The following is a 288358-nucleotide window of genomic DNA, read 5'->3' on the forward strand; positions in this document are numbered from 1 at the left end:
CACCGTGGTCGTCAACCCACAGCAACATCCATTTACCATACTCTCGGCTAGTGCCATTTCGGGGATGAGCAGCACTCGGCCATGCTCCTCCCTTACTATCCCATCAGCGATGGACACACACCAGCCTCTTATAGTCTGACGCTTTATAGCCAAGGGAAGATCAATCCCTCGGCAAGGCCAGATATCAACGACCCCCCCCATGGGGTAATGTTCTCTTATAGAGACAATAACGCCCTAACCCAAATCCCGTGAGCCCCCGGCACACCAGGTTCAGTCTGCCACCGCACAACTGAACCATGACTCCCCGAGCCATATGAGCACACGGCCCATTAGTTTAAGACATACCACGGAGGTTTCGCCTCCCGGCTGTCAGGTCAGCCATCAGCCATAGGCCGACGTGACCACCACTCGTGCATCACCCAATCAACAATGGCAGGCATAACAGATGCAATATTTGCCCCACCGAGGTTTTTCCCGCGCGCTCAAAATGGCGGCCCCCTTCGCCCAGCGCGTTCGCGCAATATCTCGCGCGCACTCAAAATGGCGGCCCTTTCCGCAAAGCGCATCGACGCCATACCCCGCGTGTGCGCAAAATGGCGGCCCAACGTGCGAACACGTGGCCAGTTTTCTCCATTCGTGCACCCCAGCTTCCCTTTGCTGGGGGTCACAAATTGCATCCCCCGTCTTATTGTAACAATCCCAACAACGATAGACGCACAGCCCCAGCTTGCTGCGCGCAGCAGTCATATCGGGGAATTTTTAACCAATATTTTACCAACCACATTGGTTACACAACCCAACTCGCAAAGCAACTCGTGGCTGCATGCGATCAACCGAATACGCGACGCAACTTGGCGCCAATTTACGGTCCCATTAGCATTAACCTTTGAGACACCCACAACGGCGTCATCACGCACCCCCAAAGCGCGCTCTCTCTCTCACAAAGCGCCGTTACCCATAATATACACAAAATCGCGTGTACATAACATCCATACGACCAAATAATAGGGTCCCCCTCGAATTTGTTACCAATTTCCAAACAGGTACGCACAATTAATAACATCCCAATCCCAATAGTCAATCAATGCATCGCACCCCATAACCGTACAGAACGGTGTAACAGCACATACAGTCAACATATCGCGATCACACGCGCACATTTAAGCACAATAGCAAGCCGATCTGCAGGTAACCAACACAGCATTAATCCAGTCGTAACATTGCAGCAACAACACAAATATTCTCTCTCTTGCAACAACCACATCGCACCTAGCACCTCGCAGCACAATACACCAAAAAAAATATATATTTCCCAATTAAGCCCATCGCACAAGGTAACCCACGAGATGATACAGCGCAAGATACCCGACGCTCCCGAGTTAATAATTAACTTCGCCATCAATATAACAACTCCACACTGCAGCGCACACACACAATTTAACACTCAGCAAGCACAGCATACTCTCCGTCCATTCTCAACACACGTACACACTTTAATTGACACCGAGCAACAAGCAGATAGCGCGTTCATCGTTATTACACACACATACACACTTTCCGAACCGCGCTCCGCACAATCGAGTCATGAGAGAACAAAATCGCCCCCACCCGGCCCTCGAAAGATGGGTGAGGTGTGTGTAAAGGCCGGTTGCATATCGTTACGACCCGCCCGGGGCTGCAGCAAGAAGAGGATGGCAGGGCGGCAACTTGAGTCGTCTCGCAGAACTCGTTCGGCGACTTGACTGCTCCGTTGTCACGCACCCGAGCCAGGACGGGAGAGCTCCCGCCCCAGCAGCTGTAGCGTCGTCGTCCTCTCCTCGCAGCTCCCCCTCGCAAAACAGCAGCTCACAGCAGGCTGCTCTCCCCGCGGCACCTCCAGATGGCAGCGCAAGGCTGCCTCTCCGCCGCGATGTTGAAGATGGCGGCGTCTCCCCGCCGCGGTGAAGACAAGATGGCGGCTTCCCGCCGTTTCTCCCCTGCCACGCCCAAGATGGCGTCTTCGTGCCACGTGGCAGATGGCGCTGGCAGCGCAGGCAAGGCGTCGGCCTGCAGACCACCATCGGCTTCCCCCACTGCCGTCGTCGGCGTGGTGAGCTCACACGGTTCCGCCAGCACGATTTTCCAGGTCTCCAGCTGCGCCATCTGTCTCAATCGTAAGTCGGATGATGTAGCAGATGATGGCACAGGAATATTCTTTCTTCCGAGCCGTCTTGACAAGCCGTTTCACTTCTGACACCAGTGTTATAAACGACTCTGGACCACGATGTCTGGCTCAGTGTCCTTTATTATTCGGTTCGTGCTGTACACCCACACGGCTGTCTTGACTCGGTAGCTTCTCCACGGTGCTGACTCCAATGTCAGCCCGATCCACAACAGCAGCTCCGCTGCTGTTTCTCTCACACAGCCCCCCTTGGCTGTACTCTCTGCTGCTCTTCTCCCTCCGCAGCTCTCACAGCTTCTTGCTCTCTCTCTCTCTCTCCGCAGCTCCTCCTGGCAGCCACACCGCTGCCTCTAACACACAGCCTTCCTGGCTGTACTCTCCTCTCTCTTCGTCGCTCCTGCGACTCTCTGCAGCCACACCGCTGCCTCTAACACACAGCCTTCCTGGCTGTACTCTGGGGTCGGCCCCCGCTCGCCGGCGGTGCCTCCCTCCTCTCGTTCGCCCTCGTGGCCTCACCCTTTTCCATTCACAACCCGACTGCCTTCTCCTTCCGGTTTACCCGCTTAAGGACCCCCTACCTTTCACCCACGTCACCTGGCTCCGCCTCCTCGTGACGTCACATCCGGAAGGTCGCTTACGCCCGCATTACACCTGTGTCTGCGGCTATGTGGGGAGCGATAGCATGATGGTTAGCGTGCTGCACTACCGACTAGTTTGATCCCTACTTATGGTTACTCTGAGTAAAGAATATACCATGGGCCTCCCCTAGGTCAACTTGGCCTTAAATTTAAAAAAATGCAAAATGTAAAATATAATATGGATTTAATTTGTCTGTTAAATGGTAGAGAGGGAAAGTTGAACGGGGATTATGTTTACAAAGAATGTAAAGGAAAACAATTGCACTACAAATGCTCCATCGTTTGGCCCCGGCAGAACGAATCGACCTCTGGATCGCAACATCTGACCGCAAAAGGAAGGGAAGGGAAGATTGGGCAAGAGTACGAGTGCTTTCAGTTGATCTGTGAACTAGGAGTGAAATTTGAAGGAGCGGGAGTCTAAAAAAAACACGACAGAAGCCACGTGAAGGAAAGTGGCATTGGGGTCACGCAGCTTGGCGGGAGCCAATGGGGAGGCTTCAGAGGACAGATGATCATTTTGCTCTTGCACGCATGCTCGCTAACAAGGGTCTTCTGGTTCATCTGTCAATAGAGCTAAAGCCAACCTTTTAAAATGCACGCGACGACGCACGGGTTCCAGAGCTAACTCTGCCTGGGCTGATGCAAATTGAGAATATATAAGTCACCATATACTCTATACGGGCGATTACGTGTCTTCTTGCATGGGGAGCGTTGGTGTAGATGTTAGCGTGCTGCGCTACGAACCCAGCGACCCAAGTTCGATTCCCACCTCACGGCCACCCAACACCAGTGACGATTATCTGCACCGGTCCTGGGCCTCCCATAGGTCGACTCAGCCTCAAATAAGTAACTGGTGCGGTGTGTAGTAAACATCGCCACTGGAGAGTCAAAGGCGGCTGGGCGTGGTGCTGGCCACCCACCCCCTCGCGTTCCGTGCTGGCCTTCATAGGTGCTCACTAACAGCACTTGCCCCAACAGTCTGTTAAGGCTATACGGAGATCTTTGTCTTTTGCTGTACAGTATAGCTCCATGATGTGTTTCCGTATTGTAGAGCGTGTTGTTCGGATTGATGTCCAACGTTTTGCTGCACGTGCTAGAAGCCTCTTCAGGAAACGAATGGCTCGCAGGTCGCGTTCCAAGCGAGAACGAACGTGAACTGTCCCCATTCGGTTCCCGAAGACGCTTCCAATACGTACAGCGAAACGTCGGACAATTTCGAACAACACACGGTACATCCCGGAAACACACGAGAGAGCTACATGCAATGTGTGTATCGTAAATTTTGACGTAAAACTTTCGTGACTGCAGGAATTCATATTCGTTGGTTCTTTCGGTAAAGTCACATAGATAGCAAAAATAAAAGTAAATAAAATAAAACTACGACGTTTCGATCACGACACAAGTGATCGTCATCAGGAGGAAAAGGGGGGAAGGCCACTGAAGGCAAGCTGTTTTTAAAGGTAAAAAATGGGCGTGGCACGAGCGTCCTGGTATCAGAACGAAGTGGGCGGGGCATATGTGCCCTGGGGTCAGAGAGCATCGTGGTGAGGCACGGATGGAGACAAGAAAGGAACTTGGAAGGTGCTAGAAGAAATCATCACAACCAGTTTTGACTTAAAGTGGTTGATGACGTCATTCCAATGATTGCCCCATCCTGTGTCTGTGTCTGTACATGTGGATGGCTTCATGAACGAATCTTTGTTGATAGCCAGTGGGCTTCCAAAGTGCCGTACCTTGCAAGCCCACTGGCTATCGTACTTTACTGCAACCTTGCACCCCTTTTGTTCTAAAAAATATATATATATATAATGTTAATGAATACATAGGTTTGATGAAACAAAGTAGTTCTACTCTTTGGTTCTTTCGTTAAAGTCACGTAGAAAGATAATTAATTAAATAATAACATACGACGTTTCTATTGCAACACAAGCAATCATCATCAGGTACAAATGAAAGGGAAAACAAGAAGAACATAATCAACCAGGTAGGGTGTTGACTGTTATGTTAGCCGACTCTCTGTGTTGTATTGCGTTATATTTCTAAGTTTACTAGGTTTGTTTTCTATTTCATTTGTACCTGATGATGATTGCTTGTGTTGCAATCGAAACGTCGTATGCTATTATTTAATTTATTTATTTTCTACGTGACTTTACCGAAATAACCAAAGAGTAATTCCTGCAGTCACGAAAGCTCCAAATCAAAGTAGTTCTACTTACGTGTCCGCAGTTAATTTGTGTTTCGTACCCCCAGAAAGGGAGTCTCGCACCCCTAGGGGGTGCAGCGTGCACCCCAGGTTAAGAATAACCACTTCTCTGCAGTATTAGACGAAGTTTTGCTGACTGACTGGTCTCCTGGCTGGTTGGCTGGAGGTGGTATGGACGGACGGGCGTCTCGGCCAAGTCCAGATGACGTACAGGATGCTCGTATTATACAAAATCAACATTTGCAAACGGACAGTTCCATCAGTGGGATGTGGCGGTTAGGGGATAGATTCTCATCCCTTCAATGACACGGAGTGAATTCAGTCCATAGACTGCATTGTTGTTTATATACAGTGTACAAAGCCCTCCTAATTGTATTTATTCCCCGGAGGTACGGTTAACTAAAGCAGGACAAATGTATGCAGTCAACAAACCGTGTAACATTTACACTCGCACAGATCCAAGCCCCCTCAAGTGGCCGTGTGGAGTGCTGGGCAAATGCTCTTAGGGAGCATCTTTAAAGGCCGACACTACACACTGGGGTATAGCGATGGCTGCATCATATCCGTCAGCCTTTGTCTCCCCAGTGCTGATGTACACACTCAATTAAGGGTGAGTACACCCAAGGAAAGCCCAGATAACACTCACCACTGATGTTGTCTATTTCCTGGAATTTAACCCAAATAAACGGGGTTCGTAGCACTGCGCCACCGCTCTCAGCAAAATAGACACACACACACCACTATACACACGTCCAGACGCATCGAGAAGCAGGCTCAATATAACGTGATGTACTGTGCAGTGGAAGGGAAGATTTCCCCTGGAGACAACAACAACAACAACACGGAGAAAGACACGGAGAAGTAAACATGCGGACAACAACAGCGGCCATATGCCACTATGTGTCAGTTCAGTCAACGCATCGCTCGTGCCAGGCTAGGTGCACTTTGAGGCCACGTAAACTGTGAAAAGGTCGTTGACAGGCGGTCCACGGGACAGACCCCAAGTGCTATGGGTTAATATGTAGGCGTACACAGAGACCCGCATATACAGAGAGACACGGTGAGGGACGTACAGAAGAGGTACACGGAAATAAATGCGGTACACGTACACGGAAAATAATAATAGAAAAAGGAAACAGATATTTTTTGGGGGCTAAAGCAGTAGTGGGGGGGGGGGGCTCTGTGTCTCGTGTAATCAGAGGCTCCTCTGTTTCGCTTCCTTGCCGTGATCTCGCCGATGCAACAGGGGGTAGCGTAATCAACTTCGAAGCTTGAGACATTTTTATTATTATGTGTTGTGTTCTACTCCCCTGAGTCCCTCCAGTATCTCACAGGGGTGGCGGTGTATGAGCCATGGTGCAATGGAGCATTATTCATTCGCTCAACAGAAGAGTCTTAACCTGAGCAACACGCAAATCTGAGCTGGCAGCTCGCGCGCACTTATTCCTGTACTCGCAGTATAGAACTAATCTAAGCTATTTCTGTATTTTACCAGGTAAGGACCATTGAGTTGTATAGCAGCTCCTTTTCCAGAAGCGACCTGGCCACAAATGATAGCTCAACAAAGTGGCTTATCATGTGGTAATGTATTGCAGCCAAATACTCTAAACGTATGTTTCTAAATGTGGAGGGGGGGGGGAACCGGAGGGGAGAAAAATCCACACGAACACGGGGAGAGAGACACGCAAACTCTAAATATATAGCAGGCGTCAGGGTTGGGATTGAACCCACGACCTCTTGCATACCAGACGAGGTATTTAACATCTCGCCACTGATCCGCACCGACTCCATCTCACACAGCCTGTGCGCAATTCCCGATACGCGATCTTACGTGCAACTCATCTCGTGCAATTCATCTCGTGCAATTCATCTCGTGCAATTCATCTCGTGCAATTCATCTCGTGCACATACTGACCCGCTACGCACACGTGGCACATGCGTGGTGGAGGCGACGCTGCGCCTATGCGATAATAAAGGTAAAGGTGCAGCCTGAAATGTATTTTTCACGCTACTGCTGGCTGAAGGCCATCTACTGGAGAGAGCCCCACTTGAGAGTACTTGGGCTACAGTCCCACATTGGCTCGATGTCTTGAAAGTGGTGGCAGCGCCCACAGCTTTCACCCAACCTCACGCGACGAGCTGTCGATCAACTAAGCTAACTGTGGCGTATCCATTTATACTGCTGTGTGGACAGAAGTGGGGCGGGCGGTGGGGGGCAGAGTGAAATTCAGAAACGATTGTCTACACTATTGCATAATTTTTTTTTTAACCGGCGAACCTCTAGATATTACATCCCAGTGTGACGAGCGTGCTAAACACTTCACCGCGAGCCAGCTTATCCTCGCACGCGGCGCTTTGAGCACGAATTTGGCACGACCTTTGATGGAGCCCGGATCCGCGTGTGTTTAATTCGATGTCTTTCCCCCCTCCCCCACCCCAACTCTCTGCCAACCCCATCTCATTGAAGCGCGGTGACAAATCCCCCCTGGCAGCGCAAGTGCCACGGCGAGCCACGTGGATGCGTCTGCCTGCCCCGGTATCCATCTGCCGCGCATGCGTCGTCTGGGAGATGTTTCATTGAAGAGGGCCTTCTGTCTGGGAACACAACGCCGTTTTCCTGCGCTTGAATCGCGTATTACTTTGCAAGGAATGGGCATTTAGCCACCGCGAAATATTTTGTAAAATTATTTTTTCTATGTTTTTTTTCTTTCGTGCTGCTGTACGGATCGCGACAAAAAAAACCAACCGCACGCGAATATCTGCCAGGCCCATGTACCCACGGCGAAATAATTTTAATAAATTTGAATTCATTAAATCGAAGTCCGCTTTGCGACGTTAGCTCAAGGATGAGCTTCATGGCAGCATATTTCTCTCCAGATTGTGTGTTTTTTGTTTGTTAAATCACGGTTGGTGAACCACACGCCCGATAGATAAAACGCCAAGCGGCTAACGACAAACAGCAATGTTAACATTTGGGTGGGGGGGGGGGGGGAAGAGACGACGAGGGGGAATTTCCAAAAGTCGAGCGGTAGCGAAGGGAGAAGCAGAAATGCAAAAGTGTTGTGACCTGCCCAGTGGTGGTGGTTGAACCCAGCACGAGACGAAACAAGTCAGCCTGGTAGATTGAGACCTACACACGGGTGATGGGATCCATCTAAAGGAGCGGTGGGGAACCATTTCCTTAACGAGGGTCGAATAGAATTTTCGAATGCATTTGGTGAACCATGCGTCAACAACCACCCGAGCGTTATCTAGTCAACTTGAGATACATTACAATGGTGCTTGTGTGTGTGTGTGATTCGTGTTGCGGGGAGCGGTGGTGTAGCGGTTAGTGTGCTGCACCACGAACCCGGCCACCCGAGTTCGATTCCCGCTCACGGACAACACCAGTGACGATTATCTGATATCGGTCCTGGACCTCCCCTAGGTTGACTCAGCCTCAAATAAGTACCTGGTGCGGTGTGTAAAACATCACCACTGGGGAGACGAAGGGTGCCAGGCGTGGTGTTGGCCAACCACCCTCTCGTGAGCCGTGCCGGCCTTCATACGTGCTCGCTAACAGCTCTTGCCCCAAAAGTCTGTTTAAGGCTATACGGGGGGATCTTTGTTATGGTGGTTCGTCATGAATTGCGATCAGAATGTAATGGTAATCTGAGATAACGATGCAGCTTTAATGCGCACGTCCACCGAGTATCAAAGAGGGCCTTGCAGTGACACGAGTGACTGGGCGGGGCTGGAATTAAAACGCAGTGTTCGTCGTTGTTGTTGTTGCCAGGTGGAAACAATTCACTCTCTTGTTACCTGATTAGTGCGGCCGAGACGATAACCAGTGGCGGAGAGATTTTGTTTGCGGCCTCTTTCGAAGCGATGATGCTTCATGTTGTCGCGGGCCTGTAAGGCTGGCCCACATCCGATTTAAAGTGTCGCCCATGATGTGCAGGTCATGTGGTGGCTTATATTTTCAGCTCGTCACATTTTAACGCAGTAAAATCAGAGGGAAAATAAACTCGTTGAAGAGGGGGGGGGAACCAACATTAACAGTCTAATATTTTTTACTGTCGCCAACAACCTCAACCGGCGTTGCTTTGTAGTGCTCGTCAGCAAGCTGCCAATACGATTAATGTTAACATGACCAACAACAAAAACGAGGCACTTACCTTCGTCCTGTGCTAGCAAAACGTGCGAACAACAGCAAAAAACGTACTTGCCCGTTCCTGAACTTGATGAGCAGCAAGTCAGTGCGAATAAGAACGGCATTTGCGTCATAGTCGGCAAACGCATGCGGGCACACGAACTGTTACACACAGACAAAATATAGCCTTAACAGACTGTTGGGGCAAGTGCTGTTAGCAAAGGGGGGTGGGTGGCCAGCACCACGCCCGGCCGTCTTTGTCTCTCTAGTGGCGATGTTTACACATTGCACCAGGTACTCGTTTGAGGCTGAGTCGACCGAGCGGAGACCCAGGACCGGTTCAGATAATCGTCGTTACACACAGACGCGCACACACACAGACTATGCTATCAATCAAGGGAGTTTGCGTTGCTGTCTTAACCATCGCTCACACGTCACACAGACTCACGCATTTGCATCCCTCAAGAAGACAATGATCCCGCTTGCCCCAACAGACTTTTGGGCAGCTAGCACCTATTGAGGTCTGCGCGGTACACGAGGGAGTGGGTGGCAAGCACCACGTCTGTCTGTCTTTGTCTCCCCAGTTCTGGTGTTTGCACACTGCACTAATGTTAGGCCAAGTCTACGTAGAAAGGGCCCAACAGCAGTACAAAATATTCGCCACAATTGTCGTCGTGAGCGAGAATCGAACTCGGGTCACCGCTCCAACCACGACAACTACCACTCCCCACATCTCGCGCGCAGGGCGATCGCGCACACGTGTGCTCTCTTTCACACACACGTGTGCACCGCGCGTCCGTTCACGCCATTCCCGTGCGCTTATCTGCACACGGGACACACAGCGGATTGCTTTTGACAGTTCTTTTTACGAGTTTACGCGACGCAGCCTTTATTGCGTAGGGAGCAGCGTAAATCCCGAGTTTGATTCACGCAGAGGTCTAACCGGGCGGAGAAGGAGGAGGTTGGCTGCGGAGTTAAAATGTAGCCAACCGAGCCCCCACCCCCCTCTCTTGCGACAACAGCCGCACTAAAGGCGCAACGCATCGATTCAACGAGACGGGCATAATTATTTATTACAAATCAATACGCGAAGCCACGCGCCAAGAAATGGAATCACTCACACTATGGGTCACGGAAGCGCCGTGCAAACTCAGCGCGCCCTGCTCACACCGACAGCACCCACAGAGGCCAGAGACACGTGCGAAGACGCTAATTGCTGTACCCGTCCTGTGCACCGTGTTGTACTCTGGGATCACCATCGAATACTGAATGGAGGGCCAGTGAGAATGGGAAGAGTGTGATTGTTGTAATTTCATCAACATGCATGCCGCAGTGTTGTTGTTGTTCTATGTTCTGAAGCAGACAGTCAGCCGAAACGTCGACATGTTTTTCGAGTTAAGAGCGTAACCAAATGCGGCTGAATGCTAATCTGAAAGGGAGCTCACCTGGTTAAATAAAATCTCTCAATCCACGAACGTGTAGCTGGTTTTTCATGACTCCAATGTGAATTTACAGGTCACGCTAGAAATGGCACATTTGGGTTGTTCCTCTCTCAAAGTGCGTGCGCGTAGTCGGCGCAGGGGGCGGGAGGCTGCGTTGCGGGAGTTGGGGGGGGGGGCGGCAGTGGCTGTGTCACCCCCGTCTCGCTCGCTCCGCATTTCAAGTTCGCACACGCACGGTCCGCGCTCACTCCGGCTCCTGACGCCGACGCGCGGTCACGGGACGTGGTGGTGGTGGTGACGGTGTAGCGATGCACGAGGTGGGTTATAAAGCCGCTTAACATGCCACTCGAACGCACGACTCCGACTCTCCGAGAGCGACTCCGCATTTCGTAGCGGCTCCCTGCATCGCGACCGTAAATTCGCTTGGGTGCCCCCGCTGCGTCAGCTTGGGCGCGTAAATCACACTGCGCTGCCGAGAGCTACATTTTTACGCAATTCCCTCGCCGGCGTCTCAGCCATGAGGGCGCTACCACGTCTATCTCGCGGGCAAGCGCTCGTCCTCGCGCTAATCTACTTCGAGCCCCTCTTGATCCACCCTCTCGGCGCGGGTCCGCTCTCCCCGGGGCCGCAGAGCCTCGGCGCTCCGGACGTCACTCGGCTCGGAGCCGCTGCAGGTCTCGGCTCCCGAGGCCGCGCGGCGCCTAGCCCAGCCTCCCTGCAGGAGACGACGTCGCCCGGCGCCTACGAGGGCGAGCCCGACCGCCGGGTGCAGCGGGGTTGCGAAGACGCGACGGGGCGCGTTTACCGGCTCGGGGAGCGCTTCTTCCCGGGGCACGCGTCGTGCCCGTGCGTGTGCGCCGAGGACGGGCCCGTGTGCGCGCCCCCCGACTGCCCGCGCCTGCACCCCAAGTGCGTGCGCGTCGAGTCGGACGGTTGCTGTCAGCAGTGCAAGCAGATGCGCAGCGGCTGCGAGTTCAAGGGCGCCAAGTACGGGTCGCTGCAGGAGTTCAAGGTAACGTGCTGGGGCGCGTTTTAATTGGCCGCTCTTTGGCGTTGGCGACGGGAAAATTCGGCGTGAAGGGCGCAGTCGGTGCAACTGCGCCGAGACCCATGGGGCAGGAGGGTCCCCAGCCGATTAGCACGGTTTGGCTACGTACGGTGCGAAATAAGTTCAATATACATGCAAACCCACGCGGCCGAGGAGCTCCCATTTCATTCATTGCTCCACTGCCCGCGGAAACCACTTTCAGCTGCTGGATGGGAGGCTAGAGATGTGCGAGTCTAACGCAGGCAATCTGGACCCGGCTCCTCGGGTTCCATTCCCGGCCACGGCTAAGATCGATCAATGGCGAGCGATGCCTGAACCGGTTATGGGCGACAACTGACTGTAAATGATTATTAATTTGTGAATAACAATTTTTTTAGAGATGCATTACTCGAATACAGGCACTGCATTACTGGTTTATTAACTCGATAGGAAGAGAAGATGAAAACTCACTACCATCGTCATTAATTCTGCTCATAATAGAACACATGGTAGACCGACGTTTCGCGCAATACCCCTGTGTTGTTTTCTGCAAACGTGTGCACCACTGCTAACACAGGCCAGCATGTGTTTGTTTACCTTATTAGGTTTACCTAAAACTCAGCGAATTGAATTAATAGTCAATGCTCTTCTGGACGAAATGATGTCCACGTCGTGTTGGTCATGAGAGTTGTGTGATCATAACCTCACCACGCTGCTCATGGCACGGGTAACGTCTCGGAATTTCGACCAAGATAGCGGCTGATATTCAATGAGAAATTAAGCCCTGCGCGAATGCAAACGCGTGCCCATACCCATTTGGAAGTTACGTAACACCTCATGGGTCGGTGGCGAGTGATGTATTCATATATAATCGCTGTTTTCGAGAGCTTTATTGCGTGTGCATCCGAGAAGAATTACAGATTTCTATAAACTCTTTCGCCAGGGTTAAACCATTACCACCTAGGTAATGTAATCCCCTCGAGGCGTTTATGGATGGAGTATCAAGTCCCCCCCCCCGCTGGTTAATATCGCTCAGGCGTGCACATGGAATTCTATCAGATTTCTCCACCAGCGCATCATTTAGTGCGCATCTACCCACACACCAGACAGAGCACCCTCCTTACACAGGCAACATGACATATTTTTCGAAAAACGTGAACACTGCTTAGGTTTTCGCGATTGTTCTCTGTAGCTCTCCAATGTGTGTTTGGGTTCTTATTATTATTATCATAATTCCTTGAGTAAAGTCACGTAGATAGAAAATAAAAATATATTTAAAATAAAAAATAAACTAAAATTTAAAATAATTGTATTTCATTTTTATTTTCTATCTACGTGACTTTACCGAAAGAACCATTCCTGCAGTCACGAAAGTTTTAAGTCAAAATATATCATAATTCCCTTTATTTACCCGGGAAAGCCTCGCTGAATATTAAAAAAAAAAACTTTTTTTCTCATCAGGATGGTCCTGGCACATTGGGATATTTCGTAGCCTACTGTAGTTTCGTAGTAGGGTGCCAAGTCGCTACACTTTTCCCAATTGAGTATTTTTTCGGGGAAAATTTCAAATTTTGCGCAATTGTACCGCGTGCTATTCGGCAATAATGGTACAGCGCAGAGGTGGGACAAAGTCATTGTTATGCAAGTCCAAGTCGAGTCGCAAGTCATCAAATTCATGACTCGAGTCTGACTCGAGTCCAAGTCACATGACTCGAGTCCACATCTCAGAGGTGGGACAAAGTCATTGTTATGCAAGTCCAAGTCGAGTCGCAAGTCATCAAATTCATGACTCGAGTCTGACTCGAGTCCAAGTCACATGACTCGAGTCCACACCTCTGGTACAGCGTTCCGCTCCATGTGCTGGGAACCGAAATGAAATTCAGTAACCTGAAGATGCTCCCATCGCGTGGATTGAAATGTCGGACTTCACGCCGGACAACGCTCGGTACAACCCGAAAACGCTTCTAAGAGCCACACGTAAAATACGTTCCCTTACGGCGGTCGTAGACAGAATTCATTACGAACTTCACTCGGGTTCTGAGGCTTGTGTGGTGGGTTAAACTTGGGGGCATTCCCACCCCATCCAAGACGCGTGGAAGAATCGACCGCATGCCCTCTGGAGGAAATATCTAAGAGCGCACTCTAAATGGCAGGGTTGCACCTTTTAATCCGCATTATAATGTTTGGCCGAGTCAGGTTTTTCTCTGAAGGTTTTGCTTTGTGTGGGAGGAGACCGTCGTACTTTGAGAAAACCCACCAAGCAAGAAATGCGTGGGGATCACACTACGGAAGGATTCACGAACCCACTTGCTGTACTTACATCTCGTGGTCACGTTGCAGCCCAGCAGATGTTGGGCATTTACACACCTGTACAATCCACAATTTTACTTCTCCAAATCAGTGGATCACGGGTGTGCACCCGGCTTCAAGACGCTCTTTTGTGAACGAGTCTCCAAGTCCCAATGCAACATGTCCACGTGCAAAGAAGAAATGTACGGAATCTGGAATATGTTTTATAATAATCATAAATAGTAAATATTATGCGTAGGCTTTCATAATTGGTTTCATTTGGGTTAGGTCGTGTTAAAATATGTGTTGTAAAACGTGGATCAAATATGCCAAATAAGTTCCTGCTTCAGCAGACTGGTGTGTTGGAGACTAATCTCTTTTTGCTGGAGATGACATCCAGTATCGTCAGGTTGTTAGCATTATCTGAGCTCGTGTCAATCCACCTCGTGTCAATTATGGGGAGTTGTTTAACCATACTTCACCGCGCTGGGCAGTATGTATGTTTATTCTTTTGCACCGTACGTAGTTAACCGTGATAATTGGAAGAGCGGGGGATGGACAACAAACTTAACACAAAAAAACAGTTCTCAAGAAATGAGTTTTCAATCTCGATTCCAAAGTGCACAGTTCCAGTGACGTCCTAATTTCGGAAGGAAGAGCCTTCCAGACGGCTGCAGAAGCACATCTGAAAGCGCGATGCATTGTCCATCTTTGTTCGATAGCTAGCCAAAAGCCGCTGCTGCAAGGATCGCCGGAGTTTGCGTGATGGTTTATGCTCCTTGACGAGATGAGCAAGGTATTATGCTTCATTTGTGAAAAGCACTTTGTGTGTAATGAGTGGCAAGCACAGTGCAGGACTTATTCAGAAATCACCCGCCACTCATATTAGCCGTGGCACCGGGTTCATAGCAGAGGTGGGACAAAGTCATTGTTATGCAAGTCCAAGTCGAGTCGCAAGTCATCAAATTCATGACTCGAGTCTGACTCGAGTCCAAGTCACATGACTCGAGTCCACATCTCATAGGTGGGACAAAGTCATTGTTATGCAAGTCCAAGTCGAGTCGCAAGTCATCAAATTCATGACTCGAGTCTGACTCGAGTCCAAGTCACATGACTCGAGTCCACACCTCTGGTTCATAGCGCAAGTGCGCGAACCACTGCGTCGCCGATTCTCCCACCAGAGCAATTTATTAAAACTGAGCTGAAACGATAACCCCAGCTCAGACAGATCAGTGGCCTCCTGGAAATATCACTTCCCTCATACGTGCGACTCTGCCCCATGCAATCATATTGAAGCCGCATTGCTCACGCACGCACGGTTTGTTCCAGCACAAAGAGGCAACATCTGTTCACAAATAACGCAAAGGACGCGGTGCCCTGAACAAACGAAAGGAATGTCCTGGGTGTGATGAATGCAATAACGATATTCCGTTCCCCACTCCCTTAGCCGGGTACTTGCACGCTGCACGTGGGGGTCAATGGTAAGTTGGTCGGACTTGCAATCCAGGGATCACCGGTTCCGTTCGACCTCCTGGCGTGGAGGTGAAAACAAAGGAGGCTCTTAAATCCGACAGCCTCTATCCACCCAGAAAAGGATAGACCTCAGGTAGTCGATTGGTAGGTCGCGTGCGGTGGGGTAAAATGTGGGTACGTACACCTCTTCCAGTGCATCTGGTCAGCGTGGAAGATTAGGCCAAAATAGAGCTCTCTCTCTAAGGGAAGCTCTTCCACCAGCAGTGGTGTAAGCAAGCAGTTGCAGGGCGGCATCCTTTTACCGGACTGCTCAGCCGCGTTACCCCTCACATACGCACTGACCCCCCCCCACCTCAGTGAGTGAACGTCATTTGTCTCTCTGTGTTTTTTTTGTTTTTTCGCAAACTCCGTCGTTTTCATCTCCCGAAGTCGGAGCGCCGCACGCCACGAGCGTGCGGTTACCCGCGGGTAACGCGACTTCAAATCTCCGCGATGACAGCCCTGGGCATAACCCTGGGCTCGAGAGGCTGATGCCACGATCCATCACTTCACCCTGAGATCGAGCTCGGTCGCAATTCCTACTTCATCCCGCACGTCCCTCTTGGCCCTCTCCGGCACAACCCGCAAATCCGTCTCGATCATCCGGTCCACCTATCTCCCGTTCCAATCGTCGCTCTGCAACACGCGTCTTGCGTAACACTGCTGTCACTTTCTTGTCACTTTTCCGTCCACCTCCCAACTCTCCCGTCCTTACTACGTCTTCCATTTTCCTACCCTTCTCATCCCTCCCATCCCTCTCGACCTTCCCACCAATCCCATCTCTCCCATTCCTGCCGTCCACCTCACTCACATCCCTCCCTTTCATTTCCAACGCACACTCGTTCTTCTTAAGTGCTCCCATCCTCATCCGGTCACCTCCGATCACTCTCATTCTTCTCATCCATCCCGTCTCTCCTATCCCACCCTTTCTCTTCTCATCCACTTAACATCTCTGTCGTCCTTCCCATACATCCCATCCTCGGCACTTCTCTCCTCCCCCAATCCATTTCATTCATCTCATCCCTCCCATCCATTTACCGCCCGACTCACATCTCTGCCATATTTCCCGTACCCCTCCAACCCTTTTTCATTTTTAATCATCCCCGTCCCTCGCTTTCCTCACGTCTCAATCCCTTCCTCGTGCCCTTCCTTCCTTCAACTTCCCACCCCCGCCCACGGCAGCTGTCTCCGTGTGAGCGGTGTCGCTGCGAGGCAGACGGGGAGGTGACGTGCGTGGTCTCGGACTGCCCGCTGCCCGAGTGCGTGGACCCCGTGTATGAGCCCAAGCAGTGCTGTCCCGTCTGCAAACACGGTACGTACCGCCTTCGCCGTTCTGAGCCCTTTCCCGCTGCGTCGGGCAGGCCGGTTCTCAGCCCGTGTCCCGATGTTGTGCTCACTCTGTGCTGTCAGTGTCGTTCACGGGAAGCGGCCTCCGTTCGGAAACCCTCGCAGAGCGAGAACGACGCACGAGCACACGTGCTCAAGAACAGCCCGTGGAATGTTATATCACAGAACGACTTTTTGGAACCCATACTCTTTGGTTCTTTCGGTAAAGTCACGGGTGCAACACAAGCGCCCGAAATGTCGTGATTTGTTTTATTTTATACCTACGTGACTTTACCGAAAGAACCAAAGAGTATGGATTCCTGCAGTCACGAAAGCTTCAAATCAATATTTTTAGAACCCCTTAAAGTGAGCTTTCTATCTGCACACCGGGGGAGGCGGGGCCGGGGGGCACTGTCAAAGCAGGAAATGAGCCAAATTAAGTGAAACCTGAAATTAAATATGATGTTTTTTGTGCAGCCATTTCTGCAGGCATTGGTGACTGAGCTGAGACGATTGGTCTACTCCACTTGATAACTCGATGTCATCATAAATTAGAAGCCAGGTTGTCAGCGGTGCCGTTGCCATATCTGTGACCTCTGAACCACCTCTTGGAGTTCCCAGATGCCAGAGGGACCCTTAATCATCATTGTCATTGTGTGTAACCCTCATCATTGGGCAGTGCTCATCTGTGTTGGCAATCTTGAGCCAGTGGTGGATTTTCCGCATTTTCTATGCCAGAGAATAATTTGTATAACAGCCGCTCGTTCCATTTTAATGAGACTCCTCTGAAATGAAGCCCACAAAGCGAACACGGCGAGTCTTAGCGTGTCCGATGAGAGCTTGAAGCTGTTTCAAGTAGAACATCGCAGGCAGGCGCCCCCATTGTATATTGGACGGGTTAAAGGTGTGAAAGCTGACGTCAGGAGTGCCATAATGAGGCGTTTGAACTCAACGATAAAGCCTACTTAGGGGCCGTCCATAAATGACGTCACGCACCTAGGGGGGAGGGGGGGCAGACATTTGTGACGATGTGTGACGAGTGGGGGAGGGGGGGTTTAAGAAATGTGACGTCACATCAAAATGCCCAACTTTAAATACATATAGACAACAGGTTCTACTTAATTAAATAGACGTTTTAATAAATGTTTTCTCCTACAACATCAGAGTGCAGCGCCACATTAAATACGCACTACAATGACAATAGTTTAAAGTGATTTGAAGCATGTTTTATTTTCAAAATGGAAATATGGTTTGGGGGGGGGGCAGAGCTTTGTGACGTCATATTTGAGGGGGGTTGACTTTTTGTGACGCCGTGTGACGAGGGGGGGAGGGGGGGGGTCAAAAATCGGCCCAAATCGCGTGAAGTCGTTTATGGACGGCCCCTTACTCATTAGCGATTTTTCAAATTCGTGTCGGACAGCCCGGGACACGCCGTCTATGCGAGTTACGTATCTTCAAGGAAAAAAAGATGTGAGGGGGAGAGGGGTTACTCTGGTTTGATGTCTGCAAGGAGCCCTCTGGGTGAGAAGGTGAGCATGTCTGAAACGCTTTCCTTGCCCTCACTCAGCGGGCTTCCTCGCTCATCCCCCCCACCACCAACTCCACCGCGCTCTTCAAAAAATTCGTCATCTGCTTACGAGTCGTGGGTCCTCCACCTGCCCCCCTCCCCCCCGTAATGAGGCCCCACAAATAACGACCCCCAGCAACCCACCTAATCCCTCCGGCGCTGCCCCGCAGTGAGTGGACGCGTGTGGACATCTAATTTGGGTTTAATTGGTCCAAAAATGGGATACACCGCGCAGCATTGTGAGCGATACCGTGCGCCCCGAGTAGCGTAGCGGTTAGCGCGCTGCGCTACGAATCCAGCGAAGCACGGAAATGCACCGCTTGCAAAACGCCGCATTCACTTTCGATTCCCGCTCACGGCCGATATCGGTGACGATTTTCTCAACCGGGTTCTGGGCCTCGTTAAGGCACTTTGGCGGGGGGGGGGGGTGTGTAAACATCGCCACTGGGGAAACAAAGGCGGTCGGGCGTGGTGCTGGCCACCCACCCGTTTTCGACCTTCACGAGTGTTCGCTTATCCAAGGGAGATCTCGGGCGACACAGACGCAGCGATTAACGCCGCACAGCATTCCAATGCTGGAACCAAACAGCGGAGGAAACACCGAAAAAATCAAGCGTTGAAAATTTCAACGTCAAAACGTCATCATCGATATTGTATAATAGCACGAAGAAAAATGGACAGCGAAAACCCGACGTGTGTATGAAATATAGTCACGTGTATGACAGTAAAGGTCAGTACACATTATTTGAAATAGTTATGCCCTTTATCCGGGAAAGTTCCAACTGAGACAATCTTGCAGGAGGACCTTGCTGCATTTGACATTTTTGACCAATTCAACGGATTCGTGTTTGGCGGAAAGTTGCACACGACGGTGTAACACTCAAAGCTTTGCGCTGATGGATTCAGTAATCCAATGCGGTACTACCAGCTCCTGGCCACCTCACAATCCAAGCCCTACAATATCTCGTATCAACCACGCAGTCTCTTATCCGATTACTTACCAGGCTCAAATCAGCTTAGCTTCCAAGATCTGAAGATGTAGGCAGCATTCAAGGGGATTTGCAAGGACAACGACGCTTCCAAACTGTGCAAAGTGTTTATGCGTTCGGTGGTGGGGGGGGGGTCTATAACACCCCTAATTAGCTAAGTAGGTAAACAAACCAAAACAAAGAAGCATTACTTGCAAAAGCTCTACTCTATAAAAAATACATTCTGCACTTACAGTGACCCGTCGCTTTCCACACTGCTAATTAAATACTTCTCAAGGCAAAACGCATACAGTGTTGGAAAGTATTAACGTAATTAATTATATTTAAAATCAAGTTGTCAACGATTAGCATAACTCATATGTCCCCCCTCCTCTCTCCTCCTCCTCTCTCTCTAAAATACGCGCAAACCGCACGCAGGACCAAACTGCCTGGCCGGCTCGAACGTCATCCCCGCGGGTCGAGAGGTCAAACTGGACGAATGCACCACCTGCAACTGCAACTTCGACGGCGACTGGTACAAGACGGACCGCCAGGCCACCTGCATCCATGACTGCTGACGAGCGTTGCTGGGTGGTTCGGCGGTGGGTGCAAGGGCTGGTCATCATTTCCTCCCGTGTGGATGGACTCTACGTCCGTCCCAGAGCCGTCGCTAGACATTTCGGTAGCTGCGGCACCAGCACCGCCACAGCCGCAAACAAAGTGTTGAGCCACCAACCAAGCCGCCGCTGCTCGCTTCGCTCTCCGACGATTCGGCTACGCAAACATGCGGCGCACCCCCCCCGCACGCCCCACTCCAGAAGGCCACCCCACCCGTCTCCCCCCCCGCCCCCCCAAAAAGCCACCCTTTCCCCTCCCTTCCTGCTGCAGCACTGCGTCCATGCTTCATCCATCCCCGCCCCTCCACTCTACGCTCATCCGTGATGGCAGGAGGCCAACGCAAAAGCGTCACGCGGAGACACATCCCTGTCGTGAAAAAAGCGCTTCATAGCTCATCGTAATTCCTCCAGTCTAGATAAAGATTCTGATTCTGGCATTCGGATGAGCGCGATAGAGAGACAGGAGAACCATTCCACGTACATGTTGATTATTTGTTAGACATTCTATTGCAGTGTTGTGGAGCTGACAACTCAAGCTATAACATCAGCGTAACCGTGTAAGCGACCAATAAATTTTGATTTCATATGGTTTATGTAGCCCTGGCTTGATGAGTCAGAGCGGCCGCTTGACTAGCAACACTGGCTGGCATGTTCGTAAAAGCGCAAATATTCCCGACTGTGAGGGCGGGCACAAAATCCGGCGTGAGTAGGTTAAACGTTGAGTTTTATAAGGGCACCACGGGGTGACCAGCCCCTCCCCACCCAGCCCCACCCCTCCCACCCCCCACCCTCCCCACCCAGCCCCTCCCCACCCTCCCCACCCAGGCCCACCCTCCCCAACCAGCCCCTCCCCACCCTCCCCTCCCCACCCAGCCCCTCCATCCTCACCCAGCTCCTCCCCACCCTCCCCTCTCCACCCAGCCCCACCCCTCCCATTTTTGGATGCACGACGGACGGACACAATAATCCCCTGTGGGCTGGTGGAACCAGGAGGTTCCTACCAGTATAAGGTACTAACTACCACTAGATTTCAAGGTGCAACTATCCATAGTAATGCTATATAATTGAACCTCACATTCTTATAATTGTATGAGGACATGATAAGTATCATGGGAACAAAATAAGGTAACACGGATGTGGCGTGCCAACATAATTCACTGAACAGCGGTCTGGACTATCGTCCACTCCATCACAATTTCATGAATTGTGACTATGTATTTAGAATTGGGATATCTAATTATTGAAGTTGTCAATTACTGTAACGATTATCGCTTTGATCACTCGACTAATCTGATAACACAACAATATAGTTAGTTGGGAAAAATAATTACCGCTGTTCGCATGTGTGCCGCTGGACGGGAGGTAATATTTGGGCCTTGGTGGCGTCATTGGCATCATCGGCCACGTTGTCACACTGGGCGTGGCTTGCTGGGGATGTGTGGTCGACCGAGATTTTTAAAGGTGTCCGAGTACAATAATCAATTACCAAGAGTGGTCGATAATAATATATCGTTTGATTAACCGACTAATCGCCCCACCTCGAATTAATTAAATAACCAGCTATTGTGTAATATCGTGGTGCATGTAGCGGGCACTAGTGGCTAGAGGGTCCTCACGTGAACCCAGTAAACACAAAATTAGGAACTGAAAAAAACATCGATCGGTGCACACGCGACTTCAACCACGCATGTATCGCGAGAATGCATACCATCGATGTGAATCGATTACATTAAGCACTACAGCCCCTGTGAAATAACCTACGCGAATGCTTCCACGCAGTCGTTTGTGATCCTCAGGCGCAAGAGGCGACAGCAGTGGCGTCGCTATTGAGCAGTGTGCAGGCGGTGCAACTGCACAATGGCCCACAGGCCTGAGGGGCTCAGGCACCGGGCTACGAAATGAAGGGGGGAGATTTTTGGACTCGGGAATTTGCGGTGTTGGGTGCGTAAATAATTCATGGGACCAGGCAGCGCCCAGTTCAACCGCGCGGCGCCACAAGCAGTGAGTGTATCCATTCAATTGTCGGGCTGCGCGCACAGCATGCGCATAACAATTCCAATACGGTACGGGTATCATTTTCCCTAAAAGCAGTGGTGGATACGGGGAAGTTGAGGGCCACAGAGCTCAAGCCAAACCACCACCCCGTGACACCAATTCGATGCTGCCAGCGAGCTGCGAGCGCTCGGAAACATTTAACTTTTGGGATTGAATTACTGCAGTGGCAAGATAAGCCCCCCCCCCCCTCTCTCTCTTATCCCGAATGACGGGAAGCACCGCACCATAGCACTTACGAGGGCATTGGCATGGGTGAAACGTCGTGGCAGGGAGGTCTCATCGGGCGGGGGAGAAGAGGGGACACGTGTCTTCGTCCAGGCACCTCTCCACCGACCTCGCTTCTTAAGAGGCACGTGTGTGTGTTTGTGTGTGCAGCTCTCCGATTAGGGGTTTTAGGGGCTCTACCCGCGTGTTGTTTTTCTTTCCGGCGGCACGATGTCCGACGTTTCGCTCCAAGTGCCGTGAGCTTCAGCTGCCACAGCGGCACGTGGAGCGAAACGTCGGACGTCATGCCGAGCAGCACGCGGCGGAACCAAAAAACACATCGGAGAGCGACACGGGACAACCGCCAGAGCCTAAATGTGTTTGTCCGTGCCCTTTGATCACACGTGGACACGTGAATGATGCCCCTTAACATCCGTGACCCACTCCTGGTTGCAGTTCCCCGTAGCGCTACTCAAGAGCAAGATTGATTTCCAGTAACTTCTCGATCCACTGCTGGATGAGGGCCTCCCCGAACCGTGTCGTTGATCGTACTTCACCACGCTGGTCGATGCGGATTGGTGAAGGGGAGAATGGCAGGATCGCTAGCTGCTGACTTCTGATGTTAGCCGTGACCGGAATTCGAACTCATGTCGCCGGGTCCGTAGCACGGTGCATTAGTCACTGGCTGTCTCACCACACTCACACATTTCGTTAAGTCGGAATACTCGCCGGTCGATCTCGACGAACACGTCTCGTTGTCTTAATGCACCGAGCACTGCTGAGGAGACTCAAGAAAGTCGAAACCGGCCCCGCGGGTTTCCCGTTGAAACAAATGTAACTGGAAAGCATTGCCTGAAAACCCCGACGGCCGATACATTAGATAATCTTGTTTTAAGTTACACGTGCTTGTTGGCTTTTTGAAGGGTCTGGTGCTGTAAGGTGATATCAGCCCCTTCGTGTTTGCCAGCCACCGATCCAGCGTGCGTTGCAAGGGTTCTTCGTTGACTAAGCAGTGCCGGATTATCCCAGTAGCACAAGTAGCTACATATGTAGCTACGGGCGCCGCACTTTCAAGGGCCCCGCGCTGAATGCTTTCAAGCTATCAATTCCGGTTCAGTGATTCTGCACTTGCTCTATTACTATAGTACTATACTGCAGTGACGTGCGGTGAGGTCAATGGCTGGGGTGGCACTGGCTAGTGTCAGATTCACACACTGAGGGGGGCGTGGCCTCACGGAGGGGGCGTGTTAGAGACCAGCGAGCCTAAATATCTTTATACGCCTACGTGAAACAAGTTACCTGGAGTATGGAAGGCGAGGACATGAAATGAAGGGGTCTACAAACATTACATTGGTGACATACTGAGATAGTAACAGGCACGCACTTATTGCCCGCGCTCCATCCAGTTACTGAGGGGTTGCGCAATCATAGGGGAGGCTGAGCTCATCGCTGCCTCACCTCTCGTCTCTTCCTGTATTTGCAGCGGAGCTCCGCAAATTTAGCGATTTTGAGTTTAAAAATGATTTGAATCGTATAGAAATGAGATTTATAACACAGATCAGTGGAAAATCTTAATATTCATTTTATTTGATTATTCTTTTTTTTTTCGTAACAGCTATTTTCATTGGAGTATGACAGATGAGGCTCTGCCTCCCCTGCCTCCACCGACCGCACGTCCCTGCTATACTGCCTTCAACTTTTATGAAGACTGGGTTGTTTAAGGTTACCGATTTGTCGTATTATCTGGCTGTACAGCAAATGAAAAAATACAATTACTTTACTATGCAAGTGAAAAATTTGTGTTTTAATAGTTGCGTGGTTTTCTTTTTTATTTAGGGCCCCTTTATAACATATGATACAGGCCTCGCACTAGTTTAATCCGGCACTGCGACCAAGGGAAATATTTCTCCATGTAGTGCATAAGAAGGGGGTCAAAGGGGACCTTTTTCTTTCTGTGGAACGGCGCTCGCAGGGAGACCTTTCAAAAGGTTAATCTTTTGGAAATCGTGCATAGTGGCCTATGACATCCCCCTATAGGCCCATTCCGGTTTTTTTTTATTATAAGCACATTATCACGAGCAAAGTTGGGCATCTCAATGAGCTCGCCTCGATAATTAAACGCGCTAATGACAGCCGACCTTCTTTGAAGGCAATAGCTCGGATTTCTGTAAAGATTGCGCTTGTCGAAAGCAGCGCCCTTAAGAGAGAAGTATCTTCACTAAAGAGAAATGTGATGCTGCATTGGTAGTGGTGCCTAAGGTATAAATAACAAACACACAAAAAAACCTCGGCACATTCGTCGATAAACACTTCCCTGAAAGGAATACGTATATAATAAGCGACGTTTCAGTCAATGGGCCTTCTAAATCTTTCTGATATCAAGAAAGACCATTGCACGGAACATCGCTTATTATATTTGTGTGTAGCGCATTGCGCTACGAAACCAGATACCCGAGTTCGATTCCTACTTGCGGCGAGCACCAGGGATGATTATCTGAACCGGTCCTGAGCCTCCCCTAAGTCGACTCAGCCTCAACTGAGTACCTGGTGTGGCTGAGCGTGGTGTTCTGTGCCGGCTTCAATAGGTGTTCGCTAACAGCACTTGCCCCAATAGTCTGTCAAGGCTATACGGGGGATATTTTTCCTTGTTTTATATATTTCGTTTGTTAGGGCAAATATTATTGAGTTGCTGTCTTGAGACAGCGCACGTGAATGCTGTAATGAGATTTAGCACGCGTCATTCTGGTGAGCACCACCTTTGTTATATGGTGCGGAGAGTCGAGCCCCTACATCATCGTAAATAAAGAGAGCGCGCCGCGCGTCATCTTTACGAAGATGCCTCGGGTGACCCGTGTTACGTTAACAATGTTTTGTTAGTTGTACCTCTCTCTACAATTAGAGATTCAAATGACGCTGCTGCCGGCAGGCGTGGAGGAGTAGACACAAATACCCGATAGCGTAGCTCTCTCGATGTGGAGGCCCATATCCACCGCCAGTGGAGTGACCAAGCAATTGCAGGGTTGCGCCTTTGTCTTTATGGGTATGAAATGATTTCAAAAGAGGACTCTCGCACGTGAATATAAACACAGAAAACAAGACGCGGTTGCGTGTATTCGTCGGTGAGGAATGCATTGACTTGTTGTGCACGTCCTCAGTCACCGTTCGTTCTGTCATTTATTTCGTAATGCAAGTCAAAAGGGGGCGGCATTCACATCGCTTGCCGATGAACACTACGGCAAACATACAAAACAGGGTGGTTCCGCGCATGACAATGAGCTCATCTTGGGGGTAGTTGTTGGGGTTGAGCATTGCTCAGATATCAAACAGCAAATAATCGAGAATCCTGTTCTGTGTCTCCACGTGTAAATCAAAATCTGTTTTAGTCCCTCGCCATATTCGCTTTCCAGATAAATATTAGTCATCAGCATTTGTTTTAAGCAAGCACAACTCTGGGCCGGTTTCGACATTCTGGGTCTCATCAGTAGAATCACACTTCTTGCTGGGTTACCAGACGTTATTGGCAAGAGGACTCCATCTAAACGATGGGGCAAACAATAATACAACGTTATATACACGCACTATGCGTTGTTGTGGAGCTCTGTGGGCAAAACAAAAAGAGGTAAACACACATTCTGTGTCTATACGTCAATATAAAAAATATGTTTAGTCCATCAGTTTATTGGCTTTTCAGACCAAATATTACCCGGCGTGTGTGAATGTTTGTTCGTCAGTCCTTGTCAGGCACCAAAGCCGCATTAGCTTCATACAGGAATCGAGCAATGCTGTAATAATTTCAGATTAGTGGCATTGTGACATTTAAATTTAACTACGACTACTATAGAAAGCGCGAATTGCCGCATTATAAATGAATGTGATCGACTGAAAAGCACCGACTTATTTCTAGATCGGAGAATCGGCGTCGCCGTGGTTAGGGCTCTGTGCGATCATCCCGGTGACCCAAGTTCGATTCCTTCCCAGCCACGGCTAATATCAGAAGCGAGTGATGGCTGAACCGATCACCACGTGTCCCCTTCTTCAGCAACCCGCACCGGCCAGCATGGTGAAGTATGGTCAAATAACCCCCAAGACTCCATGACCGGCGTGGGAAACCCATCATCCAGCAGTGGATTGACAGAGGCCTGTGCTTTACACAGATACACCGCGGGTGGCCAATCGGGATTTGTTGGCAATTTTTACGATAGAGAAAAGACGACTCTTATGGACATGTGTTTAAACGCGTGTTTATTTCCCATTTGTAAGTACAACAGATTATTTAATATGAGCAGAAGTGACTATTGAAAAGCACAGCTGCAGGTGAGGACCTATTCCTCACCGGTTCCAACATCCCCACTGCACGTGGGACAACGGTTAGCGCGCTTGGCAGCGTACGGTGCGAAAGAAGTTCAACATGTGTACATATACAGTACATACATCACGACGGCAGTGGTCCACGTTACGGGCGTTAACATTTCCTTGCCGCGTCGTGGATTGCTTCCCATTGCCATAAAGAGGAGCCGCGTGTGTTAGAGTAGAGAATACTGCACACCGTACGCAAGTAATTTGCATCATTCAGATCGTTAAGGAATGCAAGTATGGGGGCTTGGGCAGGAGAACGTCGCTGGAAGAAGAGATGCTGGACAGATGTGAAAAAGAGCTTCATAGCTCATCGGATTTAATTAAATATTATGATTCTGACCGCCAACGGGGGCGAGGGGCAAGAACAACGACGGAGTGGCAGGCAATGAATGGAACGCGTCCGTAGGAGATGGAGCGAGTCAATGGCCTCCTGTGGCGGAGCTCGGCGGAGTTTTACATCACAGGAGCGTGCGAGGTGGCGGCGGAGGCGGTTTCGGGAGTGCTCACGTCAGCAGTAGATTCACCGTGGCTGATAGTGATGATGATGGTGGTGGTGGCGGCGATGATGGTGGTGATGATGATGACGGTGGATTGTTAGCGAAGGCTTGCTGTGTGTAGCGACAGTCCGACATTTCTGCACCGGGTTCGGTTTTGCCCCGTGGCTTAGGGGCCGTCCATAAATGACGTCACGCACTTTGGGGGGGGGGGGGGTTAGACATTTGTGACGATGTGTGACGATGGGGGGGGGGGAGTGAGAAATGTGACGTCACATCAAAATGCGCAACTTTAAATAAATATAGACAACACGTTCTACTTAATTAAATAGACTTTTTAATGTTTTCTCCTACAACATCAGATTGCAGCGCCACATTAAATACGCACTACAATGACAAGAGTTTAAAGTGATTTGAAGCACGTTTTATATTTAGGGGGGGGGGGGCAGAGCTTTGTGACGTCGTATTGAGGGGGGGTCTGACTTTTTGTGACGCCGTGTGACAAAGGGGGGGGGTCAAAAATCATCAAAAATCGCGTGACGTCATTTATGGACGGCCCCTTAAGTCTAAGCGCTGGCCAGTGTGGCTATGTACAAACATACGCCGCTGTAGTACATACTGCCGTATGCTCCGGCCGATGAGACGCATACCCTTTGTATTCTAAAGCAAGAGATGGGGGTGCGTATTATAACCTGCAAGGAGGCGCGTGCGTGCGCGTGACCAGATCCGTATGACTTTCTTGGCATCGGGCACGAGTCTTTTGGACGCGTCTCTTAATGTCCGGAGGGTCGTCTCATCATCTGGCATTGAATCGAAACGTGTGCACGCGTGCAGTGCCGACGCCACGTGGACAACTACTGCACTAAATGTGATGCACAACATTGATTCGCCTGCAACAAAATATAACTCGTAGTGTGACATTACACGGTACTTTCAAACGGCATAGGAACCGCTGTATATAGAGGCATAGAAGATGTGCGTTATCTATAAAGTATATACCTACAGTATATTGTACATTACACATGTAGGCTTAATTATGTTTAGCCAACGTGAACAGTGGTGTACGTATTCTTTTTTTCCAATAAAGTCTATCCCACTCTTATAAATGGCTTGTGTGATATGTAAGTGCATCTACCGAGCGCTTTGTGGCCGGTTCAAAACCGTGCAGGGTCCAGCTTTACAGCTGTACAGGTGAGCAGGTGTACAGGTGTAGAAGAGTGCATGTGTATAGCAGTGACGTGCGGTGAGGTCAATGGCTGGGAGGCATTGGCTCGTGTCAGAGCCAGATTCACACACCGAGGGGGGCGTGTCCTCACTGAGGGGGGCGTGCTAGACACGCCCCCCTCGGTGAGGCAGATGTTTTACCTACGTGACTTTACCGAAAAAAAAACCTAAGAAGATGATTCCTTGCAGTCACGAAAGCTTCAAATCTAGAATAGATGTGATAGCTGCCTCCCTTGGTGCTTTTTCATTGCAGTTTCATGACGGGACCAGCGAGCCTAAATATCTTTATACACATACGTGAAATACGTTACCTGGAGTATGGAAGGCAAGGACATGAAGGGGTCTACAAACATTGCATTGGTGACATACTGAGATAGTAACAGGCACACGATTATTGCCCGCGCTCCATTCAGTCACTGAGGGGTTGTGCAATTAGAGGGGAGGCTAAGCTCGTCACTGCCTCACCTCTCGTCTCTTCCTGTATTTGCAGCGGAGCTCCGCAAATTTGGCGATTTTGACTGTAAAAATGATTGGAATCGTACAAATATTACATTTATAACACAGATCACTGGAAAAATCTAAATATTTTATTTGATTATTCTTTTTTTTTACTTTCGTCACAGCTATTTTCATTGGAGTATGACAAGTGAGGCTCTGCCTCCCCCTGCCTCCCCTGACCGCATGTCCCTGGTGTATAGGTGTGCAGTATATACCTTAATTATATTGAGCCAACGTGAGCAGGTGTGCAGGTGAACAGGTGTTCAAGTGAGTAGGTGTGCAGGTCAGTAGGTGTAAAGGTGTGCAGGTGTTAAAGTGAGTAGGTGTGCAGGTCAGTAGGTGTACAGGTGTTCATGTGAGCAGGTGTTCAAGTGAGTAGGTGTGCAGGTCAGTAGGTGTACAGGTGTGCAGGGGTGCAGGTGAACAGGTGTTCAAGTGAGTAGGTGTGCAGGTCAGTAGGTGTACAGGTGTTCATGTGAACAGGTGTTCAAGTGAGTAGGTGTGCAGGTCAGTAGGTGTACAGGTGTGCATGTGAACAGGTGTTCAAGTGAGTAGGTGTGCAGGTCAGTAGGTGTACAAGTGTGCATGTGAACAGGTGTTCAAGTGAGTAGGTGTGCAGGTGAATAGGTGAGGAGGCGTACATGTGTGCATGTGGGTGGACACTCCTTGGCTGGTACTACTGTTCGCGGTTTTGCTCAATAGTTTTTGATCTATGAGAATTTAAGAATATGTTTGACCCTTTCTGGCAATAAAACAGATGTTAAGATGTTCAAACACCAAATAAAAGCCTTCTGCAAGGATTCATGTCTGCATTAACCACACGTACTTGTGGTGAACATGCAAACAAGCATGCTCTGATAATATATGGCATTGTCTTTGAAACTGATTGGCCTACACCAGAGACAACCTTCTTTAGGGCCTCGTCTCACCAGTGTCAGACCAGAGAACGCCAAAAGGCGAACAGTACAATGACAATGCCACTATCAGTGCATTCATATCTGGAGGTGAGCAGCTACAAAATGGGCCCTTTTTGCCAGTAAAATTCAATTCAACAAAACAGCAAAGCGACAGCTACATTAAATGCCTTATACCAGTACATTATTTGCCAATGTTCTTTTTTAACGGGCCGTAGGCACAGCCGAACTGCACAATCAACCACTGCAACAAAACAGCTCAGAATATGTCGGAATATTCAACAAATAATTTGGTGATGCTCCCTTGGCAGTGGTGCACAAAGAAGCACAATTAACAACACTAAACTGAGGACAGTCGTCAACAATACTGCCATAAAATAAATACTGTGTATATAATTGGCGAGCTTTCAGGAAATGGCCCTTCTTTATAGCGCACCATGTTCCGTGTCGGAGATGGATGAGTTTCTCGTCTGAAACCCGCTTGCGATTCCCGCATTAGAAAAAAACCGCCCAGGTGTGTGCGTATACGACCAAAATCACACGTGATGCGCCAGATCTCGTAAGCTAAGGGGCCGTCCATAAATGACGTCACGCTCCTGGGGGGGGGGTCAGACATTTGTGACGACGTGTGACGAGGGGGGGGGGTTGAGAAATGTGACGTCACATCAAAATGCGCAACATTAAATATAGACAACACGTTCTACTTGATAAAATAGACGTTTTAATAAATGTGTTCTCCTACAACATCAGAGTGCAGCGCCACATTAAATACGCACTACAAGGACAATCGTTTAAAGAGATTTAAAGCATGTTTTATTTTCAAAATGAAAATATGGTTTTTGGGGGGGGGTCTGACTTTTTATGACGCCGTGTGACGAGGGGGGGGGGGTCAAAAATCGTCCAAAATCGCGTGACGTCATTTATGGACTGCCCCTAAGCCGCTTTTTGGCCTGGATAGTGCTTGGATAGGCGACTACCAGCACACAGCACGGAGAGAGAGGCCAGAGAGACAGGCAATATACTTATCTGGCGCCATTCACTTCACCTCTCTGGCTGTGAAGAAGGGCCGTTGCCCGAAACGTCGCCTATTATACATGTGTTAATTTCTAAGGCATTATTATTTGCCAATGTATTGAGTTTATTTTGTTACCTGTGCTTGTGCACCACTGCCAGTACTATCAGCAAACGAGTTGTTTCTCGTAAAAGGCCAACGTTAACAGCTGCAGCCCTGCAATTGCTTGCTCACTCCACTGCTGGCGAAATAGCTTCCACTATACTCTTTGGTTTTTCGGTAAAGTCACGTAGGTAAAAAATAAAAGAAAGAAAAAATGAAAACAACTAAATGAAATCACGACGTTTCGGAAGCAACACAAGCATCCGTCATCAGGTGTGACCGCTCCAGCAAAATTACTAATTTAGTTGTTTCATTTTTTATTAATTTGATTTTTTACCTACGTGACTTTACCGAAAAAACCAAAGAGTATGGGATCCCTGCAGTCACGAAAACTTCAAATATAGCTTCCACTAGTCTAGAGAGCGCCTCTACAAGATATTTTTGTCCACTTCTTCCATGCTGGCCAGGCGAAATGGATGGGGTGGGAGTGACCACACGTCACCGCGTCACACGCAGTCTGCCCATCGTCTCACCGGCGCAACCATTAATATCGCTGGGTGTATATCGAGACCGGAGTGTTGAAGAACCTCTCCCCATTGTTTCAACTGCCGTGCTGCGAGGTCGAACCGAAGACCTCTGGATTGCAAGTCCAGTTTGCTAATGATTACACCACTCTGGCAGCGTCAAATGGGCAATGTATAATAAACTAAAAAAAATTAAAAGCTGACCTGCTTCGTTACTCTTAACACCCGTCAGCTGGCCAAAGCCAGTTACCGTACACAGTTTCCAGGGAATCATTAAACAGTAGGTCGCGATGAAACTCACCGGGGGCTTTTCATTGAATGGTAAATATTACATTTGACTTTTTCTGCTACATTTCTTGCACGGAAACACGGCACCACGGGACCAGAGTGGAAGGGGCAATAACGACGTGACTGATGATAACGATGATGGATTATACATTACACTGCAGAGATTGTTTTCACGGAGTTTCCTACAATGATATTTTAAATTCTCCTCGATCAATATTGTGGCGCACACTAATGGAAATATTTTATCCATTACAAACCTATTACTTGTAATTAGGTGGCATATTAATTAAGGCTTTGTCAACACACACACGTTAATGTCCGTGTTGTTAAATGTGCAGGGAGCAGGGTCCTTATGATAATGAAAGCAACGAAATGTTCTCTCATTTGTTGAAATTGGAACTCTGTCAAATTAATTGCGTGCAGATACGTGACACACAAACGAAATCTCACCACATTCGGCAATAGCAATGTAGCAGCGCCTTGTAACAAATACCAGACACATGGGCTGAGGTTTTATGTAATGATCCTTCTTCACAGCAAACATATGAATGTTATTCGTTATGACAAATGTAGTATATATATACTCTCCATACAGGGTGGTAGAGCTGTGGCTCTGTGGTTTGCGCAATGCGCTATAATCCCAACGACCTAAGTTGTATTCCCGGTCATGGCTGACGTCAGTGCTGAGTAATGTCTAAAGTTGTCCCGACTTCTGCCTATCACCAACAAGCACTGCCCAGCGTGGTGAAGTATGGCCAAATCAAACCTATGCGGTCTGTACATTTTAATGTAGTTTTCACGCATGCAAACATTATACATACAGTCTAATATACGAATATCTAAACGGTATTTACACGCATTATTAAGGATGAAACGTTTAAGAAAGTAATAATTTATTGAACCGACATTGGCTTATGGATATGACTATATATGAGTAAACCTTTGCACAAACACAATAAAACAAGAACTTCGTTATGTCCATCGCAATCAACCTAAGCATCAATAACTCTACATGGAGAGCTCCGGCAGAGGCCCTGAACACTTGTAGAACACATTTGTATGCAGACACCGTGTACCATTCAGCACACCACAGGGATTCCAATTGGGTTACGTGTTATACATTAATACGTGCTATAAACATCAATAGAACACGTGAAAACTAGATCTCCCTGAACAACGTAACTCGCCAAAGACTATATATACATTTACCCATTCCTAGTTTGTTCAAACACATTTTGGAGGCCACTTATATAAGTAAAGTAAAACAATATATTTCTAATTGGAAACCCAGCGAACTTGTGTCTAAGAGAAACCGAAGGCCACACTCGCGAGCAATTTGCACTTCCAGCAGGCGTTGGTCGCACGGCTCCTTCATAACGCGCCGAGTTTGCTCCCCGCGCTATCTTCAGCGCTGTCGCATCCCCACGGCTCAGAGCTGGGCTCCTCTGGGGCGGCTCTGGTCAGACCGCGCTCCATGGCCTAACATGGCCAGCTCTGGCGTTGTTGCTGTTGCTGCATGCTGTGGTTGGTGCTGCAACTGCAGTGGCACTCGTTTCTGCAAACCCGGCCGCCTGTCCAGGCGCTGACAGACACGAGGACTAGCTCTGCACTCCGAGCCACAGCCTTTATTAGAGTTTTGGCATTGGCCCTGATTTGACCATGGATGTTAAAACACTGGCTGGTGCTGGCCTAAAATTTGGGAAAGTGCATGGATGTTGTGTTTATTTATAAAATGTTGTGTTTGGTTAAGAATAAAGCATGTATATTAATGATGGTTAAACTAAACATTAGCAATGTCAATGTTTGCATATTCGTATTATATTTGTAATAGTCACTCCTGTTATTAAATTGTAATTTGTCTGGAATATGGTACATTTTTAGTACCACACAAAGATTGGGGCCTTAGAAGCAACCTGAAGTTTGCCTATTGAGAGGGTCAGTCTGCCAATAATACTATTAAGTTTTCAACTTGCTTGTAGAAAAAAACTGTTCAGGGTAATTACCTCTCAGCCTTTTTGCTTCAGTGAGAATCTGCCAGCCTGGAGGAATCAGAGCTCACACTGGAACAAACTTCACAACCTGGCACACACTGAAACTAACACAATCACATTGCTGCACATGTGTTTTTCCAACAGTTATATAAAATCCATTTGTCAAGTCACTGTTAACATTAGCTTTGGGTGAGAGGGCAAAGACCACAATCTCCAGATTCTAGCTGACCTCTGTAGATGAAATACAGTGTGCAGACAGGCCAAGCAATCTGACTCAATGTCACGAATACTTGGAGTTTCCTGATAATGTTGTCGAGAGCGCATGCCGCACTAGACTGCCAGTGCAGCGCACAATGTAAATGCAACAATAACAAAAGCTAAACGGCATTGTTAGGTCACATTAATTAGACAAAGCGCAAAGCGTATGTGCGGCATTGGCGGTGGTGGAGCAGTTGAGCTGTCGGCACGCCGTCTCGGGAGAGCGTATTTCGGGCAGCAGCACGATGAACGCGTGGTGTCAGATTATTCCCTTGCGATACTCAAGGTTCGCAATTGCTTACGGGTTAATATGCTTACACAGCTGCTGCTGTAAGCTTGACTAATATGGTTACTTTAACAAAATCATGACAAAGTTTTATAATTAAATCTTGCATTTTTATTAAATGTTTAGTTTACAGTACCAATATTTTCGCTGTTTCTTCATCCAGAAATGCATTTATTTTCCACTTTTTGATCGCTGTTTCCAAACGAATGGACAGGGAAATTAATATAATTCTTAGCTCTCCGATCTGTTTTTGGTTGTTTTTGCGTGTTGATCGTCATCATGTCTAACGTTTCGCTCCATGTGCTGGGTTCTTCGTGTAAGATGTGGGGCAAATCGTTGGACAGCGTGACAAAAAAGTACACAGTACGACCCGAAAACACAACATATATATACACATACAGCGATCCAGCAAAACTCTACTTTTTTGAATGTTAACCATTGCTTAGGCTGTGCCACTCAATCTGCAAGACATCCAGCAACATTCATAGCTGGACCTGCTGATAGAGCCCCACATGGTGATCTAGTCATGAATTACAAGAGGCCCCACCCACACCTGTCCCTGTGTTGGGCCCTCGGGCTCACAGAGCGAACCTCCTGCCCAAATTGGCAGCATGTCCCTGGTGGCTGTGGGAGCTGAGGTCGCCTTTCTCTATAAAGCGTCGCTCCGAGCGCCATGTGTACACTTCCAGGACACCGGCAACTGCTCAACGTGAACGTAGCGCGGAAGTGGTGCAGTGGCCGACAGACAGAGCGTGACTCAACCCGTAGAGCTCCTACAGCTGAAGCAGAATGCCTCCTAAGTTTACGAAGAAGGAGCCAGCGAAGAAGGAGGCGGCACTACCTGTCGAGCCGGAAAAGCCAAAGGAGCCTGTGTTTGATGCCAAGGCTGTCAAGGTGCGTTCGCTGAGCAGAATGGGTATGCGTCGAATGTGTCATGTTGTGCTCCTTTTGTCTGTGTTTATAAATCAATTTACTAATGCACCTTGCGAGCTGTGTACGTTGCAAACCGTGTTACGTGCGCAGTTTCTGCAAAAGCGCTGACCTTCAGATGTGTTTTGATTAAATATGCTTTTTGTGTCTGCGAGCGTGCGGTTTGGTGTCCAAAAACAATCTTACTAAGATCATTGCGCATCAACCAAACAATAACAGTTGGCAGTTTTTAAAAGACAAAGTTGAACTTTTTTATTATCAATGTGGAGCTCTCTTTTATAGCCATTGTGTGAGTCAATACGTTAAGTAAATTAAGGCAATGTAGCATGAACACATTTCACAAGCCATAGTGTATACAACCAAAGCGTGCCTCAAAATGTATTCACGCAGATTGCTACAGACAGCAACGCTATATACTACTTGCGTACAACCCTTTTACGTGTGCATATGTTCCTGGAAATGTATTTTTTGTATTTACATAAATATGTAAGTAAAAAAACACTACATGATTAAAAATAATTCCTCGTAATTCGCAAAACACAAGTATTTGATTATTTATTTCTCTTTTTAACAGGTTACTTTCACGAAAGAACAAATTAATCGTAAGTACGGTGTTTGAAATTGTGATCATTATGATTCGACATAATTTTATTATATATGCTGAGATTTAAAAATACTTTCGTCGTCATGGCAGACATGAACGAATGTGGAATATATAAACAAAATGGCTGACCTGCAGGGCTTTTTTTGGAGAAGACATTCTTTGGTGGAAAGGGCCCAAGGGACAACCTTGAAATATCCCCACATAACCATACAAGCTCATTGAGAAAACACCCTGACACGCGGTGAAATATGGCAAGGAAGTCTAATGCCATACTAATGCATGATGACAGCTGATGGTGGCATTTACCAGCAAAGCCATCACTCATTTGTGATTTAAGTTTATATCCAATGCGAATCAACGTCACGGCAATCTATGTAAATGCATAATGGTGATAAATGTTCTGGTGCCGTTCATTTATTTTCAGAGTTCAGTGGCACATTCGTCCTCTTCGACAAGAGTGGTAATATGAAGGTCCCACTAAACATGGTGGGCGACGTCATCCGTGCCCTTAAGTTTAACCCCACCAACCTTTCAGTCAGCATCATCCAAGGGAAGCTCAAGCCTGAAGGTGTGTTCCCGGTGTGTCCGTTTTTGCTTCGTGTCCTTGTCTTCTGTGAAAGAGCAAGACCACCCAAAGATCCCAGAAAAAATATGAGGTGTATACAGAGAAACAGCCACACTCTGAAAGTTGGGGGTATCTTTTTTTTCAAATGGTCCACGGTTGTTATTGGGCAGATGGCAGATAGGATCAACAAAATGTGCCTCCCACTTTATCATATATTACAGGAGTTCTGATATATTATAATTATATTAAATAAAAGCAGCGGATGGCTTATCGATACTGAACCTACTGTGCATGTGCTGCTGTGCATTTAAAGGTCCCGTCATCGGATAGATCACTAAATGTATCACCTCATTCAATGGCGGAGCCGGGATTTTCAGGTAGGAGGGGCAACCCCTCCAGCAATGAAAAATGATAGGAGTTGTTAGTAAGTAAGGACTTGTCCCTTGCTTTTTATTCGACGCGTGTGCGGCGATGGCGCAGCCATCGATCGAGGGTCGAATTCGAACCGCGTTGTGTGATCGGCATCGCGCTCGCTGAAGGTGTTGATGCCTTCAGGGAAGTCGTGGACTGTATCCGCAACTGCGCACAATTCTGTGAGTAACTTATAACCGCTTTGCCGTTACTTATTGCCAATTATGGACTCAGACGATTGTCCTATCATCTCATAGAGTTCTTGGCACGTAACAATATGCTACACAGTGACAGTGGGGGTCGCAAAATGCCGATTTATTACTGATAAACCCCAATGATCCGATCGTAAGTAGGGATTTCGATCGGATCATTGGGGGGCACGTGTCACCCCCTGGCTCTGCCAGTGGCCTTATTGAAGGGATATAAATGCGCAATAAAAAAATACCATTATTTTTTTCCAAAATGTTGTGGGTGTCTCTAAGCCACAATTTAAAAGAATGTTGGTGGTGTCCAGACGCCCACGACACCCACAAAAGCTGGGCCACCTGGGGGTAGGTGCACCTTAAATGCAGATAATTTTACAAAATTGCCTGGTAAGACTTCCCTCTGAATTCTAAGTTCGGCTCACTGCGGGCCCTCTGAATGCATGTATGTGTGTAAATCGGTGGTGTTGTACCCCTCATATCGCCCTTAAATGTTAGCAACAGTGCCCCCCTGTGGCAATTGCTATCCATGGACAATAGTAGTTATATAACCCCTTACCACAGCATCTCTCCTACTTCAGCAAAAGTTTTCATGCTGTAGTTTTCACACCTGATGATGATTGCTTGTGTTGCAATCGACACGTCGTGATTTAATTTATTTGATATTTTATACGTGACTTTACCGAAATAACCAAAGAGTATAGTGTGAGCGTCTTTTAGACCGGTGATTCACCAACCTTTCTAGACCTTTGATAAAATATATATATATTGCAGACCACCAAGGAGCAATAGCTTTTTTTCCAATTTAAATTTCACGAAAATTATTAAGTTACTTTTGATTAACTGCGGCACTGTTGCAGAGTTACTGCAACAGTGCCGCAGACCACTTCCCATCCACCTGGTGATCGGCAGACCACAGGTTGGGAACCACTGGTCTAGATTATCAAGCAAATAATGAGTTTCCACTTTGACGATTAAGGAAGCTGCTTCGTGGTTCACCGAGCGTACAATGGCAACAGCTGTTGAGTGTGCATCTTAAACGTGACAAATTGGCTTTGGATGTTGATGCAGTTTCATGCATTTTTTTCTACAAATGAATTTGTAATAACAATACTGTCTACACCACCTTCCCTTCCCTTGCACCCTGACACCCACACCATGAAAATCTCCGCCCCATTGACCCACAGAAATGGAGGGCAAACTGGTGGACTTTGATCAGTTTCTGGTGATGCTTCAGTTCATTGTCAACCTCAAAGAGGAGGGAACCGTCGAGGACTTTAAGGAGGGTCTGAAGCTCTTCGACAAGGAGGGAAATGGTACAGTGCTGGCCCCTGAGGTGCGCCAGTTCCTCGTGACTCTCGGTGGGTAGACCATTTCAGTCCCTTGACAGTGCACACTTTTGAAATGTGTGATGTCCTCAACAAAGGTGTTAAAACATGAAGTAATCTATTGACTTAAACAGCAGCAGCTTTACAGCCACTGTTGTGTGTTACGTTCCATTATTCACTTTCGCTCTGTTATTGATATGTACAGGAGAGAAGATGCCGCTGGAAGATGTGGATTTTCTCCTCGCTGGCCTAGAAGATGCAGAAGGATATATGAAAATCGATGGTATGACTTCATTTTGTAATTCATTACGATAGTTTGTGAAGACCCAATTCTGGAAATATTATAGTTGCCAATACCAAGACAACATTTTAATGAAGTACTGTATATTTATTGCAACTTTATAGTTTACAACCTTTTGTCAATCCACTGCTGGGTGATAGCTTCCCATGATGTTTGAGTTACGTGGGTTATTTGACCATAACTAACAGTTAATGTAAAATGTCATAGCCAATTGTTACAATATTCATATATTTAATTATGTACAAATCTGCATACAAATTGCTATATTAATAAGTATGCAAACCTTGCACAAATGTTAATTTATCAAAATGTATTTTATTACCATTGCAACTGGGAATACTGATTTTTTTTTAGTGTATGCTGTGTAAACATTAATCATTTGTATTTTCTGTGAACAGAATTCATCACAAGAGTCATGGCTGGTTAAATAGATTTTTGCGGTAAGTATAAATTTGAGGATACGATGATTTTTTTTTTAAATGACAAAAAATAATTACGTCAAAAAAATGATGATCTGTCATTATCCATCCACTGCTGGATGGAAATCTCCCAAAGCAATCATTTCTCATGGACTCACGAAGAAACAATCCATCGAGCTCCTGCATATGAGGTGGAGCAATTTCATTGCTCCATCTCCTCGGTACACGTCCTATAAAGCATGTGTTTTGTCTAAGCTAGCTCATATTATGTATTTAGCTTGTGTACTTTAATCCTTGTGTACATGCATTGAGTGTAAATAAGATTCGTTTTTGTTCACTCTGTCCATTGCATTAATTGCCGCATTTTCATTTTGCAGGCTCTAGGAAAAAAAAACTTGACCAACAATGTCTTACGAAGGACAAAGAGAACAATTAAAGAACAATCCAAGCTTTTACATCTGCTAATGTATTGTCCAATGTACAGATTATTTAAGCCACATTGAGTCAATCATAAAAGGGATTTTAATGAATAAACCAATACACACCGTGACATGTCCAGGGACTGGTTTCTTGAATGTAAAATCTTACCTGTGTAACAAATGAAATTGGAATTATGTGAATCTCCTGGCACAAATGCAACAGCACGTTTACATATTCATTTTGTTCGGGTTGTGATTGACATTTTCCTATGAAATAAACAAACATAATCGGGTTTGTGGAGAATATTCAGAAATATGGTGCTGTATTGTATTTGTTTTACATTACTTCGTAAAAACTACTTATACAACCACACATACAACATATATGTGCATCGAGTAGATAGTAGGTAAACTTTTCCTTCATTTGGGGATTTAATTATTGTAGTTTTTAGATTTACATGTAAATGTAATTACCAATATAGAACTGGATACTGTACCATATTATGTTGAACTTATTTCGCACCGTATGTAGCCAACCGTGATAATCGGAGGTGCGGGGGAAGGACAACAAACTAAACACAAAAAGCTATTTTTTAAAAATCTTTCAATTTCGAGAAATTCGTTTTCAAGAGAGTAAAGGTCAGAATGGAAATGAAACAACATGCACTCTATTTTACCAACGGCAAACCTTTAGGAATGCAAACCAATCCCTCCTCACAGAAACCCAAATCATCCCACCAATCGTATAGCTACGATCGGGGCTTAATTTCTCACTCCATATTTTCAAGAACACTGCTAGGCGCACGTGTGAGTACGTGCGGCACTGCCCCATCCGATTAGCACGGTTGGCTACATACGGTGCGAAAGAAATTCAACATACATACGTGTGGCACTGCAGTGAAAAACACCGCGGCAGCTAATCGATATAGCGTATCGGTTATACTGGAAGGAACCTCCTGGTTACACCAGCCCACAGGGGATTATTGTGTCCGTCCGTCGTGCAGGGAGGGGCTGGGTGGGGAGGGGCTAGGTGGGGAGGGTGGGGAGGGGCTAGGTGGGGAGGGTGGGGAGGGGCTGGGTGGGGGCTGGGTGGGGAGGGTGGGGTGGGGCTGGGTGGGGCTGGGTGGGGAGGGGCTGGTCACCCCGTGGTGCCCTTATAAAACTCAACGTTGAACCTACTCACGCCGGCTTGTGCCCGCCCTCACAGTCGGCCATATTTGCGGAATACACCACGCCGCCGTTGACCCTGGCCATTGACCGAGCAACCCAAAAAGTAAAAAAAAAATATTACTTGTTAAATGGAAGCCACCGACTGCGCCACGGAGCTTCTAGCGGTAAACAAGGTTCCGTATTTACCGGGTAATACTGCGCGCTACTTTTACCCTACCGGGTAATTCTTCCGAGCTACCTTTACCCTACCCTTTACCTTACCCCTTGGCATGTCGACACCTTTACCCTTTACCTTTACCCGGTAAAAAGGGTAAGTTACCTTACCTTGCCGAGGCCTACTTTGAATAAAAAAAATATTTGGTTATTTCGGTAAAGTCACGTAGATAGAAAAATAGTAATAAACACAAAGTGAATAAAAATTTTAATTATAAAAATGTAATACAAATAAAAAAACAAAAAACATTAATGTAGACTGTAGCCTGGTTCTTAATCGGAGTGAGTGTACTGGCAGTCAATAATGTAGCCTGGTTTTTAAGCTTGGTGAGTGTATTGGCATTTCTATCTACGTGACTTTACCGAAAGAACCAAAGAATATACGCGAAAGTTTTAAGTAAAAAAAATACTTGAATCAATCCCTTGTGTCGATTTTATAGTGTAAGTAATGTAACGTAACTTTCCCACTTTTTTGTTACACTTTGGAAACATTTTTTTTTCAAAGCAAATTTTAGGTGAGGCACCACCCCAATACCGCCCCCCCATACAGACCAGACGCTACTGTGCAAAGAAGTGTACACGTACAGCAACACCACAAGAACCACAAGATATTAACTACATTGATCCTTTGGACCCAGGGTGAGGGACTCTCTCCTGCTTACACCAGAGATGCCCCAAAGTTAGGATTGCCCAGAGTTAGGGGCTCCACTGTGGCGAGATGTTAACTACCTTGATCCGTTCGGCAGTCACGAATAGCATAAAGATGACATCTCTCCATGTACGTATAGTGTTACTAGATGAATATGGCAACAGGGAACATTGAGCCCTGATCAGGACTAAACAGGTCTACTGCTGTCTGTTGGCACTGTCACATGTTCACAATTCTTTTAGTTGGTGGTCCAAACAACAAAATGGCCACACTAGTGGTCTCGATACGGTTCAGACATTTTGTACATGCAAGGCACATCTTTGTGTGTTGTTAAATTTATTGTTAAATATATATTTTCGGAGTTTTCTCGCCATTTACAATTTTTAAGCGCCAAGGTAGCTGTGAATAAAGAGAAGTTGCCATCTAGCGTTGAACGGTGATAATGCACGCATAGAAACTGCAGTCAATGGTGATTCAATACGGTAAGGCTTTGCCCATATAACATATGATGTGCAGCAAAGCTATTCACTCTCTTGTCATTCATACGTATTTGGTGCGCAGTTGACCACCTGTCACTAAATCTAGAGCAATGTTACAGCACGACACTATAGGAGGTTTATGCATCAGCATCACTTGCAACTATCTACTATTCCATTAAGGTATCCCTCCCCATGTTGTCACAACAAACTATTTTAAAAGTACGTGGACAGCATGTTGTACACAATTAAGTGCTAAAAGGCAACACGTTGAAACAGACACCGTACATTCTGATGTGTGTGTGGTTAAATTTCGATTTAAAGCGTTCGTGACTGCAGGGATTCATCTTCTTGGTTCTTTCGGTAAAGTCACGTAGAAGGGAAGTAATAAAATAATAAAAATTAAACATAATACGTGACTTTACCGAAAGAACCAAGAAGATGTGTGTGGTTAGTGCAGTCCTGCTTAGAACGTGTGGAATGTGTTTGATTCCCAGCATTGCTCGCTATAGGTTTCACAGTGGACTTTGCGTGACTACCTCGTACCCGCATACAGTGCATAATTCCAATGCCACACTCACAATTTCCTGTACCCGCACAGCCAGTTGTATATAGGGATAATGACTTAGTGCGCTTGAAGCTGCTCAGAGGATTATCTTTGTTAATGTACAATCATGCGCTGCACGCAATGAAAGCAGCTTCATGTCCAACTGAGGTTGTCGCAATTTTTTAATCGTAAGAACAACTTGAAAATCTTTGAGGTGGCACAGTATGTTAAAATGTATTATTGCTCCTATTACTATAAGCAAGCTGTGACATTTCATCTACACACCATGACAAAAACAACGATGTGCTCCTGCATTTGAATGAATGCACAAATAAGCCGAAGGCAATCAAATGCAGGCAGGTGACTCATTTAACCAGACAGTGTCACAAGTCGAGATTAAACCGACAGCCAGGGTTTACGCAGCAGTGAACCACACACGATTTGTGTATTATTATATGTATGCGGCTGTGCATGATTTTATGCTTTACTTATAACTGCACTGGCTTAATTTCTCGCTGAAAATGTTTGAGGTTACTGATATAGACTGGAGTAGCTGGCATGTAACTAGTAGCTGCATGGATAGTGAGAGGAATACCGGTTGTGATGTGCCATTGGGGTCATTTTTTCTGACTCGCTGACACAGATAGACCCGACTGACATTAAGTCTTTATCTGGGCATACAGTATTGCTATCATATTCTTGCTGTGGTTTTCACACCTGATGATGATTTCTTGTGTTTTATTGTTTAATTTTTTTTATATTTTATTATTTCCCTTCTACGTGACTTTACCGAAAGAACCAAGAATATGAATCCCTGCAGTCACGAAAGCTATCATTCGCAATCAATTAAATGTTTTCTCGATCGTGAGTAGACTGGAATAGGTGGCATGTGATTAGTAGTCACAGCCATAGTGAGGTACAGTATACTGAATGTTGTGTCCCGAGTGTGGGAATATTTTCAGGATCACTGACCTAGACAGACTCGGCTGAAATTAAGCTCTGATCTGGACATACCGTATTACCAACCTATAAAATAAACTCAATGCTTTTATCCCCTGGAAATAAACTTCCTGAACTGTAATGCCTATGTACAGCTGCCAAAACTATCATGACTTCTCATTTCTGTATTTCGACCTCAGAACCACGGCCATCAGGGTCTACTCTGCACTTTGTTTCTGCTGATAAGCATGTCCTCGGAGAGTCTCCAACTTGGCATTATGGAGATGTGGCAAATTCAAATATCGCATTCCTGCGGAGGGAGCTGGTAGGAACGTTGGGTTGCTCGGTCAATGGCCAGGGTCAACGGCGGCGTGGTGTATTCCGCAAATATGCCCGACTGTGAGGGCGGGCACAAGCCGGCGTGAGTAGGTTAAACGTTGAGTTTTATAAGGGCACCACGGGGTGACCAGCCCCTCCCCACCCAGCCCCACCCCGCCCACCCCCCACCCAGCCCCACTCTCCCCACCCAGCCCCCCCCACCCTCCCCACCCAGCCCCTCCCCACCCTCCCCACCCTCCCCTCCCCATCCAGCCCCTCCCTGCACGACGGACACAATAATCCCCTGTGGGCTGGTGTAACCAGGAGGTTCCTACCAGTATCACCTCGTATGATATTGCACTCCAAAAGACCCAGGTCCCTGATTTAGTATTTCCTTTAACAAATTTTTTTTGTTAAGGATTATGCACTTTTTCCTTTAAAAAATATATTTCATTTTCCCTAAATGTTATCCTGATTGTGTTATCGGCGTTATGCCAAGATTCTCAGTATCCTTTTGGATATCTCGCAGAGCAGTGTGACCCTTCGTATTAGAGAACGGCTCGTAGAACCAGATAACACAGAGCTACTTCTGACACCCCTTCAAGTGACTTCTGGTCCGCACAGTCGAGGGCCGCACCATCCCGACTATCCTGAATATGTTCCCACTTATTTCTGCGACCCAGTCACCTCAACGTTTGTCGCACAGCAGTCAAACCGACATATTTATTCTCGGAGCTGGAATTTAGTCATGTTAAATGCAGAACCAAATTTTACGTAATGGGTGTTTTGTGCACTCGTTTGTGACCAGGTTAAGGCGATCAACCTACTACACTTGAAACCCCTCATTAATCAAGGGCAGCAGCCTGTATTCAAACCCGTGGATCTCTGCGGTGCCCAGCTCAAGGTTCTTTACCTCTGAGCCAACCTTTTTCAAATGTATCTTAAAGACATTTGAGAATAAATTCGCCTTTCTAAAATGTCTGCCCAAGGACAGGACAGTGAGGCTTCCCATTTTCTAAACTGATCTTTTTGTTTCTGTTGTCGTGCGGGGTAGGAGAGAGGTTGTTTGCCCTTGAGACCACCGTACGCGTGAGTGAGTAAATTCGCCCGAAGTGTAACAAGCAGGCGCAGCTGCGTCCACAGTGTCTCTGTGCAAATGGTGTGCACAGCACATGATGCTGGATGTGGTTAACGTCAAGACACATCTTCGTGCCATTAGCCTCTGCAGTCCTTAACGACCATCATCAATAAGAGGGCAGGTAATGAGCCCAGTTATGTCCTCATCCATTGTGTTGGCCTCTTTGATTGTGCCTCTTACGTCGTCGGTGGACATATAAAGAATATATCCTGAATGCATGTATTAATCACCGCATAGTTATTCGCTTACGATATCAATATATTGCATTAATGAATGTAACGAATGGAACGCATCCGAGAAATCAATTCGTGTGAAGGTGCAAGGATGATTTTTGCAGGATCGTGAGAGGTAACGACGGCTTGGGGAGGCCTCCATCCAGCAGTGGATGGACCATAGCTGATGTTAATTATGCATGTAAAGGTTATTTACTATTATATTTAACCAAATATATGTGTGTAACGCGCGTGACGTCACTCCACGTCGACCAGCCCCCCTCATTAATAATCATGAACAGGTTACATCCTCCACATCGAACAGCCCCCCTCATTAATAATCATTATAAGGTGACGCCCCCCAAATGGACACCCCCGCCATTAATATTAATTAGCGGGTGACGTCACTCCACATGGGGGGCGAGGCGCCTCCTCCCCCCTCCTCGGCGTCAACTTACAACCCTCACTACAAAGGAAGAACCCTCACGTCACGCGATCTCCGTAACGCTGTTGAGACATCAAAGTAAAAGGGCGTCATGATGAACAAGGGATTATAACCTTAAATGAATTAAGTCTGTGTCACCGCGCCCTTACAAATTGCACACGCATTGATGCAATGAATATCACGTCGCGATCTGCTTTTCGCTTGCAAGTTTCAGATTTACTGCAATACATCCGTCCTTGGACGAGCAAAAGGCGAGTTAGCAATATAATTGTCCTTTGCAAAGGGAACCTTGTGCTGTATTATAATCATTGATGGACAATGTTGCTTTTTAAACACAAATCAAATAGAATAGTATTCCTACTATACTAGACATGAAACAATGAGACATCTGCATGGTAACAATTAACCTTTGAGCTCCCAGAAAAAGATACATGTTTTCCATTTTCACAATTATGAATGAGGGGCCGTCCATAGATGACGTCACGCGATTTTGGACGATTTTTGACCCCCCCCCTCTTCGTCACACGGCGTCACAAAAAGTCAGACCTCCCTCAAATATGACGTCACAAAGCTCTGCCCCCCCCCTCCCCAAATAAAACATGCTTCAAATCGCTTTAAACTATTTGTCATTGTAGTGCGTATTTAATGTGGCACTGCACTCTGATGTTGTAGGACAAAACGTTTATTAAAAAGTCTATTTAATTAAGTAGAACGTGTTGTCTACATTTATTTAAAGTTGCGCATTTTGATATGACGTCACATTTCTCAACCCCCCCCCCCCCTTGTCACACATCGTCACAAATGTCTGACCCCCCCCCCCCCAGGTGCGTGACGTCATTTATGGACGGCCCCTGAGATCACACGTGGGTCGGCTGAGTCATATTGACACTCATAAATTATTGTTCATGTGCATATAATATAATTGACCAAACACTGAACATCACAGAGCTCGACTCGGGTAGTTTAGCACCCAAGCAATATGTATTTGTAATGTAGTAACTCCACGGGAGACGACTTCACGGGTAACACACTCTTTATTTTATCAAACTTGGTTACAGGTGACTAACACCTACTTTGTATCTCGGGTGACAAACACCCACTTCGCTACTTGGCGACTAACGCCCACTGAGTTACTCGGATGACCAACATCCACTTAGTACTCGGGTGACAAACACCCACTTAGCTACTTGGCGACTAACGCCCACTGAGTTACTCGGATGACCAACATCCACTTAGTACTCGGGCGACAAACACCCACTTAGCTACTTGGCGACTAACGCCCACTGAGCTACTCGGATGACCAACATCCTCTTAGCTACTTGGCGACTAACGCCACTGAGCTACTCGGATGACCAACATCCACTTAGTACTCGGGTGACAAACACCCACTTAGCTACTTGGCGACTAACGCCCACTGAACTACTCGGATGACCAACATCCACTTAGCTACTCGGCGACTAACGCCACTGAGCTACTCGGATGACCAACATCCACTTAGCTACTCGGCGACTAACGCCACTGAGCTACTCGGCTTCACTAGGTCTTCAGCTCCGTCTTCGGGTCTTCAACTGGGTAACTCTCCCCGAGTGCTCTCGCGCGTCCCCCTTTATACCCCACCTGCGGACGTCGCTGCGAGCACCCACTTATTCGACCAATCGCCGGGTGCTGGCTACGATCCTCTTTTCCCACATCTCATCGTGCCTCACCACTCACTCCGCGCCGCCTCGTCATCTGTCACTCCCGGCGCGCGCGTCCACACCACGCCCACAACGCGTGCCCAACCCCGCACCCCGCGCCGCCCCGTGATCCATCACTGTCACAGTCGGCGCACGTCAATACCACCACTACATCACCCCCTACCACATAGCTCGCAGCCGCCCCGGCTGCTACAAAAATTACAAACCCTCCCTGTGTGCCCCGTAACACAACACAACAACAAGAACAACAACTAAGCTAACAACACAACACGACGCGAACACCACCATCCGCAACCCTCAACCAATGCCACCGCGACAACAGAACAATATATACAAACCGGCGAGTGACAATAGCAATGTGTATACAAAAAAAATAAATGGAAATTTTTTTTTTTTTTTCGACTCGTGCAGTGTCCCCTTTTCTTCCGAGCGTCCCTACAACGGGACATTATCCCGGCAGAGGGGAACACCGGGCGAGCTCGGTGTAGAGCACAAAAAAAAAACCCGTCCTCATGAAAATTGTTGAGACCTAGCCCGAGTCCGCCTTGCCGGTCCGTCGTACGGCACCAGACGCGGTTGAACGTCCGGTGGTGCCGGCGGTTCAGGAAGACATCGGCCAGGCATCGAGGACTCGTGCGTGCCCCGGGGTTCAGGCTCTCGATGGTCAGCAGCCGTCAAGCCCGAGGCACCGGGTTTTGTTGGGATGACTTGTGGCCCTGGTCGTCGTCCCGACGTGGTCCTGCGGTGCGCGGACGCGGGGCCTGGCACCCGGCTGCGACGTGACCCCGAAGGCCGCAGTTGTAGCAGACGACGGACGTCGTAGGTTTCGGTTGCTCCAGCTTGCGGGGCGAACGTGTGGGCGAACGACCTCCCGTTCTCCACTCCCCCGGACACGGTGCAGCGAAGGCCCGCTCCTGCACCGCAGCTGGCTGAGGTTCGGCGATCGTGGCGGCCAGTGCCGCATTCCCCGGCCATTTGCAGACGACCCCCGGCTTGCGTTTGAGGACCTCGTACGCGTGAATGCTCGTGGCGATCGCCAGGGAGCAGATCTCCATCTCGTCTGCCACGTTGATGGGGACCCCCAACTCGTGGGCCAACACCAGCAGCTGCTCCGTCACCATGGCGTCCTTCCCCTCCTTATCCATGCGGGGAAAAGCCGCGTCCGCCAAGGCGAGCAGTGCCGTGCGGTAGGCTAGCGTCGTTTCCCCAGCCACCTTCCGCCGATCGTAGAACTGGTGGCGGCACGTGGAGGGCGGCCCGAACACCTTCGCCATCAGGTGTAGTGCGGCCTGGAGCGTAGAGCGGGACGACCTTGCAGCAGATGTGAAGGCTGCAAGCGCGTCGTCGTCAAGCATCGCTGGCAACGCACGCAGGGCAGTGGTATCGGACCACCCCGACATCTCCTGATGAGCGAGGAACCTTCGTTGGAAGGCTCCCCAGTCGCCCCCATCCGCCTTGAACGCCGACAGCGCGGGCAATCTTTGCTGGAGGACCCGATCGTCGTCGACGTCGGAGAGATTTTCCCGCGCTCCGCTGGAGTTGTGTAAAATGTCGGCTCGGTTGTCAGGCGCAAAATGGAGGGCTCCGGCGCGCGCCGATGACGTGGGCTGCGCTGCGCGGAGGTGTCCGGCCACGTGGCGTCCGTCTTTCCCGCCAATCGGTGGCGGCCCCCCAAAAACGGCGGCAACTTCCAGGCTTTTGGCGCGAAGCGCCCTTTGGCGGGAATCCTCCACCGTCGCTTCCTCCACGACCCCCGCAGCCGTTTTTTCCGCTCGCCGGAACGGAGATGTCGGCCAAGACAGCGGCGGCGGCGAGTAGCAACTCCGCCAAGCGGGCGTGCGCGTCCTGGAGGCCGGTGTCGGAGGCAAGCGGAGCGTCGGCCATCACCGCGAAGTGCTGCATCGGCGGCAACTCCTCGTCCTCTACTCCCGAGGTCGGTGTCCCCGGTACGCCGTCGTCATCCCGACCTCGCTCGTGGGTACGGGTAGTCTTCCTTGTGTCCATACTTCTTGAAGACAGGTTTACTTCTGACGCCAGTTGTAATGTAGTAACTCCACGGGAGACGACTTCACGGGTAACACACTCTTTATTTTATCAAACTTGGTTACAGGTGACTAACACCTACTTTGTATCTCGGGTGACAAACACCCACTTCGCTACTTGGCGACTAACGCCCACTGAGTTACTCGGATGACCAACATCCACTTAGTACTCGGGTGACAAACACCCACTTAGCTACTTGGCGACTAACGCCCACTGAGTTACTCGGATGACCAACATCCACTTAGTACTCGGGCGACAAACACCCACTTAGCTACTTGGCGACTAACGCCCACTGAGCTACTCGGATGACCAACATCCTCTTAGCTACTTGGCGACTAACGCCACTGAGCTACTCGGATGACCAACATCCACTTAGTACTCGGGTGACAAACACCCACTTAGCTACTTGGCGACTAACGCCCACTGAACTACTCGGATGACCAACATCCACTTAGCTACTCGGCGACTAACGCCACTGAGCTACTCGGATGACCAACATCCACTTAGCTACTCGGCGACTAACGCCACTGAGCTACTCGGCTTCACTAGGTCTTCAGCTCCGTCTTCGGGTCTTCAACTGGGTAACTCTCCCCGAGTGCTCTCGCGCGTCCCCCTTTATACCCCACCTGCGGACGTCGCTGCGAGCACCCACTTATTCGACCAATCGCCGGGTGCTGGCTACGATCCTCTTTTCCCACATCTCATCGTGCCTCACCACTCACTCCGCGCCGCCTCGTCATCTGTCACTCCCGGCGCGCGCGTCCACACCACGCCCACAACGCGTGCCCAACCCCGCACCCCGCGCCGCCCCGTGATCCATCACTGTCACAGTCGGCGCACGTCAATACCACCACTACATATTTATTGATTACCGTACATGCAGACTTGCCCCCGCCCCCTTTTTCTACATGCCCCGCCCACTTCCCTCATGCCCCGCCCCCAACTCACGCCCCGCCCCTTGCAATCTCCCAGACCAGTCGTTCTCAACCTTCACTGCAGCCTTTGCAACCCCTTTTGGTTCTCAATCGTCAAAATATGCATAATGTTAATCAATACATCGGAGGTTTCATGAAACAAAGTAGTTGTACTTACGTGCCCGTGCCTAATTTGTGTTTTCGATTATTTACCTTTTTAAACAAAATCTTCTAGCCATGTCTCGCACCCCCCAGAAAGGGCATCTCGCACCCCTCCGGGGTGGCATGCACCCCAGGTTAAGAAGAACCACTGCTCAAGACAGCCCACGCCTTCCTTTACTTAAATACCAACTCAGAACCCACCATTCGCCACTAACTTACGGTGACGTCACCACCGCGCCTGTGCCAGGCCAGGTGCACCGCTTTGAGTCCACGTGAAGTGTCGAAGGCTCACTGACAGTGGGGGGTCAACTGGACCAGACCCAGGTGCAGTGACGTGCGGTGAGGTCAATGGCTGGGGAGGCACTGGCTAGTGACACTACGGGGGCGTGACCCCATTGAGGGGGCGTGGCCCCACTGAGGGGGCGTGTCCTCACTGAGGGGGGCGTGTTAGACACGTCCCCCTCAGTGAGGCATATGTGATAGCTGCCTCCCCTGGTGCTTTTTCATTGCAGTTTCATGATGAGACCAGCGAGCCTAAATATCTTTATACACATACGTGAAATTAGTTACCTGGAGTATGGAAGGCAAGGACATGAAGGGGTCTACAAACATTACATTGGTGACATACTGAGATAGTAACAGGCACGCGCTTATTGCCGACGCTCCATCCTGTTACTGAGGGGTTGTGCAATCAGAGGGGAGGCTGAGCTCGTCGCTGCCTCACCTCTCGCCTCTTCCTGTATTTGCAGCGGAGCTCCGCAGATTTGGCGATTTTGACTATAAAAATGATTGGAATCGTATAGAAATGACATTTATAACACAGATCAGTGGAAAAATCTTAATATTTTTTTTCGTAACAGCTATTTTCATTGGAGTATGGCAGGTGAGGCTCTGCCTCCCCTGCCTCCCCTGACCGCACGTCCCTGCCCAGGGGCCACCATGGGTTGACTTGACTAAGATGACTGGCACCAAGCTGTTGCCTCCATACCTGTGCCAACCTCGCTGTATTTTATCCGCCCGGCACTCCGCTCGGTTGTTGTGAGCGTCGCTCCTTTGCCCTCCGTTGTTGTTTGGAGGGGCGAGTGCTTCCAACTGCCCATAATAGATGTTTTTGGGTTAGATCGCGTAAATATAAATGCGTCGTTAAACCCGACACCACCTGACACCACCCGACACCATCCGACACAGCCAATTAGTAAGGTTTGTCACTAGTTCAGCACACCGGTGTGTTGGAGAATAAACCCCACATGCCACCTACTCCAGTCTACCAATAACCTGGAACATTTACAGAGTTGTGGAGAAATCCTTCTGTTGTTGGAAAAATCCTCCCGCTTCGGGCACATTTATATTCATGCGATCTGACCCTCCCCAAAAAAATTCGATATTACTTATGGATATTGGTCGCGTAAGCCTACAGCGTGTTAAACTGCTTCCACAGGACCAGTTAAGCAGCGGTCCCTTCACAACGCTAACGCCAATACCAATATCCGCCATTCGTCGGATATTAGCCTGTGCCAGGCTAGGTGCCCAATTTGAGGCCACGTGAAGTGTCGAAGGCTCGCTGCTCGCAGGAGGTCACGGGATAGACCCAGCAGGTGCCATGGGTTGGCTGACTGAGATCTTTGCACCACCAGCTGTATCCCCCCTACTGTGCCAAATTGCCGTATTTTAACCGCCCGGCGCTCCGCTCGTTGTTGTGAGCGTCGCCCACCATGCCCCCTTCACCCCCCCCCCACTCATATTCCCCTTCCTCCTACCCAATTCCCCCATTCCCCTTCCCTCCCCCATTCCCCCCCTATCCCCCCTACATCATCCCCCATTCCCCCCCTCCCCCATTCTCCCCCTTGTCCCCGATTCCACCCCTCCCCTATCCCCCCTCCCCCATTCCACCCCCCTATTCCCCCCTCCCCTATTCCCCCCTCCCCTATTCCCCTTCCCCCCTACCCAATTCCCCCATTCCCCGTCCCTCCCCCATTCCCCCCCTCCTCCCCCATTCCCCCCCATCCCCCACCCCCCCAACATCATCCCCCCCCCCTCCCCCATTCCTCCCCTCCCCCATTCCCCCCTCCTCCCCCATCACCCCATCCCCCCTACATCATTCCCCCCTCCCCCATTCCCCCCCTCCCCCATTCTTTCCCTCCCCCATTCTCCCCCTTGTCCCCGATTCACCCCCCCATCCCCCCTAGATCATCCCCCATTCCCCCCCTCCACCATTATCCCCCTCGTCCATTCTCCCCCTCGTCCCCGACTCCACCCCTCCCCTATTCCCCTTCCCCCCTACCCAATCCCCCCCCCCTTTCCCCGGGTCACGTGAGCGCGGCGCGAGGCTGCGACTCCCCTCGCGCACTTTGCGAGGCAAAGCGGCGGCGGCGGCAGCAGCAGCAGGTGCGTCGAGCGCGGTTAATTTATTTTACAATATTAAGTTTGTTTTATTATTCCGGATAAAGGCGCGTGCAACCGTATCGCTGAGCAACGTTTGCAGCTATCGCGTTGAGTTGTTTGCTGGGTGTTTTTTTTGTTGTTGTTGGATTTTTGTGTAATTTGCGTGACGACGATTAATGATCGCCTCATGTTGGATTTTGCAGTAATTTTGAAGGAGCCTCAACAGAAATTGAATTTCATAGCGCACTTAAGTCGTTGCTTCGTCCCCATTGGGTGGGGTTGCATCACGTGAGGGGCTGCGAGCCAATGGGAGGCGCGTATGGAGGTGCGGGTTGCCTATGCGCTCTAGGAAATGTTAGGGCGGTGCCTGGGAGGTGCGTCTCTATGGAGCGCTTTTTTGTAGCGGTTATAATTTGTACAACTCAATTTACGGGCTTTTGTTTACACTGATGGGTAACCCAACAAATGTCGTAAAATTATGCACACAATTCACGCCGAGTTTGGCGAGCTTCGTGTGAATTTGCATTTGCGATTGTTCATAAATGGGTCTTGGCGGGTTAAATGCAGAGGGCGCATTGGGCAAGAGGCATTCGTGTACAAATACACTAATTTATTCGAGTTAAATAAAATAAAATCAAGACAAATTGCATGTTTAGAATACATTTGAGCATCGATGTGCTGTCGTAGCATTTTGAACTAAGCATGTGGATGTTTCTTATAATGTTTGTTTATTCAGGAATCCTGAGTTTAACAACATTTTGGAATATTTGGCCATTTTTCACGCTCAAGATTGGATAGAAACGTGATGCTCCGTGCAAAGATTCACAACCCACTTGCTGTACTGCCGCATACCGAGCTGCGAAGCCCAGTGGGTTTGGGTGTTTGAACAGATTTGTGTGATCCGTCAGCCCGTGTCCCCAAAGTGCCCGATGGCAGATGTCAGTCACGGTACATTCGGGATAAGCTTTTTATGGATACCCAAGATGGCAAGTAAAGTAACGATAAAATAATATATATTGGCGGTTATGGATACTTACCGGTAGAAACGACCGCTTGTATACCTAAATGGTGAATTATCTCAATGATCAAATTATGATGGAATGGTGGTGCAGTGGTTAGCGCACTGCGAAATCTGTGCCATTCACCCGGCGACCTTTGAATCCGAATTTGATTTCCGGCCAAGGATGATCAAAGTGGTGTTTCCCCCTCATATTCGTGGGTTTTCTCCGGGCTTTGTTACAAAGGAGCTGGCCAATACAGGGCCTTCCTGAAAAGGTCTTGAGACTGAGTTGACGCATTCCTGAGTAGATGATGGCAATTGTTATACAGTCCACTTATTACTGTGTTGTAATTTTTTTTTTAATTGGTTTATGGTAATATGTTGTGTTACATAACGGTACGTGTGATTAAACATGTATAATGGACTATTTTAGTGTCACGTATCACGCCTTCAATTACTAGGTATTAATTGGACAACCGTGACGCAGCTTCTTTTGTTTGTGCGGGTACATCATTCTGTAGTTAATCAACATACACGATGCAAACCACTGTTCCATGATTGATAGGGTTCCACTGTGACTCCCTTTGTGAGCAACTAATGTCATAAATGTCTTGGCATTGCACTTTATTCAATTTCATTGCAGGGACACGTGCTTTTTTGTTTTGCAATTTGCAGATTAAATTCCATTTTCTATAATGAATAATTTGTCTCAAACCACTCAGCTTGAGCTATCCTGTGCTCTCTTCTTTATTGTTGTCTTATCTATTATAGATCAGGTCTTGCTTCTATCTAGATGAGGCACTGATGTCCACTTAGCCTCACACTTTAAGTCTAAGTTGTTGTCCCCCTATACTGCTTAATTCACAATCCATTTCCTTCCTGTACAAGCACAATCTCACTTGCTTATCTAGATTAATGTACTTGCAGAGTTTTAAATGCCTATTCTTTTCAGGTCCGTGAGATGACGCAACAATTATACTGGTAGGAACCTCCTGGTTATACCAGCCCACAGGGGATTATTGTGTCCGTCCGTCGTGCATCCAAAAATGGGAGGGGTGGGGCTGGGTGGAGAGGGGAGAGTGGGGAGGGGCTGGGTGGGTAGGGGCTGGGTGTTGAGGGGCTGGGTGGGGAGGGTGGGGCGGGGCCGGCTTGTGCCCGCCCTCACAGTCGGGCATATTTGCGGAATACACCACGCCGCCATTGACCCTGGCCATTGACCGAGCAACCCAAAGTTCCTACCAGCTCCCTCCGCAGAAATGTGTTTTTTCTTGTGGTGCCCCGTCATCCTGGATTGGCATTACTTCAGATTTGTATTTGTTCACGATCTTTTTGCTTATATATGTGGTGTGATTATGGGTGCTGTCACCGATTTGCACATCCAGTATATTCCCCGTTGTAGATTATCTTCACGTGATTAATATTTGACTCAGATTTAATATTGTGCATTCTATGCCATTGTGTATTGACTATGAAAGCGTTTTGGCATGTCCTAATGTCTAAAGTGATTCAGCCATAACATTCGCTAAGGAACTGCATTATTGCCATTAATATTAAATTGGCTCACTAAATGTTATCTATATAATAAGCTAATTTTATTTATGCTTTGCCAAGATGTACATTCTCTTAAATAAGTGGTATTTATGTTTTAAAGGAAAAACATAGCCTTGTTTCATAATCAAACACTGGATTACACACCAATGAATATATAAGGTTAGATTCGAGACATAAATTGTGTTAAGCCAGCTAAAGAGGTATGTTGTTACATCGCTATTTGTTGAATCAATTTGGCTTTAACCGGCAGGTTTTAAAAATGGTTTCATTTATAAACAGAATTGTTGCTTGTTATATAAGGTGGATTTATCTTTGTTCACATGGCAGGAGTGAAGGTCATATTGAAAAATTGTATTTCAAAATATTAGTTTTCCTAATTGGCCAGCTGTACAATTCGTATGCAAGTCTTCATTATAACCCAGACTGAAACATCTCTGAACTAATTATATTGAGGAAATGTATTTGGATCTGTTTGGGCATAATTGCTCATTAATGGATTTGTTGAAACCGTCAGGGAAAAAACATTTGGAACACCAATGTAGTATCTGAAAATCACCAAATTGCCATCTTGCTATGAATATGCAATGATAAAATCGGATTTTAATTGTTTTTATTTTTGAGACAGTTTTTATCCACATTGAAACATCCAGTCACAACATAACTGGTGTCTGCAAGATGAGTTTTGCAGTGGTCTCATCAGCAAAATGACAGCCTATGTAAAGCTTAAAGTGTAGCTCTGCAACTGCTTGCTGACCACTTCTGGTGGAAGGGCCTCCACTAGCTGGAGCTCAATATCCCCTCTACAGGGCATTTGGATTACTGTTCCACCCTAGCTAGACATCTTGGGAAAAGGTGGAAGTACCCACAATTTATCCCACCACACACGACCAGGCAATCTACCAACTGTGGTACATTTAAGAAATGTGCCCATGGTTTCTACTGCCCCACCAGGAGATAGAATAAAACTGGCAACCTTGTAAGCCCAATGTGCTAATTTGTTACACCACAGCAGCATTTTGTGCATATGGTGTATACTCCGTTAATTACTGTACAGCTGTTGATAACCATATTTTATGTGGACAACTGTGACAGATTTCCTCCTAAATTCAACTTTCATGTATTTTGCTTAAAACCTAATAGCGTAATAATTTGGTAATAATTCCAAGCAGTGCTAACATGCGCATCAGTTTTGTTTGCTGTACATAATCGAGTTATGTCCTTCCTGGAGTAAAATGTTGACTATGTGTAAGATTGTCTGCCTTACTGTATCTGTGCACGTTTGTGCGGGACGACAGTTTACCGCAAAAAACGGGAAGCTGCTATCAACAACACAAGAGGCAGAGTGAGGTGTACACGTGCATAATAACGTTTTTATTTCACACCTTTACACGTATTTTCACGTGGAATTATTACATTACTGTATAACAGGTCAAACAAACCCACTGGACAAGTCTACAAAACTCGTGTCATTTGTTTTGTTCATGAAAAAGGCATTTCCCATTAGTTTCCAGCATATTTTCTGTTGCCTGTTCATGTGTTGTGTACATGTCTCAAACGTTTATATTATAATGCTGTAAAAGTGAAATAAATCCATCTTGTTTTGCATATTGTTAGTGCAATCAGGTCTAACAAAGAAAGGACCTAATAGAGTGAATAAAATGTAAAGGCAGTGAACTAAACACGGAATATTTGAATCTTACATAAGAACACGACTTGATTATTAAATTACACTAAGTGCAGACCATGTCTGGTTTTTTCCTTTGCATAACAGCAGTATGAAATGTCCCACTAATTGTATATGCATTTCCTATATGGGAAGTGGTTAATTTTATCAGGGGCAACCTGCTTCACGAATGCCCATATCTAAATCTCCATGCCGTGCCTTATAACGTCATTTTGTATCGACTATATGCAGTCTATATTCTGAAAATGCCATATTTCAGGTCATAGTTTGGAAACCTCCATTTTCCAAAGTCCCACAGTTCTAGCCTTTTGTGCAACTCAGCAGCGCTTTCGTAATTTTATTACTTGAAGTTATAAGTATTTATGTCTTTATTTGATAACTGCTGTAAAATGTATTTAAAAACTCTTAACACATTTGATTTGGGAATATATGTTCATGTTGTGCAGCTTATCTACGTATACACAGAGCATGGGACTTAAGATTAGACTTAAGATTGTAGAGTGTACTTTTGAAGTGACGTTTATTTAAGAAATGTCCAAAATAAAATACAGTAAAGTATTGTGCACAAATGTCACGCTGAAGTTCAGGTAAATATAATGAGCTGGGGGTGCAACATAATACAAAGCAAAGTGTGAAACTTTACTTGATGCATTGTCTATCATGGTATTTTGTTACATTTAACACTCATCACAATGTAATTATTAATATATTCGCCCTATAGTAACTTTGGTACAGTGCATTCAAGAAAAAGTCACTTCATGTTTGATAACACACCCCCGTACAAATATCTGTCGGATCAGTCCTGAATCAAGACAAGTAGGCATTGCATGAAGTCGTCGGATTGGTTGTTAATAGATTTTAACAAGTGCAAGTATTGATGCACCACTTTACTTGAATGTTGTGTGTAGTTTAAGATGGCAACACTAAGCTGTGTTATTTATAAGCTGTAGCCACATTACATCTACTAATTGTGCTATGAGAACATGAATTTTTACTAAGTAAAATACATTGGGTTATGGAATGTCATTTTCAGTTTCATTTCAGTTTCATTTATTTGGTATATTCCTGTGAGCCATTCAGCTCTTGAATCCGGTGCAACCGCAGGGATCAATGCCACTAACATTGTATAACACATTCCTGCGGAGGGAGCTGGTAGGAACGTTGGGTTGCTCGGTCAATGGGCAGGGTCAACGGCGGCGTGGTGTATTCCGCAAATATGGCCGACTGTGAGGGCGGGCACAAGCCGGCGTGAGTAGGTTAAACGTTGAATTTTATCAGGTCACCACGGGGTGACCAGCCCCCCCCACCCAGCCCCACACCACCCAGCCCCACCCTCCCCACCCAGCCCCACCCCTCCCATTTTTGGATGCAGGACAGACGGACAAAATAATCCCCTGTGGGCTGGTGTAACCAGGAGGTTCCTATCAGTATAACATTTATATAATATTTAGTCATGAATCTATCTTATAGATATTGAAGAGATCCAGGAAGTGGATATATATTCATGTCAGTACTGTAAAAGGTAAAGGTGCAGCCCTGCAATTGCTTGCTCATTCCACTGTAGGAAGTGGTAGAGAACCCCACTCGGGGGTATTGTGACCTATTCTTCCATGCTCGCCAGACTTTTTAAATCAATGGTAGTACCCCCACTTTACCTTACTACATGTAACCTTGCAGATCGACTCTTAGTTCCGTGGTTGTACAAAATGTATGTGATTTTAAAGAACATGTTTTTTGAATACACTTTACATTTCATTTAGTTGAATTGTACGCATATTTCATCAATATATTTTGTCACAGTGTTATCAGCAAATACAGGTTCATAATAAAGTTTAGGTATATGTTGAAGAGGTCAGATGATAAAATATGCTGGAGTTGAATGGTGGGTGTAGATTTACAGTTCGGAGAACAATTAACCCGAAGGGCCCATGCATAGATAAGCATGAACTGTCATTGTGTCTGACCGACATTTAACAGTTTATTTCCAACATCTGCAGGAAGAGTATTCAAATATATATTTTTTTTAAACACTAATTTTAATAGCTTAAATTAAAAAGAAAAGGTTTAGAAATGCCCTTGATGAAATCTAAAGTGGAAAACGCCCCTCATAAAGCCAACATTACCTTTATGCCTTTAGTTGATTTAGCAACCTAATGTAATTGATAGTTTCCCTTATCTGTAAAAAAATACATCCATGTCAGTAAATTATGTTTAACACAGCTGCACCAATTTACTAAGTATCTTAATTGTAAGAAAGATTAAGATAACAATGGCCCGCCTATTACTATGCAGCCTACTTACTGTTGCCAGCCTTTCTGGGATATTTGGCTGTCCTTGCAGATGGTGGAGCTGATTGATCCTCAATGTGAGAGGTTGATAAATCTACCATACATACAGCGGACAGAGCTCCCATGAGAAAATGTTTTAGGCTAATTGAGTCGCTGCATTAGTTATAACGAAAAGCACAGGTTAAAAGAGTTCATCACTTGCATATTTTCCATCCAATATGTTGTATATGCCACTTACATTGATATAATTTAAGTGAATTGCTTTTCAACTAAATGTTTCACATCTTGTAAAACTTTAGGTATACTTCTATTACATTTTCATATTCTAGTACAGTAGTTTTAATGTGGGCCCACAAATAAGTTGCTTATTTATTGTGTATGACTTATCTTGTGTTTTTAAGGTATCCACATTAGACCTGATATATTTTTGGAATAAAGACTGCCATTGTATTTTTTTACTTTATCCAAATGATGTTAAACTATATGCTTCTTTTTTTAACCAGATTTTTTTGTTTTGGCTTCAGTAGGCAGAGCAGAAATCATTCGGTGACATGGCTGAAGACGGAGACTGGCAGCAGCTGCAGCACATGCATCAGAAACCCATGGACAGCAGCCCAGGAGCCTCACCACTGGGGCTTGCACCAGAGGGAGGCATTCTTCTGTCGCCACACAATGTCTCTGGAGCCAAGGAGCACGCTGTTGGCACACCTGAAGCACAAGAGAACAAGTCCATGCCAGAGACAGAGAAGAGTCCCGTCCATGAAAATGGGCACAGCTTACCAAATGTTAAACAAAATGGGGTTGAGGGAAGCCTATCTTCAGTTAACGCAGTAACTCCATTAAAAATGGAGAACCAAGGTTTGTGCAGTGTTGGCCAGATCATTTCTTGGTCCTGGTTTGCTGCATATGTTACTCGTTAAACATTGCATCATATAATTGCTGCTGTCATGTGGTATAGCTAGTAGTTATTAAACGTCTACAAAAATGACATTGATCATGGGGAGGCTGTTAAATGTGTACGGCCACAATATTTGATTTCCACAAAATAAATTACACCTACACAGAGCGCTGCACATTGATGCTAACAGGGATTCTATCAGGCAACAGATAATTGCGTTTGATAACTACGGTAGGCTTGGCCTACATTTTGCAGTACTGTAAATGATTTGATTTGACTCAAGCGAAGCATCAATTTTAAACTTCACATAACAGAAATAACCTAATTCATATTATTTATAATGTAAAATTATGCACTTTCTATTGTTGGGTAATACAGCACTTACGTGCACTTCGTTGACTGTTTAAATGCTTTTGTTTGTATTGAGTCATGATTTGATTGGACCACAGGTTTTATGCGGTAGATGTGTTCCAAAAAAGGGGTACACAAAGCAAAATCCCACGAGGAGGGCCTACAGTATGCACACACTATTGTCCCACGTCCTACCGCAGAGCTTATGAGTGAATTCAAACCGCATAGAGCGATTTAACACGTAGGCTTTCGCGACCAATATTCATAATATAGGTTTTTGGGTCAGATAGCGTTATTTATAAATGTGTCGTAACCCTCCACCACCCGACACGGCCAAACAGTAAAAAATTTCACGTTTTCAAAGGACAAATTAATTGACTTCTTTAGCCCACTGGTGTGCTGAAGAGAGAATCAACAGCATTTTAAAATTTCAACAGTGCGGCCTGGAAGCGTATTATCAAATAAATACAATTACAATTCCTTATAAGGGAAACAAATACCAATGAATAACAATTGAATGATTACCCTCCTTGCCTCGAATCACTGCACCAGATTGAATTGAATTAAATGATGACATCACCCTGATGCTGCTCTATTTAAGACCGGAAGCAACAGGAGAGCTCCATTCTTGCCCGATGAAGCTGATTGTAATTATCAGCGAAACGTCGTACTCAAATTTTAAAATGCTGTTGATTCTCTCTTCAGCACACCGGTGGGCTAAAAAAGTCAATTAATTTGTCCTTTGAAAACGTGACACATTTTTTACTGTTTGGCCGTGTCGGGTGGTGGATGGTTACGACACATTTATAAATAACGTGATCGGACCCAAAAACCTATATTATGCATAGAGCGAATTTTCCATCGAAATAGGTTGTCCGCGTGTATGCGAAATCGCACAGAACAAACCCGCATAAAGCGAGGAAAAACTACTCCCATAGAGACCCATATGCTCCCATAGAGACCTATAGGCTTACACAGATATCCACAAATTTACAGACTCAGATTTACAAAGCTAGGGAAACCTGTATTCCGTTAATTTACTATATATTTTAACATGTTATCAAACTCAGATTTGTATATGGCCTATTGTAAAAGCAAAATATGTTCTGTACAGGTCTAGATATTTCTAAGTTTAAGGAGCTTTTATAATGTAAAATGTACAGCTCTGTCAATCCACTGCTAGATGAAGGCTTTCCCAGGCCGTGTCAGTCATGAATGCCGTGTTGTTTGACCATGCTTCACCTATGCTGGTCAGTACGGGTAGGTGAAGGTTCAGATACATTTCGCCTTTTATGTTAGCCCGGGCATGAAATTTAACTTGGGTTTCCGGGTTCGTAATGCAGTGAGTGAACCATTACATCATTTCTCCATCCTTTTATCAGTCCATTTACACAACATTACATGCATACTGAGAATAAAATGTAGCTGGTAAAAGCTTATATTTTTTAAAGATAAACAATGCACAAAAATGTTTTTTTTTGCAAATTGTTCAAATATAGGGCAGTCGTTGCATGCATACTGTACTTTTGCTCAGAGTAACCTCCTTGAGGCTGCAGCTGACGTGAGCGTGCATTCATTACCGGCTCCCTTGCTGCTCTGCCAAGCGCTCCAGTTTGCTGGGGAGGCTGCTTTATTCTACAGTGGAGCTGCTGTTGCCATAGCAATGTGTTAAAAACCAGAGAGCTTGTAGACAGATCACGTGGGCCCACCCTGAACCAGACTGACCTCACTCGACATTACGGCTGTCTGCAAACCCCATTGGTGACCATCCTGCTGGGTTTTTTTTATGGAATTGGCTTCATGGGTCCCTAGTGTGCAGGCTTTGTGCTTCTCGGTTTGTGTCAAGCTGTGGTGCTGACTGGAGTTTTTTCAAAATTGAGGCACATGACACATCAACCTAGTTTATGTAGAGTACCATGTTGGTATGTGTGAATTATAGGCCACCTGCTCCATATACATTGCAAATAATCTGTAGTTGATTTATTCATGTAGACAAATCAATTACATTTTATTAGTACGACGATCATAAAAAATATAATGATTTAACTGTTGCATTTGGTTATTCTGCACATCAGCAAAATGCTGATTGTATGAATTAGGTCAGTGATGCCATCTCTGAATCAAATAATTCAGCCATTTTATTTGTATGCGCTACTTTCAATTTACATTTATAATTCATTTCACTGTTTCTTTTCCTCCAGTTACATCCAGTTTTAACCTGTAAAATAGTATTTTTTTTTATTACGTTTTTAGTCCTGCACAATTTTTTAAATCTGATCCAAAGAGTCACGTATAAAATGTCAATGGAAGATCCACCCATCATCGATGGCTAATAATACAACCTGGTAGTTTGACATTCATTGTGCCGATTTGATTACTCCAAAATGGAGATTAACTCCAAACATGACATGACAAGATATCCTGCAAATATTTATGTTTTATTCCTACAGATTTAGCATTAAGCCGACTACGTGGAATTATATGCCTGCTACGTTTATTGTGTGACGATTGGAGACTGCTGTAGTGGCATTTTATATAAAATAGTCCAGTGGATGGATCCACGCCGGGGTGAAGCAGCAGCACCACCTCGGCTGTATTGTTCCGCAGATAAATTGGGGACGCTCACCATTTTTTTCTCTTTTTGTTTCCCACCCAGCCACGACAGTGCCGGTCCACCTGCCACCATCACCACCACTGTCTCCTCCCCTGAACCTCCCAGCTGCCGGGCAGATAGACGGTAAGCAAGAGCTGGACCGTTGATTTTTGTTCGGCTGCAGAATTATATAGGTTCTAAATTTTATTTGTATCTCTTATATGCTGATTTTTTTTAATTGTAGTTAATGTAATATTTTTTGCATAAAACGCATGTATTATTTGTGTGCTTTCTAGCAATGCATTTCTAAAAAAGGATTTTTACTCAAACGTGAAAGCAATATTCAGCCATGTTTATTTGTTTTCTGTAAGGTTGCATGTAATAAAAGGAATTGCATAATTTTTTGCAACATTGATCATTTCACTGCAAAATATATAAATGTGGCTTTTGAAATGTTTATTTCAATGCAACCACATTGTCAATCCCTTAATTGTAATAACCACATGGTGAATTTTGCTGAAGACAAGATATCAATGCATGGTATGCCCATTGTGCAAAAGGGCGTGTTCCTTTTTTCGTATTGATGATCCACACTCTAGATCGGCAATATAATTTTGATCTAATGTTTGGTCAAGATCAAACTAATATCATTAAAAAAAATCACTTATTTATTTGCTAACGTGAGTCGAGATGTTTGTGAAATGAACTGCATGCTGGTGTGTTATTTTTTATATGTATACTCCACTCTGGCCTTTTCACCTCTTGAGATGAAGAATGATATAACAGTATCAGCCAGTATTGGAATCACCTGCCTGCAAATATATCATACATATACACACAAATAAATAGGTTTACCTTTCACATTAAATTATCAGATAGTATGATGGATGTTAAGTTGGGGACTATGTTGTCATTTCATTTTGCAATTGTTACCACTCAAGCAGTCTTTAATATTTAGTTTGACCTCAATCTCATTTACCCTCGAATATAAATCACCCACTTATTTCAGATGTTATATTAGCAAGGTTGATCCTCTACAGGAATCTAGATCGAACTGCAGTTTCCTCAAGACATATGAACCTTATGGCGGTACCCCGGGGTACCATAGTATCCCGGTTCTCGCATAATGTCCGTGATGCAATCATTTTTAGTCTGTTGATGGTCGGCGATGTGGTAATCGAGGCATCTCGACGAGCTGTACACGATGCACTATTAATAGTATAATTTTTCGATAACGAATTTTTTATGCTAATATTTAGCGTTTCGAAATCGCGGAGTAGCACTCATTTCGGATTGATTGGTACCCCAGTCGCAGAGTTAAGTACACCCCTGGAAAGAATAGTATCCCAGAAATAAAATATTAAATTGCCTTGGCCATTTTGTATTGTTTTGTACCCCGGGGTACCGCCATAAGGATCATATATAGTGTATTTACCAAGTTAATTAAGTTTTATGCAGGTATTGTATGCTTCCTATTTCAGTCAATTTGTGTGCTTAATAAAAGTCGAATGTTTACCATCACTCTTTGGTTCTTTCGGTAAAGTCACGTAGGTAGAAAATATAATAGATCACGACGTTTCGATCGCCACACGAGAAATCGTCTTCAGGTGGGAGAGAGAAACAGGCTGCTGAAACAAGTCTTTATATATAGACTTTTCTACCTACGTGACTTTACCAAAAGAACGAAAGAGTATGGATTCCTGCAGTCACGAAAGCTTCAAATCAAGATTGTTTACCATTGGTTTATATTTTAACGTTGAAAACCTTGACCTCACTCTTGCACATGCGTTGACTTGTGTGTGTAGCAATAAAATACTGCTAAATTAACTTTTCAGCACACATGCACCAGCTTAAACCCATCTTTCAATGCTCTCACTTGGAAGCATAAAGGACGTGGCCAAGAAAATAAAGCATTTTCTTAGCTAAAAATTACATCCTGAAAACCCTGGCATTTATGTCGGATTGTGGCATTGCTTCTTAACTGTTTTTCTAATCTTAGATCTAACATTTCAAAAAATATTTTCTAACATGTTTACTTGTACAGTCATTAGATAGGTCCTATGCAAGTGTGTTTTTTTTCTCATCAGAACTTCCTCATTATCAAGTAATATTGTGATTAAATCTTGGCACATTCATGTTCCTTATTTTTATTCACGAGTTTAAACGATGACCGTATATGGCATCCATATGTATAAATGTAGAGATGTTGGAGGTCAGTGTGCAAATTTAAAATGTAGGTAAAATCCAACCTGGTGTTTGGCTTAGCCAAGATTGTTTCTGAAAAAAAAAACATAACGTCAAAACATATAGAAAGCTCACCATATTTAATTCAAGAATGATGCCTTTTCATTAATAATGTATTTTCAGCATCTTTTCGTGGCATCAGCATCATCAGCCATTGTCTCCACTGCTGAATAAAGACCTCTGCATGCCATTTCTGTCCCTTGCGCTGCCATAGTTTGCATTGCCATGTTTTTTTTTCTCCCAAATACGGTAATGCACGAAGGTGCTGGTATGTGCGTTGCATATTAATTGACTAAGATTTAATTTTAATGCATTGTGGGTGTTTGCACTGTCACGTGGTCCTCATGGTCCACCACTCGTGTGCCCATGTAGACGTGTCTGTCAGCAGCCCAAGCACTGAGCTAGGTGTGCAACTGAGCCCAGAAGAACACATAGAGGCGGTTCTTTTGGAGACTGTTCAGGCAGGACAGCCACTTAAGGAAGCTGAGCTCTTGGGGGAAGTGGAGAGTCCTGAACAGCTGTCCCATGTGTGGCAAGAAGGTGTGTCCTTTTGAAATATACCAGTCATGCTCTCTGCAGCAAAGGGACTTTGTTTTTAAAATATAATCGTTTTTATTCTGAGGTATCTTCGATTAAAATTGCCCGGGGCAAGCTTTCTATTGAATGTTTTCATTCCATATGTACAACCACCGCATTGTATGTGGTGGTTTAATTTGTTTCCTTTCACTGTGTACTCATTTTATACTTGACCATTGTTTTGTGCATTCTCGTAAGCTCATTGTGATTCCTGAATGTTGGTGTTTTTTTCCTATGACCCTTTTATGGTGTTCATCAGACACATTTGCCACTAGCTCATCCATAAAAGCAGAAGAAAAGGAGCTGCAAGATAAATTAGAAAGTGTGCAGGTTTTTCCCACTCGTATAGCAGCAGAGCACGCTGTCGAGGCCTACACCAAGGATGATGCAGGGAGCCCTGAAGATCCATCACCGCTAGAAAAAGGTCTGAGGTGCTTGCTGATATCGTCAGATTAATGGATCCGGTGTTTAAATTTACTTGATATATTCGTCAATAAATCCTCACGTATGTTCCTCAAGTGTATAAAGAAAAAAAAACGTTTAAAAATGCATTGTTGTTCCCCACAGAGAGCAGAGCTCAAAGTGAAGTGGTTTCTAAAGATGCATCCATTGAGGAGCCAGCCTTGAGTTGTTCCGAAACAGAGAAGGTATAACAACAATATCTGCGCTTGTAGAAAGCATTATCAATATATTCATTTATTATTAAAGCAGGGATCTTTAGCCACATCCAATGGTTCATGCTAACTGATGATAAACTGCCCACCACCAATCCATTTCTACTTACATATACATTTTTTAAGTTTGAATATCATATTCAGTGCAAATCATACTATTTTATGCACATATTACAACACATTACTTGATAATGTCCACATAATATAGATGTATATTTAACAAAAAATTCAGCCGTTAATATTTCCAGATGCTGCACATTGCATATCGTGTAAACGTTTACATTCATTATTTAAAGGCTCAGATTCACAACTTGTTAGGGAAAACGTAAAATTAAAGCCCACATCTCGTGTTGTTTTCTTTTATGTACAATGTTGTTTACTTTGAATAGTATTAGTTTAAATTATAATTTTTGCTGTTAATTTCATTTTTGTATTTTGTTGTTTTAATGACAGTGATTACTTTCATTTTTTGCATGTTTTTTGGTTTACTTTCCTGTCAAGACAACAGTAGCAAAGACCTCTGCTCCTCTTGCAAGTATAGATTTAGTCAAACCAAGAAAGTATCTCAAAGGTTCTTTAGCATCAAACAAAACATCCAGAAATTGCTCCACCTTATTTTATTCATCAAAATTGCCAATCACCCAGTTGGACAGTAAATCTTCTCAGACATTAGCAAGTTCAAAAGTGTCAGAAACACCCACCAGTAGTAAAAAACTGATCCCCAGTTCAAGAGATAAGACATCTATAAGGCCACGATTCTCAGCAAATGTTGCATCCACTAAAACTCCAGCAAAAACATTGGATTCAACTGAAAATGCAGAGCCGACTATATCTCTTATGAAAAATACTCCCAGTGTTACACCTGATAGACAAAAGTTGGGACCTTCAAAAACGAATTCTAACAAAAGTAGGCCAAAACAAGTGTTTGATTCGGCAGAGTCCGTGATAAAAACCACTGAAAAGCGTGAGTCGATAGGTAGTACACCTGGAAAAGTGCCCCTTAATAAACCTGCAGATGTGAAAAATATTTCAAGCTACAAATCTAAAGTATTTACTGCAACTCATCTAGCGAGCCAATCTGAAAGGACTAGACCCGGCACTGCACCTGAATTTAGAAGAGATTTAGGTGCAAGTCCTAGAGCTGCCACCTTTTCTAAACTTTCAACCACTTTCACAAGAAATACATCTGTAGCCATTAGACCTACATCTGCCAGCATCAAAGTTCACACTAAGGTAAGGAAAAAAAGCTGAAATCACATTAAATATGCTAAAACCAAGGCATGGGCCACCACATTATTAATAGGAACATTTGTGACAAAGTGACTACACATAGTTTGTATTATCCTCTTGAGTACAGAGTTTGTGAAAAAAGAGTTTTTAGTATTAATGCTCTTTTTACTATTTGGGTACATTTGATACGGATATCATTTTTACATTTATATGTTTAACTTTTTATTCTATTTAGAAACCAATCATGGATGAAAATGCATACTATTTTACTACAGTTATTAGTCTTGAGCAGCAGTTGCAATTTTTAAACATTATGAATACATATTATGAGTGCTCTAATGTTTTTATCACGTTTGGTTTTTAGAAAATGTTAGAAATTATGTTTTGTCTTTTTATCATTAACATATACATAATACTCTACCACGTATATTTTAATAAAGAACTTGTTTTAATATAAAACTAATATGTGGACAGGTTGTAGACCTCAAAAGCCCACTGAAGAGTCCAGCCACGTGTTCAGACCCATCTGCTGCCAAGCCATCCTCATCCCCACCCAGTGCTGTGAAACCAAAGACCGAACCAGCTGAACTCAAGTCCAAGGCTCCCAGTTCTGGCATCCCAAAAAGAACTGGTGGGTCATGTGGAGAAGTGAATATCTGTGGATTTCGGTACACCTCCAGTCTTATCCTACACTTGTCGACTGGACATCTGTACAAAAATAGCTTTATAACTCATCGGATTCCTCAAGTATAAAGACATATTCTGATTCTGTATATTGACTGTTCAAAGTGATGTTTCCTCGTTAATAAGGAAGGGAATGATAAGTGCATGTAAAATACCTCGTGCTATTTTACATGCACTTGTTAAATACCTCGTGCTATTTTACTGACATTTTAGCGTCTGCAACTTTTATTTTGGTTTGTATAGAGATACTGTATTTTAACTGTTTTAAAATATAACAAACACCACAGTATTACATTTGTAAAGGTGACAGCTTGTTTTATTGTGGCCTATAATCTTGATTGCTGTCCTATAAAAAGAAAAAAAAAAATTGATATTTGAAAACAAGTAGGTTTGTTGATCATTAAATAATTTGTAGAGAATATAAATAATGTGAGGTCAACAGTGTATAGCTATTTTCATATTTTTTTACGGAAACTAAATTTAGAATGGGTACATAAGCTATTTGCTCTGCCTTTAAATGTGATTTTTTTTAAATATCCGTATTTTGCCTAATTAAAGAAATATTATTAAATGCAAGTCTTAATATGGTGGTCACCCACCGTAGCCATGTGACCACTACAGTCCACTGGAATGAATAGGGTGGGGAAGGAAGGTTAAGCACAGTGGATAGGAGTTGCAAATGACAAAAACCTCCTGTCACAAACTCATGGTGATGGAGAGATGCGACAGAGGGAGATACACAGAGATAGAGGGAGACGAGTAGAAAACGAGTGATACAGTGAAACATGGACAGAAACGGCAAGCTAGGATGGAGAGACAGACAGGGTGATGGAGACTCAAGAGAGTGAAAGAAGGACGGAGCCTGGGATGGGCACAGACATCAAACACAATAGGGAGAGACAGAGAAAGTGAGAGGGAGATGGGCACAAGTAAGAGTGAGAGGCAGATGCTTGTCAGTTTATTGAAAAAAATTGGAATTGGTACCTTAGACACCTTATAGATTGAGCCAATGTCAATCCTGCTGGTCATCCTAATACATTTAGTGTCTTTATTATTTTGCAAATTACATGGTATTTTAATGTTACAGTGATTTTTTAAAGACTTATAATGTACCTGTATATCTCAAAACAGATCCCAAGCTGGCTGACCAGAAGAAACTCGATTCTATACAGCAGAGGTCCCCGAATGCTACAGGTGAATAACCAGTCGCATCTCATAGTTTTGAAGAACTTTAGTTGCCTTGACCTGTTTATATAAATATTAGTTTGATTTGTTACTGTGGAGAAGGGATGCACTGTAAGATAATGTTAAGCAAATTTCAATACTTGTAGCTCACTGATGTGGTTTCAGGTTGTACCACGTGTTGTTTGACTGTCTGATATTTTGCTCTGTGTGCTGGGAGCTTGATTTCCAAAAAATAAATCTGAGAGCTGTATGGTACAACTGTGAAAACCTACATCGTATAAATGCTTGTCTTGGCCAACAGGGGCTATGTCTGTTCGAGCCAAACCTACGTTCAACAGAGACAAAGAGGAGAAGAAGGATAAGGGGAGTGGCATCACTACACCCACCACACCAGGGACCCCAAAAACAGGGGGCACCCCTGGCAGCCGCTCACGGGGTTCGGGCACACAGCCTGCTACACACCGCGTTGGCGAGAAGCGCATGGTGGCTCTTGTACGCACACCGCCTAAGTCACCGGGGTCCTCGCGACAGACGCGCCCCATCACTACCGCCCCTATGCCTGACCTGAAGAACATCAAATCCAAGATCTGTTCCACCGACAACATGAAACATCAGCCCAAAGGAGGCAAGGTGTGTCATTCTCTGTTGCTGGTGTAACAAGTGTTTGAATTGATCATGTGATGCTTCATAAATGTGCTCATTATTCACCATACATGAGGTTCTTCTGAAGACTTTAACATGTTTTGGAAAGCTGCTCTTGGTATTTTAAAATATGGCTCCATAGATGTTTTTTGCCATGTACTTTTTTTCTGATAGCATGTTTGGGAACGAATAATTTAAAATACCACACCACTACAGAACCTTTTTTGCACATTCAGAGACGAGAAAAACCCAAATCAGAATACTAGTGCAGGCCAGAAAACGAGTTTCAAACAACACACAGGGATGTGTGAAAAGTACAAAGCCTCTGTGCATATGTAAAACTATCTGCAATTCCTGAAGAAATGTATTCTGGTCCTCTTGTCTTAGGTCACCTTAAAAAGAAATGTGAGAAAATGTGAGCGATTGACAGGCAGGAGTGATATGGAGGTGTAAAATTGTGGACTGGTTTCTTTATTATTAGGACTCGTCAGCATGGTATAGTCACATGCTCGCCAATGCAAATTCTGCATTTGGACACCATATATGTGTTTTTTATATTTGGTTGGAGTGTGTGTGTGATTTACACCGTATATGTGGTTTCCAGAGGCAGTGAGCATTGGTGACTAATATACTGATGAGTCTTAATGATGATGAAACTGGTCCATGATTTCCATATCTCTATCTCTGCTGCCTGTCAGTAAAATTTGTTCAGATTTTTTTTTCATAGTGCCTTACGACAAGAGGACTACAATACACCTCAAGAAATACTTATGGTGTTTGCATATGCGCCCACAGGCTGTGTAATTTACACCTATTTGTGTTTTTGAAACATCAAGAGACAATGGTTACAGTAATTTCAGCTTTGGCGTTTCTGTTTTTGTACAGTTGTATTACCTACGTGGGTGATGTTAGCATTTATATAAAGGCATGAACACAGAAGCCCACTCGAGGTATGCCGCAATTTGTTTAACTTTTCAGGTCAAGATTGAGAACAAGCCTTTGGACGTCACTCATGTTGTGTCAAAATGTGGCTCCAAGGACAAGATCAAACACGCCCCTGGTGGTGGGAATGTATGTGCCTCTGTTGTCAGTCCTGGCATTACGTACCTATGTGACGTGAAAAGTGGCTTATTATTACTTAAAGAATTATAAGACGTCAGTTTTACTGTTGCTTAATGTGTCGTGGTCATCATTTGCAGAAACATTTCCCCAGTGTCACCCTTGCCAGTTCAACAGTGGCACTCAAGATGCCAAGTTGTTTATTCCTGAGGCCATAGCACCAGCCCCTACAGAGGGGAGACACAGGCACAAGTGATGCGGCGTATGCAGCATTATATCCGGCAAAAGTATTCGTGGTTCAAATCATCGCTGTTTGGTGGCAAATTGCAGATGCCCGGCTATTGCTAATTGACATGCAAGAGTAGGGATGCATTCACTAAACCACACGCTTCTGACTTGCTTAGGTGGTATTTGTAGTGATTGGCACCATAGGTGCATTTTCCCGCTGCGGTGGTCGTGTTTTAGGCCAATTATTGGAAGTTGAAGCCAGAATGTTAAGATTTGGTGTGAAATGGCAGAGGGGGGCAACTTTTGGAAGGACAGTTGTGAAGACGGTTCTCCACTCACTCCCAGATGAGAGCTCTGGAAAGGTTTTACTGTTTCGCCAAATTGACGAGGGTGGCAGTGATACGGAGGGGAAAATTGTTTTTTGCATCACTTAAAATGTCAAAACTCATTTATCACACTTGTTGCTGCCATCTTTGCATCCCACCCACCTTCCTGGAGAGATATCTGGGGTGTGGTGGCTTCTCCAATCATCTTGTGGAAAATGGGAAACAGGGTACAATTCCTCCAAGTGACGCTTGCCTATTTGTGACCATTCCCTATCTGGCTGGATTTGCTGGTTTCAAATGACCGAGTCATACGCACATCAAGGTCGGGAGGTAGAGGACTGCACAAACTGTGGGACGATACAGTGCAGAAGTGTAAATTGGAAAGTTACCGAAATTATAACATTTTGTTTTGCGAGATTGTCTGGGAGTGCATCTGAGTTCTGTTAGCGATGGTGGCAGTGACGTGTGGGAAATTCGTTTTTACAACATCACTGAGAGAAATATTACATATATCATTTGATAGTTAATCAATTACATCTGTATTCTAGTAATGCATATAATTACCAAAATATATGCTCTGCTGGTAATACATGTGGTTACCATTTATATATTTGTAAATGTGTTTGGACTGCCATTGTATTGTCATTAAACTAACACCTGTCCCAACTAACATTTCTGTATTGAATAACGCACATTTTGCTCGTAAAAGCATTTAAGATACTATGCTATGATTAAAATGACTTTTTCTGTATTATACTGCAAGTCCATGAATGTACTGTAGTGTGGTATTGCAGATATTGTTTTATGTGTTTGAATTTCTGTGTTATTCAAAGTATTCATGTTTATGTGTATTATTTGATTGTTCTTAAACCTGAATGTATTCTTTGTTTAAACTTTAGGTCCAGATTGTCAGCAAGAAAATTGACTTAAGTCATGTGACATCCAAATGTGGCTCAAAGGATAATCTTAAGCATAAACCTGGTGAGTGCTGGTGATATTACATCTTATCCATCTGTAAGTTCAAATACATTTGTCAAGTTACATTTACTTAGAAATAAATTATTCGCTGAAATATGTTTCAATCATTTAGATAATGTATATTACAGTTTTCGGAATTGGTTTTATTCCTGTGCTATGGAATAAATTAGATATAACTTTGTATGAAATGTAAATTAAATTAACTTGATTTCTTGAAACACACCTGAAACCAAGGTGTGAAAAAATGAATTGTCATAAAACTTTTAATTGATGTATTTGTCTCTTGTAAATTTAATGGGTCAAAAAAGTGGAAAATTACAGAATATATTAAATTATTCCTTATGTCCTGTGACTGAGCAATACATCAATCAAGCATGAACTTTTGTTCACAGAGATGGTTCTGCTGTGATTGTAGTCACATGGTGACCAGTGTTTCAAAATACTACTGACTTAATGTAGTTTTCTTGCTACAGGTAGATATGTAGTCCTAGCCTTTGTTCAGAGAAGCTTTCAAAGATAACGTGGCTTTGATCAGTACATAGCAAGAACATATCTGAGTGGATATAACTTAATTTCTACATTAATTTCCTCCACAGGATTATCTTTTGGCAGTTATTATACAGCTATTTTACGCAGTGTGATGTTTAATTTTGTGTCGACACTAAGCGTTTGTGCTCCAATTTATGAGGACATTGGTGTAATTTCTATTCAGTGAATTAGGCAATTTGAAACGGGTTATAAGAAGGCTCATTCTTCTTGCAGGTGGCGGTCACATTTCTATTGAGAACCACAAGCTGGAATTCAAGGACAAGGCCCAGTCGAAGGTTGGCTCCATGGAAAATGTGGATCACATGCCTGGTGGGGGCGTTGTGAAGGTAGGACAGCTCCCTTAGTTGACCAGGATGTCTTTACTTACAAATTAGTTTTTTTTATCAAAAATGTTTGCATATATACTTTGCTTAATTTCTGATTAAAGTTCTGTACGCATTACAAAGCAAATTTTCTGTGGTTATACATAAAAATAATAATATGGGAGAATTCCAAATTGAATGGTGGACTGTCATCTGAAAAAATGACATTTTTTTCAATTTTATTTTTAAAAGCATACCCTCATCAAACTTGAATTTGGAAATTATTTTATATAAACGTGAGCTTTTCTTTTTTCGATTGTTTTCACTTAAAAATTCGTGTTGTACATTTCATTTAGCTTTCAATTTTCATGCCCATTTTTGTTGTGTTTTTACCATGCTATTGTTTCATCTTTTGCAAAATAACGTTTTTATTTTAAAAGGATATGAAAGATGAAGAGTTAACAGTAGTTGAAACAATCATTGTTCACTCCACGTATTCCGAGGATGCTGAGGCAGAGCAGAGTCACACATAATGTAAGTATTAGAAAAATATATTTAGAAAATGCTTATTTTATTATTAAAATAGTAGGGGTTGTTCGGGGGTGCCGATGGCGCCCCCTCACAACCATTTACGGCCTTCGACCAGGAAAGTCACAAAAAATTGCACACGAACAACGCATTCACGCAAGCACCCGATGCTCCGTTTTGAAGTTTTAAAATGGAACGTCTTTGAATTGTATTATGTTTTGAATTAGATCATTTTATTTCTTCACTAAAAGCTTAAAAATTTTACATCTGGAAGACTATATTGAAAAGGACATTTCGTGTTAATTTTCTCTCGTCGTCAAGTAGATGGCCTTGCTGGGGGTTCGGTTTGATGCGGACTTTCACCTGTTTGGGATTGCGGGATCGAAATAAGGCGACATAGAGCTGGCCGTGCGAGAAGACTGCCGTCTGCAGATCGATTCCAACGTAATCGAACGTCTGACCCTGCACCTCCATCGTTCATGCAGGGGGCGCGTAAGTTTGCAGCGACCCTGCATGAAAACGACGGAAAGTGCAGCGTTCATCACAGATAAAGTTGTGCGCTTATATTAGAGTATACTCAATAATGTCATTGCATTGAGAAACCTGGTAAACAAAAACTTCAACCAGCTTTACAAATGCACTATCTTTTCTATCATGAAAATGTGCACCCTATTGACAATTTACAAAATATACAGCTCGTAAAACAGAGTGGTGACTCACTTTGCAAGAAAATAATAGGAACACTTCCATTATGTTTTATCAATCCATTCATAAACCATTTCATTTCTCTAGTTCATTGCATGTGGCACGTTTCTCCTTGCCTCCGTAATATGAAGCGTCATCCTTGCAGATTGAAAGCCACAAACTGAAATTCCGCGAGAGTGCCCGAGCGCGAACGGACCATGGTGCCGAGATTATAACTGTGTCGGCAAACGACTCGATGGGCGGCTCCCCACAACGTCGCCACTCCAACGCCTCTTCCACCGGCAGTATAAACATGGTGGAGCCACAGCTGGAGACACTGGCTGACGACGTCACAGCTGCCCTTGCCAAGCAGGGACTGTGATCTGTTCCACAGCAACACGAGTATTTACACATGCACGCACACACCATCACACATTCATGCAAACCCATACAGCAAGGGAAGTCTATTGGAATAGTATTGAGCCGCATAGCAAGTGCTATAAGTAGTCAACACGTGTTGAAATATTTACACGTCACAACTTCCAGTGCTGATGGGTATACAATGTAAGTGTATTTATTTGCACCATTTTGCAGCCTGCTTACATGTGCGCATTGACAATGAACTGGTTGCAGCGTTGTGCCTATTGGCCACATTCTTCTCAATGCTGCAGGCAACACCAATCACGCAGCTTAGCACAGTAGTTGGATGTGGCTGCTTTATCTTCACAGGGTGTGATGCTTGCTGGCATCTGTCTGGCCCATGTAAACAGGTCTTTCGATATTCGCAAATAACATGGTTGAGAAGGTTGTGTGTATACATTTAATTTATAGCATGACAATATGGTTCTGTGAAGGCATAGTTACCCTATGATAATCAAGTGCATTAAGAGCCGTTCTAACATGACACGCCCTGTGCACTAATGCACTATCACAAAGTATATTGCTCTGATGTTCACTTACATGCCATTTTTGTTTGCATATTGTAATATCATGCATACCATTGGCTGCAGATCGCTTACAGGGATGCATTACTTGGGCTGTGGGTATTCACACAAATATGGTAGAAAACGTGTGCAGCATGTTTTATTCGGAGGTGGAATGGCATCCTTTCATTGCTGCTATTTTATAAGTTTTGAAACATGATGACAATTGAAACAGGTATGGGAAAGCAACATTATAGGTTGCAGACATACGCTTAAAGTACGTGTGAAATTTGAATGCATTGTATTGGGTGCAGAACAATAACATCGAAAAAGTGTTATCTACCGGTGGAAAAACGTGCATTTATAATAACCTTTTAACTTATTAGCTAAGGCAGTATACTATCCAGTAGGTAAGCAAACATGAACCGTGTTAGTAGATGTTAATATTTCGTTGACGCTTACACGTCAGCAAATCAGTTGAAAATTAGTTTTAAAAGGGTAGTTGCCAATTTCACGTATTATAGTATGAGCGAAATGTAGCCATGTGTCTACAGTAATGAATTTATAGCTGATAAATCGTTGTTGCCATCTTTAAATGAAGGAAAAATCTGATGTCCTGCATGTATGTAGTAGTTTGTGGCTTTTTACTGTTAGATTGGTATGGCTGTAGCTGAGTGGGGTTAACATTGTGTGCGTCATGTCATTTGTGGTGCTGTTGTGTAACTTGCCGTCAAAAAACTGCACCTAACAAGCCACATTGAACAATCCTATTTGTAGTTATTACACATAATCACTTCATTCTAAACATGATGCAGTTTAGCATGGAACAACTATAATATTTGACTGATCTTGAGTGCCGGCTCCGTGATTAGCCTATGTTGATTGTGTGGTGTAGGTTTGCAGGCATTCTCAACCATAGTTCTGTAGTCATTTAAACAACGAGATGGAATACGCATATATTCACACGTAGTTTTTTTCGTTTGCCATACTTTTTTAAATCAAATGAAGAATGACGAGGGTAATAGTACGATGTATATTGTTTTGTTGAAATGTCATATTTGGCCATTGTATGAGCTCTTATTTCCGTTTAATGTAATTCATGTACACTGGAAACTTACATGTCGATCGGTGGACATTGTATGATTTACGAAAGCGCAGTATGAAACATTCTGTGCTGAAATACATTGGTACGACCCCACTGTTAGACATGTTGAAATGAATTGCAGAAAATTTGCACAACCAAGTTATCCAAACAATATTTAAAAACACCAATCGTGATTTCATGTTCCGATAAAGAAGAAGGGTGATGGGATGTGGGTGCAGGGTGCGTGATTTTGGATTGTAGTAACGTCTCTGCTTTTCCACCATAATTTGTCACATGAAGGCATCCAGTCTGGAGAAAAAGAAAATTGTCTGGAAACAAGGTTTACAAAGTATATAACGTATACACAAGCAAAAGTCAATTTAACACTGCATTTGCCTGATTATGCTTTCACTTCAGTAAGCACACTGCGGGCAACTTCTCAAATCTTGCAACCGAAGCAAATGCCACAGGTTTTGTAGATTCCAGAATGTTTTTAGTAACAGACAATAAAGGGTGGAATATATTGTGAAGTAATACAAGGTGGAAAAATGGAGTTCATGTACCACATTAGGCTACAGTTTGCTTGGCGAACAGCTGCCCAACGCGAGTATGTTAAGGGAAAACGGCGATTGGAGTCGAGGACGGTTCTAACCCTTCCCAGGAAATGTGAAGAAACCGAAGTGCTTACTGTGAATTGGATTATCTGCGTGCACAGTGACTATGTGGCTTTCCCATTTTGCCGTGTGATTTTATCCCAGTTATTTGCACTTGTTTTAATTAGTGTGGCTTTGTATGTTTTGAAATAAAGCTGTTCCTCCACCTCACGCTGTTATGGTGTGGTGTGCAGCTTCACATCTGGTCTTACACGTGCGAGGCGATGCAGATGTACATGTAAAGCACGTTTGTTAATCCATTGCTGGATCAGCGCTTCTCCACGCCGTTCGGGTTATTTGACCATACTTCACCACCTTGGTTAGTGCTGATGGTTGAAGATGGAATATAGAACAATCGATTTTAGTGTTTGCATTGCCCACGGCCTAATATGTGCATAACGGTTTTCCATTAAAGCAAATCATGGCTCAAGCCTGCTTAAATTTATAGGTCTGATGGGAACGGGCGTATTCCGAGTGATTTGGTATTAAGCTAACATGGCATTCGCTATGCTTTTGAACTGATAGATATATAGTTAAGACATTTGAAATGTCATGCCAATGTAGATGCATGGGTTATTCTGTGATTACAATTGTGGCGAAGTATTCAAAAGTTGCAGAGGATTTGTGTTTGCTTTTCCACAGGTGTAGTTAGTAAAATGTTAAGTTGCGTCTTACTTTGCATGCGATTAATATTGAAATGCTAAGACAGCAATGAGCAAACCAAAACGCTCAACCCGTTCAGATAATGGGAACAGTTAACACGCGCTTCGAAAAAAATCCACTGCTTCCCCCTAGTGTTAATTATTGAGTACTCGTGCCAGACTGCGTTGTGGATCTTTGCGTGTACCACGTGACAATGTTATCTTTTTTACTGCGGTGCTTTTCAACGTGGTTGACCATACTTCACTACGTTGGTCATTGCGGGTTGTCCGGATTCATGGCTTTTATTTAAAAAGAATCGGGCCATCAATAGCTAAACTAAAATAAGGTGTTACCTCGTGCCACGGTTGAATCTTGTGCTTAAAACTGCGCAAATAGCAGATGAAATACTCAAGGACACCAGTAAAGCCGTACTGCGTAGGAGTCATAGTAATATTTAGATCTTTGTCATTCTTGATTTGAAGCTTTCGTGACTGCAGGAATCCATACTCTTTGGTTCTTTCGGTAAAGTCACGTAGGTAGAAAATAATAATAGATCACGACGTTTCGATCGCCACAAGCAATCGTCTCCCACCTGAAGACGATTTGTCATTCCCCTTTTGGATGAAGGCCATCACGCCGTTGACCATACTTTACCACATTGGACAGCTCTTCATAGGAGAATTGCGCCACCCACTGACATTAAAGTCGTGAAACACCGTGTGCCATCCTGCTTGCAATACATTTGAACACAAGCTTTTTTATAAGTTGTCAACCTTCCTGAAAAACTAAATTCCAATGGGTTTGTTTTGTCCGAATTCGTCCTACGAACTTAACTAAAGAACACAACATCACTGTGTGCTCCAGTACTGTATATCGACAACACAAATGGATGTGTCTATACATTGACCTCTAGACTGACTTTTGGCTGCTCTGGCAAGCAGTTTTTTTTTTAAACAAAGCCCTCTATAGATTAACTGCCGAACCAGACCCCAGTGTGCGCAGCCCCTTGAGCGTTTCGAGCGCAAACCCATCCAGTCTATAAATTATTCAGCGGCGCTCGGAGCATCTCGGTACAACCACAGCGTGAGCGCATGACAAACGAATCCAAATCGAGAGGGGCCAAGCCACGCGTTTTCGCGCACTGTTCGTGATGAGAAACCTGCGCGCGTGGTACGAACTGAATTGTCCTCGCCACCACCACTGGCATGTGCGTACAACCACGAGATTATTTTTTTTCAGTTTCAGCCAGTGTAGCATCCCGCAGGGCAAAGCCCTCCCCCCTCCCCACCGTTGGAATGCTTGGAACCCGAAGCTCCCCACCTCCACCACCTCCTCCTCTTCGGCCTCCAGTCCCCGTCCCCTCCTCTGCCCTCCCCCCTCCTCTCCCGTTCAACCCAGCACCCGCTTGACCTCGCCCGAAGGAGAGCTTCGCATATATGCGCCGTGCCCGGCGTGAGCCTCCCCCCCACCCCTTACCGGACATTCCCACTCCAATCGCCAACCACCACGAGGGAGCTGCTGCTTGACCCATTACCTCTTCTGCTTCTGGACGCGCTCGGAGTGTGGCCAGGGGCCAGGGAGTCGGCCAAGCTCCTGATTCCTGTGAGCACGGGTTGAGGGAGAATCGACTGCTGCTGCTTCTGTGCCACTTGTGCTGTTGCTGGATTGTGTTTTCGCTCGTCCGTTTGCTCACGCCACTCGATATCACCCTGGCTTGCTGGTTGGTGTATTGTGAATTCTGCTGCATCAGCCTTCAGTGCTCGCGCGTGTCCTATCCCTGCTGGCGGTGCTGCTGCTGCTGCTGAAGCGAGTGCTGCTACTGCAGCCAGCGATTCTCGCTGACGCAGCGAGTCTTGCTGAAGCCAGGAGTATAATGAAGGCGCTAAGGTGGTTGAAGGGCTGCTGCTGAGGTCGGTGAACTGCCCTTAATAGACAGCCAGCAACGGTGTGTATTTTAAGCCATTGTTCTCTGGGGTGGGTTCGGAATGCAGGAGTGGACCTGAAGCCACGGTTTGTTTTGCTTGCGTTTTATTGCTGATGGTGGTGCCTACTACTTCTGAAAATGAAGTGTCCACTTACATCAGCGGGATGTGATACAGAAAGCCGGTGTTTAATATCTCGCTCGCTTGTCGCTGCCAGCGTTGTTTGCTGGTGAACCGAGCGCAGTGACGCTAAAAGCCAGCCGCTCTCTCTCTGCCCCTCCATCTATCTCACCTTGCATCTCTCTCCAACGCTCGCTATTATTATTATTGTTGGTGCCAATTTCCATTTGTGCTGCTGGTGCCTTGTACAGTCCGGCGCCTGTTGTGTAAGTGGCTAGCTGCCCAGCTGGCTGGCTGACCAGCTGGCTGGCCAAGTGGCTGGAGGGGGTGGTGGTCGGGAGTGGCTGCTGCTTGGATGGGGGGGTGGAATGACGATTTGGACGGCTGGCTCCATGGCTTAGTGACTGGCTTTATGTCGTGCATACAGTGAGTAATCTTTACAACCAGGTAAGTGATAGTTGATGACTGCTGGGTGCCTCTTTTTCAACTGAGATCTGACCGGATCTCGTTTGGATGGATATATTTAGCTGTCTGTGAATGTGTACGCTGACTGAGTTTATTCATCTTTGCTGCCTTTGTCTACCTGCCGATGTGTGTATGCGTGGGATTATTTGTATGTCCTTATCCGTCAATGGATATGTGCACATATATGTGTCCGTTTATATGTAAATGCACAGTCGGGGTATGTAAACAACACGTATGTGCAAACACAATTTAAATTTTAGGTTTTCTACAGCCTTGATTACAATTCCAACTTCATTCTAGTATCACTGTGTTTGTGTGACTTTGTCACCAGCTTAAGTTGGCCGACGTCCACCCACGCCGTCTCGAAAGGCCACAAAGGCATAGAACGAATTTGGGGAATAGGAATGTAACACGATTGTAAATGGTATCAAACAATGCCGCTTGCTGCCGCTGTGCAATCTGCTGCCGCTGTGCAATCTGCTGCTGCCCAATCCCTCTCCTGCTGCTATACAAACCACCTAGTCGTCTGTGATCTACATCAAACAATTTGTAATTTATCCTGAACTGTGGGCATGAAATCTGTACTCAGTGGTAACATTTACCGTCAGTTTACATTCCCATTCCTGTCGTTTTCCTTTTGTGGTCGATGGAGACCGGGACAGCGACTTTAATAACTGGCGACAAAGTTGACAGTTTCATAAAGTTGAAATATTAACACGTACATCTTGTATGCACTGTCAGTGTATCTCTATGAATATGCACACAGTGTGTAAAGGTCTTTGCATATGTGCATCCTACATATACAATTTATAGATATGCCACTGATTTCGAATGGCACTGGTCTCAACAGGTGATTGATTGCTTTATATCTTTATCGAGTTAAAAGGTTTAATACGTGTATTGATATTTGTGAGATACATGTACAGGCTTGGAAATAAAAGGTATATAGGTTTATCCGTTTTCGATACCCCACTGATTTATAATGATCGTCTTCCTTCGTTGAAGGTTTTAAACAAACTATATACCGTCTGTATTGTTAAAGTGCGGGAGGTGAGTGCTAAAATACGTAATACGTGTTTTGAGATGTGTGAGAGACATGTAGGGGCTTGATTAAAATGTTGATTTCTCTGTAAGTTATATTAAAGTATTTTAGTGGTTCACCTGGTATATACATTCCTTTTAATAATCCACTGCTAGTTGAAAGTTGCCCCCCCCCCCAACCCACGTCGTTGGACCATACTTCACCACATGATGTATATATACATACACGTGTGTATGTCGTCATGTCGAGCATAGGCATCATGTATGTAATACGTGGTCCTTTACATGGCTTGATCCGTACACTGCTGGATAAGGTTGCACCCACACTTTCTAGGACATGGCTGTTGTAGTGTGGCCATACTTCCCCACATATAACGCATATAAAAATGCACATAGTCACATGGTCATGTACAGCATATGTATCATAATGTATGTAGTAGGAGTAATCATAGTGTGCATTTCTCTACATGCCTTTATCCACCCACTGGGCCTTATCTAGCTTGTGTGTCGCTTTGGACATCCCCTTCTCCTTGTAGCAGTGAATTCGACTTTCAAAATCCCGTTTAAATGTAGAGCTTCGTTTAATGTTGGGGTTATCCTCCATCGAGATTTCCATAAATACTTAAACAAACATTTGAACGCCTTTCACTTTTCATTGTTTAGGGGGTGTTGCTGTATTTCAACAAAATCAGTTTCTTCCACTGCTCGTTGTTGAACCGAGTCATTGTTAGTTAGATAAGTCCTCGCCATGGTACTCGAGCAACTTCGTCAAAACCAATTTGTTTGACCAGCCCAACAAATTCACGTGGAATTTATGGCACTGTCTTTACAAACCTCCCCCACCACTCCAACTCGTTGACACACTCAGGCCAGATTTACTTTCACACACCACTCATGTTTACCGAGTGGTGTGTTGCCACGACACCCCAATATTCTCGATAGAACGATAGAACTTCCTGATATTGTAGTCACACCAAAACTCCCTGATTGTTGGCTTATTTTCACCGTTTTAGTAATCAGCTGGCCCATGGTCGTGGCAATTACACATCGGTTCATCGTCGGGTGTAATAACGACGTCGTGATTCGTGGCAAAAAAGCCACCAACACGTACATTTCAGCCTAGGTTCACATGATGTCTAGGTGCATTAGCTAGGATTAGCAGTGCTTTGTGGTTCAGGTTGTTTCTGGCACAGTTAGGTAATCCTTCACAAAAAGGGCAAAACTACGATGCGAACCGATCCTGGAACAGAGCCATCGTCACACGAGCTGTTTTATTTGCTCGCCAAATGGCAGTGAGATTATTCTTGCAATAGCCACTCGGAAAGGGCCCTGGGGATTATCTGCATGGTAGGCATCTACCCCTCGGCGTTGCCACCAAGCAGAACAGTCAGCCGATCATTTAGCAGCTTTGAACCATGAAACGTAGACTTTACCGAAAGAATCCCTGCAGTCACGAAAGCTTTAAATCGAAATCTGTATTTTATTCTTTGCAGATGTAAACCGGGTTCGTCAATCTGGATTTGAAGTTTTCGTGACTGCAGGGATCCATACTCTTTGGTTCTTTCGGTAAAGTCACGTAGGTATAAAATAAAATTAATTAAATCACGACGTTTCCGGCGCAACACAAGCGTCCATCATTAGGTTGGACAAAAAAACAATAGCCCACTTCAGCAATTGTTTCTTGCTGTGGTTGTCCCACCTGATGACGGACGCTTGTGTTGCGCCCGAAACGTCGTGATTTAATTTATTTTATACCTACGTGACTTTACCGAAAGAACCAAAGAGTACGGTTTCGTCAACATTGAACACTTGCTGGGGAGAGTAGCCCACCTTGTGCCATGATAGATTTACATTGTGGCGGGCACTGTCTTGTTCTGTCGCCTCCAAAGTCAGCAATTGGCAGCCTCGCCAATCATGTTTTAGGTCATGCAGGTTGGAACAACGCATAAACTGTTGCAACAAACCACGGCTTGCTGAAAAAGCTGAGATAGTTGAACCCTCACCATACTCCTGAAATATCGATTTGGCGTTTTCTTGTATCGCCACCAAACGTACGATCCGGACGCTGAACAAACTCTCCATATTGTCCATCACCTCATCTGCTGCCTCTCGTCATATTCTAGCAGCACTCAACGGGGTCACACTTCGGGCACCTCCTCCTATTGTACGAGCCTCAGCTCACATTGTTCTCACATTCGCAGCAGCTAAGCCAAGTGCATAGCCGGTATCCAGGGCGCGTTTTCTCACATCAAACCGCGTGAACACATCCGTTATCGCCTCTAAATTAATGAGAGGCTGGGGGTGGTTGTTTTCCCTAACCTCCTTCAATGGAGAGGCAACACACAACATATATCGTCACTTTGCTCGTCGTCTTTTCACTCACGTTCTGCTGTTTTTTCCTGGATTTTTATGTTGTGCGTAGTAACTTTAAGATGTTTTCTTGTTCATGTGTTTTGTTTGTTGCGGTTGCACCCGATTCAAGAGCCGCATGGCTCACAGGGCTATACCTAATACATACACTGAAACTAAACTGAAACGGGTAAATTGTATCCGGTAAATCACCCAAAGTTTCGAAACGACGTTGGAGTGAATACAAAAATCGCATTACTTTCTGTTGGCGACGTTGCAACGGAGAAACAACGCAATTAGGAGCAACGTCAGTATATCAGAATATTGATTTATACTGGAGCAATAGCATACCATGTCAACCCATACGGTTTACAGGCATTATTGTACATGGAAATTGAGTTTTCAGGTCCATACGGTCAACATCCGTTTCAATTCGGACAAACAAAATGTATTTGTTTCTTTGTTTGTGTTTCTGCCTTGTGATGGGACTTTGTCGGACGAACGTTGAGATGTATAAGGGGCACGGGGTGACCAATAAGGTCTGCATTGGTCTGTAATAAGTCAGGCCACTGATCAAGGGGTTTGACAGGTATGTAGTGGTGAGTGTACTAGTGGTGATTGTCTATTTCTTTGTTTCTCCCTTGTGATGGGACTTTGTGTGATGAATGTTGAGATTTATAAGGGCTACGGGCTGACCAATGAGGTCTGCATTGGTCTGGAATCAGTCCGGGCACTGAACAAGGGGTTTAACAGGCATGCAAATCCGATGAGCTATAAAGCTCTTCCCCTCCCCACAGCTATTCATGAGTCATATGCATATTACCCCCACCCCCTCCCCGCAGGATCATCATGATTATTATTACTACAACTACCACAAACACCACGAATTAAATCGCGACATAAACCTGGTGTTCGTGTTATAGTGGTGGTAGTAATAATAATAATTAGGGGCAACAGGCAGCAGGCGGCGCGGCGGGCACCTACGCGGGCAGCGCCGCGGGCAGCTATGAGGGTCCTCGGCGCGGCGAGACGCGCGGACAACATGGCGGCGCGCAAGAAGGACGGCGGTCCCAACGTGAAGTTCCTCGAGTCTACGGACACCGTGGCGCAGTTCGACAACGTTCGCCAGTGGCTGGGCAAGCACTACAAGAAGGTGAGACGCTGGGAGGGCTAGAGAGGAGGCGGCGGTGTGGGACCGAGACATGGCTACGGGACGAGGTGAACCCCCACCCCCCACCACCATCCCACACAATCGCCGACACAAGCCGCTGGGAGTGTGGTGCTGAGCGAAGCCTGCGCAAGGCCGCCCATTGTTCTCTATCGAGACGGTCGCGTTCATTTGGTTCGATTGGTTGTTGTTGATGTGCTCCGGTGTTGCGTTTAAGTCGGGCGGCGGGGAGTTTGAGGCGAGCGGCGCGAGGTTCGATGACGGCGGGGGATGCGTTGGGGGAGCTTTGTGAGCTCTGGGTGGTTGTGGGGATAAACGCGCGGGATCGTGTGGATGTGGTCTGTCTGGGTCGGGTTGTTGCGGGTACCCCCCCCCCCATCCTCGTTTGTGGCTGTGTTTTTAGGATTTGCTTTGGTTAATTGTGTTGTAAGGTCAACTTTTATTTTGACGTTCTGCTCGTGTTATTGTTGCCTTTGTTGTGTTAAAGTTGTATCCGTCAGGAACAAAAGCGGCGGTGGATGATCGCTCTTTATTCGATGTATTGTTTTCATTTCGTTGTGTTTTTATTATTATCAATAATTTTTCTATGTAAATATGCAGTATCTCTTCGTTGTGCAGTAGTGGTGTTTATGCCTTGTGGCTGCAATATAACAAGCGAATGTGTGTGGAAGTTAAGCGACGGGAACATCTTTTCTGCTGTTGGATATTTATATAAATCTAAGTCGAGGTCGACACGGCCCTTTAATCATCTCTGGGTTGAGTACAATATAATCACCAGTTGGTAAAGATAATGTCAATATCGGCCGTGCTATGGAGAGGCATTCATAGGAACTTAAAATGTCCCCACGTCTGTTGTTAGTATGTGGACACTTTCACTTGCAAACACACTACACTGTTTTTGCAGTATTAACGATGTTGTATATTCCAGTGTTTTAATTCCTGTTTAAAATTGTTTATCATGTACTGTATATATTGCGCAGGGCAGTAATATATAATACAGGGCAGTGATATATCTGTAAACACATGACAGGCCGCCTAATGATAACCTTTTTTTACTGTGACATTAAATTGTTGATCTAATTTGCCTTATAAATAACGGTTTGGAGTTGCATGTTTGAGTTCAAGCTCGGTAAGTGTCTTCCGATATCTTCTCATCAATTTTCCCAAATATTGTTTGAGCTTCTTGAGACCACCTTCATACAGATACTTTATAAATTAATATTGGAACTCTTATTTCTATCTAATTAGGTTCTAAAGTGAAAAATTTATATATCCAAAAACAGGTTCAGGGAAAGGACACTATGGGAAAGCCTGGTTAAGCTCATCCATTAAATGCGATCACTGAATTATTGCAAGATTTTCACTGTCCGTTTACGTACACAAACTTCATTTTACTTGTATGATTTCTGGGATTGGTATTGTACAGTCACTTTTGGGGACAACATTGTACTGGATTGGTGGTGTGTGGTTCTGTGTGCAGTACATACAGGCAGAGCCTCCCACCAACAAATCTCTCGCTGGCCTGGTGATTCAGCTGCTGCAGTTTCAAGAGGAAGTTATGGGAAAGCATGTCAGCAATCCCCCTCTCACTCGGATTCCGGTGAGTCTTGCATCTACCGTGCCCTTTAATACTTATCAAGATACAAGGATGCCACTTACAAAGTAGTCTGACCAGAATTGTTAGCAGAGTCACAAGCAAATATAAATTAAGCATAGACATTACAATGTTCACGCATGAACTCCATCAAACGCATCTATTACTATCTCACAAGTGAAATGTGCAGTTTAATGTACAGTAGTATGAATTAGATACCTATTACATTATCTTACTGCAATAGATAGATGATGGCCTTCCCATGCCATGGTGGTCATGGGGGCTACTGAACATAGTTCACCATGTTGGTCAGTGTAGGTTGATAAAAAGGGAGCCCAAGACTAATTTAGATATCAATTGCCAATGATGTTAGCTCGGCTAGGATCAAACTCCGGTCACTGCAGTATGCTGACTAACACCACCGCTATTTACAAACTTTACATTTTAAGTAGTTTTGAAGATATTGGTTTGTGCTTTTTCTTGCAGATGAAGTGTTTCATGGATTTCAAAGCTGGAGGGTCTCTGTGTCAAATCTTGGCCGCTGTGTACAAATTTAAAAGTGACCAGGGATGGTAAGTACAATTGATATATTTACAAATTACAGTAAAGGACCTCATGGTTGGGTTGGTTTGGATACATTTTATAAGGAATTGCTTATGTTATGAAAGTTTGGTCTAGTGGTAAATTAATTTGCAAATTTGTTTACGTTTTTGTGCAGGAGGCGGTTTGATTTTCAAAATCCATCTCGCATGGACCGCAATGTAGAGATGTTCATGACCATCGAAAAACTGCTTGTACAGGTTTGTGTTTTTTACCCAACTGTTTTCACAACAAAGTTTGAACACTATCATATCTGTTTCTGATTTGTGGTTGATATGTTTTTTTCATCCCTTACAGAATAATTGCTTGTCTAGGCCAAATATCTACCTCCATCCTGATATTGATCACAAGCTGGCTAGCAAACTGAAGGATATAGTGAAACGACACCAGGTATGTTTGATGCATACATCATCCTTAACATTCATTCAGATGTTGACCTTTTATTGTTGAAATATTTACCGAGTAAATTTTAGTTTTTTTGTAGATGATAGATGATGCACAACTTTTGTTTGAGTAAGTTGCTAAAGTCGGGTGTCGATGTGTACCTTGCCACAGGGATCGCTAACGGATGACAAATCAAATGCTTCCCACGTGGTCTTTCCTCTTCCAGCCAACCACGATGAAGGTATACAATTATGGAATTTGCAAAAGCATGTTTATTTTTATAGTTTTACTTGTGCATGTTATTCCCTTCATGGTGGGAAATATCTGGTACATCTTCTTGGTTCTTTCGGTAAAGTCACGTAGAATGGAAATAATAAAATAATAAAAATGAACCATTATAAAATAATTCTCACGACGTGTCGACAACGCAAGCAGCCGTCCTCGGGTGAAGAACAGGTCTGTCAGAAAGACAGACGGCTGCTTGCGTTGTGGCCGAAACGTCGTGAGAATTATTTTATGTTTTATTTTTATTATTTGATTATTTCCATTCTACGTGACTTTACCGAAAGAACCAAGAAGATGAATCCCTGCAGTCACGAAAGCTTTAAATCGAAATTTATCTGGTACATCTTATCAAAAGCATTATGATCACTTGAATGCCTTGATCTTGCAGATGAGTGGGTGCGACCTGTAATGAAAAAGGATCGCCAAATGCTCCTCCACTGGGGCTTCTATCCTGACAGGTAATTCAGACTGTTTTTACATTTGTAAACATGTACTTGCAGTTTCATACCCATTCATTAAAATGTTAAGAGTGCATGACTTTGCTGAAATGCTGAAACATAAAGCATGGTAATGCATGCGTATCATCCACCTACCATTGCTCTGGATGAAGTGCAGGGTAGATCATATTGATTTGTGAAACTTTCAAACCTGCGGGAATATCAGGCCACACGATGACAGTACAGTATGCGGATTTTTGAATCCATCTGCATTGGTTTCCTCCCAAACACAAAATATTCCTTAAAATGGAAGCAGCAATGTATCAAGAAGTCGATATAAGTAATATCTCTGCACTTTCAGTACAGATATTTTGTAAATCGGAATGGCTTTTCCCATTCATTGAAGAGTAAAAAATTATGGAAGTGTTTCGGACAGTCATTCGACCTCCTAACCTAAACATATACATGTATCACTTTTCACAATACAAAATAATAAAGAACAAATATAAAAACTATTGAATAATAATTTAGTTAAAACAAAAATAACCTTTTCAGGGAACTCACAAAAAGATCTGCATGTCGGGATACCGTGACACTGTTGCGGATAGATGATGTAGCCTCCTAGGTGGTTCTTGTTTGATGTCATGGTGCGTTGCCATGTAAAATTTCGTGAACACAGACATTCGATTTCGTTCATCGAAACGTGTCCATAGTTTGTCAATTTTGTTCACGTGAAATTTTGTAAACTAAACGTTCGTAAATCGAGAGTTAACCTGCACATGTATTTTTTTCACAGCTATGACACATGGCTGATGGCTAATGAGGTTGACGCTGAAGTAGAGGACATGCCCCCACGGAATGGACCCTGGAAGGTGGGAAAATGTTCTCTGTTAGGGGCAATGGTTCCTAAATACGTTAAAAAAAATTCTTTGAGATGGTTATTAACGCTGCTTTGTGTTGCTAACTTCCAGGTGCACGTCAAATGGATCTTGGACACAGACACGTTTAATGAGTGGATGAATGAGGAGGATTACGAAGTGGATGACTCTAGGAATACTGTCAGTACCAGGAAAAAAATTTCTGCCAAGACTCTTGGTGATGAGGTGAGGCTTAGATGATAATAACATGCTTCATAGTATTATAAGAAGAAACTACCAATAAATATAAAATTGTGCATCTTTTATGGTGACATTGTTAAAATGTGCACACTATTTAATTCTATTTGAGGACGAGTTTTGCCCTTTGGATTAATTCAATAGAGAATAACGGTTGTCTACACTATGGGAACCTCATTTGCCAGTAAAAATATGATAATTGGTTCTTTACCCTTCTATCTGGCAACAAAACTGACACCTTTTTACAAGGAGTCATGTTTGCATAGACCGCAATACCTGCAGTCATAATACAAACAAAAGAACATAACTCTGATGATGTGCACTGTCCTTAAAGTTATATGAGACTAGGCTCTAAGGAAAGCTGTCTCGGGTGTGGATCAATCAACTTTAAGGACAGTGCACATTATCAGAGTTATGTTCTTTTGTTTGTATTATGACTGCAGGTATTGTGGTCTATGCAAACATGACTCCTTGTAAAAAGGTGTCAGTTTTGTTGCCAGATAGAAGGGTAAAGAACCAATTATCAATAACGGTTGTATTTTGTTTGTCTCTCAGGCCAACAGCCCTGAGTCGGACCGGAGGGAGAGAAGAGGCAGCAGCATGAAAAAGCGCAAACGCTCGCCATCTCCACCACCTGTAGACACCAAGAAAAAGAACATCAAGAAAGGGTTTGTCTAACCAGCATGCTTTTCATCTTTCATATTCCTGGTGCTGTGCAATATTTTAAAGTTGCATACATTTCTGCTGATAAAATCGGAATTATTAAAGCTTTCCAATATGGATTGAAAGCTCTGATGTATCAGCTGTATCTATCTATCCCATAACATGCTCAAAATAATCTTGTGAAGATCTGATGTAAATATAATAAAGTTGTATTGCTACTAAGGACTTAGCCTTTAGAAAAAGGCCAATAGATCACAGGGTTGCCCAAAACTTTGCAATTAAAGAGCAGTGAAAAATGGTTAATCCTCTCCAGCCAAGGCAATGACATCACACGCCACTGGCCACGCCTCCCTTCCAGTTCATGTCATTACATGTGACGGCATCTTGTGCAGCGTGGAAGATAATGTTCTTATTGCTCGTTAAAGGATTCTGAGGATAAATGCATGTTTCGGAGCATTAAAGAATCTATGCAATGCATGATTTTTCTTGTTTGATGTTGCTTTGCTTGTTTTGCGTTTTTTTTCCTGCCGTATAGGCCGGCTACTCCGTCAGGTAAGAAGAGGGGTCAGCGAGAGGAGGACCAAGAGGACTCCAGTCGTGATGGAGACAACTCGTCGCAGGCGGCAAGTGTGGAAGAGAACAAGCCTCCCAAGACTGGTGAGAGATCACTCTGAAGAGCATGTTTAGAGAGCAACATATCCTGGCTTTCTGGTATTTATTACGTGCACAAATAGCATTGATTTCCCTGCTGCTAACCATAATTGGCTACATGTATTGCTTGTTTTCGTTTGCAGAAGAACAGACTGATAAAACAGTGGAGTCTATAACCAAGGTAAGGTGTACACTTTAATTGAACTATACTTTCGCAATGGTTCATTTGTAAATAGCCAGGGCCATTTTCATTACAATATGTAATATTTGTCTAATCTCTGTATCAACAGTCTAAAAAAATTACAAAACAATTTCTGATGTTGTGGCTGTAATGGTTGCGTGAAGGAGGGCGGCGAGACTGTTGTGGGACCCAAGCCTGATCAGGCAAAGAACCCCGACCAGTTGGAGGACAACGTAACTGACCAGATGCACCACATTGTTGTGCCCAGCTACGCTGCCTGGTTCGACTACAACAGGTGATCCAGCGAAACTGCGACACAAACCTTATAATGTGGGGCATGAAACGCAGTTGCACAAATGTAGCTTGCCCATTACGTGCCATTTTTATATGCCCCCTAGTACAGATGTTGATTGCAAATGTATGTCATTACATGGCTCTGTTTTTCATGTTCCTTCAGCATTCATGCTATCGAACGACGTGCCCTACCCGAGTTCTTCAATGGGAAAAACAAGTCCAAAACTCCAGAAGTGTAAGCGGCAATTCACAAATTGTTTTACGCGTGATGTAAATGTGCTTATTTACTTTTTACATTCATTGGATGAAACTTTAATGAGTAATATGTACGAGCGAGTCAAGTGGAGGTCCCTTATTGAATGACTTTACTTGTGGTGTGTGGACAGGTACCTGGCATACCGTAACTTCATGATCGACACGTATCGGCTGAATCCCCAAGAGTACTTGACCAGCACCGCCTGCCGTCGCAACCTTGCTGGGGACGTCTGTGCTATCATGAGGTGAGTATCACAAGTGATCACATATCTATATAAACCTAAATTATGCTCCTTAGTTAGAAATTTAAATAACCTTTGTAGAATCATGTAAAATTTCCCGTATGGTTTAATCTTGAATGTCTATTCTTATTTTGTGGGTTTTAAATTGCAGAGCCCATGCATTCCTCGAGCAATGGGGCCTCATAAACTACCAGGTGGACACTGATAGCCGACCAGCAGCCATGGGACCGCCACCGACTTCTCACTTCCACGTGCTGGTGGACACCCCCTCCGGCCTGGTGCCCCTCCAACCAAAAACCACTCCGGTACGCACTGTGTAGGGAGTAGAGCGAAACACCACAAACACTGCGACCTGAGTTCGATTCCCAGCCACAGCCAGTATATCAGTGGCGAGTGGTATCTGAACAGGTCCTGTCCCCTCCCCCCACCTCACTGACCAGCGTGGTGAAGTATTTTCAAACAGCTTCCATGACCGACATGGTGGTGGGGTGGTCTTCATCCAGTAGTGGATTCATAAATTGCTGTTGCCCCCATTTTTCAGCTCCAAATGGTGAAACAACGTGCTTCTAATTACAAATGTTCATTCTGTTATACTTTTTTTGCAAAGGCAGTGGATGTAATGACTGCTTTGGTTTCACATGAAGCATTGCTTCTAATTTTTACAGTTTATTGTCATAATGATACTAAGCTTTATAGTAAATCCATCATTGGAATGCATTATTTGAAATCTTAATGTCTGAATTTTGTAATAATATCTATTGGGATTGGAACAAAGTTCACTTAAAACATCTGCTCACCTGTCTGCCTCGAGGGTAGCATTTCTTAACTTACTCTACTTGAATACTTCAGATGATGCTGTACTCACTGGTATCGGTGTCTGGTGGGTTGTTAGGTGGCGTCCGTGCAACCCACCCCAAACAACTCGGACAAAGCGAAGGAGAAGACGGGAGAACTACAAAACTTTGGACTGCGGTCAGACATGTATGCCAAAAAGGATGGCACATCTGCTAAGGTAACAAGCGCAAGGGTTGGCTGTTTTACAGCTGCCACCAGGGTATTGTGAAACTGATTCTGGGCTACCTATTTAACCAGGGAACTATGAGATGTTGCTACAATATTGGATAATTAGAAAATATTGTGAATGTACGACTGCTAACTTTGCCTAAAACAAATACTTGTACGCTTGTAAGGTACAGTGAATTTGAACAGTTTCAATTGTTTCTAACTGTTGTGTTTTGTGTTTACATTTTTGGCAGTCAAAGATAGCTGGTTCTGGTGCCAGAGACTGGACTGACCAGGAAACTCTATTGTTACTTGAAGTGAGTAAAATGTGTCCAAAAGTTGTATTGTACTTAAAATGTATAACTGCATAAAGAATTCCTCATTTGCTCGTCCTTTTTACGATAACATAAAGCCATATTGGAGCTGCATCTGCTTTTGGGGCCTTTAATCATTCGCGTTTTTCGGCGTGTTTCTGCGGCAGGGCCTGGAGATGTTCAAGGATGACTGGAACAAAGTGTCGGAGCACGTGGGCAGCCGCACGCAGGACGAGTGCATTCTGCACTTCCTGCGGCTGCCCATCGAGGACCCTTACTTGGAGGAGGGTGTGGGCTCTCTGAGCTCATTAGGACCACTCGCTTACCAGCCCGTTCCGTTCAGCCAGGTTGGCAACCCCGTCATGAGCACCGTGGCATTCCTCGCGTCCGTCGTGGACCCACGCGTCGCCACCGCCGCAGCGAAGGCCGCCCTGGGTAAGTTGGGTCCGCTGGGAAGGCTGGGTCACAGAAGGGGGGGGGCTTAAATGTTTGGCAGTTGGACAGAAACTTGGAAAATATAAATGAAGTTTTTTTGTTGTTGATATTAGAGGTATTTCTGTACAGGTTTATCCATGACGCAGTGTAGAAGGCCGTTGTATATGGAAAGCTAGAACCACTGGGGTGAGAAGTATTGTGGAAGATCAAGTCAATGGGCACATTTTTTATAGTCTACCGGAGTGTGCGACACAGTTAAGTTTGTGCAAAAACGTTGATTAAAAAGACTTAAAAAGAAACTGTTGTGTTAAATGTTTAGATATGTCTATTTTTGACATGTTATATCACTAGCCAAAACAGATGATAATTACATTTATTGCATGGAAATGCCATCTCCTTTTAAGTATTTCCCCCCCCCCCCATGGGATAATTCCTGGGAAAAACACTTATTGTGCTGCTGATATGCTGGAGGAATTGAGATATGGACCACGCAGCTTTGCGGTCAGCGGTCAAATGGCCTGGAACTGACTGCCGCTACATGTTCGACACTCTTTCCAGACATCTAATGAGTTCAGTAGAAAGTACAAGAGAGAACTGTTTAATAGAGCTTTCAATATGAATATTGCGCACTCGTGATCACCTAGGTTTATAAGAGTTGCGCGTTTATAAATGTACATACTGTGGCGCTTATGTCACTTGATTGCCCAGCGTGAGCGTCATGGCAAGTGTGCATAAAGGGGAACGTTCGGCTTACCTGGTGCACTTGATTGGGTGCTTTGCAGATGAGTTCCAGAAGATGAAGGAGGAGGTGCCCTCGGCCCTGGTGGAGACGCACGTGAAGAAAGTGGAGGAGGCAGCAAAGTCGTCCGGCAAGGCCGACCCCTCGTTCGGGTTGGAGAGCAGTGGCATAGCGGGCACGGCCCCCGACCAGCAGGAGAAGACTGGTACGCGTGTTGCTGCGTGCGTGCTGGAGGAAGCCAAACGGGGTTTTTAACTTTAACTTATGCATTTCACACGATTGATAGTATGGCATTTGTAAAGGATGTCTTTGTGTTTTTTTACCTCCCTGTTTTGTAATCTTCATGATTATGAGATAGACATTTGGTTGTCGTGTGCGAAGGTTAGAGACTTATTATTCCCTGTTGTGTGCGTGCAGAGGAGCCCGCCGAGGAGCCTAAAGCTGACAGCCAGATAAGTGATGAAAAGAAAGATGATAAGGTGAGATTGGGATGTCGATTAAATGCATCTTTTAATCATGCTGGTTGGTGGTGCAATCCAGCTTTGTAATGTGAGACGAGGTGTAGGATGTTTAACAGCAAATTAAAGTGACATAAAATACATCATTTTATCATTGACCTTATTTTGTTCTGATAGCTATAGAATTGGCCTTTCGGTTCATATTAGAGTGTTAAAGGTAAATGTTATAATTACAGCACTTTCTAGGTTAAAATGTATTGTAACCTTAAACAGAAAGTGAACTGTAATCTTTGGTTCTTTCAGTAAAGTCACATAGATAGTCGTGGGTTTTTTGTTTTTATTTTGAATTTTAATTTAGTATCTACGTGACTTTGCCGAAAACAACCAAAGAATATGAATTCGTGCAGTCACGAAAGTTTTAAGTTAAAAAGAAAGTGAACTGGTCTCGAGAAGTTTATGGTTTAATTGAGCAGCTTGCATATTTAATGATTTTTTGCTTCCGAACTGTCCATATTTTAGTTCATATTATTGCAAATTGTCAAAAGCGGAGTATATGTAAGGTTAATTTAAAATTATAAAATAATCCGTATTACCACATCCCGTTGGGTTTAAGCGGGCTGGGAGCGCACCAAATTACTTTATCATCATTATACCCACTGACAAATATTTAAGCGTTTAAAATGCTGGATAAATGTTACCATTTTGAATGTCATCCCCTGTACAGGAGGAAAAGGCAGCAGAGGGTGCCGAGGAAGGTCCTAAGGAAAAGGCAGCGGAGGGGGAGAAGAAAGCGGAGGATGGTGTCATGGAGTGGGAAAACCAGAACAAGGAGGACAAGAGCAAAGGTGAGCGAGAGAACGCGGTAGTTCTAGGGTTTTTTCAGGTTGGCCAGTTTTGTCCCTACACTTGTCGCCCGACCAAGTGTCACAACTCATGCAATTGCTCCACAGAAAGTGAAAAGGACGCAGAAGAGAAAGAGAATGAGACTGCCATTGAGAAGGAGAAGGCTGAGAATGGAGAAAAGAAGAAAATGGAGCGCGATATCGGAGAAGGAAACCTTGCCACTGCTGCTGCTTCTGCACTCGCATCGGCTGCTGTTAAAGCCAAGGCACGGTTTAATTGTTTACACTTCTCCCGTGATTCTATTGGCATAAACGTATACCTCCATGCTGTCCGCGCCTCTCAGCTCGGTGCTCATGCATGCTTGTTTATTTGCAGCATCTAGCGGCTGTGGAAGAGCGGAAGATAAAGTCACTGGTGGCTCTGCTGGTGGAGACGCAAATGAAGAAACTTGAAATCAAGTTGAGGCACTTTGAAGAGCTTGAAAGCATTATGGATCGCGAGAGAGAAGCGGTGAGCAAAACGCACAAAGCCATCTTTTTGTAGTCTGCTTGAAACACCGTGGTAATTCCCTTACTACAATATTAACATTTTAAGCACATTATTGATTTCGAATTGCCCTGTAAATTTTGTAGGAGGAATCTCTAGTCTGAAATACATAAAAAGCAGTTCAATAGTATTTTTTTGTTATGTTTCTGATGTACACAGAAGTATTTTATCTGCTACCCTTATGCCTCTCCTAGACTGCTGACATCATATACAAATCAACCTTCTAAATCTGCTTTAGATGTGCAAAATCCTATCTTTCAATCCATCTTGCACTTTCTTACAAACTATTTCACTCATCACTTATCTGTACTTGATGACCGGTTATCACCCACTTTCAACTCGGGAGGGAGACGCATTGGGCCAAGTGCAGCTTTAATGAATACACATAACTTGGTCTCTTTAAAGTATGTTTATACAAGAACGAAATCCTCAATCTACAGTGCATTGTACCTAGAACAAAGAAATCACATGGTTATTATTAATTATCTGTTAATGCCTCACGCACCTGGAATCCCATTACCTCAAAAATGCCCTTGGTTAACTCTAGTATCTAAATCATTATTTGATACCCATGCTGTCAAATCTGTATAACTTTACTTGCAATTGTATTCGACAAACATCTTTGTCTGTTTACATACTTGTGCAAGAATTACCCTAATTCCATTTTATTCTAGAATTTGTTGTGTTCGTTACTGGGTATTTATTTGACTACATTTTGATATACATTTGTGTGCGGATTTAGATTAGTCTTTAACAGTTTTTGCTCTTCATTTTTATTTGGTTATTTTTGCTCTGTTTTGTTTGCTTCTTTGTTGTACTTTGTCTTTATCCTTTTGGTGAGCCAGATCACTCGTTAGTTCTCAGCTGGTTAAACAAAATAAACTTAACTTGAAAAGCATTTTAAGTCAACTGGGATATTAAGATAGTTGTCCGCAGTTGACAGAAGTTCACCTAGTAATTAGAGTGTATGGCTACACACATTGTTAGCCTCTTGATTGACAAATGTGAACAAAAGGTGTTCGAGTCGACGTGATTCGCACAAGTGCCCGTAACACCGTCTGTTGACGAGCATCTGCTAAAAACACTTTATTTCACTGATGGCAGCTGGAGTACCAGCGGCAGCAGCTCCTGGCCGACAGGCAGGCCTTCCACATGGAGCAGCTCAAGTATGCGGAGATGAGGGCCCGGCAGCATCACTTCCAGCAGATGCAGCATCAGCACCACCTCCCTCCTCCAGGCCCTGTAGCCGCCGCCCCACCGCAACCCATCCACCCGCCCCACGTGCAGCAGCCTTCACTGAGCAACCCTCCCAGCACGTCCAGTGCACAGCCTAGCCCGACCGTGCAGCCTGCCAACGCCAACGCTGCCGGAACCGTGCCAGCGGCACCGAGTGGGACTGCGGTCCTTGATGCCCAGCCGCAGCCTTCAGGAGCTCAGCAGCAAAATCTGCCACAGTCTGCAATAGCCCAATCGTCAACACCTGCACAAGGTAAATATTTAGCGGCTATGTTCTACATGCGTGCATTGAGTTGCCAAACATCCATGCAAATGCTGCCCATCTTGTAATGGTTATCACACTGGACTTACAATCCAGTGGTCATTGATTCAACCTCCCGGCACGACAGTTGAAACAATGGTCAAGTTTCCTAAATCGTGCCCCACCTTGGCCATCTCACATTATAAATGGGTACACATTCAATGAGCATATTGCGTGTGATTTGGTAGAGTGCGGGTATTGCCATTACTTTCAAAATATTGTGCTGTAGTGTAGTTTTTTTATTGTATTTGTTACTGTATTGTGCAAATCTCTTGGACCAACAAGTTTCAACAAAGGTTCCCTGTGAGGCTTTGGCGCAGACTGAACTGATCGCGCCACTTTCATTCACAGCTGCTGCAGTAGAGCAGCAGTCATCGGCGGGAGCAGCCAGCTCCAGTGGTGCAGGATCGCCGTCCAATGGAGCTGTGTCCACAGGGACCCAGAATCCAGCCATGGGCCCCTCTGCTCAAGATGGCACCCCTACGGAGAGCAGCCCAGCACCAGGTACACACCTACATTGGTCGTTTGTCGTCAATGCAGGTACCAAGGAGAGTGATGGTCGTGAATCTTTTTTTGAGCGTGTGCGTATGTGCTGCTGTGTGAGTTTGTGGGTATGTGTGATACGTATGAATATATAGATGTATATGCCTTTTGTGTATGAGTGTGTATATGTGTATGTTTGCACATTACTTGTATCTATTTTGGCTAAGGTTCAGTTTAATCCAGTCATGAGCTGGCCAAATATTTAGTTGGAACGGTACAATCAATAATGCCCTGGTGCAGAAATCTTTTGGTTTATACCGGGGATAGACTGTTACAGTTTATATTATGATCTATCTCATTAGTTTGTATGCATAATTACACTAGGTTGCTAATTGTTATCATCATGATATTTATCATGATGTTGGTGATCTCCGCCTACTTGAACTGCTCCATGTGGAATATTTGCCTGTCAGCCAGGAGCTGCTGGTACTCCAGCTACCATTGGTGGAACCACAACAGTTTGCCCTCACCCCCACATGGCATAATCCCTCTTTTAATACAAATATTTATACCATGTTTGTAATAATAGTTTATAGTTCTGATGATGCGTTGTAGTCTGTCATGTTGGTCTACGGGTGTGTGACATGTGGAGTGTTGCGCAAAAGATGATGAAGACATTACAGGTAATTATTTTTGTTTTCAGTAGAGCAAGGAAATCCAGCTCCAAGTGAGGATGTGGCTACTCCACCAGCTGCTGCAGCGGCACCAGCACCGCAGTGACGTCACAAGCTCCCCCCTCCCTCTAGAGTTACTGGCTACTTATAGCTGTTGTGGGTTGGATGTTGTATTTTTTAGCTTGGTCTACACATTACCCACAATTCCTTCAAGATAATGTAAACTGGGTGCTTTATAACACACAGGCCATTAAAGCCCAGATTTCTACGGTTCCACGTTGGTTGCTTACCTTGATTCGGTGATGTATATAACCTTTCATATTCTGGTACCTCATAGCCTTAGTGAGTTTGTCAGCCATTGATATAGTGTGAGGTCCTTGCCTGCTTGATTATATATAAAGTAGTTGCCATAGACTTTAAATATTTTTCCCCGTCTGTAAAGTTAAAACATACTTGTTGATTTGAAGTTGTCAGATATTTGATACCAAGCATTAGTTATTTACAAATGTTTAAATTTCATTGTTTTTGGTACATTGAATATTTTGTTAAACGTCAGATGTAAAAACTGATGTATTAAACTGCTTGACATTTCGTTTAGTACATTCAGTATGTGGTTAATCGTGTTCTATTACATTTGAGTTTGCTGTAATGATGCACTCATATTAATAAATGTTTGCTTGACTTTTAGGGGTCCTGTTTATGCTTGTAATTTTGTACGTCAATAATTATAAAACATTCATGGCTCGAATACAGGATAATAGAGAATGATTATAGGTGACTGACAATTATCGTTTTCATCTGCAGCCAGTTAATGTTGCTGCCAATGGTAATCACTTAATCTACACCCTTCATCCATCATCATCAGCCATCATAGTTTGTCAACATTAGTCACTGTCTCATCTCCATTATTTTGCAATGTCATTTAGGCATCTTGACAGGTGCCTCATTGTGGGGTTTTTTTCCTGCAATGGAAAAGTTAAATTCCATTCCAGTGTTCCTGATGCACAAGGGAAAATGAGTTTCCACCAAACTTAATTTTTCAGCTACAGATGTTAAATGAAGCACCGTGCGGTGTATTTTCACCGAATTATGGACAAGATGCATTCTCCCGTTGGGAATGTGTCTTTGTTGTGGCTTCATCCACAGATGCATTTGAATAATCGGAATTTTACAGATTTATCCCTGCGACCGCTACTCATGCCAACCACAACTGATACTCTTTCACTAAAAGACGAATCTCAGTATTTTCAAAATAAAAATGTTGAAATTGCGCAGTGTTAGATGCACGCATCAAATGCTCTATATTATCGTGTTGACTGCTGCAGTCCAGTGATTGTATCCAAGTAAAGCGCCCTCATTGGAAGCTCCCTTCAAGAGTTGTGTATATCCAAGCCGTCTCAAATGAGAACTCGGCACTTCAATGCATCGCGCATTGCCCATAAATGTCTTATATATTTTCCTTTTGAAGGCAGTGCTGTTTATGAATGTGAATTGTTATTTTTTTATCCTTTATATTAAGCTTGCTTGCTTGCTTAGGACCGTGCAAATCTTTCGGTCGTTTTTTAACCCACTTCCCGTGATCCAATCGAGCTGACATTTTCCACACAGACTTGTTGTGCGTGACAATGTTCGTGAAAAATATTTTCCAAAATTTTACACTTAGGACAAAAATATTATATTTAATTACCAATTGCTTAATGGTGCAATGCAATCATCTGACCCATAGGTGGCAGCCATCTCAAGCCAGAGGACGAGAGGACTCTAGCCGCCACGCATATAAAGGATTTATAGTGAAAAACTTTGTTTTTACGGGTTATACTTGTTATTATACTACTTTTACTGGTAGGAACCTCCTGGTTACACCAGCCCACAGGGGATTATTGTGTCCGTCGTGCAGGGAGGGGCTGGGTGGGGGGAGAGGGGCTGGGTGGGGGGGAGGGGTGGGGAGGGACTGGTCACCCCGTGGTGCCCTTATAAAACTCAACGTTTAACCTACTCACGCCGGCTTGTGCCCGCCCTCAGTCGGGCATATTTGCGGAATACACCACGCCGCCGTTGACCCTGGCCATTGACCGAGCAACCCAACGTTCCTACCAGCTCCCTCCGCAGGAATGTGTTAACGCAGTTATCACCGCAGCACAGGGTGGTTCTGCTAAGTTGTCTCGAGTAAAGTTTGTGCACCAGGGTAGACACTCACAAATGGCCTCTTTCTGCACATCTGCAAGTGTCAAGTCTGCTTGGCATAATTCCAAGATGGGAGCGACGAGGGTGGTGGTGACATGGAGAGGAAATTATTTGAGCGCAAAAAAAAACTGCCTTTCTTCCCCATGATGAACCTCCTGCTTGGGAGCTCTCACCAGAAAAATGATAATTGCTGTCAGCAGGCTGCAGCACAATGCTCTCAAGTAAATCCTCCGAGGTCTAATGGAAGCTAAAATTACCTGAGAGCACTTCCAGTTCACTGAATGGTATTTTTCAACGCTAGTCAAACAGGCCTAACGTGTCTCGATTTTAAAGTCCGAGCACCTTGCAGGCTCATCCCCTGCGCAATCTAGGCGAGCTCAGCAGTGGAGGGGGGGGTCTCATCGTTTAGCGTGGACGAGTCGTCCTGAAGTACAGGGTGGTCTTGGTGCAGAACTCGTACCATCTTATGACCCTCATGCTCTGCTTGGTTCATGCTAAAAAGAGCTTGTCACTTGACTTCCTATGATCTTTATGCATGTCGGGGCCATTGTGAACCTTTGTTTTCCATGTGCTCATGCACACGTATTGGTGTGGCGAGCAGCCTGATAAAACAGGAGCAAAGGGGCTTCTTGGAAGCCATCCTGTGATGGCTCTGATAATCAAGTCCTATAGAATCTTGCGAGATTTTCTTTTGGTGAAGAACTTTAGAAATTCTGTTTTACTATTTCTGGCTGTTAGGCGTTTTGAGTCTGCTAAGGGGCCGTCCATAAATGACGTCACGCGATTTTGGACGATTTTTGACCCCCCCCCCCCGACACACAGCGTCACAGTCAGAACCCCCCCCCTCAAACACGACGTCACAAAGCTCTGCCCCCCCCCAAAAGAAAAATGCTTCAAATCGCTTTAAACTAGTCATTGTAGTGCGTATTTAATGTGGCGCTGCAATCTGATGTTGTAGAAGAAAACATTAAAAAGTCAATTTAATTAAGTAGAACGTGTCTATTCAAAGTTGCGCATTTTGATGTGATGTCACATTACTCAACCCCCCCCCCCCCCCTAGGTGCGTGACGTAATTTATGGACGGCCCCGAAGCAATACTTTTTTTTAACGGAGCTGCAGGGTACTCTGGTCCCGATTAGCATGCTCGTAGAGTCATTCTTGCATTTTCCTCAGCTTCAGGAAGCATTTTGTGAAGGCATCTGTTGGGGTCATGTCCCAGGAACAATAAGTAAAGCCCTTGTGTTCATCTCTTGGCAAGGTAAATTTCACAGCAAAACACAGACGTGGGTTTGTGTAGCCTTATGCCTGGCAGACATCAAAAAGTTTTCAAGGACTGCTGCCCTGCCCGACCAAGGTGCAAAATGGTGGTTGGAGGCCACCTCTCGTCCTTTGATTAGACTGTGTACCCGTTTTACAACAGTATTGAAATGTAATGATTGCTTGAGTATGAATATAATTATCTTGAGATGTGTGCACATGAATGACTTATGCACATTAAGTTTATTCTCTGGTGACATCGACTGTGTAGGACACTTACAGTTCACCTCAATATTAAGGGCAATTGAAAAACCTGAGATGCTAGAGAGAGCACGTACAAGGCGCGTTTTTATCAGTACTGTAATATAACTGATGGTTATCAAGACCTACATCAAGTGGCAATCACTGGTGGCGTTGCTAGTTAGGTTCAAATGCAATGTGGAGTACATGAAAGCATCGATTTACAAACTCGACCCTCTTGTCACCGTGACTAGGGTAATCACTCCGCTTCTGTATTCGGGAAAGCCTAAGCAACTTTTGTGAGGAACGTCATGCATTGTTTTCCTGCGTAAACCCAATTAAATTCTAAGTCAACTTTCAGAAATGAGATGTTTGGCCAATACCAGTTACATATATATTTATCTATGGTAGGAAACTGGAAAACCCGGAGGAAATTCATGCAGAAGGTGGATAACATTAAACCCAGTGGCTCCTGAGTGAAGTCAAACCCAGGCCATTCCTGCTGTAAACCCGTGCCACCATGCCTCACCACAAAAAGTTCCAATAAACTTCACACTTTAGAATCACCACACTGCCTCACTTGGAAGTCATTTAGGGAGAGTGGCAAGGCAAATGCTTCGTCCATTGTCACACGGGCTCAACATTTCTGCTTTTCATTTTTATGCGATTTTGAATGGTTTAGATTTATTCTCCATTTTTTAAAGGTGCGTAAAGTAATTTCTACTTTGTTACAGTTTAACTACATATTGAACTACAGAATGTGACAGGGGAAGGGGCTGACGAAACTATCGTCAGCAAAACTGAATACTATCAAGTTGTCTATACAAATGATGCTGCATAGCTTTTTTTCAATATAGAAATGTATTCTCAGGTGAGGTTGGTAGTGTGAATAGTTTATCTGTTGGAGTTCTTGAGCAGGTGACACAAGGGAGGAAAATGTTTTGACAGTCAGGTGGCAATGGCAGTGACATGGAAAGTTGCAAATTGAAATCCCAAAGTTAGGGTTAGCCCAACAACTCTCCAAGATTAATACAATGTGTCACATTGATAAAAGTTAATAGCCACGTAAATAAATGAGTTGCAACCTGAAAGCACTTCAGAGCCATGTATAATTGTATTCACTGGCTCAGAGGTGCCGACATCAATAATTCATTAAGCATGGAGATACTGACTTTCACTATCGAGAAGCTATGCTTGGAGACATTAATCGTTTTACAAAAAGGCACCTTTTTTAAAAAAAGCACAAAAGTTGTAATTTGCGGAATGTAAACTTCACAATATTTAGTATCACATCTTTATGGCTGAGCCTGTCATTGCAATCTGCATTTCTTAATATTGTAATTATTTTATCAGACATTACAGGTCACTGACCAGACAAGAAAATTGTGGACATGTTGTCATATCCGATTAACACATACTACGACTGGACTGTTATCCCAACTGACAAATCAGTCATTTATTTCATGATGTACATTTAAACAAACTTTGGAGAAAAATGTTTTGCCAGTGAAAAAAGTGGCTCAATGTACATCCTTGTCAATAAAGTAACACGAAGGATAACCATGAACCTAAACTAGCTAACAATCAAAATGTTCTCCTGAAAAACGGGTACACATTTGTGGAAGATATATTCATTCCAACATGTCTAAACAATTATTTAATTGACTAAATATGCACAACCTTGTTCAATGAGGTGGCGTTTGACAATATATCGCTTGTTCACTTCTATTTGAATGGACTTGAAAGCAATACAATAACAAATGGAGACAGTATTGATCACAATTATGTTCATTTAAAAAGTGTACATTAAGTAACAGATATGTGCACGTGTACAATAAGCCTTGAAACCAGTTTAATTCAAAATATAAATTCATACTGAAAGTATTTGTCAGTGAGTCAATTCACTCTGATGATGCGCTATTTTCAGCACACAAACAATATTCGTTCCAAAACTGTATGACTGCACACGTTTTACACAAATATTTAAGCATCTTCAACAGCACTAAACCCAGGATTGATGAAGAAGTCACTAGTACAATACATTATACGTATAACCTGAACACATACAATCACCCACTTTAACATTGTATCCCTCACTGAAACTTAAAACCTCTCGATGTTTTGGAAGCAGTCTCACGCAATCTGCTGGTAAGAGGTTCTTGTCTTCCAAAGTTCTAGTTTACTTATCCCATCTAGTCTTTTTACGCCTTGGCGGATCAGCAGGGACCGCAAAGCTTTTAGGGGGTGAGTTGCTTTTTTCGCACACCTCGGCAGGATGAGTGCCAGAAGGGACACTCTGCAGGCTGCCCGCGCTCTTCCAGCCACTCAACCCCCCACTGGAAGAGCTGCCACCTCCACTTGCACTCTCACTGCTGCTACTCTGGGCTTTTGTAGACACCCCAGGACTCGCTGCCACAAACTGTGACTTGTATTGAGCCTGGGAGGCAAAAGGAAAGCAATTAATACAAAAGATACAAAATAGATTCCATGATTTTTTTTTACCAACCATCCATAAAGAATAAAAGTACATACATTTTCCCTGACGGAAATTATAAATGTTTTCCATTAAATACTATCTTCTTGCATTGACTTAGAGCAATGAAGGATATTTTACCAAGAATGTGCAATTTTGAGATGACACATTCAGTACAGACAAGGAAAGATAAGTGGCACTGCACCTTGAAGGCTTCTCTCATGGAAGACAGCCTGTCACCCATGGCTCCTGTGGGTGGCTTTATAGGTTCAAAACTTTGTGGCAGACTTGTGATGCTTTTCATGCTGCCACCTGAACCCTGCAAAACAAACAATTTCAGTTACATTTATTTGGTGTAGCCCTGTGAGCCATTCGGCTCTTGAATCGGGTGCAACCGCAACAAACAAAAGACAAAAACATGAACAAGAAACATCTTAAAGTGACTATGTGACTACGTGCAAACAGAAAATCCAGGAAAAAACTTCCAAGTCTTCCAGAAAAAGCACCGTACACCAACGCTGTGTGCAAAAATCCCAGTGGGATTCAAGTCAAACAACAACAACCACAAGACAACTTAGATTAAGGCCATCAGTCTAACTCCGTACTACAACAAACAAAACATGGCCAAACCAAAAAACTTTTCTAAATCATCAAAATAAAGCTATAAAAGCAATGTAACAGTGATCATAGGAACTGGGACCGAATTTTCACAATAAACGACAAACAACATGTACCACCAAGTACTTAAATTTTCGTTAACTGGTTAACACCATATTTTCAGATTTTTTTTGCAAAAGTACGTTACATATATTTCTATATTGATACATTGTCAACTAGTGGATTGACGATGGCTGATGCGGATTAATAATTTCCACAGACAAGTAAAAATAGTATTAATTGGTGCTCATCATTGATGGTAATCTTGAACTATTGGTGATAATTTTGAATTCACCCTGATTGGGCCCATCCTCTTAATAGGAAAACCACTATATACATTTACATTACAAAGCAGAGTTACTGATGATTTTTTGTTCGTCTATTTTGAGTTGTAAAAAAACTAGTGACTGATCATTGTGAACACGCACAACGGCCATGCATGAGCTACTTTGATAGGAAAAATAAAGTTAAAACACCGCACTCACTGAAGACTCTGAGCCAAGGCCAGGCCTCTCCCTGTAGCCCAGGCCACCTCCACCCACGTTGAGCTTCCGACCGCGGCCACCCTTGAAGCGCGTTTTCCTAAACCAAGGATTCTGTAGGAAAGGGTCAAATCTTCATGGGTCCTCTTAATACATACAATGCCATTAAAAAGCCCAAATAAAAGTAACAATTATATGGAGCACCAAATGTGAATGTTACATTTATTGCAACAACTTGGTATAATTTTCACGTTTTAAGTATAAAATTGCATAATAAATGATAAAACAACCATATCTTAATAACACACGATCACTTACCATGACCAAACACTTTTGGTTCGCCATCATTAATGGTTAACTGTTGTCGTATGGTAAACGCGAGTGCATGTTAAGGTATACAAGGTGGTGCCAGTGTTAAAAAAACAAGTGTCGTTTTTCCTCGAGTTGTTTATTCATACAATACCTTGTGCTGTCAGAACCAAGTAAAGAATATTAAAACCAAGTATATTGCCTTCTTATTAATGGTGCATGAGATAAAAGGGAGTGCAACTATTTTTGAGAGTACAATAAAATGTGGAGACTGTACACGAAGAGATGGGCCTAATGAGCTGTGGTGGACTTCTTACATGGAACATATGACATGCGTTCACAATACATACTTGCATGGCTAGGTCCATTAGCTCCTTGTGGACATGCTGGTTGGCACCTTCCAGGTTTCTCACCAGATCCCCGGCAAAGTTCATGTCTTTGTGGGTCATTAGTGTGAACGCCGTTCCCTTTTCGCCTATGGATAAAAAAAAACAGGATGAATTAAATTAAATGTCTGACCATCTTTATAATCGTCACGAAGCTGTACAATGTTCACATTACATATCCACGTGTCAAGATGCAGCCACAGCGAAGTGTCCTCCCTTTCTGTTAAAATAACAAAGACCATCACCGACTAATAATACAGTTACTTTACTTTTGCCTTAGAATTAGATATTATCCATTATGGGTGCCCAAAAAAAGGCACGCATGTACCCTTACCTGCTCTGCCTGTCCTTCCTACTCTATGCGTGTGTGTATCAATATCTCTTGCCACATCGTAATTCACCACAGTCTTGATTGAAGGAATGTCCAACCCACGGGCTGCGATACAAGAAACACATTCAATATAATCAAGTTACGGGTCAATGCTTTTAATTAAGAATCCTGCACCACAGCACAAATTTTATATTACTTATGATCAGCAATACTATAAAAATAATGTAAACATTCAACACAATGCATCTTTAGCCGATGCAGAGCCGTTTCTGATATTACTAAGATAGAGGGAGACCATGCTCTTCTCGGCATGAAATAAGGGAAAGCCAAAGGGGGGCAAACCAAACAACATTTAAAGAAGGAAACTGGGATCATGAGTAAAACTACACTGGAAGTGGGGGAACTGACATTGACATGGGTGACAGTGATCGATCAGATTGTATCAGTGGCTTGTAAATGGTTTACGATGATTCACAAATTAAATAATACACAAATTAAATAATACACAATTGAATCAGTTCTAAATACCATTTTAATATCTGCAACAACTTACCAGCAACATCTGTGGCAACCATGATTGGTATGACCTTCTTCTTGAAGTCAGAGATGACCTTGTTTCTCTCACTCTGGTCCATGTCTCCGTGCAGCAGCCCAACCTGGAAGCCCTCCTGCTCTAAGTCGTTTGACAGTTCCTCAGAGTTGTCCTTCCGTGTGACAAAGATGAGCACGCTTCCACTGGAGGTGAACTCCACCAGATGACTGCATAGCCAGTTCCACTTTGCTGCTCCATTGGAAAAGATCTCTACCCTCTGCGTAACATCTTCGTTGGCCTGTTGGGTAATTAAAAGGCAGTACACACTTCTAAATCTGGATCATTTTAAATGAAGTATTTTGAGCCATTTAAGAAGTGGCTAGAGGTATATATTTTGAACTTATTTCGCATCGTACGTAGCCAATCGCGCTAATCACAGGTGCGGGGGCAGGACAACAAACTAAAGACAAAAAGCAATTTTGAAGAAATTTGTTGCAATGCAGGTTGCAGCTCATCCAACCAATGCTTGACATGATTTAGTTCAATATGTAATTAAGTACAACTGTAAACATGTTTTTAGTGAATTACATACAAGTAGAATCTTTATTTAACGTGAAGGTAACTATATTCATAGTTGAAGTGAATCTTTATAAAACACAAAGGCACAGGACTGAAAAAGACATTCACCTCTCCGATATCTCCTTGCACCACTCGAATGGGGTCAATCAAAATATCCCGAGCCAACTTTTCAACCCTCATCCTGAACGTGGCACTGTAGAGCATTGCTGCAAATCAAGAGTTGCACAAATGTTCTTAATTACATACTTCATAAGCACGAGTCAATGCAGTACAATTTCTCTTTGTAGGTTGTAAATGCAGAAATGTCACGTGGTATTCAAAACATGTTCAGAAATTAAGACACGCTGTAACAGAAATATAGCTTTAAAATATTATGCTAATGAGTATAGACAGTAGACAACAAAAAACATATAAACTGTGTTTTACAGACATTGTAATACTATGGTCCCAAAACTAGTCAATCCCTTTAAAGTGTATTATAATTACTATAAAAATTGAACTTCATTCACTGAATAAAATGTACTTCCAATCTGCATAACCATTGGCACTGTACATCCACGACTTACTTTGTCTATCTGGGCGGACATGGTTGGCAATTGAACGGACTTGATATTCTGCAAAATACATTCAAAGCGTTTTGCACAGAAAAGTAAACTTCCATGTAAGACAGCAATTAAAGGCTTACTCTGTAATAATGTAAAAAAAAACTACACACTCATGTTGCTATACAAAGCACATACCAAATCCCATGTCAAACATGCGGTCGGCTTCATCAAACACCAGGTAGGTAACCCGTTGAAGATTTGTCGCCTTCTTTTTGACATGGTCAATCAAACGGCCCTGTGGAAGGTATTCTAGTTACACAAATGCTAACATAGCTTAAACCACTGCTGGACAGAGAAACCAGTAAAAGCAAGGCACGATATTATGAGATACTACAGAAGTGTTTTTTTTTCAAAGATGTGAATCCCAGTGGCATTACAATATGCCACCATGATAGACGTTTATACGAGAAATATATCACGCAACAATATGTTTCTAGATTGACATGGCTAGGCACATTTACCAATGAAAAGACAGTAGTCACTGCATTGAAAAATATACATACTGAATGCAAAACAAGCATTGGGGGAAGGGAGGCAGGGTTTGATGGAAAGGGCACATCTTCCATACCACAGTGGCATTGTGTGTCTTGTGGTTTGGACTCACGGGCGTGCACACCACGATCTCAGCACCCTCCTGCAGCGCCTTTGCCTGCTCCCACATGCTGCCACCACCGTACACAGCAACAGAGTGCAGGTTGTACGCCTTTCCGAACCGTTTGCACTCCACATTGATCTGTAGAGTTCACATCAATGGAATGTATTGAGCTGCTATAAAATACAGCATCACTCATGCCGGACATGTCTCTAGAAATACAAATCGGTTACAGTAAGCTGAACTGCAAAAATTAGTTAACTTCCTGGTTGGTGCATTTTTGTAATAAACTAAAAGTTATACTCCAGTATATTTTATAGCGTAGGCATGCAACAACTATCATTTGATCGTGAAAGTTACTTCACACAAATCTAATGTTTATACACACATTTTTGTACATATTGCAAAAGGAATTCAAACAAAGAGTAATAATATCTAAGGTTTAGAGGCAGATCATAAACGACAAAAATATTCGCACACGTGGTCGCACACATTACCTGCTGACAGAGCTCCCGGGTGGGCACGCAGATGAGACCAATGGGACCGTCTCCTGGCTTCAGTTCTTTCTGTGCCATGATGTGTACCAGCATTGGCCAAATGAACGAGGCTGTTTTTCCGCTGCCGGTTTTTGCGATACCGATTATGTCTCGGCCGCTCAGCGCTATGGGGATGCCCTAGGCCAGAAAAATCACGTCACCCAAATTAAATCAAGCAGAAACTTACAGATAAATATTATTATATTACAGATGTACTCTTATCTCTTTATGGTAACAAATGCTGAATAACACAAACACCTAATGAGAATGATATACGATGTCCATATAGATTTCCTGTATTTTGAAATTAAGATACAGTATATTTACAAAATTACCCGCACATTGGTTTGACGATGTAATACTATACCAACAATATGCAAACAGGCATGTCACTGTGAAGTTCTGAGCTTCCTGTAGTACATAATCAATTATTGTGCATATCTAAAGATCCCCACCTGGCACTGGATAGGTGTGGGTTGAGTGAACTCTGATTTGCGAATCAGATTAAGGAGCTGTTCATCAAAGCCAAAGTGACCAAAACTTGAGCAAGGCTTGGGAGGAGCAGCACCAGACACCTGTGCAGGGCAAAAACACCACCAAAGGTAAGACAATGTCCAAACAAGACAATGTCCAAACATTTTTCTGTTTATTCAATGCTTAAAACAAATATAAAATAGCATAATACCTTTAAGTTGAGCTTGTTCCTCAGTTCGTGAGCCTCTGATGCACCAAGTGATGAAATTTCTTCATGCTCTACATAAAAGTTCTTATCAAATGGTTCGTACTCGATCTGCAGATTAAATTAAAAAAATCAGCGACTGGTGTACACAATTCCCTGAATACTGAACAAAACTAGTTTAAAAGCAGACACCTTATGAACACAATTTCAGACTGACAAAAAATTAAATATATTTAAGAAACTATTAAATAAAGTGGATGGTAAATATTCAAATACAATTATTGTAATTGAAGTATTAAAAAAATATTTTTAAGAAAACATTTGTTTAAAAGTCTGTCCACCACCTCTGAGTGATCAATGGAAGGCAGAGGATCAATGACTTTGTTCTTTTCTGGAGGAATTGGGTTCCCATCACTGTCATAGTCCATGGGGTCTTCCTCGTCAACAGGCAGCAGTCCAGCGGTGGGGTTCTCCTCCATGTAGCGGAAGTAGGCTTCCTGCACAACACGCGGCACAGTAATGGTCCATCACCAGTTAACCAGCAAGACGCCATGGCCACTTGCAGTCCAATATGAAGTGGCACAAGCTTACAAAACCATGCTGTGCACAGTATACGAACAATCCACAAAAATATGACACAGGAATGTAAATATGTAAATTAGCTTCATATTTTTTATGTGTTGACCTCAATCTCATGGGCTGAAGCTGCAAATAATCTTAAGAATAGATGGGATTTGCACAGTAAATCGAGTCAAATTTAAGAGTACAATATAAACGTTTTTTATTTTGCTTTAAAATCAAATGGATATCAATGACCTAATCAGCCCATTAGAGCAAAGTCATATGTAATTCACATCTGTTATCTTGAGCTGAGTGTATATGAACATTCACTCTTCCATCAGGTATTTTTTTAACAAAAAATACACAACCTCACCACTACTTATGGCAGCATGCATAAAAAAAACACTTAATTCCTCGTAGATATTTTACACACTATCACCCTCATCCTTTTCAAAATATATTTTAAATGTGAAAGGTAGTTTAGTACATTAACAATTACGAAGTTTTTATTGAAACACTTTAACACATCATATCTGCCAGTTTGTGGCTACCCTTTTCATGCAAGTGATAAATAACTCCTCCTATCAAGAAAAAAGGAATTGAGGTCTATAAAAGAATCAAATGTAGTCCTGATTACTCTAAAATACCATGAAATAAATGACGGCACTGTGAATACCTCTGCAATGTCGAGTGGACAGGTTAACTACAACTTATCGCCATTAAAAATCAATATACAGATAGTGTTATTGAAGAGCCTCTCAGTGGCTCATATAATAATGACAAGTGCTCACTGCTGGCACTTTCCACTGACCATCACTGGAAGAACTACACCATGATAAAAAGAGAAGAGTATAAATATAAGAGAGCCAAGGGTTGCAAAGGTAACACACTCACTTGTCCATCCTCCTCTTCAATGTCATCTCTTACACCCCTGTAGAAACACAAAGGAAAAACACAAAACTTCCCTGCGTCTGTTCAAAGAGACCCTTTTATTACAGCTAGAGCCTGCACTATTACAACCACCATCTTGTGGAGACCTTGCGGAAGCAGTAGAAAGGCTATCTGTTTCGCAATATCGAACTGCATGGTCTGGACTATCATCTAAAGCAGTGATTCACAACTTTTCTTTAACCGCAAACTACTCAAAGAAATGCCCAAAATATTTTTGTGAACCAAAATACAGGAATATGGTGTTTTGTCAAAAATGTGTATCTCCAAGTTCCACAGATCACATCCCATGGCCTTTCAGACCACGACAGAGACCACGAGTTGAGAACCACTGATCTAAAGCATTGGCCAATTATATTCTTGCGCGTGGAAATATTTTCAGGAGCTAAATGCCAATGTCGAGGTCTTTTAGCTACGATAGGACTCGTGGTTACTCTATGATCCATAGTTTGGGTTACATAGCCATAATCGCACTGTAGCTTGCCTTCAATTCTCCATTTATGAAGCTTTACCCATCGGCCTGTTGATGTTGTGATTGATGGTACACCATAGTTTGAGGAATAACCAAGGTAGAATGTGCAATGTTTTGGTCTCGAATAAGGTGTTTACTCTGGATGTCTGCATTGTTTCACTGTTTGCCACCATTCATCGGAATCTGGGTAAGAATCTATCTAGGGTGGTGACAGCATGATCCCAGAAAGGGGATCGAGTCTTGAGTTGGCGGTAAAGTACATAGTTGAAGTATTGGTTGATGTTGTTGGCAAAAAAATGTGCGAACTTCCTTGCAGTTTGTGTGTCTCTGCAGATATTTGGTGGCAGACTGTTCACCAGATCAGTGAACCAGGGGATTGATGTTGATTTCGGTGTTTGGGTTATGATGCACATTGCGTTATGTAATTGTGCATATAGTTTTGTGTTTCAGCTCCTAGATCAGGCTGGTGCACAATTCTCTACCACTAAGTAAATCAGTGATAGCACAGCAATTCAGAGCACATCAGCTGTTTGATTTGAACTTTGCCAATTAATGATTCCATTCATGATTCCAAATATAACTATTCAGCTTTTAGAAGTTGTCCACTTTCAATCCCTAGCCTGTGCAGTGCCCACATGATAAAATTGGACATTCCAACAAAAAATAAGGTTATCTCACTTGTCATCTTTCTTGGTGACTTCTTTTTCCTCCAAAGCTTTCATGTCTCTTGCAGCTTGATTCTTTAAAATATAAAGAATGCATTCGTATATACCGTCACACTAAAATGCCAGTAAAACACTCCAGCTTGTATTTATATAGCACAAGTATTGTAAATATTTGATATAAAATACAATGTCTGTAAAGATACAGGTACAACAATTCATTTTATACTAGAATAAAAATCAGTAAGACTACTTTTAACTTGTCTTCCGCTTTATTTAGGGCAAATTCAAACACCCTGCCTGGCATTTTGTATTGCAAGACATAATCGTACCTCCACTTGGGCCATGAAAGCATCCAGTGGGTCATCATCACTGTCAGAGTTAAGCTGCTTGCGGGAGGGAGAGTTCTCTGCAGGGATGTAAGGCAGGCCAGAATACTTTGATGAAGAATCTTCCTCCTCATCCTCTTCAAAGTACCTGCAATAATAATGCATACCAACCAACATTTAAAGTACAAATTTATCACAAATTAATAAAAATGCAAAAAATAATTTCTAAATATTCTGCCAAAATAACAGAAAAAAACGTATTAAACAAGTCTTACGAGCTTTCGTCGTCAAATGTTGGCCGCTTGGACCCTATTTTGAAGAATGATGTGTTTGGTGCAGTCTGAGGGTTTCCATAACCTCCAGAAGAGGAAGACGATACAAACGACGTATGCAAGTCGTTTGGAAGTTGTTTCGGCTCTTCCTTCTTCGCGCCGCCCATGGCAAAGCCTCCAAACCCAAATCCCCTCTTTTGGCCAGGGCCTCCTTTATTCCAATTCATCCTCACGGTTGTACTGAAATGTGAAACGGTACAGTTATTGTTCTGGTAACAACACAAAGTCTAACAGCTTCAAAGTGTACATTAAAAGCCAAGTGTCGTAATATTAGCAGCGCCTGTCAGTGACATTTACTTACAAGTGATTCTATAAAATAGAAAACCAAATAAAATGTTTTCTCCTCCTTGGTTTAAGATGCAGTCAGTGTGCTCGAAGGTTGTCACTTGATGGCACGTCTCCAAAAAGCAAATCTTCAGCTCTTGGATAATGCTACCGAGTTGAAACAACAACAAAAACTTACTTCGTGACGCATTTGCAAGTGTGAGCTTCCCGTGCCAACTAAGGTGGTATTATCCTGTTAACGATTAGACAATGATGGAAACTCTAATATCTAAGTGGGGAAAAGTCCATCCATTGCACAGCCAGTTTCCTTCTCACAAAGCGAGTATCTGATGGGATGATTGTAAGGATTTGAACTCGCAACCACCGTACTGATTGGGCATATTTATAACCACATCAGCACGCGGCCGATAAACAGTATTCAACAATTGCACATGCATACACAATACGCCAGCTCTTGAAAGCTAAGCAGCGATGAGCCGGGATAGTGCTTGAATAGAAGACCACCACGCACGCCTGGTTCTAATGGGCGTCTGAAACGCTATGTGGACAGCCCAGCAAAGTGCATTGTTGATCTGTGCTTAAAAGTGGTCTCCGTGTTCACCAAGCAGCACTGACCAGCGTGGCCGGTGATCAAAACACCCCTTTTCCATGACCCGTTCGGCGTGGGGAGGCCCCCAGCCAGCAATGGATTGACAAATGAGCTGTGCACGACAATTGAGCGCAATGGTTTTCAACCTTTTTGGTATGGCGGCCCCCCAATGAAGAACACTGGCCCACGCCAACCCCCCCAACCCCACGTTTACCAAGGACACGATAGCGAGATAAATCACACACTCCTCTGGTCAACGCGCTGTAACGCAATTGTTCACGTCGTGCATGAGTGCGTTTTTACGCACGAATACTAAAAGTTACGCTTACGTTCGCAGCGCGAATTCTAGTTATCCTGCACAGTATCCGTGCAACTACCCACGCGCTCCCCCCTCACAAGGCTTCCCTCCTTCAGTCGAACACTCCCTACTGGCTGAAATTTGTTGAATTGTTTCTTATTATTATTAAACAACGTTTTAATAATACGAACAATATTATCCAAGTGCACACGCGTCTTCTAAACTCGGAGGCCTTTGTTGCTTAGGCCCCCGAATCTCGACTTAGCGGCCGTGCGGGCCTCGGGCTGGCTTCCCCGGCAGGAGATCCAGGCAAGGCAAGGCTCCATCTCAGTGCGTCGTGCTAAATAAAGGGAAGAAAAGCGCGGGAAGTTTGTTTTGTCTTACCTCGCGTCCTACTTGAGGCGGTTAGAGGTGTCGGACGAGAAACCGATTGATGTGACTCGTTAACTGTTATTTACAATTAAATCTGGGGCAGCGTGAGGCGGAGTTTTCGGAGAACGTCTCCCGAAGCTACGGGACCCGCGCGTCGCCAACTGCAGGAAAGTCTCGCGAGAACATGTTAATGAGGGGGGGGGGGGCTGCGAGATTATGTTAAGTATGTGCCATATCAATGCAATGTAAAAAAAATTACCCGTAAAAACAAAGTTTTTCACTATAAATCCTTTATATGCGTGTTCAATGGGCCACAACCCAGCCCACATTGGTATTTGAAACGGGCGGCTAGAGTCCTCTCGTCCTCTGGCTTGAGATGGATACCACCTATGGGTCAGATGATTGCCTGCCACCATTAAGCAATTGGTAATTACAATTTTAAAAAAAATTCCTAAAAAGTGTAAAATTTTGGAATAAAAATTTCACGAAAATAAATTGTCACGCACAACGAGTCTGTGTGCAAAATGTCAGCTCGATTGAATCACGGGAAGTGGGTTAAAAAACGACCGAAAGATTTGCACGGTTGTAAGCGCGCAAGCAAGCAAGTGAACTTAATATAAAGGATTTAAAAAGCAGCACTCCCATCCAGCGAGGAAAGTTTTTCAATCAGCGCATGATAACTCAGGACTTGATTTCTCACTTTAAATGTTCCAGTACAAAACCAGCCAACCCACACGGTTTACCCCGTATTCATGTACAGGGAAATTTAGTTTTCAGGTCCATGCGGCGTACAGCCGTTTCAATAGGGCACTTTTTTGTTTGTATATTTGTTTGTTTCTCGCTTGTGATGGGACTTTGTAGGATGAACGCTGCGATTTATAAGGGCACGAGGTGACCAATAAGGTCTGAATTGGTCTGTAATAAGGCAGGCACTGATAAGGGGTTGACAGGTATGTGGCTAGGAGTATGAATTATCGGCCTAAGGCACTGCCAAGTCGGGTACAAGGTAGGCTTATCCATAAGTACTTCTATTATTGTACTCGATATTCCTACAATTCTGTTGCGGGGTGGGGGGGGGGCTAATGATGTACACGTTAAATAAATACAGCATTGCATAATCAATAATATAACCACACAATTAGTGTGATGCTGGTCAAGAATAATAACGGAGTGGCAGCCTTGGGATGGACCTGTTTGGAGAGGAACGTCCAACAATGAGATGGAGCGATTAAATCAGCTTGCGTGCAGGTGTTAGATTGCTGGAACATATGGCGCAGCATTTCTGTCAATGCACTGCTGGATAAAGGCCTCCACAAGTCGTGCGGGTCGTGGGGAGGTTTATTTGCCGATATACTATATTATTAAAGTACTATTAAAATATTATTGAAGTAAAGTTGCCATTGTATAGGAGGGGGCACAGCTGGTGCATCTGCCAGTCATCTCAATCGGGCAACCCATGGCACCTGCTGGGTCTGCTGTCCCGTAATGCTGCCTCAAAGTGCACGTGGCCTGGCACATGGGGCCGTGACGTCACAGTATCTTCGTGGCGAATGGCGGCTGTCGGTTGTTGTTGGTACAGTATTAAGGTTGCGTTCACCTTTATGCTAATTATAACTCGCGATTATGTTAATGAGGTCCGTGATCATGTTATTGTTACTCGCATCTACGTGCCGATTGGCTGACGGGATCGTGACGCGCCCGCCAAACCAATCAGGGATTCATACTCTTAGGTTCTTTGGGAAAAGTCACGGAGGTAAAAAAAATAATAAATTAAAATAACTAAATTAAATCACCGTGATTTAATTTTAAAATAACTAAATGAAATCACTGTGATTTAATTTAGTTATTTTCATTTATTATTATCATTTTATTCTTCTTCTTTTTTTACCTACGTGCCTTTACCGAAATAACCTAAGAGTATGAATCCTTGCAGTCACGAAAGCTTCAAATCTAGAATCAATCAGGGATTTGGCTGGCGTCAAGGACTTCGTGCGAGTGTGAATTCGGTGGGGAAGGGGGTGGGGCTTCGGGGGGAGGGGTGGGGCTTCAAGAGGAGGGGGTGGGGCTTCGGGAGGAGGGGGTGGGGCTTCATGGGGAGGGGGTGGGGCTTCAGGGGGAGGGGCTTCAAGAGGAGGGGGTGGGACTTCAGGGGGAGGGGGTGGGGCTTCAAGAGGAGGGGGTGGGGTTTCAGGGGGAGGGGTGGGGCTTCGGGAGGAGGGGGTGGGGCTTCGGGAGGAGGGGGTGGGGCTTCGGGGGGAGGAGGTGGGGCTTCGGGAGGAGGGGGTGGGGCTTCAGGGAAGGGGTGGGGCTTCAGGGGGAGTGGTGGGGCTTCGGGAGGAGGGGGTGGGGCTTCAGGGAAGGGGGTGGGGCTTCAGGGGGAGTGGTGGGGCTTCGGGAGGAGGAGGTGGGGCTTCGGGAGGAGGGGGTGGGGCTTCGGGAGGAGGGGGTGGGGCTTCGGGGGGAGGAGGTGGGGCTTCGGGAGGAGGAGGTGGGGCTTCGGGAGGAGGGGGTGGGGCTTCAGGGGGAGGGGGTGGGGCTTCAGGGGGAGGAGGAGAGGAGTCGCTCATGGCGGAGCGCGGCTTCAAGGCGGCCGTCGGCGGCGGGAGTGGAGGAGACGCCGGCGGTAGCAGCTCCAGGAGAAGGAGGTTCAACCCGAGGAAGCGGCCAGCCAGCGGCGACCGCACGGGTGCGCGAACGGGAGGTGTTGTGTTGGTGTTCGACACGCACAAGTGATTAAAAGTTGAATCGCGCGTGTTGCCACCACCACCGGCTTCAAACCGCGCACGTGGAAGCGGTGGTTGGTGATGTACGACGATGGGAGCTGTAATGGTGTAGAAGTTTGATTGCGATCTTAATCTAATATCGGTGGCAGCGGTGTAGTAGTTAATGGGGTTCGTGGTGGTGCCTTGTGTGATGCGTGGAGCTGTATAGTTGCAGTTGTTTGTGCAACGCCGCGTTACGAACACGGCCATCCGGGTTAGATTCGGGCTCGAGGTCAACAACACCAGCGACGATTTACCTGAACCGGTCCTGGGCCTCCCCCTAGATCGACTCGGTGAGCACTCAATTGTGCCGTGCCGGCCTTCATAGGTGCTCGCTTACACGGCACTTGCTACAGTCTGTTGAGGCTACACGGGTGATCTTTTGATGGTGCCTTGTAATGGTGTAGGAGGTGGTGGTGATTGTGATCTGGTGATGGTGGTAGTGATGTGGTTGTTGTTGTTGGCTGTGGCGGTGATGGAGGAGGCTCCTGGATAGTTGGAAGCAGTCGCCCTCCCAACAACAGCGGAGTGCAGAGGAGCGACGCTCATAACAACGAACAGAGCGCCGGGCGGATAAAATACAGAAAGTTGGTACAGTAGGGGGACACCTATAGCACCTGGGTCTCGTGACATCCTGTCAACGAACCTTCCGACACTTTTTGTGGCCTCGAAGTGCACCTGGCCTGGCACAAGCACCGTGGGGACGTCACCGCCACTTAGTGGCGAATGTTGGCTGTTGTTGATTGCCGTGTGGTATTCGCCATGTGATAGTAGCTGTGGTGGTAGTGATTTATGAAACTGGTGGTAACGGTGGTGTTGGTAATTGATTTCTTGGTGACAGTGACTAGTTTTATTTGTTTGTATATATATTAAAGTGATTTGTTTACCTTGCCTATAATTTGCACGCCTATCATGTTTTTGTATTACTGAACATCTGTGAAAAATAGATGTATATAGTTCATTGGATTCCTTCAGTATAAATAAATATTCTGATTGGGAATTGATGCTCGTATTGTAGTGTCCGTGGTTATTAGGGACGTGATTAGAGCGAAAGTAGGCAATAATAATGTGATAAATGTTTGGGTCAGTTATTGGTATTGCGTTGCAGTCAAAGGGGTCTCAAAGTGGTCATCGGAATTGGGTCAGGGTTGGAAAGTGGTCGGTGATTATGGTTGCTTTAGGGTCAGGGTTAAAATGTAGTCCGTGTTAGGGCCTATTCTTTTGTTAGGATTATATTGGTTATGGTTAAAGATGTCCTGGTTAGATGTTGTGTTAGAATTAAATGGGTTCGGATTCATTTTGACACTGTGGTTTAATTGTAGTTGTGTTTTTAGAAAAAGCCAGGAGATGTCAGTACATTAAAGGATTGAATCCATATGCACAGATCTTTCAATGTTATCCCTTATTATTCTTGAGGTTTCTCTGGGTACTCTGGCTTTATTTTACCAACATGCATGAATTGAATCGGCTAGACTTCCCAATGCCGGACGTTTCTGAAAAATATTCATAAGATTCCGTGAATTTTTTTTGCACAAAGTGAAATATTACGGTAGCTTTTGAGGGTGAAGACTTTTGTTTGAGTTATTGTACATGTGTTTATGGATGTTTGGGTAGAATTAGATGGGGTAGTGGTTAGGGTTGTGGTAATGTTTAAAATTTACAGGGAGGGATGAAATTGGTTAAGGATTTAGATTGTGTTTTTGGTTATATTGGTTAGGTTTTGTGTTGGAGTTAAAGCCATCAGCCATAGTGGTTGAGCTGTGGTTTAAATGGGCCAGGGTTGGGATGAAATTGATATGATTGTGGTTGTTGGGATTAAGTGAGATGAGTAAGGATAAAAGGATTGTGTTAGGGCACTTAGAGTTAAATGGGGTAATGGCAATAGATGTGTAATGGTTACATGGGTTAGAGTTCCGTGATAAAGTTATCATCGTGGGTCGTTGTTAAAGCTATATTGTGTATGGTTATATAAGACAAGGTTAAGTTAAATGGCTCGTGGCTAAATGGATCATGGTTAAATGGATCATGGCTAAATATAATTAGTATTCAACAAAACAGGATTATGGTTCAGTGTACTTTAAAATGATACAGAATTATGGCTTAATAAGTTAGTTAAACACAATTACAGTATTGTATTTGATCTCTTTCAAATTACAGTACCTGTTCATGTGTACTTTATAATGAGGTTCGTGCTACATGGTTATGAATAAGCAGTGAGCAAACTAACAGATTTCATAGTTAATGGAAATAAACACTGCTTTAAATATTTCATCGTGTTCCATAGCAGGTACAAACACGATGACTCACTGCCAGAGGATATAATGTAAGAGATACAAATGGAGTTGAGCTGAATCTGCGTTCAGATGTTGTGGTATCTAAAATAGTGGGGCAACAGAATTAGCTCTGCCATAAACATGCCCTCGTTTATAAAGAAAAAATCATAATATGGCGCACAACAGGTTTCCATACGCGTTCCAAGTAGGGGTGTAACGATTCATTTATCAGTGAATCTTTATTCTAAGCTATTAAAATATCCGTGAAATCAGACGTATATGAATCGATGTTTTTGTATTCATGTGGATTGTTTGTAATGCTTTCACATGACCCCTTGTAGCCAATAGTCGCCACCACATTAACCACAATGTTTACATGTTGACATAAATGTATGGTATATAGAGTACAATATGTTTTTAATAGTTATAGGAGTAGCTATTGCTGTCTGATCTGTTATACCTGTGGATATATAGTGTTAAATGTGGGTGATTGTGGCTGCACTGTATAGTTTTTGATATTTCAGTACCAACCTCCGATTGACATGATACGTCACCGTGTATATATATATAAATTCTTTATTGATTACGGTGACATCTTGTGGCATGAGACTTAATGTTCCATTACGTTATGATCAACACGTTTTCTTAAATATTGTTGTTTCTTTTGTGGATACCACAATTAGTAATATGTCCTATAAAGCTTGTGGGATAACTTGCCAAACGCATACCTGTTAACCCCTTATCAGTGCCCTACCTTATTACAGACCAATTCAGACCTTATTGGTCACCCCGTGCCCTTAGAAATCTGAACGTTCATTCTAAAAAGCCCTTATTGAAATGCCTGTATGCCGTATGGGCCTGAAAACTTAATTTCCCTGCACAAGAATACGGGTAAACCGTATGGGTTGACAGGTATGGTCAAAAGTCACAGGCTTGGGCTCATCCCGGTGTGCATGTAGTGATGTCATAGGTATGAGACTGCATCGTTTAAAATCGGCATGTTTCTCATGTCGCATGACAAAAACACAGACCCCCTCAGCTAGCACAAATGCCAAATCATTCGCTTGATGAGCCTATTGGCTTCATTGATTGTAATAACGTTACTACACTAAGGATAAACCTTTTTTTTTTACTTTGGCCATACGATTTTTATAATTGTTCAAAATGTGATGATCTGCATAATAACGGTTATAAAATATAAAGATTCGATATGGGTATACAACAAGCCTACCCTAAATGTAGGAATATTCGGATTATTTTATTGCACATTGTTGCTTTTGTCAAATGTGATTGAAAATGTACAAAAGTGTTACTAAAGGATGTATCACATGCTTTGCATTTTAAAATCAATCATTTTATTGATGTAATTTTTTGTAAAAAGATAATTTTGTTAATCACAGCTGGCTGCATTGTGCCAGTGCTTGTGAAATACAAAATAAATAAATAACCCGCACTAATGTCGCGCGGTATAAGAAATTGATAATTGATTTAGAGACTGCATTTGTCTAAATGAATAATGCTCCTAGGGGGTGGAGAGCAAAGAGGGGAAAAAATATCGAGGGGGGGGAAAAGACAACCGCACAATGCCTCTGTTTGGCATCTGCTGCTGTGCCGCGTGGGGGGAGGACCTCACTTTCGTCGTGGTGTGCGCCACTGACCTTCTTTGCTTGTTTTGAAGCCTTGCTATAGGGCCAGTAGGCAATGGATTTTTCATTCTCGGACATTTTCTGCATTCTTCCCGAACCAGAGAGCAGCGATGAGGATGGCGCAGCAGTGTTCAGGCCTGAGCGAAAGCAGCAGGCTGCAAACCCCATGGTTCAAGGCGTAAGTCTTTTTTTCTTCCCTCCATCATATCCGTGCGCAGCAGTGCTTAATCGTATGCAGACTTGATTTATTTGAACATTTTTATGCTGTTCGCGTCGTGTGTTTTAGGTTTTGCGATACGATGTTGACATTGAAAGGTTTTGCATTTTATCGGCTGAACATAATCCAAGGAGAGGTTCTGCGTTTAACACGTGGGTTTTTGTTTTCTCCGCGACTGCGTTGTTTACTTCCACGAATTGAAATCTATGTGCACAGAATCCTAATTTCATTGCATGATGTCACTGCTGGTTGCTACAGTGCAGTTTATATTGTATGCTATACGTAGTATTTGTTGTGTTGTGCAGATATAAATGTATATAGGGCAGTATTCATTCGTTTATTATTTGGAAATTAACAGCAGATGTTCATTGCCGTTTCATCTTAAGATCACAATTTTTAATATTGTATCCATACTACATTGTGCATAATGCATTTGCAGATATTACATGTTGCAGTAGATAACTAATGAAAGCGAACATTTACCAATTATGTTTGTATGCCAGATAATTGCAATTCATCGTACAAACATTGGTGATTCTACTTTGGCAGTGGTGCACAAGCACAAATAACAGTCAACATATCCATCAATAATAGTGCCTTAAAAGGGAAATGTATATCTACAATGTTTATAAATAAAATTTTCATCAGAGCCTCATGGTTTATGGTGCAGTTTCCCAAGTGCTATTCACTCCTCTGGCTTGTATGTGCTTTGAAGAAGGGCCATTACCCAAAACGTTGCCAATTATATTTTTTTCCTCTTAAGGCAGATTGTCATACGTGATAATATAATTAGATTTTAATGCGAGTTTTTGCTCCAATAATAAAAAAAAATCGATTAAATTTTTTCCCCCAAATATATATTTTTTTATACATTTTATACGTCTGCCAGCATAGACTCAACATTTACAGTGGTTTACATACACTGTATGTTATATACACATGGACGCCCATATATTGACTTTGCTTTGTTAAATATTTTCATCTCAGGACAATTTACAATTAAGAACAATTTAGGGGGAAAATGCGAATGTGAATGATTATATTATTTAACACTTTACAACCTTCGTTTTTGTCTTTGGACGTACAGTATTTAATTATCAGTATCTAAACCAACGTTTAGCTGTTGGGGACAAATGCATCTGCTTTTTTGTAAATACAGGAGTAGTTTGTATCTCCTATGTTTAGGCAACCCTATGGTTGATGTTTCCCAGTTTTAAATATTCGAAGTCCCTTTATATAAACACAGACTTGGTAGACGTTGTTTCTTCATCTTTGAGAGTTGTAGTGACCCCCCCCCCACCACTCGATCTCTCTTATGGAAAGAGCTAATGCCGAAATGTTTTCAACATTCGTTGAAAATTAGTAATTTGCACACCTGTGCATATGAAATAAAACATTTGTTGTTAAAGTAGGCACTCTTTAAATTAAAACTTAGTTTTTCAAAAAAATAGCCTGCCATCCCATCCGTGTGTTCTGACATATAAGTATTGTATATTACAGGGAGCTAATTCTAAGATATTACAAAAAAAATGATCCTATGAAAACATTGAACAACTTATATATTTTTTAAATGTAGCATATTTTGGTTGAAAATACAATCTATAATTTGTAAATGTAATTTTTTTTAAATAACTATTTACCCAGGGAAGCCTCACTGAATCTCAAAATATTTTTTTACGTGGGGTCCTGCATTGGAATGTCCAGCCACTTCCATTAATATGTGGAGACATGTGGGAGTAAATTGACATGTGGGAGGACATACATGGATAAAACCAATCCATAAGAAGGGGTACATATAAAGCTCTGCAAAAATAGACTCATGATCCCATTGCTCTTATACCATAACCTGGTCACCTTGCAGCCTAAGCCTACAATACTTGGTATTGGTATTCCCAGAGAAGCTCCCATCCAAATTATGTCCTGTGTCAAACCTGCTTAACTTCTCAGCTCTTAGAAGATCTGATGTATTAATGGTTTGGTCATAGAATTGAAAACAACGTGAATGTTCCCATGGTGCGTTTTGTACCCTTTTCTTAAGTACGGTTATGAAAGAGAACATTGAAACACATTCCAAAGGAACTTTGGTGAATAGCTGTCACGAAAATGTGTATTCCTGCTTGTAAGGTGAGCACATTCGCTGAATTTACTGTGGACATATGATCCTTATGGTGGTACCCCAGGGTACCAAGTAATGCAAAATGGCTGAGGCAATTAAATATGTTATTTCTGGGACACTTTTTTCCAGGGGTGTACTCAACTCTGCGACTGGGGTACCAATCAATCCGAAATCAGTGCTACGCCGCGATGTCGAAACGCAGCGAGGACAATTGCGCTGAAACCCTGAATGCTCGTATGCACCATAGTACATCGTGTACAGCGCGACGAGATGAGTTGATTGCCGCATCGCTGACCATCAACAGACTAAAAATGACTGCATCACGGACATTATGTGAGAGCCGGGGTACTATGGGACCCCGGGGTCCCGCCATAAGGTTCATATGCATATATTGAATATATCTCGGTTCCTCTGGTCCGCGATTGTGTTTGTGCATACAAACACAGTATATAATTGCTTAACTGTATTTGTATATACTCTGAATCATTACAGACTAAGCGAGTAACCCGTGAAAAGCAAAAGTACAGCAGCAGTGAGAGCGAGGAGGATCGAGGAATAACTGTGGCCTACAAGTCTTCACGCTCAGCAGTAAGTTATTTTATTTAGACTTTTTTTTTGTTATCTGGAAAACTGCTCTTAACAAGCCAATATGTCAAAATCCTTTTACACGATTAGAAACCCAAGTGCTGCAATAATGCTAATGTTGTGGTACTTGTCTGTGATTTGCTTTACAGAAACCACTGGGACCAGATGACATGGGTGCCACTGCCACATATGAGCTGGATACAGAGAAGGTCAACGATGCACAGGCCATATTTGAGAGAAGTCAACAGATACAAGAGGTATGTCTCTAGCCAGACTAGCCCGAGACCACGGCTGATAATAGTGTGATTGCATATACTATTGGAGTATATTTGGGCAACTTTTATGCAATTACACCTAATATGGGAGTGCAGCTTTAGTCCTTTTGATTTAAACATTACATACAAGGATTAATTGCAGAATGTATTTTTCAGGAGATAAAAGGAAAAGAAGATGACAAAGTCTACCGTGGAATACATAACTACACAAAATTCATCAAACCGAAGGAAACGGCAATGGGAAATGCATCGTCTGGCATGGTCAGGTGAATATAAAAAACAAGAGTGATTTCCTTCAGCAGTGTATTTGAAAGGACACAATAGTTTCACAGCAGAGTGCAGTAATACCCAAATCATAGATTGTAGTGCTGGTTGCCAAACCAAGTAACAACTAGTGGTCATTTACTACCAACTTTGGAGTCGTTGGTGACTTGGACAATTCAACACTGACTGCAAATATAATGGGCATGATAAACGTTAGCACAAGACCATTTAATCCTGATAGTGGTCCATCTTGGCATTGTTTTTTTACATTTGCCCCACCAGACTGAAATAGCCCTTTGCCAACATGTGAGCTGCAACCAAAACATGTGCTTGTATTTAATTTGGTATAGCTGCAAGGTCTGAAAAGATCAGCAGGGTAATTTTTGACTGATCTTTCAAAGACAAGCTTATTTAGCGTGTTATTTTTTTTCTCCATAACGATACTAATGATTATGTTGAGTTATGTATTCTCGAATGTTGCATCAAACTAGGACCTATAGCAGAAAGGGAGGGTCCTTGCCTGTAAGATCTGCAGTTCACCAGCATTTTTTGATGCAAGGCTGACTGCTGATGAGACACTATGTTGAAACTGGTCCAGAGTTTGCTTGTCTTGAATCAATGCAGCTGGAATTATACACTCCCGGAAGGCCGTGTAGCTTGATGGGTTGTGTAAGAAATACTTTTATTATTTTCATGTTGAGAGAGACCTATGTATGAAGTAGACATTGATTATTTTGTATTAAAATCGAATGTTGTTTATTACACACGCTCTATCTGTAATGTTTTTCTTTTCATTACTTGCAGAAAAGGGCCTATCCGGGCTCCTGAGCACTTGCGAGCTACAGTACGGTGGGACTACCAACCTGACATCTGTAAAGATTATAAGGAAACTGGATTCTGTGGCTTTGGTGGTAAGATGCGGCCAAGTTTTTACGTAACGCATTCATCAATAATATACAGAAAATTGCGTGGAGGAAATTGCGTGTGATTGTGCAGTTTTGCAAAGCCTGTTCCCATCATCAGCTGCTGTGATTTGCTGAGCTGTGTTATTTGATATTTTTGGCAGTGGTTGTCCTGTCCATTAAAACACACTCAAATGGCGAAGCTTTATTGATCACTTGCTTTGTCATTCTCTCATTACACAGATAGTTGCAAGTTTCTGCACGACCGCTCAGACTATAAGCATGGCTGGCAAATCGAGCGGGAGCTGGAGGAAGGCCGCTATGGAGCTACAGGTTGGTGAAAATAATAACATTTTAGCCAATGTGTTAGCCAAATGTCTTGTTATTTACACTGAATAATACTACATACTGTATGTCATTATTGTCATCAGTCATGGTCAATCCACTGCTAGATTAATGTCTTCCCAAGCCGCAACCACCACTCATAATCTTGCGATGCAACGGTTCATCCAGAACCTTTACAGGAACTGATTTAATTGCCCCATCTTTTTGAACATTCTCTGAGGCACGTTCCATACATTTGTTGCCAATCCGTTATTATTCTTCACCATCTATCATCCATTATAGCAATACATCCTGCCCAAACTCACTTTTCTCAATGGTTTGGATGATTTAATTAACCCTGTATATGTTATATAATCGATGTTTATTTTCCATTAATAAAGTTTTGACCTTTTGTCATAGCAGGTAGTACACAGTGATTAAACGTGTTCTTCTTTAGGCATATTGGTGTGTTTCTTTTCATTATAAATTTCAGCTCTCCAAAGGCACTCCAACTTGCTCTTGACCGCTTCTTTATCTCCTCTTTTAGATTTTAGTCCATTTCAATTGCTGTAATTTCCAGTTGTGTCCCCCTGGAAATTATCTCAAATTGTTTCACGAACTTATGGTATATGACTTTTATCTTCATTTATCCTGAGCCCAACCTTGCACCCTTCTCTGTTAAGTTCTTTTAACATTTTCTGCATTTCGTTCTCATTCAATGACTGTCATCAGAAAATCTGAAATGATCAATATTAGCCGCATTAATATTATGTATGCCTTTGTTTATCCTATTACATTTTTGGAAACTATCTTCTGTTGCTGTGAATCACCTTGGAGAAAGCATGTCACCTTGTCTGACTCCTTTTAATATGTATGTTGGTAATGTCTTCATACAATCCAATTTTTTTCATATATTTCTCAATATCTTGATTTTAAGCTTTCTTGACTGCAGGAATCCATACTCACCTACGTGACTTTACCGAAAGAACCAAAGAGTATTTCTGAATATATTTTGTTTTTGTTAACTTGGATGAAGGCATCAATGTTTACTTAGCCAAATGCATTTTCAAAGTCTACAAAGGCTAGGCACAAAACCCGCATCGCACCTCATTGGACCTGCCACTACACCATTCCATGATTGCGGTATTTAGTTTCTCTGTAAACATTTCGTGAAAAAGTCCGCTAATTGTTTCGGCAGTTGGCCCTGCTTGTTTGAGGATGTCCACATTTATACCATTTTGTCTAGGAGCTTTCCCCTATTCAATGACAAAGGAGCAGAGTTTACTTCACATATAGCATCTACAATGTCTTCCTCTTTATTTGAGAGTTGGTCTGAATCCTGGGGTAAATGCATTTTTTACAGAGGGAAATGCGCTATTTTAAGATTATATTTCTCTTATGGGTTATTGTTCTGTATTTCCCCCTAAGGATCAGGTTATGTTTAAAAATAAAACCTTGAGGAAGCTTGCAACTTTTGGTCATAATTGCATTACCGTACATTCGTTTAAATTGAGCAATATCACTTCTACCAACAATTGTGACAACTTAATCCTGTGTTTGTCAACAGCGGAAGAAAATTATGAAGTCAGCAGTGGGGATGAGGATCTTCCTTTCAAATGTTTCATCTGCAGGGAGTCATTCCAACACCCAGTTATCACAAAGTAAGCTGACGTTTGCATTGCCTTCAAGAACCTAATGGTTATGCTGTATATGATTACGTGACATTTAAAAATACATAAATGATGTGCATTTTCATTGTGAAGAGCACTTCATCCATTTCATTCCTAACCAGTGTAATTCTACTCAATTGTTTGTACTTCACAGGTGCAAGCATTACTTTTGTGAAAAATGCGCCCTTCAGCATTACAAAAAGTCCAAGAGGTGTTTTGTATGTGGACAACAAACAATGGGGGTGTTCAACCCAGCTAAAGGTTCTCAATGATATTTATTTAACACTACCTAAAATATTGTTGTGCTAATTCAAAAACGTTGGTTTGAATTAACACGTTATTTTAAACATTGCCACTTGGTCGTGTTGTAATTAGTTTCATTTTAAAAAATAGCATTATGGTGGCCTCATTGTTCATGATAAAATAATGTGATTGCAATTGGTTTAACAATATTGTCTGATGTGTTTAATTTGTCACCTCAGAACTGATTGCTAAGATGGAGAAGATAAAGCAGAACATGAAGGGGAATTCCGATGAAGATGAAAAGTCTGCACCACAGCATTCTCATAATGAATGACAAATTCTGCATCTTCACTTTCTACTAATTTCTGTCTTGACGCATTTGTATTGAGCCTAATTTTTACTGAAATCTCTGTCAATTTACAGTAAATATTGTAACGTCTTCACAGTAGATTTTAGGCATTCGCTATATTTTTTTGTAAATAAACTGACAAATGGAATTACCCTGTGTTTTTTGCCCATGTTAAGGAAACGTATTAAACTATCCTATCCAGTTAAACATGGAAATATGAATTTCATTTCACTGGGTTCTCATGTTGCTAAATAGGCAACGTGTGGATATGTATTATCTTTGTATGGCAAAATAGCTCAATCACAAGGTCATGCGTGGACTTTCTAGTCAGGAGATGAGGTGAGGCTGCACTATTTGGTGGGAAAGCAGAACTGTTGTGTTAAACGTATATTCTTGATTATACTGGTAGGAACCTCCTGGTTACACCAGCCCACGGGATTATTGTGTCCGTCCGTCGTGCATCCAAAAATGGGAGGGGGAGGGTGGGGCTGGGTGGGGAGGGGCTGCTCGCCTCGATGTGCCCTTATAAAACTCAACGTTTAACCTACTCAAGCCGGCTTGTGCCCGCCCTCAGTCGGCCATATTTGCGGAATACACCACGCCGCCGTTGACCCTGGCCATTGACCGAGCAACCCAACGTTCCTACCAGCTCCCTCCGCAGGAATGTTAACACATGATTCGGCCTTTTGCTGTCATGTTCTTTGCATGTCAGACTAGGGAGATTACTGCCGTGTTGGTATACCTGTTATCTGCTTCTTTTGGGTCTTTTCCATATCACATTGGGTTCAAATAAAAAATATATACAATTGCTGAGCAAAAGCCCAAAACGTCAAACAGCCAGCAACAAACAGCACTATCAAATTCGTAACAGGTATGAATTGATTTCTTGATTTGAGCAAGTTTATGTATCCATACATAGCTACTTTTCCCTGATCCCCCCCCCCCCTACTTTGAATTGATACAAATTTAAAAATATATATATATGGCTATTTTGCATTAGGCCTTGTTTTCTCCAGTTCCTGGCTGTTTCCTGCCTTTCCCGTGCTTCGGTGTGGTAGCACAAGGTCTCTTCAGGGCCTGCTCGAACTAAATGTTAGAAGTGCAGGGCCTGAGCTGTGTCATTGTGGTGCAGTGTTGACCCTGAGGCCTACCCAATATTTGTGGTGGCATGTGGTCTGCTTGGAATCAGCTTGTGCTGCATTTCGCCTCTGTTGAAACAGTTCTTGGGGGTGGGCACAGGGAGAGAGGCATATGAGCCGTGTTTTTTTATTGAATTGGGTGGCTGATGTGGATGGGCAACTTGATAGCATGCTGGACTGGCCTTTGATCCCAAATTGCTAATTTTTTCAGAAATGTCATCGGTGATGAACTTGGGTGCCTTTTGCTCTGCTTTGTGTGTCGGAGGGGGGGGGGTTCATTTTAACTTTCTCCGTAATTCAAAATGCATTGCTATTTTTCATCTTGTTCCCATATTTTCTTCCATTAGTGTTCCGTATTTTTATTGTATTTGTAAGACATTTGTGCCAAATGAAAATCGCAATCCTTAAACTAGACCCTGCCTCAAGAGGACTGCCAATACTCTTCATTGCCTCGTGCTCATTTATTCCATTGAGGGGATGGTGACAACTCGGGAGAGACAAAGCTGTGAAATATCCATCACCAATACTGATACAATTTTTGATATGGGTGACAAATCTTTGTTGCATTCAACTAAAGAAAAGCTTGGTCAACGATAATATAAAGTATGACTGACAATTCCACAGTTCCTCGTATTGTTTTAGAATGACGTTATCCATCGTAAAACCATAAATCTGTTTGGCACATGCATTTTATATGGTCTGTGAATAATCTGACCAAGGAGGCATTCAAGAAGCTTGGTTTTATTTCCTGTGCCAAAGCATTTTTCTAATTCTGAACAATTATTGCTAGAGTACAATGTAAAAAAATCAGCTGAAGTTAGAATATTGTCTTCTGGGATGAAGCACCCGGTTCCTACCTAACTGTAATATAATTAAATGTATAGCAGTCAAGGTTGATAATCCATCACTCACTACAATCACTTGCAGTGATGCTTGTCTCTTGCGGTCAGATGCGTCATTACTCTTCTGTCACAACTACTCTGGTTACTATTTTATTTAAACTTTTCATGGATTTATTCACCCATGTTGGGGACTCGGGTCTACCGGACTGTTTCATCTCATCCACACCACAATGTTCAACCTCCACACTGCAGGTCACAATACTTGCCTTTCAGATTTTCCCCTTGCACTGCTCGACTTTGTAATTTCATCTCATCCACACCACAATGTTCAACCTCCACACTGCAGGTCACAACACTTGTCTTTCTGATTTTCCCCTTGCACTGCTCGACTTTGTAATTTCTTCCCATCGTATATTTTCCAAAGCTATGATTAGTTACTTTGAGCTTTTATTTGTGGCCAGGTCGCTTCTAAAATATAAGTTAATACCTTTGGGCTTTACCTGGTAGGATGGGGATGGATTCGTTTTATTTGTATGTTTTTGGGTGATTTGTTTAGCTTGTATTTTGCACTGCTATCGTGTTTTTTTTTGTTTTGTAACGTTATTATCCGCCCCTATTGGATATCTGTGAAAAAGAGCTTTATAGCTCATCAGATTCCTCCAGTATAAATATTCTGATTTCAAACTCTTATACGTTAAAATTTGGACAGTGCAGTTTATTGCGTGACCCATTAGGCCCGTGCTCGGCAACGGTGTTTAAAAAAATAATAATAATGTAGCATGCCGTGTGACATCATCGCCTTGGTCGAAAAGGCTTATTCATTGTTTTTGGGTCTTTTATACAAAGTATTGGATAACCTTTTGATCAAAATGGATGGTTTTATATGCATTTATTTGGTGGTGCCGCTTTGGAAATGATGCACGATCACACACCCATGCAAATAAAAACTACAACACGTTTATCTAGTTTATGTGCTATGAAGGGCCATTGCCCAAAACGTCACTTATTCATATTTGTCCCGTGTAATGCATTGTTATTGACTGGCGTTTGTTTATAGTACCGTACAAGTACCGGATAGCATCACAGCCTTATACAAACATGAATGTCACTGCGTTCACTCTTTCCATCTGTCTGTGACATGGGGGTCACGATAAATGTTCATCTTTATGGGAGTTATGGGGACCCAATGTTACAGACATACCGTGTCAAACCAATACGGTGTATCCGTATTTTTATACAGGGAAATTGAGTTTTCAGTTCCATACGGCGTACAGCCGTTTCAAAACGGGCAAATAAAAACAAATGTGTATTTGTGTTTCTCCTTTGTGATGGGACTTTGTAGGATGCACGTTGAGATTTATAAGGGCACGGGGTGACCAAGAAAGTCTGAGTTGGTCTGTAAGAAAGTAAGCACCAATAAGGGCTTGACGGGTATCCAGATAGCAAGAGCTAACATTCACGATCTCTTTCAACCATTAGCCGCATATTCATTCAAATCTGTGAATGAGTAGACCCGGCATCTGAGGCGTTCATTCATCGAATGAAATTGTCAAATTCGGATAAGTTCACAAGATCGTCCCCGTTCAAATTCATTGCGGTTGTGCACCAGGGATATCTCCATATATATAAAAGGCAAAGTTGTGATTATGTGTGTCTGTTCAAAATGTTTAGCGTACTTCCCGACATGCAACAAACTTGAAATTTGCCATGTGGGTACTTTCCAGACTGTACACCATGCAAAAATTATAAAAATGCACTTTTTTGGGGGGGGGAGCTCAATAATGCATATATTTTTTGCACGGCAAGTGACCTGCGACGTCACATCTGTCACGTGACCCGCGCACGTGGAAGCGCGGCGCATTGTCGTGTAGTGGGTAGCGCGCTGCGCTACGAACCCGGCGACCCGAGTTCGATTCCCGCTCGCGGCCACCACCGGTGACGATTATTTGAACCGGTCCTGGGCCTCTCCTAGGTCGACTCAGCCTCAAACGAGTAACTGCTGTGGTGTGTGAACATCGCCACTGGGCAGACAAAGGCGGCCGGGCGTGGTGGATCCAAGTCCCGGGCGAAGCCGGGTAGTAAAGCTCGTGCTAAATAATTGCACGTTTCTGCTCGTGGGAAAACGAAATACATTTTGCACGTCGTACCGCGAATAACGAGACGCGAGACATGAACGAGACGAGGACCGATTCCTGGATCGCGAAAACGCTCGGGTGGAAGCTTCGTTAACGATTTATTTTTTAAAGGGAACCGAATCCGATTTTCTATTTCTGTTGTAATACATCATCACGCAATGGACCGCATTGATCTCCACTGGACATCTATGGGGGGGGGGGGGGGGGGCGGGGAAGAGCTTCACAGCTCATCGGATTCCTCCAAGATAAAGTTCACATTCCGATTGACAGCAAATCGGAATCGCACAACCCCTTCACATCGAATCGACTCACGGAGGAAGTTTTCGTCCGTCCAAGTTTCAAAGTCTCCTTCCTCCCCCCACCCCACCACCCCCCCCCCCCCCGATGCTTCCGTGCGATGCGCGGCTCATTCTCTACCCGCTGCTGGACGAGGGCATCGCAGGGAGCGCGCCGCGCGGACATCGTGGCCATCCTTGACGGCGCCTGCCGCTACGGGCTGGTGAACGCGGCGCTGATGCTGCTGCTCTCCGCGGCCTTCTCGTACCTCGCGTCCTGCGCCACGGGCGGGTGAACTTTTGAACCCCCGAGGCCCAACTCCGAACCCCCCGGGGTCGTTGGTTGGACCCCCCCCCCCCCCAGGGGTCGTTGGTTGGACCCCATTCCCCCCTCCTCCCCGAGGTCGTTGGTTGAACCCCCCCCCTCCCCCCGGGGTCGTTGGTTGGACCCCATTCCCCCCCTCCCCCCCGAGGTCGTTGGTTGGACCCCCCCCCCCGACCTCCTTTTGCCACACGCTGCCGCCCGCCGCGGATTTCACGGTGAAACATGCGGCGCCTCTTGCTGGTGTCGAACTCGACGCTGCACGGCGGCGGTTACCTGGACCACTGCGAGCAGCAGCTGCGAGACTTCTTGGGGAGGTGAGAAGAAGGGAAGGAGTTGAGACGAGGAGGGTGGATGGATGACGAGAAGCGCCGATTTCGTGCGTTGCCCGTCTCGCACTCTTTTTTTATTTGACACGCTTTTATTATTACATGCTTTTATTTAACTCACTCTGTTGTTGTATCCTCAAATATTGTAACTCAATTTTAACCCACTTCCCAATGTGGTATCGACTGCAAACTTGGTATACTTATGTCATACTGCTCACAATATAAAAAATAAAATATTTTTTTAAAAACATTTTTTATATGTTATGTTTCGGCTTGGGTCTAATTGTCCACGGGAAATTGACGTTGGCTGTAATTGATCAGGGCCCCTTAGGTTATGGCAAGCTTCGTGGCCACTTCCTGGAGTCGTGGAGTTCTTCCATTACGAGTACGATACATTTCATTAAAGCGTGTTTAAAAAAAGTTTTTTTTTAATATTACTTATTATTCTTTGGCACGTTAAAGGCAAAAGGGTGAGCGTCGAGTGGGCGAAATGGATTTGGCTTGAGCTAAATGTTGAATATAGACACCCCCCACCTCCACGAGTCTCCCAACTCATTCTTTTAACGCCTCTCAAGACCCCAAAAATGTCACTTCCTGGCCGGAATCACCAGGGGGACAATACCATTGGCATTGTCATAGCCATACGATTTGACCGCGTATTCTTGTACAGGGTGTTTGAGTTTTCAGGTCCATACACCGTACAGCCGTTTCAATACGGGCTAAGACTTTGTGCTAAGACTTTGTGTTTCCACCTTGTGGATGGGACTTTGTAGGATGAACATTGAGATTTAGAAGGGCACGCGGTGACCAATAAGGTCTGAATTGTTCAATATAAGGTAGGGCACTGATAAGGGGGTTGACAGGTATGGAATAGGATCTCCCGGTGATGATGACGATGATCTTGGAACAAAAGCACTCGAACGTATTCGTCAATAATACAAGTGCGACGTTTCGGGCAACGGCTCTTTCTCACCATAGCACATAACTCGAGAGGCCAGAGGGATATATTTGATATGCGTTGGAGACTGCACTTTACATCGTGGGGCCAAATTAGATTTTTTTAAATTGCACATTGTAAGGTGCTCGGGGAAAGAACACAAAATAGTCAAGTTTCTGCTACCATCCATCTCACTCCTCCTGCACATGACAGGATCTCATCGCGAACATTCTCATGACAATCTTAAATTTTGACATGACATTGACGTGTTTCACAAAAAAGTTGACTTTCACAGATACGTGTTCTGTCTGGCCTGTGTTTTCTTTTCATGGGGAGTGGTTGTGCAGTGGTTAGCACACTGCACGAGGAATCCGGTGACCTGAGTTCGATTCCCATTCACGACCAATCCGATTCTGGGTCTTCCCTCGGTCGACTCAACCTGGTGCGGTGTGTAAATAGCATCACTGGGGAGACAAAGGTGGCCGGGCGTGGTGCTGGCTACGCCATCCCCCTCTGTGTCGCGGAGACCTGAATTGGTCCTCGCTAACAGCACTTCCCGCCAACAGTTTGTTCAAGGCCCTGGCTTTTGTCTCTTTCTGAACGCAGCGCTGTAAGCAGGGTGCTCTTCATTCCGTACGCCCTGCAGGATCACGATGCCTACACCACCACGGCCAGAACAAAATTTCAAAGTTTGGGTCAGTATTTTACCCGCTTGTGCTTTGAACTTCAATGTCCACGTAATGGCTAACGTGCAAGATGATGTGTGTCGAGGTGCAATTTCCACTGTTGTACATTGGTTGGCAGATTAGTTATTTCGATTTGTACTGTAACACCATTTGAAGTACTCAGGAAAAGGTTCTCACCGAGTTGCAGTACTTTTTCAGGAGGGATAATCTTGCTTAGAGCCTTTTGACTAGGTCCGTCATTGGCTTCGTGTGGCAGAAACCGGAGCAGCCGGAAAAAAATACCCACCATGCATAACATAACAATGGTGTACTGGAACTCTGCACAAAATCAAGAATTCCATTCTTTACCACCATCTCCTGGCGGTATCATTGAATTATTTGAATATCGAGTCGGGTAGAAAATGTGTACAGTACTCTTTTTTTTTTATTACAGCAGCTTATGAAGGTGAAATGATAAGAGGGCAACATTTACACATTGTTAAATAAACGTTTCAAACGTAACCAGTGTCAATTGCAGTTGTCATCAACCTCTTATCGTACTGTATGCTGCTGCATGAGGTACATTTGTTTTTCAGGTTACGAAATCGACGGCATTCACAAAGCAGCGGATCCTGTGGAAGCAGTGAAAAATGCCCAAGGCATATTTATAGGTGAGGACGCCACGTTCAGATTGACTTTCTCTGTCAACATAATTGGGACTTGCACAGCCTTTTATTCCAGCGAGCCAAGTTTGGTTGATCTCATCAGTTGCGTCGCATCACTCAGTGCACTTTCAAAGCACTGAGATAAAAAAATAACTCTCAACACGATTCATTTCTTTAAAGCTTGTTTTATCTACTGCAGGTGGAGGAAACACTTTCCGCCTTTTGAAAATGCTATACGACAAAAGACTCGTTGCCGAGATTAGGAAACGTGTCCTTGAGGTACCGTATCGACCCGATTCACTTCGCATCTGTGTTGTTGTGCAACAAACCAAATACATGTGCAATGCTTATTACATCGAGTACTTATTTTTTTGTCAGATTAAATAGAGTTATGTTAAATCATACTTTTATTTTTCCTTCTGATATTTGAGACCTTTAAAACCATAATATTTGAACATTTACTGCACCCTCTTATTCCAGTTGCAATGTTGTCCTCTGCAGGATGGCATTCCCTACATTGGCTCCAGCGCTGGTACAAATGTTGCAACAGTCGGCATCAACACAACCAATGACATGCCCATCGTGTACCCTCCTTCACTCAATGCTCTCGATTTGGTGCCCTTCAACATCAACCCACACTACCTGGACACTGACCTCAACAGCAAGCACATGGGGGTATGTACATGTACAGCCCTTTTATCAATCCAATGCAGGATGAGGGCCTTCCCTTGCCGTGGTGATTATCCTGACCATTATTTATTGAACACGAACCTTCAGCACTAAACTGAGCCCTTGTGGAACGTGAAAGTAAAAAAGTTGTATTTGAGAGATCTTAAAAATTGTATTTCTTCAATTCCAGCAAAATATACATTGTCATATTTTTATTGTTTACCATCAATGGATGTTTTTTTTGTTCTTTTCACCCAAAGGAAACTCGACAGCAGAGAATTGTGCAATATCATGAGGAGCCTGACACCCCACCTGTACTGGTTAGTCCTACATTCATACATCCACACCGGAGTAATAGGCGTGCACCATTACAAATTACGGTGATTAAACACATTTGTATAGCTGTTACATTGATGATTATTGAATTGGTGGCAATCTCAGAATGATTAACATTTGTAATGTCTTATCACAGGCTTTGCGTGAAGGTTGCATGTTGCTCGTGGAGGGTGACAAAGCCACACTGCTCGGCTGTACTAAAGCACGACTTTTTTTAAGGTGATGTATAAGGACAGGGTCCTGTAGGGCATGAGTGGGAAATCCTACAACCCACAAACCAAATTTGGCTCGTGGCTTAATTCCATATGGCCTATGGCGACAAGTGGCTGATTACTTCAAAACAGCCAGAAAAAGCTATATATCCCATCACTACAAGCATCGTGACCAAACTAAACTGGTATGAGAGGGTGACTTTTCAATCTGGCAAAACTTGTTTTTATAATTTTAGTATGCTCAGTCACATATTACTTTAAGGGCATCTTGCATTGACAGAGGTGACTCAGGTGTGTGTTAATGTGTAGCCTGCCAAAGGTATTTGGAAGTTCTATTTGGCCCCAAGTAAGGAAAGCATTTCCCAGCAGTCACTTCTATTGAGCAGTATGCAAGGGAAACATGTGCCAAATGTATTACAATAGATATTGACTCATTGTATTAAATATTCATTTTTTTTCTTGTATCCAGATCGAAGGAACCCACAGAGCATGATGTTGGCACAGACTTCAGCTTCCTGCTGGCCCATAAATGAGCATTGCATCCCTTCTCTGAAAACATCACTGCTTTCATAACTCTCCATCAATTATCCGACAGGAACAATCCAACCAGTGTCACACTATGCATAGCCAGTATCAAATCATCTATGCCGTAAGATACAATTAAAGTAGGCTGCAGTTTCCACTTGTGTAGTTTCTCGGTTGTTTATGCTAATGGTGTTAACATTTATTTTGAAATGAAATTCATCAACCAATCTTGAATTGCTATATTTTTGGAGTTTAAGGAATGTTCATTGCTAAACACTATAATTATAATTTTTTCAATACGTTATTTTGAAACTAATACGTTTATTGCTGTACAGCAGTTTTCACCAAAATGAGATCGTTGTATTCAAAGGCTGTATACGGATGTTATACGTGGTCTAATACTTAAAACATACATTGAAACAACGTACAATTATAGTTTTTACATCCTTGACATTATTTACATATGACATACACCTTTTAGACTTAAATTCATGTTTAATAACTCTCAAATCAATGTTTATTAATGTTTATACTGATTTTGGACACAAGCACAGTAAAACGTTCATATTCCAAAGAAAGCAAAAATGAGTGAACATTCTGTGTAGTTTCAGCAGATTTGTAACTGTTTACAGTTGAGTTGCAAGTCCAAATTATCTAAATAATGCATGTGGCAACAAGCACTTTCTTAAAAAAATTAATTCACATAAATTACAGTGCATTCCGAATTGATTAAAGTGTATTCTCTATAACTTGGTGAATGGAAATGTGGTATCATGCGACGATTCTTTCATTCTTGTGAAATAAAATGTACAATTTTAAAAAGTACTTGTTTTTCATGGGTTGAGTGTGTTACAGTATACAACGTTGTTGATGTGGAACCCCAAATGTTCCTTCAGTAACTGGTTCATGGTCTGTGTATTTTTAGTTGAATATTAACTAGTATGTAGTTCAATACAACTATAGCAACGCCGAATGAATGTAGAGTCATACATGTAAATGAAGACCATAATACACGAAAGAAGGCATAAATAACGAAACGGTTAATTTATAGTAGCCACGTGCTGGATGGGTTATTGCATTGCAGGATCTTTAGAGAGTGGCATTTTGGGGAGGCATTTATCGAGCAGTGGATTGACCAATACTGATGAAGAATTTCATAAATGGCCAATTCCACGAAGTAAATCACAAGAACAAGGTAGGTGTTAGGATACAGCAGATACAACTCTCAAACATGTAAATGTAATTATCAGGATTCTGTGACCCTTGCTGTAATTCCGTTGCTGTATAGTCCATATCCCAATATTTGGTGAGCAGTACGTTCATGTAAGATTAATATATAACAGTAGTATACTCTATCTATAGTTGGGGCCTTTGACGAGTATGCTGTGAATGAGCCTGGGACCGTGTCGTTTTGACCCGGCATCTGGAACCTCTTCAGCTGTTTCCAGTCGCATTTCTCTTCTGCCCCCAGCCTGAGCGGATAGGAGGTCGCCGACAGTGGACCGAGCCATCCACACTCTCTTTCCACTGTCGAGTGGCGAGCCAAGCTCCATTATTCCAGCACTCTCTGCATCCCACTCGCTGCACGCATAATATTTCTTAATTATTTTTCTGCTTGCTTTTAAGAAACATTTTAAAATAGTGTTTTGAATCTGTTTTTAATACACATTTTTTTTGTAAATTGATACACATGAGATATTAGGAGTTAAAATAAAATGCTACTAAACTATAAACCAATTGGAATTTTATCAGGTAAGGCCCACTTGGCTATACAGCTCTTTTTCAGAAGCGATCTGGCCACAAATGATAGCTCAACGAAGTGGCTTATGTGGAAATGTATTGCAGCCAAATACTATAAACGCATGTTTCTAAATGTGGAAAAAAACGAAGACCCGGAGAAAAATTCACACGGCCACGGGGAGGACATGCAAACTCCAATTATCCAGTTGTCAGGGTTGGGAGCGAATCTGCGATCTGTACACCAGGCAAAGTATTTATGCCACCATGCTGCCCAGATACATTAAATTCAGTATTACTGCACCTATTTTGTAAGGCAGCCATTGGTGGATGTTTAATCAAATCAGTAGTTTCGACTTCAGCAATTGAAACTTGCATAAGTCGATGCATGTATGTCTGCTGTGCTTTTTTCATTCTGTACTACTAAGAATCACTTGATAATAAAAAAAAAATCTAAAAAAGATCTGCCCTATAGCAAAACCAATGAACAACTGCTGACTGTTTTGCACAGCCATATTCACAAGCAAACTGGAGGCTCCCTTAATGAGCTGGGTGCCCAGGTTGCCAGTAATTTGACCCTCATGCACTGAATATAAAAGAGTTATGTTAACATGGGATTTTCAATCAAGTCTTAATATTAAAAAAAAATTTGTTTCGTAGAATTCTGGCTGTCAGGCATATAAACATTTTCAAGCCCACAAAACACACATTGAATCACGTGTGTAAAGAATTAATGTTTTTTTTTTAAATAAGTTGTAAGTGGTTCACGCACCCCTGCAGCCGGTAGTCATGCTACCATCATTTATCGTGACCTTGAATAAGCATGAAGTGTCGGAAATGCAAATAAGAGCACTTACGAATACAGATCTTTGTGGCGAGCATCCTCTTTCTTGCTGGCCCTCAGCCTCCAGTCACTTTTACCTCCCTTGGCAGCTGCCCACGCAAGCTCACGCTTGTAGAGCTTCCATTGATTCTGCTCTAAGAATATCTGGCAAAGAGCATCATCCCTAGATACACAGCACACAGGCAGACAGGCCCTTTGTTACTGACAACCCTATTTGTTGGTGATATTGTTTTAGCAACACACTTTAATTTGTATTTCCTCAAACCCTTAACACACAGCACCAATGTATATCTTTGGGTTGGGCACACTGCAAGGTTGCCACCTCTAATGTACAAAAAAATCAGGACATAGCATGCATCGTCTTGAGTGTTATATAACTGTGCAACGAACAAAAACTGACACTTTTACAACTACCTTAAAGAAGAATATAATCTTGGGAAAACCAGGACAGGTGGCCACCCTATGCACAATGTGGCATCTTACTTTGGGTATGGTTCGCTTTGCTTTTTCAACTCCTTCAAGGTGGCGTCGTTCATGAGCTCGCCGAACTTGTCCAGCCTGACACGCAGGACTTTTGCCCCTTGGCTGGTGATCACCATCGGTCGGCCGTCTCTGTGGAACTCCGGAACGAGGAACTGCTTCAAGCCCTGCTGACAAACACGACGCTCTCCGTACATACGGCATTTACAAACCTCGACCTCATTCCTGCCCAAGTGTCTTTTTGGCAATTGATGTCCTCGAATAATGCACCGTAGGTCTTTATTATTACATTGCCTTGTCCAGTGTGGCGTGCATTGTTGAGCTCTGAAACTAATTTATTTTTTTATTCCTGAGTTGATTATCCACGCGAGTGTTTTGTGTATGGAGGAAGAGGTTTAGATGAGGTTTAGGCCTGCATAGTAAAGATTGTGCCTGAGCCATGTTTTGTTGTTGTAAATACAATCTGCCTGGGAGTTAATTATGGCCTTGGAAGTAATTTGGGAAGTGTAATGAGACATACCTATTATACATGTTCTTAAAATACTAGAGCATAACTCTTCAGGCATTGCCTGTGGAAAAACAATTGATTGAAGTGATTTCTTAGGTACTCAGTGCAGGATTCTTCCCTCACTTTGCAGTACAAACTAATTGTAAATATATTTTTTTGTGTAAAATCAAAAATTAAACAGAATGTTAACGCGTGGTGGAAATAAACATCTGCCATCCCTACCGTCTCTTTCACGAGCTTTCCGTCTTTCTCCAGGATGTCTTCAAGTACGTTCATGTTGACACCTTTCTGTAAAGTTTTACAGGATTAATGTACAGTAATGATATGAAACAGACCTAATGTGTGTGGGAAAAGGTGTATTTGTTTCCCCCCAAAACAAAGGTCAGGTGCAAATATCAATGTGCTAACAAAATGAATGGATAAACATTGCGTTCGCCCAAGAAAAACACTTGCATTACGCGTGCACCAAGTAGCGAATGCGACAAATTAACTCATCGGTTTCCGTGCTTACAAAGTACTGCCCAGGCCGAATTGCATCCACTCTGATGTAAACAGCTGCCTTGTAGTCATCCAATAATGTAGCAGGTGGCTGGGGGCTGCTGGGGCCATACCCAACACTCTTTAGAGACAACCTTCTGGGTCTGCAAAAAATAAACAGAAGGCCATTACGTTTCTGAGCATCTGCACCTGACAGGTTTAATGCTGGGTTCGTATTAATGGTGTTTGCGTTCACTGTTTTACTTGTCTGTTCAATGACCTGTAACCTTTCAGTGATAACACTGTACTTTAAATTCTCATCACTGCTACTACTTTGTCTTGTCTTGGTGGAGTTTGTGAATGGTCCCTTTATTCTGCAGTAATGTTTGCTTGGGGAGAGGAGGGTGAGAGAAGTTTAAATCTATTTCTTTTTAAGCTTTCACTCCTTTTGATACATTACAATTAAATATCGCCAGCGGCATTTACATGTCACTGGATTTTATCACTCAAAACAACGTGGCATTACACTGAAGAGGTTGGTAAATCTAGAGAACAGGAATATCTTATTAAAAGACTGACTCATCTTCATCTCCAGAACCAGGCTCCTTATACTCATTTCGGTATCCATCCCTCAGCATTGACCTGGTATCCATATAGATATCTGTGGACGTATAGATAAACATGGGAAATAAGTTTTACAGTTAACAAGTTAAGTGAGCAAGACTTTGTTTGACTAATTGTATTTTATCTGACTTTAAAAAGATGCATCATGTAAGTAAACATTAAAATGCGTACCAGCGATGTTCTTCTCCTGTATTTTGACCTGCTGCTGTAGCCAGTCGTGGTAGCTGGGACATGCACCCAGGTCAACTAAACGCAAGACATCGCAGCAGCCCTGAAGAAACAGATGAGAAGGGTGGCAGGGGTGCTTAGGCACAATAGCATCATTCAAATTTGACTGGGCATGTACACTGCTATTAGTTGATAAAATCACATGAATAATAAAAAACAACCCTTTGTCAATCCACCGCTTGATGAAGGCTTATCCATGCCGTGTAAGTAATAGGGATTATTTAGACAACATTGCTCGGTCAGTGTGGGTTGATAAAGGGGGGACCCAAAGTCCGTTTAGGTTTTCATTTGCCATTGTCAGCTGTAGCCAGGAAATGAACACAACTCATCAGGTTCATAGTGCAGTGTTAATAAATAATATTAACACTGCCCACATGTTAGGGTTTTTATGCTCACTTTTACATAAAGACCATGTACATTTATGTGATAAAGTATATGGCTGTACACAAATGTGATATTGTACGAGATTATATTACAATTTAAGTCACTTATGCTCAAAAAATCACTCGCAATTGTTTCACTGCCAATAAAGATTTGCCCAACCATAAACAACGCTACCTTGATTACAAAGATGATGCTCTTTGTTTCGCTGGTGTCGCCAGTCACCACCTGTCCATGGTTGAACTCCTCGATCTTGCAGTGGTCGGCCATCGTTTCCAGTGATTCGTCCGACCACGTGGAGAAGAGCTCCAACGATCTGCACATGACGAGACCGAAATGCAGCCTACTTACTTACGCTGAATTTGAAACACAATCCATATAATTGACCAAATATTATAAATACACTAATGCAATGGTCTTCAACCGTTTTGGTATGGTAGCCACCACCCACACCCCGTCATCCAGATCACTGGTTCTCGTGCCCCCCCCCCCCCAACCATTACAGCGTTAAAAAACGATTTGTTTCATGTTGTGTATTAGTAAGTTTTGTCACGACAAATGATGGCACGGTATCCGTACAGCAGCTCCCCCATCAGTGATGTGTAGCAAGGGATGCATTTTAAGGAAATCTTAAATAAAATGTAAACAAATTACCTAAAAAAGTTGTACCGATACTGAAACTCCTTTCTGAGCTCCTGGTCCAACTTATACGCGAAGAAATCTTCCTTGTCGACGACCAGCAGCTCGGTCTCCTCCATGCACACGATGGTGGCGTTCCTGCTCAGGTCCTTCAGAAGGGCGATCTCCTGTGTTGTAGTGACACAGGATGCTTTGTCAGCACAGGAGAGTGAGGACGACATTCAGGAAGTGCACAGAATAATTCCTTGCATTGACCTTTGTTATTCAATTATGGGGTGGTGGTGGTGCAGTGGACCCTGCGCTGTGCTATAAACCCTGTGACCTGAATTTGATGGATAATATCAGTGGCAAGTAATATCTGCACTGGTCCTGGACACACCCTTCACCAGTGTGGTGAAGTATGGCAAAACAGCCTCCGTGGCTGATACAGCACGGGGAGTCTATCCAGTAAATAATGGACAAAGAGCTGTGGACTATACAATTATTTTAAAATGAAATGCTGCATGTTGGCATTATATATCCTAAGAAAATTCTGGTACACGTGTGTGCCATGCTAGACCTTGGCTGCATGTTTAAAGTTGCTTACTACACGTTCCCACAATCCAGAGCGGATTTGTGTTGCTTGCCTCCCACGGTGAATGTCTATCTCGCATCATCATCATTATCATCGCTGACGATTGATGCACATGGCCGCTGACTTCCACGTATTACAATCTTCCTCATGAACAGTTTTTTTCGAACCGGTGGGACAATGTGAGCAGTCGGACGGGCAGACTCGACGAACCCCGAAGCCAGCCCCCTTGCGCAGGAGAATTGGCTCGGGGTCGATGAACGCGCTGCTGCCATCGTTGTCTTTGGTCACGGCCACGAGCCCCGAAAACACGAAGTAAAAGCGCCGCCCGTAGTGGCCCTTTTTAACGATCACGCGCCGCCTTCCAAACCTGCATAGCAATGTTGTGAGGTTAGAACACAGGGTGTGATAAAGAAGCTTAAATCTAGGTTGCACATTTGCTTTATTAACTCATCATGCAAATTGGAGATGTTTTTATGCTATTCGGATGCTAAAAAAACTTTTAGTTATGAACAACCTTCAGTGTCTCACAATAGCGCGTCTCTTGCCAAACCGGATAGAATGAAATAAGAGTATATATTGCACGATATTTAGAAAGTGATGAAACAAATACTTTTATGTTCTTAGCAAACTGTTCATAACCAGGGCCTATTTTCCCACTGAATATTTTCAGGGTCGTTGGTAGACTAAAGTAGACACGTGACAAGTAACCACAGCCATAGCGAGAGGAATACTGGATGTGATGTGTGCCAGTGGTGGAAATATTTTCCCGGTTTCCAACCTGGAGAGATTTGGCTGAAATGATTCCCTGTTCATAACCAATGTTAAATAATCAAGTTATTTGGCCACAAGCCTTAATTAACCAAACGTTTTTAAACTCCCGCCTGAACAAGAGTTTACTTGCCCACTTGTACAACATTCCACCAAAAAATTGATATTCAATAGTAAATGCATAAGTTCATTATTTGAGTGAAAGCAACAATAATTGAGCTCATGTTATTCGGTCCGAAGGCTCCTGCTGTCGATGCAGGTGTTGTGCAGCCCTGGCAAGGCCCCTACTTTTCGTAGCGAACGACACCGGCCAGCATGAGCTGCAGGTGCGCAGTGTATCGGCGGAAGCTGCTCAGGCCACGCAGCAGCCCTCGCAAGAAGATAACTTCTGTGTCCGAGCGCTCGCCGGGTGGCTTAAGGGCCGCACGCACCGCCTTCTCTGGGAGTGTGAACTGAAACACGAGACAAATACGAAGCAATCCAGAACGACGTGAAAAAAAACTTCGAGTTGAAAAATACAAGGTACAGGAGAATCCTTTTCTGCGACTCTATTACACCTGACTCCTATTATCTGTGGGGAGCTGTAGGGTCTGCAAGACTTCATTATTGATGGCCCTATACTTCATAGTATCCGCAAATGTTTACCTATGGATAAGTGGAGTCAATTTTCAGTATTGGTCCCCCACATTAATGTAATTTAGAGTGATATTGTATTAAACTGTACTTTCAAACATTATAACCATGATTGACAATGTAAATATTCAATTACAGACGTCTAACAGTGACCTTTCCAATAAAACTTAACATTAGGTTGATGTATACTTTTTCATAATCTATGTGCATGCAGTATCACAGTCATGTATGTGTCACTGGTAGCTATTCATTATGGGAAATATTTTTTCCCGTATGTGAGGCCAATTTAAGACAAGTTTAAAGGTAATACTGTAGATGAAAACCTTTGTTAAACACTGCAACATATATCTTACAAACCTCATAAAGACTTTTGAAATTGTTTGGATCAAACAGCAAATCATCTCCAGATACATCTTGCTCTTCAGGTGTCTGGAGAGCCAACAGAAGCCATGGGGAAGAGATGTGGTAACAATCATTAATAACACAATCTACCCGAACTGTTTGTTATTATTTAATATTTTTTAGGGTGGCCATACGTTTTTCACCCTTTGTTAAGTAATTGTGAATCGACCTAGGTATTTCTCATAGCACAGTTCACTAAATCGCGTGTAAACATCTCAGTGTCTACCCTTGTCATGTGCAACGAGCACAGAGGCACTTCGAGAAATGGATGCAACAGTACATAACAGAAGCATTCGAAACAATCACACCTAAGACGTGGATTGTTGAACACCTGGGATTCTCTGAAATCTTAATACGAAGAGTCTTGCCAGCACAGACATGCGGAGGTTAAGAGGTGTGAACAATCAATCTCGGATGATAAAATCCTTATTCCACCAAGTGTTTGTATAGTTTCATCGACCTAGCTAAAATTGGTGTCTCAATATGAATAAATTAATTACACCTTTAGGAGCTCCTTGCACAATTGTTCATGCAACTATGAAAATCTTCCACGCATCACAAGTGCTGTTATGTAAGTTTTGGCACTGTGTATCCATTTATCCATATTTGTTTTTGATTAGGCCACATGGTAGTTTTATGCCATCATTAGTGTTATTAACCCTTGCAAGATGGTCACATTCTCAAATATATGACTTATTCGTGCCAATGTATTGTTCAAAGTCTGACCAATAAAGCTCCTCGCCATTGGCTTAAGACTTTTCAGGACTGATCTTAACATGACGCATAGGACGTTTCGCTCAAACTCATTTGACTTTCGTCAGGTAGTGATACTCGTAAATACCGTATACCTCCCCGTAGAGATCAGTGTATGTATACCTTGTTTATTTTGTAGGCGGATGGCTTTCCTGCACACGACGCATCCACCGCCTCGTACGTGAGCAAGGCGCTATTGCTGCTGCGGAAGAGTCGGCACACCTGGGACAGCACACACACCTGGCGTGCCACCTTCCATAGCTGCGTTGCCCGCTGACGCACACACACACACACAAAAACACCGCAGAAACGTTATCACCACACCAACATTCACTGTGTTGTGTTCGATTCCCAGTCACGGTTAAAATCAGTGGCGAGTGATGTCTGAACCGGCCCTCGATCCCGTTCTATACCAACCCACGATGATCAGATTGGTGAAGTATGGTCAAACAACTCTCATGGCCTGGGAAGGTCTTCATTCAGCATTTTATTGATTGCAAATAAGCATTCACTAATGTAGCAGCTGTCCCGCACCAAAAAAAAATCTGAAAACATTCAATAAAAGACAACACTATAATGCGCAGCAATTGCTGGTAAATTTCTAATAATTATTGTAGTAATTTCTACTGTTGCAGTGTGAGTGGCTATCTGCCATTCACCTCCGAATGGAATGGAAAACGAACATATTGTGTGAAACAAGTGAATATCATCAACTGGAAAGCATAACTTCATTCAAAAGAAGCATCGCTGTGTTTGATTAGTTATGTTTACTTTTTGGCAATGCTGTGTATGTAACGAATGTATTTAACATGTCCCGCATTATCAACATTAAACACTTTACATTCTTATTTAAAGCTTACGTGACTGCAGGGATTCATATTATTTATGATTTTATTGTTTCCCTTCTACGTGATTTTACCGAAAGAACCAATAATATTAAACACGTTATACAGGTAGGAACAATGTTCCACACTGCCCACCAGGTAGGAGTTGTCTGGCTGTCGTGCACGAATGCGCTGTCCAACCAAGTTCCTACCTGCCCACTCCGAAGGAACGTGTTTTAATGTTGCCGATAAATGAGGATATTATGAAATATATTGCGGAAAATCAAACATATGCACAAAATATATCAACGCTAACAACAAATATTGTGCCAGGAAGGCTGTTATTTTTGACATTTAACGACTCGTCATGAAACGACCGACAGTTAAAAGTATTTTATCTTGTCCACCAAGTTATTAGAAATAACATTTAACTTGTAAATTCAACACGAGACTTTATCATCCACAAACATGCAAAGTGGCGTATTGTATGTCTAGGTTTTTTTATTTTCTTTTAACCGATCTACGTGACTTTACCGAAAGACACAAATAATATGAGTAAGTCTATTTTTAGTTTTAATGTATACTATACCTTGCTGTGCTCTTGCTCAAGTACAACAGGGCCACGCCTGAGCTTCAACATCAATGCTGATATTCAACACACGGTTTAAGTCCTCGGTAATGTCCGTTTTCTAGCGTCCAAGGAGAATTAAAGTCCTGGCTTGCTCAGTTTAAATATATTCTAAACTCCGAACGCCACACACAACCGCTTCGCAGTGACAAAAGATGTGTTGTCTACTACTAGCGGTACAACACAGCAGTGTGTAAAACGTACTTGTGCTAACACAAACACTGTGGCGGTCGGTCGTCACAGTGAAACCCCTTAGATTCAACAAAGAAAACAGATTTAATTGACTAGAGACGCATTAATCATTAACGGACCGCAGCGAGTGTGCGCCGTGCGATTTGTCACGGATTTATTTTTACAGCAAATACGAAAAAGGTTAACTCTAGGTTTTACTGCCGAGGCGGGTAATAAAACATTACCATAACCCAACACATTTATGTACACTTAGCCAAATACATAATCATCCTTGCTATGTCTGTTCTCATGTTATGCGGAGGGAGAAACATGGGAAGAAGGCATTATTGTTGTCTACTTATTAACTTGCAACTTATATTCTCCACAACAAAGCCAATTATTGTTTTGATGTCGACCGAATACAAACTGGGAAATAAAAATAGTGTTCATGAAGAGGTATATACTGCATATATAATTGCAGTACTCATCCGTTTATTTATATTAAGCTATCCCCCTCGTTTTGTGTTAGCAATGTTCGACTATTGCATCTAAAAGTAACGCAGTTCGGTTTTAATGTTTTTTTATAGAAATTTTTTATAAAATAACACCGAGCGAATAGAGCACTATACTGACAATTACGAAATTATTTAAGAGGTCTAAATCACAATGCCAAGCATATGCTGCTGTTTGCTTCTCAATGTTGTAATTTAATGAACGAAACACGCAGTGTACTCTCAGTGATTGTAAAATAATGCACGTATAAAGGACATCTTAAACGATTTATAACGGAACTGATGTATACAAAAAAATATAATAAAGTCTGGCTGGAATAACATTACGGTATTTAGTCAAGAAAGCGGCATTTTACATTATGACAGTGAAAACGGTCCTATTGATATTCACAATTGACAGTTGTACAGAATGGAAGCTAGACCAATGTTTTGGTCCAACGAAATATTTTATTGTGAACTAGTGTAATTGCCCGTCACATGATAGGTTCACAAAAAATATTTAATTAATTTATTGAATACAAAAAATGCTCTACATGTCACATTTGGTGTATATTTTTGGAGAAAATGTATTATTCTTGTCACAAAGTAATACTAAGTTACCATTTTAATAATAAGCCTTTTATGAAAAAAAAAACATTTAAAATGGCATGAAAATCCACGCAGCCTACCCATCATTACACACAAGGTACATAGTGTCAGGCGTTAGGCACATATGGGGCCGTCCATAAATTACGTCACGCACCTGGGGGGGGGGGGGTCAGACATTTGTGACAATGCGTGACGAGGGGGGGGGATTAATGTGACGTCACATCAAAATGCGCAACTTTAAATAAATATATAAATATTTTTACAACACTAATTGCTATAACAACACTCCTACAACATCAGAGTGCAGCGCCACATTAAATACGCACTACATGACAATAGTTTAAAGCGATTTGAAGCATGTTTTATTTTCAAAATGGAAATATGACGTCATATTTGAGGGGGGTCTGACTTTTTGTGACGCCGTGTGACGATGGGGGGGGGGGGGGTAAAAATCGTCCAAAATCGCGTGACGTCATTTATGGACGGCCCCTATCACCAAAACTATATGTATCATTTGCACTGGCCAACTCACTTAGAGTAACAGCTTAAAGTTCAACTTTATCATTAGGACATGCCTCGGCTTTGATGATACTAATAATAACGATCTTTGCATTTGTATGGTGCTTAAATGCATCGACATTTCAAAGTGCTTTGAGCTGGAATACAGCCAGAAACCCACGCCAACTATTTCCCAAGCTCTGTGATCTGCCAGTAGTGGGACATGCCATGTATACTGTAGTCCCAATTGACTAATGATGATACTCAAGAGTTGTGATCAGCTAATCGGGAATCATTTCGTAATACGATCTGTAAACTAATATGTAAAATCGAACTCAACAACATATTTTGATTTAAAGCTTTCGTGACTGCAGGGATTCATATTCTTGGTTATTTCGGTAAAGTCACGAAGAAAAAAAATAGAAAACAATAAAATATGTTTTATTTATTTTACTATTTCCCTTCTACGTGACTTTACCGAAAGAACCAAGAATATCAACAATATATATTTTTAGATTTGTAAAACCCTTTCTTTTTATCGTGTTACGTCAATCTGATATGATTGACACGTGCAACCACAACGCATTGTTCTGAGCCAGAACCTTTCCAGAGCATGCGGCTGCAGCGTTAAACCCTCCATCATCTGCAGCAGCACATCTTGACTTGCATCAACATGCAGAATGGCTTGAATATGACTGTTTTACTGCAGCAGTACTGTCCTCTGCACCACTACGTTATATAAGTCTGAAACTACTGCTGCTGTTCTAAGAATTCCGTCACTGGGGAAAGAATCTCAACATTAGAGTCTCAACAGAGCGCCTTCTCCACAGATGCTGGCAGGCCGATTTCTGATTAATGATGTAGCACTCATTGAGTCACTCCTGTTACAAACGTACGGCGGTCAAGTCGCCTCTTCTCTCGCGACTATCATGGAACATTTCCGATGAACTTCACCTATTGATTCCTCCACCCGTGCTGAGAGCTGGGTCTACAGAATGACTGTTTTCCCCATCCATACTGTGTTCAACAAATCACACTGCAGGTCAAACCACTTCTCTTTCTGTTTCTCTCTTGGCACTGCTCAGTAAACATTAACTTATCAAGATTCAAGAGTGTTATGCTAATGTAACAGAACATCGAACTGACTTTAGAACGAACCAATATTTTGCGTGACTGTCCCTGGTGGTCGATTGTCCACCCTTCTACAATACAGGACTACACGTGTCTGCCCCCTAGTGGTCACTCTTGTACACTACTACACGTGTCTGCCCCCTAGTGTTCACCCTTGTACACTACTACACGTGTCTGCCCCCTAGTCCACTACTACACGTGTCTGCCCCCTAGTGTTCACCCTTGTACACTACTACACGTGTCTGCCCCCTAGTCCACTACAACACGTGTCTGCCCCCTAGTGTTCACCCTTGTACAATACTACACGTGTCTGCCCCCTAGTCCACTACAACACGTGTCTGCCCCCTAGTGGTCACTCTTGTACACTACTACACGTGTCTGCTCCCTAGTGTTCACCCTTGTACACTACTACACGTGTCTGCCCCTAGTGTTCACCCTTGTACACTACTACACGTGGGCTGCCCCCTAGTGTTCACCCTTGTACACTACAACATGTGTCTGCCCCCTAGTGGTCACTCTTGTACACTACTACACGTGACTGCCCCTAGTGTGTTCACCCTTGTACACTACTACACGTGTCTGCCCCCTAGTGGTCAACCTTGTACACTACTACATGTGACTGCCCCTAGTGTTCACCCTTGTACACTACTACACGTGTCTGCCTCTAGTGGTCACTCTTGTACACTACTACACGTGTCTGCTCCCTAGTGTTCATCCTTGTACACTACTACACGTGTTTGCTCCCTAGTGGTCACTCTTGTACACTCCTACACGTGTCTGCCTCTAGTGTTCACCCTTGTACACTACTACACGTGTCTGCCCCCTAGTGTTCATCCTTGTACACTACTACACGTGACTGCCCCTAGTGTTCACCCTTGTACACTACTACACGTGTCTGCCCTCCTAGTGGTCACTCTTGTACACTACTACACGTGTCTGCCCCCCAGTGTTCACTCTTGTACACTAATACACGTGTCTGCCCCCCTAGTGGTCACTCTTGTACACTACAACACGTGTCTGCCCCCTAGTGGTCACCCTTGTACACTACTACACGTGTCTGCCCCCTAGTGGTCACCCTTGTACACCACTACACGTGTCTGACCCCTAGTGTTCACTCTTGTACACTACAACACGTGTCTGCCCCCTTAGTGGTCACTCTTGTACACTACTACACGTGTCTGCCCCCTAGTGGTCACTCTTGTACACTACTACACGTGTCTGCCCCCCTAGTGGTCACTCTTGTACACTACTACACGTGTCTGCCCCCTAGTGGTCACCCTTGTACACCACTACACGTGTCTGACCTCTAGTGTTCACTCTTGTACACTACAACACGTGTCTGCCCCCTAGTGTTCACTCTTGTACACTACTACACGTGACTGACCCCTAGTGGTCACCCTTGTACACTACAACACGTGTCTGCCCCCTAGTGGTCACCCTTGTACACCACTACACGTATTCTTAGGGTTTTTTCGGTAAAGTCACGTAGGTAAAACATCAAAATTAATGAAAATAAAATAAAATAAAAATAAAAATCACGACGTTTCGGAGGCAACACAAGTCTCCGTCATCAGGTGGGACCGTCACAGCCGAATTATCTGCATCAAGTGAGGCAATGATTCAAGAAGTAATCCCTTATAAGCAAGTTGAAGGGGGGAGGAGAGGGGGGGGAGCTCATCAGAATGTGGTAGCCAATGAATGGAACGTATCGGGAGGGAGGGGGGCGGGGCTCAAAGACAGCACGGAATGCTAAGTACAACGCATCGGGAGGGGGAGGGGGGGGGAGCGGGGCCAAAACAATGGACGACGGCTTGGACGCGGTTGCTGCTGCACACGCCAACACAATGGACAGAGAGGGGGGAGGGGAGGTCTGATACACATGATAGACAAAAGAACGAAAATGCCCATGTTTATACCAATGCTGGCTGAACAATGAAGAGAGCACTGCCAAAAAATAACTGGGGATGTTAACACTCGGTAAAGTAAAGTAAAATAGTGCCTGTCAGATAAGATGGTCCAAAAAAGTGCAATTAAGTCTTTTTTGCGCGGTTGATAACATCTTTCCAATGATTACTAAGTTTGTACCCATCATCACGGTTGAAATTATGTCTGTGTTTGTATATTTGTATGGCTTCGTGTACAAACCTTTGATGGTAGCCGGGAGGTTTGCAGAGAACCTTGGTCTCGGAAAAGACAATTTCATGAGAGCCCACCGAGTTGTAGCAATGATCGGCCACGGCAGAAGAATCAGTTCTGCCGTGTTTCAGATCTGACTTGTGCTCGCGGACACGATCAGAAACATGACGTTTCGTTTCTCCAATGTAGCAATCACCACAAATGCAACTCAATTTGTAGACTCCAGGATACTGTAAGTCAGGAACGACATCCTTCACAGATGGAATCAGATCACGGATTTTATGCACTGTACTGAATCGGACTTGGATCTTATGTTTGTTTAGAATTTTGGAGATCTTTTTGGTCACGCCTGCTATGTATGGTAATGTGATGGTTTTGGTCGGAGTTTCAAGTGGCTGTTTCTGTGTGGTGGGAGAGACAGCTTGGCGGATAGTACGGTCAGAGTATCCGTTCATCCTGAGGGCCCGATGTACATGTCTTAATTCACCGGTCAGGTGGTGTTTGTCAGAAATGCCATGGGCTCTGTGGTATAGCGTTTTGATGAGAGAATTCTTTTGAGATGGGTGGTGGTGGGAATCCGGTTTCAAGTAGGAATCTGTGTGGGTGGCTTTCCTGTAGACAGAATGTCCCAAGGATCCGTCAGGCCTCCTCTCAAACAGAATATCCAAGAATGGTAGTTTACCGTCTTTCTCCACTTCCATGGTGAATCTGATGGATGGGTGTCTAGAATTGATGTGGTCCAAGAAGTGGTTCAATGCTGGGAGGCCTTGTGGCCAGATGACGAAAGTGTCATCCACATACCTCTCTAACAGGGCAGAACTGATTCTTCTGCCGTTGCCGATCATTGCTACAACTCGGTGGGCTCTCATGAAATTGTCTTTTCCGAGACCAAGGTTCTCTGCAAACCTCCCGGCTACCATCAAAGGTTTGTACACGAAGCCATACAAATATACAAACACAGACATAATTTCAACCGTGATGATGGGTACAAACTTAGTAATCATTGGAAAGATGTTATCAACCACGCAAAAAAGACTTAATTGCACTTTTTTGGACCATCTTATCTGACAGGCACTATTTTACTTTACTTTACCGAGTGTTAACATCCCCAGTTATTTTTTGGCAGTGCTCTCTTCATTGTTCAGCCAGCATTGGTATAAACATGGGCATTTTCGTTCTTTTGTCTATCATGTGTATCAGACCTCCCCTCCCCCCTCTCTGTCCATTGTGTTGGCGTGTGCAGCAGCAACCGCGTCCAAGCCGTCGTCCATTGTTTTGGCCCCCCTCCCCCTCCCGATGCGTTGTACTTAGCACTCCGTGCTGTCTTTGAGCCCCGCCCCCCTCCCTCCCGATACGTTCCATTCATTGGCTACCACATTCTGATGAGCTCCCCCCCCCTCGCCTCCCCCCTTCAACTTGCTTATAAGGGATTACTTCTTGAATCATTGCCTCACTTGATGCAGCTAATTCGGCTGTGACGGTCCCACCTGATGACGGAGACTTGTGTTGCCTCCGAAACGTCGTGATTTTTGTTTTTATTTTATTTTCATTAATTTTGATGTTTTACCTACGTGACTTTACCGAAAAAACCTAAGAATATGATTCCTTGCAGTCACAAAAGCTTCAAATCTAGAACCACTACACGTGTCTGACCTCTAGTGTTCACTCTTGTACACTACAACACGTGTCTGCCCCCTAGTGTTCACCCTTGTACACTACTACACGTGTCTGTCCCCTAGTGTTCACTCTTGTACACTACTACACGTGTCTGCCCCCTAGTGGTCACTCTTGTACACCACTACACGTGTCTGCCCCCTAGTGGTTACTCTTGTACACTACAACACGTGTCTGCCCCCTAGTGTTCACCCTTGTACACTACTACACGTATCTGCCCCCTAGTGGTCACCCTTGTACACTACAACACGTGGCTGCCCCCTCGTGTTCACTCCGGTGCGCTGCACGTGGTTGTGGCCGCTCGAGTCGCACGGTGATGACGCGTTGGGGGTGGGGTGGGGGGTGTTCAGTGCCGGGCCCCCTCTTCGCAGCGTGGCGAGCACGTGGGGCGCTCTCACTCATCATCCCTCTCGCCTCTATCACTTGGATCATCATCATCGTCGTCGTCGCTGCTTTACACGTCCACACATCCATTAGCGTATCATCGTTGAGTGAACTACATTGTGGCCGGCCACAGCCTGGGCGTTGAGTGGTATCGCTCATCCCGACCGTCGCGACACGGCTAATCACCAAACTCATTGCCATCATCATCATAATCACCACCGCTCACTCGTTTATTTACGGGCGACCAGAGTCTGTACCTACGGCTGTAGAGGATCGTCGGGATCCCGCTTCGTGTGTTTGCCGAGCAATGGCTCAGGTGCAGGCGAGGTTCGTGACGAAAAATAAAAAGTGAGTACACAAACTAAAATCTGTCGTTCAACCAACGACTGAATTGCGTTTATCGAGCAACTCCCACGTGCTCCCTTACATCCATAAGCGAGGTAGAGACTCTAGTTGGCACAGGCGACTAATGAGAGTGTTTTTAATTATCTAAAGGGGGGAATAGTCATCTCAGGACTGCATTGTAGCAGTGTTGCTGCTGCTGCTGCCGCTACTTCGTATTTTTACTGTGTTATGAGTGACTGCCCCATCGTGATGCAAAATCCATTCAAGTCCAATAATATGTGAACGACACGACGAGTAACACGTGAATTAGCAAACGATTTTCTTGAATTGTAGAAACCGGTTCCAGAGTTTGCTTTGTGTTGAGCCGATGCTGTTGAACTAATGCACTCACCGAAAGCCCGTGTGGCTGAGTGAGATGTGTAAAGAAATACAAACTTATATTGTAATGTGGAGGAACAAATGTGGAAAGGAGACCTCTTACGACTCTGTTTTGTAATTTAAATTGTCCACAGCGATGCTAATGATTATTTTGTGCAATATGAATTGTGTCCACTTTGATAAAAAAAAAATACGTTTTGTCCTCTCTGGCAATAAAACATGCGTTAAATGTTCAAACGTCAAATAGATACATTTTGCAAGGCATTAACCATACGTACTTGTGGCAAGACGTGCAAATATATAATCGTTTTGATACTGGCAAAAAAGCTCCTATAGATGTCCGCCTCGTATAAGGCGATCTAAGTAAGAATGCCCCACTATTTGTTGTGAATGGAAAATAGCTTTCGTGTGCTTTGAGGATTCGCATCCCCAGTGCTCATGCTCTCTCTCTCAAACCCCCTTTGGTGCAGGTATGAGGTGGACGCAGTCCCCTTCTCGGTGGTGGCCCAGGCTGAGGTCACTGACCTCAGCAACCTCATCAACAAACTGCTGGAGGCCCAGGCAGGTGAGTCGAGCCCTTTAATCGCAAGGTGGATGCAAACGCATCAATTCCACGTGACATTTTGTGTACCTGCTGTGTGTCCGAGCCCGTATACCGAATACCTTAATTTTGCGCGCACGTCTCAAGCTTAATGTTACTCTGTTTTTAAAGTACTTTGACGAAGCCAAGGGAATGTTGTCTTGTTTAATATGGATGCATATATGTGTGCAGTAGTTTTAATTTACTTGCATGGCGTTTTGTTTTATTCCTTTTTGCCATTTTGGAACCGGTTTCGCTTTGCACGTGACACTATTCTGTTTTTTTTTAGTTCTCATCTGGTTAAATATAAACCAAATTACAAGTCACGCCAACACGCTTATGTGCACAAATTCTAATGCCATCCGATTTAATGGGTGGGGGGGGGGCTAATGTAAACCCATGCAACACAACGATGACACTTCCTACGGATGAATTACACAAAGCACAGTTAATTTGCTCCTCGCGAACTGGTGACGTTATCGAACGTGTGGTGCAGGAGAACACAAGCATGTGGAGTTTGACTTCCTCATCGGCGGGCAGTTTTTGCGGATGACCCTTGGGAAGCACATGGAGCAGGAGGGCATCTCCACGGTGAGCAAAGGATGATCGTGGGTCACAAATCATTTCCATTTAACATTTGAAGAAATAAAACAAAAAATCCTTTTCGCTTAACATTTATAAGTGAGCTTACATATTAAGCTAATGGTCAGAATAGGAAGATATTTCCTCAAAGACACTGGTGTAACCACCAGCCACATCAAAAGATCACCAGGCCGATGCGCACACCTCCTTGATGAATGTAAAATGAAAGACAAGCCACAGTGCGATTGTGATCATGCAACCCAAGCTATGGACATGTAGACAATCACTGTAATCTGCACTACTTCAATGGTGCAATAACACAACTACACAAACTCTCTTCTCAAGCCCTCTCGTGCTTATTAGAACCTGACATTGGCATTTAGCACACACACATATTGCCATACACAAATGTGAAATTTTAGTAGAGGGTATTCCATATAAGCTGTGTGACTCTTCAGTTGCAACGAATCCTCAGTCTGGAGTTGTGCCCACCTAGTAAACTCCCCGTTTGAGTATTGAAACTTGTGGTCCATTTAAGGTGGCTAAGAATGATTACGTGTCCCGAGGAAGTACAGCCAATTGACTTGGAAAGCTGATGTGTCCATATATTCTGTGTTTCAGGAAACTGTGGTGGAAGTTGAATATGTCGAAAAGTTCACAGCACCACAGCCTGAGGAATGCATTTTGCATGATGACTGGGTCAGTGCTGTTAAAGTATGTAATGATTGGTAAGTTTTATATTTTTTCATAAGGTTGGCATGAAGCACAGATTTTTGTTGTTGTATTAAATCTGTTTGTTAAGCCCACTTAAGTGTTATATTTGTGGCAATTTACCTGAACATGGGAATCTTTACAAACAAGGCTGTAAAATAGTTTAACAAACATAACATGTTATGGTTATATTTAGAGTGTTGTGAATAGGAAAAGTGAGCAATATGTGTGCTTCGTTGCAGGATTCTGTCAGGGTCTTACGATAAGACGGGGCGTATCTGGACTACAGATGGAAAGGCATTGGCGACGTTAAGTGGTCACACGGAGGTGGTGAAGGACGTTGAATGGATTAATAAAGGTCTGTATGCAAGTATGCAAAAACAACTACAAATTGACTGTTATTGCATTGCCATTGTAAGCTAATTGTTGACTTGTCAAAGCCAGTATTTTCCTTTTCATACTTCAATTATGTATATAAAATGATGATCATCAATCAGAGTCCATTGTTGCTACCATCAACCTCACTCCCATACGTAAACTGATCTCATCACTCTATTTTCTCGGGGGTTGTCTTCTTGGATTCAATTTCTCCTTTGGCTTCTATTCCATCCGGAGTCACATCCATTGGCCATCACCTTTCTCGTAATGTGTCCTGCCCAAACTCTAATTACCTTTTAAAATGTTACTGCTATGTCTCTGGTTTTGTGTTTGCTCTCTGATCAATGTTTTTCTTTCTCTCTCAGTATAATTCCAAGGGAGGATCTCTCCATGCTACTTTGTGCACTTTTCATTTTTGGTAAAAAAAAATTCGCGAATGTCTGTGTTTCTCTGATGGATATTGAAGTGAAACAGTTTCTCTGAGATCTCCTGCTGTCCCCCGTCCATTATTTATTTACCATTGATCTGCCCAGAGTAGCCTTTACAAAAGGGCGCACATCAAGTCCTTTCAATAACACACGAAGTTATCATCGTCACCTGTTAAGATAAAAACAGTCCCATTTTTTGCCGCGTTCGCAGGCGAGGAATCCTGTCTGCTGCTGACGGCCTCCCAGGACCAGACAGCCATCATCTGGGAGTGGAATGTGCGGCGGAACAAGGCGAAGCCTCGTCACTGCTGCCGAGGACACGCAGGCAGCGTGGAGGCCGTCGCTGTGAACAACACGTACACCAAGGTGCCGCCACGCTAATAATCACCGGGCCAGCCGAGACGCACGCACACCTACCTCTTGTCGCTCGGGAGGCATCAACGTGTTCATCTTCTGCTAAGAATGCGAAATGGTTAATGCAATAGATTTTTACGTGGAGAAATGTCATTTTAAAAATACGTTCTGTACATCACGTGTTAGATTTAGAGCGGGGACGTTTAAGTGGATTTACCAAGTAAAACTTATAGTCGACAACTTGTTTGTGGTCAATTGCTTGGGCTCCTTCAAAATTGGTGGCCATGCCCAGCGTAACGCGGCTGATGATGACAACTACATCTACAAGTTCCACCCCTCGTCTATCCAGTATCATTTGTGGAAACAGAATTGAAACCTTTTACCAGACGAATTGAATAATGGAACCAATAATCAGGGATCGATTATGTTAATAAAAACATAGCCCAACTCTAGTTAGATATATTAAATGTCTTAACTGAAGTTGTACTTTTAAATGAAGTCATATTGATATATTTTATTTTCCCAGTTCTGCAGTGGTTCCTGGGACAAGATGATTAAAATTTGGTCTGCAGGTAAGACATTTTATAAATATTTTTTATGAAGTGTAATACTGTATGTATATAAATGTCTGAATAAAGGTGCAGCCCTGCAATTTCTCACGCCACCGTTGGCGGAAGGGCCTCCTAGATAATCATTTTTCCATATTGGCCGTAGATCGTTGAAGACGGTTTTGTGTTTGTAATATATATTTATGAAACTTTCCCTTTTTATTTCCATCAGTGTGTAAGGTTGTGTTTGCTTATATCAGAACTAAGCATTTCAATGGTGTTCTTATATCCAGCTTCTACTTTACATGTCGAATAATGAGATACATTGCATTCTTTCCTTTGTGTTCTATAAGTTCCAAACGACCAAGAAGATGTGGTAGAAGAAGGAAGTAGTGCAAGACCAAAAAAGAAGCAGAAGATGGAAAAGCTGGGGCTCACCCGGGTTTGTTTAACTGCTGTGTCTACTAGATCGCTCTAGTTACTCTTCCAGAGTAATACAAACGTTTCACAGTCGCATTTCAACACCGCAAGTCACATCATTCCATTTTTTGTGTCCTTTTATCTCCCCTTGCAGACACCCATTATGACGATTTCAGGTCACAATGAAGCTGTGTCCTCCGTTTTGTGGTCGGAAGATTTGGAGATCTGCAGTGCCTCCTGGGATCACACAATCAAACTCTGGGACGCCGAGACTGGAGAGCAGAAGACTTCGCTAGTGAGTTGGCCAAGAATTCCATTCGAAGTTCATTTTTACTTGAAAATGGAATAGTTGGGCGTGATAGAAATTTGTGCTAAAAATGTTTTGGTTAAAACCTACACACACGTGTTTTTTTTTTACTATTTACAGGCTGGAAACAAAGTGGTAAACAGCATCTCCTACTCGCCTCTGTGTAAACGTATCGCGTCTGGGAGCACCGACCGACACATTCGCATCTGGGACCCACGCAGTAAAGGTATTGGCTTTGGGCACGGTATATTCTTGTCTTTGAGTGGCGTCATGCTCATCAACTTGGAGGTTGCTTCCATTGTTGAACATTGTAATATTGAGTTGCACCTCTCAGAATAAGAAAACAACACGATGTGCGCACATAAAATATGTGTAATTGTTTTTCTCTCTTGCACTAAATACCTGTGTGATATTTGAAGACTTGCCATCAAGAGTTGGGGCATCACCTTAGCTTTCACTATGTTAAACTGCTCTATACACTTCTGGATGCTAATTTAGTCATTATACAGGCGTTAGACGACCGCCTAGTCTGCGAGGCAGTGAGAAAGTGGATAGGGAGGCCGCAGTGTTTTAGATACAACTCTTCGTCTCGTTTCCCAGGTGGTTCCTTGGTACAGCTGTCACTCACCTCTCACACGGGCTGGGTGACGAGTGTCAAGTGGTCTCCTCACAATGACAAGCAGCTCATCTCGGGCGCTATTGACAAGATGGTCAAGCTGTGGGACACTAGGAGGTATGTAAAACCCAGCGGTGATGAGTGGTGCAGCACGGACACGTTTTCTCTTCATCAGTCCTCTGACAAGTGGAAGGTCATTTAATATAATGCTCTCCATCCTGTTTGATATCGAGCTTTCTTCATATCACTGTCATGGCCCCTTTACTTAAAGTTATCAAGAAATATTTGTATGTTTCTTCTGCCTCTGGGCCTCTTTTAAAAACCTTTCCAGAAATTCAGTCATCCAGCTTTCATCTCTGAGAATGTGGCCAATCCACTTTTTTTCCCCTTTTCTGGATTGTTAATGGACAAATTCAATTTTGAATACGTGTGCACAACCATTTTTGTACCAGCGCTGATATGAGTTTATGAACACACCTTGTTGCTTTTACATTAACTTTTAGATTCTCTCATAGAAACACCTGTCAAAGGTGTCATGAAATACATGCCGTGTGGACAGGTTTTATAATCGGCATATTGCATTGTTTTTCAGCCCCAAAGCTCCCCTATACGACATGGCAGCACACGAAGAGAAGATATTGTGTGTGGAATGGGCTGAAAATAATGTACGTCTAGCACAAACAAATCACATTTTACAATACAGTTGAATTTTACGAATGTTCGTTGTTTTGTTTGCAACTGCATTTATCTATCCATGTGTGGCAGCCCTCTGATCATGCTTACCTCGTGTTCCTCAGATGCTGCTGAGTGGTGGCGCTGACAACAAACTGGTGACATTCAACTACTCAGACACCGTCACTGGAGATGGGGCTTAACACGCATTTCTCAACCGCACCAGAGAGGATTTCTCATTTGCTGCCAGTTGTAATTACCACGACGAACTTTTTAATAAACGTAACACGCATTTTGCCGAACTGTTATTTACACCTTTGTGTTTTTAAATGTTTAACATTTATATGCGTAAAAAATGTATGCATCTTAGTGCGATCATAAAAGTTCAACAGCAAGTGACTGGGCAAAGGGTAACTTGCATTTAAAAGTAAATTCATTAAACTCGAAAAATGTCCAATTTCATTATTTTTGGATATATATTTCACTTTACGTTATCTTTAAATATGTTCATGCATATAAAGTACAGGAATCTCCCGCTATACATAACGGATGCATTCATGAGAAATGCTCCTTAACTTGAAATTACTTAAAGCGAACTATAATAAAATCAGGTGTTGTGCCCCGAGCTAAAATTTCTGGAAGAAAAAAGTGACAGTGTCTTGAAATGTACAAAAATGCATATGATTATAGGTTAACATACATTTGAATCAATACAAACACCAGAGATGGTTGAATAACTTGTCTTAGTGAGGCCTCTTGTATGTATGCTGAATTTCTTTCGCACTGTTTCCAAACGTGCTAATCAGAGGTGCGGTGAGCGGTAGTGGATTTATGCAGATGAAGAGGCAGGATCGCCTGCCCCTCCATCTGATGATGAAGCTGGAGCCACAAGAATGATCACGAGAAAGCTGGCTCTTCTTGTCTAGCTGTCCAAGAACAAAATGTTTATTCTGCTTGTACAGCGCCTTGAAGCAGTGAATGCCACTGGTTCATTGCCTGTTAACTCTAGAGCTGTGTTATACTGGTAGGAACCTCCTGGTTCCACCAGCCCACAGGGGATTATTGTGTCCGTCCTGCTGGGTGGAGAGGGGAGGGTGGGGAGGGGCTGGGTGGGAAGGGGCTGGGTGGGGAGGGTGGGGCTGGGTGAGGGATGGGAGCGGAGGGGCTGGGTGAGGGATAGGAGCGGTGGGGCTGGGTGAGGGATGGGAGCGGTGGGGCTGGGTGAGGGATGGGAGCGGTGGGGCTGGGTGGGGAGGGGTTGGTCACTCCGTGGTGCCCTTATAAAACTCAACGTTTAACCTACTCACGCCGGCTTGTGCCCACCCTCAATCGGGCATATTTGCGGAATACACCACGCCGCCGTTAACCCTGGCCATTGACCGAGCAATGTGGACATGTCAATTAAGTTATCCAGTTATTGCTAAACCGTTTGCAACGATAGCCTGGGGTATTGTAGCACTGGCCAGCACCTCAGGAATGTCTTACAAAGTTAATTGTGCTTTGGTTTTGCAATGTCCACTGGCGTCGTTTCCGTTGGGTTGACTAGTGTTGAGTTTGCATTTCACATGCAATCTGCAGAACACATTTGTTTCTTTTATAGGTAAGATTCTACTTGGATCCAAAGGTTATTTAATAAAATGGGGGTTGGCTCAGCAAGGGTACCTGTATTTGAGAACACAAACACATTGCATGTTTAGAGTCGGAAGCAAACATCAAACACGATGGGAAAATAATTTTCATCTGCATAGATTTTATTCAGTTACAGTTTTGAAAATGATCAAATTCATTATTCTAGTATGTTTAATTTGTCAACCCTTAAACACAAGGAAAATAATATTCACACCCATTGAGTACGTTGGGAACAAACTGCAGAGGTACCCCCCCTCCCCCACCAATAGAAGTCCAAAAATGTACTTGTTCATACATCTTGTCCGTTAAAAAATATTTGGAAAATTATTCTAATCTCAAAATGTAGTCTAAAATAATCTAAACGTTTGGTGACCTAATGCACTGACCACTTACAGTACAGGAGAAAAACAATGCATAACTTTTAAAGTGCAGATAAATATACTACAAATGATTAAATATATTCAAAGAAATGCAAAATATCTAGGTCTATGTACTGTAATTAACACCTTTTTCATGCGTAACGGTAATGTGCAGTGCAGCATGCATTTTTTATTGGTTTATATTTTAGTTTATCGTGGGTTAAACAAGTCCATTATTTCACCCACTGGACTATGCAGCTTATACTGTATGAACAATGTTATCTTCATATGCACCAGTCACTAAAGATACACACACGTGTGCTACATTTGGTTATTTTTCATGCAATGGCGTTTGACAACAATAAAGGTAGGATTTTAAAAAAATATTTTACGTTGTGTCATTGTGCTTAACATTGGCACTCAAATTGAGTAAATGTTGAATTTTACATTTTTTTACACAAGCTCACAAATGATTTCAGATGGCTCCTGCGTCCGATGGACCATTGTTGGTTTAGGTCAAACGGGGTACAAAACATGTATGTTGTGTACGCTCTCTAAGGGAAGGAGGATGGTTTCTGGAGGAGGTGAATACGTCGCTGAAATGAACTGCATGTGGAAAAACCATTATGAAGCAAACGCCCTTGCATTGTGTTGCATTTTCAAAGCTAAGAAAAAAATTACCAATATAGGAGTCATTGCCCCTATGAAACTAAGATTTTACTCGTTAACAACAAAGCAGCATCGTTACACTGGACTTGTGGAAACGTCAACATTTAAGCAGGCAGCATGGAAACGAAAGTATTGCTACATTAACATTTTTAGGACATTTATTTTCCCCCTCGTGACATTTGCATCTTGGATGGAAAAATATGGTTAACTTCAAATTAAAGTCCTCAATTGTTGTGGCAGATTACAACAAAATAAACGAAGTTTAATAAAAAAAAAGATGAAAACAGTATATGCCATGGCTTGTTTATACATGAAGGAAAGATTTACTTCTTGCTTTATTTCGATACAGCATCACCACAGTGTGCAATGGCTTGCTGGTAAAGATTTGTGCTACATTTCTGTAAGAAATATACGAAGTTGGGGAGGAAAAAAAACATTGTGCAATTTTTGTGCATTTTTAGGCTTAAAAAGTCCAACAAAATTCAGTCCCATGTCTTATATTGCATGAAAATAGTGCATTCACTACAATAACCTTTAAATATACAGCACATTACAGTGACATTTGCACAAATTCAGGATAAAACAATAAAAAAATTACACTGAATGCATCTTAGTACGTGTATCAGTGTACATAATATTTTAGAGAGAAGTTAATTTTGTGCTATACTACTGTGTACGATTTCACGGTTGTGCTGGTATATATCTCTCAGATGTGTTTTCAGGTTGTGCTGCATGTTCAGGAATGATGTCCGATGTTTCGCTGCATGCCCTCTTAGCTGTAACCGATTTGGGCGTACCGAGGGATAAAATGAGCGGTCCAATTTTAGTTCCTAAAAGAAGCTCGCAGGATGATGCCGCGGATCGTTGGATTTCATGCCAAACACGCGGTGGGTAAACCAAAAAAACACCGAGGGATGTTGATAAATTGTTAATGTTGCATTCACAGGTCATGTAAATTTGCAGCTGCGATTTCTTAATGAGATGATTCAGTATTTCAACTGACGTTTGATTGGGCAAGCTTTGGCGAGTCTGCATCAACAGATGATTTGCTTGCTAATTTGCAAAGCAAGCAAATATCAAGTTATGCAATATGGGTCAAACTTATAACAGCAAAGCAAAGTGAAGTGTTCAGCCTACCGGCTTTTAATTTGTTATTGCATATAATGGATTAAAGCAAGCGACATTCAAGTACACTAACATATGAAGGCATCTAACAGCCTTATGAAGGAGTGAATTGCACAGTGTTGAACGTCAAAAACCGCCAGTGTAAAGAATATAAAAAAAACTTGGTAAAATAAACCTTAAATATTAAAACCTGTCATCATAAGCATTGCATACATTTGACTGTCACATGTCAGAACGTATTTATGTTTCTAATGTACAGTGAAGGTATGTACATTCATAAAAGTGTGCATGTACTGTATGTTATATATTTACACTCAAGAGTAATTCATGGTTATGCATGGTAGATTATTTTAGTATAATGCATTCATAGTATGTTTAATGCCACAGCAACGAGATTAATCTAGTGTCAGTAATTTACAAAAACTTAACAAAATTAAAACCTCAGCATGCACGACCATAGTTGGAGCGAGGATACGTTTTATTTATTTTGTTAACTTATGGCAAGTATGATCTTCTACTGGCTCAGCTATAAAACACCTTATGGGATGCCAAAGTAGCCGAGTCAATAATACTGATGTGACATCGGGAAGCTTCTCTTGCCCACATTCATACACCATTGACATTTCACTGTCAACATCAAAATTGTTGACATAACAGATCATAGGCCACCATCATCTCTCGACAGTTCCCACAGTTGCTCTCAATATCCTGCCCGTGTAATACATGGTCAGCACTGAAACTTGTGCCAATAGAGAAACAGTGAATACGTACTTTGATATGTTTCACACCACACCAACGGCTTTCTCCAGTTGCCATGTGCTTTCACTTTTGACCTACAAGTAAATGTTTACACTTATTTTTTCACAAATGTCTCTAACTCGCTGAGGATACACCACGAGTGCTGCTCGTCAGCAAAGAGCAGATGATCCGCGATGGCAGATCCTCAGGTGTCTGTGAATCCAGCATCTTGGGTGAGTCGGGTAAAAGTTGTAGTCATCTTTGCTGCATCTGTCTTCGAATGTTTTTGCATGGCAGGATTGTGTGTTACCGTTTTTACAAAACTCATACACTCGCAATTCACATTCAGCGTTGAGTACCCTCAGCCTGCGACCACATAAAACTATGCGCCTCCTTGCTGAATATCCTGCAAGTCGTACAAAATGGAAGCAGCCTCCGATTGCATTAACCCTGAGCGTGTGGTAACTGGGGAATTACGGCTCAATCCAGACCTTTTTTTTCTGGAGAACTGAGTCGTCGAGGAAGTCGGGATGAAACTAAAAGCAGCTTTAAAAAAAAAAAGACCAAAAAAAAAACATTCCCAGAGATGCTTAGCTCCCTGGAAGACCCGGGTCTGACATGTGTTGCCGCAGCAGCAGCAAGGGGATCTCTGAGGGGTTGGTGGGACCAGGGTCTGGCAGGGATGAGTGACGAGTGGCGCTTGTGTGTGCTGCCACCGTCACAGCCACGGTCGACGCTGCCTCCTGAGCTGGTTCGTTCCCACACTTTACGTTGTCTTGTTCGTCCTCCTCCAGGCCCACAATGAGCGGCTGCTGCTCAGGGTCCAAGAAGGTCAAGGCCATAGTCTCGTCACAAAGGGCATCGGAGAGGGCATCTACCGGTGCCCTGGAATCCAGTGTATTGGAGGCGATGGAATCCTTCGACTTGTGCTTGCACATGTCATAGTCAGAGTGCATGCGACTCTGAAAGAGAAATACAACTTCATGAATTGTGGCATTAAAAAGGAAAAGCAATTCGACAAAATATGAAAGATACAATATGGTTGTCATTCACATTCTTAAAAAAATCAGCACTTAGAACGTGTTGTTGACCATAATAAAGGTGGAAAAGGGGTAGTCCTGCAATTCCTTGCTCATGCGACTGCTCGCACATGGCCCTCCACCCGAGAGTGAGCACGAGAGAACCCCTCTTCCACACACTAACCAAACGTGTCTTGGAAGAGGTAGGAGTACCCACACTTTAACCCACCACACAAAACCTGCTGATTGACCGTAGTGTACCCATGTATGCCATACATTTCCACTGTACCTATTTTATTCCCATTAAAAAACACTACAGTATTTGCACAAAGCTGCAAGGTGTTGATTTGTAACAGCTGTTTGGGTAGCAGGTGGCGCAATGGTAACACTTGGTAACACTTGTGCCTCACAGCAAGAAGAGCCTGGGTTCGATTGCTGACTGGGGCGCCTTAATATCGTGGAGTTTGTATGTTCTACCTTTGTTCTGCATGAGTTTCCTATGTGTTCTGCGGTTTCCTTCCATAACTAAAAACATATACAATGTAACTGGTGTCGGCCAAACACTCAAAATGTTGAAAAATGACCTGCAAATTACTCCTTTGGGACGACACAGAACATCATCCCCTATCTGGAAAATGTAGCAAGACCATCCTGAAAAACCTAGGCTTTCCTGGGTAAACAATCATAATAAGAATATTTTTTTTTATGATAATCATGTGTATCAGGCCTCCCCTCCCCCTTTCTGTCCAATGCGTTGGCGTGTGCAGCAGAAACCGCGTCCAAGCCGTCGTCCATCCTTTTGGCCCCGCCCCCCTCCCCCTCTCGATGCGTTGTACGTGGCACTCCGTGCCGTCTTTGAGCCCCGCCCCCCTCCCTCCCGATACATTCCATTCATTGGCTACCACATTCTGATGAGCTCCCCCCCCCTCTCCTCCCCCCCTCAACTTGCTTTTAAGGGATTACATCTTGAATCATTGCCTCACTTGATGCAGCTAATCCGGCTGTGACGGTCCCACCTGATGACGGAGACTTGTGTTGCCTCCGAAACGTCGTGATTTTTTATTTTATTTTTTATTAATTTTGATGTTTTACCTACGTGACTTTACCGAAAAAACCTAAGAATATGATAATCACGTGTCAAAGGTTACCTGGCTGCTGGAGGCAGTGGTTACTTCTGAGTGGGTGGAGACGGCTGTGTGCCCTGACGGGCCAGCACGGTCACAGGCTTCAGAATCGGCAGCGTGATTCGCAAGCGACATGGCACTGTACGCCGGTGGCACCAGCACCGCTTGTCTCTGTAGCAGCTGCAGGATGACCCCGACATCTGAGGCCATGCGTGACTCCAGCCTGTGGCCACCCACCCAAGACAAAGTTACTTTTGTTTAATTTGAAGTTGAAATTAAGTAGTCTAAGCAGTGCCTGGATAGGACGCTGCCTTCAAAGGCCGTGAATATTTTAGCAACCGATCATTTGGCAAGGTCATGCATGTACTGCTGTAGATATATTCATGCCTGAGAGATAGCGCAAACTATATAAAACATGGCTCTGCTTAGAACTTCATATGCATATCAAATATTCATGTTACGTACATTAATAAAGCATATGAAATGGCTTCATGAGCATAAATATTAACATGAATTGGTTACTTAAATGCCCCAGCATCTGAAATCACCGTATATCTTATTTCAATCATTCCAATGCCTTGCAATAGTTTAAACTGCAAAACTCTGCAACAAGGGGCAAACGTGCTACCGCTTGGCCACGTCACCGCTAACTTTAGCGATGTGTAATGAGACCGGGAGCACAATGTGTAACCGTGAAAACAATAACTTTTTTTAATTAACACGATGCACGCTTAGCGAGGACCAAGATACGAAGCAGGAACATGCTCACGAACCAATCCACGCGCAACTCTAACCTTTTACAGTACCCGCTCTCTCCTTTTAAACCATGTGTTCTCCCCTCAAACGTCCCCTTACCCAGAACTCCCTTTGCATTTATCCATCTACTTCCAATTACGGATATCCATCTCCTCCCCACAACTTCGTTGACCTTGCCATTACGTGTTCGGTTCGAATTTCGAACCAACCACTTCGCAGGCTCCCGCTCAGTGGCGGCGAATGGCGCGAGAGGACGCTTACAAATAAATGCGGCTGCGCAGTTTGTACCTGCCGAGTTGTTGCTGCATCAGGTCGAGTCGCCTGTCAAGTCTCTCGTGCGGAACCTCTGTGCGGCCTCCGCCTTCCCGCAGGACGTCCTGCTCGGACACGGAGCGCTTGGGCACCTCCTGGTACTCGTGCTTGCCTTCGCCCCACATGCTGCCCAGCATTGCCGACACTCCCGATAATGCTCCTGCACGGAGGAAGAAATGAGAACCCCCAAAAATTCACACACAATGTATGTCTGTGTTTACATGTCATTACCCATCATGCTCCACAATTATGCAGAATTATTTTGTGTACAATATTTTGCATTTGGATGGTGTGCTCTTACCAAAAACATTCGGCAACCCACCAACATTTGTGTAACAAGCCGCGACTGGTCCAGAGTTTTCCTGTTTAAAGAAATGCTGCTTATATGTGGTACTAGAGGGAAGTACCCGGCGTTGCCCGGGGGAAAATCTATTTCAAAACTTCTCTTAAAAACATAACATATACTTACACAAAAACTAAGCTATTGTAAAAGTCCGGCATGCCATTTGTCTGTCCATTTGTCTGTCAACAAATTCCCGTGGAGAGCCCCCGGCCTTGCCTAGATTTCCCAGCCGGCCGAGGTGGCACCTTGGCAGGCTGGGGCTGGGCTACTATATCCCCCCACTACCCGCTCTACAGTAGTAGTAACTACAAACTCTACAATAGTATCTACCTACTCTACAATAGTATCTATCCACTCTATAGTCGTATATACCGACTCTATAATAGTATATATCGACTCTATAATAGTACTAACTTCACAAGAGTGTAGTGGTGAGGCCTAGTCCCATGCAGAGCCCCTGGCCTCGCCTAGATTGCCCAGCCGGCCGAGGTGGCACCTTGGCACGCTGGGGCTGGGCTGCTACCCCCGCCCCCCTACCATCCCCCCGCCCGCTCTTCAATAATGTTATCTAAGGTAATAGTAGTATCTACCGACCCTATAGTAGTAAGTGCACACATTGGGGAGAAGAGGACATCACACTGTGAAGAAATCACCTTAGCATTGTGTATTTTTTTTGCTTTTTTAACGCGAATGAGAATTAACCCCCCACCGATCAAGTGTGTGCGTTGCTAGGGCAACCACCACCACGGAGCCAGCTTTCCCGTGCATGCGCAGATGCGTGCTCTGGCGCCACCCTGTGCTTATGAAGGGGAATCAATTGTTAATTTAACTACTTTAAAGTTGACAGATGTGAAATTCGAATAGCGCTTTTTCATCTGGGGGCATACATCGTGGTATCCGTATACTTTTTCGATTCGTAAACCCCACAGTGTCAGTTAAAAACGTCTCAAGGTACCCGCGCAGACAGACAGACACACACACAGACAGACAAAAAATTACTTATTTTAGGTAAGATTACGCAAAACTCCCAAAAGGAAGAGATATTTAGAACTAAACTAAACTATTTATATTTTTGCCACGTAAGGCCTACTGAGCTATAAAGCTCTTTTTCAGAAGCTACCTGGCCACAAATAATAGCTCAACAAAGTGGCTTATCATCCCATGGAAATTTACAGCAGCCAATTACTCGCAACGCATGTTTCTAAATGTGGAAGAAAAAAATGGAGGACCCGGAGAAAAATCCATACAACCATGGGGAGAGAGACATGCAAACTCCAAATATAAAGGTGTCAGGGTCGCGATCGAACCCACAACCTCCTGCATACTCGGCGAGGTAGTTAACATCTTGCCATCATGGCGCCCCTATTCAGAGTAAAAGGAATGGAAATTCTCACCGGAGATGAGGCCTCCTCGGTCCCGTGGCCTCACGGCAGCTGTGAGCGGTGAGCTGAAGCTGAGGTCGGCCGGTGTGATGTCGCAACCGGCGCACTCCGGGGACAGCTCCACGATTCGCGACACTGCCTTCACAGCCTCGCCCCCATTGTTCTTTTCCTTTGCGGCGCCACCGCCGCCGCCGTCGTCGTCATCTCCTTCTCCTTCGCTGGAAGCCGAGAAGGTGGTAGCACTCTCCTGCCGGCCCGGCCCTCGGCGCCCACCTCGCCTGCGAGGCCTTCGCGCCGGCCACATGTCGCTCGCCTTGGCGTCGCCGTCATCCTCGACCCTCTCATCTGCGAATGAGTAACGCGCATGTGCGTGTCTAGAAATCGGTCAAGGAGTGCACTAGTGTAGTCGTTTGGGAACTGTGCTGTGAAGCTGGGCGACCCAAGTTGAATTCGCGCTCACGAACAATATCAGTGACTAATATTTGAGCCAGTTCTGGGCCTCCCTTCGGTCGATTCAACCTATGAGTACCTGGTGTGAGACAAAGGCGGCCGGCCGTGGTGCTGTCTTCCCATCCCCTCGTAGGCTGTGCCGGCCTTCATAGGTGACCGCTAACAAAACTTGCCCTGACAGTTTGTTAAAGGCTATATGGAGGATCTTTGTTTTTGACAGATCGCCCCATATAAAGGGTTTAACATTCAAGATACCTGAAATTAGTGCCATAGCGTATGTTGCCAAATACGTGAATGGAAATATGTGAGTGTAAATTTTTTGAATGAGAGATTTTGTACCTTTTTCTGTTCGACGCCTGAATGACAATTTCCGTTTTCTAAGTTTTCCATAAGCTCCATCGGACTCATAACTCCAAGGGGATCTGGGGATCATTTCAGTCTGTAAAGCCAGAGATATGAACATTAAATGCATCCATTATCTTTAAAGGTACAGTAAATTAATTAACCAAGCAAAAACGTACAACTCAAAACAATTCGTTTACTTATCATTTTATCGACACAGTTGATACTTCACAAATAAGAGAGGATAAAACACACACCCATTAAAATAAAACAGGAAAACAAAATGCAATGTACTGCATAGTTACATACGAATACATATACTTAGGCATGCTAATGTGAAAAAAAAGATATGTAAGTTGCATGCTCTGCATGCGTAAAGTGAATTCATATTTTACTTTTGAGCTTATGTCTCGCAGGTTGAAGGTAATCTCCAGGCTGGGCCAGAAGTGTTCGGAGAATTCCGGGTACATGTCCAGGACCTCCAGCATGTCCTCGCGCACAATCTTGTGCAGGTCACAGTAGGTCAACGCCCGCACGTCTGCACTGGATTTCCCGGGACGCGAGTACTGGTTGACGGGCTCTCCGAAAATGTCATTTTTACCTAATGAGGAAATACAAATTGCTCGCAGTTATCAGGAGTGAAAGGAGAACTTTGGTGGAAAAACGACCCACCCTCTCGGGGTCTTTGTGATGATAAAAAAAATAAATACCCTATAACAAGACGCTCCGGAAAGTAAGACGGGCACTCCGAAATTGTGCTCGGTATCAATAAAGTTAAACAAATGTTTTCACACACACACCTACCGGATTATAAGACGCACCTCCAACTTTTGCATCAACATACAGACGCAAAAGGTGCATTATATTAACTCGAAGTATGTATCGAGTAGTTCTATGTCCTTGGCTTACGAAATAATTTCATACCTCTTTATGCAAGAATAATGTAAGTTGAGCTTCTTTCGCACTGTACGTAGCCAATGGTGCTAATCGGAGGTGCGGGGGAAGGACAACAAACTAAACACAAAAAGCAGTTCTCAATAAATTAGTTTGAAAATCTAAATTTAAAAGTGCATAGCTCCAATGGCTTCCTGATATCGGAAGAGCGGTACAGACGGCCGAAGCGCATCCGAAAGCGCACGATGCAGTGGCCGTCTTTGTTCGATGGCTAGCCAAAAGCCGCTGCGAAAATGATTGTAATGATTGTAAATGTGCATAATGCCAAATCTGGCAATGGTAATGCCGTTTTGGAAACGTAACATGGGATGAAAAACAATCGCAATATTGACGTGCTTATTACAGCAATTGCAGTACCCACCAATCATCCAGCAGGTGGCGGTACAGAGCTTGCTCAGCCACAGCATAGACATTTGGCGATTGAAAATAAAACAAATCTAATCTTGGTTAACAAAGACGACCAACGGCAATTCTGGATTCTTAGGGATAACCGTAACATTGTAAACATACTAGTTTCTGTCCAACTACATCCTGGACATCTGTGAAAAAGAGCTTCATAGCTCAGGGGCCGTAGATAAATGACGTCACGCGATTTTGGACGATTTTTGACCCCCCCCCCCCTAGTCACACGGCGTCACAAAAAGTCAGACCCCCACTCAAATATGATGTCACAAAGCTCTGCCCCCCCCTCACCCAAAAATAGAAACCTGCTTCAAATCGCTTTAAATTGTCATTGTAGTGCGTAGTTAATGTGGCGCTGCACTCTAACGTTGTAGGAGAAACATTTATTTAAAAGTTTATTTGATTAAGTAGAACGTGTTGTCTCTATTTATTTAAAGTTGCGCATTTTGATGTGACGTCACATTTCTCACCCCCCCCCCCTCGTCACACATCGTCACAAATGTCTGACCCCCCCCCCCCAGGTGCGTGACGTCATTTATGGACGGCTCCTCATCGGATTCCTCCAGTCTAAATAAAGATTCTAATTCTGACTTAACACACATCTCCTTCGCTCTCCGACGTGTTCGTGTTTTGTAGTTGTACCAGTCTTGGGAGCTTCTTCGCAATCTGAATTCTTCAGGAACTAAGTTCCTGAGAAATATCTCGGCAAGTGGAGCGAAAATGCAGAACACCATGCCCAACAATGCGCCGGGCAATGCAAAAATACATTGTGGGAGAGACATACAGCAACAACTGCGGAAAACCTACACAGCTTAAATCTCCCTACCCAAAATTGCCACCACAATGTCCTCGCGAAGGATCTCGATGGATCCTCGCGAAAGGAAGTACATGGCTGTGATGACGTCCCCGCTGTGGACCAGCGTGTCTCCGGGTGGCGCGTGCGTCGTCTTGAACTTCATGGCCAGGGCACGGAGGCAACCCTTGCTGGCCCCATTAAAGGCCTTGCAGCTCTCCAGCAGCGTTCGGTTGAGGTGCAAACAAATGTCAGCCTGTAGACACTCGGGGAAGCCTTTTAACACCTGCGTAACGAGAAGGGATTTTGGACTACAGTGAGAAAACGGAGGTTGAAAGGATATCAATGAATGCCCCCAAACAAACGTAAATTGCGGCAAAGTCAGATGCAGATACCTAATGAGGTCCTGCACTTATTTTGTGCAGTATAACACCACTAGATAAGTGCAACACTAAGCATGGTAATATGATTCAAGCAAGGATGATTAATATGTATACAGCATATATTTGCACCGATTAAAAATATTTTATGCAAGTTAGCGAATGTCACCACAACGCATTCCAAACATAAAAGCACAGCAAGCTCCAATGCAACCAACATTATAAATGCTTTTGTAATTAAGTAAGTAAATAAAAGCCATATCAATCTCTTAAAATTGCACTGTTCATAATACAAAACTTATTTTCATGTCATACACTAAAATAATGGCATCCAGCATGCTATATGCACCCACCACCTTCACAGGAAACAACAACAAAGGCGATGATGTCTCCATCATTCAGATGCGGAAACCACAGCGCATGATTTGCTCCACCGCAGCCAATAACAACGCACGACAGCACAATGCACCGCATACAAAATGTCATTTGCAGCCGACTTCAGGTTTTTTAAGCGCCTCTCGAAACCGTGTGCAGAGCTTCACTTTGCATAACTCTTTGACACAGGACTCGAGAGTAAAAAAAATCACAAAAGAGTGTTGGTGTGAAAATGAAAATCTCCAAAGAAGTTCAACATTAAAAAGTCAAAAACGTGTCTACTGCGTACAGTTGTCATACGGAGTGGTGTACGGGGGTTTCCTCTCTCCCCCATGTGAGATAATTTGCGCGCCAGCATTCGTGCCAGTTCCTCTGAGACAGCATTGTCATTGCCTTGCACTGTGGTGGTGTGACTGAGATTGGTAGTTTTGTGCTTGACAAGATGGTGCCGCCGGTGCCTGCAGCTTGTTCCACCGCACGTCAAAGCGTTTTCATGAACAGCATCAAAATCTGGCACAGAAACTTGCACTTTGGTCCCTGGAAATTGTGTGTTCAAAAGGAAATTTTTCCACAGTGCTAAAAATAACTGTCTTGCTTTTGGCATTGCTTGTTTTAAAATTTCGACCACGTAAAGATGTTTATCCACGACGTTTGTGAACAACACTTGGCGATTCGTTCACTGAAATAAATCACTGGCATTCTTTCTTCAAAAAAATCATCTTGCATGGCCTTCCCCATGGAAAATCATTAATAACGACTTGGCTCAAAGCATATTTCATTGCTGTTAAAACCAATTAACCATACATCTGCACCGTTTAGGAATGTTGGTCATGTATACACACAACACACCAAAAGGTCATACCTACAGCGAGATGTACAGTAATAGTTACATAATTTAAATGTATTCATGAGCAGTTATAACTTTGTCAAATAAAAAATACCATGCAATAAAAAGTAATGCTAAACAATGTGTAACTTGAATCTACTTGCTAATTGTAACGTCGCCAACTTGTTTTAGGCTGAGGCAGTAACGCAAACTCAGCAGCATACGGCACCAAAGGCAATGAGGCAGGTGGATTTAAAGCTTTACTGCAAAAACCATAGACATCTTTTAAAATATGAATCAGAATTTTCCTTTATCCTCGAGAAAATCCGATGAGCTATGAAGCTCTTTGTTACGGATGTCCAGTAGTCACAGGTGTGACAAAGGGAGCTGGCCCCTGACTCTTCAAACGTTAACTGAGCTTGACTATGTCAACTGCAACATTTATATTGCCAAGTGATTTATGGAAATTGGTATTTCCTGCAGTATCACTATATCCACCTGGCATCAATGTCAGAATGTTCACTTAATTGCTGCCAAAGACTGCACTCATTGTTGACTGCCAACAATCCAAGTAAACAGTGCTCACGTGATCGCCATGTCTTACACATAGCAAGTCATGGACAGGTGTCTCAGCTGAGTGGTTAAGCAGCGAATTGGTTCTGCTGCCATGAAGCTGAAAGATCCTCGAGAAAGTCCACTGCATGGTTGGCGAAAGGCCCCTTACTCTTGAAGGACGGAAATATAGATTACAGGTAGGGATGTGTCTGTGCATGCATGCATGCTTTGGATTACACAGGCATAGCAGGCATCAGGCATCACGACGAGGAAGGTTTCTCAATCAGGTAAGGAAACAAGCAGGGCCCCTCCTTTGTAGTCATAACTCTTTCCAGCAGACACTTGTGAATGTGAGAATGGAAAATACTCAGTGGCAAAAAAAAGCCTTAAAAATAAACCTTAGGCCAATGACAAGGTACCGACTGAATTGCACAGGTCCATGAAAAAGCTAAGTTGTGGACCCTCTTGCATGGAAAGAGTTATAGACATTTATTCGGTTTGCATTTATTACCTCCTGTAGATATTGCAAAAGCACGTCCATGAATGAGCAGGGAGGTGGAGGAAAAACGATGGCCGGGTTAAGCACAAGGTCACTTGCAGCCCCCGTGACATGGCAAAGCAGAGCAAGAGGAATGGTAGGCTAATGTGCCTGGACCGGAGGATAGACACGCAGACATTTTGGCCTTGGCACAAAGACTCGTATTGCTTCACGCCATCCACTGTGCATCAATGACAGAATGCATGTTTTATGCCATTAGATATATGCCAGTGCAGTGAGCATACATTACATGATTTAACCTACGGCTAATATGAAAAACGTGTATGGTTGGACACATGCCGAGCAAGAAAAAACAAAAAAAACAGGTATGACGAAATGTGTTGTCGTGACAAATGCATAACTAAAAAAAACACTCACAATGGCTAACCGGTCAGGTAACATCAAATGAAACTTCATTTGATAGACGCTACCATCCCATGTCTGCGACATTGTTCTACAACGCACTCACTCGTAAGTGGCGTTGAAGAGGGAGAACCGCAGGAAAGTTCATTGTTAAAATTCCATGATCCCAAAACAACAGGTCGGCAATGGCGCTGTCGAAACGGCTGTTTGTACGCTCATCACAAAGCATCGTGCTTCTGAAGGGAACATTGCGTGTGTCCCGTCTCACCACCCTCGCTCTGTCTATCACCCACTCTGGCACGGTCGGCAGCTGCGACGCGAGCACACTGGGACCACCAGCGGTGCCACGGGAGCGAGCTCTGGCTGAGCGATCGCCCCCCCCCCCCCCGCGGCCGTAGCCATACCATGTTCATGTCGATTCCATTGGTGTAGGACCAGGCGTGCTGGAAGTACTCCTCCAGGCGCTGCCGCAGTGGGTTGGGGATCTGGTGGAAGCGGATGAACTCTTTGACGCGCAGCATCTGCGTGTGGTAGCGCGCCGTGCCCGAGTACAATCGCTGTATGATGGCCGATACGTTACCGAAGATGCTGGCGTACATGAGGGCTGTGCATTATGGAAACACGTACAAAGACGCGCACACACACACCACTGCCATTAGTGGGGGTCTGGCAACACACTCGCCATTCCAGCGAATCATCATGAGATCCGGTGGAGCTAAGCCAAGAGCTTGGCAGGATGGAATAAGAAATGAATGTGTACCCTGCACTTAAAATGCCGTGCTGCTGCTGGTACGATATTTATTTTTGTTTCAAAAGTGTTTTGTTCTTTCACAGTTAAGAGCTATTCGCTTCGTCAAAAAGTTCCCAAAACATGCTTTTACCGGGTATTTCATAAGTCATTCATGATTGAATTTTGGGTCAAAGGGCATGAGTAAAATTGCGTTATACACCCACCTCCAAACAACAGGCAATTAATAAAGTTGTCACGTGAACAAATGTGCCAGTTTACTGCTGCTTCAACACACTGGTATTTTGTAGAGAAATCCACAACATATAACTGTTGGGTGTGACGATTTCTGTTAACTGCCTGATGATGCTGGTCATAACTACCAGCAACATGTCGTCCAGAGCTCGCTGATTCGATCTCCCAGCGCGAACTGGTGTCCGCCCAGCAGTATAAATGAGTACTGTACACCACAGTTAGTCGATCGCAAGGTCACATGTGGTGGAGTAAAGTGCGAGTATTCACGCTGCAGCCCAACTTGCTAATCCAGTTGCACCCACCGCTCTTTCTGGACACATGTGCCCCGAGCTGCGGCAGCATCTGTCAATCCCAGATTGGTCTCTTCAGCCATCTTCGGACCCACAGATAATCCAACTTTTCTCGGGAAGATAATCATCCTCGATTGCCTATGATGATGTTGAGTATTCCCACCTCTCACCAATATGTCTGGCCAGTGTACAGCAGTAGGACGAATACCCTTCTAGAGAGTCTCTCTCGAGTCTTCTCTTGTGGAGGTCCCTCCACCAGCAGTGATGTGAGCAACAATTGCAGGGATGCATCTGTTACCTTATTAAATTCACAGCTTCATCAATAATGAGCACTCACAGAGGCGGGGGGGGGGGGGTGAAAGCGTTCAACTCACATCCAATGAGCATGACGCAGATGGAGAAGATCTTTTCGTAGTTGGTGTTGGGCGACACGTTGCCAAAGCCCACACTTGTCAGGCTACTGAAGGTGAAGTAAAGGGCTGTGACGTACTTGTCCTTGATGGAGGGGCCTGAGGATGTGTCTGAATCGTTGTAGGGCTTTCCAATCTGGCCACCCAGTTGATCCAGCCACCCGATGCGATCCTTCGCTAAACTGCGAAGCAAAAAGGTACAATCCACGTATTTCACGCTGATGGAAAGTAACATAACCTGTATATTTTCACACTCACAAGGTAAACAACAGGACAGGCTGCGAAATGGAGTAGCCCTAAGTGGAAAAAAGGAAAAATGGTAGTCTTTACTTTGGTGGTATCAATAATAATAAAAAAAAATTAAGTGGTTGGACGAAGTCACTGGAGCTATACACTTTAAAAATCTAGATTGAAAACTCGTTTCTTTAGAACTGCTTTTTATGTTCAGTTTGTTGTCCTTCCCCTGCACCTCTAATTATCATGGTAGGTTATGTACGGTGTGAAAGAAGTTCAACATTACCAAAACGTAAACGCATTGTCTTCATTAAACATTACTCTTTATCAAAGGTTAAGGCCTTGCAGATTCAAAGTTAGGCCTGTCCTGGTTTTAATCGGATTGTCCTCTTTGATGCAGCTCTCCTGGGAATGTGTTAGTCTTCCTGGGACATTAAAAGTCATGTTTTTTTGTCAGTTGTCTGCCAACTGTAATACACCACATACGACAATGCCTGTACATGTAGTTCTCCACTTCGTTCCCTGTTATGTCCTGGATTGTTTTGTACCTCTGCGGTGGAAACCCGAATCCCAGCACTGCTACATTTGCACATTTCCATTTCCATGGCAAACAATAGATCAACCTTCAAGATTTAGAGAAAACTGGAAAAAGACCATTTAAGATGACTTACCTCATCAGTTTTGGAAAAATGAACAATCGCCAACTGAGACGCAAACTCTACAGTCATTAATATAATAACTTTTACTGTGTAGAAACAAATATTGAATAGACATGACCACATGCATGAAGTACAGGCAAAAAGCTGCCACAGTAGCATATTAAAGGTACACACAAAGGTACACACGCACAAACTTGGGTTACCGATCGTTTGAATTATATATCTCTGCTCAGGCCACAATGAGTGCACTTTTCCATTGTTTCTTTGTGTTCCTTATTTTTAAAGAAGAGACTTGTCTGAATGAGAACAAACAAAAAAACACCTGGAGGTCCTTCCATCTCAGTAGCCAAAGCCAGACGGTGCGGTTAGAGAGGTATTGTATGAGGGTAATGTTACCTGTCCACGGGGCGTTCCATGTTTCCAATGGCATACCAGATGCAGGCCAACCAGTGCGCGATGAGTGCAAACGTGCACATGAGCAGCACGAGAACGGCCGCTCCATACTCGGAATAGCGGTCGAGTTTGCGCGCGACGCGCACCAGACGCAGCAGCCGCGCCGTTTTCAGCAGCCCGATGAGCGTTGTTGTCTGCGTTATGTGCAAGCACAAACAACAACAACATGCATAATTTGCCACTAAGTAGTGGTGTTTGTCACCACAGTGCTTGCGCCAGGCTAGGTGTACATGGAACTGACGCAGGTGTTATGGGTTAGTTTAACACGTAGGCTTTCGCGACCAATATAATCCATAATATAGGTATTTTGGGTTAGATCGCGTAAATATATAAATGTGTCGTTAAAACCCGCCACCACCCGACACAGCCAACTAGTAATATCTGGTACAAAAGATGTATTACCGAAGCTATCAACAGAAGGTGTGTACAGGATTAACAGCACGTGTGGAAAATGTTATGTTGGGCAAACAGGACGAATGATCAGCACGAGACTAAAAGAACATCAGAGAAATATTAAATACTCCCAAATACAACTGTAAGCAGTAGCAGAACACGCGTGCCAACAAGGACACTCAATTAATTTTGATGTTGAAGTTCTGTGCAAAACTAGCTACCACTGGCCAAGACTAATTCGAGAATCCATCGAAATTTAAATAAATAAAAATAATTTAAACAGTTCGGATAGCTACCGCCTTAGCGCTGCATGGAAGCGAATCGTCAAATAATACATTGTTTAAATGCATGCCTATGAAGGGCACCATACTTCAATAGGGATCACTGTTGGTACGGCTATTTTAATAAACACAATAGACAGGAAGGACAAGATCAAAGGGCTCGCATAATGCACATGCAGAAGCGTGGTCACCACATCTGCGCCTCTATATAAGGAACAAAACAGTTAGACTCCTCCACAAATCTGGCTGTCGCCTGATGAAGCTAGTTGTAATTACTGACGAAACGTCGTACTCAGTTTGTAAATGTTGTGACTTGGCTCTCCAACAAACCGGTGTGCTGTACTAGTGACGAATTGGTCACGTTCTGTTTACGTGACAACCCTTACTAGTTGGCTGTGTCGGGTGTGGTGGGTTTTAACGACACATTTATATATTTACGCGATCTAGCCCAAAAAACCTCTATAATGGATGTTATGGGTGAACTGATTGAGATGAACGGCAGATGCACCATCTGTGCTCCCCACTGCACCAGCTTGCTATATTTTAGCCACCGGGTGCTCTGCACGTTGTTGTGAGCATCGCTCCTTCGGCCTACATTGTTGTTGGGAGGGCGAATGCCTCGCAATCGAGCACACATGTACATCCATACACATATTTATGAAAATATATATAAACATGATTTTTTGTTATTGTTGTAAATATCATAATTGTTACATAATTTTGCGAATCAACTGATTTGCAGTTAATTTTGAATGAACGGGTATTCGACACTATGCTTAGTTAACATAATGCTTCTCTTTAAGCCGCTGCTCTTGGGCTTTTGCAGTTCTTCACGCGTAATTTACTAACATCAAATCCCCACGAAATTCAAATTATACTTATCTGCGCGTAGCATTACAGCCTAAAATCCACGTCACATTAACTATACAGAACAGCTTGAGCACCATGAATGATTCCACAAATGCCCAATTGCGCAGATAAAAAAAAAGTTATTAAAGCGAACTCATCAAAAAAGCCATTCTGGTACCGAGCCAAAACGTTTCAATCTGCTCTTATTTGGTTTAAAATGTCCCATTGGTTCTGAAAATGTGAAAATCAGCAAGGGAAGGTGTAACTCATCAGCATTTAATAGAGGTGTAAGTATGTATCACGGAGTGTGCGGGAAAAGCGGAACACGTGTCTAAGTGAAGTGACGACACTAGCCAGCAGTCATGACAGGTTTAAAACGTATCTTTTTGGTGTTTTGCTGAGAGAAGGCTTCTGCACACGGTTAATGTAAAAAGAAGTGTGCATCACCGGCTGGTGTATCCATTTCTAGATAACCCCTGCAAATGCCAAAGACCTCCTTATATTTGGTTTGTTGAAACATATTAAAACTGTATGACCTTCTGACACTCAGAACACGGATGGCAAATCCAATATATCATACGCTGTGCTGTTCATAATGAAGTGAATTACACAAATTAATAATTCAAAAGAGATCACTGAGCTGCTAATAACTTACTGGCCTCATATATATCAGTTATTTTGTAATATATTGAAATAAATAAATAAAGGCAATGAATTAGTTTATTAACACAACGTATCTCATGTTTAAAGTACTGTACAGGACAGTCTCATTACAACGTGTACAATGGATTTCTGTTTGCTTAATTGTAACATGAATAATAAATTATGACGAATATATTTCCAGGGCCAAATATTGTACTTCAATGGGAAAATACAATACACAAATAAGCGTAACCCCTGTCAAGCCAGTTCAGGGTTGATGAATTCGGTAACCTTGAATTAGTCTTGCAGTGTTATTTTGTGCTTGTACTAATGTAATGCCATTGATTGAGAGGTGGATGCAGGCAGTCTGTGTGCTAATCAGGAACGCTATCGCAAACATAAATTACTCATTAATCATTAATCAAGTGAAGCATGATTACTTGCCTACACTCCAGGTAGTGTTCCAACGTCAAACTACGTGTTAGAGGCACTAGCCAAACATACTTACCAAGGCACATGAATTTGAAAAGCTATCCAGCATATATAGATTTCTAAAAGTCAAATTCTTGTTACCCATCCTCCACCCTACTAAACATTTGTGATTCATCATCATCAGCCATGATCTATCCACTGCTAGATGAAGGCCTCGCCAAACCGTCACCATCTCCAGTGGTATTGCGGTGTGACAATCAGTGCTGTACCATTCGGCTACACATTTGTAAAAATGTCTCGCTCCAGATTTGGTTTAGATCGATGTGCTGGGAGCTCCTTCAGGAGCTTCGGAAACTCATAAAGTTCATGTTTTATAATTTGTTGAAACAAATGAGAACTCAAAAGATCAGGATAGTCCCATTTGCAATAGTGACCTGGGACATTAGTCTGCCAGTTGGAGGCCTATGATTATGATGTATAATCCCAATTGAGGAGTTTGCGGGTGTATTTTTTTACGTTGCAAATATCAACTGTGAAATCGGCACAAACGGCGGCCTGCTCTTGTGAAGATGTCAGCGGGATCTTTAACGTTCACTGCGAAGCAGACAACGCGTAGTAGTAGTATTATGATGGTGATTACACACAGCAATAATAATCAGGGCGGCCGCTGGATTCGAACCATGAACCGAAACTTTGCAGCAAGTGGCGAGCGCGCTACCGCTGGGCAATGCTCTTGTTGACGTTCACAAGCATGAGCACAACAATTTGTTGGCTGTGCTTTCAGGTGCATGCAAACAAATAGTGGGGTTATGACAGCAGATCTGCATTTCCCAGTCGTAGCAGCAGAACAGAAGAACCTCCATGTGCAATCCTTAGTATAGTAAATCACGGCAGGGTGGATTAAATATGTGAGGCTCCTCTGCTTAGAGTATTTTGAGTTTATGTGATAACTGCTGTGGGTGCAAACATTGCTTTAGTTTAATCATGAATTTGTTGTGGTGGGTTTTTTTTATTAACATAGGCTTAACATGTCTTATTGGTCACAATAATCCATTACCGGCTTTAACAACATTATTTATTGAGACAAACACACTTCTGCATGTTCGTTCGTTATTGTAAAATGTATTCCTGTTTGCAATTGGCAATTGCAGTACTATATATTGACCCAAAACATGCGAAATGCTTAAAGCTCTTATGAATTTCAGAAATAAAGAAGCTTCAATTTAAAAGTGTGGTAAATTACGTTGAAAGGTACTTCACTTATCTACTGCTGAATGCTATTAAAAACACAGCTCATGATTTAGATTTTTGCCTTCCAGCAAACCGTTAGAAGAGTATACCCTAATCATCCTATTGAACAGAAATGTATATCTCACAACTGCTTAAGGCAGTAAAACTGCCTGAGCAAAATGAGAAGCCATATAATTGAACGTAATGAATCATAGCATGCGTCATATCCTTCACCAAAGCTGACAAGGTCACACGCACCATAAACAGGATGCGTGGAAGAGTAATTCCAATTCAAGGTTATTGAATAATTAAACACTAGAAAGGAATGAAGTACTAAATAAAATACATGTAATAATTCGCAACCATTGTGTCCTTTTGATCCTGCCATGTGTGTGACGTGTGTGTATGTGTGTGTGTTTATGTGAGCGGTAGTGTGGCGGTTAGCGCGCTCAAAGCCAACACCATTGACGATTATTTGAACCGGTCCTAGGTCTCCCCTAGGTCGACTCAGCCTGAAATTAGTACCTGGTGTGATGTATAAACATGGCCACAAAGGCGGCCGAGCGTGGTGCTAGCCACCCACCCCCTCTTGTGCCGTGGCGGCCTTCACAGGTGTGAGATAATAGCACTTGCCCCAACAGTATGTTAAGGTTCTATGGGGGGTCTTTGTCCTTGTTTTTTGTTGTAAATGTCTGCTCTGGTGCTTGTTTGTTACTACGTCGAGTGCGTGTCAATATGAGATGAGCCGCTTTGGTGGAACGCGGCTGAATGTGTTGGCAGTATGTTGTGATGTCATGTTTTTAGCACTCCGAGGTTTTTACTTTTGCAATGTGTTAAGGGGATATGGGTCAGTTATATAACAACGAGTAACATTCACTAAATGATAACATGTAAGCGGAACCGACTTCATTTCACACAGCCACATGTGGCCTGACACTTTGATGGCAGATTATATATTTGAATCACTGAAAGCATCTTGGCTGAATTGAACTGAATTATGAACAGATTTTTGTTTATATTCTTGGTTCTTTCGGTAAAGTCACGTATAAGGGAAATAATAAAATAATATAAATATAAAACAATAAAAATTCTCACGACGTTTCGACTGCAACATCATCACACCAAGAAAATTTTCAAATTTCAAATTTTCTTGCTGGGGATTTCACACCTGATGATTATTGCTTGTGTTGCAGTCGAAACGTCGTGATCATTTTTATTGTTTTATATTTATATTATTTTATTATTTCCCTTCTACGTGACTTTACCGAAAGAACCAAGAATATGAATCCCTGCAGTCACGAAAGCTTTAAATCAAAATTAGATTTTTGTTTACTTTGAGTCTAAACCCCCAATAGTGGTCCTGATAATAAAATGCATGTCAACACGAAGGCAGAAAATATTAATCATTTTTTACAAACACAAGTAAAAGTCAGATCCATGTTCTAGTTATTTAACTCAAAAGTAAATCAAAAGAGTTGTGTGAATCGATGAAGGAGTTGTTCAAAACATTATTACGGTAATAATACAACACAAATTATTCATATTATGCTCACAGAACTCAACAGTGCAAGTCAAGTGCATGTAGCTTGATATGATTATTTGACAATTTGACAAATAAATAAGCAAATGGGTCGAGAATAGATTTCACTGAACTCAACGAAAATAGTCGCGTTCAGCGAGCATTACATCAACGTCTGGTGCCGTTAAAGCTGTCCTTGAAGTTTTGATGAATTTCTTAATCTAGTCACCCAGTCCACCAATTCAGAGCTATATTGCATCATCAGGGAAGCACATAGTAAACAAAACAAACGTTTCATTTTAAAATGTTTCCAAATATTTTAAGCTGTAACATCCATGACTTATTTGAATAAAACGAGCCAAAATATAATATTGTTATGAAATAACCATGAATGGTGTCATATATAATTATCAATCGAACTATTATTAATGCATATTTTTTTCACCTTAACATTCCAGTGAAAGTTAATATTCATACCAACACATTTTACTGTTACAGACAATAATGATATATGCATTTTATCTTGTGGAATAAGAACACATAATGGTCATAATTGTCAAATTATCGTCTCACACAGCTGGGATGTTTTGCCAAATTGCCTGTCCCAAACAGTGTGCTCACTCACAGAATGTAACACATAATTTGGTCATGACCTTTGTGACGTCAAAGGAAGTGTAGATGTGACATGAACATCCTTATCATGCCACAGAATATAAATAACTTTAGGAAATTCAAAAGCACAAAGCATTGGACATAGAGTACTTATGATAACAACAGCATCGCTTGGGTCAGTTGAGATTTCCTCGAAGTATAATTACACAAAGGGTTTTCTACCAAAGGCAAACGAAAAAACTAAACTTTTTACTCACCTCTCCAGAGCCAGAGCCGGAGCCAAATATGAGCAGATCAAAGGGAATGGCTGCCACCATGTCGATGAGGAACCAGCCTTTGAAGTAATGAATGGCAATCTTGCCCGGGTGGCTCACCACCTCTTCATTCTTGTTGATGTAGGTGGTGCGAAAGTTGATGAAGATGTCCACCATGAACATGATGTCCACCATGAGGTCGACGATGTTGAGCGGATTGCAGGAGTAGCCGCACTTCTGACGCTCGTTCTCCACCTGCTGATCGCTCAGCAGGAAGGCAGCCGAGTAGGGCGTGAATATGGCCGTGTATATGACGAGCAGAAGGATGAGCCAGTCCCACACCGCCTTGAAAGGGCTGTAGTGCAGGATGGTCCACTTGTGGATGCGCGGCGCCTGCAGCTTGTACTCCGGCAGGACGTCTGCTCCCAGCGACAAGACCTTCGGAGCGCACGGCACATCAGATTGTAAGGCAGCCGTGCCCATAAAATGGACATTGTAGACTAAGGAGATGCTGTAAACTGCAATACGGAATGGACTAAGTTTTGAATCTCTCCAAGCTAATGAGCGAGGGTGATCTGGAGAAAGCTATAAAAATATGAATGCATGCATTGTATTTTAAGCATTAAAAACTATTTTTCAGGTAGGATTGTTTAGACTAAGCAGACCGTGCTTTTAACTTCGTTTGACTGTTTCATTAGTTATTTAAAATGTGCTTAAAAATGTTACGTCACGTAAAAATTACTTAAAAGAGTTTATTCAATGTCATAAACTCCGGTGTACTAAACATACCTTTAAAATATACATGACATGTAAATGTTATAAACCATCCCAGGCAGCATATATAAAATAAAAAAATTTAAACAACAAAAAAACTACAGAAGAAATACCCAGATGGGTCCATGCATACCTTTGCATCCCATCCCTCCAACTGGTCACCACCTATGTTTTGCTTGCTCTCTGTCATGCCCTTGTTCTCTAGATATTGACTCTACGCTACTGTAACGTGACGACAGTTCCCATGTGCTGGGGGCCAGTGGCTTACACAGCCACAGCAGTATCAGTTGGGAGTGCGAAAAAAATAAAAAAAAAGCCCTTTCTCCTTGCCCAAGGCTTATCTGTGGTCACAGTGCCAACACCAATCCCCGGTTGTCATGGACAGACATGTTGTATTCACAGGAACATATGACCCACCAGGACTGTTCAATTCAAGGAACGCACGCAAGTTGCACCAGTGATACTAATGGTTCAAATGAACGTGATTTTTTTTAAACCGTTATAAAATAGATTTGGAAATAATGCTTACATTTTATAGATGTTTTTCTCGACTAATATTGCTTGAATGGTAAATTCTGTATGTATGAGCCCATCCACCCTTTGTATGACAAGACTAAGAGTGATTTTCGCTTGAGAAAAGGTGAAGCGTTGAGATGAATTTTAACCCAAAGCATATGCAGGCAGTATAATTAAAATATATGCAGTGCTCATATATAAATACTATAAAGGGTAAGCATAGTTTCAGTTATACAAACTAATAATTTAAAATAATTAAGATTACAATCTGGCACTCTTTAAATTTTTTAAAACATCACAAATTTAGCACACTCTAATGTGAGAGCAGAGTGCATTATAACATCGTAACGGTGACTCTAATGCAGAGATGGGTCGATGACTGGCAAATTTGGATTAGGGATGAGAGATTAAAAAGTTGAGCATCTATTAGAATTCACAGCCAGTGAAAATAGAGGGGGGGGGGGGGGCAGGGGTTGAAACTTATTGCAGGTGATACCAAGATAGTTAACATAAATACATCTAGCACAGCACTTAATCGAATTTCGGTTAAATATAAATAACTAATAAATACTCATTTGTTTGTAAAACAGTGTTAAAAGCATGGTCCTCTATGCAAGTTTAAAAAAAAATCAATACGTGGAGCGGTTGAATAAAAAATTCGATCCCCAACTGATCCAATCTGCAATTCAATGGGAGCTTAACTGGATCAAGTTTCTTGACCCGATTTGAATAAGATGAGATATCCCAATCGTTGCATTTTCAATGTTAGTAAACTACTGTAACTGGAGAAAATCCACGACCAGAAAATACTGAAATATGTGCACAATAAAAATGTGTTTGCTGTGCTGTTATCTCCTGACCTTCTCGCCACCCAGTGGGTTGGGAAGGCTCACAAATCTGTGTAATTCACCGACACTGACTCCAAAGTGCTGGGTATTATGGTCCACATTACCAGCCCCCCGGTACTGTACTGAAGAAGCTTGACTCAATTTATCACTCGGCCTTAAGATTTGCATTGAACTGCCCATATAGGACCCACCACTGCGATCTCTACATTAGGTCAAACTTAACATCTCTTAATAATCGACGGCTTGTACATCAGATCTTATTTATTCACGATGTACTTGTAACAAAAAATCAGCAGAATACCTGCTGGATCTCCTCACTGTTTCAAAGAACAAATGTGACCTAAGGTCCTCGCTCATTTACCAGCTTCAGAATCCTTATTGGCGTACAAATACTGGAGGAAGGGCCTTTGCTGTTGATGCCCCCAGGGTCTGGAACGCTATCGCCAATAAACTGCAACTTGGATCACTACCTCTGAGATCTTCACTCAAAACTGCTCTTGAGGAGTTGTACACCCCTAGCTGCCACTGCTATGCAGAGTGGCCTGAAATCAAATGTATCGCTCTGGATGACCGCTGCAATGTATGATCTTGAGTTTTGATGATAGTGTGCTGATCTTTAAAGGTGCATTGAAAATGTTTGATACTCCTGCTGATACTCCTGCTGTTATGGAGTGACTCATGCTGCCAGCTATGGCTGCACAGTTTGGTCATACATGTTATGTATATCGTGTATTGTTAAATTTGAATCCCAGTTCCTATGATCACTGTTACATTGTTTTTATAGCTTTATTTTGGTGATTTCGAAAACGTATGGTTTAGCCATGTTTGTTGAAGTACAGAGTTAACCTGATAACTTTAACCAAAATTGTCTTATGGTTGTTATTGTTTGACTTGCGTCCCACTGGGATTTTTGCAAACAGCGTTGATATACGGTGTTTTTTGCTGGAAGACTTTGCTGTTTTTTTCTGGATTTTTCTGTTGCGCGTAGTCACTTTAAGATGTTTCTTGTTCATGTTTTTGTTTGTTGCGGTTGCACCCGAGTCAAGAGCCGCATGGCTCACAGGGCTATACCTAATAAATGAAACTGAAAAACCACATTAAAACAATAATAATCGATTCACGAATTGACTCATTACATGTGCAGCCACAATCAATTCCACATTATCCACTATAAAATAGTAACATTTTCAATTGAATTGTGTGCAATGATTCATCCCTCAGCTATTCCAATGCTACAATTAAAATTACTACAGTATTCGATCCAAAAATATGTTCTCTCTTGTCTTGTTTTCACCATCTTGTTTGTATTGTTTCCCATGTTTGGTCTGGTGTGTTTTAAATCCAGAACCCTAGTTTATAATCTCCGTGTCATTTTCATAAATAGTAAATTCAGTCTGATATGCATGATTCCATGCAGATATCGTGAGCTTAAAACTCAATTTCAACTGACTGGATGCATTTCACATGTTTAGTTTATTATAATGTAAATGTACATTAGCTATTAATAAAGCATCAAACAACAACGTTCGGCATCACTCATCTGAGACGTTACGATGCAACGCTCTGTGGAGCTTCAGCAGGCACAGCACTAATCACTCACTATCCACTCAGATTGTAAATGTTGTGGCTTGGCTTTCCAACACATCGGTGTGCTGGACTAGTGACGAATTGGCCACGTTCTGTTTACGTGACAACCCTTACTCGTTGGCTGCGTCGGGTGGTGGTGGGTTTTAACGACACATTTATATATTTACGCGATTTAACCCAAAACACCTCTCTTATGGATGATATTGGTCGCGAAAGCCTACGTGTTAAAATCAGTATCGACTTTGACAACCTTAACCAGAATGCAATATATGCATGTATGTATATTGAACTTCTTTCGCACCGTACGTAGCCAACCGTGCTAATCGGAGGTGAGGGGGAAGGGCAACAAACTGAACACAAAAATGAATCTTTAACAAATGAGTTTTCAATCTAGATTTACAAGTGCACAGGATGGGCTAGGGGAGAAGAGACGGGGGTTTTCCTAAGAGACGGCAGCAGGTTAGCGAAGATGATTGTTTTAGTAGGGATGGCCGTTGCTAGTTTTGTCTGGATAGTTATGGTCAAGGGGCAGAGCTCGAAATGAAACATGCGTTGAGACTATTTAGATTATTTGCTGCTATAAGTGTCCAAATGATAAACCACTTTGTTGAGCGATCATTTGTGGCCAGGTTGCTTTTGAAGGATAAGTTAATACCTCACTTGGCTTTGTCTGGTAGGTTGGGGATGGTTTTGTGTTGTATTTGCGTGTGTGTTTGGGTGATTTGTTTACCTTTTACTCCTATCGTGTTTTTGTACTGTTCGTTGTTGTCACGTTCTTACCTGACCCGAATTGACATCTGTGAAAAAGAGCTTTATAGCTGATCGGATTCCTCTAGTATAAATAAATATTCGGATAACATATTCTGATTCCGAATCGGCTTCGTGAACTCCTCGTGGCCCACAGTCCAGGGCCCTCCTCCACACTTTGCCTCCTCGTGTCTCGCCGCATTTTCACTTCTTGGCTGATTTCCTTATTTTACATCTCTTTTATAGGTTTATTAAGTTTGGTGTGCTTCCTAGGGATTTTATTGTTGAATTAATACTGGTTCGGATGTGATACGATCGAACCAAAACGGCGTCATCTGATCTCAAATCCAATCACGCCCTATGCTGTCAGTGTCCACCTAGTCATCTGAACTGATGTACTTATAAGGCCAAACAGTCAGGTAAATGCTAATTCTTTATCAAAGCGATGGTACACTCATAGAAAATAAGTAGCAAGTTTAAGTTGACCATAATATTCAGAAATAATTAACAAGCCTCGGGGTCAATTTAACCAGAGACTTGCAAGTATAAGATATTGTGTTCATAATCCACCAATGCTAATGGGAGTTTTAAAGTCAAATTGAAAAGATTATACGAAAATATTTGCTCAGGAATATAATTACCTGCTGACTAATCATAAATATACCAACCCGGCATGCAGCACTTCATAAAGCTTGGTGAACAAAGATAAAACCATTGAGGGTGTAATTTTATGGTTTCCAGTTTTACAATTACAAAATGGAAAATAAAGATTATTTACGGCAGTCACCTTGAGTAACTTTAACAAACAAACAGAAACCCATTATGTATAATGAGAAGGTCAGTATGTATACCCAAAAGAGGCTAAACACTATTGGCCTGAAGGCAACTTTAGGATGTTATGTTCCACTCTTTTGTATGAGTGGGAAATATTACGTAAAATAATATATATTTTTTATCGAATCATGGCCAGGATCGTGAAAATTCATCGAATCACTGGGAGGTGGATGAATATTAACATACCTAACACTTTGAGAACCTCCCCACCCAACATTGATTGATTTAACCACTGACCGCAAACTTTCTCAGTGATTAGTGGACTGTCCGTACATGAGATTATTTACTATCATCATTAATCACGGTCAATCCACTGCAGATCAAAGGCTACCCCAAGCCACTACACCATCTCTCACGAACCTGTAATAATGACACAGTAATTGACGTAAGACCTGTATAACCTGATTTCATTTCTACATCTCCTCTGGGACAGTCTCGAATGCTTTCCATTCTTTGGGTGTCACTGCATCATTCTTGACCATCAGCCATCAATATACATAATCTTGGGTGGCAGGATAGCGACACATCCAAGTGCTAAAAATGCACCTGCAAATTACTCAACTTGGCAGAACCCTCCTGAATAAGAATCTTTAGACTCGGTAAGGCTTTCTTGGGGAAACAAGCATAATAAGAATAATGATAAAAGTAAAACAAATATTGGATGCAAAATATTCAAATATATGTAAGTTGTATATTAAAAGCACTACGTACAGTGAGTCATATGTACCCAATAATATGAAAAGATCAAGATGTCATTCATTGGAACATTGCTGTTCCATTTCCTCACCGAATGATATGGCAGATTTTGATTTAATGTCAATGTAGTCACAATTTTAATAACAAGTGACACAATCTTTTTTGAGATACGAAATGAAAACATGTTGAAATAGCATCAAGCATCATGGATGGCGAAAGGTCACCAAAATGATCACTGGAGTGCTAAAGCATGATTTATTTTAAATGAAAACAGAGAGAATGGGAATTTTTGGTACAGGTTACATTTTCCGTGAAGTTCATATATCATTACAGATTATTATTCCCATTTTCAACAACAGTACGTCATGGTTTTCAAGCAATGTACCTCTTATTTTATGTTGTAGACAACAAAATATGGCACAGGAGTGTGTGCCTGCACGATATTTCATGTGCATATAAGACTTAAAGTAAAATCAAATGTAATTATGAGGCAATTTATCCGTTTTTGAGCCTAGTCGGTAAGATTCAGTTCTTGGTAGGTTCTATTCTAGCTACTCAACATATGCTCTGTATACACACATTATTTTTAAGCCATAAATTAAAATGTTAACAAACACTCCTTATAAGCAAATAAAAAAAATGCTCATATACAACGCATATTAAAATTAAGTGATAATAAAGCATTTCATTATATCAGCCACGATTCTTTGACCATGTCCCAGATGACATTCGCATTTGTAATTGACCCCAATTAGCCAAAAGGTTACACACATTTTGAGGTCAGTGAGTGAACGACGAACGATTTTCTGAATCAGCAATTAAAGTACATTTCTTGATTAAATATCAGGGGGGGGGGGGGGTGAAAGGTAGAGGATGGCGGAGTGGTGGCACAATGGTGAGCGCACCGTACTTTGAACCCGGCTCCAGGAATTGTATTCGCGGCCATCGTTAACATCAGTGGAGCATAGTGTCTGAATCGGTACTGGCCCCCCCACCTCCACTGACCCGCGCTGACCAAACAACCTTCATGCCTGGCAAGGGTATATGTGGCCTTCATCTAGCAAAGGGCTATATATGAATTATCACGTATTGTTCAGAGAAATTCAGGGAACATCACATATGCCACAGATGATGTGACATCTGCTTTGAAACCATGTGTGCCAGGTAGTAATTTGGTTTTCATACAAGAAAAATGCTCGGACACGGGGTATTTAGCTTAATACAATGTGGCATTTGTTGAATAATTCAATCCCACAACCAGCACCACAATCAGCTTAGGCCGTTTTCGGCTGGAGAGTCAATATTGACACCAAACAACCGAGCGGAATAAGCACAATGTATAATTTTAGTCTGATCATGACTGATGAGTCCCTTTTGAAAATCTCATAACATTTCTGATGAAAACAATTGTTATTTAGAATAAGCATAATATTTTATTTTGAATGTTTTAAAGCGAATTGTATTTGCTATTCAGATCTCTTGCAATGAACATTCTTGATACATTATCATCTGCCATGGTATATCCACTGCTGGAGTAAAGCCTCCTCACACTGCCACTATCCATCAAAGTCTTGGCATGCCACAGTCTATCTCGCTCTTACACATGAGCTGAATGTCACTCCATCCATGCTGTGGTCATCCTTTTGAGCACGTTTTCTCCTATTACCAGTCTCATCCATCAAACATCATCATCCCTTCTATCCAAGCACACTTTATTTTCTTAATGGTCAAACTCTGTTTCTAAGTTGTGTTATTTACTGATCGATGTGTTCCTCTGTTTAATCAGATTTCAAAAAACACAAAAACATGATTTGCATAATAATGGAAAGGAAATATGAAAGTACAGTTCCACTAAAAAGGTTTCATGACTGGAACAATTACTTCCTTGTATTTTCTTTCAGAAGAAGATAATTTATAATGTTCCAAAGTGGCGAGTGATTCGTTGTTTTTTTTTATGCGACAGGACCTAATTATAACATATCCATGATGGGAAACCCTTCATTCGATCTCATGTATTTAAGACTAAACTTGTGTAGCATAAATGAGCATATACATGAAGATGAGCAGTACTGTACCATTTTATCACACTTCTATCCCAATGAAATGCCAGCCTGATCTCAAAAGGTCAAGTCCTTAACGTCACGGTCCATCAGCACAAGCCATTTTAATGGAGTGACAAATCATACTGGAAATAAATGTACCTAAGAGACTGCGCTGTGCTTATATTTGAAGCATTATGACAGGTGTTTTATTGTGACAGTCTTTTGAAGCAAAGACGTGTTACTCTCGTGACTTGCTTCCAAAGGAGACATCATGCAGATAAGCCTTCTTTCTAAAACGTAACCTTTAATGTTCACACTCAGCCATGAGCACATAAGAGAAATGTTCGATTATTTACGAAATACGAATTGGCAGCCAATGTACACGTGAATTTGTGATTTATAAAAAAAAACAATTTCCAGTGAAGCATTATTTTAAGCGTTTTCAATTTGAGGATTTAAACTACAGTAGAATGATATAGGATATTAATGTGTTACGTAATTGTTATGAATGATTAACGCGGTTGACTACGTACAGTTAAAATGTTTATCAAAAGTGCAGGTAAAGTTGAAAGCCTTTGTTTGATGGACACATAATTAATATATCATAAGTGTGCAGGCAACCGTGTGCACTACCTAATCCACTGACACCACATTTTACAAAACTGAACTGCACCTCTTGGCATGCCATCATCATTTGTTGCAGTCAAACAGAAGAATTTGTTTTTAGTAACTGCTCCAAAAGAAAAATATATATTCTCAGAGCGTTAGACTTCGGTAATTTCCCTTCAGAAATTGAGAATGTTTTGAGTAATAGGCCAATAGCTGTAAATATTATTTTGCACATTTAAGCAGTTTAATTTAACAAATGCTATAGCAACATATACAGCTACTGTATATCCCACATTAGTATTTATTTCAACAGATTAAATCATATCTAGTAGTCATGATAAAAGGTTAATCGGCATCCTTCAATGTATGAAGCTATTCTTAACACGGATGCTTTTCGCGTGCACATTTTAGCAACTAATTAAAAACAATTCCAATATAGTTCTGCTGCGTTATTAAGACGTGCAGAGATGAGAGTCACATGAATTATATGACAGCCGAGACATCAATTCCAGTTGCGGCATACGCGACAATTGCGCATTCTATCCAACGATCACAAGCACACACCTCTGATGAGCAAGGTTGGCAACGTACGGTGCTAAATAAATTCCAACATACAATGCATATATACACACGAATCCCTTTGAAAATGCCATTCAATGTAGCCGAGTGCTAAAGTTAAGGATGTTACAGTACCTCCTGGGCAACCAAGCTGGAGAGGCGGACCCCTTTGGCACTCATCCCACTCTCGGCAGCCTGCAGGAGCTCACACTGAATCTCGTCCTCTTCCATTCCCATCGCCGACCGGACGGGCGAATGGTCTCACGAACAGAGACCTCAGCCCACAGCAGCCACGGCCACAGCCACAGCAAGAGCAGGAGCAGAAATAACGCCAGCCCCCAACCGCGAACAAAAGGCAGGAGATGCGGCGAGCATGCAAGTGGCATCAGATACCCGTCTGGCTAATCTGATGCTGGGAGCAAAGTCAGACTCACGCTTCCAGCCATAACAGTGCATACCCTTGACAGCGAAAATAGATTGACGGCGGCAGTGGCCGTTGCTCGGACCTCAAGTGTGAAGAACTGTGGCTGATAGAATAAAATAAACAATTTGGATTAAAAGCTGCATCATGCCAATATTGATAATTCTTCAACCGAGGGAAATAATCGGTCCAGCGGATACCAACAGGTGAGCACTGCATCGTGCAGCCACGCCGCTCTGGGTCTCCTCCCCTATCATTTTCAACCTGCGACTCAAGCAAGCAACTTATGGAACCTGCTTCACCATTCATCCAGCCCCAGAGCCGGGCAAGGTCGGAGCAGGAGGGGCCAATGCCTCGTCCCCTCCCATCGCTCTGCCCTCGTTATTTTTTTCCTTTCCCGGACCATCCCCCCGACGAGAACTATGCAGACACCGTCGTAATCTGTTAATGGGGGGTTGGGGGTTGCTTTGACGTTGCTCATTTAACACATCCCCCCCCACCCCATCCCAGCCAACGATGACATCAAAAGTTGCCTAGCAACCCAGGTCAATTAATTAGGGTGGCTATCCCTCCAGTTTCACCAACTTCTCACGCCGCCTCCTAGCCCGTGAATGGAAAATGACGCTCAGGAAAGATGCCAATTGTCAGAGCGCGCGCCGTGGACTCGGGATCCGTTCTCGAGTCATCTCGCACAACGGGCGTGGTGGTGGTGGTCGTGTTGGTCGTGGTGGCGTGTTTCGGTGGGTTCTGTGTACGCTGCCAGCCTTTTCGTGGAGATGCTTGCACAACGGAGCCCCTTCGCTCATTAAATCCTTTATATTAAGTTCACTTGCTTGCTTGCTTGCGCGCTTACGACCGTGCAAATCTTTCGGTCGTTTTTTAACCCACTTGCCGTGATCCAATCGAGCTGACATTTTGCACACAGACTCGTTGTGCGTGACAATTTATTTTCGTGAAATTTTTTTCTCCAAAATTTTCAACATTTTAGGGAAAAATATATATATTTAATTACCAATTGCTTAATGGTGGCAGGCAATCATCTGACCCATAGGTGGCAGCCATCTCAAGCCAGAGAACGAGAGGACTCTAGCCACCCGAAAACCGATGCCACGCATATAAAGGATTTATAGTGAAAAACTTTGTTTTTACGGGTAAATTTTTTTTATATTTTTAAAGGGTCTCGTGTTCGCGCGATATTTCGTTTTTTTTTATGAAACATGCCTGTAACACTACCACAAATGGTCCTGGATTACGTAATGGAAACGCATACAGTGCCTTCAACACCTCCATAAGTAGCTGCTGTCATGTTTTCCGTTATGTGCATTTCTTTTATTAGAGTATTCCCAAATGGCATACAGTAAAAGAAAAAGGGACGCTGATTAAGGAATACGGTGATTAGTCTTTATAGTCAATGCCGTATACACTGAACATGCGTTATGGATTTCATAGCAAAATCAGGATTGTACTCAGCCTCTACTTGTGTCAAGCAGAACATTTTCACAGCTTGAAATTATACGAAGTTGTAATGGGTCTGATGGGCATAAGGAAGTTTTGGTTCAGCGAAACGTAAATGGTATATTTAAAACCACATGCACATTGCAATTCTGACAGCTCCAGTCCAAACTTGTGTGATATTATTCTGCTAACTGCACAGCGTCTGATGAATTTAAATGAACACATTGTACCGAGCCTAAAAGAAACTGTTAGTTTCAGAACTGCACCTCCTGAAATTGGTTGCAGTAGTGCATGGTGCAAACTTGAAAAAGGAAATGCTCAACAAGCCTACTAACCCAGGAGACCAGGATTGACTGAAAACTTATGCGTGCTAAATTTACAAGAACTTATCTCAAACAAACAACACATGCACTGACACTGTCCTGTAATATCTGTACGTAATCATTCCATACATATACTGTTTGTGAAGCTTACTCAATCGTTGGAGGCATGAATTCAATGACGACATGTTACACGTTGCGGTGCCCGATGGGAATCCAGTGTCAAGTTGCCCACGTGCACCCCATCCATCCGCACTCCACGCTCGTGTTCACGTTACTCATTAGGGCGAACGATGCCGAAAGATTCTATCCCCAGAACACAACCCTGCGCGTGGAATTTTCTCTTGTATTTTCATCTCAGGTTTCTGATGCAAAATAAATGCGGCCCGATTGGATCTCTCCAGGATAAACAGGAACTGAATTGTTTCGCTCATCTAAAAAAATAGTTTATTCTAGGACCATTCCATACCTACGCCATCAATACGGGTGAAAGGGATAATAGTTTAACGTGAGATTGAGATCTAAAAATAACAATTATTAGGAATAAATTGAATGGCAATTAACAGTCTGATTTAATTATTGTACGGTCACTACCGTTGATTATACTTTTAGTTTATACATCCTAATTAAAGGGCAGAAAAGCCATGAGAGTGTTTCTGTATGAACCAGCAATATGCCCTCATTATTTGTTACTTTAGTTACAATAGGACAATTTTCCCTTTATAGAAGAGCGCTCACATGTGAGTTAATCTAAAATTATCAATGGCCTGTCATTGTTAACTTGTTATGCTTTTGTAACGCACGTGTTTTCGCTAATTTAACATAATGCGCAACACAATACATGTTTTACAGTATCAGGATATTTCATTAGCAAAGTAGAGAATTGCACCCAAAAACACATGCAGTCACTACTTGTACGCAAAATTAATATTGCATATAGCATTGAAACAACTTTAGTGTGTGTATTATAAATGTGTATCATCGGGTTGAGTGATAGACTTTAGCCAATTATTTAGATAATAATTTACATCCCTTTCTTAATCGAATGCTGGATGAAGGTCTTGCCATGCCAGTCATGGGGGTTGTTTGGCCATACTTCACCATGCTAGCTATTGGGGGTTGATGAATGAAGACCCAAGACCAGTTCAAATATCACTTGCCACTGATGGTAGCTGTGACCTGGAAATTAACTCAGGTCGCTGGGTTCAGAGTACAGGGCACTCACCACCATGTTACCACTTCTCTTGATTATATATTCTTATATTGTTAGCTGAGTAAAATTTATGAAATAGCAAGTGACAAAAAAATAAGAACACTGGAGATGAGTTAAGTTGTAATAAATATCTTCCAAAACCAATGAATATATAATTAACATATTGATTTAATTAGTGGAGAGTCACTACCATCAATTACACTCTACAATGTGCCAATACGTGGCATATGCTTCTCGTGAAATTAAGCTCTTCCCATTTATACATTTATACCAAAAATGAACTACAGCTGACAAATGCCAAGAAATGATGATCATTCGTATTAACAGTCCGACTGCGTCTTCAAATGCCAATGCAGCACAGATATAAAGATTACGTACACAGTGTCAGTGAAAACCTGCACTCTCAAGCCCCAAACAATCCAACCTCTGAAAAGAGCAATTTCCCAAGAGACACACCAACGCATTTGGATCCTCCTTCTGACATCCAACCCAGGACAATGACAGATCATCACCGAATGCGAGTCCTCACTTGTGATGGATGGCCATGTAGAGACATGAGGTCACATTCAAACAATGGGAAAAATGCCCCTCCCTGCCTCACATTTGCCATGATTCAACACAAGGGGTTACCGCTTGTTAGAAACCATTGTCAAATGTTCAGTCACATTACCACATGACAGTTGGGACATTTGACACGATAACTACAATAAATGGACCTTATCCACAATTTTAAAATAAATCAATGCTTCTCCAGTTAACTGCTACAGTGATAATACTTTTATATCAAAAACATTGATCCTTTTGAATTCCATAATATGTATCCAAACAATTTAAAATTGTGAGGAACAAAAGATAGGCAGCGGTTTTCAAATTACTATGTAACATGTAGCCCCTCTCAAAGTCGCTGGGCAGGAACACAAACATAACAGATTACCATACACACATCGTGCCCAGCCTCACGTAATCGGCTTTTTAAACTAGATGATAAAAATATTTGTGTTTATTCATGGACATACATCCACAGCACAAAGTAATAAAGCACAATGACACACACACACACCACTGGTTGTAAGCCTCTGCAGATATACCAATTGCTTACAGGAAATACGATGCACATGAAGACAACGATGTTCTGCTCAGCCAAATTGACCAATGGGGCAAATCGCGTTAGTGAACACCTACTCTATAGAAAGCAGTAAGCACTCGTTATTTCTGTATATTAGCATACAGTTTGTAAAATATAGCTGATATCTTTCCTAAATGCATACATTACATAGCTTATATACAATACGCATTTAAAAACCTTTAAAACCATGTGTCAGACAGGGCATGTCGATACTCTAAGTGTACAAACGTCACAGCACACACTGAAATTTCAACGGCTTCAGAACAAACCATGCATGTAACTACATCGCAAAGGCTGAGATAAGGTGACGCCTCATCTCCTATGTGGCTTTATTGCGATGGATCACAAGCGAGGAACGACTTAATTAGAGCCGTGTGTATCTGTGCCCCTGTACCTGGGTGACCTTCTCTGTCACGTGGTGGGTCTTCTCCTTTACTTTGGGCGGGATGAAGTTCTTCTCTGAAGAGGGTGGTGTCACCACGGTTTTGTCGGAGCGGAAGTCGGAAAAGTTGAAGGTGAGTTGTGGGAGTTTGCTGATGGCCCGGTACTTCATCAGATCCGAGTCGGATGTGGAGTTAAGAAATGCAGGCCTAATGTGGTTTGCAGTATCTGAGGAATAGCATGAAGATATCAAGTAAGACAAAAGATAAACGCTCATTGCATCGCACCTGATTTTCTTATATAAAAAAATTACTGATGACAACTACAAGTTGAACACTTGAGACTGTTCCAGAAACCATTTACACATAATGAGCGATGTCGCTCATGAGATATTTTGCATGTGCCTCTCTGAGCCAAGCCTGATCTTAAAAAAAGACATAGAGTAATGGGATCATTAGACTGGATATTTTTCTCAAACAGAGTAAACCTGGAATGACCCAAGCACCTGCTGATACATGCAAGGTAGAGCGCTCGTTTCGCAAGCGGGAGAAGAGAAAACAGCCCGATCGATTGGCATCCAGGAGTGAGATACTAGAGACATTATTAGAAGACAAAGTATGTTAGGAACTACACCCTGATGTACAAACGATGTCTATCCTACTCTGTGACCATCGTTATTGCACGAAAATCACAACAGTGTGTGTTTCCATGCCCCCAACGTTACAGAGACAGTCATACTTGGAAGCTGAGTCTGGGGTGATTTAATATAAAGACTGTAAACTAAACTTTTATTTTACCAGGTGAGGCCCATTAAGCTGGCCACAAATATAGCAGCCAAAGACTCTAAACGTATGTTGATTCGAAATGTGGAGGACAAAACCAGAGGTCCCAGTGTAAAATCCACACAACCACGGGGAGAACATGCGAACTCCAAATATAGAGGTGTCAGTGTCGGGATTGAAGCAGGCGAAGAAGATAACATCTTGCCACTGTCGCGCCAAAAAGACGTTCGGTATAGATTAGAGATCCAGGTTTGTGTAGATGGACAAGCAGCTCACATGGTTTAATATTAAATGGAAGATAAAAAAATGTTTGACAATATACAAAAAAGGAACCTTTATTTATTTAGTATTAATTGACTTTAAATGATTATTGTGGTGGCTAGTTTCACGTAATCAATATAGGAACGCAGTGATAATCATTTCAATGTATGCAGTGCCAAGCTGTGCATTCTGATGCTGTTCTTGGAGATGGAGAGGAAATGTGAATGGAGTAAGTTATTTCAATTAGAAAGTCAAAAACATACCTCGTATATGCCTTCCTCTGTCCACTTGGCAAGAACATTAGTTTTCAAAGAAGCACAAGAAATACAACCATAAATACATACTAATGCAATGCACGACCATGCAACTTTATATGCTTCTCACAAATCACTTATTTTACAACAAACACAACCTGTAAATGTACTGTACATGGGTTACACTGTGATTTTAATTGCGAGAACATACATACCTAAATACACGTTAGTTTTATCTGTATGTCAATATTATACGAGAGATAGACAAAGAAGCAAGGCTAGAAAGCCAGGTCATGTATAGGGCACAGCAAAATTTCGGACAAGTGACCAGGATGCATGGTGCCTGGCTGCAAAGGGTGGTAGGGGAATAGGACGCCCGCAGTCTGAACGAACGTCAAACATCAAGAATTGGACAGGTTGGAAACCAACTCAGTTGAAAGACGCAGCGGCGGACAAAGAAAAGTGGAAAGAGCACTCCAAGGAGATGTCGGTGAAGGAAAGTTCATGCCCCAACGTAGTCACATGACATGGAGCAAGGGTATTGCAGTGTGCTACGGCGCAACTTAGGCAGGCCTTCAACAGCAGCGGAGTGATAATATTGACGACTGCAGCGCAAAAAGCACGCTGTTCCCGGGAGCGCATGGGTACCTGTCGTGCCGTGACGATCGCGAAACGGCCGCTCCGAGTCTCCGCGCATCGCCTCAATATCGTCAGCCGAGGATGCCCTCCGCAGGCTGTGCAGGCTCTCCTTGGAGCGGATGTGTGCCAGGTTTGAGTTGGAGCACGCCCCATCCAGCACGTGCAAGCGGTCCATGTTAGACAGCTGCTGCTGCTGCTGCACGAGCTGCTGGTGCGCCAGGTGCCTCGGAGAGGAGTGACCGAGCGACGCAAGTGCAGCCGCCGGGGGCGGGGGCGGCGGTGTGGTGACCGGCATGCCCGAGTGGTTGGAGCGGGCGGGCGAGGAGTCGATGAGCACGCGCGTGTCTTCGGGGTGCGACTGCAGCGAGCCGTCGCGGGACGAGGAGGAGCGCATGCGGCGCAGTGCCAGCGCCTCGCTGCTGCTCATGCCGCTCGTGCCCGGCCGGTGCCGCGGCACTGTCGCCTCCACCAGCACCGAGTCCTGGTCCTCCCGCGGCAGCGACAGCTTGCTCGCCGCGATGGTGCGCAGAGACTGAAACTTGAGACGGAGCGCCTTTCCCGTGTCTGCGTGCAGAGGGTACGGGAAGGGAAGCTTCAACAAAAGAGGATGTAACTCGATTGTATTAAAATAGTTGTAAAAGTTACATGCGGATAAAGTGATATAGAGCGTGCGATTCAAAATAGATTTGTGGCCACGAAAGTAAAAGCAAAGCCACAAATATGTGGAACATTATCTGACTGAAAAATACAATATAGTTGTTTTTTTATTACTGGGGGTCAAAATAAATATATATTCCAGTTTAAATTTGATGTAACAATTAGTGCGGTGTTTCTAGGGGTTACGGACATGGAAAACTGGAGTTTTGTAGTGGATGTCAGTCATCGGATCTTGCACTTAATGGACCATTCTCTAAATGTTATGACAGCACACTCATTCACTATGCACACAGGCATAGGGGAAAAAAAGAAGGTGGTGGTGCAGGAGGAGGAGTAGAAGGGCAGATGTAGCACTCACAAGCGGCGATCCGGGACTGCACGCCTGCATGGTTGACAACCTCTTCGGACTTGAGTGACGTCCGCTCCGTCACGTCGTCAAAGTTGAGGATGAACATGATAATTTCACCAATTTCATTCTTCACAGGGACGATGATGGTGTTGCACAGGAAGCAAGTTCCTACAAAGTGAACATATTATTATTATTATTACTGAAACACAATGTTTATATTTGCACACAAAAAACAACGTTTTTAAATATAACATGTAAATAAATTTGGAAATTAAAGGAACTGCATTGGCAGTGGCATGAAACGCAAATGGGGGGAAAAAACGACTCGACGAATGTGTCATTCAAACTGCCTGACAACAGAAAAGTCTATCCTGGAGAAGGCCACATTCAGGCGATGGCCCTCCAGTATTACCATTGTGTCCTCTGTTTGACTGTGATGGTTGTACGTGGTACTCTATCAAGGCAGTTATATAACATATATACGGGTGCTTAAAAAAATGTTTAACACTTATATGGGACTATCGTTTTTTTATGGAAAAAAATGGATAAGACACTGTAACATGATAACAAATGTATGTTAATAGCTTCAAAATTTTCGATTTAAAGCTTTCGTGACTGCAGGGATTCATCTTCTTGGTTCTTTCGGTAAAGTCATGTAGAAGGGAGAAAAAAAAACACAACAAAAAAATAAAAAAAAGCTTCAAAAAGTCATAGAGTCTCCACTTGTTCGCCATCATTGTCAACACACGCGTAGAATCTTCTCCAGGTGGTCTCCAGAGGCCCCGGAAGCAGCACATTTCTTGTCGTATTGTTGCAAATTCTCGGGAGTGTTCACATTTTTTTGAAGCACCCTGTACAGTAGTTGTTTTCACATCAGGTATACTTTGATAATATTACTACTAAAGAATTATCAAGTTCACATACCGCCAGGGCTTCATTTTCCCACTGAAAATGTTTCGGCTCACTGGTAGACCTGGAGCAGGCGCGTGACTATCGCTTACACAGCAGAGGGGTAAATCTGGATTTGGTATACTTGGGGCAAATATATTTTCCGTGTCGCTGATCACAGACAGTTGCAATTAAGTCCTGCTTATATAATACCAAGTCTGGGTAGATATAATTAATAGCAATAGCATCTGACCTTCACACAGTTAAATTAAACTCTTTCTCTTCATTAGCACCAAACGGTAAAGTTTGTACAACGAATAGGTCTCACCATGAGCCAAACGAAAACTCCATCACTACGTTGCATATCAGCTGCGGTGTTTACTGATGCAAGGCAGGCATGTCATTGAGTTTTCAAGAGTACTCTACTGATCAACATGAACACACAGAGTAAACACATTTGAAGCGAAAATCCAAGCATACACAAGCAAAGCACATATCACCCAAGTCATGTGTGCGTGCTATCGATTTAAACCACGTGACTAAAGGCAATGCAAGAGATGCTACATTGGCGTGTTGTAACTATTCTGAAGGGCTAAACTTGTGACTCAAGTCATCTGAAATAACAAACAATGTATTGTAGAGCAGTTTTCATGGCCAATGTAAGACGTGCGAAACCTGCAGATGTACACACTTTGTTATGGGATTGCAGATGGCCATCGACCTCACCATAGATACAATGTTAATACAGTACATGTATGGATAAACCAGTCATTAGACTGTGATGAATGCAATAACTTTTAATCGTGGACTCAATAAGTAAAAAAAACACGGTGGATCTGTTTTTACGAACACCAACCGGCACTCCACATTAGGGATGATGAACTCCTATGTTGGGCTTATAGCAATTAATACACTTGAACGAATTACTTAAGGGATAAATATATACAAGTAGAACTGCATTCTGCGTCTCCACATTTTTATGAAATTTATTAACCCATTGATTTTCCAGAGCAATGTAATCCGAACACAAAAATTTTTATGGTTAACTCAGTTGGCTATATATAGAATATTTCCACACGGCACTCTATTAACACTTGTTTACTTTGATAGCTAAGGGTCGGGAATCTGCCAAGGCATTCATAAAGCATGTTTGGCGATGTCTCATATGGCTCCTGAGTAATCCTGATTTTCAAAATACCAATTTCTCTCTTTAAAGTACAAATTATACATTTGGGTTCAGAGAACACACAAATAGAAATTGAATGCAGGCAGATGGAAGCTCGGATTATACTGCAGGAATGCCTGATGACATAGGATTTTGGAGAACGTTTAATTCGAAAATACAGATGTGTCCTTCGACATGATTAAAACAGGTACTTTAATCATCCCACATGCAGTCTAATCCACAGTCAGAATCACATACCAAAATCACCCAGATGTAGAAACGCCATTGCAGTTGTTTGCAATGTGCATGAAAAACATGTAAGATCACATTTTTCACAAATCTACTTGCCAAAACAAAAATGATTCCAAATAAATGATCAATTTTCATCTCAAATACCCAGACCTTTGCGTTCTTGTGCTATAATCTAAATACAAATCTGACTGTCACATCACAGTCTGTTCTAGGTTCCAGATACAGTATTGGAAACTGTCGTTTAATGTTTGATACTCATGGATCTTTTTAATTACTCATGTTTATCCAGGAAACCCTCACTGAGTCTCATGACAATTTTGTTTAAGGAGGGTCCTTACAAAGGAATTGGGGGCGATGATTGAAATATTATGTCGGCACACAATGGCCTAGTGTTGTGAATTAGGTTACGGGGATCTTTAACTATACTCTGAAGTGAGTAGTGTGTTTTTAAGGGTAATACGATACGAACCGCGAACCTTTGGAACAAGGAACACACTACCACCGGTCTATGCCACTGCCCTTCATGCAGAGCATCCCAGGATGCTTTACAATAAAAGGTCTGACAATGATAAAGGCCATTGGGCAAAACATCCAACTCAACAACAAACTGATGCTAACAAACACTGTAATATATTGTTGACGTGTGCAACATGATGTGTAGAAGAAAGCAATATTGTGTACGTTTACAAGGCTCATCCTATTAATGCGATGTATTAAACCATTAGAGCTTAAATATTATTCAGGTTGGTCCTGCATTTGGATGTTTGGCAAATTTCATTCTAATCAGTGTTAACATGTGGCAAAAAATAATTGCACCCATAGAGTAAGAACCCATCCATATGAGGAATTAATTCTCAATGGTCCGTACAAACAGGTTCACAAACCTACTTTCTATACTGCCCTCTACGTTGCACGCCTAGTGATTTGGAAGATTTACAGATTTGCAGTACGGCATTTTTATCTAAATAGGATTGGGTAGGTCAAGTTGCAAGAAGGGATGGATGATGGATACTTATGGAGTGCCAAAGAGGAAAAGCAATGGAACACATCCAAGAAGATGTCAACTGAGGAGATGGAGCAATAAAATCAGCTCGTACGCAGATGCTAGGTGGATTGCCAAATTGTAGGATTGCAAGAGATGGCAACGGCTTGAGCAAGCCTTCATCCCGCAGTGGATTGATCGTGTAAAATTAAAACGATTGATATTTACACAACACTAACAATGTATAGATCAGTCCTCGTTCTTGTATAAATACAAAGTCCACCCACAGGTCAAGCATAAACTTTTAATCTATCAGTAATATATGCAATGCTGGTTCATTTCAAGTCAGTATATCATAGGAATATTCACTTAAGCACATAAGGAAACTTAAATTCCTCAATTAGGACACTTAATTTCCTCATTCGCTGAAGTGATATGCAGAAAATATGTCTAGATTCTCACACTTTCTTCATATATTGGCTAAGGAAAAAGAGCGAATGTAGAATTTACTTGGGATGTTGAATATTAATAATATAAATAATTCACACCATGCCCTTCAGTATGCCTATTAGAGAAGCATGGAGACCACAAAAGTCATGTATAAATACACCACTTCAAATAATTAGATTACATCATCAAACACTCTGTTCGACCAGAGTTGTTAATTTTGTTCACGTCTTATACTGCAGACCGGAGACACCACTTAAATGTGTCCTTTCATTCACTCATTGCTGTTCTGCAATGACTGTAAAGAGTGGCTCTCTGTTGGTTGGGAAGAAGTAAAGAAGTAAAGCCCTGAGACATGATCTGAGGACCGGATTAAGTACTACTGGACCATCGTATTGCTTTAACAAAAGCCAACTTCAAAGGCGGCTACAAAATTGAATGCACATCAAACGCCAAACATGTGTTTTTTTTAAAGAAGCGCTTTCACTTTGACAATATCAGATAAACACACGTGTTCCTCGTCTCACAAAGATGCACAGCATTGGGCTCATTGCACGGCTATGACTTATCGGGATGATATTTTGGAAATGCGATTACATACAACAACTATATCAAGTATTGTTGTTCAGATAAAGTGATGAGAATATATGAAAAAAACGAACTTTTGCTGACAACATGTGTTGGTAAAATAAGCAGCATGAAGATGATATTGTCTGTTTAGGATGCGTGACCATATAATTAGCGCAATCACGTTTCATGACAAGAAACTTTATTGAGACAAAAAGACACTTTGACACAATTTTTTTTTACTTTAGTACATGCAGTCCACTATATTATTCACGATCACCTCAAACCCAAATATGTTTTATTTAAACACAAAGCGATGTTCTGTTAAAAGACAAGCGACCTTCATGTACCATATTGCAAATAAATGTATAATTTGTATAGCATTTATTTTTTGTTATATAATAAAGTACAGTGTATCATAATAAAATCAAACCTTCTGGTGAGAATTGTGTGTACCCATATTTAAAACAAATAATTGGCCTTTGAATTATATTATTATACCTTACTGTCATGTTATTCTAATTATTTGTGATTGATATTTTGTCCTTTTTTGAAAAAAGCCTCACAGACTTCGTAGATTTTTTAGGGCAAACCTATTTGGGATGTTTACCCCAATCCTTATTGAGTACGTTTGCAAAGACATGTAGCTATTTAAAGCAAGTCCGTACAAAGCTATTGAAAGAACATTATTAGTTTAGGAACTGAAGCGGAATTAATCTATGAATATTGAATCTCCATGTTTCTCACGGTCAGCAATGCCACAACATTGAAGTCGAATTTAAGGTTGCGTTAAATGAGGCGACAAATTACAACCTGGGCAGTTAGAGTCAAAGACTAAAATCCCCCTTATAGCCTTAACAGACTGATGGGGAAATGCTGTTACCGAGCAAATATGACGGCCCTTTTTCTTTTTCTCCATGGCAAACTAGGGGGTGGGTGGCCAGCACCACACCCGGCCGCCTTTGTCAGCCCAGTGGCGATGTTTACACACCGCACCAGATACTCATTTGAGGCTGAGTCGACCTAGTGATGGCCCAGGACCGGTTCAGATAATCGTCACTGGTGTTGCAGGGATTGAACTCGGGATGGCCGGGTTCGTAGCGCAGCGTGCTAACCGCTGCACTACCACTCCCAATAGAGCCCAGTTTTGGACATGCATACTGACTGCCATGACTTCCACTCAAGCGTCCAAATGTGTTTTTTTTATGACTGATGTCATTGACTAGAGGCGGCAATGCCTGGTAAAACAAAACCTCGAATTTCCTACATAGACCTACAAACATGATGTGCTGTAGACACCTTGAAGGCATATTCTGACAGTGTTTGTGATTGTTTTGGATGAATAATAAAACACACAAGCAAAAGTATTTCTTTGATGAAAATGTTTTCAATGCAATTTTGTTGTTTGTGTTAAGAATTGCCATGATGGTGTGTGCCTTGTAAGAGGTGGCTTTCTCGAACAGGCACTTGTTATCGTGGTCCTTGTAGCTTAGGCCAGACAGAATGCTGGACCCATGAGCTACGAAGTCAACTAAAGTGCTAATACTAAGTAAACGTTTTATTTTCCCAGGTAAGGCCCACTGAGCCATACAGCTTTTTTTCAGAAGTGACCTGGCCACAAATGATAGCTCAAGAAAGTAGCTTATCACGTGGACATTAATAGCAGCCAAATACTCTAAACGCATGTTTCCAGAGGTGGGACAAAGTCATTGTTATGCAAGTCCAAGTCGAGTCGCAAGTCATCAAATTCATGACTCGAGTCTGACTCGAGTCCAAGTCACATGACTCGAGTCCACATCTCATAGGTGGGACAAAGTCATTGTTATGCAAGTCCAAGTCGAGTCGCAAGTCATCAAATTCATGACTCGAGTCTGACTCGAGTCCAAGTCACATGACTCGAGTCCACACCTCTGCATGTTTCTAAATGTGGAGGAAAAAACCTGAGGACCTGGGAAAAAAATCCACACCACCACAGGGAGAGCATGCTCTAAATATACAGGCATCACGGTCGAAACCGAACCCACGACCTCCTGCATACCAGGCGAAGTAGTTAACATCTCGCCACGGTGGGACGTTAAATGTTCTTATGGATGCCAACCGCAGAGCTGTATTCAATAAAGGAGCTAGTTCTATGTGCCTTACTCATAATACAACATAATTCCTAAAAACAACTTCGTTCAGGTAGGGAGCACTGACTGATTACGGCTCAATCAAGGCTGATTCTAAGCCTCCCCAAAGTTTCCATTGGCCAAATAGATGGATAGCTGGATGAACTTTCCAAAATGAGGCCAAACTGACTCGGTTCATCCCATCACGACCAAAGGGAAACTTGTACAAATGGTGTTAACGAAGGAATTGCAAATGTATTTTTTTACAAACACAACAAAATAACGAGCAAAATAAACATTGTCGGTATCGTCGTCGAACGTCGCCATGCAAAAAGTAACGTACCAAATTCTTTAACATTGTGATAATGAACACCTAGTTGAACAATATAAGTGTTTTCCCTGTCAGCAGCCAGTGACAACGTTCAAGAATCCGAAGGTGCGTGCAGAGAATTAAGTTGTTTATTCGCGAGGCCTAAGCCATGGGAGCTTTAATGCATGATCTTCTCATGCTCCAATTTAATTACACACTTCATCACCAATATTCGTAGACACGTGTAAGCTGATCAATGATTAATTATCCGGCTGCTTCTAACGTTATCCTGCGGTCCCGGGCCGATCCGGCGAAATTGCTCCAAAGGCTGTAAACCCAAGATCGTAATAACTGCGCACATCACCCCATGCAGGGTCTTCGAGATTAGAGTGGTAGGTACAGCACAGTAAATATGTTAACTTTTTACAAGAGGATTTTTTTTTTATGGCAATTGAATTTCGTAAACATTTCAAACGCAAATAAACACATATACGCAACACCTAAAAATAGAGCGTTATGCAAGGATTTGCAAACATAAGCTATTTTAAATAATGATGTAGTGATTATCCGCCGTTTTTGAAAATCCGCCCCCCCCCCGAAACCGCCAGATAATAATCGATGATGATCGACCCTACTTTACTTTCTTCCTCACCCATGACAAACCCCAAATCATGGTAATGTCGCCATCTATAGGTCTAAGCCAGTACGAGCTGGAATGCGGTCTTCAACAAAGCAGGACAAAATAAAAAAAAATTCCCAGGTAAGGACCACTGAGCTATGTGGCTCTTTTTCAGAAGCGACTTGGCAATCACAAGTGATAGCTCAACGAAGTGGCTTATCACGTGGAAATGTATAACAGCCAAATACTCTAAACGCATGTTTCTAAATGTGGAGGGAAAACCGGAGGACCGGGAGAAAAATCCACGCGACCAGAGGGAGACACAGCAAACTCCAAATATACAGGCGTAAGGGTTTAGATCGAATATACGACCTGCTGTATACCAGGCGAGTTAGTTAACATCTCGCCACTGTGGCGCCCCTGTTGGGGACCACTGGATATTTCCATGAAGCCTGTTGAGAGTTGCCAAAGTGTTCAATTTTAATAGGGAAACGAAAATGGGATATGATCGTATCTGATGCTCGTTACATTTTTTTGTAACAGAGGCATGGAAACGTGTGAGCACAACAAAGCATGAATAATACACAATGGTGGCGAACGGAATAAATGTTCAATGAAGAGATTGCCCAGTTGGTTACACGCAACTAAATTATTTAAATCTACCAAGAAAGCAGTAGTATTAAAAAAAAAGTACATTTAACCCAGGAAAGTCAACATAGTGGCAATTATTGAGCGATTAAGCCAATGGTTAATCGCTCTAATTAATATACATCATATTCCACTAAAAGGTCATGGTTACTTCAGTACAATTATCATAATCTATAATGCATTAATGGAGTAATAAGCAGAGCTATTATTACTGAAGTTTTGCTGCTTGGTATTTCAGAATAGTCATATATTTTAAGACAATAAAACAATTCCCCACGGTTAGGTTGGGCTAATTAAGGCATGTGGCCCCATGTTAATGACAAAAAACATAGACAAGGCTTGTGACACAAAGATCTTTAAAAAAACGTAATTTTACAGAAGGATAGACAAATAATTCCTGATTATTCGTAAATTTCAATGTGTCGACCAACTAGTATTGCTAATGATGATACTAATACAAGTACTGTAATGACTGTGGAGACATTGGAAATTGAGGTTAATTTCTAAAATATATCTCGAACAATTGAAATGAACAACAGACTGTATTCTGCATAAGTCAAAACAATTCTGTTGTTGCAAAGACATCGCATGGATGGATAGCACAATGGCTAATTAACTTACCGCTGTGGTGCTTTGCATGTGGTGTTACATAACCGTTTCATCTGCCGTAGAGTGGACATTTGAGACGTCACCATACATGCAATACGTAATTTAGAAAAAATATATATGAATTACTCTTTACATGAATTTACAGAGTGGAGCTCTGGCACAGTGGTTTGCGTACTGAGCTATGAACACATCAACCGGAGTTAATTTGCTGGCTACAGAACTACTCCCGAGACAACCATCTCACCCGAACCCTTACTGACCAGCATGATGAGCGAGGGTCAAACAAGCCCCATGACCGATGCGGCAGGGGAAGACATTCATCCAAATGTGGATTAAAAAAGAAGTATACGGATGGTGAACTTCTTTCGCATCGTACGTAGCCAATCCTGCTTATTATTATTAGTGTTTCTTGTACAATATATACATCAATGACCGTACCACAGAAATGGTATATAGAGAGCATTGCTGCTAAATAAAACAAAACCAAGCCGCCAGGTGGCACCATCAACTGTTCTTTGAGAAGCACCATCGAGGCTTGCAGGCCAGCACCCGCAGCCTTGTAGAACTATTTACACAAGACAAGCCAATTTCATAACTACCCATCTCATATTTAACATTTAAAACGACTAAACGAAATCAAAAAGCTATTATATATAAATCTTGACTTAAAGCTTTCGTGACTGCAGGAATTCATGTTCTTTGGGTCTTTCGGTAAAGCCACGTAGATAGAAAAAATTATTATACAAAATCATATCGCTAACCTATTGTAACACTACATTATCGTTCATTAAAAGAGAACATTCATACCATACCATGGGGTTCTACACATATAAAGCGTGAGCGTATTCTTTTCTGTTTGTGTTCCCATTACAGCATCTGAATATCCTTCAAATGTTTTTAAAAAAACTATAATTGATATGGTGAGCTCGAAAGTCAAACAATGCCACCTCCCGCAAAAAAACGACACCCCTGAACCTTTTGTCTAACATGAAACAAAAAGTGCTCATTCAAACACAGCTGGACAAAGAATTGGCAGGTGACACATTGAGCAGAACTAAATAAGACGAGCAAGCAATGATGGCAAGATCCCAATATATGCACGTACGCAAACATAAGTGAGCCCCGAAATACTTGCACAAATATGTAAAAACACACACAACAGCACATTGCAAAGCACAAACGCGGCGCAAATAAAAATGCCTTACAAAAAAAACCACCTTCATAAGCCAAGTCAGCAGAAAGATTGTACACTCAGCTAGACTCGCTTGCTTGCTGACCTACTCCCCCTCGGCAGCGGCATTGCACATTACGACGCACACCCCCACGGACAGACTTCATTAGACCCCTCAGAACATGCCCTGTGGCCACCGCGAGACTCGCAGGGGGACCGGCTGCTGTGCTGTCACCTGTACGCGTGTTCACGTGCCCCTGCTTCCTGATATAGCTAACCTTCGACAAAAAGAGTCAGACAAGGAGATGAACCAAACAAAAGGGAGATTGAGGTTTTAGCCCAAGAGCACAGGCCAGCTGCGCCAGTGGTAAAGGCCTTTCGCTGTGTGAATATCAGTAGAACGTTAACATAGTACACAGTGGCTGCATGGAGATGATTAGAGGACTGTTGATAACTCCTTTTTTTCCATTGTTATGAAAATATCTCGGTAATCCAGTGTGTGTGTTGTTTACTTGTTTGTTAAACGCAGACACCAGACCTTATACACCACTTAGGGCCACGTTTCCTTTAATTCAGTCGCTGCTATTCTCGGATGACTATAAGGATTGGGTAATACAGACTGGTAAGAATTAAGATAGACCAGAGGAAAAGTATCTGATGATCGGATTAAGTATTACGGTATTACCATGTCACTTTAACAAACGGCAGCTGCAAAACAAATCGCACATTACAACAATAACGTATCTTTGAAAAGTAGTTAAATGTTGACCGTCAGATATTATACAATTATTATTAAAGTATTCCAGTCAACCAGTAGTGGATTGGCAAAGGGCTGTTTTCTTTAAGTTGCAATTATAATGTTTTCCACATTCATAAATATGAATTCCAATGCATTATGTTGCAAGCCTTTTAATGCCAAAACAAGGGAAACAGCAATTTACCGTTTAATTCTTGTGCACCACAAACCTGAAAAGCATGTTATAATTGCATCATTATGACCAATTTGCCTTTTTGAGAGAGAGAAAAAGAAATCGACAATAAAATACGATGATGTAACAACCAGACGCACTCACTTGGACAGCAACTTAATTGAATAAACCACCCTTCAAACTATCGCCTGCACGCATGTGCTCCCAGATAAAGCTGGCAGCCGATTAAAACAAATTCTGGCTGAGCGTGGAAAAAAAAAGACACGGTGGGGAAAACAAATCCATGTTACCCGGGCATGCAATGCCCGCGACCGTTGTGGACTTCATCGGCTGAGAGGCTGTCCACGTTCCGCGGAAACCGATCGTGCTTGATTAGATGCCTGTTTACTGGACAGCCAAAGTCATGGAGCCAGAGCCCATCGGGCTCCTGAGCTGTCACGCGGATTCCCCTGTCAGAGCCAGCAGCGCGTCTGCTGGCAAATGCCACTTGGCTGCCTCCGTTTGTTAAGTTTGTTTTCCATGACGGAGTCATGCAAAGGCATGGGACTTAGTCTTCCAGTTTGTGAGAAGATGGATGTGAAGGGCGGATAGCGGCAAACTAATAGCAATGATGATGTTAATAGAAATAATATTATTTGTTAAGATCATTATCATCATGATCGTCAAAGGTAAAAAAAATTGCTCAGTCAGGTATGACGAGCGTGTACTTTAAAGCACAACGCATTCACGTTACATAATGGTTTCGTAGGAGCTACTGTATATTTCTACGCATTAAATAAGGAAACATGTTGTGCCATTAAATGTTTTCTAAGGGTGTTTTATATACTGTTGATGGACATAACAAGAATTCTAAATCAATAGTACTGCTATTTACGTGGCGAGGGAAGGTAATGCTTTTGAAAATGCATTCGGTTTAAATTGTTTATAAAAACACTTTTCAATACGGCAGTTTTACGAAGCTTATGCTACATTTTTACGACCAATGCATATTTAATACCACCGCTCAAATGCAAAAGTTTTAGGGGGTTCTTGGACAATTGTTAAACGACTATAATAAATCCGTTGCCACTGTTGGTTACACTTACACATGCATTATGAATATGGTATTTAGTGAGCAGAGCATTTAGAAAGGTCATCTACGATAATGGCATGGGCTTCTTTTGTTCGTAAATTTCGAAGCACTTTAGTGCGAATACGTGCATTACACTGAAAAGCACAGGAGGCAGATAAAGGTAATCGAGGAAGTTTTAAATTGAGCACATTTCATACAGAGTATATCAAGAAAGCCATTACGATCCCCCACTATGGGTAATGTAAAAATATGTGTATACATTGTAACCTCTAAGAGTAATCTTAAAATCTCTATAAAGGTATACCTAGACTGTAATAACATAACAATTTTTTTCTCTGTGTAATATATTTTCATATGCAATGCTCTATTGGGAGTGGATCGCTGATGCCATGGTAAGCGCACCGAGTGTGAGACCTGGTCACGGTTAAATCAATGTGAAGTGATATATAAACTGGTTCTGGCACCCCTCACCAACCTACACTAATTATAGTATGGGGAAGTATGGTTAAACCACCCAAAATTGTACATGGTGTTGGGAGGTCCTCAGCCAGCAGTAGATTGATAAAGGGCTGTAAATTGCTATTAATACAGCTAGAACAATAGTAATCTAAATAATGTAATTATTCAGGAAACGATCACCGAGTCTCAAGACTATTTTGGACAATGTTTTTGCATAACATGTTTTTTTTCTGTAAGAGGTAACCAGAGTACTTAACTTGGAGAAAATACACACGTTAAAAATGGTCTATACAAACGGGTACATTGACCCATTTGCTGTACTGACATGTTCTGAATACTTTACAACCTCGTGGGGTTTACAAATCTGGTGATCTACCGACCCTTACATGTGCCGTCACACCACCTTCAAACACCTAGCTCTTGGACCAAAAATAATCACTCATTTTAATTAGACTTGACCATGAATATAATCATGTCTACAACAACATTTAAAAACATTTTGTTGTAGACCAGACCCAATCATAAAAAGTTACAATTTATGTATATTTGTTAATTAAAAAAAAAAAATGCTTAATGCAAGGAGGGCTCCCCATGAGAAAAACGGCGCACTATTGTGCAGATAAGGTTTTGGGTTCAATGGATCGGAGCCGGCTACTTGGCCAAAACAAAGGGCCAAGGATGGGGTTACGTGGAAAAAAGTGTTAATTATGTATAAGGAAAAATTCCAATGAAAGGACTTACCTTAAAGAACCCAGTCAACCAGCTCTCCTCACCTGTCTGTGCATTGAATGCATTTAACCCTAGCTAAAGCAACTATATTCGATTAACTATTAACGTTTTAGGGTGTACTGGTTGACATTTGGCATCTTCTGTAATGAGAGTGAATTTCAAATGCAGCACAGTGACGTGACCACAACAGAAATCATGGATATTATTAAGTGCATTTAGCAAGGCAGGTGTGCCTTTCAAAAGTACATAAATACATTTAAAGTCTAATCGCGTTTTTCCAAATTAAGATAATTTAACTAAGCACCTCGGAAATAACATGCTCTGTCGATTTCTCACGAGAGGTTCATGTTTTTCCCTGATTACAATTTATAATTTAAAAACCATAAATGTCTTCAGAGCAATTAACATCCAGCCGCGTTTGATTAATGTTCCATTACTATCCCTGCGCCTGATAGTTATTAACCAGGTAATGGCCATGAAATACACAAACACTATCATTTTTCTACAAAGACAAATAAGTACCGTACATTGTGTTTTTTTCTCCAGTAAATGTCCACTGCTGTTAGATGAAGCTCTCCCCACGCAATGTCATTTACTGGGGTTTGTTTGACCATACTTGACCGTGCAGCCTGCTGATGGAGGGAGGCCCAGAACTAGTGAAAATATCACTCAATTCTTCTCGCTACTGAAGTTAGTCATAGCGAAGGTATCAAAGTCGGGATTCATCGTGCAGTGAGTTAACCACTCCAACGACCACGCCCCTCGAATGTCCACCAAATGCAGGCTGTAAATTGGACTTAAATTCCTTAAATACATTGTAACATGGTCTACCCATATCTCAACTTATATATTTTATATAAAATCCCCCAATAATTAATTGGAGTTCTGCTGTACTGTATCGGCTGTATATGATACACTGTACTGTACTTATATGTGTGTTTTGTTTAATTATGTAGCCACATTATCACATTCTCTTTTTGTACGAATAAATACATCTGTAACCTATTATGATCTTGAGATGCATAAGTTCCACTGTAACTTGAAAACATGTAAGAATGGACGCAAATAAACACAATTGACGCAATGTATGGAGTTTAACTTCATTCGTGGGCAATAACATTCTACATGCCCCGTGTCATGTACTGTGCACACAACAAAGAGCGGCTGTATTGATGCCAACATATTAGTGGTGCTAATGGACACGGCGGAATACTGAATATAAAAAAATACAAGAAAAATATGTGCGTGGTGTGAAACCATTTGCATAACGATGAAAACAGTAAACACAGCACTGAACATGGCTGGAACATATATGTACAGAATATGGTATTAGTGGAGATGATGCTTCCTAAACCATTACATGCACTTCTTCTTTTGTGGTTAACAGTTATATGAAATATAGGTTCAGTAATTTCACGGTTGCCATTATCATAACTGATGGCCAAAATAAACTTGGCTCAAATCTTTGCTGGGTCAGGTTTACTTTATGAACAGTAATATCTAAGATGCACGGTTATGGTCTGATAGTTTATCAGAAGATTGTTAAATGTCAATATTCTTGTTGACCAGTTTTCACCTTTTGTTAAATGCTCTCAAAAACAGCACACGAAACATTCCATAGTAAAGTCATTTCATGGTTTGACAAACGTTACTGGAGAACAAGTTTCACACTGACATTCGGTTATGCTTATTTATCATCATGATGTTTGTTTTAAAACTCATTATTCGTGCAATGAAACACATTACTGTGTGATAATCTGTGAGGTGAAACAAGGGGTTTTATGGGAATGGCAATGAATGATGCATCGGATCATAGATTAATATCCATTCTTCAGGCCCCCAAACATGCCACACTGATTTGTATTTATAAGATTAAACATTATGGGAACCTCATTTGCCAGTAAAAATATGATAATTGGTTCTTTACCCTTCTATCTGGCAACAAAACTGTTGCCAGATAGAAGGGTAAAGAACCAATTATCAAGATTAAACATCTTTTATAATTTATGGATATTTGAAAAAAAATTGTATGTGTTACGTTGGGCCCAATTGGGTGAAAGAAATGTTTACATCAGTCAGAAAGTAAATGACAAATTGTTCAATGGAGATGGTAGAAAGTGACGAAAAAATATTCTCAAATCAATGGGGGTGGGCAGGAGAGGGTGAATTGTTACACCTCAAATTACTGTAGTGCATTGGAAATACCGAAGGTTTCTACATGTATGGTAATAGAGGGTTAAATTCTCAAAACCACATTTTTTATCGCCACTTCTATGGCAGACACCATGTGCTGCTGAAGGTGTCTTCACCCGCACACACCAAAGGTCATAATTTGTGCCGGGCCTGACCGAGCCAATGTTCCTGGCCCTCACTCAAGGCAGAATGTGATCTGTGAGAGCTGCATGGCCAATCTCATTATGTGGCATGGCCAAACCGTATTGACATAAGCCACAGTGAGCACTCCGACATGTCGATATGTAAATGATGACGCAGTTCAGGGATCTCCACGTTGCATTCTCTGCTCCGTAACTCAGAGAATTTGCCCCACTCATACTAGACTTGTTACTAGATTTTATTCATCATCATACAATAGTCAATTTACAACATTTGTCTGATGTTTGCTGACAACTATTAATAATGTTTTTGATCAATGAAAGAAAATACATTACTATATAAAGATATTACTGGATATGATTTAGCTTTTCTGTTTAATGTCTCTGATTCATCAATAATTGATTTCGCATCATAGAAGTTTGCACTCCGGCAATTTCAAGTACAAAACAATGCATGGTCTACACAGGGGAATGTAGCCTCGGGGACAGGAGGATTAAGTATGTGCGTGTCTTATGAAAAAAATTGGAGAAAATAAAACGAAATCTTGACTTAAAGCTTTCGTGACTGCAGGAATTCCTTATTCTTTGGGTCTTTCGGTGAAGTCACGTCGATAAGTTAAAATAAAATAACCAAAAATAACAAAAAACTACGACGTTTCGATCGCAACACAAGCGGTCGTCGTAGTTTTTTGTTATTTTTTGTTATTTTCTTTGAACTTATCTACGTGACTTTACCGAAAGAGCCAAATAATATATATATTTATTCCGTTAATGTGCAGCTGCTGTCCACAAGCTTTATAGATGTTAGCTTAATTATTTTCAAGACGTTTGAGGACGTGGAAGCGATTTTAAAAACAATGCAGGAATATTTAGCAAAATTTATAACCCATTCATTTTCATAACCATAAAGTGTATGCATCCAAAAGTAGCTTCAAAATAAGGACATTTTAAATATTAACGATTTGCAGATAATACGTGTGCACAGAGCCACTTGCACTGTATGCTGTGGTGTGATTGATAGTAACCCGCATTGTTCTGTCCCCCGATAATGGTCGCCAACAGCTGACCACAGAGACACCCTGCATCAGCCCATCACTTAAGATGCCGTTCAACCCAATATAAGCTTAAATGCCCTCCGTGGTATTTTTGAACTTTCATGCCATTTGCTTTCTATCACAATGGAAATAATTCTCAGCTGAGTCTGAGCTTTCACAAAAAAAAACACAACTGGCTCATAAGGCAGTCGTTTTGGTCCAACCATTGAGACAGGCAGTTTTCATGTATAACTAAATATTTGATGACCTTTATGTAAATGACACCATTCAATCTCCTCTACCCACTTCAAAAAAAACACTTCATTTATAATGAACTGCCAAATATTGTCTGTCTGTGAAAAATTTACAATGGTCTAACGACTTTAAATTCTGCATGTACAGTATTATTGAGGGGAGTGGTGGGTTTGGTGAGTGTACATGCACTGAATACGGTGACCTGAGTTCAATTGTGGGCCACATCTAACACGAGTGGCAAGCGATATCTGAACCGGTCGCGGGCACCACCTTCACCAACCCGCACTGACCAGCGCTCGTGTAGGATGGTAAAACGACACCCATCACCGACACGGCATGGAGAGGCTTTCATCCAGTAGTTAACTGACAAAAGGAGCTGTATGTTATTTGGTTTTTATTCCAGTATTACCAGCAAATATCGCATCGTGTAAGAAGCTCCAATAAAGGCATTTGAGAGAAGAACACATATTTTATATAGTTTATAACCAAAAACTGATCTCTGTTCAGCATATGGCTGAAAAATAAGACATTGATGAATTGTGATAAAGGAAATTTTGAATTTCAGGGCAATGTACTCAACTAATCTATTTCGTTTTGTACGCACGTCGTAATGGATGTATTAAAAATATAATGATTGTTTGAATTAGCGCTCCTGTGACTTTGCTTAACATGAAGCTCACGTGTCCGTTGATATTGTGCAATTTGTTGCGAGAGGTTAATTTGGCTGTGACGAGCAGACGAAAGAACATTCTTCCGAGGCATGATTGTGCCTTCAAATATCCATTATAAAGCAATAGAAAATAGGTATCTATTTTTGCAATACGTGAATATGTGGGCTTGAACCATGAAATGCCGATATTAGAAGCGAATATAGCATCATGACCAAATTACTGGTCACAACTAAACATCATTTGTATTCCGATTACAGGACTGTGATAATATATATTTACTAATAGATATATAAACATGATTTTATAAGCGTGGGTGCTTTGAAAAAAAATCAGGATCAATTACTGATTTGTAAGTTGACCATGACAAGCAAGTATTTTGTCAGTCCAAATTAGATTAAAAGTTTCCTTGAAAGGTGAAGATTAGTGTTAAGATGCTTGGCTGAGTTGATTTTATCTCAATATTGAGTGTCAACATGAAGTCACTTATCTAACTCCAGGATACACAGTAACCATTAAAGAGATTGCATCCAGGCCCCTGGGATCAGCAAGTGTCGCTTTGTGTGAATAACATCTGTCCAATAACCATTTAACCTCGGCACATGCAAAGCAGACTTGGTGTGCCGAAAAATGTATATTCTGCTGCTAACCGTTTATTTTTTAAGATGAACGTGTCGACTGTGCCCGGTGAACAGACTGGTGGAAAAGCCCTCCGTGATGGATGCACGTAAAAAAATACTTTCGAACTCAGTTCGCTAACAACATTTCTGAGATGCTCGCGTAACCCGGAGGCAAGAGTTGTTAGTTATCTTGAAGGATGGTGTCATGGCTGGAAGGGGGCTGACAGTTCAATGCCACCGGCGTAGATCAGATGTTCCCATGTGTCACTTCACTCGAGCACGGCGTATATTAAGCACGTGCAAAGAAGACATCCTTTCGCCGCTCTAACAAGCGTGGGGACACCGTTATCGAACAAAGTCAAAGGGGAGACGCGAACTAAAACACGATACAGACACATTAAAGATGCTATAAAAGCCCCATCCATTGTACAATTGCTTATAGCGAGAAAAGTTGGGTAATGAATTAAAACTTCATTGCAACAAAGCACTGAGAAGAAAATTAGCAAGGTTCTTTTTTCAGGAAATTGAATTCATTAACATTAGGCGTAATCCCCTCCCCCACCACCACTTTGCGCAAGAGCGCAGAAGCGTGGTCACCACATCGACGCCTCTATATAAGGAACGAAACAGACTTCTCCACAAATCTGGCTGTCGCCTGATGAAGCTAGTTGTAATTATCTTCTTTCTTCTTTCGGTAAAGTCACGTAGAAGGGAAATAATAAAAATAAAACATTATAAAATAATTATCACGACGTTTCGGCCACAACTTAAGCAGCCGTCCTCAGGTGAAGACCAGGTCTGTCGGAAAGACAGCGTCTGAATGAAACACCACCACGCTTGGCAGCGTATATTTAAGCTGGGTTAGAGGAGGAAGGGCGCCTTGACAAAGGAATTTACATATCAACAGATGAATTTAGCATATTTATGGAAAATGCAGATATGGGATTAGTCACTACTTGTGGAATGTGTGGGTGGGGGGAGTCTCAAAGTCATATTATGCTCGTTAATTATGTAGGATTAGCAGTCATAAAGGGAGGAAGTAGGATTAGCATTAATAAAGGGAGGGACATTTTAATAGTAAGGAGCTGCAGCAGCCAAATCGAAATGTGGCAGAGATGTTAACTACCTCTCCCGGTATGCAGGAGGATCGGTGGTTTCGAGCCCGACCCTGACGATACCTGCATGTTTGGAGTTTGCGTGTCACTTTCTGCTTCTCTATTTAACTCACTTCGTATGTTGTGTACTCAAAAAATAAATCTTGCAACTCAATTTTTACACACTTCCCAATATGCTATCGACTGCAAACTTCGTATAGCTATGTCATACTGATGACAACACTTCATTGAAAAAAAATATATATTTTTTTAAACAATCTTTTTAACGGTTCTAATCACCACGTGGTCCCTTACGTCACGGCAAGCCTCGGGGAGCCACGCCCAGGGGCGGGGGATGTGAAAGGAGGGGGGGCGATGGGGGAAAGGGGCAGGGGGAGGGGCAGGAGGTCGTGGGTTCGATCCCAACCCTGCTGTATGTTTGGATTCTAGATTTGAAGTTTTCGTGACTGCAAGTATTCATATTCTTAGGTTTTTTCGGTAAAGTCACGTAGGTAAAAATTAAAATTAATAAAAGTAAAATAAAAATAATAAAAATACATATTAAACATTTTTTACCTACGTGACTTTACCGAAAAAACCTAAGAATATGTATATTTGGAGTTTGCATTTTTCTCCCGGTCCTCCGTTTTTTCCCTCCACACTTCTAAACATGCGCTTAGAGTATTTGGCGGCTATACAATTCCACGTGATAAGCCACTTTGTTGAGCTATCGTTTGTGGCCAGATCGCTTCTGAACACATTCCTGCGGAGGGAGCTGGTAGGAACGTTGGGTTGCTCGGTCAATGGCCAGGGTCAACGGCGGCGTGGTGTATTCCGCAAATATGCCCGACTGTGAGGGCGGGCACAAGCCGGCGTGAGTAGGTTAAACTTTGAGTTTTATAAGGGCACCACGGGGTCACCAGCTCTCACAACCCAGCACCACCCAGTCCCACCGCTCCCACCCCCACCCAGCCCCACCCTCCCACCCAGCCCCTCCCCACCCTCCCCACCCAGCCCCTTCCCATCCTCCCCACCCAGCCCCTCCCCACTCTCCCCTCTCCACCCAGCCCCACCCCTCCAATTTTTGGATGCACGACTGACGGACACAATAATCCCATGTGGGCTGGTGGAACCAGGTGGTTCCTACCAGTAAAAAGAGCTATATAGCTCAGGGAGCCTAACATGGTAAAATAAAATGAAAATAGTTTACTTTCGTTTTTTACATGGCTGTGAAAGCACACAAAGCACATCGAGCCACACTTGAGCTCCTATTGGTCTGAATCTCACCGAGCAAACCCAGCCACTGATGCTCGCTCGTCCCTGCTGCTCACATCTGTTGCCACTATATCGAACGTCTCGATCCTGCACAGCAAGCGGCCATCCTACTGCTTCTCTAATGAGGCAATGAAAATTCTGTGAAAAATAATTCAATGGCAATACAGCCTTAAATTATTTAAATTGTTGTGCTTCTCTTAGCTTTAGCGATTTAAGTGGGCCATTTACTTGTAATGGACGGTTGGCAAATTACCGTGAACAACTTAACCTTTGTACATGTACCTATACACAGCGTCTAACATACATTGTTTTATTTTTCACAGCAGTAATAGCCCCTACAATTTAGAGAAAACAACCATTAATTCACATTGATCATTTAAATTAAAATGTTTTTGTACATCACATGGTGATGACCTTAAGTGTTTTTTTTTAAATATGTATACTGTACAATTAAACAAATCAATAACATTGATCAAATGAATTGTGATGTTTGGTGACATTTTGTTAGCTAAATGTTTTGGTGAAGTTTAGTTATCTAAATGTTTAGGTCTCTATTTGGATATCTTCTGTGAACCACGTGTTACTCTTTCCATTTGACCTCTTGGTGCAATAAAGCGTGTGGCCTCATTTCAAAATGTAACTGCCGTTCGTCCTAAAAAATACTCATGTTGCTTTAGGTTACAGTGTTCTGAAGAGAGGCGATGTATACTTGTTGTCTGCTTGCTCCGAGAAAAGTGTTGGTGTGGCGTTCCAACCATTTACTGGCCCCATTTCGACCACTGTGAATGCGGTGTGCAACGTGTGAAAAGATTGACCACAAATGGAGACGTCCAACCAGTCCTCACTTTCACTCAACAGCCACACACGGCGTGTGGCACGTGTTCGATTTATGTTCGGGCACTCAGCTTCCTTGCCCGGATTTAAACATTTACCCTGCTCCCCACCTGTACAATCGTGCAGGTGACACCTATTATTTATTTACCAGTTTACCCTGAATTGCCGGTACATGTAAACCCTTTAGAGATACAATTTAAGTTACGTTTACACCTGGAGTAATTGTTTTATTCTGTTAAATTATTTCCAGAACAAAAACATATATTTTTATGGAATTCAGAAGAAATTATGTATTAATTTGATTTCAAATTACATGAAAACTCATAACTACATGGAAACACGATAATTATACACTTCTTTCACCTCTACAAATAATATAATATACGAAATCACCTCAGAAACAGAATCTTTATCAGAATCAGAATTTTTAAATAGACTGGAGGAATCCGATGAGCTATGAAGCTCTTTTTCACAGATCGTCCGGTCGGGGTGAGTTAAGCCTCTCATAATGCAATTACACACCATGTGTGGATACAAATAAAAAGTTAAACGAGCGAAGGTGACCCAATACATGCAGAAATACAAAGTCAACCAGCATGCGTTAATATACATTTTTCTTTATGGAATTTTCCAGTAAGTGTAGAGTATTTTTCAAAATATTTGAGACTTGTGCCCACACACGCGCGTACGTTTTGAGTGCCTGCATGAGCGAGTGCCTTGTTATGAGCTCTGACAGGAAAGGAGTATCTTGATTCAATGTTCTGACCTTTCGTGACATTTTAACCACTTGGTAACGGTGAAGTATTTTTGAAATTTTAACTATTCACGTTTTGATATACTCACAGTGCATATTTTTGGCGGAAAAAATGTATGAATCGGAACGTTTTTAATTACCTTACACGAATATGCATCACTACATTTTACAGTATCGTTCCATTAGTGACACTGACATAAAGCTTTCACACGACCACACCCATCCTCTCGAGTTGTACGTAAATGATTAACACCATGTATATTCAGCAATGAAAGCAGTAATCATGAAAAATATGAGACTTTTTTTTTATTACTTCTCTTCTATGCAATGTTTTCCTCTTAGGAAAGAGTCTCTCAGCAGCAGTGTGGTACTATTAATTCTGCATCTATGGCAATGGTTGGACATTTGACCTCTCAAGTCTGACCCTTTGGGTCTTCATTATTGTAGTGATGGACACAATAGGGTCATGAATCTGTCAGAGAATAACCGGCTTGTACAAAGGTGGTTGGCAGTTTCTTACAACGAGTATGAAAGAGCATTGAACATGGATATTCATGGGAACTGTCCATAACGGAGCCGCCAAGCGAAGTAACATATTCAAGCACCCTTGTGAACTGGGTTTATATCTAATTATATCCCTGCTGGCCCTAAGTCATTCTCATGCGTATCAATCACCATTAACCAGATCTGGCAACACACAAAATGTGTGTGAAAAAATATGGATTACATTTTTGTTCTCACTTCCCAAAGTGTTTTTCCTGAACAAGTAAGGACCCTGCAATAAAATCAATTTATGTCACTGAACAAACTAGATGTTCTTATCTCGCAATGAAACATTCATAAGTTTAAGCATGTAATTGTATTCCATCTTGCGTAGAAATATTTTATACATGTCAGAATAAATTTAAATGCATACCCTTTGAACTTGCTACGGTACATATTTCTCAATGGGAATTGTCCATCCGTTTTCTGCCTCCAATCCACGCGTATTGCTGCATTACATTTTCAGTGATGATATAGGACCATTCTTTATTGCTGGAGACTGCTGTTTAGGCCAGCCGTGGAATGTCAATGGCACATTGCTCCCAAAACTGGCAGAGCAGAGGCATTCCAGGGAAATGCAACATATCTACAGGACATCTGTGAAAAAGAGCTGTATAGCTCATCGGATTCCTCCAGTATAAATACATATTTTGATATTGATTCTTAAAATGCTACGTGATATTTTAATTGAATTATTGGAAACAAAATGGGATGTGGTAGTTTTATGATATCTAAATGCTTTCACGGTTTTTTAAAGTTCAGGTTGCTGTAAACATTGGGTAGTTATAAATTACATTTATCTATTTCATATTTAATGTTCAAGCATTGTTTCCTAAAGAAATATATAGTTCTTGACATCACACCACTCAAGAGGTAAATAAGGCAAGAAAGCGAGGGACGCCTGAGGGCCAGACAGAATCGTGGCCCAACATTAATTTAAAAAACCCAACGACAGCCGTTAAAAATAGCAAGCTGACCCCTTCCCAGACAGTGCCTCTAACAGACATGAAAGTCTAAACTTCAATCGTGCAGTGATAACAATATATGTTTTACTCTTCACATGTCTCAAGAAAGTTGCACTTTAACCAAGTGTAAGCTCGCTTATCAAACAGGGCCGTTGATTGTGCGAGCGGGGGTAGTTGCGTGCACCGGTTCTTCCATTACTCCAGATGCACCCGAAAATGTAGAAGATTCGCAAGTATGCGCATTAAGAAATGACAACCGATGGTGGAAGATCTACGCGGGGCGACGAAGAGGGCGAGACCAGCGGAGGGGGACCTTCTCTCGTCCAAGGAGCAGCCCCGTCATCTGCTTCGACTGCGGTCTGCCGGGGCACATCGCGAAGGGATGCCTCGCTGTGCCAGGAGGACTCCCTGGACCACCGTCGTCCTCCACCTGGTCCTCATCTCTACCGGGCCCCCAGGATCAAGGCACCTGATGCCCTCGCCGTCGCCGGTTGTGCCGGCCGCGGACGGACCACTAAGGTGGGAGCAACCGTTGCCCACTCGTTCTCCTGCTGCCATCAGTGATTCCCGGGAGGGACCGTGCCTGTTAGGCCATCCTTCACTTTCCCCCGGGCCCCTCCAAGGAGCTCATGCCCACCTCACTTGGGGGCCCGGCAACGAGGACTCGTTCAACGACTAATCGGTTCAAATTACTTTTTTCCACCGTGTTGTTCCCCTGCGCCGCCTGCTTTTTGCAACACTCACGAGTCAGGGGATTCATTGGCTGAACCTGCTTCTTAGTGTGCTCGTGGGTGTTGCCACACATGCGGGCGTAAAGTCGTGCTGGAGGTGGGAGGGTATGTGAAACGGGCCTTGTATATTGCTGAATTTCTCTTGCTTTGTTGTTGTTTTCGGTTGTGATTATTGTGCATACTGTGGTTATTTATTGTTGTTTGCCTATCGGTTGTTCTTTATTGTTGTTGGGAGGCACACTCTTATCTTTTTTGCAGATAGTGACAGCCGGGACGGCTGTATTTTACGAAGGGGGGGGTGATATAGTGACATACTAGATGTCACTAGAGGGCAGCCACAGTACCCAGTGGAAGAGGGGTGCTGTAGGGGCATGGCCCTGGCAACGGTAAGAGAGACAGCGCATGAGGACGTGGCCTTTGGGTGAACCCGGGAGGACACGTGACCGGACGAGGTGGAAGGGGCTACCCCCAAAGGGGGGCGAGAGGGACACGTGATGAGATACCAGAGCCCTCAAGAAAAATCTGGAATGGGGTGTGACGAGGGGTGGGGCCCGGCCATGCCGGAGCGGATATAAACCGGGGCGGAGAAGCCGGCATGGTCGCCGTCGTTGGAGTGCTGCTGAAGAGAGATGGGGCCCTCCCGCCAAGTCCTGGATCCTCAGTCTTCAGGCGTGAGAGAAGTCGTCGAGAGCCGGGCAACGTGTTATCTGGCCCGGCAGATTATATAGTGTTCCCATGAGTGTTATGTAGCTATCCAGGGTGGTCACCACCCTTAGTCGTTATCACGTGAGTGTAGACTTACCTGTGTTGTGTTGGTGAATAAAACGTGTTGCCTCCATACTCAAGAGTGCATCTCAATAGAACCCACTAGAAATATGTAAAATTAAATATGAGAGTACTCTTGTATAACCTGTTTTGATGGTGAAATGTAACAACGTGCCTGAGGTCTTCAAACATTGCATGTTACTGGTTATGTCATGGATCAGACACACTTACACTGGAAAATAAAATTAAAACGCTGATAAATATTCCAAAAATAATGGAGAAAAGGAGACTTGATAATTACAATGACAGAAAGATGAAAACATGGATCAGGGAACAAACACAAATCTGAGTTGTTAAGGAAAGTGGGCTTGGCCAGGACATCACTTGAAGGGATGAAGACCACTGAACTGGGGCGCTGCACTGGCCAGATGTTAAGTCCCTCGCCTGATATGGAGGACGTTGTGGATTCGAACCCAACCCTGATGATACCTGTATATTTGGAGTTTGTGTGTTCTCCACGTGGTTGTGTGGATTTTTCTCCCAGTCCTCCGTTTTTTTCCTCCACACTTATAAACATGCGTTTAGAGTATTTGGCGGCTATACAATTCCACGTGATAAGCCACTTTGTTGAGATATCATTTGTGGCCAGGCCACTTCTGAAAAAGTATTTAGTTATAGTTTTATAATTAGACTGGTTACAGGATAGCAGCCGTAGGAGACCATGCACCCAAGAGGATGACCACTGCAGAGATGGAGCAATTTGATCAGCTCATGTGTCATCACATGTGAGATAGCAATGGCGTGGGGAGGCCTTCGTCCATCAGTAGATTGATCATAGCCAATGACGAGTTTTTAGGGAAAAATGTCAATCTTAAAAAAAATCCATAAGAGAAAGGGAGAAAATCACAATCACTGGTTAACACATTGACCAAATGGAAATATATATTTTATAACCGAAGATTGCAGTGGGTTCGCAAGCCAGTTTACTTCATACGCACATAGTCAATAAATGTGGTTTCATATCGAGCTGGCGCACTATTACAGGCCAAACATTATACAAGCACATGGTGCATGGCTCTGAGTGATGTGGCAATATTGCACGATGCAGGCCTTCATAAGCCCCGGGGCCCAATCACAGTTTAAAGCTAACACGTAAAGAAGTTAAGCCAATAATTTTCGAGAGGAATGGTAACAATAACGTTGGGAAATGAAAAAATGCAGTTGGGTGTCCTTTGGTTTCCAAATATAAATTCTACATATCTGCTGTGAGGCACTCCTACTGGCACTAGCAAAGCTAACATTGCAACGCTAAAATATAACATGAAATGCAATTTCTAATGATTTCTGCAAAACCATCCCTGTATACAAGCAATCTTTGATTTTTGTAAGCGTTACATTTGCATTTGTTGAGATACTGATTAATTTCTAATGGTGTGCCGGAGAGCGTGAAAACCATGGATATGTGTTTGTAGACTAGAAGCTCGAAGAGGGCAGAGGTCACACAGATGTGTGCACTGCCTATTGTCGGTGCAGTGTTTACCATTACCACAAACACGGACCGTGCCCTGTTTATCCTGTTTACTGTCGAGAATTGGATCTACCATCGCAGCTGCCCCTTTAAATAACATATTCTTGTAGAACAATGGAGGGTGACGGTGGTAACGAGATGCAAAGGGTTGAAATCGGGGAGGCTTATGAGCCCTTTCTCGAAAGTCCATTGTACGTTAACTACCAGCAGTCAACCTCGTCCACAAAAAAATACACAAATGAATTCCACCCAACCAATAATAAATCCTCATTACCTCATCATCATCAGCCATGGTCAATCTACTACTTAAAGGTCACCTCATTGAGAGAAGTGAACCCGTTGAGAGGTTATGTTATTGTACAAATAACCTGAATTACACTGCGTGAATAATGACAATCGCTATTCACCACGACGTGGTGATGACGTAACCACAGCACTTGTGCCAGGTTAGGTGCACTTTGAGGCTAAGTGAAGTGTCGAAGGTTCGCTCACAGCAGGTCAGGGAACAGAACCAGCTGTCATGGGTTAACTAACTGAAAGTAGCACCACCTGTGCTCCCCACTGTGCCAATTTTCTGCGTTTTAGCTGCCCAGCGCTCTATTGTTGTCGGAGGGCAACTGTTTCCAACCGCCCAGTAGCATGTTTCATGAGCCTCCTCCAAAGAGGCCAGTTTTGACTGCTGATAAGGACAATCAGCTCCACATTATCCTGTACATCAGCCCATCTCTTCTCTAGCCCATGTCACGCTCGTTTAGCCCCCTCTATCTGGCCAAACAGTAGCTGCGTGGGCATGCCGTGGCGACGCAAGCAGGTTACATTATGCAGCCAATGCAGTCTCACCCGTTGCAGGAGCTGACTGATAGGACTGTGTGCAGATCTCTAAAGGATCTGTGAGCTCCTCACATAACCAAGCCAAGTTTAACCGAGGATGGTTTATAGGCAGGCCAGCCTGAATATTTTGAATCGTCACAGATGTTGATTTAATGGGGTCCACATATTCGCAAACAGAGAGAGGGAGAGCATAACTGTGGCCGAGAAGACCCAGAGCTTCATAGGGAGCGATAGTCCAGGCAGCTTCCACACAGCATAACACGATAAATAGACATGCCACTCGACTGATATGGAATGAGACTGATGCCAAACTGGAACAGGTCATAAGTACACTGCCCAGGTATGGGAACTCCTACACTCTCTCCACAACTGCATACATTAAGCACACGCATGCATATATTTGTAACCATGAAGAAGGAAAATGAACAAACATTCATGCAGTTTTCAAAATTTGTATATTATTGAAGAAAAAAACTCCATCATGGCAAAAAATATTAGTACAGGCTAGGAAAACAAAGATATTTAACAGCACATATAGAGGTGCAGTACATGTACAAAAGCTATTTAGCCTTATGCAAAACCACCAGTTCAGAAGAACTGCATTGTGGTCATTTTTGTCTGAGACCGCCAACTCAACGAATTGAGAAAAAACTGAGACAACCGATAAGACCCAGTGTCAGTTGTCAACGTGTATGGGTACATTCGGTACTGAACATGTGAAATATTAAGAGCTGTGCTACACGCACACATAATGATTTAGCGTTTAACGAACATCATCTCCACTAATACCATATACTGTACACCTATATGTTCCAGCCATGTTCAGTTGACAGTATTCACCTCTATGCTAATGGTTTCACACCACACACATATTTTCCTGTAATTTTGTATATTCAGTATTCCACCGTGTCCATTAGCACTGCTGATATGTTGGCATCAAAGCAGCTGCTCTTTGTTGTGTGCATAGTGCATGACACGGGGCAGGTATAATGTTGTTGCTCATAAATGAAGTGAAACTCTGTTTGCATTGCATCAATTAACACAGAGAACAAATACCCTACATGCACCTAAACATATTTGTTTAGAAACACCTCCTGGGGCCTAGCACTAGGATGGAATTACAGTCATGGACGGTACTCATTGTGTCATTCTTACACGTTTTAAAGTTATAGTAAAATGCATGCAACTTAAAATGATCTTAGGTTATAGTTTTTTTTATTCGTGCAAAAAAGGTCATTTGACATGTGGGTGCATCATTTAAAAACACACATTTAATTTCAAGGTGTATTTTACAACATATACAATATGTGGTGGACATTGCTTGAGTCGGCAACCTACGTTTAGTCCCTGGGAGATTGCCGGTCCAGTGGGGCCCATTGCACAGTGGCCACACCGTGGAAACAAATACCACGGACACTGAATTATGCCATGATGGCACTAAAACCAATGCACTTGTAAGAATTAGGCAGGTTATACGGTGTCAGGCAGGTTGCACCGTTGACAAGGATGAAGCAAAGTTTATTCAGGTGACCTGTGTAAACTCACCAGTTGAATACAAATATAACTGGCCAGGCTAATAAAATAAAATAAGATGTGTAATGAGAATCTTTTCAAAGGAGAAAAAATGAAAACCGTGACCCCCCCCCCCCCCCAAGAGACCACTAAAGCCAAAGTAGACATCATCGTAAAAACTTGGCTGCAGTGAAAAAAGGTCAAAAAATATCCATCTCAAGCTCCCACATGGCAAAAAATATAGCATCTCCGAGCTATCATCAAATAACAGTGATAAGCAGGGAACACAATGATGGAATTAAAGATTGAACATTCTTAGCTGCTGCAGAAGCTGACGGTCAGCCTACACACCACTGAGCCAATTTTCAGCAGGTCCACATGGGACACAAGGGAATACGTGAGGATACAGAGACTCCTCTACTTACGAGCGAGTTAGGTTCCAGAGGTCTGTTCATAAGTCGATTTGTTCGTGAGTTCAACTTTACTCCTGTCGATTCCAAACATGTTGTACGGCATTTACACGAAACACAATGGCCTTAACAGTTGTATAATCTTCTGTAGATGTAGATGTCACTGGCTCTTCATGTCAGAGGTCGCAATCGGGTACCCGATACCCGTACCCTACCCAATACCCGGCTACCCGTACCCGGCCGGGTATGGGTACCCGTTTGCGACACTGGTGCGGCCGGGTACGGGTACGGGAAAGGAATCAATACCCGTTTGCGACCTCTGCTTCATGTTCTGCAGATGGAGATGGCACCATCGCCATCTATTGCGTGGCCGTTGGACATCCGGATGGATTTGTCGACCGTTCGTAAGTAGAGGAGTTATTGTAGACAGTATGACAGATTACAGAGGAAAGCAGACAGAATGGATAAGAGGTGCCAACGAAGGCACAGATTTGATTTGAGCTGAAAATATTTATCAAGTGTGCAATGAATTAGTGCCAACATCCAAAGTACAAGTAAAAAAAGTAATCTGTTCTGACTGCGCTACCTAATTAATAAAATAATAGATAAGTAGACGTCGTCTCCGTCACGATATATGTCTCTCTGCACAAAAATAGAAAATATTTTTTTCACACAACCCATTAAGATCGTGCATAATTTCAGCAGGATCGGTTTTGACAGAGTCTCATGAGCAGTGTCAGGCTCATCTGAATCAGCACTGCTGAACTGCCAGATGCCATTGGTAAAGAAGCCTGTGTTTAAGACATAGGGCCGAGCACGACGCAATGAATTAATGTAGTTTTTTTAAAGTTTACAGAGACTCGAGGCGGCTGGGCAGCCCAGATGGGAATCGGAAGAAGAACCGTTGACATACACGCACGTCATCGGAAGGCACGTCATCGGAACGCAAGTTATGCAATCCCAGACAATTTGCATTCATTTTTAACATAACTGATAGGATACGTATTCATATGCTTGGCAAATATGGGCTTTGTCTGTAGAATGGGGACGGTGTAGTTGTATTTGTACGTGTTTGGGTGATTTTTTTTTACCATTCTTGTACTTTGCACACTTATCGTGTTTTTGTATTGTTTGTTGGTGTAACATTCTTACCCGCCCCGACTGGACATCTGTGAAAAAAGAGCTTTATTCTGATTTGATTCTGATTTGATTCTCATTATATCTGTACATGCATCCATCCAAGGACACTCTCTCGACAGGTTTGCATGTACATTATAAAAACCCTTCAACCAATTTAATATGAAACGTACCACACAGGTAAATAATAATACGTACACATTTTTGGGGAACGATTGACAATACTTAAAAAAAATAATTTAAATTGTCACAAAAACAAAATTCCACTTCGCTGTGTACCAACATAATTGGCCACACATGCGTCAGGACATGAGCACGTGGGCGTTTGATAACCCTTATTTGTGTACGTTAACATCTTCTGTGCAGAAATGTCTTTGTAGATTGGATTCGCCTCGGAAAATTGAGGCTCCCTTCATGGAATGATTTGACGGATGGTTTACATTTCAGTCTGTACAAGTAGACGATTATCATTTCTTAGTTTTGTGAACATCTTGTCCACAACCTGAGCAAAATACATTTAATCATATGAACGACTAAATCACTTATACGTTTATTTCAGGCAAGCCTCTCAAATTGATGTTTCAAGCTTTAGTACGAAATAAGATTGAAGAATTAACCAAATATATTTTTGGCGCGTAGATAGTTACATCGTTTGTATACAAGATAAAAAAAACACGTTGAAATTAATGTATATTTGCACTTAATGGGTAACATGTTCCAGAAAGTAAGACATTCCCCTCATTTATGCATTGAGTCAAATCATTTATACAAATACTAGCTTTACTACCCGGCTTCGCCCGGGACTTGGATTCACCACGCCCGGTCGCCTTTGTCTCCCCAGTGGCGATGTTCACACACCACACCAGTTACTCGTTTGAGGCTGAGTCGACCTAGGGGAGGCCCAGGAGCGGTTTAAATAATTGTCACCGGTGGTGGCCGTGAGCGGGAATCGGACTCGGGTCGCCGGGTTCGTAGCGCAGCGCGCTAACCACTACACTACAACGCGTTACGCTTCCACGTGCGCGGGTCACGTGACAGATGTGACGTCACAGCTCACTTGCCGTGCAAAAATATATATGCATTATTGAACTCCCTCCCAAAATAAATAAATAAAAGTGCATTTTTTTATTTTTTGCATGGTGTACAATCTGGAAAGTACCCACATGGCAAATTTCAAGTTTGTTGCATGTCGGGAAGTACGCTAAATATTTTGAACAGACACACATAATCACAACTTTGCCTTTTATATATATGGAGAAGACGAGCTTTACTACCCGGCTTGGCCCGGGACTTGGATTCTTGTCTTGGATCAATACACGGCCTACGTGCAGGGAGGGGGGGGATGCGTGACGTCCGCAGGCACACTGCGTGACGCTTCCGCATGCGCGGGTGACATGACAGATGTGACGTCACAGCTCACTTGCCGTGCAAAATATATGCATTATTGCGCCCCCCCCCCAAAAAAAAAATGCAAAAGTCTAATTTTATAATTTTTGCATGGTGAACAGTCTGGAAAGTACCCACATGGCAAATTTCAAGTTTGTTGCATGTCGGGAAGTATGCTAAACATTTTGAACAGACACACATAATCACAAATGTCCCTTTTATATATATGGAGAAGATGGTCTCTCTCACGCTCACACACCCATAGGATTGCAAAACGCACCCCTAACTTTTGTTTAAAAAAATACAAGGAAACGTGCACACGCTGATCGAGAGGTTACATTAGCTGTATCACTTTGAGCACGAGGGTGGCTTTCCGTTGGCCTTTAAAGCTGCTAAGATGTATTTGTGTGAGGCAATAGTCGGCGACAATAGGCAAACTGGAAAAGAAACGAAGTCTACAGTTACCCGAAACCTGACTTCCTGATGCAGCCATCAGCATGTTTCATACATCACAAAGTTGGCCCATGCCCAGCACACGAGAAGACTTATAATCGAAAATAACAATCACTATCCTCGGGGCATCACCTGCCACTTCTGGAGCCCGACGTCAGCGCTTTCATGATTCTCTGCAATGGAAGCCCTCAGTAACAATATCCGAGCTTAATTGTCGTAGAAAAACCATACAAACTCCCGTCTACTCCCAAAAGAGCACGATTGAAATAGATGGGGATGAACGCAACCAATCGCTCTGACCAACACAATCCTAATTCAATTGGCGAAGGAGGGAGGGAAGCAAAACATGCCAGTGGCTATCACGGATAAGCAGGTTTCAGTTAAGTGGCTAACCTCGTTTTACCTTCACCAGGAGCACGTATGATATGTACATCATGAATCAGTAAGCAGAGCTGTGCCTGAGAATAAGGAGCCCATCAAACAACCAAGGTATGAATGCTGAGAAAACCACTCTTCCGGAGCGAGTGGCCCTGAGGGCCAAAATGTCCAGCCTGTAGTGCTTAATGAACATGTGCCGTGAAGACCACACAGCCACCTTAACAAATCCCCTCAAGTGGAACGGCCACTCTCTGTTGGCCCAATACATTGCCGCTATGGCCCTTATGGAAGCTGGATACCTATTAGTCCACATACCGATGTAATAGACATCTTCATTCAGACATCAATTAAATCCTTGGAGGTCGTTTCGCCCCAGTAAGGCTCCCTGGTGTGCACAAACCCTTGTTCGGAACTCGATTCTTCTTGGGGTAAAAGTTCAAGCAGTGCAATGCGTTCAAATTATATGCAACCTCCGCTGCTCCTCTGACCTGAACAGCGTGGGGTAAATGAGGGTAAACAATCTCTTGATTCACGTGAAACTAGGATGCAACCTTGGTCCACAACACTGCCATATCGTGATGCAGAACTGTATAGTCCATGACTCCTCAACTCGAAGCACCTTCAGGTCCTTGCAACAGGGTCCCCTTCTGGTATATGCCAGAGCTATCAAAATCACATTGGCTCTGTCTTCCGTGATTCTGGTGAAGATCCTGGGAATTCATTTTGCCAACACCGGGATCGCTTTTTGTCACACAGCCGTACCCGGTGTCGGCTTAGAAGGTTATTGGCAAGGCGAGGTCTATCATCAAACAGAATCCTGCATCTTGCTAAGTTTTCCCTTTTGGGTCAACTGCACCTGACCAAGCTGCATGTACCTGGGACACACACAAACACGCAAGCACACAGATAATCTAACTCTAGGTGATATACCTGACCATATGGAACGATACTTACATCCTCCATGGTCATTCTGTACGTACGACTGAGACGCCGATATCGTGTCGTAATGGTATGGTCACTTATGTTGCTCAGCACTAGTGCCCACACAGCTGCACACACAAAAATACATCGATACGAACACTCTTAGATTTACCATTTTTATTTCACCTCGCTTCTCTAGAGGCAGCGGGGGGGGGGGGATAAATAGTAACCTGACTTTCCACAGTTGCAGACTTTATAAACCATTAAAGTCGGCTTAAATGACTTTTCATGAAAATATAATTAAGTTGTCAGCTTTGATTCTACACAAAATAGATCGAGCATGCTGTCCCTGTGTTGATAAAGTAACCTTGGTATTTTAATCTTCATATGAACAGTACCCACTTATCTGACAAAATTGGTCTGTGTCATCTTGTTCAAACTGCAGCATTAAAAAAATCAAAGCAATTTGCAAATCTCTGTGGGAAAAAAATTAACTATTTATTCCGTCAACGTCTTGTGTCAGATTTGTGAAAAAAATGAAAACGCATTAGGTAGACATTCATTATTATCCCACCACACACAATCAGTCTTTAAAATTATTTGTGAACAAAAGGGAGTAGATAAAGAATTCCATGTGTCTATATGTGTGACTGAGCTGTTAATCACACAATGTGAACCACTGAGCAGAAGCCACTCTGCAATGACAAGTTTTGCTATCAACAGAGCATGTTGGTCTATCATCAAATAAACAAAATAAAAAAATAGATATTGCAACACATAAATACGATCATATCTTTAAGCGTCAACTTCAGTCATTCTTGAAGAGTAAAAATATATTATTCGATGTACAAATTAAAAAAATGTTGGCAGTGAAACAATGTAAGTGGTAGAAAATTTACAATGTTAGAACTGTCGTCAGTTTTACCTTTCCAATGCAAAAAAGGAAAATGCATTCATCATCGATAGCCATCATCTACTCACTGCTAGATGATGGCTCGCCCACATTGTAGTGATCACTCACGGTCTTATTATGTCATAATCCATCTCGCTCCTGTATGCAAGCAAATCTCATTGCTCCAACTTCACGGTGAGGGTCCTCTCTAGGCATGCTGCCTATTTTGACTGCAATCCTGTCACCAGTCTCTTCCATTTGCCATCATCGCTTTCTGGCAATGTGTACTAACCAAGCCCATTTATTTTTCTGAAAGTGTCAATACTCTGTTGCTAATTTGCATTTGTTCTCTGATCCATGTGTTCGTCTTCCTGTCTCTCCATGTAAATCCCAGCATGCATCATTCTTCTCTTATTGCAGCCTTCTTGATATACTTTCATCATTTTCTGTAGGTGATTTCCATTAATTAATACAATGATTATGTTATCACCAAAATCAGAGATGGAAAATACTTTCTCCATTGATGTTCATGCATTTGCCTCCAGTCGAATTTTTCGAAAAAATATTGTTATTATGCTGTGAAGAGTGTTAGATAATAGTTAAATCCTGACAATAACAAGACAGTCAATATAAAAAAAAGTATTTTTGTTATTTTTATTTTACCAGGTAATGCCCACTGAGCTATATAGCTCTTTTTTCAGAAGCCACCTGACCACAAATGATGACCCAATAAAGTGGCTTATCGTATGGAAATTTATAGCAGCCAAATACTCTAAACAAATGTTTCTAAGGCGAGGCAGTTAACATCTCGCCACTGTAGCACATCTCGTTCAGGAGGTAAGATAATTTATAATGATTCTAAGACACGATGTTGTTCCTTCGGAAAGCAAAATAATGAAATAGATGTGACCACCTTCAGTAATGAAATAGGATAGATCCGGAACAAAAAGCATGTTGAAGAAAAGGAGAGCTATGAAAAGGATGAAAATCCAAAACAAACGATATAATAAACAGAACTCTGTAAAGTGGTTGTCAAAATAATGAGAAAAGAAATTGGAGAGCACAACATAAAAATGATTGAAGATGTCATAACAAGCAATGAGAGCATGGCAGCAGCAAAAATATATATTGGTAAATCATAAATAGTAGCGACTTAGAAAGCGAGCAGTGGTGCAGTGGTTAGCATGTTGTATTCTAAACCTGGCAACCCGAGTTAGATTCCCAATGAAAAAAATATATATATAAATTAAAGATCAAACAACTACATTGAGTATGCATGCAGAAATTAACAAAATGTAAATCAAACGGGTCAAGCAAGAAGATACGTTCTCACCAAGGCTATTCACAGAAACATTAGAAGATGTTAAAACATTTGGATTGGATAAATGAATTAATAAACATAAAATGTGTTCACTGAAAACCCATAAACACAGCAATTTCTTCGGACTGCTCATGACTAAGTGTTGAAAGAATAAAAACAAAGTCAGGGTAGAACCTTTAGGAAATATTTTATTTTATGAAACTCAAGTGAGCCGCATATTGGAAAATGAATCCCGCTCAGAGCACGAGGCTATGAAAGTGAAATTTCTTCATCAGGCTATACCTTACTGACAAAACACGATGACGATGGAACCAATTCAAGGTGTCCCTTGTTGAAAAATATAACCAAGAAACGATTTAATCTCCAGACCCACGGCTACACGCTTCTCCTTTAGACAATTTCTTCAGCAGCTTACGTTTGTGACCACTTTTAATCTACCTGCAAAAAGCACATCTCTTCATAAAAACCTCATTTGTTTTAAAACAACATCTCAAGTGAGATCAAAATGGAATTCCTTTTGACATTGCTATCCACAGATGCATAAATAAGGCAGTCCTTTATTTTTACACATGGTATAAATTGTTTTAATTTCACTAACTACTACAAACCATATCTTGACTTAAAGCTTTCGTGACTGCAGGAATTAATATTCTTGGGTCTTTCGGTAAAGTCACGTAGATAGATTGTTATTTTCTTTGAACCTATCCACGTGACTTTACCGAGAGACCCACGAATACAAACTATATGGCCATATAAATTGAAGCCTACAGAATATTTTTACTCCATATATACCTTTTTTAAATATTTTTGTTTAACTTGCGTATACGCAATAACACATTTAAATGTAGTATTGCACAATAAAAATTTAACTCTGTATGAATATAGTGTCTGCGTGTCTTCACGCATGCAGACACGTGTCTTCACGCATACAGACACTACTGTATACTATTTATGTATATAATGTATCTATTCACGTGTCAAATATATATGATGGCTACAATGCGGCAAGGTTATACCATGAATATGTTTTCTCGGCCAGCGACATATGCCACAGCATGACTTTCGCAGTGTGATATCCACTGCAAATGAAAAATATACATGACAAAGCCCACTGCATTTATTGGTTTAAATGTTTGCATGCATTTCTATTCTAAGCCCTTGTTGTGTGGACTATCCCGAGTCACCCTAACCCACGTGTTTGTCTGAACACATATATCGGTATCAGTGCAGTTGGGATGCATTTAAACGTTGCAGGTTTCAGATTTTCAAATTTCAATTAACATTTCTAAAAATATCCAGACCATTTACATAATGTTATATATTTTTGTGTATCTGCTCTCACAAAAGTGGTGTCACTCAAAGTGAAACATTTGGCATAAAAACAGCGGAAGTGATGTCATATCAGTGATGTAAGTTCTATTTTTACGAATAATCTAAAACAAGATTATTTTTTTTCTCGGCCTGATTTAAAATTTTTGTCACATGAACCTGAAAATCGGGAGCATGTCCCTTGATTGTAGAACTGTACAGGTAATCAACGAGTAACAGCCTTGCCCCTGTCGAAATTCAGACTGCGGGCCAGCAGACATATGTAAAAGCGTTCAACAAACACCATTACAGTACGACGAATGCTGATTTCGCTTTTGCACCAGCCCTACAAACCCCATCACCAAGTTCCTTCCTTATCTGATTCATGTGCCTCTCACCCTGTGTACACTGTGTACTACCCTGCACTATGATGGTTTACAATAAATGAATACAGTATTTCAGAAATAGGATACATATGTAATAAGTGGCAAAAAAATATTTAAAATAGACTGAGAAAATGATAACTGTGGAGTTCCCCCCCCCCCATTACCATCTATTAAGGTATCTATACAGAGCATGCATCACTTGGTAATTAGTCTGACCCAATGATGGCTTGCGAATAAGCCAGAATAATGTATCTCGATTGATCATTTAACTTCACTTAATAAACAACGACCCCAAGAATAATCCAGCGCCGTACACTTTCTGCATTGCAAAGTGCACAATAATTGCATAGTGCATGCCAATTTCTTGAATCCTTATGATTTGCAATTATTTTTTGAAAAATGGATCATAATGGCCATCCGGTTGACTTCTAATTGCCACGCAGTCCTTTTATAGAAAAATGTTGCTTAACAAGCAGCTCTGAATTCAACTGCTGTTAAGGTTTTCTGAGTAGCTCAGAAAATTAGCGACCATACCAATAGTACACCATGGATTACCACTGTTTCATTAGTTTGTAATGAAAAAAAAATCACCCATCCATAATACAGGTTTTTTTGTGAGATCGATTTCTGAGGATATGTGCAAAAAAACCTATATTATGGATGATATTGATCGCGAAAGCCGACGTGTTAAACAAAATCACCCAGGTTTGACATTCTATACAGTCTCGTTTATTTACACCAATGAGATTAAAAAGTGTTTAAGCACCACATACATATCTGTTAATGTGACATTTTAAAATAAATAAGCGCAAGTAAATTGTGTACACTGGGCAGGTATTATCTAAATTGGATTTGTGATTTACTGAATGGCTCTGCAGAGTTGTTTCCTTAAATCAGACACAACAGCCGTGGAGAATTAAGGGGCATTAATCACGCACTTTTGCCCAGAAGTGGGCCAAGCCTTTGAGTGCCAGTGTGCTCCACCACAAAACAAAGAGAGACCTGCTGCTAATTGAAAACCTTTTAAAAGCAATGTTATCAAAAAGCCTTCACAAAAAAACATTTCTAAATATTTGTTTTAATGTAATTCGTAATTTGTTTATTTTGGGTTAGATTGTGAAGGTAGCTCATTTAACAACAACAAAAAGTTGACATTATACCTACATGATCTACCCAAAATAAACTAATAATAAATCATGAATGTCTTTATATATAATTAACATATTCAAATAAAGAATTTGCTAAACACGTTTTATTTTAAGAGAATATTCGAATATCATGGGACCTCCTTTTTTTTGGTTTGCATTCTGACCACAAGTATTGTGGTTAATGCAGACATGATTCCTTATAAAAGGTTTCAGTTTGGTGTTTTAACATCTTAACACCTATATTCTTGGTTTTTTCGGTAAAGTCACGTGCCTTTACCGAAAGAACCAAGAATATGAAACCCTGCAGTCACGAAAGCTTTAAATCAAAATCTTAACACCTGTTTTGTTGCCAGAAAAAAGGGGAAAACTTATTCTCATAATATTCGAATAGTTAATTATTTGTGATTGCAAGTGCAATGTTACATGTTTACCTTTGTGTCTGATAAAAAAAAATACTGTTCGTAGCAACTGGGGGTGAAGTGGTGGGGCAATGGTTAGCACGCCGCATGATGAACCTGGGCACTTGGGTTAAATTCCCGTTCACGGCTCACATCGGTAGTGAATCATATTAGAACCAGTTCTGCCCTCTGCCCTTTCACCCGCCAACACTGACCAGGACTGGTGAATTATGGTCAAAAAATCCCCATGACTGACATGACCTGGGTAGGCCTTCATCCATTGGTGGATTGAAGATGGTTGTATTTGTGTTTAATTTCATGTGGAGGTTGTGATCGATGTCATGGCTGCTATAATTAATCCAGAATGTTTCATATGGAACAGACAACAGTTATGGGCAGAGCTGTGTGTGCTTGGGTGAACTGATACTGGCCAACAAAACCAAAACATAGACATTTTTAAACCAAAAACTGGGCTCAAAGATGAGTTGGTCACAATCATACCAGCCACGTAATCTACAAAGGCCATTATTTAAACAACACAAAACCCAACATTCATGCACATATCCTCAGAAAGCATTTTCCAATCAAATGTGTACATACATATACGCAGGAGTAGGAGCTACAACCTATCACTTGGACAACTTTACATGCTCTATGAAGACCAGAACCTTGCATTAAATGTGGACACAGGACGGACAAGCTCTGAAAGTGACGACTGCACTCGATATGCTACATTTACGTCAACGGCAGGGTTCGCAGTGAGTACCCGTGCTCCAAGTGGGAAAATGCTTGTCCCATTAAAGATTTAGAAAGGTTCCTCACTGGTTCAGCAGAGGGGTGCTCTTTGGGTGTCAAGTTGTGAACCTCCTGACGGGGCAGCGGAAGGAATCGCACTTTGACCCACACTCTCACTCTGTGACCTGCTCCTGGGCTCTCCTTCCTGCAGAAAAGCATCTGGGGATTGTAAATGTAGTCCGCTTTCTCATCCCGCCACTTATTAACGCGCATAGCCAAAGGTGATCACACTCCGGATGATCTCGTGACAGTAAAACTATTCAATTATGGAAAACATCAGAATCGTACAACCGTAAAACACAGCTTTTCAGCAGCACACCATTACCATACAGTACATGTGATTTTTTCTACATGTGCGTGGATACACTGTTCATGATCTAGCATTATACATCATATTTATACAACACTTTTTTGTAACACTCCATTTGCCAGTCGTGCACAAGCACCACATCAGAGAAATTAAACAAATTCTTCAATAACATATCCAGGATATATATAATGAGCAATATCATATAATTGACATAAATGTGAAGAAGCCATAACAAAGTGTTAGAAGTCATAAAAAAATTTAAAGATAGTCATTTAAAGTGGACATTTAGAAATGTGAAAATAATTGTCAGCATGAGAAATGTATGGATTGTTTAAAATGTACTTCTCTTTTTACATGTAAACTTTTATGACGCTAAAAGCTCTGACAATATTTTACATATTTAGTGATCTGTACATTTCGTCTCTCTTCCTCGGCAGTAATCAGCAATGTCAGTGTCAGTACATTACAAATGGTTACATAATGCATGACGCATCTAACTTCTGAAGTGACCTTACACTGTTAGAATGACTGTTGATTGCAAATCGAACAATGGAAAACAGAAATATAAAAAAACTAAAATGTGGCATATTGAAATTGTTATGGGTTGTTTAAGGTGGATTATGAATATTGTGGTCAACAATTATGACATTTAATATGGTATGGGACACAAGTACCAGTTGTTTATATTCCTGCAGATGGACATTACACAGTATGTAAAATGTTCTTAAGTTTTGGAAAGGTCTACAATTAAAAAGAGAATCAATTACTGCACGATTAAGACTCAACATGATATGCACAATAAATCACTTGTTGACTGAGGTAATCAACAAAACAGTTGAATGATGCCAACACCTTTACACAAACGCATTGCACTCGTGTGCTTTCTTGATGCAATTTCCCAAATAGTTGCCAGCAAATGTTCATGCGTTTGCTTAATGCGAGGTAATGTTTGAAAAAAGATTTGCTTTACATTTTGATGAAGTGACAAAAGGTCGTCACATGACAGAATTGCACGCGTTAATCCCTAAAGGGGGTACTTTAATAATTAATGATGTGCATATTTACCAATCATTTCATCTGCATTGCAAATGTACCACTGTTTTCTTTCCAGGCTCATCTGGAATGATAACATGATTGCATGCCGTATATATTGAGATATATTAATATGGGTTTAGTTATCCCAGAAGTGTAAAACTACGGGTGAAATCAATAACATTCTCTGTATTGTTTCAAAATAAAACTTTTGCACAGCTTTACAATTTTAATTCTTGTAACACGTTTTTGAATGCAGACATATAAACAAGCTATCCCTCGATTTAAAGCTTTTGTGACTACAGGAATTCATATTCTTGGATCTTTCGGTAAAGTCAAGTAGATAGGTTAAAAGAAAATAACAAAAAAATAACAAAATACTACGACGTTTCGATCGCAACGCAAGCAATCGGACCATACCCTCCCTATGCTGCTCAGGGTGGATTGAAGGAGGTGGAGGAGTACTGGACAGAACAATATTGGATTTTGCTGCACTGCTCTTGATGGTCCACGACGACCACTTACCGCTAATTTTGTAACTTGGTAGTCACTCATCCAAGCAACTATAATCTATTAAACTTAACTTTTTTTTAATCAAGTAAGGCTATAAGGCTCTTTTTCAGACGACCTGGCTTTCACAAATGATAGTCCAATGAAGTGGCTTATCATGTGGAAATTCATCGCGGCCAAATACTCAAAACGCATGTTTCTAGACGTGGAGGGGAAAACTGGAGGACCCGGAGAAAAATCCACACGACCACGGGGAGAACATACAAACTCCAAATATACATGCATCAGGGTCGGGATCGAACCCACGACCATCCTCTATACCAGGCGAGGTAGTTAACATCTTGCCACATATTCCAGCTCAACCCTGTGCTTAACTTCGAAGACACGATGAGATGGGATGCATTCCTGGGTGACTTGGTCATAGGCACGTGATCACATGTCTGGCTCGTCTCTCTTGCCATGTGTAAGGGCAATTTACCACCACAGGCAATATCCTGACATTTATCCTGGAGAAGGGTAAATATTGCAGAGCAGGCATACTACAAGTTAGCACCACCATGGCAGCTTGTCATTGCCTCAATATAACCCATAGCAGAATCACAATATAGTTGTCATTTATTGGATGAGGCGAGCAAAAAGGCTTGCCAACTGGTTTGTAACAACTCGCGAAATTCTCCTTATTCCACGCTTGAATACATGTGCCATGGACCTTGTGTAACGTCTATTCAATGCCTTGCTCACACCCGGCCTGCCAACGTGTGACAAGTGTGAAAAGGCCTTTGACATTTGCTTCAAGGCACAGACTTCATAATGCCCCGTTGGTGGCTACCACGCACCAAAAAAAAAAGAATTGCTTATCGATGTTGAATGTAACATAGGGTTCCGATGGAAATAGCATATCACACAGTATTGACACAGCATGGGTCATGAGGTTTGAGCAGGGTGCGGCAGGCAATTGCAAGAAGGTGGATAGGTCATGTCTGAAATAATAATAATAAATACTGTACTGCCAACCTATTTACTCTGGTAAACCTCACTGAGTTCAACTCTTCCTTAGCAGGGTCCTGCATAGGGGTGTTTGGCCAACACCATGAGTGTACGGCAGGAGGGAAGAATCCTGGAGAAAACCCACGTAGTTGAGGGGGCAACACAACATTCCCATCTCATAGCTGCCTTATAGGCCCATGCCTACAACACCTACCAATCTCTGGTGGTTACCCATCGAGGTATTAACCAGCCTCAAAACTTGCTTAACTTCTGATAATGAATGTCAAAACATATTTATTTCTCGATTATAGTAGCCAACATGTATAATATGTGTATTTGTTTATTTTTTGTTATGTAGGCCTGAAATCCAGTGCATGACACGTGCTAATACCATGTCCCACACATACAGGTAAAACTAGACTTAATGTCCCATCCACAGCAACGTGGTCACCCTCCAAGCACGATCCAGATCTGAAGAGGCCAGGCATATCCCTGGTGATTTGGCCAAAGTCAATTTAAATATGATATTTTATGAAATTGTAAAAACAAAAACACAAATGGACTCAAGTGCACCTACCATATCAAATTCATATCAATGCTGTCATGTTAAGTGTGAATTCACATGCATTGAGCTGGGTAATTTGGTGACTTGTCATCACTTGGAATTTCTTGCATGGTAGGTGTTTAATACATGATAAAGGTGCAGCCCTGAACTTACATGCTCACAACACTGCCGGTGGAAGGGCCTCCACTAGAGGGAGCTCTAGAGGCCCAAAAGAGGATACTTTAGCCTACTCTTTCACTGTGGCCAAATGTTTTAAAAGAGGTGTAAATACGGACATACTTTACCCCACCACATGCAACCTGCCGATCAAATAACCGACACCCATTTATACTGCTGGATGGACAAGAGTTGGGGGAATTTAAGACGCTTGCAATATTGTTTTAACTGCCACGCCGGAAGATCAAATTGGCGACCTCTGGATTGCAAGTCCAATGTGTTAACTATTACACCACAGCGGCATCCCAGTTTATACACACACACAACACTACAATTTCTCGAAACTAACAAACGAATTCCACGTGGGACTTATAAGTGCGTAGTCGATGTTCACTATTGTGTCCTCGTAACCGCCATGCCTTCATCACGATAGGTAATCTTCTTTGTTCTTTCGATAGGTAAGCATGTTAAATTTATTTCGCACTGTATGTAGCCAACCGTAGCCAAACAATTAACCTTGTAGGGGCCATTGTGAACCTTTATTGACAACAACTGATTTTACCCGCAGTTTAGTGTCAGGAACAAAACAAGCTAAAGCAATGATAAATTTACATCCACATGCACTCGATCAATAACCTCATTATAGTTACACGAGTTTGATGAACGTTTCATAAATAACACACCATGCACCAAATATAATGACTGTAATGTTAATGTGCGAGTCGTAAGTTAATTTGTTTCCACACAAAAACCCCACTTTCCTTTAGTTGTATAAAAATATAATTATATTTGACAATATTACAAGAAGTTTCACTGGATATTACATCCCGCATCATCAGGTGTTAACAAAAACTCAGCTCTCGCCTCGGAACCTACATTGATTTAATATATAAAAAAAAACCTTTAATGGGTTTGTGCTTTGCTAGTGAACTCGATGTGCAAAATATCCCTCAACGCGACCAAATAGCTCATCATCACAAAGTGAAACTTTACGCTATTCACTAAATAACCGCAAGCTCGCATTCATGAACTATGGCAGTGCCAAGGGTGTGCGACGAATCACCTTGCCTGAAATTGCGCCACAACGGACTTCAAATGCCGTGCTTTAATTGAGTCGAGCAATTAATCAATGCTCTCTGCCGGCATTCATTCTGACTTTTAGAAGGGCAGTTATTTTAAGCAACCGGGTGAGGTTATAGATTTTACAAGAAATTACTAGATTCTACAATCGCATTCGGTACTGTAACTTTGCCAGACATCCTAGAGCTTTCTAGTGTTACATGGACTGGTTTTCTGCCTTTTATCGATGAAGACGCACAAAATCTGGTACAGGTGTGAACATGGCAAACTTTGCTGCAGTTTTAATGAAATGCATGTCCACCAAGAGGTGAAATCACCATAAAGGAACATGATGGCACCTGCACAACCTGCAATGCGTCAGCAAGCTGAACATAACCGGAGAAGGATGACTCATTGGTAGTTATATTCTTCTTTCGGTAATATGAATCCCTGCAGTCACGAAAGCTTTAAATTGGCCACGTTACTATGTGTGAAGATGATGGTAAAGCATTGTTGTTGGTTGAGAAACTAGTGGTAATTTCTTGGCCAAAAGAATAACTGTTCGAAGTATACAGTTGAGTGTCTGAATTATATTTATTTATTTCACTTTACTGTTTAAAGTGATATCCTTTAACAATCTCCTAAAATTGCAAACCGCAATGAACATTTTATGCTTAAAAACAATCATGGATCAACATTTTACGTGACATATATTAATGAATGCCACAAAGGCAACACCATATTTGGTTTTATATAAGCCTTTGGACACATATAAATCATATTCGGGTAAACTATTGTATCTGCACAAAATACATTGGAATAACTCAAATCATTACCATCAATGTAGGCCAACAAAATAAGAATATACTCTCTGCCTGAAAAAAATTACCCTGGTTCATTAAACTTCAACTGAAAGACCTCGGCTCCAATATGCGACATTTTTAAAGCCGTTCAAAAATATCTTTGAAGAGATCAGAATATGCCTAATTATCAGCTATTAGTTTATACTGAACACAAAAGTAACAATTATAATCACTCAACATCATCACTTCACGGGAGAGACTGAAGCTTGCTCAGCCAAATTTCAAGCCACAATATTTGTCTCATGGTTACATTTTCAAGACTTATCTTTGAAGTTCACCTATAAAAAAAAATTGGAAGGCTTTTCTTTTGTTGATTGACACTGAGGATTACTCTTGGATATTCTAGAGATACACGAGTCACCAAACTGAAGCTCGTTTTTCTGACCAAGCATGATTGCACTATGATTCACAGATCACTCTTTTCAAAAATGGAAAAACAGGTAAGTTTTAAATGCACATTCTTTGAGATAGGGTGATTGCCAAACTGCTTGATCCTGACGTATTTGTGATGCTTCTGGAAACGTGGGTGGACGGAGGCTTATTAGAGGGCTATGATGTGGCTTTATCCTCCAGCTATCCTGTGTCAAGGCAAAGTCATTAACACATTCCTGCGGAAGGAGCTGGTAGGAACGTTAGGTTGCTCGGTCAATGGCCAGGGTCAACGGCGGCGTGGTGTATTCCGCAAATATGACCGACTGTGAGGGCGGGCACAAGCCGGCGTGAATAGGTAAAATGTTGAGCTTTATAAGGGCACCACGGGGTGACCAGCCCCTCCCCACCCAGCCCCACCCCTCTCACCCCCCACCCAGCCCCACCCTCCCCACCCAGCCCCTCCCCACCCAGCCCCTCCCTACCCTCCCCACCCAGCCCCACCCCTCCCATTTTTGGATGCACGACGGACGGACACAATAATCCCCTGTGGGCTGGTGGAACCAGGTGGTTCCTACCAGTATTAACCTTTGCTTCCACGAACACAAAGGCACTAACAGCAGCTGAGGGAAAAATGGTGGAGCACAGTGCATTCCCGCCATGCTGTCATTTGCCCCACACTAACTTTAACATTTTGCTTGTCTCTTTTTTTTTTACTCAGAAGTTATGCATGTATCAGCATTATGGAGAATATTGCTTGAATTGCTTTAAGAGTAATAATTTTAAACAGTGACAATCAGCATTGATGCTCGTTAAGATTATTGCTTTCTTTAAAACCGTGTGAGCATCGCCACCTTTCAAGAAAGTTTTTCTTTTGCAAAACATCCAACAATCAGATTTTACAACACGTTAAGAAACACGTGTATCGCAAAAAGAGTGTTTTGTGCGCTCGTAAGTACGCTGTAAAAAAAAAATCTAACATCGCTAAGCGATGCCCGCTGTGCCAGTTAGGCTGCATATCACAGCTCCCTGACAGTTTTAGCTGTCGTCAACAGGCACCGAACAGCAGTGGTCATCCGATAACGCTTGGCCACAAGCAGCGTGTCCTCACACGTCGAAGGGCTCAGAGCCCCCCACGCCACCCTCCCGTAAGTCCCCGTCTCCCCCCCTGTTCCACATGGCCCGTGTTTGAGGCAGGCACGCCGTGAGAATGTTGCCTTCGTGAGATAGCCGAGCAGTACACCACAGGTCACGCCAGATAAGCTCATTAGGGAGGTGATACCTGACAACTTGTAGCAGTCAAAATGTCCTATTAATATTTACGTGGTGCATTAAGTGCAGCGTAAGAGCCAGGGCTCGTTATTTTTTTTATTTGCAAAGATCCAGAAAGTGTGCTAATTATAACGCTGGCTTCATTCCTGCATGCCATCAAAGGGTTAAACTCAATGACAGTAACGCCACACGTTATCATATTTTTGTCCAGTCAGTATAATGCTATGCTCTACCTTATAGTATGTTATCATTTACTGCCCTTTTTCAACACACTGCTGGATTAAGGACAAGGGGGTTGTGTTTTTACATCACCTCACTGCTCAGTGGGGAAATGGTAAAGGGGATTGCTCAGGATAATTTCAGATATCACTCCTCACCCACTGATGTTAGCCATGGTTAGGAATATAATTAAGGTTGCTTTGTTCATAATGTGGTGCATTAACCTCTGTGCATCCACTCCACACATTATAGCATGTAATTTAACGCACAGAGTATTTTTTTTATATCCAGTCTATGCGTGAACACATAGAAATATACAAAAAATATCACCCCCACCCCCATTTATCCATAACGCCTGTATGAGTAAATATTGTGAGAGAGCAGCTATTGAGGCTGGTACATCACACCCCGATAAAGATAATATAAAACACGTACGGCATAGTGTATGCAAAGAAGTACAATGAATATGTGGACCCTTAACAATGACTGACCAATCGTACAGAAATATTTACCTATTAATGGCCAGCCTTCAAATGACAGATTGAACTTATTTACGAAGATATTTTAAGCCCAAGTGAGCTTTAATGGTGGCAAACTATGTGTTCAGTCAAGAGGCATATTACTTGAAAGCGGGATTTGAAACTTGTTTATTGTTCCAAGTCAACGAATTGTTCACCTCCCCCTTAAGAATGTTGTATAATATAATTTAGCTAATTGGGGTGTTCAATATAAAAATAAAACTATTACCAATGGCTATCGCATATTACAGTGCAATGTTAGCATGCGCGTGTAGCTTGGTGGTGCTATAAAATCTGACGTTTTTAAATTGCAGGCGTTGAATTGATAAATTTTGTGACATTTGGCATAGCGGTGCTGAGCTCTCAACAGACGGGTTCTTCTGGGAAATTTGCTAAAGATTTTATTTTTTGCAAAATCCAAGGCGGATTTTTGTCGGCTATCTCAAATTTGACCTACGAGCCATATTATACTTAAAAGAAAATGCGATACGCATTTTCAGTTCTCATACGATATGGCAGAGTGGCTCAGAAGTAGTGCAGTCTGGCGAAACTAGTAAGCTGGGAAAGTATTTTCCGCACTGTTATGTTTGAAACCTTTTCAGATGCTTCATAAAGAATAATCCACTGTGGCGTTTAGTGTTCTGAATAAATTACCCATAAACAAAAGCCGTAATACGCAGTGCCCTTTCTGTCGGTGGTTTGCAATGGGAAATGCCTCCCTTTTGTGTCACATGGACAATGAATCAGCTTCTTGAAAGTATATTACAAATGGCGATGGAGAGTTGGGTGACATCGGCATAGAAATGATAGTTGATGCAAAAATAGAAGTGATTTTGCCATGAAGGAGGAAAATGGATATGCATTTACAGGCAAATGCAAATGTGGCACAGATAAATGTTGTTAAGAATCACGACATGTTTTAATTTTCATTGTAAAAATCTATAAATACATTATTTCATAAATTTGGAAGAATAAATAAAATAAAAAACAGCCAAAGTCAAGTTAAATTCTTTATATTGTTCACGTGCCATAGAGTACTAGCCTGAGATTTCTGTTCCATGTTTAAAGAATCGTGAATCCTACATCACTGCACAACTAAAACAAATTAAATCACAAATTGCATACGTGTATATTAATCCCTCAATTTTTCCACTTTTGCTCCAGTGGAAATAAAGTTTTGATTTAGCCGACAAATGTTATGCCAAAAAAAGCAATCAAGCTTCTTGTTAAGACAGCTCACTGTCTCTATCATTTCAGTGTGATTCATAAGAGGCCCCGGGGCAAGTCGGACTCGTCTTTGTTTTGTCAGAATGTATTTTAGGCTATCTGACACTATCTTCACTTAGTGTCATTTGGCTACAATTCAGACGGCACCACACCAGTGAATGTTCAACTCCAGTGCCAAACTGGAATGAAAGCAAAGCGTACGTAAGTCGTACCGCTGAATACATTGAAGAGTCACATTTGTCTACGGCGCCCTTGCTCACAGCATCTGTGTAAATCAACTGGAACAGAATAGGCACAGCACAATCACACTGCGCATCAAAGTTGACGTGGCTTGTGAAGATTTACGTAGCTGCCATACTACTGTATGTGTACCAATGAACACGAGTCGAACATTCCACAGCCACTTGTTTAATTCATGAATGTTGAATGTTAGCAAGGGTTTTCTTTATACTCATGGATATAGGAGAGATCATGTTTACATCGTTGTATAACGTAACACAATGTTGTATTCTGAAATAAAATAATACTCTGAAATAAAATAAAGATCCCACAAGGATGCAAATTAACATCGCTCATTTCTGTGAAGCATGCTTGAATATCACACTTTACGTTCTATTTTCGGTAAATGCCTCCGCAGCACCTTTAGTTTTGCAAGGGTGTCATTAACACTTCATTGTTTATTATTCAAACAAATGTGGGAAAACCACAGAGAATGCACTGGAGTTTGCTTTCGGACAATACTCCCATTACTTGTATTGTATTGTTTTCCCAGTGTGTTTTAATGAAAAACGTTACGTACAATTATGCTCATGGTGGGGGGGGGGGTTAAATAGGACCATCGGTTTTGACCTGCAGGCAACAAAAACCTTTTGCAGGCAACAAAAACCTTATATTATGAATAAAACCCGTATTTGTTTTTAGCTGACAAAATAAAACACCCCAACTACACTACTGCATTATTAACATGCACACTTGCATCGATGATTATTAAAAAATATATTTGTACTGCTGTTGTTTCTTTAAAAAAAAGCGAAAGATCTTTGCAGGAAGAGGATGCCACAAGCGCCGAAACACACGGCCCTCTGGGATCACTTAGGGGCAGCACACACCTGGGAGTTCTGTACACTGTGCGGACAAGAGGCTTTCAGATCGAATCTGTCTCTAAGCAATTACCTTTGGCTCTTATTTCGCTCATAATTATATTTTCTTCAATTTTAACCATTAGACCGGGCATGTATGCAGCCTTTTATGTTTGTGATGGTTATGGGATCGGGTACATGAATAAAATAAAGCATTATTTTAGCAATTATTGTAGGTAGAATGATGTACATTATTTTAATGATATATGTTTTCGTTATATTATTTGGGCTTTTGGGGAAGAAGAAAAAAAACACCACACTCATTGAAGGCTGATTATATATGGATTACGGTTTCCATGGATCATCAACTTTTAATTACCAATGTCTGCAGTTAATCAAGCAATAAAAGGGTTCACGTAGACCATGTATGTAAAATATATTGACACAATTAAATATTAACTACCTAGAAGCGAGCATGCCAGATTGACTTCCCCATCACAAATTACACATTTACCTTGTATTTACGCCTTTCTTAGATAACACCATCTTGCAAGTAATGTGTGGGAAACAGGTTGGTAGAAAGGTTTCTGATATCACTTGGGCCATCTGTAGGCAAAGGGAAAATCTTTAATTGAACAGTGGAGAGATATAATAGTTTCTGTTGTACGGCAGGTAACTACAGTTATATTTCATTGTAAAGATTTTCATGGATGTGTCTGAAACAAGCAAACACAATGGCTGCTGCATAGCTTGCGAGCTGCGCAGAGTACAACTCGTGTGGCTTTCGATCAGAGCTGGCCGACCATAACACAGCAATATTAATGGTCTGATGGCCATGGACGATGGCTCTCAGTGGAATCTTCGCTGTTGTAGCTTCCGTGCATTTTAGACTACCAAGCGTGCATGTTTGACTAGAGAAAAGAATATGCAATAAATTATGAGGAAGCTCTGGTATATATTGATCCAATGTATCTCTCTGACCTCTGTGTAGAAGGGCCATTGTCTGAAATGTACATGACATATTTTTTTTTCCCTTTAAATGTAATCTTGACTTAAAGCTTTCGTGACTGCAGGAATGTATTATCTTTGGGTCTTTCGTTAAAGTGACGTAGATAGAGAAATAATAAAAAGGTAATGTTATTGATGAATGTGTTGAGTTTTCTGTTGAAGCATATATTGGATACTTAGTCCTAGTATAGTATACAAGACATATATAGTATATAAGACAGTATAGATGATATAGATGGTTGAAATTAGAGTTTGCTTGATTAAAATCGTGCTTGCTAATATTGGTCTGAAAAGCTAATAGGCCGATAGACTAAAACTTGTTTGCAGTTATACATGGATTACAAGTTCTACTTACGTGTACACCTTTAATATGCAGTATGCTGAGATACGCTTTGACTCTGGTCAAGTACAGCAGTTTCATATTGTGAGACTCAACATTTCCTTATTCTTCCCTCGTTCAGCTTTGGGACGCCCATCGTGTCCTTGTTCCACAAGTTCCGATAACCTTGCTCAATTCAAAGAACATGTCAGCTCTTATCTGCTCTACTGTAATTAGTGCCCTTAGTTTCTGGCCCGGTTGTTTTTGTAGGCCTTTAGACCCGTGCTGAGCAATTGTGATAAAACAAAATTACGCTTTAATTTAAAATTCAGACTACTTTGGCAGTGGTGTGGAAACAGACTGAAAGCATACTCTTAGGTTGAAAGAACTTTACAACCACTGTCTCTAACACAGCATTTTAAAAGTGAAACTAGAACGCTCAACAAATGTATTTGATCATCTCATTTCTTTAATTATGCATGACAGTGTTATGAATCAATGTGTGCGTGTGTATTAGGCAGTATTAGGCTCATGAAGAACGCTACTGAGCAGTTGGAGGCAATTGCCCTCCAGCAATAACAGAGGGCAGAGGAGCGACGCTCACAACAAGCAGCGGAGCGCCGGGCGGCTAAAACACAGCAAGTAGGCACAGTAAGGGGCACAGGTCACAGGTCATCTCAGTCGACCGATGGCACCTGGGTTTGCCCCGTGACCTCCTGCCAGCGTGCATTCGACACTTCACGTGGCCTTAACGTGCATATAGCCTGGCACAAGCGCCGTGGTGACGTCACCGACACTTAGTGGCGAATGGCGGTTGTTGTTTTATGGATGTGGGAGATCATTTTGACCACCAGAAGCTGTGTATATAAAGCACTGTTCATTATTTTAGAGGATTATCTACTCTACAGGCAAGCTACCCAAGAACGAGTCTACCCCTTTGCAAATAGTACATCAACATGCTAGCCACACACTAATCAAAGTTCTAAAATGGACTTTACTCAAGGTTTCTTTTTTTGCACTCACGTGATTGACAAGCACTCTGGGTGGTCCACTTTAAAGGTCCCACCCACCCTGCTCAATGCCAGTAGTGGAATATGCATGTTTACTCAGAGGCCAGCATTCCTGGAATTGTATGGAAATTCTTGGCAAGAACAAAGTGATCGAATGTAATCTTGATTTGATCGAATGTAGTAGATAGGTTTTGAACATATGCCATTGTTAGCACATACACCGTGACATATAATTTCAAAAGTCACGACGGTAATTTTAACTTACTACAGGCTCATTTGTCCAAATCAAAAGCCCCATTAAGCGTGAAATATACAACAGTTCTTCACCCATGAAAGGCCCTTGCATCGTGTGCTCTCACGTACTTAACCTACAGGAGAATGGGCAAAACGCCATGTAACGATCCACCAAGGTGAGTTACCTTGTGAATGGACACTGCAAAAATGCATTCCCATTGTAACTTAAATGTTTTATTTTTATTTTCACTGGTATAAAGGAGCACATTGAAACTCTAAAATTAGTATCGAAGCGTGATACCAGGGTTACTTTCCCCACAACATAAGCACAACCTAGCCAATAACTCAACATGGCACTTGAAACATGTCATAAAAATAAATACCAAGGCTTATATCAAAGCAATCAGCGAAGACATATTGACGTTCATCTAATATGGCCTTCTTGATGCTGGAATATAAATTTCACCTGCAACTCAGAAAATGAACACTGCCACGGCACAAGTGCAATAAACTTCTGCCGCGCCTAATTAAATGTCAAGACTTTTACAATGTGAATGAGACAATCAGTGGATTATACATTTAATACTGGAGAAATGTCACAAACTGCTTTACTTAACTTACAGTAATTTCATGCAGAAAAACTTTTATACATTAAATAAATGTCAAACACTCTTTCTAAAAATGCTATTCTGCTATGAAGACCTTTCTTAAATTCTTGTTCAATCGACATTATTTTTAGCGATGGACTGTTGTTCCTCTCAGTGCAAGTATGAACATTTTCATAGATACAGTAAACACAAAAGCACATTTTAAGCCATGCCTTCCAGGATGACGAAAATATTAAAAATCTAAACTTAAAGCAGCTTAATCCCCATGGTGATACATATATGAACACACAAAATAAATACTTCGTATTTCTAATTCGTATAAAACCCTCAGGAGCCACTTTTAGCATAGATTGGCGACTGTGGTCTGCCCGCCTCGTACCATGGCTACTGTGGTCTGGCCTGGCCCCCTAGCTCCATAGCTAAATGGATTCTCAGGCGCAGACATTACTGTAATTGCCCCCACAGAGGGCTGAAAAGTGTTGGTGTAAAGCAGACCCCGAGATATCAGAGCTCAGCAGCTGTTGATCAATGTCTATGGGACTGAGGGATTAGGGCCCACCTGCCCACTTCCCCCTTCAACAGAAATTACAGCAACTGGCGCTGTTGGCCCGAATGCCATTGGCTAGAGGATGCCTGCAATGTTTACTCGCAGGCATATCTCCTTGGTTACGGTTTCTGCTGCGAGGGTTGCCTAAGTAATGGGTACCATCACCACAATCACCGCATGTTATTATCATCATGCGGGCATATATGCATTGTTGTTTTCCAAGCAACTGGTATGTAACACACGAATATGACATGTAGTGCTGTGGTTAGGTTACTCGATTTACAATTGGAAAGCTGCAGGTTCATACCCTGGTCTTGAGTCGATGCAGTCTATCATTTCACCAGGGTTGACCAAATGAGGATTATGGTGAAAGTCCTGTTATCCGTTAATTCTGTTATCAGCCAGCCCCAAATCAATCTGTATAAAAAAAAACTGTGTTTTTTTTTGTAGATAAAAATATTAGAATTAGCAAATGCACCTTTTTGTATATGCGGTTCATGAGGGTTATGTAACCATACATGATGGTCAGTGTGGGTTGGTGAAGGCAGGGGAGCACAGCAGTATTGCAATTAATTTTGTTCCATAGCCTTCTGCTCACAAAATATCTCTGCAGCCAAAGGAAGGTACACTGTGGAGATGGTGTAATGATATCAGTTGAGTTTGTCTGAGCGAGATGGATTTTCGTATTGTGGAACCACGAGGATTGACGACGTTGTGCGGATGTCGTTATCCAGCAGTGGATAGATCATGGTGTATGTATGAGGACAACATATAGAAAAATATAACTTAGAAATTGCCGCAAATGAGTGATTTAATGTTCATGTATTGCTTGTAAGGCACACCAAATGTCATAACATTTTGCCCCATTGCAGGGTTCTGATTTGCCTCCGGATTATCGTCATTCCCACTACTCATGAGAGTCCCCAGTTGCAGTCTACAATGCAAATTTGAGCACCTACAGAGGCAGCGATGATCAATATCTTTGGCTAAAAAAGATACGCGTTTGGTATATAGAGATGCACATAAGACAGTTTACAAATTCTGCAAATTCTGCAGTATTATGAAGATTATGTAAAGTGTGCAGTGTTTTTTTTGTTGTTGCAGTGGGTAGTTTTCAATACATTACAGCAGATAACTTATTTAACAAAGGACAGTATTTCATCAATTGCAATAAAGTGACTTCCTATTTCCACTGGCAAAAACCAATATGCCTTTTACTCTTTTCATATTGATCAACTATAAATGCTGGGGGGGGGGGGGGGGGATTTCGATTCCCAGTCACGACTAACATCGATGGCCAGTGACATCTTAACAGCTCCTGGGATCTCCCCTTCACCAAGCCGCACTGACCAGCATGGTGAAGTAGGGTCAAACAACCCACGTGACCAACACAGTGTGGGGGGAGGCCTTGATCCATGCATCGGCTTGACAAAGGGTTGTAAATTATTATTTAATATCACAAGGGGTGTACCATCTGATCGCATCAAAATCGGAAAAAATGTTGCACGATCTGCCGATTCTTGAAATTTTGCATAACAGCGCTGCAATCGGAATTGACCAGAACAAAACATCGGATTTTAAAAGTAAACAATGCATTGGATTGTGTCTGACGTATTTGTACAATTTTCGGAGAAACAGATAAAACCGAACAACGTACATTCACTATGAAACAACAAGTAGAGGTTTCCACCCAAGCAAAAAGGTCCCATAAACAAGCATTCAGTGTTCTTGGTTCTTTCGGTAAAGTCACGTAGAAGGGAAATAATAAAATAATAAAAATAAAACATAATAAAATAATTCTCACGACGTTTCAGACGCTGTCTCCCCGACAGACCTGGTCTTCACCTGAGGACGGCTGCTTGCGTTGTGGCCGAAACGTCGTAAGAATTAATTTATTATGTTTTATTTTTATTATTTTATTATTTCCCTTCTACGTGACTTTACCGAAAGAACCAATAAGATGAATCCCTGCAGTCACGAAAGCTTTAAATCGAAATTTAAACATTCAGTGTTTAAGTCACACGCAACAATATAGCATCACACTAAACGTTTAAAAAGAAGCACGTATATAATAACATTTTATTGGCATTGCAGTAGAGTTACATGCATATATAATCTGAACTATCGATTCTAGTTGATGATTTAATCCAAGCCTATTGCCAAGCGATCAGTATGGAGCCGCATGGCGAAATCGTGCCATTATTGTGGTTCACTCGTTTGGATGTGCAGCACAGTACTTTCAATGTGAAACCTTGTTCCTCACTGGTGTTGTTATTTTTAAAAATTATATTGTTATTTGATGTAGTTTTCGGGCTGAGGGGCCAATATCTAAATAAACCTCTGAAATATAAATCCCTAGAAATAACCGAACCGTAACAAATGTGAACTTCATTGAAGGCAATGCAGGGATTTACGGCGCATAGTGCAGTAAAGCAGAGTTGTCATATTTGTTGCCTATTTCTGCAACCTGTGTCTCATCAATAAATGGCAAGATAGGCTGCAGTTCAAGCTAGTGACATTTTACTGGTAGAACCCTCCTGGTTACACCAGCCCACAGGGGATTATTGTGTCCGTCCGTCGTGCATCCAAAAAGGGGAGGGGTGGAGCTGGGTGGAGAGGGGAGGGTAGGGATGGGCTGGGTGGGGAGGGTGAGGAGGGGCTGGGTGGGGAGGGTGGGGCTGGGTGGGGGGTGGGAAGGGTGAGGCTGGGTGGGGAGGGGCTGGTCACCCCGGGTGCCCTTATAAAACTCAACGTTTAACCTACTCACGCCGGCTTGTGCCCGCCCTCACAGTCGGCCATATTTGCGGAATACACCACGCCGCCATTGACCCTGGCCATTGACCGAGCAACCCAACGTTCCTACCAGCTCCCTCCGCAGGAATGTGTTGTTTTTCCTGATTATTCGAGTCCAATGATGATAACTAAACTGACAGTCAACATGAAGCGTTTGTTCTACAGCACTTGTGCCACAATACACACACCGTATACCCATTTCGATCTTTGGGCCACAGGACATAGACTGAACACGACTAAGTATATGCAGTAAGACTAATTCTAGGTACATTGACTGATAAAAAATATATTGGCGTTTCCCACATTCTCACACCTTGACTAATGACTGTAGACACCATTACAGCTGCCCTCTGAATTTTAAATCAATGCTCCATTTGTAGCTGCTGACCCAGGCAAACACAACAAGCGCAGGGCTAACAAGAGGAAATGTCCATCAAGATGATGCCGCAGACAATCAGGGAATTAAGTTAGCAAAGGGCACTGGTAAATCAGACCGCCGCAATCATGTGTGCAGTCTCTCGCGTGTCATTCGCGGGTGCTTCGAGCACCTATAATAAGCACAAAAGAGCAGCAGCGGACTAACTTAACGACAGGATTATTTCAGCATCCAGCGGTCTGAATGTCCAGAAAAACACCCCACGAAGAATGAATGATTGTACAGACAACTGAATAAAATATAACCATCTTGAGTATAAAAAAACGTAACGTGTAGGTAATGAGAAACCAGCATGTTACAACAGTAGGTAACATATTTCGCATTCATGCTACACGAAGGGCTAATTAACGAAAGTTTAAAATAGAAATTTCAGCAGGAGCCGTGCGTTAAAATACGACTCGAAGCACACTGGCAGTGAAACTTATCAGAAATCATAAAACAGTGAATCGTTCGTACACGGGACATGTTTCAACAGTTCTGAATAACATTTTTTAAAATTAATTAGATAGTGAGGGATGATGTTGGCATAGAGGAGCTTTTCATCCAGCAGTAGATTTGATAATTATGATGACAAAAATTAAACATGTTTCACAGACTCTCCTGACTGGTTACAGTGAAGGCATTCCCACTTACGCATCTCACATTCCAAGCCCCACATTTTCTTGATAACCTTTAGTCAGCAATGATATTTATAGAAGCTTCAAGGGTTTAAAAAAACACATGCTTTGCGTTGTATTGATATGTTTTATTTACAAAAAAGCAATCAGTTACTTATAACAAATAAAACAGAGTTTAAAATGTCGTATGATATTCCTATTTGTAAATTGCAAAAATATATTGATAGCATTAAACCTCTTCTAGATATGAATAGACAATATTTAAGTATCTTTGCTTCCTCTGAGAATCTGCAATCAACATGTGTAACTTGCGGATGGTTCACACATGAGTCAGAGCTACAAAATAACTACAGATAGATTATCTTAAGTGGGCAACATATACGTGCTTGCCACAAATTAACCACAATACCTTGCTGATCTCGTCAAGGAGCTTGCACCATGACGCAAACACTGGTCATCATCGCAACCATCGAACAAAGACGGTCACTGCATCGCACGCTTTCAAATGCACTTTCACGGCCGTCTGGAATGCTCTTCCTTCCAATATTGGCAAGCCACCAGAGCTGTGCACTTTTATATCGAGATTAAAAACTCGTTTCTTTCGAACTGCTTTTGTGTTCAGTTTGTTGCCCTTCCCCCGCATCTCCGATTAGCATGGTTGGCTACGTACGGTGCGAAAGAAGTTCAGCATGCGTACATAGGGAGGCACAAATCCACTGGCTCAATTAGCATTTAGGATATAGCAAATGCTTGGTGTGCAGTTGCTTCTCATTGCAATTGACTTGCGCTCAGAAACATTCACGTCACCACACTTGATGTAAAACTTGAGTCAACAAATAATGACCATTTTCCATTGTAAAAACAAAGAAAGGCTTTTCATAGCACATGTTTTTAAAAAAAATATTGTATCAGACATTTTGTGCATGTTTTTAATTCTCTTTTCACTAAACTGTCAAATCGATGCATCACCGTGAACTAAAAAAGATGAAATATGAGACCACTCCTGGGAAGCTTTAAGAAGTGTGTTCTGTGAGCAGTTAAAGCTGACACATGTGCAGGCAGTTTTCAAAGGACTTGTTTGCAAAGATTAGTCAACATGACAGGCAATCGGGCTTTTACATTTAATGTATATTATATAGTATATAATAATCTCCTGTTTGGATATCACCAGCCATGGTCAATTCACTGCTGGATGAAGGCCTCCCCAATCCGCCACCATCTGTCACGATCCTGCAATGTAATAATCTATCGTACAGATTCCATTTCTCTTTCTCGCCCGTGAACGTCCCAGTGAGTTAAGAGTTATATTCCTTGGCTACAACTTAGTCAGGATGATAGATGTTTATAAATCTAGGAAAAGTGATTTATGTAAATAAAATAAAAAAAAATTGACTAAGAATCACTATCAAATATATCTAAATGGTAAAATGGGGATCCCATATAGGTAATACTTACTTTAAACGCATATTTATCATATTGCGCAATGAAACAAAACATATTCGCACTAGAACAAATTATCGTGTTTAAGTATTGTAATGCATTCGCCGAAAACTAAAAATCATATAGATCAAACATGCGAGTAAACAAAAATTTTGTAGAAATAAAATACAGCATTGTAATCTTCGATCACAGCATTGTAATCTTCGATCGTTAATCGTTTGCAAAATGCTCTATGAAAGAGTAATAAAACAGAATCACCTAAAACTTCAATCATAATCGCGTGGCACATTAGACATTTAATTTCCCATCTCACTGATCCGTTCAGAGCTGATAATGTGAGGCTCGTATCAACTCACCAACTTGAACAATTAATTAAGTGTGGGTACAAGCTTGGAGCTGTAGATAGTATTCCTTACACGGCAATGAAGCACGCATACCCATATAAAATGCCATCCCATCACGTTTGAATGCAAAGTAAAAGCTATCTAGCTAACTGATGGAAATGGACGATAATCTAAAAGCCACAGGCCTATTGATTTACACGTTGCCACATTCCTCAACATGTGTTCACAGGAACCAAAAGTGTTAGTAACATCTGCCAATGGAAATGTTAATAGTCCATAAAAAGCACTGATAGTCGCGTGTCAGGAAGACGTGCTATTTTCGTGACGACATGCACGCAGTAAAAACCTCACATGGCGATGCCAAAAAGGGCCATGCCTGTTGACGACTGTCTCTGCGCAGGTCCCTTGAGATGAGATGTTGTCAAAGTTGTAACACGTGTGACGGACCGTTCCAAGCCAAAAGCCATTCGCAGCATAGCTGTAGAAATCAGACACACAGAGCGTTGTCTGTTCACATTAAAAAAAACCTAGCCGAATTTTGTATTTCTAGTTTGATTGTGACCTTGATGTGCATATCTAAACAGGCTAGAATTTCTGACAGATATGGGCTGCAAAGTCCTGCTGCGTATGAAAGATGAATGCTTTGCGTTGCTATCATTCGATGTGTCGTCAGTGTGATGTCCGTAGCATTTAATAGACCCGGCGCTATTCATCCTTTTCACCAACAAAGCCGTTTTGTAAAAAACTGTTGCAATATTTCCCCAAACGTGTAATTAAATGATGCTATTGTTTTCCCCAATTATGAAAAAAAAATACAAGTGCAATACGTTAAGTATTCACAACCATAACGCTATCAATAATCCGAGACGTTATCACAAAATTTATGAATGTATATATTGTGCGCTTGTTTTTGTTTCGACAGTTTGGCGAAATGTAAGTGAGCAAAACAATGGCTGCATGTGCCTCGTTGCATTTTGATAACAAGCATTTCAGATGAGCGATGGCTTGTGTAATGGGACGCTTGGGAAATTGTTTATTATAGCAAAAGAGCAAAGATGAGTCTCGCTTAATTTATCACTGCTGTCAAGGTGAAGCTAATAGGGATAAACTGAAACACAGGAGTAAAAAAAAGCATTCATAGCAGAGAAAACTAAAGATCAAAAACATCGATCTTCACGTGCTTTTTAAGATATATAGTCAATGTGGAATACATTAGTGCTGATATATGTGAGTCTCAAATAAAGTATGATTTTTTGTTTTCATTTCAAGCACAAAGCAGCATGTTTGTGGAACAAACCTTAAATCATGTTGCGTGCTAAGAATAGAACGAACTACCTTGTACGAGGTACATTTGCCTTATTGAATCAGACACACGTGTATTAAAATGTATACTCCCTTTGAATCCCTGATGTATTGTCAATATCCAAGGCATGTTAAAAATAATACTGGTAGGAACCTCCTGGTTACACCAGCCCACTGGGGATTATTGTGTCCGCCGTGCAGGGAGGGGCTGGGTGGGGAGGGGAGGGTGGGGAGGGGTTGGGAGGGGAGGGTGGGGCTGGGTGGGGAGGGGAGGGTGGGGAGGGGCTGGGTCGGGTGGGGAGGGGCTGGGTGGGGAGGGTGGTGTTGGGTGGGGGGTGGGAGGGGTGGGTCTGGGTGGGGAGGGGCTGGTCACCCCGTGGTGCCCTTATAAAACTCAACGTTTAACCTACTCACGCCGGCTTGTGCCCGCCCTCACAGTCGGGCATATTTGCGGAATACACCACGCCGCCGTTGACCCTGGCCATTTACCGAGCAACTCAACGTTCCTACCAGCTCCCTCCGCAGGACAATGTGTTAATATTCTGTCATTCTCAATACACTGCTGAGTGAAGGCCTCCCCACGCCATGTTGGTAATGAGGGAAGTTTGACACTGAACTTTTCCCGGCTGGTCAATGCGTGTTGGTGAAGATCGCGATAAGGTATCTCAGACATTGCTAACTATCACTGTCATTGGAATAATAATTGACACTTAAAAACCACCTTTCACCCAGAGATCCCAAGGCGCTGTACAAAACACACAGACATGCAGGCTCACACGAATACAAATCCAACCCCAAAAACAACGGATTCAAGAATATAAAAATCCCTGAAATATAAGTGCATCATAAGATGCAATTTGAATAGAAGGAGGGAGTCAGCAGAGCGATCGTCCAGTGGAAGTGAATTCCACAGCCTGAAATGTGAGTCTCACAAACTTATGTCTTGGACATATCAACTGCAAATGTAACATTTGGTGGCTGGATATTCCAATCGTCATTCTGTTTTATATGTGCCAGTTTACACACCTCATGGTTTGATGTCCACAGCTGCTTCAGTAATTGTGTATTATCAAAGTAGAGCATTTACTGTTCAGTGGATCTTAAAGACCATGCGATATTGATTTTCAAAAGTGGGACTCTGTCTGCCGATAGAAAAGACCAGCATTTAATGATAAACTAACAGATAACCGTTAATGCACGAATACAGTTCCCAAGTTAAAAACCAGTGACGTAAAAAGTATATTTTTGACACTGCATTGTGTAATTTTTCAACCTAAATATGTCAGCGTCTTAGACTGCAATTGAAAAATAATTCACAAAACAACGAGCAGCTTTGCAAATCATGCACAGCTCCGGTTCCCGTAAACCACACGGACTGGCACTCAGTACTTGAAGTCACTCCTCAGATAAGTGTGAGTGCATGATTTAAATACAAAGGTCACAGCGGTTTTCATGATACATCAGTCAACAAAGATAACAGCTGGGCTTTTAATGAAGAAATTCTGGAAAAAATATTTACGTTTATTAATCTACCATACAATACATTGTATCGCTATTACATTAAAACATTAGAAAGAGCACATATTTTACAAGCCTTTATCAAACCATTGCTGGATGAAAGGCTTCCCCCATGCTGCATCAGTCGTTTTGGTTTGTGTGACCATACTTCACCACGCTGGTCAATACGTGGTGGTGAAGGCGTGAAGCCCAGTACCAGTTCAGATATTGCTCGCCACTGATCGTAGCCGTGCTCTAGAATCAAACTTTGGTCGCTAGGTTCATAGGGCAAAACGCTAACCACTGCACTTCATATGAACATGAATATGTGTACCACTGCAGGTTTGATCTAACAGGATCCCGTAAGATACATTATTTGGTCTCCATGGATTTTTAGTCACTGGAAGCATGCAGAGAGTACCGATTTTGTCACTCAGTAATTGCAACAAAATGTTCCAAACATATCATGAGAGCAGCAGATGATAACACATTCCTGCGGAGGGAGCTGGTAGGAACTTTGGGTTGCCCGACTGTGAGGGCGGGCACAAGCCGGCGTGAGTAGGTTAAACGTTGAGTTTTATAAGGGCACCACGGGGTGACCAGCCCCTCCCCACCCAGCCCCACCCCTACCCACCCCCCACCCAGCCCCACCCTCCCCACCCAGCCCCACCCTCCCCACCCAACCCCTCCCCACCCTCCCCTCCCCACCCAGTCCCTCCCCACCCTCCCCTCCCCACCCAGCCCCTCCCCACCCTCCCCTCCCCACCCAGCCCCTCCCTCCCCACCCAGCCCCTCCCTGCACGACGGACACAATAATCCCCTGTGGGCTGGTGTAACCAGGAGGTTCCTATCAGTATGTTACATTTGTAATGGCACATTTATTTTATAATCAAGAAACCCCATTGCAGCTTATTAGTGAGTAACTAAGGTTGACTGATACCACTACACCTTGATCTCAGGGGCCAGTGGACAAATTATACGACAGCATATACGTGAAAAAAACGTAAGAATGTGCACTCTATGGAAACAACACAAAAATATAATGTATAAATTTTTCTTTTAATTAATTTGCCAGAATTTGCTTTGATACCAGATAAATTAACCATAGTTGCTGCTTAAAATGTTATAAATAAGGGATTAATAAATATAACATGAGCTCATTCCCCTTCAATATGCCTTAAAAAAAACTCTCAGAAACCAAAATTCCCTCACCGCCCTTCAGCCCAAAGTATTCACGGACTCCTTCCAGCTGTCTCGTCTGGACTGGGCGGGTGTACGGCATCTTGTGTGCCGACCGTTTCAGGCACGTGTCCCATTTGCAGCTTCTCGTCCTGCATTTGTCATCTCATCCGCACTGTCAACTTTCTTGTCTGCGTTGTATTTTGTGCAATGTCAGATCCGTTGTACTCTCTGTGTACCATCCGTTGTACTATCTTTTATTGTCTATTGTTCGTCCGCAGTGTACGCTTCGCCCCGTTTTATTCACCTCATTCTATCTCCATCACATGGCCCCGTCTTCCCTGTGTGGTTGCAGGTCTGGTAATTAACTTTTTTTTTGCATTTAACTCGACACACATTTGTATAATCTGAATAATTGAAAACCATCGATTTTTGGCCAACAAATTTGAAGCATATCTAATTTGGGTAATGAATCGATGTTCACTGATGCATCGTTCTGACCCTAAAAACGGGGATGCAATATACCAACCATGGATATGTCACACACCAATGATGGATGGATGAATACTTCAACCAAGGTCATATCCGGAGGTACCTGACAGTGCATTATTTCCACATTGAGAAAGCAATTCCAGCAAATATGACACACAGAGCACGATACGAGTAATGGATGCTTTTTTTTACAAACCTGAACATGCCATTATGATAGAGTACTCATGAACACGTAAGAGCTTGCATAGTTCCGAGATGCCATTTTCAGGGTTCATTAGCTCACTGCGGAAATGCGGGCACATTGCTTCATTCCTGAGTGCAGTATGCGTTTGTTGTTCCACCACCTTGCTTGCACAAGTTATGTAATTGCCACAATAAGGGACCACCTGAACTGCAACTACTCACGTAACTTTATTTGCTCAGGTCCCATTTCCTAGACCCCTCGGGGTTCGAATGCAATTGACATCAACGAAGTCAATGCCTGCAAAGCCAATTTCTCCTAGGGTGAGGCATTGAGGAGATTAACATTACAATCACAAGCAAGTCCTTTGCTTGAACCAGATTAAGCTCCAATCTCTCACTCAACGTGACTGATTAAAAGCTGTGGCATTCGCGCACAAAGTGTTCCATTAAGGAAAGCAATATGTGGTATTCAACGTAGATCCAGTTATAATCCCAAGTCTTGGATGAGGACAGGGAAAATGAAGAAGCAGCCGACGCAACAATAAATCCTTGTTTTAATTCAGAGAGAAAGTCAACCCCCAACATGTATTATTCATGCAGTGGATGAAAACATTAGTCAATCATGAGGTTGTTTTAAGTACTCTAGTTTCATCTCCAAGTTCAGATAAAGCGTAAGAATGCGTGCTTGCTTGCTTGCTTAAGAAAGATATTGAAAAGCTGAGCGTCTGATTGTCTTGCCTGCAATGGTGCAACGCTCTTTTATGTGCTGTCAGGTAGAATAACATAGAACATGCAACTCTGAGCACTACTTTCACACGGTCTGAAGAGACAGCTGGCTTCAACACACAACATCCAATCTCATGCCCCGTCGGAAATGAAAATAAGAACCTTTCGTCAAATGCTCCGCCACGGTTTCACCTAATTGGTTCAGTAGACGGTGAGCCACATACCATCAAAACCATTTTGTTTCATAAGAAAACATGGCACTCTGTTGCAACCCAAAATATCCGGAACCACCACAAGGCAAATTACAAAGGCAGATGCATGCAAATAATTCTCGTGCGTGATGGATTTTTTTTTGCGTTCCGAATTACTTGAGCTGCCATAAAAAAAAGTACACAGAGTACACTCAAACTACAGCAGTGTTTACAAAAAATCCCACTGGACAACAAAGCAGTAGAAGTAGTTGTTATTTTTAACCTTTGTGGGAAAGTATTTCCCACTGGAAAGGATTATGCTAATCAATGCACCTCAACATCAATCACACAAACAAGCGCATTTAGTTATTTCCCTCCACACCCCGTGCATATGTTTCCACAGAGGAGAAATAGCAATTCACGTGAGCTGCATGTTCATCTGCCAATAGAAAAAATTTCACTCAAATAAAGCCGATAAAATACTGCCCATAACGTCCTTTAAACATTCTTAAAGGTTATGTTGGGAGATAACAGCATGTCAGCCAGTGCCATTTAAGCAACAGTTTACTGTGCTCTTACAGCAGGTCAGTTCAGTCATACCAAGTTGAAATTGGGTAATTCGTGTGCCTTTATCCACAGGTGCTTTGATCTGGGTTGAAGGCTAAAGTGATCTGGTCTAAGTCGAAATCGGCCGGCATATGAAATAATGCCATATTGGAACTTCTCAGAACTAGGCTTGCCACCTTCTACACAGACCAAACCCAAACATATTTATCGGTCAGCCTAGATCTGTCAAAACTGTGCAACATAGTGTGATGAAGTTCAACATGATCCCACCAAGTGTAGGTACACTTGTAAAACTCTGCTCAACGCAAAGCACTTCATCTAAGGGGCCGTCCATAAATGACGTCACGCACCTAGGGGGGGGGGTCAGACATTTGTGATGATGTGTGACGAGGGGGGGGGAGAAATGTGACGTCACATCAAAATGCGCAACTTTAAGTAAGTATAGACAGCACGTTCTACTTAATTGAATATACTTTGTAGTAAATGCTTTCTCCTACAACATCAAAGTACAGCACCACATTAAATATGCACTTCAATGACAATAGTTTAAAGCGATTTGAAGCATGTTTTATATTTGTTGGGGGGGAGGGGGGGAAGAGATTTGTGACGTCATATTTGACGAGGGGGCTGACTTTTTGTGACGCCGTGTGACGATGGGGGGGGGGGGGGTCAAAAATCGTCCAAAATCGCGTGACGTCATTTATGGACGGGCCCTAACTGCATTTTTTCTATGAAATGAGTAAGCCAAGACTACAACTTAATTACCAACAACCCCAATGCATAATTTTTTTAGCCTACAATTAATCGCATTGATTATAATCAATGCCGATTAATTGCCTGCAATTAATCGATTAATTGCCTGCAATTAATCGGCACTGCCTACAATTAATCGGCATTGATTATAATCAATGCGGATTAATTGTAGGCAATCAATGCCGATGGCAAAGTCCATGAGGAACCCTGAGCCTGGAGAGTGCTCGGGTGGTGGTGACCGTCACACACAGCAGGTTGTTGTTGTTGTTGATGTTGTTGTGTAAGTGGTAGAGCTGCACCGGACGTCATTGCTACATGGTGCCACGATGATCCCACAATTCACCGACCCGCAGTGACCAGAGTGGTGACACCCACGACACCCATGTTGTTTACGTCGTTTATTGTGAAAATTCGGTCACTGTTCCTATGATCACTGTTTCATTGCATTTATGGCTTTATTTTGGTGAGTTTTTAAAAGTCTTTTCGGTTTGGCCATGTTTGTTTGTTGTAGTACAGAGTTAGACTGATGGCCTTAATCTAAGTTGTCTTGTAATTGTTGTTGTTGTTTGACTTGCATCCACTGGGATTTTTGCACACAGTGTTGGTGTACGGTGCTTTTTCTGCAATATTTTGCTGTCATTTCTTGGATTTTCTGTTTGCACTCAGTCACATATTCACTTTAAGATGTTTTCTTGTTCGTGTTTTTTTTTTGTTGCGGTTGCACCCGATTCAAGAGCCGAATGGCTCACAGGGCTATACCTAATAAATGAAACTTGACACCAGCAACGGCGTGGAGAGGCCTCGCCAGCAATGCATTGACAGAGCGGTTGCGCAATAATATCATGGGGAACCCAAGTTTGATTTCAGGCCACGGAAAACATCCCTTGCGAGTAATATATCAACTGGGCATGGGCTCCTCCTTCACTAACTAACCTGCACATGAGCAGTACCATGAAATAATCTATTTGTTAAAATTCTGGTAGATCAGAGTTAATGTCTGTGTAGTGGTGATACGCGCTGGGTGTATATGTCGTGTGCCAGCGCGTATGTACGGGTGTGTGTGTGGTGACGCGCGCTGACGGGGAGGAGCAGGCGTCAGTGCGCGGGTGGGGGTAGTGCTGCTGATTGGCTGTGTGCCGGTGACGCGCCCAGAGGGAGTGATCGGGTAGCAGCGCGGTGTGATTGGTCGGGGAGTGGAAACACGCGCTGAGCGGAACCGGATCGTAGGGATAGCGCGTGGGGATTGGGTAACTGAGGAGCGGTGCCGACGTTGAGGTCCGCATCCGCTCCGTCTCCCGGGAAGAAGGGGTATATAAGGTGATGCACAGAGGAGCAGGGGCGGAAGTGGAACCATCTAAGAATGAAGACGAAGGTGCAGAGATAGAGCCCGGAGAGGAGAGTAATGGAGAGTAGAGGAGAGTAAGGTATAAGTGTGTAGCCAGCGAGAGAGAACGGACTACACGAGCTGAGTAATGTATAGTGTGTAGCCAGCGAGAGAGAACGGTCTACACGAGCTGAGTAATGTATAGTGTGTAGCCAGCGAGAGAGAACGGTCTACACGAGCTGAGTAATGTATAGTGTGTAGCCAGCGAGAGAGAACGGTCTACACGAGCCGAGTATGCATACGGTGTAGCCAGCGAGAGAGGAAGGTCTACACGAGCCGAGTATGCATATGGTGTAGCCAGAGAGAGAGATGCAAAGTCTACACGAGGCGAGTGGAGAGTGTAGCAGAGGCGCAGAGTCTACACGAGGCGAGAGAGGAGTGTAGCCGAGGCGCGGAGTCTACACGAGGCACAGAGAGCCGGCAGCACAGAATCCAGAGTCAAGAGAAGCGCATTGTGAAGAAGAGAGGCCACGCGTTGTATTGTTACGAGTCAAGATTTAATAAAAGAAGTGTGTTCCCGTCAAGGAGTTTCCTGCCGTCATTTTCCAATACTTCATCTGGCGTCAGAAGTGAAACGGGCTTCCAAGTATGGAGACGAGGAAGACCCGTAGGACCCACGGGATTGACCGCGAGGAAGACCTGGACGACTCGGGGCCGCTGGTGGCGGGGGGTGAGGAAGAGGACTTGCCCACGCTGCAGGGTCCGTCGACGGCGCCGGCCGAGCGACCGGGGACAGACGCCGGGCTTCGTGAGGCGCACTCCCGACTGGCGGAGCTGCTGCTCGCCGCCGCGTCCATCTTGGCGGAGATCAGCTCGTCGGGAGGAGCGGGGACGGTGGGGGACATTTTACAAGGTCGCCCCGCAGATTCCCGCCAAAACGAATGGGGGATTCCCGCCATTGCGCCTGGGCCTACTTTTGGCGGGAACGGCGAGCGCCACGTGGTGGTGGGTTCCCAAGCGCGCGCATCGACGTCATCAGCGCGCGAGGGGGTCCGCCATCTTACGTCTGCTGCTGGAGCCGCCATCTTAGACACCGACGGACAGGCGGAGAGGAACCACGAGGCGGATGACTTCATTTTTCAGCAGCGCCTGCCCACGTTGTCAGCCTTCAAGGCGGAAGGCGGAGACTGGGGCCAATTTCAGCGAAGGTTTTTGGCCCATCAAGAGATGTCAGCGTGGTCCGATGCTACGGCGCTGCGGGCATTGCCCGCCATGCTGGACGACGATGCGCTCGCGGCCTTCAGGGCTGCACGGAAGTCGGACCGCTCCACGCTGAAGGATGCGCTGGGGTTGTTGGCCAGGGTCTACGGGCCTCCCTCTACGTGCCGCCATCAGTTCTACGCAAGACGGAAAGCGGCCACGGAGACCGCGCTGGCCTATCGCACGGCGTTGCTGGCTCTTGCTGATGCTGCGTTCCCTCGGATGGACGAGGAGGGCCAAGACGCGATGGTTTTGGAGCAGCTGCTCAAGTTGGCGCAGGACCTGGGGGTCCCTATCAACACAGCTGACGAGATTGATATTTCTTCTTTGAGAGTCGCCACGAGTATTCAAGCGCACGAGGCCCTACAACGGAAGCAAGGCGTTGGTTGCAACGCTGCTGTCGTCGCAGCCCCGGGTTTGGTGGTCGCCGAACCCCAAGTCGTCAGCCCACGAGAGGAGGCGTTCGCCACGGGACGACCAGGGGACTGGAGGCCGGGGGCCCGGTCGCCTCTGCGATCGGGCCGAAAGTCGGAGCAACCAAGATCTACTCCGACCCTCGTCACGTGCTATAACTGCGGCCTCCGGGGCCACGTGGCGTCCGGGTGCCGCGCTCCGCGGCAGCGCGCCATGGGAGCTCGGCTGGACGACGACCGAGAGCCCAAGTCATCTCTACAATCCCCGGCAAGTCGCGGCACCTCACACGCTCGGCCTGTTTATTCGGCACACATGGGACGCCGCGTTGCGGCGGAGGAGGGCCGGTTAAGGTTCGGGGATTCGGTTCGGCGAGGGGGGTTCGGCCGGGACCAGGGAGACATTGAATGGGCGGAATTGGGGCATAGAATTGTGGCTGCTTCGGCGGGTTCGTCCGTTGTTACGGGATCTATTGATGGGGTTGAGATTAGGGTGTTAGTGGACACGGGGGCATCGGCAACTATTATATCGGACCTCATTTATAATATTCTTCCGGTCCAATGTCGTCCGCTGCTTCCAGTGGATGTGCCATTTTACGCCGCTAATGGGGGATCGTTGGGCATTATCGGTCAGGTTAGGGCGTCCATTTGCATTGGAGATATCAAATTGTCGGGACCCGTTTTCGTTTCGTCTTCTTTGGCAGTTCCGTGTCTTTTGGGCACTGACTTTTTGGCTAAAATGCCCATTAAAATTCTTATCGATCAACGATGCATTGAACTGCCATCGGGTCGCCGGATTTCATTTTTGACGGGCCCTACTGACATTCGGACGGCGTGCGCTACGATACAAGCGGTGGCGACGCAGACAGTGCAAGTGCCCCCGGGTTCACAGATGTTGATTCCCCTCCGGTTGCGGAAACCATGGGTGAGGGAGGCTTCGGGACAGAGTATGCTTTTGGGTCCTTCTAACAAGGCTGTCGGGGGTCTTGATTTATCGGTGGCTCACACTTTGGTGCGGGCTGACAGGGATCCGTTTGTGATGGTTTTGAACGCGGGGTCGCGACCAGCTGTCATTCCGCAGGGCACCGTGCTGGCTCACGCGGCGCAGGTCCCTGGGGATGATGGGTTGGTTGCGCAGGTGGGCTCGAGCCCCGCGCGGAACGTTGAGCCAAGGGAAGACCTTGAGTGGGTCCATTCGTTATGTGCCGCCTCGGACGATTTGTCGGCGGCGCAGTTGGGTGCGCTGCGCGAGTTGCTCATTGAATTCTCTGATGTATTCAGTAAACATAAGTATGACATTGGGTGCACGGATTTGTTGCACCATCACATTGAAACGGGCGATGCGGCGCCGGTCAGGCTAAATCCCTTCCGACTGAGTCCCGTGGAGAAGGAACATGTTCAGTCGGCTGTTAACGATATGCTAGAAGCCGATATTATTTCGCCCTCCTCTAGCCCGTGGGGAGCGCCTATTGTGCTGGTTAAGAAGCAGGACGGGTCCCTGCGATTCTGCGTTGATTTCCGTCGCCTGAATAAGATCTCTGTGGCTGACGCGTATCCGCTCCCCAGGATGGATGAGTCCCTCGATGCATTGTCTGGTGCGCGATATTTTTCGACTCTTGATTTGTTATCGGGGTTTTGGCAGTTGCCGCTCGACGAAGAGTCGAAACCTAAGACAGCATTTCGGACTCCAGGGGGGCTGTTCCAGTTTAACCGGTTACCCATGGGGCTTCACTCCTCTCCAGCGACGTTTCAGCGACTTATGGAGCTGGTTTTGTCGGGCTTGCAGTGGGATACATGCTTGATTTATATGGACGATGTCATTGTTTTCAGTAAAACGTTTGAGGAACACCTCCGGCGATTGAGAGGGGTGTTCTTGCGAATGCGATCGGCTAAGTTGAAATTTAAACCGGCCAAATGTCACCTCCTTCGTAGGTCCGTTAGATACTTGGGTCACATTGTCGATTCTTCGGGGATCTCCACCGATCCCGCGAAGACGGATTGTGTCGGTTCGTGGCCGACACCTACGTCCGTTTCCGACGTGCGTAGTTTCATCGGGTTTGCTTCTTATTATCGGCGGTTCGTTGAGCACTTCGCCACTATTGCAAAACCCTTGCACGCTCTAACGGCGAAGGGAGTGAAGTTCAAATGGGGACCGGAGGAGGAGGCCGCGTTTCGCTCCCTCCGGGACGCCTTGGTGGGTGCCCCACCCTTGTGTTATCCCGATTTTGCCAGTCCCTTTTTGCTGGACACGGATGCTAGCAACACGGGCATTGGGGGGGTGCTATCCCAAGTCGTTGGGGGTGTCGAAAGAGTTGTCGCCTACGGTAGTAGGGTGTTGTCTCCGGCGGAGCAGCGCTACTGTGTCACCCGTCGCGAGCTGCTTGCCATTGTTTTTTTTGTGCAGCAGTTTAGGCCATATCTTTATGGTCGTCACTTTACAGTCCGAACGGACCACGCGGCGCTACAGTATTCATTGAGGGTCGCCCAGCCCTCGGGCCAGTTGTCGCGTTGGTTGGAAGTCCTCCAGGACTATCAGTTCACGACTACGTACCGTAAGGGGTTGCGACACACGAATGCCGATTGCTTGTCGCGGTTGTTGCCTTGTGATGAATGCGCGTGTTTGTCGGGATCGGCGCGCTGTAAACCGACGCTTGCGGGGGAGATGGGGGCACTGGCTGCGACAGCGGGCGCACCGATCGGGGATGATTCCACTGCCTCTCAGGGTCGGGACTCGCTGCTCTCGCTGTCGCTCAGCGAATGGGGCCGCCTCCAGATGGCGGACAGCTCGCTGCTAGCATTGCGCCGCAAGGTTGGGGGTCCCGAGGGGGACCAGGAGCGTACCGGCTCCTATGTACTTGAGCGGGGCGTGTTATTGAAATGGGACAGTTTGTCCCGGCGGAACGCACTCGTGGTGCCTTCCGCTGTGAGGGGGAGGGTTGTCTTGGCGGCACACGAACGCCTCTTGCACTTGGGAGTTAACAAGACGCTTGCCCTGCTTTAGCGTGACTATTACTGGCCGGGAATGGGAAGTGATGTGGTGCATATTCTGAAGGGGTGCGTTGAGTGCGCCAGGCGTAAACCACCGGCCGTGGCAGCTAATCCACCGCTGCAATCTATTCAGGTCTCGCGTACCAACGAGCTCGTTGCACTCGATATTTTGGGGCCCTTCCCAGTCACGCCGAGAGGGAATAAATATTTGTTAGTGGGGGTCGAATACTTTACCCGATGGCCTATGGCGTGGCCTCTCGCTAACCAGTCGGCAGCGGCTGTGACGGATGCCTTCGTCCAGGGCTATGTCCTGGACAAGGGGGCTCCCGAACGCCTGCTGACCGACCAAGGTAAAAAATTTTCGAGTAAATTGTTGCAAGAGGTGTGCGATCTGTTGGGTACCAAGAAGGTGCGTACCTCCCCGTACCACCCGCAGACTGACGGGATGGTGGAGAGACTCCACAAAACCTTGACTTCCATGCTGTGCCAGCAGGTGTGCGAGGCACATGTAGATTGGGACCTGCAGGTCCCGGGAGTCCTTGCCGCGTATAGAATGGCCCCCCATGCAGCTACGGGGTTTTCCCCATTCTATTTGATGTACGGTCGGGAAGCTGACCCGCCAATAGAAACGCAACTTGGCCTGTCCGCTCCACGAACTAATTCTAATTTGGCAGAACATATTAAGTTTAATATTCACAAGCTGACAGAGGCGAGGGAGGCCGCGCGGCTTAATTCGCGGGCTCGCCAAATTGCTAATGAACGGTTGCGGGCACGGAAGGTGTCCATGCACGAATGGAAACCAGGTGACAGGGCCTGGCTGCATTGCCCTCAGGCACCCTTGGCTACGTCGCCTAAATTGTTGAGACCGTGGAGGGGACCCGTGGAGGTCGTGCGCGTTGCACGGCCCCAGTGCGTTCAGATAAAGTGGGGAAAGCGCCGGTGGTACGTTCACCCCTCCCGACTGAAACCGTTCTCGCCTCCATATGGCCTCCCCTTGTGTCGTGATGGCCGGGCGTGTGACGTGACCGGCGACCCAGAGGGGGAAATGTCTCTGCCTGATCCACACGTATTTTCGCCTGATCTGCTCCCAGGTGTCTCGGAACTGACAGCTGCCGATCACCGGCGGCCGGATCTCCGCGGCGGGGCCGGCCCTTTCAGGCCCGTTCCGCGCCGTCTGGAGCAGCCGGAACCGCCGGACGGTCGTCAGTGTCCCGCCCCATACGATGGACCAGCCAGACGGACTCGCGCCAGGTCGTGCTACTTTGCATGACCTGCCTCGTGAGGAGTCGGGGCAGTTGGAGCGCCTCGTCACTGCGTGTAGTCGCAGGGACGTGGGGCGCGTTCGTTTCGAATTTGCTCGTATCGTGTTATTGTTGACTTTTCGGGTTCATTGTCAATCTGTACATAGTTATTCTTGTTGTTGTTGGTGTTGTGTTATGTTACGGGGCACACTCGGGGGGTTTCGGGGTTTTTTTTTTATGTTGGTTGTCGTTTTATCGTCGCGGTTGGTTGTTGTTAGCAGCCGGGCCGGCTGCGAGCTATGTGGGAGGGGGTGATGTAGTGGTGATACGCGCTGGGTGTATATGTCGTGTGCCAGCGCGTATGTACGGGTGTGTGTGTGGTGACGCGCGCTGACGGGGAGGAGCAGGCGTCAGTGCGCGGGTGGGGGTAGTGCTGCTGATTGGCTGTGTGCCGGTGACGCGCCCAGAGGGAGTGATCGGGTAGCAGCGCGGTGTGATTGGTCGGGGAGTGGAAACACGCGCTGAGCGGAACCGGATCGTAGGGATAGCGCGTGGGGATTGGGTAACTGAGGAGCGGTGCCGACGTTGAGGTCCGCATCCGCTCCGTCTCCCGGGAAGAAGGGGTATATAAGGTGATGCACAGAGGAGCAGGGGCGGAAGTGGAACCATCTAAGAATGAAGACGAAGGTGCAGAGATAGAGCCCGGAGAGGAGAGTAATGGAGAGTAGAGGAGAGTAAGGTATAAGTGTGTAGCCAGCGAGAGAGAACGGTCTACACGAGCTGAGTAATGTATAGTGTGTAGCCAGCGAGAGAGAACGGTCTACACGAGCTGAGTAATGTATAGTGTGTAGCCAGCGAGAGAGAACGGTCTACACGAGCTGAGTAATGTATAGTGTGTAGCCAGCGAGAGAGAACGGTCTACACGAGCCGAGTATGCATACGGTGTAGCCAGCGAGAGAGGAAGGTCTACACGAGCCGAGTATGCATATGGTGTAGCCAGAGAGAGAGATGCAAAGTCTACACGAGGCGAGTGGAGAGTGTAGCAGAGGCGCAGAGTCTACACGAGGCGAGAGAGGAGTGTAGCCGAGGCGCGGAGTCTACACGAGGCACAGAGAGCCGGCAGCACAGAATCCAGAGTCAAGAGAAGCGCATTGTGAAGAAGAGAGGCCACGCGTTGTATTGTTACGAGTCAAGATTTAATAAAAGAAGTGTGTTCCCGTCAAGGAGTTTCCTGCCGTCATTTTCCAATACTTCATCTGCATAACCATGACCTCACACATTACAACGAAAGCTGTTAGGCACTAATTTTGCAACATAAAATGTGCCAATTACATCAAGTCCTGAGAAATTTAGATTGTAGCTACTTAGTAAGTTGCCATAAAAGAAACATTTCAGATATAATTTCACGGCTCATTTCCTGCGAAATTGCATAATGGCACACAAAAGGGCATATGCTGAAGACTAATGATAGGGCTAATGTAGTGTAAAAAGAGGATATTAAAAGATATCACTCTTCTTTGCACGTGTCAATCTGCTATTATCCAAAACGTATAACAACCACCCCTTTTTTGTCCACAAGGCAACTGGTAAAGCTTTAAAATAGGACCCCGGGGGGGGGGGGGGGATGCATTGTCAACGCGAATACAAAAGAATTGCACACACACACTGTACGTCTATTGGGTTCTGTTCCCTTTCATCTGATGTTTATTGGGAGGAAACAGGAGGCTGAAAGGCACGATTGGAGAAGAGGCTCGGGAAGGGAATTCTACCGTTTGCATCGCAGGCAATAAATATCACGAGGCTGGCCGATCAAAAAGCAGCAACGAGGGAAAAACCAAAAGAGTGAAATATATTGCGCGGCAACGCCGCTGAGATGGCAAGGACACCATAGTTTTAATTGCAATTACCTTCACGCATATTCTCTAAGGCACGTGCGTGGATTATGCGATTTCAAAGTAATTCTGAAACATATAAACCAAACGGATGACAAAAGACTGCAAGCTGTCTCACTTTATTGAGGCATGTCACCTATTTGAATACAAATCAATTTGTGTGTGTGTTTTGATTTTGTTGTCTCGTCTTTACTCACGAACAATCCTAACCCCTGAGTATGGAATGATGCGTCGATTCATCAAACTAACATATATTCTTTCACGCTCTATTTTCTACTGAAGCAAAGTATACGTGAGCAATATCTGCTCGTGTGCAGGTGCTAGGTGGTTTGTTACATCACTGGATTGCGGGAGATGGCAGCGAGCGGCTTGGGGAGGCCTTCATTCAGCAGTGTGGATTGACCATGCCTGATGATGTTGATGAAGATATCGAAGAAATATACATATGCCACATGTGATAACTTAGCAGACAGCGTGTAGAAACCAGACAAAGAAACAACAATACACAGGAGGCAGTAAAACAAGACAAAAATGAAGAGTAAAAAGACAAAGTTTCGACCCCAAATTGGCACGATTATTGAGGCTCTCAGGGGGGTGAGTCGTTGTAAATCTATTTTAACTACAATAGTCTAACACGAGCAAGTGTTTATGCATGGTAAGCCAGAATATGTAAGTACTTGGTACTGAAAAAGGTTTCCGTTGTTGTATTGTATTCCTTTCCGAATGCTTCCACCAGCATGTGGTTCGAACGTCGGACATCGTGCCAGACGACACGGCGTTGCAACCCGAAAACGCATCAGAGTGCTACGCGCATTTATTTCACGGTGTCAACATGATCATATTGTATACTACGATTTCATACAACAAACATGCCGTGCCATATATTTCTAATTTACAATTACATTTTTATTTTCTAAACAAAGCACTTGGAGTGAAATCTTTGAATATAAATAGAAATGCCTTTCATTTACATTATAGGGATGTTTCAAGTAAAATATGTAATTTCATTTAAACAATGCACAATTCATAATTATTGACTGTAAATAGGAACCTAATTAGATTCTCGAAAGGAATATTTTATCCCTGTTTTCTAAAATAAATATAACTACAGTATACAAGCACGTCCAACTCAATGCTGGTAGGCTCATGAGCCAAATGTGACAGGTGAGCTCACAAAGGACCACAACCTCCTTGGGTGGGCGCAGATGGAGACAACAGCTGGCCATGGCAGACAGCCTCCCAAGCCCTTCTTATATGACACAAAGGATGAAGGAATAGCTTGCAAGCCTGCCTGCGAGGTGAGCAGCCACATTGTATGCTGTAAAACCAAACTGAAATAAAGTATTTGGGTTTAGATCGCGTTATTTATAAATGTGTTGTAACCCTCCACCACCCGACACGGCCAATCAGTAAAAAAGTGTCACGTTGACAAAAGACAAATAGTTCACTGCTTTAGCCCACCGGTGTGTTGAAGCTTGAAACCACAACATTTACAATTTGAGTACGACGTTTCGCTGGTAATTGCTTCCAGCATCATCGGGCAATTCGCCAGAATGGTCTTGCCAGTGCTTGTTCATGCCAATGCTGGCGGAGGGGCCACCGCGAGAGGGAGCTCAAGACCGCCTCTCTCTTCTAGAGGGTATTTGTCCTATTCTTCCACACTTGCCATATATGACACGTGACCTGCCGATCGACTAACTTTTACCCATTTATACTGCTGAGCAGATATGGGCACGGGTATTTAAGAAATCTGCCCATTGCATCAATTGCCGCACCAGGAGATTGCACCGGCGACCTGTGAACTGTGTGTGTGAATGTACTGTACCTTAGGGATGACATGTCACGTGTTCCAGTGATCCACCTCATTTTGAGCTAAACAGCACATACCATTAATGTCGATTCAAGGGCTTGTATTAAGTACTCACGTGCTCCTCCACAGATTAGTGACACACCTGTATTAGACTGATAGGACAGGTGGTATAGATTTTATGTGCAAATCAAGGAACGTCTGCATATAACCAACACATAAGCGAAACAAAAAAATAGAAATTTGTATTTTCAGTTTCACCTATTCCATGGCAAATTCAATCGTGTTCACAAATTTTGTAATTTTCTGCACTTGCATTGGCCATTTGTATGATAATTTTCATTGAATTTTTCTATTTTCACTGTAACCTATATAATGCAATGTTAAATTATATAAACAGACTGAATGACAGACACATGCGAGTGAGATCAATAAGCGAGATCCTTCAGAGTCGCATCAAAAATGCAGTGATACCATGAATAAACACTTGCACGAAATGATCTGATTAAAGCTGGTATGGCTTATATAAAAAAAGTACAACTCTAAAAACCCATCATGCCTGGTCATTTCCACAATGGGCGAATTAACATTTTAGAAAAAAAAAATTTATGAAAAAATACGGCCTTTTATACAAGATCAATTACTGTCGCTCGTGAAATGTAAGCTGAGGCTGAAAGGTACGCTTTGGCCAGATTGAAACCCCAATGCAAATGGCTATGAATGTGAAATTACTTTAAAAAATGTGCATTACTGCATTACTTTATCACTGTCGTGAAATAGAAATGCAACACATGGTCACCACATTAAAGGTTCCGTTTCAAAAAGTACCAATTAATCACTGCTGTTATAAAAGCTTTGGCATAGTCACACTTTACTTGCAGCATCGACTTTTGGTCATCATCACCATCATCATCAAATCGAATATATCCACTACTAAAGGAATGTATTTATAATAATAAATTGTAATAATATGAATGCATATATAATTATAATTGTAAAAATAATTGTATAAATTAATAGTTATTGGTATGTTTAATGGTACATTCCCAAACAATTATATTTTGTGAACATTATGATAAGCGCCGAGGGTATATTGGTGTAGTATATATTCTAGGACTGAATGATAATTCATGATTTAGGAAAAAATATCTAATTATGGTGCAATATGTATTCTCAGAATATCATTGCACAACGCATCTAAAATTGCTCCAATTGTAAAATCTAGCTTTTAATATCCAATAAAAAAAACGGTTGGAACATGAATGCAAAGCATGCACTTTTAAAAATCTAAACTGCTATAACATTATTTATACCATGTACCTTGTGTGATTTACTAAGCTTTAATGCCGTGAATTCCGCCAGTGTGAACTTTAAGCACAGCCTTATTAACCCGCACTACAAATGAAAACACCCAATTACTTAACATGTCAATTAAAAAAAAATTACACCTATAGATAATTTTCCAGCTCATCTCGGTATGTCTTATTGGGTGAATTCTCAATACAAGGTTGGATTTTGACAATTTGACTAGTTAATTAGGCAAGTCGAGTTTCAGTTTTTAATATCATTATACATTTATATATGCCTTAAAATATAATCTGCATACCACTTGATTTACTCCGAACACCACCAGTGAGTATAATTATGCAAATACTGTCACGGTATCACATATTTATTGAGTCTTGAATTTTAACAAGTTACAGTAAACAGTTGTATTAATATTATGATCACTATTGCATGCTAAGTAAAATCTTTTCGATTTACGAATTTTTTTTTAAATCACCTAAAAATATTAGTTATCAAAAATTTCAGTGGAAAATTATTTAAAACCTTTTTGCTAAATATTTCAAACAGCACTCAACAGTATAGTTTATTTAAACAAATCGTCAAACATTAAGTAGAATACATTAGAAGACATTACATGTAAAAGGTCTAAAGATCCTTGGCAAAACCACTCAGATGCATGAAACTGATTTAAGGGATGCACTGCATACATATAAATGGATGAAATCGACTAAATCCATCATGGTGAATTTGGATGGGTGATTAAACATTTAGGAGCCCACCATTGCTGTGAATACTTGTCACGGGCCTTGTAACGCTACCTATGCAGCAACCAGTGATAAATATGCCAAGTTATCGTGTGTTCAGGAGTGTTCAAAAACGATATTCATCAGAACATTATTACATATAACTGGTTACAAAATCCCAGATTAGGCTGCTTTGGTTGCATTGTATTTGACTCATTGTACAATAACCATCCTCCACATTCAAAGCTGGCTAAGTGTATAAATTGCATTCAGCATGGTAGCATTTAAAATCCCATTATCGAGACATAAACACTATAGTCTAAAGCACTTACACATAATTAACAATTTATACATTGGCAACACAGTTTTGACTACTGGGTAATAGCTGGCCGAGTGTCACCTCCACAGCACTCCACACCTAACATGGTACAATTGTGCACGGTCATTGTGCAAGATAGAGTGACGTGAACGTTGCGTGGAGGAAGCAAACAATAACAATCACTAATACATAAATTACACCTTTTGGTTACATTGTTTCATTTGCCCACTGGATAACAGATAACTAAAATGCACACACAAGAGTCAGTCTAGAGTTTGCAATATCCAAGATATGTACGCTCTGTCCTTCTTATATCTATATGCTTTTAAATTAAAATTGTACTACCGTATACCCTGATTTAAGTGGAGGCAGTAGAGATCTTTAAATACTGACCATTTTATAAATTACATTTCTTATAATTGCCAGAGTAATAGCATAGCAGAGTTCACATTATTATAATTTCCCCATGCCATGAAAGTCAAAGGGGTGTTAGAACATATTTAACCACGCTGGTCAGTGTGGGTTGGTAAGGAGCCGCCTAAGACCGGTTTAAAAATCAATGTTTGTTGTGGTCAGCAACAGAACTCAGGTCACCTGGTACTAGCCACTTAGTTTAACGTTTATTTTGTTGAACCAGGTGGGAACTGAAATGACCAGGTAAGCCACATTTGGGGCATGACAGTAGGGGGGCGGGGACAAAGATTGACAGTGTATAATCCCAATAGTTGTTTGAATCATTTTCAAATTTGGCAAGTTTGGGCTTTGATGGTGGCACACGTGGGACTACTCTTGTGAATGGAATCAGGGGATCTTTAACATCCACTGTGAAGCAGATGGTACGTAGTGTTATAGCTACTACACCCGCAGTAATAAAATAATCAGATAACACTAGTCAACAAAAAAAAAATTCTGGCCTGGACTTTTGCAGCTGTTTTAGACTAATTTCAGGGTGCTAATTCCAAATCTGTTCTCAGATTTGCTCTATCAGATCATTTTTATGCTATCGGCATACCCCATTTTCATTGATTTTACCCGAAATTAACTCTGTCACTTATGATTGCAAGTTGTTGCGAGTCAGTGACTGCTTTAGTGTTAAAATATGGTGCTGTATTTTTAGGATAGTGTGTTTATAATATAACTAGCATAAGTACCCGGCGTTGCCCGGGTGAAAAATATATTTCTTAATAACCTTACATATATACACAGATGGGCTGCTACCGCCCCCCCCCCCCAGCCACGATCTCCTGGGCCGCTGTGCAGTAATATGTACGGCCTATAGTGTGGTGGGGTGTCGAGGCCTAGTACCGTGCAGAGCCTCCGGCCTCGCCTAAATTGCCCACCCGGCTGAGGCTGGGTACAGGGGCCGTCACCCCCCCCCCCCCCGCGCTACAATAATACTGTCTAATCGCTATAATTGTATTATCTACCGACCCTATAATAGTAATTGCACACATTGTGGTGGGGGGGGGAGTGAAGAGGACGTGAAACTTTGATGAATTTACCTCAGAGTCGCGTGCTGGGTGACGAGGCCTAGTACCGTGTAGAGTCTCCGGCCTCGCCTAGATTGCCCACCCGGCTGAGGCTGGGTACCAGGGCCGTTACCCCCCCCCCCCCCCCCGCGCTACAATAATACTGTCTAATCGCTATAATTTTATTATCTACCGAGCCTATAATAGTAATTGCACACATTGTGGTGGGGGGGGGGAGTGAAGAGGACGTGAAACTTTGATGAATTTACCTGAGAGTCGCGTGTTAATGCGTGCGCATATTTTTTACGGGAATTAAAAATGGCGTCCACCCCGCAGCGAATGCGTCGCTACCCGTTGCCAGGGGCAACCGCCGTGGAAAACCAAACGGACCAATCGTGTCTCGCAAATCCCTCACATTTCGTCCAATGAAACTGCGTATGGTCCGGCGACACACAGACAGACAGACACACACACAGACACACACACAGACAGACAGGCAGATTTGCGATTTTATATATATAGATTTTATGTAGATATCCACATTTATTTAATATTTTTCTTCTGCAGTTTTGATTGAAAATGCAATATTTGATATCTCAAAAACCTGATGTGATAGACAAAAAATGATGCCAGATTTAGAATCAGCACCCCAAAATTACCGTAAAACCGTTGGAATACCTTATGCCAGAAAAAGTGTGTTGACCAGTGTATAATCAGAACGGACGCTGGATTCCACCGGGAAACCTCTACAAAAGCAAGTTCACCACCGCAAGGCCGTGCCACTGCTTGGCGAGGTGCTGATGATTCTCTGGGTTATCCAAGATATTTCAGAATTTTTTTGAAACTGTGGACAACTCTCATTATCATGAAAATATATGGATGCAGATAATTTAATTCGTGACACATTGGTTGATGGATAATTATAGTTTAGTAATGCAGTGTAATGATTTAGAAAATGTGCGGGGTACTTTAATAAATTTATGGAATTAATCAAGATGCCACTTAATATTACATGATGTATTTTAAAATGTTCATTATTAAATCACTTACACTGCAATCTTAAACAGGGACTTAATTCAAAGGCAAAAAAGAGACGCATCATTATTGACATATATTTTTAACTTTAAAATAAATACACGTACAGTCCTATAAATTGTGTATCTCAGTTGAGGGAGTTTGTCAGCAAAGTCGGTGCTATGACAACTTCTAACTGGTTACTGAGAAGTGCATGGAGTTGCCTCTGCATATTCTCCCCCATAACCCCCACCTCCAATCCATGCTCATCATCATCATCATGTGACTAAGCCTATGGCGTTATCACAGATATCGAAACAAACCCGAAACATTAGTCTCTTCTCACTTGTGTAACCAATCTTAATTTTTAGAACTTTCGTGACTGCAGGAATTATTATTTGTTTCTTTCGGTTAAGTCACGTCTAAAGATAAAATAATAAATTAAATTATATAATAGAATACGACGTTTCGATTGCAACACAAGCAATCATCATCAGGTAAAATGAAATAGCGACATAAAATCTAACCAGAAAACTATAGACAGACATATTAGCAGACAGATATCACCAAGATACATAGAGAGAGCAACACAGGCAACAGAGAGAGGTGGTCGTCTCTGTGGGGTGGCCTTAAATAGACAGAGGAGGGCGGACGCAGAGAGAGGGAGGGGGGTTAGAGGAAAAATTAGCATATCAATTAGTGAAGTGATTGAACCACTTCTACGGGGAAGTTTTAAACTTATCTTCTTTTTTCTCTCTCTCTGACTACTTGCTCTCTCTGCCTGTGTCCTTTCTTTGGAATGTTGACACTTAAATTCTAACTTAGCAATCTTTGAAATACGTAATCAACCAGGCTATGCGTTAATTGTGTGTTGACCGACCCTCTGTGTTGTATTACATTACATTTCGATATTTTACTAGGTTATTTAATTTTAGTGTGTCCTTCTCCTGATTTTCAGGCTTGCTTGCCGTGTCATCGCACTTGCAGCACCACGTTTTGTTGTCCACTAATTGATATGCTAATTTTTCCTCTAACCCCCCTCCCTCTCTCTGCGTCCGCCCTCCTCTGTCTATTTAAGGCCACCCCACAGAGACGACCACCTCTCTCTGTTGCCTGTGTTGCTCTCTCTATGTATCTTGGTGATATCTGTCTGCTAATATGTCTGTCTATAGTTTTCTGGTTAGATTTTATGTCGCTATTTCATTTTACCTGATGATGATTGCTTGTGTTGCAATCGAAACGTCGTATTCTATTATATAATTTAATTTATTATTTTATCTTTACACTTGTGTAACATACTGCAGTCGATTACACACTTAAATGTATAAAAGTCAACTGCTTAAATCTAGAAACTGATGGAGCATCTAACTCTCTACCTCGATTATATAACATTGCCAGCTGCTGTGTTGCTGAGCAACGAGCAGTATCACCAGAAGATACATCAGAGAGCAACACAGCAACAATTATAAATCATACACAGATGTTGAAGTTAAATACATTTAATTATATATCACTGGAAAACCATGTAACAAAACTGAAATATAAAAATAAACGTACAAATGTTGACGCCATAAACCACGTGCATTGTTCGAATAGCAAATCCGTTCATAATAAAGGTTTTTGGGTTAGATCGCGTAAGTATAAATATGTCGTAACCCTCCACCACCCGACACAGCCAGTAAGGTTTGTCACGTAAACACAACGCCAATTAGTTACTACTTCAGCCCACCGGTGTGATGGAGAGTAAATCCACAACGTTTACAGTAGTAACTAATTGGCACGTTGCTTACGTGACAAACCTTACTGGCTGTGTCGGGTGGTGGAGGGTTACGACACGTTTATACTTACACGATCTAACCCAAAAACCTTTGTTATGAATAATATTGGTCGCGAAGCCTACGTGTTTAGCAAATACTTTTATTCCTCACGTGTAGCATTTGCTTGAATAATGAGTTTTTTATTACTTTAAAAAAGAGAAACTAACAGCCATTGGTTAACCAAAATGAAATTCAAATAAGTGAACTTCTCATTTCTGCAGATGCATTCAATATATTGCTTTCCTTTCATAAAGATAACTGTGACCTAACATAGTAATGCATCACTACCCGTCTTGCCGACTCATGAAAATGTAGCGCCAGATTTAATGACCAAGAAAGAATAAAATATGGATCCTCCAGATTTTGTGGAAAAAATTAAATGTAAAGGCCAAGCCAAATAATTATTTTGTCACATATAGTTCATTTAGTTACTTTAAACACACTACCGTATTTCAAGTAGGGTACAAAGGCAGAAGCTAATTAAGCAAACACTATTTGTTAAGGCAATTTGAGTAAGGAATAATGCCATTTCTACAGAATATTACAACTAAATCGGTGATGTGGTGGAGTGGAGAGGCAGTGGTTTGCACACTTTCACTATGAACCAAGCTATTCTATTTCAATTCCCGGCTACGCCTAACATCAGTGACGAGTGAAAGCTGAACCAGTTCTGGGATCCATCCCCTTAACAGAGCCGCACTGACCAGCATGAAGTATTGTCAAACAACCGCAGCACCAACAGGCATGGGGAAGGCCTACATCCAGGAGTGCATTAACAAAGGCACTCTTTGTTAAA

General features: G+C 43.0%; 10 protein-coding genes across 21 annotated transcripts; 7 read left to right on the forward strand and 3 right to left on the reverse strand.

Moving 5' to 3' along the window:
* The first annotated feature begins 10850 nt into the window (after positions 1-10850).
* On the forward strand, positions 10851-20057 carry LOC144733425 (von Willebrand factor C domain-containing protein 2-like). Its single transcript, XM_078615338.1, has 3 exons — positions 10851-11588; positions 16587-16716; positions 19704-20057. The coding sequence occupies exons 1-3, from the start codon at positions 11094-11096 to the stop codon at positions 19841-19843; spliced, it is 765 nt and encodes a 254-aa protein (XP_078471464.1). The 5' UTR covers positions 10851-11093; the 3' UTR covers positions 19844-20057.
* A 14595-nt stretch (positions 20058-34652) lies between these two features.
* LOC144726249 (myosin light chain 3, skeletal muscle isoform-like) lies at positions 34653-39399 on the forward strand. Its single transcript, XM_078604795.1, has 7 exons — positions 34653-34982; positions 35593-35620; positions 36047-36190; positions 37989-38162; positions 38335-38412; positions 38829-38870; positions 39227-39399. Exons 1-6 carry the CDS (start codon positions 34878-34880, stop codon positions 38855-38857), a joined length of 558 nt encoding a protein of 185 aa, XP_078460921.1. The 5' UTR covers positions 34653-34877; the 3' UTR covers positions 38858-38870; positions 39227-39399.
* A 13073-nt stretch (positions 39400-52472) lies between these two features.
* Positions 52473-77658, forward strand: LOC144726257 (microtubule-associated protein tau-like). Of its 8 annotated transcripts, XR_013587259.1 has the most exons (16): positions 52474-52576; positions 59621-59954; positions 63002-63082; positions 65555-65722; positions 66018-66182; positions 66326-66405; positions 66934-67665; positions 68137-68293; positions 69478-69540; positions 69833-70161; positions 71152-71244; positions 72686-72767; positions 73527-73639; positions 74056-74149; positions 74468-74635; positions 74994-75082. XR_013587259.1 is itself a non-coding variant. In XM_078604824.1 (15 exons), exons 2-14 carry the CDS (start codon positions 59648-59650, stop codon positions 74146-74148), a joined length of 2463 nt encoding a protein of 820 aa, XP_078460950.1. In that variant the 5' UTR covers positions 52474-52576; positions 59621-59647; the 3' UTR covers position 74149; positions 74994-75127. The 8 variants fall into 8 exon arrangements, 7 of the variants coding, with proteins under 7 accessions (XP_078460968.1, XP_078460976.1, XP_078460985.1 ...); XM_078604824.1 differs by lacking the exon at positions 74468-74635 and having other exon boundaries at positions 74994-75127; XM_078604807.1 differs by lacking the exons at positions 74056-74149; positions 74468-74635 and having other exon boundaries at positions 74994-77658.
* A 1958-nt stretch (positions 77659-79616) lies between these two features.
* Positions 79617-99613, forward strand: SMARCC2 (SWI/SNF related BAF chromatin remodeling complex subunit C2). Of its 4 annotated transcripts, none has more exons than XM_078604882.1 (28): positions 79617-79731; positions 84869-85179; positions 86675-86794; positions 87275-87360; positions 87507-87588; positions 87686-87778; positions 87944-88013; positions 88446-88515; positions 89291-89366; positions 89466-89597; positions 90165-90277; positions 90808-90929; positions 91067-91104; positions 91269-91399; positions 91562-91633; positions 91785-91898; positions 92047-92200; positions 92788-92907; positions 93152-93214; positions 93379-93646; positions 94429-94632; positions 94803-94864; positions 95568-95688; positions 95794-95951; positions 96062-96196; positions 97337-97721; positions 98121-98273; positions 98956-99613. In XM_078604882.1, the coding sequence occupies exons 2-28, from the start codon at positions 85033-85035 to the stop codon at positions 99030-99032; spliced, it is 3366 nt and encodes a 1121-aa protein (XP_078461008.1). In that variant the 5' UTR covers positions 79617-79731; positions 84869-85032; the 3' UTR covers positions 99033-99613. The 4 variants fall into 4 exon arrangements, with proteins under 4 accessions (XP_078461008.1, XP_078460998.1, XP_078461017.1 ...); XM_078604872.1 differs by having other exon boundaries at positions 79619-79731; positions 98959-99613; XM_078604891.1 differs by having other exon boundaries at positions 79619-79731; positions 94429-94590.
* A 4423-nt stretch (positions 99614-104036) lies between these two features.
* On the reverse strand, positions 104037-115807 carry DDX42 (DEAD-box helicase 42). Of its 2 annotated transcripts, none has more exons than XM_078604912.1 (19): positions 115629-115807; positions 114016-114252; positions 113744-113888; positions 113428-113489; positions 112224-112260; positions 111113-111265; positions 110775-110879; positions 110545-110664; positions 110051-110227; positions 109566-109694; positions 109097-109196; positions 108923-108970; positions 108465-108562; positions 107799-108075; positions 107249-107350; positions 106879-107003; positions 106223-106333; positions 105286-105399; positions 104037-105044 (listed from the first exon to the last, which is right to left on the reverse strand). In XM_078604912.1, the coding sequence occupies exons 2-19, from the start codon at positions 114237-114239 to the stop codon at positions 104787-104789; spliced, it is 2385 nt and encodes a 794-aa protein (XP_078461038.1). In that variant the 5' UTR covers positions 114240-114252; positions 115629-115807; the 3' UTR covers positions 104037-104786. The 2 variants fall into 2 exon arrangements, with proteins under 2 accessions (XP_078461038.1, XP_078461046.1); XM_078604920.1 differs by lacking the exon at positions 115629-115807 and adding an exon at positions 114374-114474.
* A 2329-nt stretch (positions 115808-118136) lies between these two features.
* On the forward strand, positions 118137-129449 carry RNF113A (ring finger protein 113A). The gene is made up of 10 exons (XM_078604948.1): positions 118137-118302; positions 122399-122475; positions 125123-125218; positions 125365-125472; positions 125647-125756; positions 126559-126665; positions 126900-126989; positions 128548-128641; positions 128805-128911; positions 129133-129449. The coding sequence occupies exons 1-10, from the start codon at positions 118182-118184 to the stop codon at positions 129225-129227; spliced, it is 1005 nt and encodes a 334-aa protein (XP_078461074.1). The 5' UTR covers positions 118137-118181; the 3' UTR covers positions 129228-129449.
* Positions 129450-134027: 4578 nt separating this feature from the next.
* LOC144726337 (alpha-aspartyl dipeptidase-like) lies at positions 134028-139115 on the forward strand. The gene is made up of 8 exons (XM_078604960.1): positions 134028-134272; positions 135828-135916; positions 136483-136557; positions 136751-136830; positions 137053-137226; positions 137481-137540; positions 137693-137775; positions 138238-139115. Exons 1-8 carry the CDS (start codon positions 134181-134183, stop codon positions 138299-138301), a joined length of 717 nt encoding a protein of 238 aa, XP_078461086.1. The 5' UTR covers positions 134028-134180; the 3' UTR covers positions 138302-139115.
* On the reverse strand, positions 138236-149028 carry LOC144726326 (cyclic nucleotide-binding domain-containing protein 2-like). The gene is made up of 14 exons (XM_078604933.1): positions 148755-149028; positions 147465-147614; positions 146544-146615; positions 145842-146005; positions 144996-145152; positions 144227-144378; positions 143750-143888; positions 143135-143234; positions 142919-143000; positions 142374-142503; positions 142085-142150; positions 141358-141521; positions 140888-141037; positions 138236-139874 (listed from the first exon to the last, which is right to left on the reverse strand). The coding sequence occupies exons 1-14, from the start codon at positions 148803-148805 to the stop codon at positions 139646-139648; spliced, it is 1806 nt and encodes a 601-aa protein (XP_078461059.1). The 5' UTR covers positions 148806-149028; the 3' UTR covers positions 138236-139645.
* A 6815-nt stretch (positions 149029-155843) lies between these two features.
* On the forward strand, positions 155844-162943 carry WDR12 (WD repeat domain 12). The gene is made up of 13 exons (XM_078604973.1): positions 155844-156235; positions 157081-157175; positions 157687-157781; positions 158394-158500; positions 158726-158841; positions 159501-159655; positions 160170-160215; positions 160545-160633; positions 160766-160906; positions 161039-161144; positions 161519-161651; positions 162127-162199; positions 162332-162943. The coding sequence occupies exons 1-13, from the start codon at positions 156195-156197 to the stop codon at positions 162407-162409; spliced, it is 1275 nt and encodes a 424-aa protein (XP_078461099.1). The 5' UTR covers positions 155844-156194; the 3' UTR covers positions 162410-162943.
* A 996-nt stretch (positions 162944-163939) lies between these two features.
* LOC144726351 (voltage-gated inwardly rectifying potassium channel KCNH7-like) lies at positions 163940-201302 on the reverse strand. The gene is made up of 12 exons (XM_078604986.1): positions 201021-201302; positions 186884-187318; positions 180612-180802; positions 179287-179504; positions 178045-178244; positions 174637-174889; positions 172850-173055; positions 172452-172551; positions 171675-172007; positions 169914-170097; positions 168894-169092; positions 163940-167688 (listed from the first exon to the last, which is right to left on the reverse strand). The coding sequence occupies exons 1-12, from the start codon at positions 201282-201284 to the stop codon at positions 167317-167319; spliced, it is 2955 nt and encodes a 984-aa protein (XP_078461112.1). The 5' UTR covers positions 201285-201302; the 3' UTR covers positions 163940-167316.
* Positions 201303-288358: the final 87056 nt, after the last annotated feature.

Source organism: Lampetra planeri, chromosome 2 (genome assembly GCF_965212315.1).
Source record: "Lampetra planeri chromosome 2, kcLamPlan1.2.h2, whole genome shotgun sequence".
Taxonomy (NCBI): domain Eukaryota; kingdom Metazoa; phylum Chordata; class Hyperoartia; order Petromyzontiformes; family Petromyzontidae; genus Lampetra; species Lampetra planeri.

Coding starts and splice junctions, on each gene's coding strand:
- LOC144733425 (XM_078615338.1), top strand. CDS start 11,094: ATGAGGGCGCTACCACGTCTATCTCGCGGGCAAGCGCTCGTCCTCGCG. Junction 11,589..16,586: donor GGTCGCTGCAGGAGTTCAAG/GTAACGTGCTGG, acceptor CGCCCACGGCAG/CTGTCTCCGTGTGAGCGGTG. Junction 16,717..19,703: donor CTGTCCCGTCTGCAAACACG/GTACGTACCGCC, acceptor AACCGCACGCAG/GACCAAACTGCCTGGCCGGC.
- LOC144726249 (XM_078604795.1), top strand. CDS start 34,878: ATGCCTCCTAAGTTTACGAAGAAGGAGCCAGCGAAGAAGGAGGCGGCA. Junction 35,621..36,046: donor CACGAAAGAACAAATTAATC/GTAAGTACGGTG, acceptor ATTTATTTTCAG/AGTTCAGTGGCACATTCGTC. Junction 36,191..37,988: donor AGGGAAGCTCAAGCCTGAAG/GTGTGTTCCCGG, acceptor ATTGACCCACAG/AAATGGAGGGCAAACTGGTG.
- LOC144726257 (XM_078604807.1), top strand. CDS start 59,648: ATGGCTGAAGACGGAGACTGGCAGCAGCTGCAGCACATGCATCAGAAA. Junction 65,723..66,017: donor GTCCCATGTGTGGCAAGAAG/GTGTGTCCTTTT, acceptor GGTGTTCATCAG/ACACATTTGCCACTAGCTCA. Junction 67,666..68,136: donor GCATCAAAGTTCACACTAAG/GTAAGGAAAAAA, acceptor ATATGTGGACAG/GTTGTAGACCTCAAAAGCCC.
- SMARCC2 (XM_078604882.1), top strand. CDS start 85,033: ATGAGGGTCCTCGGCGCGGCGAGACGCGCGGACAACATGGCGGCGCGC. Junction 86,795..87,274: donor CCCCTCTCACTCGGATTCCG/GTGAGTCTTGCA, acceptor TTTTTCTTGCAG/ATGAAGTGTTTCATGGATTT. Junction 91,105..91,268: donor CAGTGGAGTCTATAACCAAG/GTAAGGTGTACA, acceptor GGTTGCGTGAAG/GAGGGCGGCGAGACTGTTGT.
- DDX42 (XM_078604912.1), bottom strand. CDS start 114,239: ATGAATTGGAATAAAGGAGGCCCTGGCCAAAAGAGGGGATTTGGGTTT. Junction 109,695..110,050: donor CCCGGGAGCTCTGTCAGCAG/GTAATGTGTGCG, acceptor TGAACTCTACAG/ATCAATGTGGAGTGCAAACG. Junction 106,334..106,878: donor TAATGGACCTAGCCATGCAA/GTATGTATTGTG, acceptor CCTTTCCTACAG/AATCCTTGGTTTAGGAAAAC.
- RNF113A (XM_078604948.1), top strand. CDS start 118,182: ATGGCGGAGCGCGGCTTCAAGGCGGCCGTCGGCGGCGGGAGTGGAGGA. Junction 125,219..125,364: donor ACAAGTCTTCACGCTCAGCA/GTAAGTTATTTT, acceptor TTTGCTTTACAG/AAACCACTGGGACCAGATGA. Junction 128,912..129,132: donor GGTGTTCAACCCAGCTAAAG/GTTCTCAATGAT, acceptor TTGTCACCTCAG/AACTGATTGCTAAGATGGAG.
- LOC144726337 (XM_078604960.1), top strand. CDS start 134,181: ATGCGGCGCCTCTTGCTGGTGTCGAACTCGACGCTGCACGGCGGCGGT. Junction 135,917..136,482: donor AACAAAATTTCAAAGTTTGG/GTCAGTATTTTA, acceptor TTTGTTTTTCAG/GTTACGAAATCGACGGCATT. Junction 136,831..137,052: donor TTAGGAAACGTGTCCTTGAG/GTACCGTATCGA, acceptor TGTCCTCTGCAG/GATGGCATTCCCTACATTGG.
- LOC144726326 (XM_078604933.1), bottom strand. CDS start 148,805: ATGTTGAAGCTCAGGCGTGGCCCTGTTGTACTTGAGCAAGAGCACAGC. Junction 144,379..144,995: donor GCAAGGGGGCTGGCTTCGGG/GTTCGTCGAGTC, acceptor ACTACAACACAG/GAGATCGCCCTTCTGAAGGA. Junction 142,504..142,918: donor GGTTCTGGAGATGAAGATGA/GTCAGTCTTTTA, acceptor TATTTTTTGCAG/ACCCAGAAGGTTGTCTCTAA.
- WDR12 (XM_078604973.1), top strand. CDS start 156,195: ATGGCTCAGGTGCAGGCGAGGTTCGTGACGAAAAATAAAAA. Junction 156,236..157,080: donor TTCGTGACGAAAAATAAAAA/GTGAGTACACAA, acceptor CCTTTGGTGCAG/GTATGAGGTGGACGCAGTCC. Junction 158,842..159,500: donor CGTTGAATGGATTAATAAAG/GTCTGTATGCAA, acceptor CCGCGTTCGCAG/GCGAGGAATCCTGTCTGCTG.
- LOC144726351 (XM_078604986.1), bottom strand. CDS start 201,284: ATGAGCGTTTATCTTTTGTCTTACTTGATATCTTCATGCTATTCCTCA. Junction 172,552..172,849: donor TGCGAGACATAAGCTCAAAA/GTAAAATATGAA, acceptor CTGGCTTTACAG/ACTGAAATGATCCCCAGATC. Junction 170,098..171,674: donor CCGAGGAGGCCTCATCTCCG/GTGAGAATTTCC, acceptor TCCTCCGTGCAG/GAGCATTATCGGGAGTGTCG.